The following is a 269,545-nucleotide window of genomic DNA, read 5'->3' on the forward strand; positions in this document are numbered from 1 at the left end:
GGCTATTCTCACTTCCAACGTCCGTCCCATCCCCATTCACAAGCACTGCACCCTTCACATCACAGCGGGAGGCTCTGGCCCCCAGCTCTTTCTCCCACTCCAAGTTGTTCTTACAAGCTGCAGTGGGGGGGGTGTGCGGGGATGTGTTCTCGTGCTGGCCCAACTCTAATATCACAAACTCACTATTTCCTTAACCTTTTTGCCATTTTTGTTTGTTTTTCCACAATTCCACTATTTGTACCCTCAACTGCATTTCCGCACACCATTAAAAGCTGCATTTCCGCACAATTTCTGCATGCCATTAAAATTTGCGTTTCCACATACAATTAAAATTGTATTTCTGCATTTCCATATACCATTAAGACAGTTTCTCCTAGTGCCTTCAAAATCCACAAATCAAACAACACAATTTCTCAACTTCCACAAACACCCAGCACTTGGTCTCATGATTAGGATACTCAATTATAAAACTGGTCCTATTACTCCATTTACATTCCTGGTTTCTTATTCAATATTCCCCCTGTGTATGGGAACTGCTGAGTCATGGCCTGAACCTCTGATTAATCACCTGAGGCAAGCCATGAGTCAGCCAGAGGAGCACAGGTGAAGGCAATTCACCTGTGCTGCTGGAAGGGGGGGAGCCTGGCTCCACCCCTCCTTGACCTATTTAAGAGCTGGCTACCAGAGGGGAGGGATCTCTTCTAAAGATCATTTTTCTTGGTGTCTTGTGGTGAGCTCTGCCGATGGGTAAGCTCTTCCACCTATTTTCTTTTGTGTTCGTTGTTTTCATTGCCTAATTTTCTTGATTTTATTGGGATTTTAACATTTTGTTATCTGTTGATTATACAATTATATTGTGATTATAACGTCTTGATTATACACCGTCTTACCTACGATGTTTCTCTAGTGAGCCAAAATACAACCCAAGGGGTCTTCTCGTATCACTATAGACCCCCCTTGTTCCATAACAGCCTTGTACACGACATAGCATAACACAACTCTTTCACGACATAAATATTTAACAATCACAAAGTCTGTGACAATAATCAGTACAATTTATCCTCAGGATCCTTCTCTCTCTGCCTCCCTCCTGAGCCCAACCTTTCCTCTGTATTCATTTCCCACACTTGCATTGCTGCCAACTTCCTTCTCCAATAAACAACATATCAATGATAAACATCATTTCCATCCATGAGTAGAAATTCGGCCCTAGATATTGATCTAATTGTTCTGCTACTCTTATAGGATCCTCCGTTTGCAACTCCTAGCTTCTCTTCTAGTGAAAACAGCAGGCATTGCTGTACCCTCTTTCCCTTTGACCTAAGACTGCTTTAAGAGGATAAAGTGGAGTGTTAGTAGGGTTAGTATTAGAGAAAGGAAGACTCTACAGGTCCCATTTGCATTACTCCATCTCCCTCGGTAATCGAGAGCGAGTTCTCTCTCCAGGACCCTGCACAGATCAGTAGACGGTCACTCTCCTCCTCTGGAGAGGTCACTGCCGCTTTACAAATTGCACTGCTTTAGAAATTAAAAGGGGGGGAAGTTATCTAAGGGATCCCATTTATGATCTTTCTGCTTCTCTTTCCTATTTCCTTTGAACTTGGACTCCTCGCGAGGAACATTTCTTTACTTCTTGCACCCATTAAGCGACCTAAGCCAATTCTGTTTCAGAAAAGGTGTCTTAATGTTTACATATAAATCAGACTCCTTTTTTGGTCAAAATAATGATTTTCCCTGTAGTGGCTCTCTACTGTATACAGTATTTAAACATCTTTTCCCTGTTCTTTTCCTAGTTTTGGGATTATTTTCCAATTTTGAAACACTTCTCCCAGGGGGCTGGCAATCTCTAGGCAACATTCCGGGGACCTTTTTCCCCTGTTTGTGAGAATCAAATGTTGTTTCTGCATTAGAGTTGATCAAAAAATGATCAAAAAGAAGGAAGCTATTTGCTGTACAACCAGAACACCAACGCTGAGCTGCCTCCAAACCAGCTGTGTGCGAGTGCATGGAGGCTGTCTGTGCCAGCTGGTCAGACCTACAGGAGGAACCGTTGCACGATGCTGAGGAGTCCTGGATTCATTGATGGAAGCACTTCTGTGAAGACAAGGAAACCGTAAGGCAGGACATGCAGTAACTGCTACTGACAAGGTAATTGAAGCAAAACCATTACCCGTGGGGGCTTCCACTCAGAAGGCTGAAATAACTGCCTTGACAAAAGCCTTAAATATGTGGACAGATGCTAAATATGCTTTTGGGGTGGTACCCACTCATGGTACCATCTGGAAAGAGTGAGGATTGCTTACACACAAGGAAAACAAATTCAGGTTGATGTAAATCTACCAAAGAACATCATGGTTGTTATACATTGTAAAGGACATCAGAAGAGTGACACTGTACAGGAAACTGGAAATATGATGATGGATCAGGTGGCAAAACAGGCAGCTGAAGGAAAATTGGTGAACGGCTTTAATTCCAGACGGTAAACTTGAAATATCTGAACCTTAGTCAGAACCTATAAGGTACTCTAGAAAGGATAGGAATTTAATTAATGAAGGAAAGAGAGCAAGCTGGCAGATGGGTGCATATCCAGATGACACATTGTTGTGCCCGTTAGTATTTTATAGAATTTGGTTCTAAGGGAACATAATAAAACATGGGGGGGGGTACAGAACCCAGAAAGTAACTGTACAATCCTAGTACCAGGAACAGGGTACATGTGGGACTTGTTGGAAAGGGAACCTTCCAGGACAACAATTGCAAATTGATTTTTTTAACTGCCAGGAAAAATGAGGGTTTTCATATATGCTAGTTCTAACCAATACCCTCTCAGGGTGACCAGAAGCATTCCCTTGCAGGACCAATAGAGCCAAGGAAGTAACCAAGGTACTTTTGCAGGAGATTATTCCAAGGTTTGGGTGTCCTGCAACAATACCCTTCAACCAGGGAACTCATTTTATTGCAGAGATTGTCCAACAGGTCAGCAAGCATTGGGAATAAATTGGCAATTGCACATACCACGCAGACACAGGCAAGTGGTCTGGAGGAAAAGATGAACCATCTAATTAAATCACAGGTTGTAAAACTGAGCCAGGAAGCTGGACTATCCTGATCACAGTTGTTGCCTTTGGCTCTCCTTAGTACCAGAACAAAACCTAGAGCCAAAGAGGGGTTAAGTCCTTTCAAAATACTGTACAGAAGGCCTTATGTTGTACAAAAGGGGATTTCTACCCAAGTAGGGAGCAAAATACTAACTGAGCATGTGATAAGTCTACAGGAATAGCTTTGAGAAAAAGAGAAACTGGTTCTAGGAACTAGAGCCCAAGGCCTTGATATGGCTCGATAATATGTATGTAACAAATCTCTTTCAGATTCGCCCCTGGAACCACGGTGGGTAGGTCTGTTCCAGGTGCTGTTAACATCCCACACAACAGTGAAAGCATTGTGGATAAATCATACTAGAGTTAAGAAGGTCCATCAAACACAGTGAGAACTGAAATCAGCTACACCCTTAAAATTGTGAATCCAAGGACAGAAATGTGAGCTCTTGTAACTGTTAGAAATGTTGATTTGATGAGTGCAGCATTTGATGTAAATACTTATGCATCTCTTGTGACAAACATCGTTACGTATCAGTATTGTTTGGTATGTGGGCAAGCTAAGGATTTAAACTTTTCTCTTCTTGTTGTTCCCGATGATTTTAAGGCAAGAAATCAAACTGTTTCAGGGTTTGAGTCGCTGTCCTGGTGGGTGATGATCAACAAGAATGTAGATTGGATTAACTACATCTGTTCTAATCAATGGAGATTTACAAATTATACAAAGAGTGCAATAAAGAGAATTGCAGGACAATTATAGGCCACAAGTAGGGTGGCCTGAGAAAATAGGATCTCGTAAGATATGATAAAAGAGTGTATATGTAATGATGGGTACCCGTTCTTGCACCTTCATCCCAAGAACACAGCTCTGGATGACATAATAATGAAGGCATTGCAAGGGCTTGGTGCCACCCTTGTCAATGAAGTGGCAGAAAAAAATCAGGAATAGATACTTCTGTCACTGGATGGTTGGAGTCCTGGTTTGGTGAATGGAAAGGGGTGACTGTATCCACATTTACTTCTTTGATAGTAGCAGCAGGAGCCTTGATGGCCACTGGTTGCTGTGATATCCCCTTTGTGAGGGGACTAGTAGAGTGATTGATAGAGAGAGCACTATTGAAGCAAGCACTAATGGAGCCATTACATTTGGATAAAATTATGGTATTAGAGGAGATGGGAGATAAAGAAAGTGCTGACGAGGGTGATGTCTATAAAAGTGAACCTTAAAAAAAGAATTGCAGAAATCAACAGTGTATAAAAAAGAACAAGGGGAGAATTGTGAGAATCAAGTGTTGTTTCTGCATTAGAATTGTATAATATTATTTTTATTTTATGATCTCTGCTATCATAGTTCCCTGGAACACTCTGTATATATGTGTATATATATATTTTGTCATACACACTGCAAGAATATCCTGCATGAGAGCAAACCAGAGAACAAGTCATGGCATGCCCGAGGAAGCGCCTGAAAAGACATTGGGAAGGCCTGCATCATCCCCCAGTGCTCTTTGTTTAACGATGATGACTTTAAAGAAAATCACCATATCAATAGGACAAGGAGAGCACTGAGACCTCTTGGAGACAACTGGATGATTACTGACTGGCACCAGATAACAAATAAATTAACAAGTAAATAGCAAATGTAAACCTTCTGATAAGATTGTGAACCTGGAGTACCCAGCCATTGGGGAATCAGGGGAGGGGGAAGGCAAGGGGGAGAAAACAGGGTATAAAGGCTGTCATGTTGTGTCCATAGGCGCGCTCCTACTTGCAGGACGCCCGCCATTGCAATCGCGAATAAATTTTGCTTTTTTCAGAGACACCGTCCTGACAAAATTACTTGGATTATTTCCAACAAGGGCGATGTCTATAAAAGTGAACCTTAAAAAAAAAAAATTGCAGAAATCAACAATGTATTAAAAAAAAAGAAAAAGGGGGGAATTGTGAGAATCAAGTGTTGTTTCTGCATTAGAATTGTATAATTTTATTTTTATTTTATGATCTCTGCTATCATAGTTCTTTTTGGGAGTCCTTCTACTTAACTTGGGGAAGATCTCTGATAAGTTTACATCACTTATTGTATAGACGAGCCTTCCCAGGAACGCACACTCTGTATAGAGGTGTATAGATGTATATTTTGTCATACACACTGCAAGAATATCCTGCACGAGAGCAAACCAGAGAACAAGTCATGGCATGCCCGAGGAAGCGCCTGAAGAGACATTGGGAAGGCCTGACATCATCCCCCAGTGCTCTTTGTTTAACGATGATGACTTTAAAGAAAATCGCCATATCAGTAGGACAAGGAGAGCACGGAGACATCTTGGAAACAACAGGATGACTGCTGACTGGCACCAGATAACAAATAAATTAACAAGTAAATAGCAAATGTGAACCTTCTGATAAGATTGTGAACCTGGAGTACCCAGCCAGTGGGGAATCAGGGGAGGGGGGATGCAAGGGGGAGAAAACAGGGTATAAAGGCTGTCATGTTGTGTCCATAGGCGCGCTCCTGCTTGCGGGACGCCCGCCATTGCAATCGCGAGTAAGTTTTGCTTTTATCAGAGATACCGTCCTGACAAAATTACTTGGATTATTTCCAACAATTTGGGGGCTCGTCTGGGATTATTATCGCCTCTTTAGGAGTTTCCCTACTGCCCTGGACAGGATAGGTGCACCCCGCTGATTTCAACGGTCCTGTCTGGGTGGTGAGGTGACTCCTTGGTACGGCCGATAAAAAAACGAGACTGTTACATAAAGGACGGGCTCTGTGAAAGCCAAGGGGCAGGTAGGCACGGGTGTTGGCCATTGCAACCCGGTAACTTCATGCACGGACCAAGGTAAGGGGATTTAACTCTTTCCTTGGGGGTCGGTTGAGACTCTTGAGTGTGTGTGACTGAGATGCGCTGTCAGTGCGAAGCAAGTGCTGAGTCCCAACATGCGGTTCCGTTGTCCCGCGAGGGGCACAGCCAGGGACGGACGAAGCGGCTGTGCTGGTGAAAGGAAGAGTCTCGAGAGGGAACTGTTGGTGTACAGTACCCTGTGCACTTGACGAAGTGCCAGCAGTACACCCCTATTAATCCGAGATAAGAGTGTAGTACTCCTGAGGGATTGGGCCCAAAATCCGAGAATCAGAGTGTGGTAACCTGTGAGCTGGGGAGTTCACAGTAGCATTCTGGAGGGATGGGTAATAGGGGTTCCCGAGAGCAGGGGAAAAAGGTCCCCAGAATGGTGCCTAGAGATAGCCAGCCCCTTGGGTGATGTGTTTCAGAATTGGAAAATAATCCCAAAACTAGGAAAAGAACAGGGAAAAAAAGTTTAAATACTGTTTGGAGTAGAGAGCCACTACAGGGAAAATCATTATTTTGACCAAAATAGGAGTCTGAAGAAAATTGGGCCTATCAGACTTTATATGTATACAGTAAGACTCCTTTTCTGAAACTGCTTAGGTCGCTTAATGAGTGCAAGAAGTAAAGAAATGTTCCTTGCGAGGAGTCCAAGTTCAAAGGAAATAGGAAAGAGAAGCAGAAAGATCATAAATGGGATCCCTTAGATAACTTCCCCCCCTTTAATTTCTAAAGCAGTGCAATTCTAAAGCGGCGGTGACCTCTCCAGAGGAGAGTGGGTGCTGCTGGTCTGTGCAGGGTCCTGGAGAGAGGATGCGCTCTCGATTACTGAGGGAGTTGGAGTAATGCGAATGGGACCTGTATAGTTTTCCTTTCTCTAATACTAACATTACTAATACTTCACTTTATCCCCTTAAGGCAGTCTTAGGTCAAAGGAAAGAGGGTATGGTAATGCCTGCTGTTTTCACTAGAAGAGAAGTTAGGAGTTTCAAGAAGAATTCCTTAACTGAGGGTCCTATAAGTGTAGCAGAACAATTAGATCAATTTATAGGGCCGAATTTCTACTCATGGATGGAAATGATGTTTACCATTGATATGTTGTTTATTGGAGAAGGAGGTGGGCAGCTATGCAAGTGTAGGAAATGAATACAGAGGGAAGGTTGGGCTCTGGAGGGAGGCAGAGAGAGGAAGGATCCTGAGGATAAATTGTACTGATTGTTGTCACTGTCTTTGTGATTGTTAAATGTTTATGTTGTGAAAGTGTTATGTTATGTCGTATACGAGGCTGTTATGGAACAAGGGGTGTCTAAAGTGATATGAGAAGACCCCTTGGGTTGTATTTTGGCTCACTGGAGAAACATTGCTGGTGAGTCAGGGGAATATTGAATAAGAAACCAGGAATGTAAATGGAATAATGGGTTTTTATAATTTTTATAAAAAAATATTTTTATAATTTGGTACCCTAATCATGAGACCAAGTGCTGGATGTTTGTGGAGCTTGACGTATTGTATTGTTTGATTTGTGGATTTTGAAGGCACTGGGAGAAACTGTCCTAAAGGTATGGGGAAATGCAATTGCTAACGGTATGGTGAAATGCAATTGCTAACTGTATGTACAAATGCGTATGTGGAAATGCAAATTTTAATGGTATGTGGAAATTATGTGGAAATGCAGTTGTTTAATAATATATGGAAATGCAGTTGTTAATGGTATGTGGAAATTTTGTGGAAATGCAGTTTTTAATGGTATGTGGAAATGCAATTGTTAATGGTGTGTGGAAATTATGTGGAAATGCAACTTTTAATGGTATGTGGAAATGCAGTTGTTAATGGTATGTGGAATTGCAGTTGAGGGTACAAATAGTGGAATTGTGGAAAAACAAACAAACAAAAATGGCAAAAAGGTGAAGGAAAGCAGTGAGTTTGGGATATTAGAGTTGGGCTGGCGCGAGAACACATCCCCGCACACCCCCCACACTGTGGCTTGTAAGAACAACTTGGAGTGTGATAAAGAGCTGGGGGCTGGAGCCTCCCTGTCAACGGTTTAAGGGCTGGTTCAGCCTGGTTCCGTGACGAGCGGGGCGGAGGGATCCGCAGATTCGCGCCTCCGGAAAAAAAAAGAAACAGGGGACCCCAAAATAATTAAAAACAGCGGCACCGATCTGAGGAGAAACAAACTAATTTACTAAGTATATTATTGGAATGCAAGATAACACACCATAATACAATATAATCAGAATTGAAGCTAATAAATCAAATATAATGAGAGAGAGAATGTCCGAAAGGTGGACAGGCCTCACCACAGTGCTGAGGTGAGATGCGCAGTCCAGTTGTGCAACAGGGAGATGGGAGCAGCGCCCACGATGAAGGGCAGGTGAAAAAAGAGCATCAGGTGACCTTGCCAGGAGTTAAACCTCCTCTCCCTGACCGCAAGGTCCCCTGGGGAATGTAGTTCTCTTCAGGGCAGGTACCCAGGACTTGAGCATTGACAGTTAAAGTCCCAGTGCCCCACATGATGTTATGATGTGGAATACCAAAAACCAAAAATCACAAAACCATGACATTACACCCCTTATTCTACATCACTACATCATGCTTAATATATATACAAACAGACAATAATTACCAAACATTAAACACATGCACACACAAACCTATATATATATATATGTGTGTGTGGAATTACTGACTGCACTCCCCCAGCATCAAATTCCCTTGTGGTACACACTGAACATCCCCATTTCTCTGCATCACCCACCAAGTGGACCCAGGTCCCTGGGCAAAAGCAGTTCCGCGAAGAGGTTTGCCCTTCCCAGAAGCTGGAAAGACCCAAACCGCTTTTCCCAGCATGTTCTTTACATGTACTACAGGAACCTTATCTCCCTTGACAGTTTGTAGGGAGCTAGCAGGACCATCACGATAGATCGATCCTTTAGTACTGACTAACCAGGTGGCTTCTGCCAAATGCTTCTCCCAATGCTTAAATGTTCCGCCACCCATTGCTTTCAACATGGTTTTTAGCAACCCATTGTAGCGTTCAATTTTACCAGAGGATGGTGCATGATAGGGGATATGGTAAATCCACTTGATGCCATGATCTTTGGCCCAAGTATTCACAAGAGAATTTTTGAAATGAGTCCCATTATCTGACTCAATTCTTTCTGGAGTGCCATGTCACCATAGGACTTGTTTCTCAAGCCCTAATACGGTGTTTTGGGCGGTAGCATGGGGTACTGCATATGTTTCAAGCCACCCGGTGGTTGCCTCCACCATGGCAAGCACATAATGCTTACCATTGCGAGATCGTGGCAAGGTGATATAATCCACCTGCCATGCCTCCCCATATTTATACTTTTGCCATCGCCCTTCCTCCCAGAGAGGTTTCATCCTCTTGGCTTGTTTGATGATGGCACATGTTTCACAGTCATGGATAACCTGTGCAATGGCATCCATAGTTAAGTCCACCCCTCGGTCTCTAGCCCATTTGTATGTTGCTTCTCTCCCTTGATGACCTGAGGTATCATGGGCCCATCGAGCTAGAAATAATTCACTCTTCTGTTGCCAGTCCATGTCTATTTGAGCCACCTTAATTTTGGCAGCTCGATCTACCTGATGGTTATTTTGTTGCTCTTCAGTAGCCCTACTCTTGGGCACATGAGCATCTACATGGCGCACCTTTACAACCATAGTCTTTGTTCGGGCAGCAATGTCTTTTCACAGTTCAGCAGCCCAAATAGGTTTACCCCTTCTTTGCCAGTTGTTTTGCTCCCACTGCTGTAACCACCCGCATAAGGCATTTGCTACCATCCATGAGTCAGTGTAAAGATAAAGCATTGGCCACCTCTCCCGCTCAGCAACATGTAAGGCCAGTTGGACAGCCTTTACCTCTGCAAATTGGCTCGATTCTCCTTTCCCTTCAGTGGCCTCTGCAACTTGTCGTGTGGGGCTCCACACAGCAGATTTCCATCTGCGATGCTTTCCCACAATACGACACGATCCATCTGTGAACAGGGCATATTTCTTTTCATCCTCTGGTAGTTCATTGTATGGTGGGGCTTCTTTAGCACGCAATACTTCTTCTGCTGGTGATGTTCCAAACTTTTTACCTTCAGGCCAGTCCATGATGACCTCTAGGATTCCTGGACGGCTGAGGTTCCCCATCCGTGCTCGTTGTGTAATCAGTGCAATCCACTTACTCCAAGTGGCATCAGTTGCATGATGGGTGGAGGGAACCTTTCCTTTAAAAATCCAGTTCAGCACTGGCAGTCGAGGTGCCAGAAGGAGCTGTGTTTCAGTACCGACTACTTCAGAAGCAGCCCGAACCCCCTCATGCGCAGCTAAGATCTCCTTTTCAGTTGGAGTGTAGCGCTCTTCAGACCCCCTGTAGGCTCGACTCCAGAATCCCAGGGGTCAGCCTCGGGTCTCTCCTGAGGCTCTTTGCCACAAACTCCAAGTGGGACCTTTTTCTCCAGCAGCAGTATAGAGGATGTTCTTCACATCCTGTCCCGTCCGTACTGGCCCTAGGGCCACAGCACGGGCTATCTCCTGCTTAATCTGCTCAAAAGCATGCTGCTGCTCAGGACGCCATGTAAAGTCATTCTTCATTCGTGTCACATGATAAAGTGGGCTTACAATGAGGCTGTAGTTTGGAACATGCATCCTCCAAAAACCCACTATGCCCAGAAATGATTGTGTCTCTTCCTTACTAGTGGGTGGAGACATGGCAGTGATTTTGTCGATCACATCTGTCGGGATGTGGCGACGACCATCTTGCCATTTTATGCCTAGGAACTGGATTTCCTGGGCAGGTCCTTTCACTTTGCTTCGCTTAATAGCAAAACCAGCACGGAGAAGGATCTGGATTATTTGCTCTCCATTCTCAAAAACTTCCTTTGCTGTGTTGCCCCACACAATGATATCATCAATGTACTGTAAGTGCTCAGGAGCACCTCCCTGTTCCAGTGCAGCTTGGATCAGCCCATGGCAAATGGTTGGGCTACGTTTCCACCCCTGGGGCAAACGATTCCAGGTATACTGAATGCCCCTCCAGGTGAAAGCAAACTGTGGCCTAGATTCTTTGGCCAAAGGAATGGAGAAAAAGGCATTAGCAATGTCAGTGGTGGCATACCATTTGGCTGCTTTTGACTCCAGTTCATATTGGAGTTCTAACATGTCCGGCAAAGCAGCACTCAGTGGGGGTGTGACTTCATTCAGGCCACGGTAGTCCACCATCAGCCTCCATTCTCCACTGGCTTTACGCACTGGCCATATGGGGCTGTTAAAAGGCGAGTGAGTTTTGTTGATCACTCCCTGGCTCTCTAGTTGACGAATCAACTTCTGAATGGGGAGCAAGGAATCCCTGTTGGTGCGGTACTGCCGCCTGTGCTCCGTTTTTGTAGCTGTCGGTACCTGTTGCTCTTCCACTCGTAGCAACACCACAACAGATGGATCTTCTGATAGGCCAGGCAAAACAGACAACTGCTTAACACCTTCTGTGTCTACAGCAGCTATTCCAAAGGCCCAACTATACCCTTTGGGATCCTTAAAGTATCCCCTTCTGAGGTAATCAATACCAAGTATGCAAGGAGCCCCTGGGCCAGTCACAATAGGGTGCTTTTGCTAGTCTTTACCAGTGATGACTAATTTCGGCCTCCAACATAGTCAGCTCTTGGGAACCCCCAGTCACCCCATGAATATAAACTGATTTTGTCCCTTGGTGACTTGAGGGCATTAGGGTGCACTGAGCACCAGTGTCCACCAGGGCCTTATATTTCTGTGGTTCTGATGTGCCAGGCCATCTAATCCACACAGTCCAATATACTCTATTATCCCTTTCCCCCCCCTGGCTGGGGGCAGGGCCCCTCTATTTGTTACCTCCATTGTCTGCAGCAACTGGAGCAATCACCTTTTTGGAGAAGTTCACCTTGGTGGTTGATTTGCCTTGTAATTCTTTTACCTGTGCATGAAGTGCAGGAGTAGGTTGCTTATGCCACTTCTTCTTATCTTCTCCATGGTCACGTAGGTAATGCCACAAGGTGAAACGTGACATAGTCTTACTGATGTCACTTGCTCGAGCAGGAGGTCATCTTCTTTTGGTATCTGAGACATTGGATGACACCAGCTGGGAGGAAACCAAGTTGATCAGTCCCTCCAGCAGGCTGTCTTGGGAATTCTGATCTCCATCGGATGTATCTGTTACCACCATGGATCCATCAGCATTAGGCACGGTAGACAGTTTGTCTATGATATCTTCTTGCTTGCTCTCCATTCTGTTCAGCATTTCAGCTACCTTTGCAGTGGCTGAAACACAAACTCGTAGATGGCTTAAATGTAACTCAAAGTCTTCATGTTTATTAACCAACTCATTTATAAGGGGTCTTCTTTCCCCTCTGCCATACATTGCTGCAAATGTACTGGCATACCTCTCTGGTGCAGTCTTTGTGAATGTACGCCACATGTTTGGTGTACACCTGGCTCTCTCAGGATCATGCTCTTGGTCTGGCTCATCAGGAATGAAATTGGGGCTATGTAGCATTTCCACCACAGCATATTCTCTCAAATAACTGATGCCTTTTTCTATATCAGTCCATTTCTTCTTCTCAGGCATCAGATCATCTTTGAAGGGGTATTTTTCTTTTAAAGCTAACAACATCCGCTTCCAGAGGGTGAAGGCCTGGTTCTTGCATGTACCAATGCCTCTGTCAATGGCTGAGTCCCTAGCAATGCCACCCAGTTGGCGAGCTTCTCTACTATCTAGCCACACACTGTTGGCCCCATTGTCCCAACATCGAAGTTAGCAAGTGGCAATAGGCTCATTTGGGTGACGTGAGAAGTCCTTTCTCAGACTTTGAATTTCATTCATTTTCAGAGATCGATCAATAAGGGTAACAATATCTTGCTCACCTCTTCCTCTGTCAGGACTTCTTGTTGCCCTCATAGGCGTTGGTGACCGTGGTCTTACTGAGGGCCCCTCCCCTGGACTCAGGGGTGCTTCTCTTAGATCTCGGAGCCAATCCTCTGGACCTCTTTCCTCCTCTTTCTTCTGTTCTAATTGAGTCGAGATTCGTTTCGTTTTCTGTCCTCTTACAGGGGCAACTGACATCAATTGTGGTGCCACCTGCGGTTGATCAGGCTGATCAGTTCCAATGCTCTCACTCTCTAGCTCTGCTTGGAGTCTGTCTTGTTCGAGTATGAGATTATTTAGTTCAGATTGGAGGGTGTCTCGCTCATTTTGGAGGGTGTCGAGTTTGGATTGCAGGGAGTCTCCCTTGGATTCGAAGGCATCTCGTTGAGATTGGAGATTCCTTCTATCAGCTCGGAGATTGTCCCCTTCGGCTTGGAGACTCTCAGCTCGGAGACACTCTGTCTCACCTTGAAGACTCTTTGGATTTGGAGACTCTGTTTCTCAGCTAGGAGACTCTCTCTCTCTGGACCTGGAGATTCTCTTTCTTGGCTTGGAGTCTTTCCTGGAAACTCACCTTCTCAGCCTGCAGACTCTCTCTTTGGTATTGCAGGGAGTCTCTCTCGATTTGGAGGGCATCTCTCTCGGACTTGAGGATATCCCTCTCAGCTCTCAGACACTCTCTCAATTGATCCTCTCCTTTGATCGCCGAGGTCCGCGGCTTGGAGCTGTCTCTGGCAGAACCACCGCGACTTTTAGCGAGGTACGGGGGGATTTAATCGCTTTCCTCATCGAGGATTCCCGCGGCAACTGTGCGGACACCACTCTCAGTCGGGCTAGTCTCGCGAGAGCAGCTGACGCAGCGCGGGCGTTGCCTAGGCAGCGGCGGGAGATTTAAACGGGCGCAAACCGGAAGCGGCCCTTGATCGCCGAGGTCCGCGGCTTGGAGCTGTCTCTGGCAGAACCGCCGCGACTTTTAGCGAGGTACGGGGGGATTTAATCGCTTTCCTCATCGAGGATTCCCGCGGCAACTGTGCGGACACCACTCTCAGTCGGGCTAGTCTCGCGAGAGCAGCTGACGCAGCGCGGGCGTTGCCTAGGCAGCAGCGGGAGATTTAAACGGGCGCAAACCGGAAGCGGCCCTTGATCGCTGCTACAAAAAGCCCTCGAGAGGGCAGCGACACATCGCTGCCCACCTGAGGCACAGCGGAGGAGGTAGTACAGCTCTCTCCCAGGCTGTCTTAACGTGGTGCTTTTGTAAGGTACCCCTGTCTGCACTCCCCTACAAGGAGACCAGCTTCTGGGCAGGTGACCGCTCTCCCACTCGCTGACCCAGTGACTGTAAATTCAAACATGGTCTCTACCAGACGTCGGGCATGCTCCAACAAGTCTGTGGCAACCCAGACAGAGGGACTGCCCAGATCTGCTGCGGTCCAAGTCTCTGGCTGCAGGGAGTGCCTGAGTCTGCTGCTGCCGGGGGACGATGGGAGGGATGCCACCTGCGTGAGGTGCGAACAGTTGGATGAGCTGCTCAGCCTTGTGGTAGAGCTTAGGGAGGAGGTGGAGCGGTTAAGATCCATTAGGGACTGCGAGAGGGAGATAGACTGGTGGTGTAACTCTCTGCAAGAAACAAGCAGAGACTGCAACCCCCAGCCTGTAGTGGACTCTCTGCCTTAACGTAGTAAAAATGAGAGAGCTGACTTGGGAGGAGAAGAGGAATGGCAGCATGTCCCACCTCAGCGACGCAGGCGGCGCCCTCCCCGACCTACCTCGGTTCCTCAGGTGCCCCTAAGTAATAGGTTTGAAACCCTGGAACTGGAGGGTGAGGAGGCTGAGAACAAGGTGGTGGAACAGCCTCTGAGCTTTGCTAAGGAGAGGCGGTCGGCTCCACGCTTGAAGACCGCCTCTTCTGGTAAAGAAAGGAGGGTGATAGTTGTAGGAGACTCCCTTCTAAAAGGAACTGAGGGCCCGATATGTCGTCCTGACCCCACCCGGAGGGAAGTGTGCTGCCTTCCTGGGGCACGGGTCAGGGACATCTCTAGAAAGCTGCCTGGGCTTATTCGCCCGTCTGTCTACTACCCCTTATTGGTAGTTCAGGTTGGCAGTGATGATACTGCCAAGAGAAGCCTAAGGGCAATCAAAAATGACTTCAAGGGTCTGGGGAGGGTACTGGATGGTGCGGGAATGCAACTGATCTTCTCTTCTATCCCTTCAGTGGCGGGGAAGGACTCTGAGAGGATCAAAAAGGCCCTCCTCATCAATAAATGGCTTAGAGGATGGTGCAGGCAGAAGAACTTTGGTTTTTTTGATCAGGGGGCAATTTACTCGGCTCCTGGCATGACGGCTGCAGATGGAGCTCAACTGTCTACAAGGGGTAAAAGGATCCTAGCCCAGGAGCTGGCAGGCCTCATTGAAAGATCTTTAAACTAGGTAAGAAGGGGGAAGGGGACAAAATGAGCACTGCTGAGGTTCAGGTAGTTCAAGGCTCAAAAGTGAATTTGATGGGTGACGAGGGTGGAGTTCGAAGGGATGGAGTGTGGCAGGGGAATGCTGCCTCCCTGAAGTGTCTATACACTAATGCGCGCAGTATGGGAAATAAACAGGAAGAGTTAGAGATCTGTGTGCGGTCACATGGTTATGATCTCATTGCGATCACAGAGATGTGGTGGGACAGCTCGCATGACTGGAATGTTGTCATGGAGGGCTATGTGCTTTTTAGGAAAGATTGGCCGGTGAGGCGGGGTGGTGGAGTTGCTCTTTATGTAAGAGAGCAGCTTGAATGTATTGAACTCCACCTGGGGGAGAGTGGTGTAGCAGTGGAGAGCTTGTGGGTAAGAATCAAGGAGCAGGCTGGTATGGCTGACACCGTTGTGGGTGTGTGCTACAGGCCCCCTGATCAGAAGGAGGAGGTTGATGAGGCCTTCCACAAACAGTTGGAAGCAGCGTCACGATCCCAGGCGCTGGTGCTTATGGGGGACTTCAATCATCCAGATATTTGCTGGAAAAGCAATGTGGCCAGGCATGCGCGGTCCAGACGGTTCCTGCAATGTGTTGAAGACAACTTCCTGATGCAGGTGGTTGAGGAATCGACGAGGAGAGGGGTACTGCTGGACCTTATTCTCACTAATAGAGAAGGGCTTGTCAGGGAAGTAAAGGTCGGGGGCAGCTTGGGTTGTAGTGACCACGAGATGGTGGAGTTCAAGATCCTGAGTGGAAGAAGTAAAGCAAAAAGTAGGATTGCTATCCTGGACTTTAGGAGAGCCAACTTCGATCTCTTTTGGGGCCTACTTGGAGCTGTCTCATGGGCTAGGGTGTTGGAAGGCAAGGGGGCCTGTGAGAGCTGGTAAGCATTTAAGCAGCTCTTCTTCCAAGCTCAGGATCGGTGCATCCCTGTGAGGAAGAAATCGGGAAAGGGTGGCAGGAGACCTGTGTGGATGAGCAAGGAGCTCGTGCACAAACTCAAAGGAAAGAAGAAGGCCCATGAAATGTGTAAAAAGGGTCTGACTACTTGGGAAGAATACAGGAATGTTGTCAGGGTCTGCAGGGATGCGACAAGGAAGGCTAAAGCCCGCCTGGAATTAAATCTGGCAAAGGGGATAAAGGATAATAAAAAAGGTTTTTTCAAGTACATTAACAGTAAAAGGAAGACTAGGGAGAATGTGGCTCCCCTGCTAAGTGACGGGGGTGTTCTGGTAACGGGGGATGCTGAGAAGGCGGAGATACTGAATGCCTTCTTTGCTTCTGTCTTCAGTGAAAAAGCTCCCCCTCGGGAATCTGAGACCCTGGAGATTAGTGAGAGGATCTGGGGAATGGAAGACCCCCCTTCTGTCAAGGAAGAGGTGGTCCGGGAGCGCCTAGGCAACATCAGTGTTCAGAAATCCATGGGACCCGATGGGATTCATCCACGGGTGCTGAAGGAGCTGGCAGAGGTGATTGCTGAACCGCTTTCTGTCATCTTTGAGAAGTCTTGGAAGATGGGGAAGGTGCCTGAAGACTGGAAGATAGCCAATGTCACCCCGGTCTTCAAAAAAGGCAAGAAGGAAGACCCAGGCAATTATAGGCCAGTCAGCCTCACCTCTGTCCCTGGAAAGGTGATGGAACAGCTTGTACTGGATGTCATCTCCAGACAACTGGAAGAAGAGGAGGTTATCAGGAGTAGTCAGCACGGGTTCACACGGGGGAGGTCGTGCTTGACCAACCTGGTAGCCTTCTATGATGTTGTCTCTGGCTGGGTGGATAGGGGGAGAGCAGTGGATGTAGTCTACCTTGATTTCAGCAAGGCATTTGATACTGTCCCCCATGACGTCCTTATAACAAAGCTGAGGAAGTGTGGGATAGATGAGTGGACAGTGAGGTGGGTTGAGAACTGGCTGACTGGCAGAGCACAGAGGGTCGTTGTTGGTGGTGCAGAGTCCGGTTGGAGGCCTGTAACTAGCGGTGCTCCTCAGGAGTCTGTGCTGGGTCCGGTCTTGTTCAACATCTTCATCAATGACCTCGATGAGGGGATAATGGCCACCCTCAGCAAGTTTGCTGATGATACGAAGTTGGGAGGATTGGCTGACACGCCTGAAGGCTGTGTTGCCATTCAGCAAGACCTGGATAGGCTGGAGAGCTGGGCAGAAAAAAAACGAATGAGGTTTAACAAAAGCAAGTGTAGAGTCTTGCATCTGGGGAGGAATAATTCCATGCAACGGTACAGGCTGGGGGATGACCTGCTGGAGAGGAGCTCTGCAGAGAGGGACCTGGGTTTCCTGGTGGATGACCGGTTGGCCATGAGCCAGCAGTGTGCCCTTGTGGCCAAAAAGGTTAATGGCTTACTGGGGTGCATTAAAAAGAGCGTGTCCCGCAGGTCGAGGGAGGTAATCCTCCCCCTCTACTCTGCCCTGGTAAGGCCTCATCTGGAGTACTGCGTCCAGTTCTGGGCTCCCCAGTACAAAAAAGACAGGGATCTCTTGGAAAGAGTCCAGCGGAGGGCCATGAAGATGGTGAAGGGCCTGGAGCATCTCTCCTATGAGGAAAGGCTGAGTGAACTGGGTCTGTTCAGCCTTGAGAAAAGAAGACTGAGAGGGGACCTGATCCAGGTCTATAAATATCTAAGGTGTGGGGGACAGATGGTGAGGCCAGACTGTTTTCAGTGGTGAGTGGAGACAGGACAAGGGGAAACGGCAGGAAACTGGAGCATAGGAAGTTCCGCACAAACATGCGCAAAGAACTTCTTTACAGTGAGGGTGATGGAGCACTGGAACAGGCTGCCCAGGGAGGTTGTGGGGTCTCCTTCTCTGGAGATGTTCAAGACCTGTCTGGATGCCTACCTGTGCGACCTGATGTAGGGAACCTGCTTTGGCAGGGGGGTTGGACTCGATGATCTCTGGAGGTCCCTTCCAACCCCTACAATTCTGTGATTCCTGTCTCAAATAAATGCTTAAGCTTTCTGGGTCTTTCAGGTGTTCAGGAGTAAAGTTCCATGTCACCAAAGATGTCCATCTCTCTAAAGTCTCTCCCAAGCCTCTCCACACTCCCTGCCATTCAGTATTCTCTGGTTTTGGGGAAGGCTTCCTCAAAATACAATAAATATAAAAACTGACTGAAATAATGAACAGTAAATTCAGGGAGATTAACAAAGGCATCAGGTGAGCATTCAAAAACCTCATAAAGTATTCAAAGGAGAGACTGGGAACCTGTTTAAAAATCCCAAGTTCTGTGAAATTAGCAGCTCCCTCTGCAAACAGGTTTAAAAGAGAAAGCGGAATTTTTTTTTTCTCTCTTTACGGGAGCAAGATAGCAGTGCTCAAAGTTTACAAATATCCCAGAACACTGGCAGTCCGCCTATACTTTCAAGGTCAAGTTTTCAGTGAGCACCGGTGAAAAAGATAAACTTTCCCAACGAAGCTCTCCAAGAGCAGAGAGAGATTCGTTCTAAAAAGCTAAAAAACAGCCTTTGCCCGCATTCTCCACCAAGAATGTCACTGGTTTAAGGGCTGGTTCGGCCCGGTTCCGTGACGAGCGGGGCGCAGGGATCCGCAGATCCGTGCCTCCGGAAAAAAAAGAAACTGGGGACCCCAAAATAATTAAAAACAGCGGCACCGATCTGAGGAGAAACAAACTAATTTACTAAGTATATTATCGGAATGCAAGATAACACACTATAATACAATATAATCAGAATTGAAGCGAATAAATCAAATATAATGAGAGAGAGAATGTCCGAAAGGTGGACAGGCCTCACCACAGTGCTGAGGTGAGATGCGCAGTCCAGTTGAGCAGCAGGGAGACGGGAGCAGCGCCCACGACAAAGGGCAGGTGAGAAAAGAGCATCAGGTGACCTTGCCAGGAGTTAAACCTCCTCTCCCTGACCGCAAGGTCCCCTGGGGAATGTAGTTCTCTTCAGGGCAGGTACCCAGGACTTGAGCATTGACAGTTAAAGTCCCAGTGCCCTACATGATGTTATGATGTGGAATACCAGAAACCAAAAATCACAAAACCATGACACTCCCACTGTAATGTGAAGGGTGCAGTGCTTGTGAATGGGGATGGAACGGACATTGGAAGTGAAAATAGCCGGCATCTGAAGAGAGCTGGGGAAACCCGATATCCCATGTGAGCACTGGAAGCCTGGGGAGAGGAGGGGGTGAAACTGAAATATGATGTATGTAATGTCTGTGATGATGAGAGTTTGGAAAGTGAAATGGGTTTGGGAAAAACAAGCTGAGCAAGGCAAAGTTGAGCAAGGTTAACAGGGATGTCCCTTACCTAGAAGAAGAGGTAAGGGGAGCCTGGAAGGACTCAGGGAGAGTTCCACCCTGCCAGGACCGAAAGTAGCAGGGGAAGCAGGGTAAAGAGATTTATTTTCTTGTACCTTTGGGTGCCTCTTACTCTGTGCTGCATCAAGAACTATTAGCCGTACATGATTTTTGTAATAGTTGTAGGAGCCACTGGCAAGAGAAGTTTACTTTTTTTTTTGGAGTAATTAAATATAGGCTAGGAGAACAAGTAGGAATATATAAATTCTTGTACATGCCAGGTTCTCCAAAAACATTATTGGGGCATGACATGTTAGAATAGTTGAATGTAGAGATCAAATTCAGTAGAGACAATTGGAGCTACTTGTCAAGTAAGACCAATGGACTGAAAATTTTAAGTCTGGCTTGAACACAAACTGGGAAAACCAATGTTGTACTCCCAGAAGTTATGTAAATCCTAAATTGGGTATACACAGGATTGCAGGCATCAGGAATGCCTGGCAGAACCAAAAATGCAGCCCAGTGAAAGTTAAGTTAAAGATGGGAGCCAGCCCAACCAGGGTAAAGCAATGTCCTATGAGGATACAAGACTGTAGGAGGATAAAAGAAATAAAAATAACTTTTTGGATTTTGGATTACTAATTGGATAGAAATCCAAATACAAGACCCCAATCTTGCAAATGAAAAATTGGATGGCAAGAGATATAGTTTGGTACAAGGTTTGAGGGCAATTAATAGAAAAGTTGAATATACACAACTCATGGTGTATATCTTTATTAACCAAGTGTCATGGTTCTATGTTTTTATGGTTTCAGTATTCCACATCAAAACATCATGTAGCGTACGGGGCATTAAACTGTCACTGGCCCAATCCCAGCTACCTATCCCTGTACATTACAGAAGTCACGGGATCTGGTCCTTCCAGGTGGGGGGGGGCGCTCTCTTGCTGCCTTGCAGTGGGTGCAGGAGGGTGCTTTCCTAGCTGTTCCAAGCTTTTCAGGTTTGACTCGGTCCCGGGAACTCTCTCTCTCATCTTGTCTGATTTATTCATCTCAATTTCAATTAAATTGTATATATTGTGTTATCTTGTATTCCGATATTATAGTAGAATAAGTTTTCCTCCATAGATTGTTGCCGCTGTTCTTTTCCTCCCTTCCTTCCTTCCCATTTTTGTGGGACTGGGGTGGATGGGGAGGGCAGAGGCCTGTCGCCCCTGTCACAGACATAGATTGATCTAGTCAACTCCGTGACAGATTTTTGGCGCCCAACGTGGGGCAGCTGCTTTTTAGCTTTTAGAACGAATCTCTTTTTCTCTCTGCTCTTAGAGAGCTTCGTTATGGAGCATTATCAGTAGTTCAGGTTTCTGTGCTGGAAAACCTGACCTTGAAAGATTAGGCGTACTGCCAGTGTTCTGGGATATTTGTAAACTTTGAGCACTACTTAGTCTGAGTAGTGCCTTTTTTCCTTTTCCTTTTTTTTCCCCTCCTCTTGTTAGCTTCAATTCATTAACCCGTTTTCAGCAAGCACCAGCAATGAACCCACTCGTTATCATGGGAGTGCTGGGTAAAGGATTAAAAGCAATGGTTTTAGTCACAACCTACTGGCCAATAATCCATCTCACACTTACGTGTTTTGGAATTGCATCCGTGTATAACTATCTAAGGGCACTGATGGAGACACCTATGTTTTACCTATATACAATGTGGTATGATTTGAACTTTGACATCTACATCCCAGAAGGAGTGGCTAATTTCACAAACAACTACATCCCAGAAGGAATGGCTAATTTCACAAACAACTACATCCCAAATGGAATAGCTAATTTTACAAACAACACGATGTTCAGACCAGTCTCCGGGTTTTCTTCTCGGTTTTTCAAACGTCTTTTGAATCCTGAATTAATAGTCATGTTGGTGTGCGTGTCATCAATTTTCCTGAATGTATTCCAAATTCATTCGTAATGAGGGGAAGGAGTCTCCTCCAAAACTAGAGAATGATGATTGGTAGGGAATATGGAGAGGTTTAGGAAAGGTCTTAGAAGCATGGGGACCCGCAGTGTCATGGCATTTTACTCTTGAACACCTGTGGGATCCTGAGAAACTAAGCCAGTATTTGAGTCAGGGACTATGCGGCTTACATAAATCTAAAGAGGTACAACTTATTTGGGGTTTGGCTTGTGCTTACTGTACCCTATATAATACCATTCTGGAGAGAGAGAGTTTCCCAGCTGAGGTTCAAGCCAAAGGGGAAAATCCCCAAGTCAAATCTAATCAATCACAGGAGACACCAGTAACAATACCAGTTGCTCCTGTGGAGGGCAAGAAATGGAAACAAGTGTCTTCGCGTCTTGAACGAAAAAGAGAAGAAGAGGAGGAGGAGGAGGTGGAGGAAGATCCAGGCAAGGGGCCCTCCTCAGAACCACCACCATCGCGAAAGGCAAAAGGGAAAACTAAGAGACATGCAGAAGAGAGTGATGAAGAGGAAATCTCTATTACTACTCGCCGGCCTCTAAAGATGACTGAAATCCAAGGTTCAAGAAAGGAGTTTACACGGCGCCCGAATGAAAGTCTTGTTTCCTGGTTGGTTTGCTGTTGGGACAGTGGGGCCCATAGCGTGTCTCTGGATGGTAATGAAGCTCGCCAACTAGGCGCCATTGCCAGAGATCCAGCTATTGATAGAGGAATTAGTCGATGCTCGGATGAGGCTGCCTCCCTCTGGGAATGAGTGTTAATAGCTGTGAAGAAAAAGTATCCCTTCAAAAACGGCTTGAAGATTGCGATGAAGAAATGGGATACAGTTGAAAAGGGTAGCCAGTATTTGAGGGAAATAGGCGTGGTGGAAATGTTGTATGACCCTAACTTTGTTCCTAACCAACCACACCAAAACCGTGACCCTGAAAAGGTGAGGACAACGCCTGAGATATGGCAGAAAATCGTGACAACCGCGCCGGACAAATATGCCTTTACACTATTGTCAGCGTGTGACAGATACCAGGAACAACAGAGAAATCCCTTAGTTTTCAAATTAATTGTTATGCTCCAAAACGACGAACAATTGCTGTCCCCAATTCATGCTGCCGTGGCTGCAGTATCCAAAATGACGGAGCAGGTGTCTGAACTGATTAACCGTGAGAAACCTGTAGCAGTATCAGAAACACTTGATGAAGATCAAAAGAATCAAATGAGTCTAGTGAAGGATGTGAAGGAGGTGAAGGAGACGATGAAATTTTTGCGAGCCCACCTAACTAAAGACGATGAACCTTCCTTCTCACGTGCACCATCAAAAATCTCAGCTGTTAGAGGCAGACGCTCTCCGGCTCAAGTAAGGAATAATACACCGTGAATTGCTGTCACTGCCCCAATTCCAAGTACCTATCACTGTACATTACAGAAGTCACGGGATCTGGCCCTTCCGGGCGCGGTGGCGCACGCCTGTAATCCCAGCTACTCGGGAGGCTGAGCCCGCCGGATCGCTTGAGCCCAGGAGTTCTGGGCTGCAGTGCGCTATGCCGAGCGGGCGTCCGCGCTAAGGCCGGCATCAATATGGTGAGCCCCGGGGAGCCGAGGCACACCAGGTTGCCTAAGGAGGGGTGAACCGGCCCAGGTCGGAAACGGAGCAGGTCAAAACTCCCGTGCCGGTCAGTAGCGGGATCGCGCCTGTGAATAGCCACTGCAGCGTAGCCTGGGCAACACAAAGAGCAGCGGCAACAATCTATGGAGGAAAACTTATTTTACTATAATATCGGAATACAAGATAACACAATAGATACAATTTAATTGAAATTGGGATGAATAAATCAGACAAGGTGAGAAAGGGAGAGTTCCCGGGACCGATTCAAACCTGAAAAGCTTGGAACGGCTAGGAAAGCACCCTCCAGCACCCACTGCAAGGCAGCAAGAGAGCGCCCCCCCCACCCGGAAGGGCCAGATCCCGTGACTTCTGTAATGTACAGTGATAGGTACTTGGAATTGGGGCAGTGACACTTTAATGCCCCGTACACTACATGATGTTTTGATGTGGAATACTGAAACCCAAAAACAAAAACAAAAACAAAAAACATAGAACCATGACATTCCACCCCTTATTCTACATCATTACATCATGCTTAAAATATATATACATATATACAAACAAACAAAAAATGATTAAAATGCACACATGGCTATATACATATACATAGAATTAGTAACTGCACTCCCCCGGCATCAAGTTTCCTTGTGGTACACACTGGACATCCCCATTCTTCTGCATTACCCACCAAGTGGATCCTGGTCCCTGGGCAAAAACTGTACCACGAAGAGGTTTGCCCTTTCCAGAAGCTGGAAGAACCCAAACTGCCTTTCCTAACATGTTCTTTACATGTACAACAGGGACTTTATCTCCCTCTACGGTATGTAGGGAACTGGATTGATTAGGACCATCACGATTAATAGATCCTCTGGTATTGACTAACCAGGTGGCTTCTGCCAAATGCTTCTCCCAGTGCTTAAATGTTCCGCCACCCAGTGCTTTTAGCATCGTTTTTAACAATCCATTGTATCGTTCAATTTTACCAGAGGCTGGTGCATGATAGGGAATATGGTAAATCCACTCAATGCCATGATCTTTGGCCCAAGTATTTACAAGAGAATTTTTGAAATGAGTCCCATTATCTGACTCAATCCTTTCCGGGGTGCCATGTCGCCACAGGACTTGTTTCTCGAGACCCAGTATGGTGTTTCGGGCGGTAGCATGGGGTACTGCATATGTTTCAAGCCACCCAGTGGTTGCCTCCACCATAGTAAGCACATAATGCTTACCATTGCAAGATCGTGGCAAGGTGATATAATCAACCTGCCATGCCTCCCCATATTTGTACTTTTGCCATCGCCCTTCTTCCCACAGAGGTTTCATCCTCTTGGCTTGTTTGATGATGGCACATGTTTCACAGTTATGAATAACCTGTGCAATGGCATCCATAGTTAAGTCCACCCCTCGGTCTCTAGCCCATTTGTATGTTGCATCTCTCCCTTGATGACCTGAGGTCTCATGGGCCCACCGAGCCAGAAATAATTCACCCTTGTTCTGCCAGTCCAGGTCTAATTGAGCCACCTCAATTCTGGCAGCTCGGTCTACCTGATGGTTATTTTGCTGTTCTTCAGTAGCCCGACTCTTGGGCACATGAGCATCTACATGGCGCACCTTTACAACCATAGTCTTTGTTCGGGCAGCAATGTCTTTCCACAGTTCAGCAGCCCAGATAGGTTTACCCCTTCTTTGCCAGTTATTTTGCTCCCACTGCTGTAACCACCCCCATAAGGCATTTGCTACCATCCATGAGTCAGTGTAAAGATAGAGCATTGGCCACCTCTCCCGCTCAGCGACATCTAAGGCCAGTTGGACAGCCTTTACCTCTGCAAATTGGCTTGATTCGCCTTTCCCTTCAGTGGCCTCTGCAACTCGTCGTGTGGGGGGGAAAGGGATAATAGAGTATATTGGACTGTGTGGATTCGATGGCCTGGCACATCAGAACCACTGAAATATAAGGCCCTGGTGGACACTGGTGCACAGTGCACTCTGATGCCCTCGAGTCATGAAGGGACAGAATCAATCCATATTTCTGGAGTGACCGGGGGCTCTCAAGAATTGACTGTGTTGGAGGCCGAGATAAGCCTCACTGGTAAGGACTGGCAAAAACATCCTATTGTGACGGGCCCAGGGGCTCCATGTATACTAGGTATTGATTATCTCAGAAGGGGGCATTTCAAGGATCCTAAGGGGTATCGATGGGCTTTTGGAATAGCTGCTGTGGACACAGACAACATTAAGCAGCTGTCTGTTTTGCCTGGCCTGTCAGAAGATCCATCTGCTGTGGGGCTGCTGCGAGTAAAAGAGCAACAGGTACCAATTGCTACAAAAGTGGTGCACAGGCGTCAGTACCGCACCAACAGGGATTCTTTGCTCCCCATTCATAAGTTAATTCGTCAACTAGAGAGCCAGGGAGTGATCAGCAAAACTCACTCGCCTTTTAACAGCCCCATATGGCCAGTGCGTAAAGCCAGTGGAGAATGGAGGCTGACGGTGGACTACCGTGGCCTGAATGAAGTCACACCCCCACTGAGTGCTGCTGTGCCAGACATGTTAGAACTCCAGTATGAACTGGAGTCAAAAGAGGCCAAATGGTATGCCACCATTGACATTGCTAATGCCTTCTTTTCCATCCCTTTGGCCAAAGAATGTAAGCCACAGTTTGCTTTCACATGGAGGGGCATTCAGTATACCTGGAACCGTTTGCCCCAGGGGTGGAAACACAGCCCGACCATTTGCCATGGGTTGATTCAAACTGTATTGGAACAGGGCAGTGCTCCTGAGCACCTGCAGTACATTGATGACATCATTGTGTGGGGCGATACAGCACAAGAAGTCTTCACAAAAGGAGAGAGGATGATCCAAATTCTTCTGAGTGCTGGTTTTGCTATTAAGCGAAGCAAAGTGAAAGGACCTGCCCAGGAGATCCAGTTCCTAGGTATAAAGTGGCAAGATGGCCGTCATCACATCCCGACAGATGTGATCGACAAAATCACTGCTATGTCTCCACCCACTAGCAAAAGAGAGACACAATCTTTTCTGGGTGCAGTGGGCTTTTGGAGAATGCATGTTCCAAACTACAGCCTCATTGTAAGCCCCCTTTATTATGTGACGCGAATGAGAAATGAGTTTACATGGGGCCCTGAGCAGCAGCAGGCTTTTGAACAGATTAAACAGGAGATAGCCCGTGCCGTGGCCCTAGGGCCAGTACGAACGGGACAGGGTATAAAGAACATCCTCTACACTGCTGCTGGAGAGAACGGTCCCACTTGGAGTTTGTGGCAAAGAGCCTCAGGAGAGACACGAGGCCGACCCCTGGGATTCTGGAGTCGGGCATACAGAGGGTCTGAAGAGCACTACACTCCAACTGAGAAGGAGATCTTAGCCGCTTATGAAGGGGTTCGGGCTGCTTCCGAAATAGTCGGTACTGAAACACAGCTCCTTCTGATATGGAACGCTTCACGAATTTGCGAGTCATCCTTGCGCAGGGGCCATGCTAATCTTCTCTGTATCGTTCCAATTTTAGTATATGTGCTGCCGAAGCACTATGTCAATCTATGTCCGTGACAGGGGCGACAGGCCTCTGCCCTCCCCCCTCCACCCCAGTCCCACAAAAATGGGAAGGAAGGAAGGGAGGAAAAGAGCAGCGGCAACAATCTATGGAGGAAAACTTATTTTACTATAATATCGGAATACAAGATAACACAATAGATACAATTTAATTGAAATTGGGATGAATAAATCAGACAAGGTGAGAAAGGGAGAGTTCCCGGGACCGATTCAAACCTGAAAAGCTTGGAACGGCTAGGAAAGCACCCTCCAGCACCCACTGCAAGGCAGCAAGAGAGCGCCCCCCCCACCCGGAAGGGCCAGATCCCGTGACTTCTGTAATGTACAGTGATAGGTACTTGGAATTGGGGCAGTGACACTTTAATGCCCCGTACACTACATGATGTTTTGATGTGGAATACTGAAACCCAAAAACAAAAACAAAAACAAAAAACATAGAACCATGACAATTGCCTTATGGTATTACCTACGTGACCATGGAGAAGACATGAGGAAGTGGCACCGTCAACCTACTCCTGTACTACGAGCACGGGTGCAAGAATTACAAGGCAGATCAACCACCAGTGCAGTTGCTCCAGTTACCACAGGTAATGAATAGGGGGGCCCTTCCCTCAGTCAGGGGGGGGAAAGGGATAATAGAGTATATTGGACTGTGTGGATTCGATGGCCTGGCACATCAGAACCACTGAAATATAAGGCCCTGGTGGACACTGGTGTACAGTGCACTCTGATGCCCTCGAGTCATGAAGGGACAGAATCAATCCATATTTCTGGAGTTACCGGGGGCTCTCAAGAATTGACTGTATTGGAGGCCGAGATAAGCCTCACTGGTAAGGACTGGCAAAAACATCCTATTGTGACTGGCCCAGGGGCTCCGTGTATATTAGGTATTGATTATCTCAGAAGGGGGCATTTCAAGGATCCTAAGGGGTATCGATGGGCTTTTGGAATAGCTGCTGTGGACACAGACAACATTAAGCAGCTGTCTGTTTTGCCTGGCCTGTCAGAAGATCCGTCTGTTGTGGGGCTGCTGAGAGTAAAAGAGCAACTAGAGAGCCAGGGAGTGATCAGCAAAACTCACTCGCCTTTTAACAGCCCCATATGGCCAGTGCGTAAAGCCAGTGGAGAATGGAGGCTGATGGTGGACTACCGTGGCCTGAATGAAGTCACACCCCCACTGAGTGCTGCTGTGCCGGACATGTTAGAACTCCAGTATGAACTGGAGTCAAAAGCAGCCAAATGGTATGCCACCATTGACATTGCAAATGCCTTCTTTTCCATTCCTTTGGCCAAAGAATGTAAGCCACAGTTTGCTTTCACCTGGAGGGGCATTCAGTATACCTGGAATCGTTTGCCCCAGGGGTGGAAACTCAGCCCGACCATTTGCCATGGGTTGATCCAAACTGTATTGGAACAGGGCAGTGCTCCTGAGCACCTGCAGGACATTGATGACATCATTGTGTGGAGGCGATACAGCAGAAGAAGTCTTCACAAAAGGAGAGCGAATAATCCAAATTCTTCTGAGTGCTGGTTTTGCTATTAAGTGAAGCAAAGTGAAAGGACCTGCCCAGGAGATTCAGTTCCTAGGTATAAAGTGGCAAGGTGGCCGTCGTCACATCCCAACAGATGTGATCGACAAAATCACTGCCATGTCTCCGCCCACTAGCAAAAGAGAGAGACAATCTTTTCTGGGTGCAGTGGGCTTTTGGAGAATGCATGTTCCAAACTACAGCCTCATTGTAAGTCCCCTTTATTATGTGACGTGAATGAGAAATGATTTTACATGGGGCCCTGAGCAGCAGCAGGCTTTTGAACAGATTAAACAGGAGATAGCCCGTGCTGTGGCCCTAGGGCCAGTACGAATGGGACGGGGTATAAAGAACATCCTCTATACTGCTGCGGGAGAGAACGGTCCCACTTGGGAGTTTGTGGCAAATAGCCTCAGGAGAGACCTGAGGCCGACCCCTGGGATTCTTGAGTCGAGCCTACAGGGGTAAAACTGAGCCAGGAAGCTGGACTATCCTGATCACAGTTGTTGCCTTTGGCTCTCCTTAGTACCAGAATAAAACCTAGAGCTAAAGAGGGGTTAAGTCCTTTCAAAATACTGTACAGAAGGCCTTATGTTGTACAAAAGGGGATTTTTACCCAAGTAGGGAGCAAAATGCTAACTGAGCATGTGATAAGTCTACAGGAATAGCTCTGAGAAAAAGAGAAACTGGATCTAGGAACTAGAGCCCAAGGCCTTGATATGGCTCGATAATATGAATGTAACAAATCTCTTTCAGATTCGCCCCTGGAACCAAGGTGGTTAGGTCTGTTCCAGGTGCTGCTAACTTCCCACACAACAGTAAAAGCATTGTGGATAAATCATACTAGAGTTAAGAAGGTCCATCGAACACAGTGAGAACTGAAATCAGCTGGACCCTTAAAATTGTGAATCCAAAGACAGAAATGTGGGCTTTTGTAATTGTTGGAAATGTTGATTTGATGAGTGCAGCATTTGATCTAAATACTTATGCATCTCTTGTGACAAACATCGTTACGTATCAGTATTGTTTGGTATGTGGGCAAGCTAAGGATTTAAACTTTTCTCTTCTTGTTGTTCTCGATGATTTTAAGGCAAGAAATCAAGCTGTTGCAGGGTTTGAGTCACTGTCCTGGTGGGTGATGATCAACAAGAATGTAGATTGGATTAACTACATCTGTTCTAATCAATGGAGATTTACAAATTATACAAAGAGTGCAATAAAGAGAATTGCAGGACAATTATAGGCCACAAGTAGGGTGGCCTGAGAAAATAGGATCTCCTAAGATATGATAAAAGAGTGTATATGTAATGATGGGTATTGTTGTTGCACACCTTCATCCCAATTACACAGCTCTGGATGACGTCATAACTAAGGCATTGCAAGGGCTTGGTGCCACCCTTGTCAATGAAGTGGCAGAAAAATCAGGAATAGATACTTCTGTCACTGGATGGTTGGAGTCCTGGTTTGGTGAATGGAAAGCGGTGACTGTATCCACATATACTTCTTTGATGGTAGCAGCAGGAGCCTTGATGGCCACTGGTTGCTGTGTTATCCCCTTTGTGAGGGGACTAGTAGAGTGACTGATAGAGAGAGCACTATTGAAGCAAGCACTAATGGAGCCATTACATTTGGATAAAATTATGGTATTAGAGGAGATGGGAGATAAGGAAAGTGAAGACGAGGGAGATGTCTATAAAAGTGAACCTTAAAAAAAAATTGCAGAAATCAACAATGTATGAAAAAGAAAAAGGGGGGAATTGTGAGAATCAAGTGTTGTTTCTGCATTAGAATTGTATAATATTATTTTTATTTTATGATCTCTGCTATCATAGTTCTTTTTGGGAGTCCCTCTACTTAACTTGGGGAAGATCTCTGATAAGTTTACATCACTTATCGTATAGACGAACCTTCCCAGGAACACACACTCTGTATAGAGGTGTATAGATGTATATTTTGTCATACACACTGCAAGAATATCCTGCACGAGAGCAAACCAGAGAACAGCCATGGCATGCCTGAGGAAGCGCCTGAAGAGACATTGGGAAGGCCTGACATCATCCCCCAGTGCTCTTTGTTTAACGATGATGACTTTAAAGAAAATCGCCATATCAATAGGACAAGGAGAGCACGGAGACATCTTGGAAACAACAGGATGACTACTGACTGGCACTAGATAACAAATAAATTAACAAGTAAATAGCAAATGTGAACCTTCTGATAAGATTGTGAACCTGGAGTACCCAGCCAGTGGGGAAACAGGGGAGGGGGGAGGCAAGGGGGAGAAAACAGGGTATAAAGGCTGTCATGATGTGTTCATAGGCGCGCTCCTGCTTGCGGGACGCCAGCCATTGCAATCGCGAGTAAATTTTGCTTTTATCAGAGATACCGTCCTGACAAAATTACTTGGATATTTCCAACATTATTAATTACGGTTTGTTTGTATATATTAAGCATGATGTAGTGATGTAGAATAAGGGGTGGAATGTCACAGTTTTGTGATTTTTGGTTTTCGGTATACCACATCATAACATCATGTAGTGCACTGGGAGTTGAAGTGTTAATGCCAGTAGCTGTTCCAGGTACCTGTCCCCTGAAGAAGAAGAACTACATGTCCCAGGGGGCTGCACGATCAGAGAGGAAGATATGTCACGGAAGTCACGGCATCTTGCTCTCAAACAGGAACTGGTCATTTTTTTTTCCTCTCATTTTTTTGCTCACTGCCTGGCAGATAGTGTGGAGGTGCTTCCAAACCGTGTGCTTTCAGATTTCTCAGTTTTGGAAAACCCTCTCTCTCACTCCTATTTTATTTGATTTATTAGTCTCAATTTCAATTACATTGTGTTATCTTGCATTCTGATATCATAGTTAGTAAAATAAGTTTTCCTCCTTAGGTCGTTGCCGCTGTTCTGTTTTTTCTGCCTTGAGCCCAGCTCCCATCTCCTTACCCCTTTTCTTTTTCCCTTCCCATTTTTGGAGGCTGGGGTACCCACGGGCCTACTGCCCCCCATCACGGGCGTAGATTGATCTACATAACTCTGTGACAGTATTATAGTGTGTTATCTTGCATTCCGATATCTTATTTAGTAAATTAGTTTGTTTCTCCTCAGATCGTTGCTGCTGTTCTGTTTTTAGGACCATCTCTCTACCCTTTTCCCCTTTTCCTTTTCCCAGTCCATGGGTCCCCCCGCCCTGCTGGTCACGGAACTGGGCCTAACCAGCTCTCAAAACGTTGACAACAGTCTACCAATCAAATCTATGTATTTCCAATTTGAAGAGAAGTATGTTGTGGGGGACCATATAAAGTTCTTATTGAAGTACAGATAGATGACTTCAGTGGCTCTTCCCTTATCCACTGACATAGTCCATCATAGAAGGACACCATATTGGTCAGGCAGGACCAGCCCTTGTTGAAGTCATGCTGATTGTCATGTATCAACTCCCTCTCTTCCACATGGCCTAGCATTGCTTTGAGGAACATCTGCTCCATGTTCTTCCCTGGCACATGTGACGTCTGATGCACGGACTGAGATGTGAATGATCCAAATCGTTTATTACAGGTTGTAACATCCCTTGTATACATTCACAAGTTTTCTTATCTTTTCCACTCGCCTTTACATGTCAACAAAACATTCCACAAACACTGTGCATGCAGGCACTTATCCAATCAGAGCCATGAGTTGTTCCAAGCCGTACTCTCTTCCTCCAGTCAAGGTTGTCTTCATGTGGCCATCACACAGTTTACTCGACTTTGTTTTTCTCTTCTTCAGGAGGTGTCCTTGGTTCTCAGCGTTGCTTTTTCATGCTGTTTATCTTGCTCCACAGCTCCACAGCTGCTGCTCTGAACAGTCTTTCTTGTATTCCCACAGGCACAGAGGTGAGACAGACAGGTTGGTCATTCCCTGTGTCGTCCTTTCCACCCTTCTTAAAAATTGTTGCAACATTGCCTTTTTTCAAGTCACCATGGACTTCACCTGACCACCATGACAAATATCATTGAGAGTGGCTTGGCCACTATGTCAGTCAATTTTCTCAGGACTCTGGGATGCATCTCAGTGGGACCCATGGTCTTGTGGATGTTCAGGTTCTTCATGTAGTCATGAATCTGATCTTTGCTTACAATGGGAGGGACATTGCTCCCCCAGTCATACTTTCCGATCTATCTACTAGAGGGCTGTGTGAAGAGCAATCCCCAGTAAAGACAGAGGAAAAAGTTTTTGAGAACCTCAGCCGAGAAGCCCATTGTTACAAGCCTGCCTGTATTGCTCCTTAGGGAAAATAACACCCTCTTGGAATTTCCTTTTCTGGTTTACATCCCTGTAGAAGCCTTTCTTGTTCTTCTTTGCATCCCTTGCCAAGTCCAGTTCCAGTTGGGCCTTGGCCTTCCTGACCCCATCCCTACACAGCCTAGCTGCATCCCTATATACTTCCCAGGGTACCTGTCCCTGCTTCCACTGCCTGTGCATTTTCTCCTTGCACTTGTTTGACCATCAGGTCCTGGTTCAGCCAATCTGATCTCTTGCCTTCATTTTCTGACTTCCTACACTTGGAAGCCCAGAACTGTACATAATACTGGTGTGGTGTGGCCTTGCCAGTGCTGAACCAGAGGGAAAGGATCACCTCTCTTGACCTGATGGCAGTAGTTTACCTAATGCAGCCCAGGCTACCATTAGCCTTCTTTGCAGCAAGGGCACATTTCTGGCCCATGTTCAACTTGGTGTCCACCAGGACCCCTCAAGTCTTTTTCTGCCAAGCTACTTTACAGTTGAGTGTCCACCCAGCCTGTACTGATGCCTGGGGTTGTTCTTCCCCAGGTGCAGGACTTTGCACTCCTCCTTATTAAGCTGCATATGGGTTCTGTCAGCCCATTTCTCCAGCTTGTCCAGGTCCTTCTGGATGGCAACTCAACCCTCTGTTGTATCATCAACTGCTCCCAGTATCATCCATGAATTTAATGAGGGTGCACTCCTTTCCACTGTCCAGAGATGTTGGTGACTTGGTGCCAAAAATATATTTTGGAGTAGCCATATGAAACTTTCCTATCTGTATTTAAAAAAAAGAGTTAGAAAAAGGGACATTTCATCTTTTCAGCATCCAAAGTCAAGTTTGACAATTTACATTTAATGATATAAAAAATGATTACTATGAAGAACTTATGTGTCATAAGAAAATTCACAGCACTGTGTTATTACTCTCTTCATTACTCATCACCTCCATTTTGGAACAATTCTACTTTTTTTTTTTTTTTTTAGTGAGTAAAATAAAATTCAGTTTTTTGTTAAGCACATTAACTGATACACTTGTCTGCTTTGAAGTAAATGTTGACAAACACTTCTACCGTAACCCACTGATGAACTGATGCTAACAGTGTGAGCTTTAGTATGTTCTGGAATTAGAGGCTCCCCACAGACTTGCACAATCTTCTAAAGAGGAATTTTTCTGCCTTTGATAAAATACAATTTAAATATTATGTTTTATCTCAGTCAAATTCTATTTTTGATGTTCCTACAGACTTGACAAAGAAGAAAAAAGGTTTTGGCTAGTAAGGAAACTTATTTCATAGGGGAAAGCTTTATACCAGCATACATGACTCAACATCAATATACTAAGTAGTTTTTAACTAAAAAAGAATCCAAACAAACAAACCTAAAGAAACTGCCTTTTCACAACCTGAAGTCACATCACTACATTTTGTTCATGCAAGCAAACTTTGCAGTCATGAGTTGCACATAAAGGATTTATTTTAAATGTTTTAAGGATAGAGTTACATCATAATTATAAAAATTACTTACAGAATTAAGTAACAGATTTAAAGTATTCATACTTATAAATGCAGAAAACAGGGAACTGTCTAAATTGTTCAAAATAAAGTAAAAATAATGAAACTGAGTTCTAAAGATGAAGTCATAACCTATTTCTATAATGTAAATACAAAGACATCTGTACTATACACATACCAAGAACCATCCAAATTGCACTAATGAATGATCTAAAATACAAAAAGCACAGCATTTTCAAGGAACCAAAAACTGTTTTTACCATTTTTTCCCCTGAAACAAGTGTAATATATTCTGTCTGAAAATAAAGCCTCCCTTTTAAAATAATTAATTTAAAGAAGGCTTCTACCTATTGTAATAAGTAAGACTTTCCCCAAAGTATTTCAGTCTTCACATAGTCCAACTTAGTTTAGGGTTTGCCATTCAAAAGAAGAAAATAAGTAGTGTTGTACTAATCAATTGTGATTCTATTTATTCTTGAACAGAATACATGATCCCTTCAAATGCTGTATGACATATACAACTGGAAAATTACCTTCCGTTGGCACTATGTTTGCCTCACCAGTGCATTTAATCCTACTAACAACCATTTAAACAGCACAATAAGCAAATTCACAAAAAAATGAACAACCCCCCTCTCCCTCAAAAAGAAAGAAAGAAAGAAAAAACAGAACAAAACCCAAATCTAAACATTATAACATGCAACTTTGTTACATTGAGTGTTCTAACTTTCTAAGCATGCAGAGAAGGATGGCCCAGGTTTAATTTTTTTTTGTTTTAAGAAGTTTTACATGGCAGCTTGACATCACACACGCACACAATATACAACAATACTACAGCAGGTTTTAGAGAGGCCAATAACTTTTATCCAAAGATCCATGTAATGTGCCATCACAAGCTCTATGATAAATTTGGAAAGCAATGTTGAACCTCTAGAACAAGGGGTCAACAATTAGTTACCAGGTTAACAAAAGCACTGCATGCAGATCCGAAGCATTAGCCTAAAACAAAGCCCAAAGCAGATGTCAGGGAGTAGAATCAGTCTCAAGCCTCAAAAATGTGTTTCTTAAGCTATCAAACAAAAACAAAATAAAAAAATAACCCTACCAAACAAATTAAAAAAACCAAAACCCCAAACCTTAAGAAAAAATATGAAAAGAAAACAAAAAACAACTGTGTAACAAACAACAGTGACATCTAAAAACAACCAGAAATTTGACACTTTATAGATTATATTCTAATTATCAAAATACCTGATATATTAGGATGGTTTGCATAATACCCACAAATGCAAGCCTAATGCTAAAAATGTTACAGTAGACCTAAACCTCAGCTATTTCAAAACATTCCTTAGACATATAGCCCAAAATTCCTTGTACCAAGTTATTAACGTATCTTGTGTATAATCAGTACACTCACTCATTCTTGTGCCACAAATATCAACTGGGGCTCATGGAGCCAGGCTCAGCTTTAAGATTTACATGCAGGACTCTAAGAGTCAATAGAAAGCACATAACAGATCTGCAGGATGAAAGCACTGTGTTGCAAATCTGCTCACTTTGTTCAAAACAGAAGGAAAATTTGCAACTCAGGTACTTAGTGCTTGAGTACTGGATTGAGAATCTGTGAACTGAAATACAATTGCCTGCCTTGGGTTGCCCATGATGGAATACTGGACAGAATGTAATATAGTAGCAAGAGACAAAGAATTAAGGTATCATATTTATATGGTATTACCATTCAACAGCATAATGAAGCACAAACCTTAAGGCTAAAATATAAAATCAGGAAAAGGACAGAAAGGGGCTTAAACCACTGACTCTTTGATATCAAGAATACTAAAAATAGAGGTCAAACCTTTGATCTTTGATTAATAGCACCTCTACTGAATCCTTCCACTAAGAGCATAAGATTGTATATATCTATGCATTCCTTCTTTCCATCAGTAGTAACTGTCTTCACATACTGTATTACTGTGAAGCTGTACTTTGAAGCTTGTAGAGTTCTGCTCTAAAGTAACAACAATTTTGTTGCTGTGCAATTTTGTTGCCTTGTTGCAATTCTGATGCTTTTAAAAGATGCTAAACTTAAAAAATAATGAAATCCTAACCTCGATTTACAACCATCTTGCAAGATTAAAACTGTGAAAGGATTTGGCTGCTATTTATATCCACAGTCTAATGCAGATGACTGAACCACTGAGACTGCCTATAGCTTCCATTAGATAGTACACCACTAGCATGCAGAACTCTAGTGCTCACATAATGAAATTCATGTTAACATACCTCTAAGGAAGTACACCACAAAAGGCAACAACAGGTTTAAGCTGTAGATTTCTTTGGACACTCCTTACATGGAAAAGTCAGAAAAACAATATATTGGGAACATATATTCTTGAACCAAGATGGTTGAGAACAAAAGCAAGAAGGCTGCAGGTCACAGTCTCCTGTAGAGGCATGGGTTCGAATCCCACTCCTCTGGGTGTGAGATTCAAACAGAATCGTCTGCAGACTGAGTAGAAGGCAATAAATTCTTCTTCTCTAAAGGAGGTCTTCAAAGTAAGAGGACTCCATCTCCACCCTTGAGATTGTATTTACCATGTAAAACATTAACTACGGTTAGGCTTTTAAGTCTACAGATATCCAGTTTGGTAGGTTCTAACATTAAATGAGAGACTACTGATTGACAATGCATAGACTGAAGTCTTCTTAAGTAGTATATATACTGTTAAACTTGTGGCACCAAGTACTTGGGTTTTGCTAAGAAATGTGTATAACAAAAGAAAGTACAACATTTAGGATTGAAGGTAGCTTTTTTGTGTCTATAAGGTGTATAAGTCAAACACTTGATATCTTATTGCCCCGTGACTACTAAAAATGCACAATTGTTTCCATGTACTGAAAGTTTATAAAAAGCTTAATGTAAAAAAAAAAAAAAAAGCCTAGAAACACAGTAAATTTATGTTACTTGGGTTAGGCACTCCTTACTGCTTCATAAACCATTCAAATCTTTGAGAAAAGTCACCTCTGACTCAACCTGGAAAACAAGGACTGCCAGCAGCAAAGAAATTAACTGTAATGTTACAAAAGAAGACATAAAAATAGCAAACTACATTTGCATGTGGCAGTTGAAGAGGTGAGTGTAACATTGAAGAAAATGTTAAAAATCTATGAAAACAATTAGATTACAATATTAGATTGACTTTACACAGCTTGATTTTGCAGCTGTTCTATGCTTTTAACTCCCTCCTACCCAAATATATTGACTTTCATCAAGAAATTGAGTTCTCTTATGCAAAATTTGTCACATTCACATAAATGTTTGTAACATTCAGAACAAAACAGGTTTGCTAGCAGAGACTGCGAGTTCACAGGGACATTTAAGCTTTTGTTTAACTGAAAAGCAGTCAAGTCTTTGTGTCTACAAATTTTACATTTAATAGTTCCACAAATTTGGCAAAATTTCATGACGATATCTAGGATGTCTTCACCAAATCATAGACATAAATATGGAAATCATCATCAAATTTGATGAAATAGACAGATGGTTTGGCTTCAACTTGATGAATTACCATGCCAGTCCTTTTTGATCCATCTTCTTTGGCATATTCCACTTGTTTGCCTACCAGGCTGTCCACAACTTCACCTGGTTCCCGTTCTGCTGGAGGCGAATCATCTGCAATACAAAAATATAATGTCCTTTGGGAGACATTTATGTTTTTTCTTTTTCCAGTATAGAAAACTACAATCTTCTTTACAAGTTATAATCGCAAGTTTAAAATGCAGAGCATGCCCAAAATGAATTGTTCAAACAGTTTTTCAGTTTTTCAGTTTCAGTTTTTCTTTAAGGTAATGCTATCTTCAATTTTATGAAGTCAAAAATATCACTTTACTTGGCTAGAAAAATAAATATTGACATGAAGGTTCACACACTAGTTACAGAACATATTTGTAGATAATTGAATTTAAGCCCCCTGCAGAACAAGGCGCTGAATTTCTTTAACAAAAAAGCCAGAATGCTAGACCTCCCTTTCCCCACAAACTGTATTCAAAATATCAATGTAAGCATGACACTGTAACAAAAACACATCTTCTAAGTGTTACCTCCTTAATCAATAAAGCTGTTAAAAGGCCTTTTAACTCCCCACTGAAATGAATACTGTTGCTGAAGTCTAACTATATTGTTTGCTTTTCTAGTAAATAATATATATATAATATATATAATATATATATTTTTTCTGGTAAAAATCTAGCCAAAAGTATCCTTAAGGACACAATTCACATTATCTGAAAAAGATCCAAATTCAGGAAAGGTAGCTCATACTTTGGAGTCTCTTAGAAACAGAGGTAAATAGAAGGATGAGTTCAAGGGAAAAAAGAGCACATTAAAAACAATTAATTCTTAAATGTGGAAAGCATATAGGCCTTTACCTTATTTTTCTAAAGGTCAAAGAAAGCAAAGCAGAATTTTAAAATACCTTACAATCATTTTTAAGGTTTTACAGAGAACAAATTATTTGGAGATGCCAACTCTGAAAGAGCTTTATTTGTTTCTTTAGGAGTGGGAAGGACATTTTTTTTCCATTTGGAGTTCACTCTTTTCAAGCCACAGATATGTTGCTTTTCGTTAGACTGGAAAAAAAGTCTAAAAGCCTACGATTACTTTAGAGGTTATGCAAATAAGTGCCACCTGTTTACTCAGCTATCAGAGTATTTATCACCAGTGACACATCTGAAGGAAGACAGTCTCAAACTCAATGAATGAATTTTAATATTTCTACTGTGCAATTGAGGGCTACAAGCTTTTCAGAAGAGATAGACATGGAAGGAGGAGCAGAGGTGTTGCCCACTGTGTTAAGAAATGGATAGATTGCAGAGAGCTGCCTTTGAGAAACAGCCATGAACAGCTTAAGAGCTTGTGGGTAAAAATTAGTGATGGGAACAATGAAGGAAATCTTGGGGTCTGATCAGGGTCTACTACAGGCTGCCTGATCAAGAGAAGCCTGTGGATGAGGCCTTCTTGCTTCAACTACAAGAAGCATCCCACTGATAGGCTCTCATCCTGATGGGGGATTTTCAACTGGCTGGATGTCTGTTGGGAAACCAAAAGAGCAGTCTGTAAGCAAACCAGTAGACTCCTGGAGTGCACTGAGGATAACTTTCTGGTCCAGGTATTAAAAAAAGCAACCAGAGGTGAAGCATTACTGGACCTGGTGCTCACCAATGCAGATGAACTCATTAAAGAGTTTAAGATTAGAAGCAATCCGGGCTGTAGCAACCATGCCCTAGTTGAGTTCACAATCTCGAGGAATATGGGCCTGGAAAAGACCAAAGTCAGGACCCTGAACTTCAGAATACCGGGCCTCCAGCTGTTTAAAGAATTAGGGATTAGTGGGAGAAATACTCTAGGAAACTGTCCTTAGGGACAAAGGAACTGAACAGAGCTGGCAATCATTTAAGGACACCTTTCCTAGAGCACAAAAGCTCTCTATTACCATGTGTAAGAAATCAAGTAGGGGAGGCAGGAAACTGGCATGACTGAGCAAGGACCTGCTGGTCAAACTGAGGTGTAAGAAGGAAATGCACAGGCATTGGAAGCAGGGACATATGGCCTAGGAAGAGTGAGTACAGGGCTGCTGTCTGGATGTGTAGAGATGAGATCAGGAAAGCCAAGGCACGGATGCAACTGAAATTTGCAAGGGATGTGAAAAATAACAAGGGATTCTACAGGTATATTGGTCAGAAGATAAAGGATAAGGAGAGTGGACCCTCTGTGATAAATGACAAAGGAAAACTGGCCACAACAGACATGGAGAAGGCTGAGGTACTCAACAAGTTTTTTTCCTTGGTCTTCACTGGTAGTCAGGCTTCTCGTGTCTCTCACATCCCTGAACCTCTAGGCATGGGTTGGAGGAGCAAAATCCCTCCCAATGTAAGAGAAGAGCAAGTCTAAGATGGCATAATGAGACAGAACGTGTACAAGTGTATGAGGTCAGGCAACATGCATCCCAGGATCCTGAAGGAACTTGCTGATGTACTTGCCAAGCCACTCTCCACCATATTTGAAAAGTCATGGCTATCAGGTGAAGTCCCTGGTGACTTGAAAAAGAGAAACTTCACTTCAATTTTTAAGAAGGGTAGAAAGGAAGACCCAAAGATCTAAAGACCAGTGAGCCTCACCTCTGTGCCTGAGGAGGCCATGGAATAAATGTTAAAGCACATACAAGACAAGGAGTTGATTTGCAATAGCCAGCATGGCTTCACCAAGGACAGACAACTTATCTGAATCTAGTGGCCTTCTATGATGAAGTGATGGCATCATTTGAGAAGGGAAGACCAACTGATGTGTCGTGGAGTTAACTAGATCAATCTATGCCCGTGACAGGGGGCAGTAGGCCCATGGGGCCCCCCCGGCCCCACAAAATGGGAAGTAAAAGGGAAAAGAGATAGGGAGATGGGAGCTGGGCTCAAGGAACCCACTTCAGAGGGATTTAGACAGGCTGGATCACTGGGATGACGTGAATGGGCTGAGGTTCAACAAGGCCAAGTGCCGGGTCCTGCACTTTGGGCACAACAACCCCATGCAGCGTTATAGGCTTGGGGATGAGTGGCTGGATGAGTGTGAAGAAGAGAAGGACCTGGGGGTGTTGGTTGATGCTCGGCTGAACATGAGCTGACAGTGTGCGCAGGTGGCCAAGAGGGCCAACGGTATCCTGGCCTACATTAGAAATAGTGTGGCCAGCAGGAGCAGGGAGGTAATCGTCCCCCTCTACTCAGCACTGGTGAGGCCTCACCTCGAGTACTGTATTCAGTTTTGGGCCCCTCACTACAGGAAAGACGTTGAGGTCCTGGACCATGTCCAGAGAAGGGCAACAAAACTGGTGAGGGGTCTGGAGCACAAGTCTGATGAGGAGCGGTTGAGGGAGCTCGAATTGTTTAGTCTGGAGAAGAGGAGGCTCAGGGGAGACCTCATTGCACTCTACAACTTCCTGAAGAGAGGGTGTGGTGAAGAGGGATTTGGCCTCTTCTCCCAGGCAACAAGCAGGACACTGGGTAATGGCCACAAGTTGTCTCAGAGGAGGTTTAGAATAGACATAAGGAAGAACTATTTCTCTCAGAGAGTGGTCAGGCACTGGAATGGCCTGCCCAGGGAGGTGGTGGAGTCACCCTCCCTGGCAGTGTTCAAGAGGCGTCTGGACAATGTGCTGCGTGATATGGTTTAGTGCTTGTGGTGGCAATGATGATGAGGAGATGGCTGCACTAGATGATCTTATAGGTTGTTTCCAACCTTGTGATTCTATGATTCTATGAAGGGAAAAAAACAGGGGCAACGATCTATGTAGGAAAACTTATTTTACTTATTTTACTAATTATGATATCAGAATGCAAGATAACACAATATAATACAATCTAATTGAAATTGAGACTAATAAATCAAATAAAATAGGTGAGAGAGAGTTCCCGGGACCGAGTCAAACCTGAAAAGCTTGGAACAGCTAGGAAAGCACCCTCCAGCACCCACTTCAAGGCAGTAAGAGACCACCCCACCTGGAAGGACCAGATCCTATGACTTCCGTAATGTATTAGGGATAGGTACCTGGAATTGGAGCATTAACACTTTAATTCCCAGTGCACTAGATGATGTTATGATGTGGAATACTGAAAACCAAAAAACAAAACCGTGACATGATGTTATCTACCTGGACTTCTGTAAGGCCTTCAACATGGTCCCACATGTCATCCTTATCTCTAAATTGGAGAGTTGTGGTCAGCATCTCTGTGTCCAGGTGGAGGCTGGTTATAAATGGTGTCCCTCAGGGGTTTGTATTGGGACTAGTACTGTTTAACATCTGAGTCGGCGAAATGGATAGTGGTATCAAGTGCACTCTCATCAAGTTTGCAGATGACACCAGACTGAGTGGTGCAGTTGATACAACAGAAGGAAGGGATGCCATTCAGAGGGACCTAGACAAGCTTGAAAATTGAGCCCATGTGAACAGAATGAGGTTCAAGAAGGCCAAGTGAAAGGTGCTGCAGCTGATCAGGACAGTCCCAGACATGAATACAAACTGGGATAAGAATTCATGGAGAGCAGCTCTGCAGAGAAGGACATGGGGGTTCTGGTGGATGAAAAGCCTGACGGGAGCCAGCAGTGTGCATTTGCAGCCTAGAAGGCCAACTGTATCCTGGGCTGAAAAGAGGGGTGGCCAACAGGGTGAGGGAGGTGATTGTCCTCCTCTAATCTACTCCTGTGAGGCCCCATCTGGAGTACTGTGTCCAGGTCTGAGGCCCTCAGCACAAGAAAGACTGCAACTGTCAGAACGGGTCCAGAGGGGAGACATTATTGTGACCTTCCAGTAATTGAAGAGGGCTTATAAGCAAGAAGGGGAGCGACTTTTTACATGGACCGACAGGAGAAGGGAGAATGGTTTTAAACTAGAAGAGGGGAGATATAGATCAGATGTTAGGAACAAATTCTTTACTCAGTGAGTGGTGAGGCACTGGAACAGGCTGCCTAGAGAGGGTGTGGATGTCCCATCCCTGGAGGTGCTCAAGACCAGGTTGGATGGGTCCCTGGGCAACCTGATCTAGTGGGTGGCATCTCTGTCCATGGCAGGGAGGTTGGGACTAGATGATCATTAAGGTCTCTTGCAACTCATGCTATTCTATGATTCTATGATTGCATAGCACTAATTATCTAATTAATAATTTATTTTAAAGACAAAATCGTCTCTCTGAGAAGTGCTTATTAAGTGAAGGGAGACTACTATATATATATATATATATATAATATATATATATATAATATATATTATATTATATTATATATATATATAATATATATATAATATAATATATATTATATATATATTATATATATATATTTATATATTATATATATATATAAAAAATATATATAATATATATATAATATATATATATAATATATAATATATATATATATATATATATATATATATATATATATATATATAAAAAAGGGAATAACAATCAAGGCCCTTGTTTGTCAGCTCTCTTTTTCCATAAATAAAACATAAGCCAAACAAGAATACAAAGAGAGATGCCACTTTCCAGAGGAAAAAAGTAACCAGCCAACTTACTGGAATCAGGCATAATGCGAAGGTCACCTTCTTTATAATCATCTAAGAGTTGGTACATGTACAAGACAGGATCTTTCTCATAGGTAATATAAAACCATGTGTTCATAATAGGAGCTCGAGCCAAGACCATCCCCCTCCATTCATCTTTTGAGCCATCCTCTGTCTCAAACATATGTTCCACAGCTTTGCCTATCATTGTGTCTGCCAGGTGGGCATCACTAATTCGAGATGAAGCTGAAATGACAGCAGTACATAAGTAAGTTAATTAAAAAATACAGATGCAAGTCTTCATCAAAAGTAATCTTTATCCAAATTCACAAATAAATTTGTTTGGAAGTTAGTCAATTCACATACATAACAAATAGTGTCCATTCCAGAGAGCTGAAGATAATAAATCTGCAGAACTTCAAGAATTATTTTGACATGTTAACACTCTTATCACCACTGTTCATCAAAATATCATAATGCAAGGTAAAGAGAGACCAATATAGGCCATAGCAATTAATAATGTTTATATTTTCAATATTTGTATTGTAAGGGAGAAGGAAGGGAGGCCAATATAAAACAGCTCTATAAAATTATTAATAAAAGTGTTGAGTTTGGTCCTCCCTAACCCCATTCTAGAAACTGCTACTGATCTCTGCAGAAAAGCAAGATCTTATTCCATTTAGAAATAAGTAATTAATAGGGTAAACCTTGAACTTTACAGTGTGAAAATTTGTATTATTTGCAATGTGACAAAAAGTGATTTAATAAAATCCAAATGTTCTGATATTATCTTGGGAGAAAATCAGGAGAGATTAGTGAAGAGCATTAACTATTAAACGGCAACATATATAGGAAAAAAACTCTTACCAACTCTGTCTGGAAGGACTTCAAGTGCTGAAACTCTTTCATCTTTGTGCAGTTCTAGTCCATACACACAATCGAATCCATCATACTTTATAAGATAGAGAGAAGGATTTACAGGAACTTGATCAAGAACTGTGCCCTTCCATTGTGTTATGGGTCCGCTTCCTTCCTTCCAGCCATGCTGTATTCTGCAGCCTACAATGTTTCTTCGTGGCTGAGAAATAGGTTTGCTTGGTCCCACATTGTTTCTATGCTTTCTGTACACAGATAGAAACATAATATTAAACAAGGACATACTCACAATTCTACTCTGTACTGGAAAAAGAAAAAAATACACACTGAAAATTAAACACTTTCAACATTTTGCATAAAGTTGCTTTCATAATAGTAGTTTCTAAACCTTGTTTGCTTAAGCCAAAAGAACTATTTCAGCTGCTATAACAATGAACATCAAAACTCATTTGTTAAAACCCTAAATCAGGTCTCAAAGAGCAATGTTACCTGACAATATTATGACTTTGCTAATTCATTCCTCTCTGCAGCACACTAAATATAATTCCCTTACCCTAGGAGGGAGAAGTCAGTGGAAATATTAGTGGTGGCTTACAAATTCTTCAAGGCATTTGTTTTCCCTAACCTGTTCTGTCACTTGAAGGAAATTTCACTTCTAGGCACCTTTGATTTCAACTGTTTTTAAAGATACATGGCAGCAACAATATTCTTCTAAAATTTCTATTTAGTACAGCACAAGAAAAATGATACGCCAAGGTAAAATCAGTATAAGGGATATTCCTTAAAGCAGAAAATAGATTAAATATACTTTTTGCATTTCTGCAGTTTTTTTTTAAATGCAACTTCCATGGAAAGATTTTCACTGGTGATATCAGTTCTTCAGATTAACAGTCATCAAAGCTATTTCACAATTTCAAACCACTAAAACATTACACAAGTTTTATTCTACTCAGTTTAAGAAAGTATATATATATAAATAAAATAAAACTAACCAACAATTTTGAATACAAGTGTAAAAAACATGAGCATTGCAACAGTATATTGGTAAAAATGGTAAATGTATATTATATGTATTTTAGCATGTTATGATATACATACTCATTCCTAACATGATATTTTGAAGGTTGCCTAATTAACATTTTCAAGAATGTTAGCTAATTCTAAAATAAATTTCTGGATTAAATACTGGTTACAATGCACTAAATTTAACTGTCAGTAAAATATACAGAATTAGCATGTTTAAAAGCAACAGCTAAAAAATGAAAAAACATTTGCAGAAAACAACATCCATCCTTAGATTAGTGACAATAACCAAAGAAAAATGTCTCCATGAACAATGAAAGCTCACAGAGCAGTCTACATATGATTAAGTTCCAAAAGAGACAAATTGAAATCACACCAGTAAAATCTCACAATCTGTCTTAAATAATAATGAAAAATAATGAAAAACAGCATACAAAACTAGTAATACTGAAGATGTAATCATAACTCCATTAAAATAAAAGCATAATTAATTCAGTAGCTTGTCCCTCCTCCAGACCTTCATTCTACATGAAGATCTTACACAGTATCTTATACAGTTCCACAGTATCTTTTGTCAAATTTCACTTCCTTGATGCTTTAAGCTTATCAAGCAGGTCAGCCTGCAGTTCATATTCCTAACTCAGTTAATAGATTATTATAGAAATACTAAACTCTTTTAGTTAAGAGGCATTCTCTTGCAAAACTGGTTCTAATTTTACAAAGAAACTTGAACACATACTCAAACTCTAGTTCTTGATCAAGTCTTTCTGTTTTTCTACACATTTCATTGTAAGGCAACTTCACCGAATAAAACTAAATTACTACTGAAGCTAAAAAAGTTCAAGTAGAAAAGGTAAAATACTGTTCATGTTTATGTGCATGTTCAACCACACAATTTTACTTTGTGCCTTTAAGCATAGAATTTAAATTTGCACAATTAAATGAAAAGCTTCACTCATTAATGGAAAAAGACTACACAACTAAGTTTAAACTGATAACAAACTTTTAAAATGCCTTAGAGAAGGAAAAATCATTATAAACACAGTTACAAGTGAAATAGCAGCTAGATAGACTAACAGTTCAAGATTTTCTTTGTCAGAAGGCAGTACCTCTGAACAGCTATTCATTCTCATTTGTATTAGTTCATATTGCAAGAAATAATTTTCTAACTAATAAATTGCCAAATAAAATCTACTTATGTTTGCATATAAACATGTGCTAAGAAAGAAAATGTAAGTTTCTAAATGGCAACAAGGAATACCTATCAGTATACCTTTCAATAGGAAAATGAAAATGAAAAGGAAAAGTGTAATGGTTTTGTGATTTTTGTTATCGGTATTCCACATCATAACATCATGTAAAACACTGGGAGTTAAAGAGTTAATGCCCTACTTCCATGGACTGCCGATTTTCCGAATACCTGATTCTCAGAAGAGAAGTACTACATACCCCAGAGGACTTTGCGTACAAAGGGAAGATAAAGCTCCTGGCAAGTCATGGGACTTACTCTCTTTCTCGCTGCCTGGCAGTGTGTGGGTGTGCTCCCAAGCTGTTTTCCCTTCAATTCAGAGTAAGGCCTTCAATTTTGGACACTATCTCATTTTATTTAATCTATTAGCCTCAGTTTCAATTATATATTGTATTATCTTGCATTCCAATATCATAGTTAGTAAATTAACTTTCCTCCTCTGATTGTTGCTGCTGTTCTGTTTTTAGGCCCATCAGTCATCACCCTACCCTTCCCCCTTTCCCTATCTCCTTTTCAGGAGCGTGAAATGGGTCCATGGGATCCATGGGTCCCATGCCCCATTAGTCGCAGAACCGGGCTGAACCAGCTCGTAAACCATCAACACCCCAAATAGTCAAAATACTACTGCAAGCTGGTTTCTCTATTAAGTGAAACAAAGTGAAAGGACCTGCACAGGAAATTCAGTTCCTACATATAAAGTGTCAAGATGGGCATCGTCACATCCCAGCGGATGTGATCAACAAAATCACTGCTATGTCTTCACCCACTAGCATGAAAGAGAGACAGTCTTTTCTGGGCGTAGTGGGATTTTGGAGAATGCATGTTCCAAACTACATCCTCATTGTAAGCCCCGTTTATGAGGTGATGCAGAAGAAAAATTTTACATGGGGCCCTGAGCAGCAGCAGGCTTATGAGAAAATTAAGCAGGAGATAGCTCGAGCCACGGCCCTGGGACCATTGCAGATGGGACAGGGTGTAAAGAACATCCTTTACACTGTTGCTGGTGAGAAAGGTGCCACTTGGAGTCTGTGGCAAAGAGCCTCGGGAGAGACCCAAGGCTGACCCCTGGGATTCCGGATTCTGGATTCTGCTGTCCCCCTGTCATGGACAGTGATAGACCTAGATAATTCTGCGAGGGAAAGGGAAAGGGAAAAAACCCAACACAGTAGCAACAAAAAGAAAACACAAAACAAATAATGCACAACCCAATTGCTCACCATGAACTGATCAATGCCCAGACAATTCCCAAGCAACAGCAGCACCTCCAGGAGAACTCTCTTGAGTTTTTATTGTTTGGTACAATGTCATATTGTAGAATTGTAGAATCATTTGAGTTGGAATGGACCTTTAAAGGTCATCTATTCCTACTCACCTACAATGAATAGGGACATCTACAGCTGAATCAGGTTGCCCTGAGCCTTGTACAGTCTTTTCTTCAATGTCTGAAATAATGGGGCATCCACCACCTCTCTGGGCAACCTTTTCCAGTGCCTCACTACCCTCACTGTAATTTTTTTTCCCTTCTATACAGTCTAAATCTCCCTCTTTTAGTGTGAAACCATTCTCCCTTGTCCTATCACAACATATTCTGCTAAACAGTCTGTCCTCTTCTTTCTTAAAGCCCCCTTTATATACTGGAAGGCTGCTATCAGATCTCCCCAGAGCCTTCTCTTCTCCAGACTGAACATCCCCAGCTCTCTCAGCCTGTCCTCATAGGGGAGATGTTTCATTCCTTGGATCATTTTTTTGGCCCTCCTCTGGATACGCTCCAACAGGTTCACGTCTCTCCTGTGCTGAGGACTTCAAATCTGGACACAATACTCCAGGTGAGGTCTCACCTGTGCAGAGTAGAGGGGCAGGATCTCTTTTGATGCAGCCTGAGATATGGTTGGCTTTCTGAGCTACGAGAGAACATTGCTGGCTCATGTCCAGCTTAACATTGACCAGTACCCCCAGGTCCTCTTTGGCAGGGTTATGTTCTATCTTTTCATCCTCTGGCTTCTATTGATATCAGGGTTTGCTGTGACCCAGGTACAAGATCTTGCACTTGGCTTTGCTGAAACTTATGAGGTTTTCCTGGGCCCACTGCTCGAGCCTGTCTAGGTCCTTCTGAATGGCATCCCATCCCTCAGGTCAGTTGACTACACCACAGAGCTTGGTGCTATCGGCAAACTTGCTGAGGGTGCACACAATCTCACTGTAGAACCCACTTGTCACTTGTCATGGTTCTATGATGCTTGGTTATCAGTATTCCACACCGTAACATTATATAATGCACTGGGGGGTTTGACTTCAGATGCCTACATTCTCCACCAAATAATGTCAACGGTTTACAGGCAGGTCACGGAACTGGGCTGAACCAGCCCAAAAACCGTTGACATTCTTTGCATAGTGAAAGGACCTGCCCAAGAAATTCAGTTCCTAGGTATAAAGTGGCAAAATGGGCTGATATGGAAGAAGGCATCCGTTATTTGAGAGAATATGCTGTGGTGGAAACACTACATAGCCCCGATTTCATTCCTGATGAGCCAGACCAAGAGCATGATCCTGAGAGAGTCAGGTGTACACGAAATATGTGGCGTACATACACAAAGACTGCACAAGAAAGGTACGCCAGTACATTTGCAGCAATGTATGGCAGAGGGGAAAGAAGACCCCTTACAAATGAGTTGGTTAATAAACTTCAAGATTTTGAGTTACATTTAAGCCCTCTACGAGCTTGTGTTTCAGCCATTGAAAAACGTCATGGTTCTATGTTTTTTTGTTTTTGGGTTTCAGTATTCCACATCAAAACATCATGTAGCGTACGGTGTATTGAAGTGTCACTGCCCCAATTCCAGGTACCTATCCCTGTACATTACAGAAGTCACGGGATCTGGCCCTTCCGGGTGGGGGGGGTGCTCTCTTACTGCCTTGCAGTGGGTGCTGGAGGGTGCTTTCCTAGCCGTTCCAAGCTTTTCAGGTTTGACTCGGGCCTGGGAACTCTCTCATCTTGTCTGATTTATTAATCTCAATTTCAATTAAATTGTATATATTGTGTTATCTAGTATTCCGATATTATAGTAAAATAAGTTTTCCTCCATAGATTGTTGCTGCTGTTCTTTTCCTCCCTTCCTTCCTTCCCATTTTTGGGGGACTGGGGTGGGGGGGGGAGGGCGGGGGCCTGTCGCCCCTGTCACGGACATAGACTGATCTAGTCAACTCCGTGACAGATTTTTCGGTGCCCAACGTGGGGCAGCTGCTTTTTAGCTTTTAAAATGAATCTTCTTTTCTCTCTGCTCTAAGAGAGCATCGTTAGGGAGCATTATCAGTAGTTCAGGTTTCTGTGCTGGAAAACCTGACCTTGAAAGATTAGGCGTACTGCCAGTGTTCTGGGATATTTGTAAACTTTGAGCACTACTTAGTCTGGGTAGTGCCTTTTTTTTTTCTTTTTTCTTTTTTTTTTTTTTTTTTTCCCCTCCTCTTGTTAGCTGCAATTCATTAACCCTTTTTTTAGCAAGCACCAGCGATGAACCCACTCATTATCCTGGGGGTGCTGGGTAAAGGATTAAAAGCAATGGTGTTACTCACAACCTAATGGCCAATAATCAAGCTCATAATTACTTGTGGAATTGCGTTCATATATAACTACCTAATGGCACTGAAGGAGACACCTATATTTTACCTATTTGCAATGTGGTATGATTTGAATTTTGACATTTACATCCCAGAAGGAATAGCTAATTTCACAAACAACTACATCCCAAATGGAATTGCTAATTTTACAAACAACATGATGTTCAGACCAGTCTCCGGGTTTTCTTCTCGGTTTGTCAAACGTTTTTTGAAACCTGAATTAATACTCATGTTGGTGTGCATGTCATTAATTTTTCTGAATCTATTTCAATTCATTCGTAATAAGGGGAAGGAGTCTACTCGAAAACATGAGAATGATGATTGGCATGGAATATGGAGAGGTTTAGGAAAGGTTTTAGAAGCATGGGGACCCGCAGTGTCATGGGATTTCACTCTTGAACACCTGTGGGATCCTGAGAAACTAAGCCAGATTTTGAGTCAGGGACTATGCGGCTTACATAAATCTAAGGAGGTACAACTTAATTGGGGTTTGGCTTGTGCTTACCGTGCCCTATATAATACCATTCTGGAGAGAGAGAGTTTCCCAGCTGAGGTTCAAGCCAAAGGGGAAAATCCCCAAGTCAAATCTAATCAATCAAAGGAGACACCAGTAACAATACCAGTTGCTCCTGGGGAGGGCAAGAAATGGAAACGAGTGTCTTCGCGTCTTGAACGAAAAAGAGAAGAAGAGGAGGAGGAGGAGGTGGAGGAAGATCCAGGCGAGGGGCCCTCCTCAGAACCACCACCATCGCGAAAGGCAAAAGGGTAAACTAAGAAACGTGCAGAAGAGAGTGATGAAGAGGAAGTCTCTATTACTACTTGCCGGCCTCTAAAGATGACTGAAATCCAAGGTTCAAGAAAGGAGTTTACACGGCGCCCGAATGAAAGTCTTGTTTCCTGGTTGGTTCGCTGTTGGGACAGTGGGGCCAATAGCTTGTCTCTGGATGGTAATGAAGCTCGACAACTAGGCGCCATTGCCAGAGATCCAGCTATTGATAGAGGAATTAGTTGATGTTCGGATGAGGCTACCAGCCTCTGGGAACGAGTGTTAATAGCCGTGAAGGAAAAGTATCCCTTCAAAAAGGGCTTGAAGATTGCAATGAAAAAATGGGATATAGTTGAAAAGGGTAGCCAGCATTTGAGGGAAATAGGCGTGGTGGAAATGTTGTATGACCCTAATTTTGTTCCTAACCACCCACACCAAGTCTGCGACCCTGAAAAAGTGAGGACGACGCCTGAGATATGGCAGAAACTCGTGACAACAGCACCGGACAAATATGGTGCTACACTAATGTCAGCATGTGACAGATACCAGGAACAACAGAGAAATCCCTTAGTTTTCAAATTAATTCTTACGCTCCAAAACTACGAACAATTGCTGTCCCCAATTCATGCTGCCGTTTATGCTATCTCACAAATGACGGAGCAAGTGTCTCAACTGATTAACCGTGACAAAACTGTAGCAGTCACATAGATGCTTGATGAAGATCAGGATAATCAAATGAGTCTAATGAAGGAGGTGAAGGAAATGATGAAATTTATGCGAGCCCACCTAACTAAAGACGATGGACCTTCCTTCTCACGTGCACCATCAAAAATCTCAGCTGTTAGAGGCAGACGCTCTCCGGCTCAAGTAAGGAATAATACACCGCGAATTATCTTACGGTATTACCTACATGACCATGGAAAAGACATGAGGAAGTGGCACCGTGAACCTACTCCTGTACTACGAGCATGGGTGAAAGAATTACAAGGCAGATCAACCACCAGTGCAGTTGCTCCAGTTACCACAGGTAATGAATAGAGGGGCCCTTCCCTCAGTCGGGGGGGAAAGGGATAATAGAGTATATTGGACTGTGTGGATTCGATGGCCTGGCACATCAGAACCACTGAAATATAAGGCCCTGGTGGACACTGGTGCACAGTGCACTCTGATGCCCTCGAGTCATGAAGGGACAGAATCAATCCATATTTCTTGAGTTGTGGGGCTGCTGCGACTAAAAGAGCAGCATGTACCGATTGCTACAAAAACGGTGCACAGGCGGCAGTACCACACCAACTGGGATGCCTTGCTCCCCATTCGTAAGTTGATTCATCAACTAGAGAGCCAGGGAGTGATCAGCAAAACTCACACGCCTTTTAACAGCCCCATACGGCGAGTGCGTAAAGCTAGGGGAGAACGGAGGCATACGGTAGATTACTGTGGCCTGAATGAAGTCACACCCCCACTGAGTGCTGCTGTGCCGGACATGTTAGAACTCCAGAATGAACTGGAGTCAAAAGCAGCCAAATGGTATGCCACCATTGACATTGCTAATGCCCTTTTCTCCATTCCTTTGGCCAAAGAATGTAAGCCATAGTTTGCTTTCACATGGAGGGGCATTCAATATACTTGGAACCGTTTGCCCCAGGGGTGGAAACACAGCCCGACCATTTGCCATGGGTTGATCCAAACTGTATTGGAACAGGGCAGTGCTCCTGAGCACCTGCAGTACATTGATGACATCACTGTGTGGGGCAATACAGCAGAAGAAGTCTTCACGAAAGGAGAGCGAATAATCCAAATTCTTCTGAGTGCTGGTTTTGCTATTAAGCGAAGCAAAGTGAAAGGACCTGCCCAGGAGATTCAGTTCCTAGGTATAAAGTGGCAAGGTGGCCGTCGTCACATCCCAACAGATGTGATCGACAAAATCACTGCTATGTCTCCACCCACTAGCAAAAGAGAGACACAATCTTTTCTGGGCGCAGTGGGCTTTTGGAGAATGCATGTTCCAAAATACAGCCTCATTGTAAGCCCCCTTTATTATGTGACATGAATGAGAAATTAGTTTACATGGGGTCCTGAGCAGCAGCAGGCTTTTGAACAGATTAAACAGGAGATAGCCCGTGCCGTGGCCCTAGGGCCAGTACGGACGGGACAGGGTATAAAGAACATCCTCTATACTGCTGCGGGAGAGAAAGGTCCCACTTGGAGTTTGTGGCAAATAGCCTCAGGAGAGACCCGAGGCCGACCCCTGGGATTCTGGAGTCGATCCTACACGGGGTTGGAAGAGGGCTACACTCCAACTGAGAAGGAGATCTTAGCCGCGTATGAGGGGGTTTGGGCTGCTTCCGAAGTGGTCGGTACTGAAACACAGCTCCTTCTGGCACCTCGACTGCCAGTGCTGAACTGGATGTTTAAAGGAAAGGTTCCCTCCACCCACCATGCTACTGATGCCACTTGGAGTAAGTGGATTGCACTGATTACACAACAAGCACAGATGGGGAATCTCAGCCATCCAGGAATCCTAGACGTCATCGTGGACTGGCCTGAATGTCAGTCTGGAGGCTTCTCCTTTGTGGAGCTTTCCCCTCTTAACATAGTATCTACTGGTATGTGTGAGCAATTTTCTTCCCTTCCTTTTTAGCTTCTCCTTATTGTACCGGTCTTTTTGTCATCGCACCTTTGTTGTGATGCTTTTCCCTTTGTATTGATCTGTCCAATTGCTACAGTGCTTTGTGGAGGTGCTCATGTGCCCAAGTTTTGGTTTACTCAAGAACAAAATCATTAGGTAGTTCAAGCTGCTGAAATTAAGGTGGCTCAATTAGATTTGGATTGGCAACTCAAAGGTGAATTATTTTTTGCTCTGTGAGTCCTCAGGCTATCAAGGAAGAGATGCAACATATAAGTGGGCTAGAGACTGAGTGGTGGATTAACTGTGGATGGAATCGTGCAGATTATTCAAGATTGTGACGCATGCACTACAATTAAACAAGCCAAAAGGAGGAAACCTCTTTGGGGGGAAGGGCGATGGCAAAAGTATAAATATGGAGAGGCGTAACAGGTTGAATACATCACCTTGCCGCGAATCCATGATGGTGTTACGTGCTTACCATGGTGGAGGCAACCACTGGGTGCCTTGAAACATACGCAGTACCGCATACTACTGTCCAAAACACCATATTGGGTCTTGAGAAACAAGTCCTGTGGCGACATGGCACCCCAGAAAGAATTGAGTCAGAGAATGGGACTCATTTCAAAAATTCTCTTGTAAATACTTGGGCCAAAGATCATGGCATCGAGTGGATTTATCATATTCCCTACCATGCACGAGCCTCTGGTAAAATCAAACAATACAATGTGTTTTTAAAAACCGTGTTGAAAGCAATGTGTGGCGGAACATTTAAGCACTGGGAGAAGCATTTGGCAGAAGCCACCTGGTTGGTCAACACTAGAGGACCTATCAATTGTGATGGTCCTACCCAGTCCAGCTCCCTACATTCTGTAGAGGAAGATAAAGTCCCCATTGTACATGTAAAGAGCATGTTGGGAGAAGCGGTTTGGGTCCTTCTGGCTTCTGGAAAGGGCAAGCCTCTCTGTGGAACTTTTACTCAGGGACCTGTGTCCACTTGGTGGGTGATGCAGAAAGATGGGGTTGTTCAATGTGTACCACAAGGAAATTTGATGTTGAGGGAGAGAAGTCAGCGATTCCATGTATATATATGTGTATAGGTATTTGTGTGTGTAGTGCATGTTAATTATTGTTTGTATATATGTGTATATTAAGCATGTTGTAGTGATTTAGAATAAGGGGTGGAATGTCATGGTTTTATGATTTTTTTTTAAAATCAGTATTCCATACCATAACATCATGTAAAGCTTTGGGAGTTAGAGAGTTAATGCCCCACTTCCGCCAGTTTCCCAAATACCTGGCTCTCAGAAGGAAAGAACTACATACCCCAGAGGACTTTGTGTTCAGAGGGGAAAATAAGACCCGCGTGTCATGGGACTCTCCTTCTCTTGCTGCCTGGCAGTGTGTGGGTGTGCTCCCCAGCCACTTAGCCTTCAATTCAGAGTAAGGCCTTAAGTTTTGGACACTTTCTCTCTCTCTCATTTTATTTGATTTATTAGCCTTAAATCCACTTCATTGTATTGTGTTATCTCGCGTTCTGATACCATATTTAGTAAATTAACTTTCTTCCTCAGATTGCTGCTACTGTTCTGTTTTTAGGCCCGTCTCCCTACCCTTCCCCTTTTCCCCTTCTCCCCTTTTCTGGGCCTGTGGGCCTGCTGGTCCACTGTAACAGACATAGATAGATCTAGAGGTGACTCTGTGACAATTGCACAAGAAGCTGTGAGGTCATATAACCAGGACAGCTGACCTAAACTGTCTAATGGGCTATTCCATAAGATAGGACATAATGCAAAGAACAATAAAATAAGTGGGAGTTGGGTGGAGGAGGCAGCTGCTGTTTGGGGACTGGCTGAGCATTTGTTGGCAAGTGATGAGCTATTGCATTATGCATCATTTGTTTTGTAGAGAAAGATATATATGTATTCTTATTTGTCTAACCAAGATGTTATAATCACAATATCATTGTGTATAATCAATAGATATCAAGATGTTATAAGCGCAACACAATCAAGAGAGTAAGGCAAAGCAGACAACGATAACAAAAAGAGAATAAGTGGAAGAGCTTACCCTTCGGCTGAGCTCACCAGAAGACACCAAAAGAGGGGATCTCCAGAAGAGATCCTTCCCCTCTGGTAACCAGCTCTTAAATAGGTCTAGAAGGAGTGGATATTAATTACCCACATATAACCTCTGTCTGAGAGCAGGACGGATGGTCATAGTGGCCAACTTAGCTATTTCTGGGCCATTCACCAAGACACTTTCTGCCCCAGAATCCCATAGTCTCAATAACCAAGCTGGTAGGTACACTTTCTCTAGGCTTCCGTCGAAATCGTTGTACTAAGTCCATCAACTCTGTTGCCGTGTATGGCCAAGCTGTAACAAGTAAATGAGTCTGGGCAGGGGGCCATTGATCAGGCGGCACCCCTGCCGGTCTGTCCTGTACTTCTTTTGTTTTCTGGGTTTACAACAGGATGGACTTCCAGTGGATCAGTTAGAATTGGACATTCAAGATCTGATTTGGATTTTTCGTTCTGATCAACGAAGTCTGTTGATTCAGGAATCTGGTCATCACTTATTGAAATGTTATCAATTTGGCCTACGGGAAGATATAGAATTGGCTTCATCCCTGTTAAAACGCCAAGTTTGTGCTCCAGCTTTTCAATGCGGTCTTTCAAAAGCTGATTTTCAGATTCTAAAGTATTATTTCTTACATCCGCATGATTTAAGGCAGTTAATAATGGCCATGCCACCATGGAGGCAGCCAGTTGCCTTTCTTCAGTAGTGAGGACATCCTTGCCAAGTCCTTGAAAATAGTCCGCCATGCAATATGGGGAGATGCTGCCCGTAACGCATAAGGGACCCCATTTTTCAATGACAATGGCTAACTCATAATACCGTGATCCCTCAAATCCTGGGATCTGCCCTGGAATCATTTTCTCTAGAGGAATATTGTTCTCCTCCTTGACCCATTTATAGAAACTCCATAGAAAAGACATAATGTTAATTTCAGTATATTCGGCCTGCCTGGCTCGCCAAATGTATAACCAAGATGTTATAATCACAATATAATTATGTATAATCAATGGATATCAAGATGTTATAAGCGCAATATAATCAAGAGAGTAAGGCAAAGCAGACAACAATAACAAAAAGAGAATAAGTGGAAGAGCTTACCCTTCAGCTGAGCTCACCAGAAGACAACAAAAGAGGGAACCTCCAGAAGAGACCCTTCCCCTCTGGTAGCCAGCTCTTAAATAGGTCTAGGAGGGGTGGAGCCTGGCTCCCCCCCTTCTGGCAGCACAGGTGAATTGCCTTCACCTGTGCTCCTCTGGCTGACTCATGGCTCGCCTCAGGTGATTAATCAGAGGTTCAGGCCATGACTCAGCAGTTCCCATACATTATCATTACTATTACTTCTCTCTTTCTTTTTGTTCTTACTGTATACTTTTTTCTTAACTTGCTTATGAGTTCTACTTTTAGTTCCCAATTCTCTCTCGCATCCCACTTGTAGGTGGAGGGAGAGTGAGCAAAATGTTGTGTGGTACTTAGCTGACTGCCGGGTTAAACCCCAATTGTCCTTTTTGTCCTGTCCAAACTGGTCTGGGGGCTGTCACCGGCAAGGCCAGAAAGTGAGAATATCGCACCCATTGGGGTTCTCACTATAGAGCACGGGAGACTGAAGGATGGCTGGCCTGCCTCAAGACACCACCACTGGAACTTGGCTACTATATCCATCTCTTGTTTCATTTAAATCGTGCTCAAGTCCCACATTTTCCTATTAATCCTATTTAATTACCATCACGTGTCCTGCCTTTCGATGTATATACACAGATTTCATTCCCTTAGTTTATGGGCCACCCTTCTAAATTGTTGGTGGAGTTCATTTAGTCCATGACTTTGGGCTTCATATAATCATTTGAGTTGTAAGAGACCTTTAAAAGTTGTCTAGTCCTATTCCCATGCAATGAACAGGGACATCCACAGCTAGATCATGTTGCTCAGAGCCTGGTCCAGCCTGACTTTCAATGTCTCCAAGGATGGGGCATCCACCACCTCTCTGGGCAACCTGTTGCAGTGTCTCACTACCCTTACTGTAAAAAAAAACAAACTTTTCCCTTATATCCAGTCTAAATCTTCCCTTTTTTAGTTTGAAACCATTTCCCCTTCTTTCCTGTAGCTGCCCTATAGATATTGAAAGGCTGCTATCTGCTCACCTCAGAGTCTTCTCTTCTCCAGACTGAACAGCCCCAGCTCTTTCAGCCTGTCCTCATAGGACAGGTGTTCTATCCCTTAGATCATTTTTGTGGCCCTCCTCTGGATGCACTCCAGCAGGTTCATGTCTCTCCTGTACTGAGGACTCCACAACTTGACACAGTACTCCAGGTGAGGCCTCACCAGTACAGAGTAGAGGGGCAGGATCACCTCCCTCAAACTTCTGACCGCACTTACTTTGGTGCAGGCCAGGGTATGGTAGGCTTTCTGAGCTGCAAGGGCACATTGCTGTCTCATGTCCAGCTTTCCATCCACCATTGCACTCAGGTCCTTTTCAGCAGGGCTGTGCTCTATCCTTCTGTCCTCCAATTTGTATTGGTAATGGATGTTGCCTCAACACAGTTACAAGACCTTGTATTTGGATTTGCTGAACCTTATGAGGTTCTCCTGGGCCTGCTGCTCAAGCTTGTCTGGCAGTCTGTCCCTCAGGCATGTCATTTGCACCACATAGCTTGTCATCTGCAGACTTGCTGAGGGTGCACACAATCCCAGTGTTGATGTCACTGATGAAGAAATTAAAGAGCATCTGTCCCTATACTGACCCCTGAGGGACACCAGTCATCACTAATCTCCATCTGGATGTTGAGCCACTGATCACCACTCTCTTGATACAGTCTTGCAACCAGTTCCTTGTTTGCCAAACAGTCCACCTGTAAATCCATATATTTCTAAATTGGAGAGAAGGTTGTTGCGGGGGACCATGTCAAAGATCTTACTGAAGTATGGATAGATGACATCAGTGTCTCTTCCCTTATCCTCTGATGCAGTAACACCATAATAAAAATGCTAATAATTTGGTCAGGCAGGACTAGCTCTTGATGAAGCCATGCTGGTTATCCCATAACACCTCCCTCTCTTCCATTTGCCTTAGCATAGCACTGCTCCATGATCTTCCATGGCACAGAGGTGAGGGTGACAGTTCACTAGTTCCCTGAATCGTCCTTCCTACCCTTCTTAAAAAATGATTGTAACATTGCCTTGTTTTCCAGTCAAAAGGGACTTCATCTGACCGCCATGTCTTTTCAAATATCATCAAGAGTGGCTTGGCCACTGTGTCAGCCAATTCCCTCAGGACTCTGGGATGCATCTCATCAGGACCCATAGACTTGTGGATTTTCAGGTTCCTCAGGTGGTCATGAATGTGATGTTTGCTTATAGCAGGAGGGACATTGCTCTCCCAGTCCCTGCCTTCTGAACTATTCACTTGAGGGCTGTGTGTAGAGCAGTCACTAGTGAAGACTGAGGCAAAAAGGTGTTGAGTACCTTATCATTCTCCTTGCCCATTTTTACTGGCCTGCCTGTATTACTAAAGGGGGTACGCTGTCTTGTGCTTTTCTTTTCTGGTTGATGTTCATACATCATAACAGTTGTTAAAGACAGAAAAGATGATGCATGGTGTTAGATTGTTTCATGCTGAATCCAGTTCTGGTTCCATCAGAATTCATTCTTCCTTAATCCGAGTAATACCATGGATAGGGCATATAGCTACCATAATAGTGATGACATGCAGTATTATGTAGCAATTAACATCATACAATTCAAATAATCAGCTATTCTCACCCAATATCAATACCTCTTGAGGTATACACTGGACTTCCCAATCCTTCTGCATTACTTACCAAGTGCACTTGGGTCCTTGAGCAAAACAATCCCACAAATGTACTTGCCTTTGTCTGAGGCAGGAATAACCCAGAATGTCTTTCCCAGCATATTTTTTGTGTGCACTGCAGGTTCTTTAGCTCCTTCTACAGTACGTAAGAGTCTTGACTAGGCAGGACCAGATCAATTGACAGACTTCTTAGCGTTGGTTAGCCAGGTGGCTTTTGCTAAATGTGTATCCCAGTGTTTTAATGCCCAGCACCCATTGCTCCCAGTGTAGTCTTTAACAGTCCATTGTATCATTCAGTTTTCCCAGAGGCTGGTGTATGATAGGGGATGAGATATATCCTCTCAATGCGATGCTCTTTGGCCCAATCTGTTTCACAGAATCACAGAATTGTAGGGGTTGGAAGGGACCTCCAGAGATCACTGAGTCCAACCCCCCTGCCAAAGCAGGTTCCCTACACCAGGTCGCACAGGTAGGCATCCAGGCAGGTCTTGAACATCTCCAGAGAAGGAGACTCCACAACCTCCCCGGGCAGCCTGTTCCAGTGCTCCGTCACCCTCACTGTAAAGAAGTTCTTGCGCACATTTGTGCGGAACTTCCTATGCTGCAGTTTCCAGCCGTTTCCCCTTGTCCTGTCTCCATTCACCACAGAAAAGAGTCCGTCCTCGCCATTCTGCCCCCCACACCTTAGATATTTATAGACCTGGATCAGGTCCCCTCTCAGTCTTCTTTTCTCAAGGCTGAACAGACCCAGTTTACTCAGCCTTTCCTCATAGGAGAGATGCTCCAGGCCCTTCACCATCTTTGTGGCCCTCTGCTGGACTCTTTCCAAGAGATCCCTGTCTTTTTTGTACTGGGGAGCCCAGAACTGGATGCAGTACTCCAGATGAGGCCTTACCAGGGCAGAGTAGAGGGGGAGGATCACCTCCCTCGACCTGCTGGCCACGCTCTTTTTAATGCATCCCAGGATGCCATTGGTCCTCTTGGCCACAAGGGTACACTGCTGGCTCATGGCCAACCTGTCGTCCACCAGGACACCCAGGTCCCTCTCTGCAGAGCTCCTCTCCAGCAGGTCATCCCCCAGCCTGTACCGTTGCATGGAATTATTCCTCCCCAGATGCAAGCCTCTACACTTGCTTTTGTTAAACCTCATCTGTTTTTTTTCTGACCAGCTCTCCAACCTGTCCAGGTCTCGCTGAATGGCAACACAGCCTTCAGGCGTGTCAGCCAATCCTCCCAACTTCGTATCATCGGCAAACTTGCTGAGGGTGGCCATTATCCCCTCATCAAGGTCATTGATGAAGATGTTGAACAAGACCGGACTCAACACCGACCCCTGAGGAACACCGCTAGTTACAGGCCTCCAACCAGACTCTGTACCGCCAACGACAACCCTCTGCGCTCTGCCAGTCAGCCAGTTGTCAACCCACCTCACTGTCCACTCATCTATCCCACACTTCCTCAGCTTTGTTATAAGGATGTCGTGGGGGACAGTATCAAATGCCTTGCTGAAATCAAGGTAGACTACATCTACCGCTCTCCCCCCATCCACCCAGCCAGAGACAACATCATAGAAGGCTACCAGGTTGGTCAAGCACGACCTCCCCCTGGTGAACCTGTGCTGACTACTCCTGATAACCTCCTTTTCTGGAGTTTCTTGTCTGGAGTTGATATTGTTTGACCCTTAGTTCCAGTTTAACTGAATTTAATCTCTGCATTCCTTTGTTTTAATAAGTCTTGCCTGAGTAACAGCTTTGGAGAACCTGGCATGTACAAGAATTTATGTATTCCTACTTGTTTTCCCAGCCTGTATTTAATTGATCCCAAAAGGTAAGCTTTTCCTTGTTGGCCAGTAGCTCCTACTACTGTTACAAAAATCATCTACGGGTAGTAAGAGGCACCCGTATCAGAAAATAAACATCTTTATCCTGCTCCCCTGACATGTTTATGAGGTAATTTCAGAAATGAGACCCATTATCTGACTCAATTTTTTTAGGGGTTCCATATCACCATAAGACTTGCTTTTCAATGCCCAGGAAAGTGTTTTGGGTGGTTGCATGTAGCATGGGATATGTTTCCAGCCATCTAGAGCTTTTTTCCACCAATGTAAGAACATGGTATTTACCATGGTGTGTTTATGGGAATGTGATATAATCAACTTGCCAGACCCCCCCATATTAATATTTAAGCTATTGTCCTCAATACCAGAGAGGCTTTATCCACTTGGTTGCTTGACTGTAGTGCATTTTACATTTAAGGATAACCTTTGCAATAGTGTCCATGGTAATGTCCACCCCTCAAACCCAGTTCTATCTATATACTGCATCTCTTTCTTGATGGCCTAAGGTATCACGGGCCCATCCTTATGTTGCCAGTTCAGATCTACTTAAGAAACTTCAGTCCTAGCAGTCCCACCTGCTGGTTGCTTTGATGTTCTTCGATGGAACATTTCTTGGGTATGTGGACATCTACACAATGTACACCAGGTTCTTGAATTGGCAGCAATATCTTTCCACAGTGCAACCCATTAAATTACAAAGAATTCACCCTTATCCTGCAAGTCCAACTCTACCTGATGACTTCAATCCTAGCAGCCTGATCCAACTTCTGGTTGCTTTGATGTTCTTTGGTGGCAAGATGATTAGAGGGCTGGAGCACCTTCCCTATGAAGACAGGCTGAGGGAGCTGGGCTTGTTCAGCCTGGAGAAAAGAAGGCTGTGGGGTGACCTCATTGCAGCCTTCCAGTACCAAAAGGGAGCCTATAAACAGGAGGGGAATCAACTCTTTGAAAGGGTAGATAACAGCAGGACAGGGGAAATGGTTTTAAGTTGAAGGAGGGAAGATTTAGGTTGGATGTCAGGGGGAAGTTCTTTACTATGAGAATGGTAAGGTGCTGGAATAGGCTGCCCAGAGAGGTTGTGGATGCCCTGTCCCTGGAGGTGTTCAAGGCCAAGTTGAATGGGGCCCTGGGCAGCCTGGTCTAGTATTAAATGTGGAGGCTGGTGGCCCTGCCTGTGGCAGGGGGGTTGAAGCTTGATGATCCTTGAGGTTCCTTCCAACCCAGGCCATTCTATGATATGATTCTATGACTCTTGGGTATGTGGATGTACTTTTATAACCATGTTTTCTACCTGGGCGGCAATATCTTTTCACAGTGCAGCAGCCCAGATGGATTTGCCTCTGTGCTACCATTTGCTCTGCTCCCATTGCTGTAACCACCTCCATAGCTAGCATCCAGGATTCAATGCAGAGATAGAGCACTGGCCACTTCTCTCATTCAGCAATATTGTCTCGCTCCAATTTATAGGAGGGAGATAAGGTTCTTTAAATATCAGTATACCCGGTGTGAGATTAAGAAACAACGGTTCAAATGTTAGTCCAACCAGTTTATTATCCTAATCAGGGAGACGGGGAAGGGAAGGAGGGCAATAAAAGAGAAGAAAGAAGCAAGAATCGCGTAAAGCGGGGATAGTCACCACCAGGATGCAGCAACGGTCCCAATGCACAATGTTTTGAAGGTCCGAGGCAAAAGCAGCGGGGGGGTGGGGGGGAGCAGCAGCGTGGCCGGCCTTGGGCAGCAAGCAGGTAGCATGAAGAAGTCACAGAGCCAATCCGGGAGGAAGCAGCAGGACTCAGGTAGCAGGCCCAGGAGAGTCTGTCAGCACGCAGGAATTCCGTAGTGAGGAATCTGATGGCAGACACCTTTGTTCTTCTTCAGCATTGTGGTAGAGCGCAGAGCAAGTCCAGGAGGGAGAGAGGCAGGTCGTGAGGCTTCTCGTGGCAGAAACCTCTTCTTCATGAGGAATCTGTTGCCAGAAAACCTAAACCTCATGGTTTTCAATTCCTCTTTTATCCTACTTTTTCTCCTGCCTACGTGACATCCCTGGGCGCTTGAGCAAGAGTCATGTGAGTACCCCCTGAGATGGTCATCTTCCTTGAGATAAGCCCACACAAAAGACCACTTCGCAGCCATTAAGCTGCAGCTTATCTCTCTCACGTTGCCCATGGCCTTGTCCATCTGTGTCCCTCAGACAAAGGATTTCACAACTCTTGCCCAGGACTTGACCATTACAGTTCTCCAGAAAAAGGATTTCTCAACACTTGCCCAAGACTTGCTTGGACTTGTTCACCTGTGTCCCCAGAAAGCTTTGAGACAATGATGTAAAAGAATAATCTCTTACAAATATCTAAACCCAGCTGGATGGCCTTTGCTTCTGCAAATAGGCTCAATTCACCTTCTCCTTCAGCAATTTCTGCAACTTGTCTTGTAGGTCTCCATACAGCAGCCTTCCACCTCCGATGCTTTCCCACAATATGACAAGACCCATCAGTAAACAAGGCATATTGCCTCTTACTCTGGTACTTTATTATTCAGTGGGGCCTCTTCAGCATGCATCACCTTCTCTGGCAATATTCCAAAATCGTTGCCTTTGGGCCAGTACATGATCACTTGCAAGATTCCTTGGGGACTGGGGTTTCCTACTTGAGCATGTTGTATGACCAGTGTGATCCACTTACTCCATGTAGCATCAGATGCATGATGTGTGGAGGGGACCCTCTCTTTGAACGTCCAGCTCAACACAGGCAGTTGGGGTTCCAAAAGGAGTTGTGCTTCTGTATCAACCATTTTTCAAGCAGCTCAACTCCCATTATATGCTGCCAATATCTCTTTTTCAGCCAGAGTGTAGTGGGCATCAGATCACCTGTATCCTTGAATCCAAAACTCTAGGGATTGAACTCAAGTCTCCCCTGAGGCTTTCTGCCAGAGACTCCAAGTGGGACCGTTTTCCCCAGCTGCAATGTAGAGCATGCTTTTTACATCTTGCCCTGTCCAGACTGGCCCAAGGGCTACTGCATGAAATATCTTCCGTTTAATTTGTTCAAAGGCTTGTTGTTGCTGAGGGCCCCATGTGAAATAGTTCTTCTGGGTCATTTGATAGAGTGGGTTTACAATCAGACTGTAATTTGGAATACACATTCACCAGAAACACACAACACCTAGGAAAGATTGTGTTTCCTCTTTGTTAGGTGGTAGAGACATAGTAGTTATTTTGTTGATCACATCCATGGGGATCTGATGAAATCTATCCTACCATTTTATTCCTAAGAATTGAATCTCTTGCACAGGAATCCATGTGAAATCATTCTTCTTCTTGGTCACAGAATTGCAAGGTTTGGAAAGAACCTCAAGAGATCCTCAAGTCCAACCACCCTGCTAAAGTAGGTTACCTACAACAGATCACACAGATGTCCAGACAGGTCTGGAATATCTCCATAAAAGGAGACTCCACAACTTCTCTGGGCAACCTGTTCCAGTGCTCCATCACCCTCACCATAAATAAGTTCTTCTGCATGTTAGTGCAGAACTTCCTATGTACAAGTTTTAGGTAATTGTTTCTTATCCTATCACTACACACAACTGAGAAGAGCCTGGCCTCATCCATTTGCCTTCCACCTCCCTTTAGATCTTTATAAACATTTATCAGATCCTACCTCAGTTTTCTCTTTCCCAGGCTGAACAGACTTAGGTTTCTCAGCTTTTCTCATAAGGGAGATGCTCCGGGCCCTTTATCATCTTTGTGGCCCACTGCTGGACTCCTTCCAGGATATCCCTGTCTTTTTTGAACTGGGGTGTCCAGAACTGGACACAGTAGTCTAAATGTGGCCTCACCAGGGCAGAGTAAAGGGGGAGGATCACCTCCCTCGACCTGCTGGCCATGCTCTTTTTAATGCACCCCAGGATACCATTGGCCTTCTGGGCCACAAGAGCACACTGCTGGCTCATGGCCAACCTGTTGTCCGCCAGGACCCCCAGGTCCTTCTCCACAGAGCTCCTTTCCAGCAGGTCATCTCCTAACCTGTACTGATGCATGTGGTTATTCCTCCTCAGGTGCAAGACTCTACACTTTCCACATTTCCTTCACACCTAACAGAGGATGAGGACTTGTGCCCCTTTTCCAATTGCTATGTCAATGACCCTCTCCCTAAGCGAGGGATTCCAGCTGCTTGACTTCCTTCTTTTCTAATTCCTGGCTAGTGGCCCTGTTATCCCAGCATCAGAGCAGCCAGATAACAGTATGATCACCTGGATGATGGATAAAATATTTTTTGCAAATCTAGCAACTCAGACACGGATAGGGATTGGATGGTTACTATCTAATTTATGACTTCTGTCTGCTTTCTGCTTTTGTTAAACCTCATCTGGTTTCTTACTGCCCAACTCTCCAGTCTGTTCAGGTCTTGTTGAATGGTAGCACAGCCTTCTGGTGTATCAGCCGAGAGCGTACTTCATCCCTTCATCCAGTTAACTGATGAAGATGTTGAACAAGACCAGATCCAGCACCTACACCTGGGAAACACGGCTCATTACATGCCTCCAACCAGACTCTGCATCACTGATGACAACCCTCTGAGCTCTGCCATTCATCCAGTTCTCAGTCCATCTCACCGTCCACTCATCTACCCCACACTAAGTTTCATAACGAGAACATTGTGGGAGATGGTGTCAAATGCCTTGCTGAAGTCAGGTTGCACAACATCCACTGCTCTCTCCACATCTACCTGAAAGGTGAGATGGGCCCCATATATGAAAGTAAAAAGTCAAGAAGGCTTCACAGTGACCGAGAATAAGGGAGGGTGAAGGGGAATAGTTAGAGATAGCTTATAGAAGCAAGAATGTAGAGCTTGTTAGAAAATAAGGGATGGCAGACACTGTGTCTGGGATAGTGAGGGGGATGAAGGCCATAAAGATAAGGGTTTGAGAACAGCCCGAGGACATTTGGCAGGGAGGTGATTAGATGTCCACAGGGCAAGAAGAAACTGGGTTGGGGGGGACGCCCCCCCGAAAGGCCAGGAGTTTACAACGAGAAAGGTCAGAAGCCTTCACGAGGAAAACAACAAATCTTCATCCCACGACCCACTACGCACACGCAAGAGGGGAGGGTCTGCATGCTAACGAACTCTTGGGGGTGTAATGAATATTCATCCGAATTCTGGGAAAACTATTGATTATGTATTAGCTTGGCCTATATCTGTAGCACGATTTTTCTAGACGGTGTGCAAGTTAGGTGGATCTATCCCCCTTGCACCTGGTGTCCGCGCAGCACTGAATAAATCGTACCTGCTTTGTAATCTTACTTGGGTTACAGAGTTTGATTCCGCACGTCATACCCAGCCAGTGAAGCCACTGGCTACCAGATTGGTCCATCTTGATTTCCCCTTGGTGAATCCATATTGACTAATCCTGACAACCTTCTCTTCCAATTGTTTGGAGAGGGTATCCAGAGTAAGTTGTTTCATCACCTTCCCGGAGACAGAGGTGAGGCTGCCTGGCCTGTAGTTTCCCGGGTCCTGCATCTTTCCCTTTTTGAAGACTGGTTGATAGTGGTTTGGCAGTCATTTCTGCCAGCTCCCTCAGGACCTGTGGGTGCATCCTGTAAGGGCCCATGGATTTGTGTGCACTGATTTTGGCTAGATGCTCTCTGAGTTTTAGGTTGGATATCAGGAAAATCTTGACAGAAAGGGTGTTTAAGCACTGGAATAGGCTCCCCAGGGAGGTTGTTGAGTCACCATCCCTGAACGTGTTCAAAAACCACTTGGATGTGGTGCTCAGGGACATGATTTAGTGGAGGGTTAGAGTTAGGATAGGTTAGGTTGCGGTTGGACTTGATGATCTTTAAGGTCTTTTCCAACCTCAGCAATTCTACGATTCTATGATCAGATCCTCCTTGATCAACAGGAAGTCATATGTTCCCCAGACTCTCTCTTACCTCCAGGGTCAGGGACTCCTGAGAGCTAGTCTTAGCGTTAAAGAGTGAAGCAAAGAAGGCATTCAGAATCTCCACCTTCTCAGCGCTCCCTGTTACCAGGGAACCCACCTCATTTAGTAGGGAACCCACATTTTCCCCAGTCTTCCTTTTACTATTGACATACATAAAAATCCTTTTTTGCTATCCTTTACCTCATTTGCAAGCTTTAATTTCAAGAGGGCCTTAGCCTTTCTTGTTGCATCCCTACAGACCCTGACAACGTTCCTATGTTCTTCCCAGGTGGATAGGCCCTTTTTCCACATTTCATGGACCTTCTACTTTCCTTTTAGTTTATCCATGAGTTCCTTGCTCATCTATGCAAGCCTCCTGCCACCTTTCCTCAGTTTCTTTCTCTTAGGGATGAACAGACCTTGAGCTCAGAGGAAGTGATGCACTTTAAGGAAACAGAGGGTGCAGGTATCTCTAGATGGATGCAAGATTTCAGCTGGGTTACTGGCAACATTATTTTACTGAGGAGTCCTTACAAGATCCTATGGGACAATTGAGAGGTTTTTCCCCACAGTTTCCTAAAATGACAGTGTTTCCTGGCCCTTCTCTGTCACAAGGAACTCCACCTCCTTCCCCCATTGAATTTAAAGCTCTGGTAGTCAATCCAGCCAGCTTGCTCCTCAGAACACTTTTGCCCCATCTGCTCAGTCACTTGAGAGGGTTTACAATCAGACTTTAATCCAGAATATGCATTCTCCAGAAACACTCAACATCTAAGAAAGCTTGTGTTTTCTCTTTGTTAGTTGGTGGAGACATAGCAGTTATTTTATTGATCATATCCATAAGGATCTTACGACATCCATTTTGCCATTTTATTCCTAAGAACTGGATCTCCTGTGCAGATACCTTGACCTTACTTAGTTTTATGGCAAAACCGACTTTCAGAAGGATCTGGATTTTTTTCTTCCCTTACTCAAAAATTTGCCTCACACAACGATGTCATCAATGTCCATGACAATGGTAGGGCTGTGTTTCCAACCATGGGGCAGACAATTCCAGGTGGATTAGATGTCAGTCCAAGTGAAATTGTGGCATACCACTGGGCTGCCTTTGACTTAAGGTCGTATTCAAATTCTAGCATTGCCAAGGATGCACAGAGCCTCTGGGCCAGTTACAATGGATTACTTTTGCCACTCATTCCCAGTTAGGCTCACTTTGGTCTCCAATACAGTTAGCTTTTGGGATCCTCTCATCAGTCCAGAAATTAGGATTAGGATACACTGTGCACTAGTGTCCACTGATGTTGACTTGATGTGCCATGTTATTGAATCCACACAGTCCAATATAACTGATTGTCTCTTCACCTGGATGGAGGCAGGTCCTTTCTAGCCCTGGTTACCATATTCATTACTCACTTCTCATGAATGCCAACCAAAATATTTGTTATTAAACTCAGAAATAAGATCAAAATATCTATTCAGTTTAGAGAGCTGCACACTGGAAACTGGAGTGGTCATTTTCTTGGAAGAACCCTTTTTTGTGAGGGTTCATATCATGTATTCATTCCTCTAGGGTTGAGGTGGGTTTTCCATTCCATTTCCTCATATCCTCCCTGTGGTCATGCAGGTAAAACCACAGGGTGTCATGTGGTATATACCCACCATGTCTTCTCTCTTTAACAGAAGAACACTTACTTCTAGTAGCTGAGATGCTGGTCCATACTAGTGAGGAGTAAGGCCTATTGTCTTTGGACAATAGGCTGGAACTCACAGGACATTTTCTCCTGAGTTGAAATTGAGGCCTGTAGGGAGGAAGAGAGACTTCCTTTGTGTTGTTGGTGTTGGTCATCCAATTCATTCACTGTTTGTTCTTCTCCATCTTTCCAAGTCATTACTCCCAAAAAGTTGGCATGCAGTGATGGTGTACTCTGTACAAACTTGCACTACATGGATTGTGTGCACTTGATGATATATGAATTTGGGGAAAATTTATCATTGTTCAGGTCAACATTATACACCACCTCCATCACAGCTAATTTCCTCATATACTGGATCCACTTGTCCTGCTGACGTAATATCTTCCTTGTTGGGATACCTTTCTTTCATGGGTAACAGGAGTCACATCCAGGTGGAGAGAGATTTTCCATTTTTTTTGCAATTGCTTTGTCAGTGTCCTGTTCCCTAGGGAGGATCCCAGTTGTCTGGCTTCCATGACCACTAAATCCAGTCTATATGTGCCATTATTGCAGCATCAGAACAGCCAGGTGACAATGTGCTCATCTGGACAGTGGCTGAAATCTTTCTGCACATTTCATACCTCACCTAGGGATAGACATTGGATGGTTAATTTAAAATGTATAATCTCTGCCTCTTCCTCCCGTTCTCATGATGGCCCTGCTATGAAGTAGCCTTCCTCATCCTCTTCTTCATTCCTTACTGAGTGGACATTCACGTCCATTGTTTCTGCTTGTGGACAGAGGCAATGGATACTTGCATGGGTTGGTTCTCTGGTTCAGCCAGAAGGCCTGTTGCAGGGTTTGAGTCAGATCCAGAGGCATTTTCTTGCTTTTGAGGGTGCTGAATAAACTTGAATAGTGTTTGATAGGTGCAGGCTAGATTCCAGCACAGTGCAACAAGCTGTAACTCTGGCATCACCAGGATCAGACCATACCTTTTCAAAACATTCTGCACTTGTTCAGGGGTGAGTTCCAAACCCATCAGAGGTGACAATTGTGATAAATACCTGCCAATATCTTCCCACATACCTTGCCACCCACAACTATCCTGTCTCAGGGTATATCTCAAGGTGGCATTTTTTAATAGTTTCTTAAACATAAATAAAACTAGAAACACATGCAGAAGGCATAGCAGTAGGATCATGCTAGTTTGAACATCCCAGGTATATTCAAAATGTTCAAAAACTATTTTTAATTGCCTGGAGTAAAGACTGTACTTGTTAAGAGCTTCTACCGTAAGGTTTATGAAGTGTGAGAATTATGTTACTGAGCACAAATACCAAATTAAATTTGTGGTTGGTATAACATGAGCGCATGCTATATATAAACTGGCAAAACCATAAATAAGCTTAGGCAAACCTCCAGAGATGATAAACAACCCAGAAGGAGTTAAGAAAAACAACTCTGAGAGCAAATAAACCACATTGTGAACAAAAAGGTCAGCATTGTGACCAGTGGCTATTAAGTTACTATATCACTTCTAGCAATTTTGTTTTAACATGCTCTGGTCAGACTTGTCACTGTCTCAGTCTTTTGAGCCCCACATCGGACTGCACAAGGATTGTTGTGGTTTAACCTGGCAGGCAGCTAAGTACTACGTAGTTTTTTGCTCACTCCCACCCTCCCAGTGGGATAGAGAATCAGAAAGAAAAAAAAAAAAGGAAAACTGCGATTAAAACTATTTACTAAGATAGAAAAGGAAGAGAATAATTATAATAATATATACATACTTACAAAACAAGCACACAAGCACACAATGCAATTGCTCACTAACCATTGACCCATGCCTAGCCAGTCCTCGAGCAGCAGCTGACCCTCAGCCACCTCCTGTCAGTTTTATAGTTTTTCTCATGATGTCATATGGCATGGAATATCCCTTTGGCCACTTTAGGTCAGCTGTCCTGGTTCTCTGACCTCTCAGCTTCTTGTGCAATCCCAGCTCATTCACTGGCAGGACAATACAAAAAGCTTAAAAGTTGCAGTGTCCTTGGCAATAATTAAAAAGTCAGTGTGTCATCAACATTGTTTTTCTCCTAAAGCCAAAACATAGCATCATGCCATACACTATGAAGAAAATTAACTCTGTCCCAGCTGAATCCAGGACAGCTTCACATTCATCACTATCCATTGACACTGACAGAACACTCAAAAGAACAGCCCTATTGAAGCTTACCTATAACCATGGGAAAACCTTCCAAAAGGGTCAATGATTAACTAGCATTTTAGTTAAGAAGAGTTCTGAAAATTAATACACACAGCTCATTTTATCACTTCTTCAGTTTCCCTATTCCATCCAGTTAGCTCCTCCCTCCCCCGTGAACTTTCTGAACCTGGTTTAGAATCTCCCCTACGGTCTTCAAGCATCATTAGACTTGTTCCTCTTTTTCCTTTAAGTGAGGAATATGTAAGTCATCATAACTAAATCAATGACAATGTATGCATTACTAATTCATGATTGGTTGTAACAACTCAGAGTAGCATTGGCATACATTTTTATATATTCATTCATATTCTACTCATTTACTATAAATATGTCAACAGCACTACTTACTATTACTTGTTCATTTCCAAAATGTAAGCACTGAATACCAAATATAAAGAACTATAGTAGTCTCTGTCATTCTCAGAGAAGTCAGTGAGCAGCACACAGTATGTCATCTTGGTTTGCTACAAAATAAAACCTTAACCGAACAATTCTAAAACAATTAGACTAGGCTAAATTAACATAAAACTCAGTTGAGTGCTTAAATGTCTCAAAATCACGTGACTTCAGATCACAGCTTAACATGACCCATAAAAGCCTTTATGCTAACAAATATACAACCTATTTAGCTATTTGAATAAGTGTATATCATCAGAACAATAAAGACAAATCTAGCCACCCTCAAGTACAAAAAAAAACCCACCTCTGATAGTCTTCCCATCATACACTCCTTTCTCTGAGCGGTTGAAAAAGAACAAGAGAAATTAAGTTTTAACCAAGTCTACCTGTCTCTAAACAAATACATGTTTATCTTTGCCTTGTAAGGAGATCGAAAAGAATGAATAGTGAAGAGTTGGTGCAAGGAATTAATTTTACATCAGGTGTTATGTCTGGGAAGCAGTTAATACTAATTCCTATATGTTAATCATAGAAGATATTCCTGCCAGACAAATTGTTTTGGATTGATGCATGTTGTCTACCACCACTATAGGAATTCATACTTAAAATATAACTAGTAGCATCTTAATGCTTCCTCTTTCCCCAGCTTATTTTTTAGAGTTTTCCCACTAGACATGCAGCATTTAGCTGTTAGACATGAAGTTCAAAAATGTCCAAGCTATTGCCTCGATCTTCTATTTACTCATCAATGTTTAGCTGCTACTATTTCAAAACGTAGTAGCAAAAATAATATGTGCCATGAATGTCTAAGATGAGCAAGCATCCTTCACATTCAAATAACAGCCTTATATAAGAAGTGCTTCAGTTTGTTCTTTATAAAAAAAATAAGTGAAAAATCCTTTTCAAAAAATAAAGCTGTAATGAATCCTAGAGTACGTGCTCAACTTCCAGCTTGCAATCTTGTCTCTGAACTGTAGAGTAAATTACATAATTGTATTCACAGGATAATTTCTCTCAGAGTAACATTCAGAAGGATATTTAGAACTCCATCAATGGTGCATTCTTTCCTACCACCCTCCCAAAAGAATTAAAGTCTGACTCTACACACATACACTAGCTGAATACTACTCCACATAGTTTTCATAGTTTACAAGAGCAAAGTGACCAGAACAATTCAGATAAGAGATTTGTAAAATTGTAATTTCAGTTATTGAGAACTATACTTAAGTAAAAATATTAGCAACTTACTTGTGGGAAGTTCTTTTCTTCATCATGCTGGCAGAGACTCTTGCATGACCTACAATATAAAAGATGGAATAACTGAAAAACAAAATCTGTTTATGTACAATGCCAAAAAGGTATCTTAGAGAAAAATTCTTCTTTTGAAGTCAAAATGTAAAAAATTTAAACATTTCATGTTGAAATTGATCAATGAACTCCTAGAATGGAAGAACACTGAGGTGATAGCTTCGTGAGTACATAGTCCTTGCCTAAGTGAAGTAAGGAGTGACTGACCACAATTGCTATAAAAAGTAGAGCTTAACACAAAAGGGATGGGTCTTTGTTCTAGATAAATGGCTACAATAGTTGAGGGAATCAATTGGCCGTGTAACTTTCCCCAGGTTAATTAAGATAAATAAATATAGGCAAATGCATGTCTTCCTGAGTTAGCCAAACCAGAATGTTTGTTTATTTGTGGCTCAGCCAAACCAAGTATAAAAACTCAGTATAAAGCAAACAGCATAAAAACTGTATGCTGAACAGAAAGAACTTTGAAGACACTAATAGACTTCAGTCAGTTTAAACCCATGTATTCCCTCCTAGCAATTGGAGACAGTGCCATGATAGAGACCAACAATGAGAATCACATTTGTATTATGACTGCAACTGCTATATTTAGCAAAGCATAATTTGTACTTGTACTGTTATTGAAGTAAATTGCTGTTTCATTCTGCTAAATTAAAGTCCTTTGTGTGTTAGGGGCCTGTAAGAAGCTGGAACAATTTTTTGGCTCAAAGCTTGTTCAGCAGCACCCATCTGAGACATAACCTGCTCAACAAGCTTTTGGGGTTAATGGTTACCATGAGCATGGTGCTAAGAGAAACATACAGGGCTGGGTGACCAGGAGAAACCTTTTTGGCTGCTGCTTCTTTTTGGGCACTTAAGCTGATTTATGGGCATTGTCTCAGAGGAGAGGATTACCATGCAGTTAGTGCATGTACCTAGCAGCCCACCATATGACAATTGCATGATCAACTGCTGATTTCCCAATGGGAAAGGCATGTACTATGGACATGCTGTTGCAACTACTGTTGCCCCTGACTAACAAAACAGAAGTACCCCTGGCAACTATCATTGCCCCTGACAGAAGTGCCCCTGACAATGAGCTGCTGCCTCTGGTGACCAAAAGGACACTATTGATAAAAACTTGAAGAGTTCTGAAGAAGAACAGGTACTCCCTCCGATGAACTGCAGCTGTGCAAGACGTCGCTGCCTGACTTGCTGCCTCCCTATGGACCAACAAGATGTCTCTGGATCCCTGGTGGTGACTATCCCTGCTTTGTAAACCATTCGCTGGGATTTCTCTCTTTACTTTTGCTAACTTCCCCACATTCCTTAGTAGCTTAGAATTTGTAATAAATAATTGGACAGCATTTGGCTTCTTTTGTTGCCTTAATCTTCCTCTGGAGATATATATATATGTCAAGCCATCTTCTCCAATAATTGGATTGAGAGAGGACCTAAAGGCCTCTGTATGAAGAATGATCCTGGGATGCAACAAAGTATTCTGACAGTTTTAAGGGAAATTGTTTTGCAGAGAGAGCTGACCTTGGTAGTTTACCTTGTTTTGCAATAACTTGTTTTGCAAGCAGGTGTTCCACTTGGGCTCTGTATCATGCATTGGCCACGGGTACAGTGTGCAAGTGGAAAAAACCCTATAGACTCTGGGGTGAATAAAAGCAGGAAAGAGGCTGTGGTGGGGGAGAGAGGAAAAGTGCACTTTGAAGCAGGGGACACCCTGCTGGCACTACCCATCAAATCCACTGCTGGCACGTTCCTTTTTCCTCTCCTTCTCAGCACTTTGTCCATCTCTCAGGAATCAGTAAGTAATAGCGTGCTTGCTTAGGGAGCTTCTGCTTGACGCTTACTGAGATAATCTAAAATGGATACCTGTGTGTATGAGCGTGTGTATGTTGAATAAAACTCATGCTGGTCATGTGCTGGTCTGAGCGCGCAGTTTGCTTGTCTCTGCTCCTGAGACATTCTGTATCTCGGATCCAAACATACCCTGAAACACTGTGTAATGTCAAATAATTTCAAAAAAGTAAACTTTGAGTTCTGATTTTGTTGGGATATAATTAATTTTCTTCCTAGTAGTTAGTGTACTGTTGTATTTTGGATTTGTATGAAAATAGTGCTGATAACACAGCAGTGTTTTAGCTGATGATAAGCAGCACTTACAGTGAATTAAGGGCTTTTCCGTTTCTCACACTTCCAATCCAGCTGGGGAAGCAGGGGGAAAGTGAGCAAGCTACTGTGTGGTACTTAGCTGCCTACTGGGATTGAACAATAACATCTGGCCTTAAACGATAAACCTTTACGTATGGAACATCTAAAAGAACCTGGTCAGGGAGTGTTGGACATGTATACATGTTTAACTTCAGTGTCTATCAATAAAATAAAAAAGCACCTCATGTATCTTTAGAAACATGTTCACAGTCTCATCTATGAATGCTTGAATTTAAACCTATGGAAAAATACAATTGAGTTTCACAACAGATTCAAAGAAACAAATTCTTTAACATTAGGCACATATTCCAAGCATAGCTTTGGCATATGTATTTTGAAAATTAACTTTCATAACAGTAGTAATGTCACAAGAGTCAATCACTGAAATGGCCATTAACCTTAAAGTTTAATTAATATTTTAATCCTTGGATTTTCAGATGGAGAAATAAAGAGGACATATATCAAGTGACAGAAAATTACAGAATTAAAATAAGACTACACTTTATGTTTCTAACACTCAAACTTGTACTGAATACATGGAAAGATAAAATTCCAGCTGCCATTAAAAATGGAGATTCAAATTTTCAAAAATTAGGCTTGTCTGAGACGGATGAAGAATTTGTTGACTCAAACAGCTAGAGAGTTGCCTGTTTGATGGAGTTCCAAAGATTCACCTTTCTTGCAACTCACTGAGTGGGATGGGACAAGTCCCTTTATGCTAATAGCCACAGTAAAGATTCAATTTGTAATTTTAGACTATTAAAAGACCAAGTAAATAGAACTTTCCTTTGCACATTTATAAGAAGTAATAGCTAGAAATTTTAAAAGATGATGTTACAAAAAGTGTGACTAAAAACCCAAAAGACTTTAGGAGTGGACTGCAACCACTAATTGTCATCAAATCATTAGCCAACTCATAGGTAAATGAGGGAAAAAAAATTAAAAGTATATGTACGTATCTTTAAAAAAAATTTTTTTTAAAAAAGTAAAGGAAGGGCATCATCAAAATGTGAACACACAGATTTCATGTTTTCGATTTGCGGTTTATGAGACAAAGTACATGTCATGGTTTTATGATTTTTGGTTATCAGTATTCCACATCATAACATCATGCAGTGCACTTGGAGTTTAAGTGTTAATGCTCAAGTTCCAGGCACCTGTCTGGAAAAGAAGAACTACATACCCCAAGGGGCTCTGTGGTCAGAGAGGAGATATAACCCGTGGAAAGGACACCTGATGGGCTCTTCTTTGTCAGGTTCTCCTCCCTACTGCTCAACCGGACCACGCATCTCACATCAGCTTTATGGTGAGGCCTATCCACCTTTCGGACACTCTCTCTTTATATTTGATTTAATAGCTTCAATTCTAGTTATTTTGTATTATAGTGTGTTATCTTGCATTCCGATACCATATTTACTAAATTAGTTTGTTCCTCCTCAGATCGTTGCCACTGTTTTAAATTATTTTGGGGTCCCCTGTTTCCCTTTTCTGGAGGCGCGGATTCTGCGAAATCCCTCCACCCCCCTGGTCACAGAACTGGGCCAAACCAGCCTGTAAACCGTTGACAGTATGATTTAACTAAATCAGTTCAGGTAGTTAAAACACTGTATAAAAACCCGTCCATATACATTCAGCAGTAATTCAACACAAAACTGATTTTTGTCCTCTGCTAAGAGATTCTGAATCTTATACAGTGAAAAGCATTTAACCTTCCAAAATAAGAAAAGGAATTCTACAATTACACAAAAGGAAGATCTTTTACAGAAGCTGCAAAAACCATAAAGGAGAAGCTATGTCCACTACTAGGAATGAGTGTTTTCCCTATTCAGTAACTACTCACCTTGGATACCTCTTATTTATGATAAGACTCAAGCTATAGACTTTTCTCTCAAATTCACTTACGCCCCAAATTTCTTGTCTATCCATACACAACCTCCATGCATGAAGTTGTCATGGTTTTCTGATTTTTAGTTTTCGGTATTCCACATCATAACATCATGTAGTGCACCGGGAGTTCAAGTGTTAATGCTCCAATTGTGGGTACCTATCCCTGTACGTTGCAGAAGTCATAGAATCTGGACCTTCCGGGTGAGGCGGTCTTTTACTGCCTTGCAGTGAATGTTGGAGGGCATAGATTGATCTAGTTAACTCCATGACAGTTTTTGGTGGAGGATGTGGTCATTAGCTGCTTTTTAGCTTTTAGAACGAATATCTCTCTGCTATCAGAGAGCTTTGTTAGGGAGCTTTATCAGTAGTTCAGGTTTCTGTACTGAAAACCTTAACCTTGAAAGCCCAGGCGTACTGCCAGTATTCTGGGATATTTGTAAACTTTGAGCACTGCTTAGTCCGGGCAGTGCCTTTTTGTTTTTTTTTCTTCTCTCATTAGCCTTCATTCATTAACCCACTTTTAGCAGCTACCAGCGATGAACCCACTATTTATTGTGGGGGTGCTGTCTAAGGAATTAAAAGCCATCATGTTCCTCGTGACATATTGGCCAATTATCAATGTCATGATTTCGTGTTGTGGAATTGTGTTCATATATAAACAAATAAGGGCACTGATGGAGATACCTGCATAGTACTTATATGCAATGTGGTATGATTTGAATTTTGATACATCCCAAATGGAATAGCTAATTTTACAAACAACACTATATTCAGACCGGTTTCCAGGCTTTCTTCTCAGTTTGTCACACATTTTTCGAATGCTGAATTAATGCTCATTTTAGTGGGCATGCTCCTGTGCATGTTGTTAATCTCCCTGAATGTATTCCTATCCATTTGTGTTATGTGAAAGGAGCCTCCTCCAAAACCAGAGAATGCTGACTGGCAGGGAATATGGAGAGGTTTAGGAAGAATCTTAGAAGCATGGGGACGCGCAATGTCATGGGATTTCACTCTTGAACACCTGTTGGATCCCAAGAAACTAAGCCAGTATTTGAGTCAGGGATGGTGCGGCTTGCATAGATCTAAGGAGAGCAAATAATTCAAATTCTTCTGCAAGCTGGTTTTGCTATTAAGTGAAGCAAACTGCAAGGATCTACCTGCCCAGGAGATTCAGTTCCTAGGTATAAAGTGGCAAGATGGGCATCATCACATTCCAGCAGATGTGATTGACAAAATCACTGCTATGTCTCCACCCACTAGGAAGAGAGAAACACAGTCTTTTCTGGGCGTAGTGGGCTTTTGGAAAATGCACATTCAAAACTACAGCCTCATTGTAAGCCCCTTTTATCAAGTGATGTGGAAGAAGTATAATTTTACGTGGGGGCCTAAGCAGCAGCAAGCAAGTAAAACAGGAGATAGCCCGAGCCGTGGCCCTAGGGCCAGTACACACAGGACAGGATGTAAAGAACATACTTTACACTGCTGCTGGGGAGAAAGGTGCCACTTGGAGTTTGTGGCAAAGAGCCTCAGGAAGGGCCCGAGGCCAACCCCTGCATTTTAATTATTGTTTGTTTGTATATATATGTATATATTAAGCACGATGTAGTGATGTAGAATAAGGGGTGGAATGTCATGGTTTTATAATTTTGTTATCAGTATTCCACATCATAACATCATGCAAAGCATGGGTAATTAAAGAGTTAATACTCCAATTATGTGAACTGACACCTTTCCAGAGACCTGGTTCTCAGAAGAGAACAACAACTACATACCCCATGGACTTCACATTCAGATAAGAAGACAAGCCACAGGAGAAAGACATGGGATCTTACTCTCTGGTTCTCTCTTACTCACAGCCTGGCAGTGTGTGGGTGTGCTCCCCAGCCGTGTACCTTCAGATCAAAGTAGGCTTTTCAGTTTCAGAAATTCTCTCTCCCTTATTTTATTTAATTTATTAGCCTCAATTTCTATTATATTGTATTACATTTTGTTGTCTTGCATTCTGATATCATATTTAGCAAAAATTACGTTTTCCTCCTTAGATCGTTGCCGCTGTTCTGTTTTGAGCCCAGCTCCCATCTCCCTACCCTTTCTCTTTTCCCTTCCCATTTTGGGGCCAGGGGGCCTACGGGCCTGCTGCCCCCTGTCACGGGCACAGATTCATCTAGATAACTCCGTGACAGTGTAGTGGGCTTTAGGAAAATGCATGTTCTAAATGATAGCTTCACTGTAAGCCCTGTTTATCAGGTGACACGGAAGAAGTATAACTTTGTGTGGGGTCTTGAGCAGCAGCAGACTTCCAAGGAAATCAAAGAGAAGATAGTCTGTGTATGGAAACTGCTAAGTCACGGCCTGAACCTCTGACTGATCACCTGAGGCGAGCAATGAGTCAACCAGAGGAGCACAGGTGAAGGCAATTCACCTGTGCTGCCAGAAGGGGTGGAGCCTGGCTCTACCTCTCCTAGACCTATTTAAGAGCTGGCTACCAGTAAGGAAGGGTTTCTTCTGGGGATTGTCTCTGCTGGTGTTATGTGAGTGAGCCCAGGGTAAGGGTAAACCTTCTGTTTTTCTTTTTTTGTTATCATAGTCTGCTTTGACAAACTCTCTTGTTTATTTGTTAATTATAACATCTTAATATTTATTGATTATACACTTGGCAAGCCAGGCAGGCAGAGTATACTAAGGCTTACAGCATGTCTTTTCTTTGGGATTTCTATAAATGGGTCAAGGGGGAGAACAATACTCCTCTAGAGAAAATGATTCCAGGGTAGATCCCAGGATTTGTGGCATCTCCCTATTAAAAGCTAGTGGTTATCATTGAAAAATGAGGTCCCTTACGTGTTATGGGAAATATGTCCCCATATTGCATGGTGGATTACTTACAGGGTCTTAGCAAGGATGTGGTGATCACTAAAAAAAGACAACTGGCTGCTTCTGCAGTGGCATGGCCACTATTAAGTGTCTTAAATCATGCAGAAATAAGAAACAACACTTTAGAGAATGAAAACCTACTTTTGAAAGACCGTATTGGAAAAACTAGAGCACGAACTCGGCGTGTTAACAGGGAAGAAGCCAATTCTACATCTTCCCATAGGCCAAGCTTGTAACATTTCAATAAACAATGACCCAACTCCTGAATCAACAGACTTGGTTGATCAGGGAAATAAAAAATCCAAATTAGATCTTCAATATCCAATTCTGACCGATCCACTAGAAGTCCATCCTGTCATAACTCAGAAAACAAAAAATGCAGGACAGACTGGCAGGGGTGCTGCCTCATCTAGTGGCCCCCTGCCTGGACTCATTTACATGTAACAGCCCAGCCATACATGGCAACGGAATTGATGGACTTAGTACAGCGATTTCAGCAGAAGCCTGGAGAAGGTGTGCCGGCTTGGTTATTAAGACTGTGGGATTCTGGGGCAGAAAGTGTTTTGGTCAATGGCCCGGAAATAGCCAAGTTGGCCACCATGACTGTCCATCCTGCTCTCAGGCAGAGGTTATATGTGGGTAATCAATACCTTGATGAAAACCATTCTATAATAGAAGGGTTAATGGTGGCCTGCTGTATGGTATGGCCAAATAAACTGGGTATACCTCTACATAGAGGGATGTGGTCCTCCATGGAGGATCTCCAGAATTATATCCGTGAACTGGGTGTAATAGAGGCTATCTATGAAGACACATTTAATGGCCCTGATATGGTCCTGATATATTTCAGCAGGGGTGAGAGACTTGATTCTACAGCAAGCTCCCTCCCATCTCTATGGCACCCTAGTCTCTATATTAAATCCCCTGGTGGCCTCAGAAGCTGTATTTAAGCCAGTATTTTAAGCTGTATATAAGCCAGCAGGCTGCCCAGTTAGTGGCTGAACTGGGAGAAACAGAACGCCTGCGGACTAGGTGCAACATATGGATGTTGGAAGAAGCAGAGGTCCTGCCAGTAAGTAAAACCAAAATGCTGGCTACTCAAGCTCCTTAATGGGGACCAAAAAGGGTCTCCCGAAAACAAATGCTTAATGATTTAATTGGGCTGGGGTCCAATTTGCTAAGATCAACCGCCAGCCCAACCATGTCCTTCTCCAGCTCTGGAGGCAACTAAAGGGCAATCAAAAATTCCAGAACTGCCCTAAGAAATCAAGGGTAAGGGTTATAGGGAGTACCAACAATGACATAGAACCTAGAAGATTTCATTGTTCCAAATAGGGGGGGAAAAAAAAAAAAGCTGCCTCAGGCCACCATGCCTGAGCCACCAGGAGCGAAAGAATTGGCCATAGCACAATTGATGACATGACAAGGGATGTTAGTCCCCCTAGGGCCTCCAGATGGGATGGGAGGCCCTATGTAGAATTAACGAATTACTGGTCCTGAAAAAATATTCAGAGAATTATGGCGTTAGTGGACACCGGAGCAGAAACATCAATTATCTACAGAGATCCAACAAAATTTGATGGGGACAGAGTGATGATTGGTGGTTTTGGGGGACAGACTATTCCTGTAACCCAAACATGGTTAAAATTAGGGGTTGGGTGTCTCCACCCTGGGAATACAAGGTGTCTATTGCTCCAGTCCAAGAATACATCCTGGGCATAGATATTCTATGGGGTCTGGCTCTCCAAACAACTGTGGGAGAGTTCAGACTTCGACAAAGATGTATCAGTATCCGGGCGGTGCAGGCAATATTAAGAGGCCATGCGAAACATGGGCCTGTTTGCCTGCCAAAACCGCGCCGGTTTACTAATGTTAGACAATATAGACTCCCAGGTGGGCAAGATCAAATATCGAGAATGGTGCAGGAATTAGAAAAAGTGGGCATTATAAGACCTGCACACAGCCTGTGCTATGGGCCCCACTGTCCCAACAGCAAACCAACCAGGAAACAAGAGTTTCATTCGGGTGCCGTGTAAACTCCTTTCTTGAACCTTGGATTTCAGTCATCTTTAGAGGTCGGCGAGTAGTAATAGAGCCTTCGCCTTCATCACACTCTTCCGCACGTCTTCCTTTTGCCTCTGGTGAAGGCGGTGGTTCTGAGGAGGGCGCCTCGCCTGGATCTTCCTCTGCCTCCTCCTCTCTTTTTTGTTCAAGACTCGAAGAAACTCGTTTCCATTTCTTGCCCTCCCCAGGAGCAGCTGGTATTGTTACTGGTGTCTCCTGTGATTGATTAGATTTGACTTGGGGATTTTCCCCCTTGGCTTGAACCTCAGCTGGGAAACTCTCTCTCTCCAGAATGGTATTATATAGGGCACAGTAAGCACAAGCCAAACCCCAAATAAGTTGTACCTCCTTAGATTTATGTAAGTCGCATTGTCCCTGACTCAAAATCTGGCTTAGTTTCTCAGGATCCCACAGGTGTTCAAGAGTGAAATCCCATGACACTGCGGGTCCCCATGCTTCTAAGACCTTTCCTAAACCTCTCCATATTCCCTGCCAGTCATCGTTCTCTAGTTTTAGAGGAGACTCTTCATTACAAATGCGTTGGAGTACATTCAGGAAAATTAACGACACACACACCAACATGAGTATTAATTCAAGATTCAAAAAGTGTTTGACAAACCGAGAAGAAAACCCGGAGACTGGTCTGAACATCGTGTTGTTTGTAAGATTAGCTATTCCATTTGGGATGTAGCTGTTTGTGAAATTAGCCATTCCTTCTGGGATGTAAATGTCAAAATTCAAATCATACCACATTGTAAATAGGTAAAACATAGGTATAAAACAAATAAAACATAATTCTAAAAGCTAAAAAGCAGCGTGCCCCACGTTGGGTGCCAAAAGTCTGTCATGGAGTTGACTAGATCAATCTATGTCCGTGACAGAGGCGACAGGCCTCTGTCCTCCCCCCCCACCCCAGTCCCACAAAAAATGGGAAGGAAGGAAGGGAGGAAAAGAGCAGCAGCAACAATCTATTGAGGAAAACTTATTTTACTATAATATTGGAATAGTAGATAACACAATATATACAATTTAATTGAAATTGAGATTAATAAATCAGACAAGATGAGAGAGAGAGAGTTCCCGGGACCGAGTCAAACCTGAAAAGCTTGGAACGGCTAGGAAAGCACCTTCCAGCACCCACTGCAAGGCAGTAAGAGAGCGCCCCCCCCCACCCGGAAGGGCCAGATCCCGTGACTTCTGTAATGTACAGGGGTAGGTACTTGGAATTGGGGCAGTGACACTTTAATGCCCTGTACACTACCTGATGTTTTGATGTGGAATACTGAAACCCAAAAACAGAAACATAGAACCATGACACTATCATTGTGTCCTAGATCTAGCAAATGCATTCTTCAGTATCCCAATTGCTGTGGAATCACAAGATGAGTTTGCGTTTACATGGGGAGGCCGGCAGTGGACCTTTCAGGTCCTGCTGCAGGGGTACGTGCATTCACCAACGTATTGTCATAATCTATTGGCGTGTGGCCTGGCTGATTGGAGAAAACCTGTTGATGTTAACCTATTTCATTATACTGATGATCTCCTGCTGACAACCGACTCACTGGAGGCAGTCGGTCCGGCGGCAAATTCATTAACCGCCTATTTACAACAGAGGGGATGGGCTATGAATCTCCAAAAGGTGCAAGGTCCAGGCCTGTCCGTAGAATTCCTGGGGGTTGTTTTGGTCAGGAAAGACCAAAGTACTACCCAGTGTTGTCAATGATAAGGTTGAGGTGTTCCCAGTCCCTACAGCATCGAAGCAGCTGCAAGAGTTTCTAGATATGTTGGGTTACTGGCGTTCCTTTATACCTCACCTAGTGCAGCTGCTAAGGCCACTGTACAGACTCTCAAAAAAGGGGCAGCTATGGGACTGGGGGAAAACCGAACAGGATGCTTTCCAACAAGCAAAACTGGCAGTTAAACAAGCTCAGGCATTGGGTATATTCGATCCTACCCTCCCAGCTGAGTTGGACGTTCATGTTACTCAAGACGGCTTCGGTTGGGGCCTGTGGCAACGCCAGAGCTCTGTTCGGACCCCCATTGGTTTCTGGTCTCAGGTATGGAACGGAGCAGAAGAAAGATAGATTATGATTGAAAAACAGTTATTGGCTGCCTATTCAGCATTACAGGCAGTAGAGCCATCTGGTTACATCAGAAGCTATAGTGTGCTGGACAAAAGACAATATGGGCAGCTGGTAAAGCATGGGGACTGCCCATACAATTATCTTATATTGTCCTGGCATGCCAGGATTGCGACACTTGCTCCAAGAGAAGACCAAGATCATTGCCGGAAACAACAGCCCATCTTGCTAGAGGACACAGTCCTCTCCAGCGATCCAGCGATAGCAGGTTGATTACATCGGGCCCCTTCCTCACTCCGAGGGGGCAAGGTACGCCCTGACCTGCGTCGGCACTGCAAGTGAGCTACTGCAGGCCTATCCAGTACCAAGAGCAAACCAGGCGTATACCATCAAGGCACTCACTAAGCTGATGTCTGCCTACGGGACACCTCAAGTCATTGAGAGCGACCAAGGGACTCATTTTACTGGTGCAACGATACAGCGCTGGGCAGAAGAAAATAGCATTGAATTGTGAGTCCACCTGCCACATAATCCAACGGGGGCAGGCCTTATTGAACGTTATAATGGTATTCTTAAGGCTGCCCTGAAGACAGACTGCCAGTCCCTGCAGGGGTGGACGAAAAGACTGTATGAAACCCTGCGGGACCTGAATGAAAGACCTAGGGACGGCAGACCCAGTACCCTGAGAATGTTGCAGACGACATGGGCCACCCCGCTTAGGATCCAATTTACGGGCACTGATCATCAGGTAAGACCCCAGATTGGTAATGAAAATGATCTGCTCCCTGCCCCTGAGAATTTAGATCTGGGTACCCATAAAATAAAATGGCCCTGGAAGGTGCAGGTAGGACCCAAGTGATGTGGCCTACTTGCACCTTGGGGGAGATTGTTGGAGGTGGGAGGCTCAGTAGTCCCTCCAGTAATAGGTACATGGCCTACTGATATTGTGGTCAACACTCCGATCTTTATTGCTAAAGGGACCCCCATCATGTCCCTGTGGCAGATCAGGACACCTCCTTTGGTGCCTGATATCGTTATGCAGCTGCAGACATCCGGCCAGAAGGTGTGGTACAGGCAGCCAGGGCGTGCCCCAGTACAGGCGGAAGTGTTGACCCAGGATAGAAATACGGCTTATGTATCTTGCCCTGGAGAGCAGACCTTCCCCTCCTGGTACCTCTGAAACATCTGTATTATTCCCTGTGAGCCTTCAGGACCAACAGAAGGAACAAAATGCCATCAAGCGTTCCAGTGTTGCTGTTAGATCACGTACAACACCCGGTGATGGTCTGCATGGGACTGATGGAACATGGAACGGACCTGCACCTCAGGACCTCATGTCTCCAGTAACATTATTGAGCACTGGCCCATAGAAGAATATGGACATTCACTGATCATCACTCGTCTTGAATTGTACCAACACACGTCGTGATGAAAATTGTGTAAGCGTCGCAATATACCGGATCTCTGTATTAGGGGAAGCTTACCCTTTAGTTAACCTGATCATTGGATCACACCGTGAAGGGGTGGAGTGTATGGGAACTGCTGAGTCAAGGCCTGAACCTCTGATTGATCACCTGAGGTGAGCCATGAGTCAGCCAGAGGAGCACAGGTGAAGGCAATTCACCTGTGCTGCCAGAAGTGGTGGAGCCTGGCTCTACCTCTCCTAGACCTATTTAAGAGCTGGCTACCAGTGGGGAAGGATTTTTTCTGGAGATTGCCTCTGCTGGTGTTTTGTGAGTGAGCCCAGGATAAGGGTAAGCTTTTTGTTTGTTTGTTTGTTGGTTTTTTTTTTTTGTTAACATAGTCTGCTTTGTCAAACTTTCCTGTTTATTTCATAATTATAATATCTTAATATTCATTGATTATACAGTCTGAGCTGTGGTCTTGGGACCAGTACAGACAGGTCAGGATGTGAAGAACATCCTCTACACTGCTGCTGGAGAGAAAGGTCCCACTTGAATTTTGTGGCAAAGAGCATCAGGAGGGACCTGAGGCCAACCCCTAGGATTTTGGAGTGAAGCGTACAGGGGGTCTGAAGAGGTAGCATACTAAGTAAATTACTCCAGTACCATATTTAGTAAATCAGTTTGTTTCTCCTCAGATTGTTGCCACTGTTTTTAATTATTTGGGATCCCGTTTCCCCTTTCCGGAGGCGCAGATTCACAAATCCCTCCACCCTACTAGTTACAGACCTGGGCTGAACCAGTCCGTAAATTGTTAACAATTTAACATCTTCTGTTTTTATACTTACAGACTAAGGCCGAAATTGAAGTTACCCATTGAGTCTATGTGCCTGAATCCATCTTTATTCAAGTGAATTACCTCATCAATATAGTTTTTCTGCTGCAGATATAAATGCACAATAACACTATAGATTACTTGTAGGGTCTAAGTTGAGTTGCATCCAGATAAATTTTGAAATTACATCTGAACTTGAAGGGAGAGGGGAGTGTTTCAGATGTTGTAGTATTGTGGGTTTTTTCCCCCACTCTGGAAAGCATTGTCCTTTCTCCTAACAAGGTATAGTCAAGCAATAATTCTTGCAAGTAAGGATTTTGAAATAAACACAAGTCTAGTGATAAAGCATTAGAAACAAAGTGCTGGCACAGTTTAAGTATGTGAGATTTAAAAATTGTTTTTATTTTTTTCCCAGCCTCACATATTAGGTAGGGTATGTTTGGATAAGCAAATAGTGAGAGGCTCAACTGTCAAGATTAGGGAAATGGGTTAGATAGTCATGATAAACAAGAGTGTCATGGTTCTATGTGGTTTTTTTTTTGTTTTTGGGTTTCAGTATTCCACATCAAAACATCATGTAGTGTACGGGGCATTAAAGTGTTAATGCCCCAATTCTAGGTACCTATCCCTGTACATTATAGAAGTCACGGGATCTGGCCCTTCTGGGTGGGGGGGATGCTCTTGCTGCCTTGCAGTGGGTGCTGGAGGGTGCTTTCCTAGCCGTTCCAAGCTTTTCAGGTTTGACTCGGTCCCAGGAACTTTCTCTCTCTCATCTTGTCTGATTTATTCATCTCAATTTCAATTAAATTGTATTATATTGTGTTATCTTGTATTTTGGTATTATAGTAAAACAAGTTTTGGTCCATAGATTGTTGCCGCTGCTCTTTTCCTCCCTTCCTTCCTTGCCTTTTTGGTGGGACTGGGGTGGGGGGGGAGGGCAGAGGCCTGTCGCCCCTGTCACGGACATAGACTGATCTAGTCAACTCCGTGACAGATTTTTCAGTGCCCAACGTGGGGCAGCTGCTTTTTAGCTTTTAAAATGAATCTTCTTTTCTCTCTGCTCTTAGAGAGCATCGTTAGGGAGCATTATCAGTAGTTCAGGTTTCTGTGCTGGAAAACCTGACCTTGAAAGATTAGGCGTACTGCCAGTGTTCTGGGATATTTGTAAACTTTGAGCACTACTTAGTCTGGGTAGTGCCTTTTTTTTTTTTTTTTTTTTTTTTTTTTTTCCTCTTGTTGTTAGCTTCAATTCATTAACCCCTTTTTAGCAAGCACCAGTGATGAACCCACTTGTTATCCTGGAGGTGCTGGGTAAAGGATTAAAAGCAATGATGTTACTAACAACCTACTGGCCAATAATCCATCTCACGCTTGTGTGTTGTGGAATTGCTATCATATATAACTACCTGAGGGCACTGATGGAGACACCTATGTTTTACCTATATACAATGTGGTATGATTTGAACTTTGACATTTACATCCCAGAAGGAATGGCTAATTTCACAAACAGCTACATCCCAAATGGAATAGCTAATCTTACAAACAATCTTGGTTTGCTGTTGGGACAGCGGGGCCCATAGCTTGTCTCTAGATGGTAATGAAGCTTGCCAACTAGGTGCCATTGCCAGAGATCCAGCTATTGATAGAGGAATTAGTCGACGTTCGGATGAGGCTACCATCCTCTGGGAACGAGTGTTAATAGCCGTGAAGGAAAAGTATCCCTTCAAAAATGGCTTGAAGATTGTGATGAAAAAATGGGATACAGTTGAAAAGGGTATCCAGTATTTGAGGGAAATAGACGTGGTGGAAATGTTGTATGACCCTAACTTTGTTCCTAACCACCCACACCAAGACCGCGACCCTGAAAAAGTGAGGACAATGCCTGAGATATGGCAGAAACTCGTGAGAACAGCGCCGGACAAATATGCCACTACACTAATGTCAGCATGTGACAGATACCAGGAACAACAAAGAACACAGTGAGTTTATGAATTAATTCTTACGCTCCAAAACTATGAACAATTACTATCCCCAATTCATGCTGCTGTTGCTGCAATCTCAAAAGTGATGGAACAACTGACTGAAACGCGGGAGCAAATGTCTCAACTGATTAACCGTAACCAACCTGTAACAGTATCAGAGACGCTTGATGAAGATCAGGATAATCAAAAGAGTCTAATGAAGGAGATGATGAAATTCATGTGAGCCCACCTAACTAAAGACAATGGACCTTCCTTCTCACGTGCACCATCAAAAATCTCAGCTGTTAGAGGCAAACGCTCTCCGGCTCAAGTAAGGAATAATACACCACGAATTGTCTTATGGTATTACCTACGTGACCATGGAGAAGACATGAGGAAGTGGCACCGTGAACCTACTGCTGTACTACGAGCACAGGTGAAAGAATTACAAGGCAGATCAACCACCAGTGCAGTTGCTCCAGATACCACAGGTAATGAATAAAGGGGCCCTGCCCTCAGTCGGGGGGGAAAGGGATAATAGAGTATATTGGACTGTGTGGATTCGATGGCCTGGCACATCAGAACTACTGAAATATAAGGCCCTGGTGGACACTGGTGCACAGTGCACTCTGATGCCCTCGAGTCATGAAGGGACAGAATCAATCCATATTTCTGGAGTGACCGGGGGCTCTCAAGAATTGACTGTATTGGAGGCTGAGATAAGCCTCGCTGGTAAGGACTAAGTTACGTACTTCAAGACCATACTCTAAACACTATTCTTATCCGCAAAATTGCATCACTTATGCATATTCCTTTTTATGCATATTCCTTTGCATCGCATTCATATTCCTATTTGTACAACAGAAGCATGTGAAAGACTATTTCCCTAATAGGTGCTTACACTAAAGTACAGAGACAGCACAAAAAGACAATATGTTCCAACATTAGTAATTAGACAACTAATTAGATGTGTACCATGTAAGTACCATCCATAAAAACATGGTGAACCACCACTGCCTCACAAAGGAATAGTTATAGATAAAAAAAAATACCTTAATTACTTTCACCTCTTATTTGTGAGATGTTGTCTAACCCATGCAATTTGCATGGAAATGGTTGCAAGCCCTGTTCCTTCAAAGCTCATTATAATAGATTCACAATAACAATATTTATAAGTGTTGCCCTATTTTGCTATTTTCCTTCTGGTGGCTTCAAATCAGTGGGCAGCTGAGTTCCACTACACTGCTCTTTTACCCCCCACTCGTGAAAGGAACAGAGAAAAAATATGATTAAAAAAAAACAACTTCATGGGATAAGTACAGGGAGAACACTCCCCAATTACCATCATGGGCGAAACAGACTCAGCATAGGGAGATAAATGTAATGTATTGCCTAGTGATAACAGACTAGAGCAGTAAGAACTAAAAGCAAACTAAAAACATCTTTCCCCCCATCCACACTCTTCTACCTCCTCCCAGTGGCCAAAGGGAATGGGGAAGTTGCAGTCAGTCCAAAACACTAAGTCTCTGCTCCTCCTTCTTCCTCGCACTCTTCACCTGCTCCAGCATGAGGTCCCTCCTACGGGATGCAGTCCTTCTCAAACTGATCCAAGATGTTGTCCCCATGGGCTGCAGATCCTGCCAGACCAACTGCTCCACTGTGGGCTCCTCTCCACAGCCTGCAGTTCCAGCCCAGAATCTTCTCTTGCCTTGACTCTCCATGGGCTGCAGCCTTCTTCAGGTCATATCCACCTGCTATGGTATGGGATCCTCCATGAGCTGCAAGGGGACAATCTGCTCCACTATGGTCTCCTCCATAGGCTACAGGAGGACTGCTCTGGCACCTGGAGTACCTCCTCCCCTTCCTTCTTCACTAACCTTACTGTATGCAGGATTATTTCTCTATACATTTTCTCACTCCTTTCTCCCAGCTGCTGTGGCACAGGCTTTTTTTTTTTTTTTTTTTTTTTTTACCCTTTGTTAAATATGCTCTCACAGAGGCACAACCTGTGTTGCTCATTGGCTCAGTTTTGCAAAGCAGCAGGTCTTTTTTTGAGGTGGCTAGAACTGGCTCTTATCTAATATGGGGAAGCTCCTGAACTCATCTCACAGAGACCACCTCTGCAGCTTCCTGCTCCCTGTGAAAACCTCACCAAATAAACCCCATGCATCCCTACAGGAATTTAAGGATAAATTGGATTACTAAAATTCTGAGATTTCAGGATGTCTTCAGTCCTGTGCATTTTCTTTTGATTTCCTCCAAGGTTAAAGAAAACTAAACTCTCACAATTTAAAACAGACATAAACCTGAGGGCAACTAATCAGCTGCACAGAGGACTTTTCTTTCCCAATTTAAAATTCCAAACACCTTGTGTAGTTATTTTACAAAGCTGTTTATGTCTAAATATACAATATTTTAATGAATATAGTCTGTGTTATGGTAAGGATTATGTCAATTTTTTTAGATATTTTTGAAAGTAAATTATTTTTTTTCAGCATATTAATTTTTAACATATATTGCTGATCATTTCCTTCAGCAACGAGTCTGTCAAACATAAGCAACGGAACAACTTTCCATAAACAAATTATCCTCAAAGCTCTAGTACTATCTAAAAGTCTCATAAAGGAATAATTAGCATTAGTCATTCCTTGTCAAGTAACCAATTCACAAAAAGATGATTAAAAAAAAAATTCCCAACAATTTCAAAGGCAAGATTTGCCCACAAAATTCAATTGAAAAAAATTATTGCATCAAGTAGCCAGTCATTGTTCATTCTCAAGTGACTGCATTTGTTTGATGCTTCTTTGTAATAAACAGCAAAGACACAAACTTTGATACATCTGAAGAAAGAGAAAATAGTTTTGGCTCAATCTCTTATAACAAAAAAAATATATATATTTTTCTTAAAAAAAATTCAAGACTGTATGGGAACTGTTGAGTCACAGCCTGAACCACTGATTGATTACCTGAGGCAAAGACTAAGTCAGCCATGGGAGCACAAGTGAAGACAATTCACCTGTGTGACCAGAAGGGGTGAAGCCTGGCTCCACCTCTTCTAGACCCCATTTAAGGGCTGACTGCAACTGGAGGATCTCTTTCTGGTGATCCCTCCCTTTGGAGTTTTCTACTGGGAGCTTAGGACACAAGGGAGCATTTGGTTTGTTTTTGATTGTCTGTTTCCACCATGATAATCTTTCTAACTTTAAACCTGTAAAATACCATCATAACCACACTACTCTTCTATCTGTACATTTGTTAATGATATAGTTGGACAGTCAGACAGGCCAGCTTGGGGGAGAACGTTACCTCCCTAGACAAAACCATCCCAGGATTTCTGGGATCACCTTACTGTTAACTGGCAACTATAATTGAAAAATGTGGTCCCCTGTGGGTTACGGGAATTATTCCTTCCCTTTCCCATATGGTGGATTATTTACATGGATTAAGCAGAGACATAGTAGTCACAAAAGAACATCAACCAGCTACCTGTACTGTGGCATAGCCACTATTTATTGCTTTAAATCAGGCAGAACTGAGAACCAATACTTCAGAAAATGAAAATCAGTAAATACAAGACTGCATAGAAAAGTTAGAAGAACAGTTCAGTATACTGACAGGAAAAAAAATCAAGCCTACATTTCCCAATGAAGTAGGTCTGTAACATTTAAATAGATGATACCCAAGTTCCTGAATCAATGGACCTCGTTGATCCAGAAGATAAGACTTTGAAATAGGATCTTGAAGTTCCACTTGCAGTGGATCCCTTTGAAATCCATCCTGAAATAACTAAAAAACAAACAAACAAACAAAAAAAACCCAAACAAAATAGTCCAGCAGGGGTGCCCCCTGCCCAAATTTATTTACATGTGACAGCCCATCCTTATACGGCAATGGAATTAATGGACCTGGTACAGCAATTCCGACAAAAGCCCAGAGAAAGTGTGCCAGCTTGGTCTCTGATATTATGGGATTCAGGGGCAGAAAGTGTTATGGCCAACAGGCCAGAGGTCTCTAAATTTGCATCCACTACTGTACACCCTGCCCTTAGGCAGAGGCTATACGCTGCCATCCAATATACCAAAGAGAATCACTCAATAATAGATTGGGTGATGGCAGCATGCCATATGGTTTGGCCCAATACATCTGATATACCATTATGTGGGAATACAAGAAGGACTGTACAGAGCAGCAGCTGTGGAGCAAGATAAACAGCATGAGAACCAAGGACACCTCTAGAAGAAGGAACAGCTCATGGCTCTGATTGGATAAGCGCCTGCATGAGCAGCCAAAAAGTGTTTTGTAGAATGCTCTGTTGACATGTAAAGGTGGATGGGAAAGTTGTAGGGGTGGATGGAAAAGCTAGAAAAAGAAAATTTGTGAAGGTATATAAGTGATGTGAGAACTTGTAATAAACAATTTGGATTGTTCACATCTGAGTCCATGCATCAGACGCTGCAAATGGCGTCTACTGCGTGGAGCAAATCAAGCTGAGGCTGAGCAAGCCCGGTCTGGCAGTGCTGCCTGACTGAACTACGGAGAGATTGTTTCGCGCAGATCTGTTCTGCAGGACAGAAGGTGAGCAGTTGGGAACTATGGGGAGTTTGTCATGGTTTTGTGATTTTTGGCTTTCGGTATTCCACATCATAACATCATGTGGGGCACTGGGACTTTAACTGTCAATGCTCAAGTCCTGGGTACCTGCCCTGAAGAGAAGAAGAACTACATTCCCCAGGGGACCTTGCGGTCAGGGAGAGGAGGTTTAACTCCTGGCAAGGTCACCTGATTTTTCTTTTCTCGCCTGCCCTTCGTCGTGGGCGCTGCTCCCGTCTCCCTGCTGCTCAACTGAACTGCGCATCTCACCTCAGCGTTGTGGTGAGGCCTATCCACCTTTCGGACATTCTCTCTCTCATTATATTTGATTTATTAGCTTCAATTCTGATTATATTGTATTATAGTGTGTTATCTTGCATTCCGATAATATACTTAGTAAATTAGTTTGTTTCTCCTCAGATCGGTGCTGCTGTTTTAATTCTTTTGGGGTCCCCTGTTTCCTTTTTTCCGGAGGCGCAGATCTGCGGATCCCTCCGCCCCGCTCGTTACGGAACCGGGCCGAACCAGCCCATAAACCGTTGACAAGTTCACTAATGAAGGAGCAGCAAATAAATCTCCAAGTATTATGGATAGTTTTAAAATTTCAGAATCAGCCTGTATCTACTTCAGCATTGGCTACTTTTCTTAAATGGGTAAGCAAAAATGTCCCTGAATTTCTGATAACTGGGTTCTCTTTTGATGGAGAGCTTTGGGACAAAATTGGCACAAAATTATGGGAGGCTTCTATTACTAAAGACATAATGGCTGATAAACTTTTACCAGTTTAGCACCAAATAATGGAAGAGCTTAAACAAATTCTACAAGGGAGAATTTCTTCCGATTATTCCCCATCGCCCTCCCTCCTACCCCCGCCAATGCCCCTCGGTACGGAAAGCAGCCCCCGCCCGGACTAGATCCGCGGCTCCGACCCCGCCCCTGGCCGGGGAGAAGGGAAATCGCGACTCTCACGCGCGCTGCCGCCCTCCGCTCTTTCCCCGCCCTCCGCCTCGCCCCCGACGCTCGCCGCGCGGCTCCCGCGTTCCGCCCCGCCCACGTCGCTCGCCGTGATGCTGCCGCCCTCCGCCCTGCCTACGTCGCCTGTTGCTGCGTCTCCGCAGCCTGCATGTAACGTGGTTAAAGACAAGGATGGACCGGAACCAGAGGAACTTTTTGATCCTGCTCCAGTAGATCCCAAAGACGAACCGAACATTTTCCCTCCTGATGATAATTTGAAAGGTGCGGGAAAGAAAAATTTTTCTACAGCCTACTACTATGCTTTAGAGCAGTGCAGAAAAGAAGCAATATTATGGGTGATGCTGATGCGTTGCAGCCTGGTTTTCCTTCGCCTTCAATGTTACCTTCAAATTGGCCTATAGCACTTATTGATTTAAAAGACTGTTTGTCATGGTTCTATGTTTTTTGTTTTTGTTTTTTGTTTTTGGGTTTCAGTATTCCACATCAAAACATCATGTAGTGTACGAGGCATTAAAGTGTCACTGCCCCAATTCCAAGTACCTATCCCTGTACATTACAGAAGTCACAGGATCTGGCCCTTCCGGGTGGGGGGGGCGCTCTCTTGCTGCCTTGCAGTGGGGCTGGAGGGTGCTTTCCTAGCCATTCCAAGCTTTTCAGGTTTGAATCGGTCCTGGGAACTCTCTCTCTCTCTTATCTTGTCTGATTTATTAATCTCAATTTCAATTAAATTGTACATATTGTGTTATCTTGTATTCCGATATTATAGTAAAATAAGTTTTCCTCCATAGATTGTTGCCGCTGCTCTTTTCCTCCCTTCCTTCCTTCCCATTTTTGTGGGACTGGGGTGGGGGGGGGAGGGCAGAGGCCTGTCGCCCCTGTCACGGACATAGATTGATCTAGTCAACTCCGTGACACTGTTCTTTTTTTTACAATTCGACTTCATCCAAAAGATGCACCACGATTCACTTTCTCGGTGCCCTCCATCAACCAACAAAGCCCTGCTCAGCGGTATCATTGGACCGTGTTACCTCAAGGAATGCTTAATAGTCCAACAATATGTTAACTGACTGTAGCAAATGCATTACAACCAGTACGAAAAGCTATACCTCACATCCTTATTTATCATTACATGTATGATTTATTAATAGCAGCAGAACAAGAAGAGGATCTAAAAGACGCTTTACTGCTCGTCCAGCAGGCAGTCCAATCTGTAGGTTTACAAATAGCAGAAGAAAAGGTACAGCTTAGTTATCCATGGAAATATTTAGGATGGAAAATTACATCTCACACTATTCAGCTGCAAATCCTCAAAATAGAACCGCACGTACAGATATTAAATGATCTGCAAAAATTATTAGGAAGCGTCAATTGACTGCAACCGCGTTTGGGTATTACTACTCAAGAGCTACACCCTCTATTCCAGCTACTCAAAGGTGACCCAGATCAAACCTCTAAAAGACAATTAACACCAGAAGCGCTACAATGCTTAGACTCTGTAATAACATCATTGCAACATCGATATAGCCATCGTGTTTGCTTATCACTTCCAGTATCTCTTATAATTATATCAAATTCCTATCAGCTATATAGCTTGTTATGTCAATGGGATACCTCAAGAAAAGATCCTCTCATTATCCTTGAATATTCTTACCGCATACATTTTCAAAAACCATTACATCACAAGTGGAGATGTTTGCAATGCTAATACAGCGAGGTCGACATCATCTACAAATTTTACGAGCTCTTGACCCTGATTGTATCTACATACCTGCTACTAAAAAAGATGTAGATTGGATGCTTGCACAGTTGCTCACTTTACAAACTGCTATGGCAGATTATACCAGACAAATCTCCACCCATCCCCCTAAACATCAGTTACTGCATAATTTGAGTGATCTGTCTCTCACTACTAATATTTTACTTTCACATGTTCCGATGCCTAATGCTGTTACTGTATTTACAGATGGCTCTGGCAAGACACACAGAGCAGTGGTTCTCTGGCGTGACTGGGGGTTGGACTTGATGATCTCTGGAGGTCCCTTCCAACCCCTACAATTCTGTGATTCTGTGATTCTGTGACTGCTACACGATGGCAGTCAGATATACATGTTGTCGATGGATCACCTCAAATTTTAGAACTCACTGCAGTAGCTTGAGCTTTCCAAATTTTTTCAGAACAAAAGCTTAATATAATAACTAACTCTTTATATGTTACAGGTATCATTCAGAGGATTGAAGGATCTTTTCTCAAGGAAGTTAACAACCCTGCTTTGTTTGCACAGCTCAAGCAAGTTTTACATTATGTCTCTCACCGTACTCTTCCTTATTTTATCATGCATATTCAATCACACACTATGTTGCCTGGTCCTTTAACTCAGGGCAACCGTAAGGCTGATCAAGCCACTGGTGCCTTTGCTACCCCTCAATCATTTCAGCAAGCTCGACTCTCTCATCAATTTTTTCATCAGAATAGGAGAGCCTTACAAAAGCAATTCCAACTGACAGTAGATCAAGCCCGCAACATTATTCTAACCTGCCCAGACTGCCAAGCAATTGCCCTGTTGCCTCAAATTGGGACAAATCCCCGTGGCACAGCACCTCTTCATCTATGGCAGACAGATGTTACTCATGTTCCTGAATTTGGGCGTCTAAGATTTGTACATGTAACAATAGATACTCATTCTTCCTACATATTTGCCACTGCACATACAGGTGAATGCAGCCGTAATGCCTGGTTATCTGCTTATGCTGCTATAGGGATCCCACATACTATAAAAACAGATAATGGACCTGCTTATACTTCTAAAGCCACTCGAACTTTCCTCCAAGAATGGAGGGTTAGACATATTACATGCATTCCTCACTCTCCCACTGGACAAGCTATCATTGAGCGTACTCATCTAACATTGAAATGTATTCTTAATAAACAAAAAAGGGGGAATATGGGAGACACACCACAAGAAAGATTATGTAAGGCTTTGCTTGTGCTGAATTTTTTGAATCGTGATCATACAGATACAACTCATGTGGATCGTCATTTTGGGGCCTCTGCAATGCTCAAGGAACAGCCAATGGTCAATGTTCGGAATATGGCCACAGGGCATTGGGAAGGTCCCTTACCACTGATAACTTGGGGTCGTGGATATGCTTGTGTTTCCACAGGGACTGGCCCTATGTGGGTTCCAGCACAATGCGTTCGGCCTCATCTCAAGGCAGAAAACAGCATCCAGCCTTTATAACGACTGGGATTGCTTGCTTCTTACTTATCGGTATTGCTTTGTAACTTGTTGTACTGCAAATAACAACGTTAGTAATGCTATGACATAGTGGGTGATTTTCCTGTGTTATCAGTGCAGTCTCAAGAATTAGAATTATTAGGCATTATCTAGGTTGTTGTGTGCTTCTTCTATTTTAATAGTAGATCAAATGTGAATTGAACAGGATTTGATGTTACCAATGCTGGAATCTACAGGAATAGCTCTTTTAATGTATTAGTAACACTTGGTTATGATGCTATCAGCCTATCAATCAGCCTTTTCTTAATTTGCGAAGACAAAACCTGGAAAGGAATCCCAGGCAAAGGGATGACCCTGTATTATAGAATGATTAACTCTCTTTCATCCCACTAATCAGGATTTTTAAAATATGGCCATGCATCACTTGAGACAAAGGCGCATGCTAAGAGAGCTAACCTTGGTAGTTTATTCTGTTTTGCAAGCAGGTGTTCCACTTGGGTTCTGTATCATGCACTGGCCATGCGGATGCAGTGTACAAATGGAAAATACCCTTCAGACCCTGAGAAGAATAAAAAAAAGAGAGAACCTGTGATGGGTGAGAGAGGAAAAGTGCACCTTGAAGCAGGGATGCCCTGCTGGCACTGCCTATCACATTCACCACCACAATGTTCTTTCTCTCTCTTTTTCTGCAGGCTGTTGTTTCTCGAGGGTCAGTAAGTAATAATGCCCCTAGTGTTACTCTAGCACATTTGCCCACTAATATTGATTCTATCTGACATGCAAAAAGCTGTACAACCATTAATTTTCTATTAGCCCAAAGGCATGATCATGAGCACTCTAAAAGTATCTGTTGTACAAATTTTAGTGATGGTTCAAAATCAATATATCAGAATATACAAAAGTTGAAGACCTCTTTCTAACCAGTTACAGATTAACACAGAATGGGACCTTCAGGGATTTATTTCCAGGTTGCAGAAAACTTGAGTTGCAGACCTAGTAGGTTAACAGTATTTCTTGTCATTATGATATTTGTCTTTCTCACATTTAGAGTATTGTCAATCTAGGCCTTGATTGAGTTCTAATGATTATGTTATTAATATAATTAGTGTTATTATTTTATAGTATGGTAGTAGTTGGCGAATAAACAAAAAAGGGGAATTGTGGGAATACAAGAAAAACTGTTCAGAGCAGAAGCTGTGGAGGAAGATAAACAGCATGAGAACCAAGGACACCTCTAGAAGAAGAGAGAACATCTCACGGCTCTGACTGGATAAGCACCTGTGTGAACGGTTGAAGAGCGTTTTGTAGAATGCTTTGTTAACATGTAAAGGTGGATGGGAAAGTTGTAGGGGTGGATGGGAAAGCTAGAAAAAAGAAAACTTGTGAAGGTATATAAGTGATGTGAGAACTTGTAATAAACAATTTGGATCATTCACATCTGAGTCCGTGCATCAGACACTGAAACCTAGCACAGTGGGATAATCCTAATAACATCAAACTGTACCTCTATATTGATGATCTCATGTTGATGTCTGACTCACTGGAGGCATTAGGAAAGGCAATAGATTCATTGTCTATCTACAAGAGAAAGGGTAGGCTATAAACCCACAGAAGATGCGAGGACCAGGCCTGTCGGTGAAATTCCTGGGTACAGTTTGGTCGGGAAAAACCAAAGTACTACCCACTGTGATAATAGACAAGGTTCAGGCGTTTCCAGTCCCTACTGCGCCAAGGCAACTGCCAGAATTTTGGGGTATACTGGGATACTGGCATTCCTTTATACCCCACTTAATGCAGATGCAGATGCCTTTGTATCGACTCACAAAGAAAAGCCATAGATGGGACTGGGGGAAAATGGAACAAGAGGCCTTCCAGCAAGCAAAACTAGATGTTAAACAGGCCCAGATGCTGGGTATATTTGATCCCACCTTTCCAGCTGAAATAGATGTCCATGTAAATCAGGATGGGTTTGGCTGGGGCCTATGGAAGCGCCAGAATATCTTTCAAACCTGGATTGGGTTTTGGTCTCACATTTGGCATGGAGCAGAAGAGAGGTACAATATGATTGAAAAAGAGTTCTTGGATGCCTACTCCTACAGGCAGTAGAGCCAATAACTGAAACATCTGAATTTACAGTGAAGACAACCTCGCCAGTCCAGGGGTGGGTGAAAGATCTGACCCACCTTCCTAAGACAGGGGTGGTAATTCCACCTGCCATATAATCCAGCGGGGGCAGGCCTTATTGAATGCTATAATGGTATACTTAAGGCTGCTCTGAGGACAGACTCTCGGTCCCTGCAGGGGTGGACAAGGAGATTCTAAGAAACCCTGTGGGACCTGAATGAAAGGCCTAGAGATGGCAGACCCAGTGCCCAGAAAATGCTACAGACAACATGGGCCTCTCCACTTAGGATTCAAATTATGTTCGGATGGACCATGGAGAATGACAGCTGATTATGGAGAACTAAATAAGGTCACTCCACCTATTCATGAAGCCGTACCCAATATTGCCTCCCTAATGGACACATTGAGTAGGGGGATAAAAACCTACCATTGTGTCCTAGATTTAGCAAATGCGTTCTTCAGTATCCCAATTGCTGAGGAATCGCAAGATCAGTTCGCATTTACATAGGGAAGCAGGCAGTGGACCTTTCAGGTCCTGCCACAGGGATATGCGCATTCACCAACATATTGCCATAACCTACTGGCTCGAGCATTGGACATATTTGATCCTACCCTCCCAGCTGAGTTGGACGTTCATGTCACTCAGGATGGCTTTGGCTGGGGCCTGTGGCAACACCAGAGTTCTGTTCGGATCCCCACTGGATTCTGGTCTCAGGTCTGGCAAGGAGCAGAAGAAAGATATAATGACTGAAAAACAGCTATTGGCTGCCTATTCGGCATTACAGGCGGTAGAGCTGATAACCCAAATGGCTGAAATCATAGTTAAGATCACTCTGCTGATCCAGGGGTGGGTGAAAGATCTGACCCACCTTCCTAAGACAGGGGTGGCCCAAGCACAAATGGTGGCACAATGGGTCGCCTATCTCAGCCAGAGGAGTAGTCTGTCTTCATCACCCTTGAAAGAAGAACTCCAGAAGATCCTAGGCCCAGTGACGTATCACAGTGATAAAGCAAAAGAAACATTGGTTGCTCCACCAGAGAAGAGTCCTGTTGAAGAGGGGAAATATGCCATTCCTGAAGATGGTTGGTGCACAGATGGGTCCAGCAAGGGCAACCCGAGCAAGTGGAGAGCAATAGCATACCATCCCTCCAGTGAGACAATCTGGTTTGAATAGAGGGACGGTCAGAGCAGCCAATGGACAGAACTGTGAGCCGTGTGGATGGTTATAACCAAGGAACCCGGTGATGGTATCCTGAACTTCTGCACAGATAGTTGGGCTGTGTACCGGGGGCTCACTCTTTGGATTGCACAGTGGGCCACCCAGGAATGGACTATCCATGCACGACCAATCTGAAACAGACGTGGTTAGACATATGGAATGCAGTGAAACACAGGTCTGTACGTGTCTACCATGTTCCTGGTCACCAAACCCTACATTCACCAGGAAATGACGAAGCCAACACACTGGCCTGAGTTTGATGGATTGAGAATTCACCATCTGAGAACATCGCCCGCTGGTTACATCAGAAGCTACGGCATGCTGGACAAAAGACAATGTGGGCAGCTGCTAAAGCATGGGGACTGCCCATAAAGCTATCTGATATCACCCAGGCATGCCGAGACTGCGATGCTTGCTCCAAGATGAGACCGAGATCATTGCCCAAAACAACAGCTTGCTAGGGGACACATCCTCTCCAGTGATGGCAGGTTGATTACATTGGGCCCCTCCATCAGTCTGAGGGGGCGAGATATGCCCTGACCTGCATCAATACTGCAAGTGGGCTACTGCAAGCCTATCCAGTAGAAAAGCAAACCAGGCATATACCATCAAGTCACTTAATAAACTGATGTCTGCCTACGGGACACCTCAAGTCATCGAGAGCAACCATGGGACTCATTTTACTGGTGCTACGATACAATGCTGGGCAAAAGAAAACAACATCGAATTGTGATTTCACCTGCCATATAATGCAATGGGGGCAGGCCTCATTGAACATTATAATGTTATTCTTAAGGTTGCCATGAAGACAGACTCAGTCCCCGTGGTGGTGGACAAAAAGACTCTATGAAACCCTGTGGGACCTGAATGAAAGACCTAGAGACAGCATACCCAGTGCCCTGAAAATGCTACAGGCAACATGGGCCTCCCTGCTTAGGATCCAAATTATGGGCACTGATAATTGGGTGAGACCCCAAATTGGCAATGACAATAATCTTCTGCTCCCTTTCTCTGAGAACCTAGACTCGGGTACCCATAAAATATAATGGCCTTGGAAGGTGCAGTTAGGACCAAAGTAGTGTGGCCTACTTGCACCTTGGGGGAGATTATTGGAGGTTGGGGGATTGGTAGTCCTTCCCAGGTAATAGGTACGTGGCCTGCAGATATCGTGGACAACATTCTGGTTTTCATCAGTATGGGGACTATAATCCACGTCCCTATGGCAGGATCCCCCTTTGGTGCCTGATATAGTTATGCAGCCTCAGATATCAGGCCAAAGGGTATGGTACAGATGGCTGGGACACACCCCAGCGCAAACTGAAGTGTTGACCCTGGACAAAAACATGGCCTGTATCTTGCTGTGGAGGGTGGACCTACCTTCTTGTACCTCTGAAACATCTGTACTACTCCCTGTGATTATCTCTGAGTCCACAGGATTGCCGAGAGGAGTAACATGGCATCAAGTTGCTCCACTGTCACTGTAAGATCAATGTGACACCCGGTGGTGGATTACATGGGACTGATGGAACATGAGGTGAACTTTCCCTGGTCCAAGCAACTATGTGCCTCCAGAAGAACCATCAAGTACTGGCCCATGAAGGAACATGCAATTCAATGATGAACATCAGTCGTCTCATATTTTGTTCATCTACATTGTGACGGTCAAAGTGTACAAGTGTTGTGGTATACTGGATCACCCTAATGAAAAGGGCTTACCTTTAACGTGCTCAATCATTGGTTCATGCTAGGATCCACCCCTTCCCAGACCTCATTTAAGGGTTGGCAGTGGAGGTAAGGGTATCTCACTGGAGATCCCTGCATACCTTAGGCCTTCTGAAGGTAAGCAGCTTCTTTTCTTTATTTCTGTGCCCATGGCTGTTGTATTTGAGCAAATCCTCATTTGCTGCAGACTAGGACCTTGCTGCTCTGCTGTCATTGCTGCACTTTCCATCATGTTACAACACCAGTCTTCTTCCCCACGGGCTTATCTTATGGCGCAGATGGACAGCCTGCTCCTGTGCCTTTAAGACTTCCTTCTTGAAGAGACACCAGTGTTCTTGGACCCCTTTACCCTTCAAGACTGAATCCCAGGGGACCCTCCCTATCAGGGTCCTGAACAGTTCAAAGTCCTTCCAGAAGTCCAAGGTAGCAGTTTTGCTTGCCCCCTTTCTAACTTCACCAAGAAGTAAGAACTCTACCATTTCATGGTCACAGCTCCTGACCTCCACATCTCCCACCAGTCCTCCTTTGTTTGTAAACAGAGGGCCTGAGGGAAGAGGGGGAAGTGTCATGGGTTCAGGTGTGCTTTGCTTGATTAATTTCTAAGCAGATGGCCAGGCTGCAGGATGAAATTACCAGGCTAAGAGGCATCTGGGAATTGAAGAGGGAGATGGATAGAAGGAAGTCTGAACCAACACATGCTGTCTGACAGCCCCATCCTAAGTCCCTGCAAGGGGAATAAGCTATGCCAACTTCCACCATGAGGAAAAAGGTCACAACAACATGCAAGGTGAAGAGAGCTGGACTCTCATCTCTGCTTACAGCAGAAGAAGGTGTCTCCCACCTTACTACCATAGTGCCCCTGAACAACAGATACGAGGCTCTGGGGCTGGAAAGAAGATGGTCTGGATAGCAATCAGAACAAGGAAATAACAAGCATATTAAGCAGGGCCAACCAAGTAATCACATCAAAACTAGTGCCACCAAAAAAGTGCGAAGAATCTTAGTAATTGAGGACTCCTCATTGAGGGGCAATGAGGCCCCCATTTTCCACCCAGATAACCTCTCCAGAGAGGTTTGCTGTCTGCCAGGGGCTTGTGTTAGAGATGTCAAGGAGAATCTACTGTATATGATAAAACACAAAGACTACTATCCACTCATTCTCATTCAAGTTGGGTCTCAAGAGGCTGCAACAAGGAAACCTCAGAACATTAAAAAAAGACTTTGCATCCCTTGGAAAGACACTGAAGGGAGAGGGTAGTGCATGTAATGTTCTCTGTCCTCCTGATTGGTGACTGGGACCTGTGAAGAAGAAGGAGAAAAGGTCAGGTAAATGACTGGCTGCGTGGATGGTATCATGACTAAAGGCTCTGGGTTCTATGATCTTATACAGGCCTTTGAGAGATCGAGTATGTGGGCATTAGATGGAATGCAACTGAGCAGATCGGACGAAAGTGTTCTGGGAAACAAGCTGGCTGGATTGATTACCAGAGCTTTAAATTAGATTTGATGGGAGAAGAGGATGGAGCTGTCTGTGTGACAGAGAAGGGCCAGGGAATGCTGTCACTTCAGGAAACAGAAGGGAAAAAATCTCTGAATTGTCCCAAAGGATCTTGTGAGGACTCCTCAAAGAAGGTAACATTGCCAATAGCCCAGCTGAATTGACTATATATATCAGTACATGCAGCCTGGGAAATAAGCAGGAAGAGCTGGAAGCCACAGGCACAATTAGAAAAATATGACCTAATTGCGATCACAGAGATGTGATGGAATGATTCATGACTGGAGAATGATGATCAAGGGCTACAAGCTTTTCAGAAGAGATAGGCAGGGAAAGAGGGGCAGGGGAGTTACCCTCTACATTAAGAGGTGGATAGAGTGTGAAGAGCTGCCTCTGTAAAACAGCCATGAACAGGTTGAGAGCTTGTGGGTGAAAATCAGGAACCGGACCAATAAAGGACATCTGGTGGTTGGGGTCTACTATAGGCTGCCTGATCAGGGGGAGCCTGTGGATGAGGCCATCTTGCTTCAGCTGGAGGAAGTATTGTACTCACAGGCTCTCTTGATGGGGGATTTCAATCACCCAGATGTCTGCTGGGAAAGCAACATGACAGACTGCAAGCAATCTCAAAGACTCCTGGAGTGTGTTGAGGATGACTTCCTGGTCTAGGCATTAGACAAACAGACTAGAGGAGAAGTGCTTCTTGACCTGGTGCTCACCAACGCAGAAGAGCTCATTAAAGAAGTTACCTTTGGCACCTTAGGCTATAGCAACCATGCCCTGGTTGAGTTTATGATCTTGAGGACAGGCCTGGAATAAAGCAAAGCCAGGACCTTGAACTTCAGGAGAGCAAAGTTCATGCTATTTAAGGAATTACTGGGTGAAGATCCCCTGGGAAGCTGTCCTTAGAGTCAAAGGGATCTGGACAGGCCGAAGAGCTGGGCTGAAGCCAATGGAATGAGTTTCAACAAGGCCAAATGCTGGGTCCTGCACTTTGGCTACAACCCCAGGCGATGCTACAGGCTTGGGGCGGTGTGGCTGGAGGACTGCGTAGAGGAAATGGACCTGGGGGTATTGATTGATTCTCGGCTGAACATGAGCCGACAGTGTGCCCAGGTGGCCAGGAAGGCCAATGGCATCCTGGCTTGCATCAGAAACAGTGTTGCAAGCAGGAGCAGAGAGGTGATTGTTCCCCTATATTCAGCACTAGTGAGGCCGCACCTCGAGTACTGTGTCCAGTTTTGGGACCCTCACTGCAAGAAAGACATTGAGGCCCTGGAACGTGTTCAAAGGAGGGCAACAAAGCTGGTGAGGGGTCTGGAACACAGGCCATATGAGGAGAGGCTGAAGGAGCTGGGAACGTTCAGCCTGGAGAAGAGGAGGCTCAGGGGAGATCTCATTGCTCTCTATAACTTCCTGAAGGGAGGTTGTAGTGAGCTGGGGGTCGGCCTCTTCTCTCGTGTCATTAGTGATAGGACCAGAGGGAATGGTTTCAAGCTACGGCAGGGGAGATTCAGGCTGGACATGAGGAAGTATTACTTTTCAGAAAGGGTGGTCAGGCACTGGAATGGACTGCCCAGGGAGGTGGTAGAGTCACCGACCCTGGGGGTGTTCAAAGAAAGACTGGATGTTGTGTTGAGGGACATGGTTTAGTGGGAGCTATTGGTAATAGGTGAATGGTTGGACTGGATGATCTTTTAGGTCTTTTCCAACCTTGGTGATTCTACGATTCTATGAAAGGAGTGGAGCAAAGCTGGCAACTCTTTACGGATGCCTCTTTGAGAGCATAAGAGCTATAGGTATAGTATAGGAAAACAAGCAGAGGAGGCGGGAAACCAGCATGGTTTGGCAAGGACCGGCTGGTCAAAATGAGGGACAGGAAGGTTATGTACAGACACAGTGAAAACAAGGACATGTCGCCTGGGAAGAATATAGGTATGCTGTCCAGACATGCAGAGATGGGATCAGGAAAGCCAAGGCACAGATGGAACTGCACTTGGCGAGGGATGTAAGTAACAACAACAAGAGATTCTGTTAGTACATTGGTCGGAAGAGACATGCCAAAGACAGCTTAACCCCTCTGATAAATGAAAAGGAGAACTGGCTACAACACACATGGAGAAGGCTGAGGTACTCAGGCTTCTGAGGTACTGAGGTACTGAGTTCTTTGCCTCTGTCTTCACTGGCAGCTATGCTTTTTGTGTCTCTCATGTCCCTGAACCTCTAGGTGAGAACTAGAGGAGCAAAATCCTCCCCACTGTAAGAGAACAACAAATGTGACAGCGCCTCACGAGACTGAATTTGTATGTCCATGGTGCCAGACAACATGCATCCCAGAGTTCTGAAGGAATTGACTGACGTGGTTTCCAAGCTGCTCTCCATCATATTTGAAAAGTTATGGCTGTCAAGCAAATTCCTCAGTGTAAAGAACCAACAAAAAACACTTTCTGACTTTCTGGGGTGTGCTTGGAGTGTCTCAAATACTTGCAGTGCAAGGCCATTGCCATAACAACCAGTCAAAGGCTGATATCAATAAGTAGGATATCCTGTCCTCTAACAGGTTTGTCCTGCTTAACTGACAACCTGACCTACCCTTCCCACAAGAAAGTCTTGGCTGCAAACTTATTTTTTATAAACTTGCAATTGCAAACTCGCTTGTTTACGACCTTGGGACGGTGCACCTGCAAACCTAGCAGGAATAAAAGGACACCTGAGAGGAACCCTGGGATCATCTTCTTCACCTTCTTTGTCTTCTTGGTGGTCCTCACTGTTGTTGACTGGTTTGAGGCTACAACCTCAGGATGAGCACGCTCACCCTTCCCATCTCTTCCCCAGCACTGCAGGCTGACAATGGAACTCCTCAAAACAGACCTTCAGAATAGACTGGTGATCAATTTTTTTCCTGTCTGTTTTTCCAACTCTCACGCTTTCTCCATTTTCCTCAGTTTTCACTTTTTTTGTCTTGTGAAATTATTAAGTAATTGCAAGACCTTATTTCAACTTCTGAAAAGCCACATCTCTCATATAGTTGTTAAGTCATTAAGTTGTTAAGCAGTTGTAAGATTACTTAACCGGGTGGAGCCTGGCTCCACCTCTCCTAGACCCATTTAAGAGCTGACTACCAGGGGGAAGGTTTTCTTTTGGAGATCCACTCTGCTTGAGTTTCTGAAGCGAGCCCAGGATATGGGTAAGCATCCTATCTTTTCTGCTTTGGTGTAATAACTTCTTAGCTAAGCGCTCTGGTATACCTCATAACTATAACATCTGTATGTTCATTGATTGTATGGTTGATGAACCAGGCAGCCCAAATATACTTTATATCATGTCCTTTCTGTGGAATTTCTATAAATGGGTCAGAGGGGAGAACATCACCCCCTTAGATAAAATTATCCCCAGACAGATCCCAGGGTTTCTGGGTTCTCCTTATTATCAAATAGCAACCCTAGTTGAGAAATGGGGTCCCCTGTATACTGTAGGGAATATTTCCCCATTCCACATTGTACATTGTACAGTCCATTGTATCATTCCATTTTTCCAAAGGCTAGTGCATAATAGGGGATGTGATATACCCTCTCAATGCCATGCTCTTTGGCTCAGGTGAAGTTGTTTCAGAAATGATTCCTGTTGTGTGACTGTGTTCTTTCTGGGGTGCCATGTCACCATAAGGCTTACTTTCCAATGTCCAGGTGTATAATCAATGGATATCAAGATGTTACAATCACAAAATAAACAAGAGAGTTAGGCAAAGTGGACTATGATAACAAGAGAGAATAAATGGAAGGCTTAGCCTTACGCTGGGCTCACCACAAAATACCAGAAGGAGGGACCTCCAGATGAGATCCTTCCCCACTGGTAGCCAGCTCTTAAATAGGTCTAGGAGGGTTGGAGCCTGTCTCCCCCCCTTCAGGCAGCACAGGTGAATTGCCTTCACCTGTGCTCCTCTGGCTGACTCATGGCTCGCCTCAGGTGATCAATCAGAGGTTCAGGCCCATACACCAGGATAGTGTTTCATGTGGTGGCATGGGGCACAGGATATGTTTCCAGCCATCCGGTGGTTGCTTTTCACCGTTGTAAGCAGGTGGCATTTATCATGGTGAGTTTGTAGGAGAGTGATGTAGTCCACCTGCCAGGCCTCCCCAGTATTTATATTTCTGCCATTGTCCTCCATACCAGAGAGGCTTTATCCACTTGGCTTGTTTGAGTGCAGTGCAAGTTTCACGTTCATGGATAATCTGTGCAATATCATCTGTGGTCAAGTCCACCCCTCAATCCCAAGCCTATCTATAGGTTACATCTCTTCCTCAATGACCTGAGGTGTCATGGGCCCATCGAGTTATGAAGAATTCACCCTTATTCTGCAAGTCCAACTCTACCTGATGACTTCAATCCTAGCAGCCCAATTTAACTTCTGGTTGCTTTCATGTTCTTCGGTGCCATGACTCTTGGGTACCTGTACTTTTATAACCATGTTCTCTACGCGGGCAGCAATATCTTTCCACAATGCAGTGGCCCAGATGGATTTGTCTCTGTGCTACCATTTGCTCTGCTCCCACTGCTGTAACCACCTCTGTAGGGCACTTGCTAGCACCCAGGAGTCAGTGTAGAGATAGAGCACTAGCCACTTCTCTCATTCAGCAATATCTAAACCCAGCTGGATGGCCTTTACTTCTGCAAATAGGCTTGATTCACCTTCTCCTTCAGCAGTTTCTGCAACCTGTCTTTTACGGCTGCATACAGCAGCCTTTCACCTCTGATGCTTTCCCACAATATAACAAGACCCATCAGTAAACAAGGTATATTGCTTCTCACTTTCTGGTACTTTATTATTCAGTGAGGCCTCTTCAGCAATGTGTCACCTCCTTCTCTGGTGATATTCCAAAATATTGACTTTGGGCTAGTCCATGATGTCTTCCAAGATTCCTTGGGGACTGGGATTGCCTATTTGAGTCTGTTCTGTGATCTCCATGTGGCATCAGTTGCATGATGTGTGGAGGGGACCCTCCCTTTGCCCTACACAGGCAGTTGGGGTGCCAAGAGGAGCTGTGCTTCAATACCGATACCTTCTGAAGCAGCTTGAACCCCTTCATATGCTCTCAATACCTTTTATTTTTCAGTTGAAGTGTAGCGAGCTTCAGATTCGCTGTATCCCTGACTCCAAAACCCTAGGGGTCAACCTGGCGTCTCCCATGAGACTTTCTGCCAGAGGTTCCAGGTGGGGCCATTCTCCCCAGCTGTGGTGTAGAGTACACTATTTCCATATTGTCCTGCCCAGACTGGACCAAGGGCTACTGCATGAACTGTCTCCTGTTGAATTTGTTCAAAAGCTTGTTGTTGCTGAGGGGCCCCAAGTGAAATTGTTCTTCTTCTGGATTACTTGATAGAGAAGGTTAACAATCCCACTGTAATTCTAAACATGCATTCTCAAAAAACCCAGAACAACTAAGAAAGCTTGAGTTTCCTTTTTGCTATTTGGTGGAGACATAGCAGTTACTTTGTTGGTCACATCCATAGGGATCTGATTACATCCATCTTGCTATTTTATTCATAAAATCTGGATCTCTTGTGCAGACCCCTTGACATTACTTTGTTTTGTGGGGGAAAAAATGGCTTTCAAAAGCATCTGGACATCTGGATTATTTTCTTTCCTTTCCCAGAAACTTTCTCTGCAGTACTGATGCACACAATGATGCCATTGATGTAATACAGGTGTTCAGGAGCTTCCCCCTGTTCTATTGCAGTATGGATCATCCTATGGCAAACAGTAGGTCTGTGTTTCCACGCATGAGGCTGTTGATTCCAGGTGGATTGGATGTCCCTCCAAGTGAAAGTAAACTGTGGCCTGCACTCTGCTGCCAAAGGGATTGAGAAAAAAAATGCGTTCATCAGTTCATAGTGAAGTTCTAGCACATCCAGAATGGCAGCATTCAGCGGTGTTGTGCCTTCATTCAGGCCACGATAGTCCACTGTTAGCCCCCACTTTCTGTTGGTCTTTCACAATAGCCAAACAGGACTTTAAAGGGTGAACAAGTCTTGCTGATCACTCCTTTGCTCTCCAGTTGACGAATAAGCTTATGGGTGGGTATCAGGGAGTCTCAGTTGGTCTAGTATTGCCACTGGTGCACCATGTTGGTAGTGATCGGCACCTGCTGTTCTTATACTCTTAACACCATAACAGAAAGATCCTCAGAGAAACCGGGCAAGGTAGACAGCTGCTTAATGTCCTCTGTTTTCAACGCACCTATAGTAGAAGCCCACTTGGTACCCTTTTGGGTCCTTGAAGTACCCTCTCCTGAGGTCATCTATACCAAGGATGCACAGATCCTCTGGACTAGTCACAATGGGGTGCTTTCACCACACATTCTCAGTTAAAATCATACAATCTTAGAATTATTAAGAGTGGAAAAGAACTCTATGATCATCTAGTCCAATTGTCAGCCCATCACCACCATGCCCACTAAACCACGTCCCCAAGTGCCATGTTTCTAGAACACTGACAGGGACAGCAACTCCACCACTTCCCAGGGCAACCTGTTCCAATACTTGACTACTCTTTCAGAGAATATATTTTTCCGTTAAACAGGAACTTCCCCTGTTGCAGCTTGAGGCCATTATCTCTCATCCAGTTGCTAGTTACCTGGGAGAAGAGACCAACCCCCATCTCACTACAGCTTCCTTTCAGGTAGTTTTAGAGAGTGATAAGGTCTCCTTTGAGCCTCCTCTTCTGTAGAATAAACAATCCCAGTTCCCTCAGACACTCCTTGTGCAGGGGTGGACAAGGAGATTCTAAGAAACATAGAAACATTTACATAGGGAAGCAGGCAGTGGACCTTTCAGGTCCTGCCACAGGGGTATGCGCATTCACCAACATATTGCTATAACCTACTGGCTCGTGACCTAGCTAATTGGAGAAAACCTCCTAATGTTCACTTGTACCATTATATTGATGATCTCCTGTTGACATCTGACTCACTGGAGGCAGTAGAACAGGCAGCAGGTTCATTGACTACCTATCTGCAAGAAAGAGAATGGGGCTATAAATCCTCAGAAGGTACAAGGTCCGGGCCTGTCTGTAAAATTCCTGGGGGTGGTTTGGACAGGAAAGACCAAAGTACTACCCAGTGCTGTAATATATAAGGTTCAGGTATTCCCAGTCCCTATAACACCAAAGCAGCTGCAGGAGTTTTTAGGTATACTGGGATACTGCTGTTCCTTTATACCTCATTTAGCGCAGCTGCTGAGTCCACTGCACAGACTCATGAAAAAGGGGCAACTTTGGGACTGGGGGAGAATGGAGCAGGATGCTTTCCAACAGGCAAAACTGGCAGTTAAACAAGCCCGGGCATTGGGCATATTTGAACCTACCCTCCCAGCCGAGTTGGACGTTCATGTCACTCAGGATGGCTTTGGCTGGGGCCTGTGGCAACACCAGAGTTCTGTTCGGACCCCCATAGGATTCTGGTCTCAGGTCAGGCACGGAGCAGAAAGATACAATATGACTGAAAAACAGCTATTGGCTGCCTATTCAGCATTACAAGCGGAAGAGCTGATAACCCAAATGGCTGAATTCATAGTAAAGATCACTCTACTGATCCAGGTGTGGGTGAAAGATCTGATCCACCTTCCTAAAACAGGAGGGCATTGTTGTGTGGGGCAATAGAGCAGAAGAAATTTTCACGAAAGACAAACAAATAATCCAAATTCTTCTGCAAGCTGATTTTGCTATTAAGTGAAGCATAGAAAAAGGACCTGCCCAGGAAATTCAGTTCCTAGGTATGAAGTTGCAAGATGGATGCCGTCACATCCTAGCTGATGCGACTGACAAAATCACTGCTATGTGTTCACCCACTGGCAAGAGAAAGAGAATCTTTTCTGGGCGTAGTAGGCTTTTGGAGAATGCATGTTTAAAACTACAGCCTCATTGTAAGCTCCCTTTATCAGGTCATGCAGAATAAGTATAATTTTGTGTGGGGTCCTGAGAAGCAGCAGGCTTTTGAGCAGATTAAACAGGAGACAGCTCATGCTGTGGCTCTGGGGCCAGTACAGGTGGGAAAAGATGTAACGAACATCCTCTACACTGTTGCTGGGGAGATAGGTCCCACTTGGAGTCTGGGGAAAAGAGCCACAGGAGAGACTTGAGGCAGACCCCTGGGATTCTGGAGTCAAGCGTACAGGGGGGTCTGAAGATGGATACACTCCAACTGAAGAAGAGATCTTAGCCACATGAGGGGGCACAGGCTGCTTCTGAAGCAGTCGGTACTGAAATGCAGCTCGACTGCCAGTGCTAAACTGTCTGTTTAAAGGAAAGGTTCCCTCCACCCATCATGCTACTTTATACTGACTCATGGATGGTGGCAAATGCCTTATGGGGGTGGTTACAGCAGTGGGAGCAAAATAACAGGCAGTGGAACAGTAAGCCTATTTGGGCTGCTGAACTGCAGAAAGACATTGCTGCCCGAACAAAGAATATGGTTGTAAAGGTGCGCCATGTAGATGCTCATATGCCCAAGAGTCGGGCTACTGAACAACTGCTAAACAACCATAATGTAGATTGAGCTTCCAAAATTGAAGAGGCTCAAATAGACCTGGACTGGCAGTACAAGGGTGAATTATTTCTACCTTGGTGGGCCCATGACACTTCGGGCTATCAAGGAAGAGATGCAACATACAAATGGGCTAGAGACCAAGGGGTGGACTTAACTATGGATGCCATTGTACAGGTTATTCATAACTGTGAAACATGTGCCATCATCAAACAAGCCAAGAGGATGAAACCTCTCTGGGAGGAAGGGCGATGGCAAAAGTCCAAATATGGGGAGGCATGGCAGGTTGATTATATCACCTTGCCACGATCTCGCAATGCTAAGCGTTATGTGCTTCCTATGGTGGAGGCAACCACCGGGTGCCTTCAAACATATGCAGTACCCCATGCTACCGCTTGAAACACCACATTAGGTCTTAAGACACAAGTCCTGTGGTGACATGGCACCCCAGAAAGAATTGAGTCAGATAATGGGACTCATTTCAAAAATTCTCTTGTAAATACATGGGCCATAGATCACAGCATTGACTGGATTTATCATATTCCCTACCATGCACCGGCCTCTTGTAAAACGGAACGATACAATGAGTTGTTAAAAACACTGTTGAAAGCAATGAGTGGTGAAACATTTAAGCATTGGAAGAAGCGTTTCTCAGAAACCACCTGGTTGGTCAATACCAGAGGATCTATCAATTGTGATGGTCCTACCCAATCCAGCTCCGTACATATTGTCGAGGAAGATAAGGTTCTTGTAGTACATGTGAAGAACATGTGGGGAAAAGCAGTTTGGGTTCTTCCAGCTTCTGGAAAGAACAAACCTCTCCATGGTGCTGTTTTTGCCCAGGGACCAGGATCCACTTGGTGGGTAATGCAGAAAAACAGGGTTGGTCAGTGAAAGGAAATCTGATGTTGGGGAGTGCAGTCAGTAATTCTATGTATATATGTATGTATGTAGATGTGTGTAATGCTTTTTTTTTTTTTTTTTGTATATATGTATATATTTTTAGCATGATGTAATATAAGGGGTGGAGTGTCATGGCTTTATAATTGCTATTGATATTCCACATCATATGATCTTATAAAGCATGAGTAATTAAAGAATTAATGCTCCAGTTCTGTGGACTAACATTTTTCCATATACCCATATATCAATGGCTATTAAGATCTTATAATTACATAACAAACAAAAGAGTTAGACAAAACAGATTATGATAACAAAGAGAGAACAGATAGGAGACTTACCCATACCCTGGGCTCACTTACAAAACTCCCATAGAATGGATCTTTAAAAGAAATTCTTTCTCCCTGGTAGCCAGCTCTTAAATAGGTCTAGGAGAGGTGGAGCCAGGCTCCACCCTGTCTGGCAGCACAGGTGAATTGCCTTCACCTGTGCTCCTGTGGCTGACTTATTGCTTGTCTCAGGTGATTGATCAGTGGTTCAGGTTGTGACTCAGCAGTTCCTATACAACCTGGTTTTCAGAAGATGTGAGCAACTACATATTCCAGGGGACTTCACGTTCAGCAAGAAAGGTTGGTCATGGGAGGAAGTTGTATGATTTTGTTTTCTGGTTCTTGTTTACTTGTTGGCTGTCTGTGGGTGTGCCTTTAGTTCAAGTAGGCCTTTTGGTTTCAAGCACTCTATTTCTTTTTATTTCTTGTTTTCTTTATTAGTTTCAATTTCAATTATACTGTGTTATTTTGCATTCTGATATCATATTTAGTAAAATTAAGTTTTTCTTTTTTGATTATTGCTGTTGCTCTCTTTTTGGGGACAGCTCCCATCTCTCTATCTTCCCCCTTTTCCTTTCCTGTTTTTGTGTCTAGGGGCCTATGTGTTTGTTGCCCCTTGTGACAGGCACAGATTGATCTAGAGAACTCCGTGACAACTCCTGAAGTCAATCTATGACACACATCAAACGCTATGAAGAAAAAAAATCAACTCTCCCAGCTGAAACAAGGTCAGCAGAGATGTGTTTTAGTTACTGGTCCCCCAACCTATATGTTCATGTAGATTTACACCATCCCTGATGGTTATGTTCTCTTTGCATCCTCCCTTCAGGTATTTATATATGCTGATTAAGTCCTCTCTATGCTTTCTTTTCTCCAGATTGAACTGGCCCAGCTCTCTCAGCCTTTCCTCACAGGTGCTCTAGTCCCTTAATCATCCTTGTGGCCCTTCCCTGGACTCCCTCTGAAATGTCCATGTGACTCTTGTACCGAGGAGCCAAGAACTGGACTTAATACTCCAGGTGGAGTCTCACTAGAGGTGAACAGAGGAGAAGGATCACCTCCTTCAACCTGCTGGCAAAACTTTGTCTAATGCAGCCCAGGCTCCTTATCTTTCCTCACAGAAATGACACCTTGCTGGCCCGTGTTCAACATTAGTCCACTGGGACCCTGGGTCTTTTTCAGCCAGGCTGCTTTCCAGTCCCCCCCCAGCTTGTTGCTTGGGTGCTGGTACTGGTGCTTGGGGTTGCTCCTCCCCAGGTGCAGGACTTTTGCATTTCCTTTTGTTGAACTGCATGAGGTTCCTGTCAGCCCATTTTGCCAGCCTGTTGAGGTTGCTCTGGAAGGCAGCACGCGCTTTTGACTAATCAACCACCTCACGTCAGTTCTCTGTCATCATCAAATTTGCTGAGGGTATATTCTACCCCTAGATCATTAATGAGGGTGTTGAACAAGACTGCACCCAGTATTGACTTCTGGGGTAGTCAACTTGTTACTGGCTTCCAGTAGCGAATATATTGCTGTTCATTTTCCAACACTTCTGGGATGAGCAAAATATTAGTTATATTACAGGCTCCTTCTTAGAATTTTAATTAAATTACAGTTCTGCTAAAACTTTGACAGTATAGACTGGTAACATGCATTTCTGTCATGGATTAACCCCGGTAGGCAGCTGCATGCCACATAGCTGCACGTTCATTTCCCTCCCCCTCGTGAAGTGGAGTGGGGGAGAAATTCAGAAAGGTAAATAAAAAGTGAGAAAACAGTAAAAGCTGCACGTTCAAGCAAAGAAAAACAAGGAATTAATTCACTACTTCCCATTGGCAGGCAGATGTTTAGCCATTTCCAGGAATGCAGGGCTTCATCATGTGTAATGGTTACTTGGAAAGGCAAATGCTTTAACTACAAATGTCCCTTCTTCTTCCTTCTTTTCCCTAGCTTTTATTGCTGATCATGACACAATATGGTATGGAATATTTATTTGGTTAGTTTGGGTCAACTGTCCTGGCTGTGTCCCTTCCCAACTTCTTGCTCACCTCCAGCTTCCTCACAGTCAGGGAATTGTGAGAAGCGAAAAGACCTTGCTTAACTATGCTAATGCAGCATCAATAGTTTAAACACTGGTTTAAGCAACATATGAGCCACTATGAAGAAAATTAACTCTATCCCAGCCAAAACCAGTACAATTTCTTATATCTAAATCCGTACAGCTTAATTAACATTTATGTATACCCTTTCAATTCCACAGATTCTATAAAAGCATAATTCTCATCCTTAAAAACAAAAAAAACAAAACAACAACAACAACAACAAAGAAAAAATAACATGGTTCTATGTTTTTTTGTTTCTGGGTTTCAGTATTCCACATCAAAACATCATGTAGTGTACAGGGCATTAAAGTGTCACTGCCCCAATTCCAAGTACCTATCCCTGTACATTACAGAAGTCATGGGATCTGGCCCTTCCAGGTGGGGGGGGGGGGGGGGGGGTGCACTCTCTTGCTGCCTTGCAGTGGGTGCTGGAGGGTGCTTTCCTAGCCGTTCCAAACTTTTCAGGTTTGAGTCGGTCCCGGGAACTCTCTCTCTCATCTTGTCTGATTTATTCATCTCAATTTCAATTAAATTGTATCTATTGTGTTATCTTGTATTCCGATATTATAGTAGAATAAGTTTTCCTCCATAGATTGTTGCCGCTGTTCTTTTCCTCCCTTCCTTCCCATTTTGGTGGGACTGGGGTGGGGGGGGAGGGCAGAGGCCTGTTGCCCCTGTCACGGACATAGATTGATCTGGTCAACTCTGTGATAGCTTCATGATGCAATTATTTTTATAGATTCTCTTATGTACTAAGAACATTTTTTTACCCACTAAAAACCAGTCAACAAACAAACAACTAAAGCAAATTCAATAACACCTCACCTGCATCAGCTCTGGATCGTTGAGCTGGTGTTTTTCCAAATGGGGTCTTCATTCATCTGTGTTTAAGTGAGCAGCAAAGCTGCTAGACTAGGGTGAAAAACCAGTTCTTCACAAATACCAAAATATCTTCTTACTCTTGTAATATGACAACTACTTATGAATCCGCCATCCAACCAACAATTTGTTCTTCCTCAAATATAGGAGAAGGACTTTCAGTTATATTATTCTGAAAAAAAGAAACAACAAAAAAACACCAAAGTATAGTCTGATTTGTGACTTAGTTAAGATAAACATTGATGTTAAAATGTTTTTCATTTCATGCTGAATTAGAGGTCTCTTTGTATTGTTATTCCTTACACATCCTGCAATCACAGGGCAAGTAGCCATATACTAAGGCTGGTGCTTTTATTCACTGTTTGGGCTCTTTACCAATCAAAATCACCCACAGACAGATAGACAAAGAAAAAAGTCTTAAACCCCACTTATCTTAGTACAAGGCAGAATGACTAATTGTCACAAATTTTTGTTTTCAGTATTCCACAACATAACATCATGTAGCGCACTCGGAGTTCAAGTGTTAATGCTTCAATTCCAAGTACCTATTCCCCTATACATTTACGGAAGTCATGGGATCTGGCCCTTCTGGGTGGGGTGAACTCTCTTACTGCCTTGCAGTGGGTGCTGGAGACTGCTTTCCTAGCCGTTCCAAGCTTTTCAGGTTTGACTCAGTCTTGAGAATTCTCTCTCTCACCTATTTTATTTGATTTATTAGTGTCAATCTCAATCAGATTGTATTATTTTGTGTTATCTTGCATTCTGATATCATAGTTAGTAAAATAAGTTTTCCTCCATAGATTGTTGCCGCTCATTATTTTTTTTCTTCCTTGAGCCCAGCTCCCATCTCCCTATCCCTTTTCCCTTTTCTTACCATTTTGTGAGGCCAGGGGGGCCCAGGGGCCCACTGCCCCCCTGTCATGGGCATAGATTGATCTAGTTAACTCCGAGACAGTTTTTTGTGGAGAAGGCGGGCAAAAGCTGCTTTTTAGCTTTTTGAACGAATATCTCTCTCTGCTCGTGGAGAGCTTTGTTGGGGAACTTTATCAGCAGTTCAGATTTGTGTGCTGAGAAACTTGACCTTGAAAGCCCAGGCGTACTGCCAATATTCTGGGATATTTGTAAACTTTGAGCACTACTTAGTCTGGGCAGTGTTTTTTCAGTTTTTTTTTTCTCCTCTTGTCAGCTTCCATTCATTAACCCCTTTTTAACAGCTAACAGTGATGAACCCACTCTTTATTGTGGGGGCACTGTGCAAGGGATTAAAAGCCATCATGTTCCTCATGACTTATTGGCCAATTATCAATGTCATGATTTCATGTTGTGGAATAGTGTTCATATATAAACAAATAAGGGCACTGATGGAGACACCTGCATGGTACCTATATGCAATGTGGTATGATTTGAATTTTGACATTTACATCCCAGATGGAATAGATAATTTTGCAAACAGCTACATCCCAACTGGAATAGCTAATCTTACAAACAACATGATGTTCAGACAACTTTCCAGGCTTTCTACTCAGTTTGTCACACGTTTTTTGAATGCCGAATTAATGCTCCATTTTGTGGGCATACTCCTGTGCATGTTATCAGTCTCCCTGAATGTATTCCTATGCATTCGTGGTATGTGGAAGGAGTCTCCTCCAAAACCGGAGAATGCTGACTGACAGGGAATATGGAGAGGTTAAGGAAAAATCTTAGAAGCATGGGGACCCACAATGTCATGGGATTTCACTCTCGAACACCTGTTGGATCCTGAGAAACTCAGCCAGTATTTGAGTCAGGGATGGTGTGATTTACATAGATCTAAGGAGGTATGACTTATTTGGGGTTTGGCTTGTGTTTTCCACGTCCTATATAATACTATTCTGGAGAGAGAGAGTTTCCCAGCTGAGGTTCAAGCCAAAGGGGAAAATCCCCAACTCAAATCTAATCAATCACAGGAGACACCAGTAACAATGTCATTTGCCCCTGTGGAAGGCAAGAAATGGAAATGTGTGTCCTCACATCTGGAAAGGAAAAAATAAGCAGAGGAGGAGGTAAAGGAAGATCCAGGCAAGGGCCCCTCCTCAGAACCACCACCATCGCGAAAGGCAAAAGAAAAAACTAAGAGACATGCAGAAGAGAGTGATGAAGAGGAAATCTCTATTACTACTCATTGGCCTCTGAAGATGACTGAAATCCAAGGTTCAATAAAGGAGTTTACACAGCGCCCTAACAAAACTTTCATTTCCTGGTTGCTTCACTGTTGGGACAGTGGGGCCAATAGCTTGTCTCTGGATGGTAATGAAGCTCACCAACTAGGTGCCATTGCCAGAGATCCAGCTATTGACAGAGGGATTAGTCGATGTTTGGATGGGGCTGCCACCCTCTTGGGAACAAGTGTTAATAGCTGTGAAGGAAAGGTATCCCTTCAAAAACGGCTTGAAGATTGTGATGAAAAAATGGGATACAGTTGAAAAGGGTATCCAGTATTTGAGGGAAATAGGCGTGGTGGAAATGTTGTATGATCCTAACTTTGTTCCTAACGACCCACGCCAAGACCGCGACCCTGAAAAAGTGATGATGACACCTGATATATGGCAGACACTCACAACAACAGCACCAGAAAAATACGCTGCTACACTAGCAGCAACATTTGACAGATAACAGGACCAACAGAGAAGACCCTTAGTTTTTCAGTTGATTCTTATGCTCCAAAGCTATGAACAACAGCTACCCCCAACTCACGCTACCATTTCCACCATCTCACAAGTAACGGACCAACTGAATGAAGTGCCAGAGCAAATGTCTCTATTGATTAATCGTGACAAAGATGTAGTGATATCAGAAATGCTTGATGAAGATCAGGATAATCAAAAGAGTCTAATGAAGGAGCTGATCAAACTAATGTGAATCCAACTAATTACAGATGATGAACCCTCCTTCTCACGTGCACCATCAAAAATCTCATCTATTAAAGGCAAAAGCTTTCTGGCTCATGTAAGGAATACTACATCGCAAATTGTCTTGTGGTGTTACCTATGTGACCATAGAGAAGGCAGGAGGAAGTGGCACCGTGAACCTACTCCTGTACTATGAGCACAGGTGAATTACAAAACAGATTGATCACCAGAGCAGTTGCTCCAGTTACCACAGGTAATGAATAGAGGGGACCTTTCCTCAGCTGATGGAGGAAAGGGATAATAAATTTTATTGGATTGAATGGATTCGATTGCCTGGCACATCAGAACCAATGAAATATAAGGCATTGGTGGACACTGGTGCACAGTGCACTCTGATGCCCTCGAGTCATGAAGGGACAGAATCAATCCATATTTCTGGAGTGACCGGGGGCTCTCAAGAATTCACTGTGTTGGAGGCTGAGATAAGCCTCACTGGTAAGGACTGGCAAAAACATCCTACTGTGATGGGCCCAGGGGCTCCATGTATACTAGGTATTGATTATCTCAGAAGGAGGCATTTCAGGGATCCTAAGGGGTATCGATGGGCCTTTGGAATAGCTACTGTGGACACAGACAACACTAAGCAGTTGTCTGCTTTGCCTGGCCTGTCAGAAGATCCGTCTGTTGTGGGGCTGCTGCGAGTAAAAGAGCAACAGGTACCGATTGCTACAAAAATGGTGCACAGGCGGCAGTACCGCACCAACAGGGATTCCTTGCTCCCCATTCATAAGTTGATTTGTCAACTAGAGAGCCAGGGAGTGATCAGCAAAACTCACTCGCCTTTTAACAGCCCTATATGGCCCGTGCATAAAGCCAGTGGAGAATGGAGGCTGACGGTGGACTACCGTGGCCTGAATGAAGTCACACCCCCACTGAGTGCTGCTGTGCCGGACATGTTAGAACTCCAGTATGAACTGGAGTCAAAAATGGCCAAATGGTATGCCATCATTGACATTGCTAATGCCTTCTTTTCCATTCCTTTGGCCAAAGAATGTAAGCCACAGTTTGCTTTCACATGGAGGGGCGTTCAGTATACCTGGAACCGTTTGCCCCAGGGGTGGAAACACAGCACCTGCAGTACACTGATGACATCATTGTGTGGGGCAATACAGCAGAAGAAGTCTTCACGAAATGAGAGCGAATAATCCAAATTCTTCTGAGTGCTGGTTTTGCTATTAAGCAAAGCAAAGTGAAAGGACCTGCCCAGGAGATTCAGTTCCTAGGTATAAAGTGGCAACATGGCTGTCGTCACATCCCGACAGATGTGATCGACAAAACAACTGCTATGTCTCCACCCAATAGCAAAAGAGAGACACAATCTTTTCTGGGTGCAGTGGGCTTTTTGAGAATGCGTGTTCCAAACTACAGCCTCATTGTAAGCCCCCTTTATTATGTGACACGAATGAGAAATTAGTTTACATGGGGCCCTGAGCAGCAGCAAGCTTTTGAACAGATTAAACAGGAGATAGCCCATGCCGTGGCCCTAGGGCCAGTATGGAAGGGACAGGGTATAAAGAACATCCTCTATACTGCTGCTGGAGAGAAAGGTCCCACTTGGAGTTTGTGGCAAAGAGCCTCAGGAGAGACCCGAGGCCGACCCCTGGGATTCTGGAGTCGAGCCTACAGGGGGTCGAAAGAGGGCTACACTCCAACTGAAAAGGAGATCTTAGCCACGTATGAGGGGGTTTGGGCTGCTTCTGAAGTAATCGGCACTGAAACACAGCTCCTTCTGGCACCTCGACTGCCAGTGCTGAACTGGATGTTTAAAGAAAAGGTTCCCTCCACCCATCGTGCTACTGATGCCACTTGGAGTAAGTGGATTGCACTGATTACACAACGAGCACGGATGGGGAACCACAGCTGTCCAGGAATCCTAGAGGTCATCATGGACTGGCCTGAAGGTAAAAGGTTTGGAACACCAGCAGGAGAAGAAGTATCACGTGCTAAAGAAGCCCCACCATACAATGAACTACCAGAGAACGAAAAGAAATATGCCCTGTTCACAGATGGATCGTGTCGTATTGTGGGGAAGCATCGCAGATGGAAATCTGCTGTGTGGAGCCCCACACGACAAGTTGCAGAGGCCACTGAAAAAAAAAGGAGAATCAAGCCAATTTGCAGAGGTGAAAGCTGTCCAACAATGGCAAAAGTACAAATATGCGGAGGCATGGCAGGTTGATTATATCACCTTGCCATGATCTCGCAATGGTAAGCATTATGTACTTACTATGGTGGAGGCAACCACTGGGTGGCTCGAAGCATATGCAGTACCCCATGCTACTGCACGAAACACCGTATTGGGTCCCGAGAAACAAGTCTTGTGGCGACATGGCACCCCAGAAAGAATTGAGTCAGATAATGGGACTCATTTCAAAAATTCTCTTGTAAATAATTGGGCCAAAGATCATGGCATCGAGTGGATTTACCGTATTCCCTATCATGCACCAGCCTCTGGTAAAATTGAACGATACAATGGATTGTTAAAAACTATGCTAAAAGCACTGAGTGGCGGAACATTTAAGCACTGGGAGAAGTATTTGGCAGAAGCCACCTGGTTAGTCAATACCAGAGGATCTATCAATCGTGATGGTCCTAACCAATCCAGTTCCGTACATACCGTAGAGGGAGATAAAGTCCCCGTTGTACATGTAAAGAACATGTTAGGAAAGGCAGTTTGGGTTCTTCCAGCTTCTGGAAAGGGCAAACCTCTCTGTGGTACAGTTTTTGCCCAGGGACCAGGATGCACTTGGTGGGTAATGCAGTAGAATGGGGTTGTCCAATGTGTACCACACGGAAACTTGATGCCGGGGGAGTGCAGTTACTAATTCGATGTATATAGCCATGTGTGAGTAATGCATTTTAATCATTTTTTGTTTGTTTGTATATATGTATATGTATATTAAGCATGATGTAACGATGTAGAGTAAGGGGTGGAATGTCATGGTTCTATGGTTTTTTGTTTGTTTGTTTTGGGGTTTCAGTATTCCACATCAAAACATCATGTAGTGTACAAGGTATTAAAGTGTTAATGCCCCAATTCCAGGTACCTATCCCTGTATATTACAGAAGTCATGGGATCTGGCCCTTCGGGGTGGAGGGGGTGCTCTCTTGCTGCCTTGCAGTGGGTGCTGGAGGGTGCTTTCCTAGCCGTTCCAAGCTTTTCAGGTTTGACTCGGTCCTGGGAACTCTCTCTCTCTCATCTTGTCTGATTTATTAATCTGAATTTCAATTAAATTGTATTATATTGTGTTATCTTGTATCCCCATATCATAGTAAAACAAGTTTTCCTCCATAGATTGTTGCCGCTGCTCTTTTCCTCCCTCCCTTCCTTCCTTCCTTCCTTCCTTCCTTCCTTCCTTCCTTCCTTCCTTCCTTCCTTCCTTCCTTCCTTCCTTCCTTCCTTCCTTCCTTCCTTCCTTCCTTCCTTCCTTCCTTCCTTCCTTCCTTCCCATTTTTGTGGGACTGAGGTGGGGGGGGAGGGCAGAGGCCTGTCGCCCCTGTCACGGACATAGATTGATCTGGTCAACTCCGTGACATTGCCCTGGGACCAGGGTCCACTTGGTGGGTGATGCATTAAAACAGGGTTGTTCAATGTGTACCACAAGGAAATTTGATGTTGGGGGAGTGCAGTCAGTAATTCTATGTATATATATGTATATAGACATGTGTGTAATGCTTTTTAATCATTGTTTGTTTGTATATCTGTATATATTTATATATAAAGCATGATGTAGTGATGTAGAATGGGTGGAATGTCACTGGCATAGATTGATCTAGTTAACTCCGTGACACTACTTTAAGAACCCTGCCTGAAAATAGAAGAAACTGCCTTACCTTCACCAGAGGTAAGGCAGAGGCCAACTGCTTGCATTTGTTAGGAACAAAGCACTTCACACCCACGTAACAGAATTACTTCTTTTGCAGATATAGTTTTGTTTGTTGTTTGGTTGTTTTTTTTTTCAAGTAGAAAAAGATCCCAATGCTTAAAAGGCGGAAAACCCACAGATTCCACTGCAACACTCAAACCATTAATTAAATACATTAGCTTAAAGGAAGATCTGCAAAAAATCATTGGTGATTTGCAACACAGTTTCAAGAATCTGATTTGTTTAATCACATTTTTCTATATTAGAGAGATTTGTGGGGACACCATTTTCAAGTCTTTTCCAAGGTTGAAGTTACAGACATTTGTTATCGCCTACTATTTTATATTATTGTTTCTGGACTGTGTCATGGTTTTATGATTTTTGGTTATCAGTATTTCACACCATAACATCATGTAATGCTCTGGGGGTTTGACTGCTGATGCTCAAGTTCCAGGTGCCTGTCTGAAGGAGAAGAACTACATTTCCCCAGGAGACTTTGTGGTCAGCGAGGAGATATAACTCCTGCCAAGGTCACCTGATGCTCTCTTCTTCGCCTGCTCTGCTTCACCTGCGCTTCTCCATCTGCTCTGCTCCATATGTTTTTCTTCATCTGCTCAACTGGACTGCACTCCTCACCTCAGCGTTGCGGTGAGGCCTATCCACCTTTCAGACAAACTCTGTCTCTCTCATTATATTTTGCTGTTATTACATTTAGCAAATTAGTTTGTTCCACCTCAGATTGTTGCCACTGTTTTCAATTATTTTGGGGTCATGCTGTTGATTTTGACAAAAGGGTCAAGAATAGAGGAACATCCATAACTATTGACCCAGCTGTGGGAAAAGGTGTACCTTATGTTTATGCCTTGCTGAAGGAATGAATATACAAGAATATGCCCTGTGGTGTGCTGAAAATTGCATTTACTAACACTTTGCCAATTATTTTGTGTTCATTCTTTTATACTTTATGTTGGGTTGAGCCATATATTTACTCCTCTCTATGTATAAAATAAAAGGAAACAAAGGGGGGTACCTACTGGGGGGGGTGGGGGGGGTGGCTGATAGGCGAATCGAGAAGAATGTGAACCCTGAGTACCTCAGCCAATGGGGAAAGGGCTCACTAGCATTGAAGTACAGGGATAAAAGAGGGGCTGTGTCCCCCAGTACTTTGAGAGACCCCACAGGGGTATGCCCCAGTGGACTCTCCCTTTATTCGAATAAGGAAAGCTGAAGATTCTCCTCCTCTGTCTCTTTTGGGGATAAAGATGATTGAGCAAGCTCATTGGAGCAGAAATTTTCCTAGCATTTACTTGTTAGTTTCACACTGGCAGTTCTGAAGGCATTAAATAAGGATGGATAAAATGAGATTTTATGAAGATTAAATTATGTACTTTGATAACATCTTGAATTTTAAAGTATATAACATTTTGAAGTCCTGTTTGACATATTAAAATAAACCAGAAAAAAATATATAACTTAAATACTTTAAGTAACGTTTTGTAATAAAAGGTTAAGAGTTTTGTGGATTGATTTTTTCTTGATAATTTTCCATATTAAGGATTTAGAAATTTTACATGATAGCATTAAATGTGCTGTTGTCGTTCATAATATTTATAAGTCTAAGAATGCCATGTTTCACACAAAATAAATTTTTAATGTGCTTCTGACGTACTAAGTAATAACAAGTCATACTGTAATGGAAAAATGGAAATTCCTTGTAATAAAGATGTACAAAAAATGACTTATGGAGCAATCAGCTTCTGAAGAGAATTCTTTCAACAGCACTACAGTTCAGTATTTGATCAATTTAAAAGTGAGAAACTACCAAGTCACTTTGAAATGCTTCATGAGAAGATATGAAAGTCAGCCTTTTTAATAAGTTTTGTGAACCAATTCTAAAAATCCTACTTTCTTCTTTCATACAGCAAATACAACCCAGGAAGCTTTTCTGGATAAAAAATGACAAATCCAGAAAACACTATAATAGTCTTTACAGACTACCAGTAACTTCTCCAGAAGTGTCACAGCCTACCAGTTAGGCACTGATCAGAGCTCCACACCTGACTGCACAGGTCACCAGCAGATCAGTTAAAGGAAGGAAAAGGACCCTGTCACAGGTTGAAAAGTTAATCACTTGACACCCCTCCCTCCCCTTGGGAGAAGGGAAGGGAAGGAAGGAAGAGGGAAAAACCCAATTGAGATAGGAGAAACTAATGTATTAAAAGGAATGTGAGATAATACAGAATAATTAAGAGTAATAAAAAAAATAAAAAATAAAACTGGAGGAGAGAGAGAGTCTGTCTGAATCTTTATTGGCAGGCTCTCCACCACTCACCTCATGGAAAAGACCAGAGAGCTCTTCCCCTATCCCCTGGAATCAGAAATCATGTGGAGGCTCCTGGGAAATGCAGTACATCCCAGTGTATCTTTCTCTTGGAGAGTCAGAACTCATATAAGACTGTGAGATAAACAGGAAACACAGCTCCGCAGTGTACTGTCACTATGCACCTAACAGCCTGTTGCATGATGTTACGATATGGAATGCTGATAAAATCAGGAGAATTATTCTCAGATTAAGAAGGTGCCTTCCACATGGAAAGTTGAACAGACCACCTCTGTGGGAATTCAGGAAAGAATATTCAGAGCAGAAGCTGCAGAACAAGATAAACAGCATGAGAAAGGAATGCTGAAAACTAAGGACACCTCCAGGAATATCTGTGTGGAATGTTTTGTCGACATGTAAAGGGGGTGGGAAAGTTACAAGAGAGATCTTGAGAATGTATATAAGGGATGTCAGAACCTGTAATAAACGATTTGGATTGTTCACATCTGAATTCATGCCTCAGACGCTGCAAATGGTGCCCATCGTGTAGCAACAATCAAGCCAAGGCTGAATGAGCCCAGTGCGGCAGCACCACCCGACTGAACCACAAAAAGATTATTTTCCTCACTCATCACCAATCTGCAGGACAGAAGGTGAGCAGTCGGGAACCACGGGGAGTTCGCTAAAGCAAAGGAGCAACAGGTAAATCGTGAAGTATTACAGAGAATTTTAAAGTTTCAGAATCGACCTGTATCTACCTCAGCATTAGTTACTTTTATTGATTGGATAAGAAAATATGTCCCTGAATTTCTGATAACTGGGTTTTGAAGGTGCGGTTTGGGACAAAATTGACACAAAACTCTGGGACGTTACTACTACTGCAGACAAGGCTGCTGCTTAAGCATTCACCTGTTTAAACATCGGAAGCGCTCAAACAAATCCGAAAAGAAAAGGCAAACTATTCCCTACCGTTCCCCATCGCCCTCCGCTCCACCCTCTCCGCTGCCTCTCGGCGCGGGAGGCAGCTCCTGCCCGGTCCCGGCCCGCGCCTCCCACCTCACTCCCCCCGGCCGGGGAAAAGGAAAACCGAAGCCCCCGGAGAGCGCCGCCACCGCTGCGAGGAACCCGCAGCACCGCGGTCGCAACCCGCCCCGGAGCACCCCTGCCGCGCAGCTGCACCCCCTCGCCCACCTCCCGCTGCGCCGCTTTTGCTTCCAGCATGTAATTTGGTTAAAGACTACGGTGAGAAAATGAGAGAAATGCAGAAGAGAGGCATTATTACGAGGTGATACTGACACGTTGCAAGCCTTTCCTGTGATGTGCAAATCAGCCCCCACGGAGGGAATCCCTGCTTTAAGAGGAGCTAAGGAAGTCAGTGAAAGATTATGGAATTCAGTCTACCTTTATGTATAATCTTTTGGTTGCAACCGGTTACAGCTATGTTATGACTTCTCATGACTGGAAAATTTTGTTATGAATGATTCTATCTCCCATGCAATATACTGTGTTTATGACTGAGTACCTAGATCAGGCTACTGCCCAGATGATGAATAATTTGACCATGTTGATGGGCGGCCCCTTGATCTGCTGAAAATGGGAAGAAGAGTGCAAGACCGTGCACTATGACAACAAATACAGTCCTGAATCAGCCAGCCACCACCTGGCCAACTCAGTCAGACCAGCCATCCCAGACAACACAGGAGTGGACTTGGCCACCGCCCAGTCAGTGATGCTGACTGATAGCACCATGACTCTTATTCCAACTGATATAATGGGCCCCCTTGGAAACAGGCATAACGCCCTCTTGTTAGGGCGTTCTTCTGTAACATGGATGGGACTTTTAATTTACCAAGAGTTCTGGATGCTATACTGCTCATCTGTCAGGCAGTACAATCTATTGGTTTACAAATAGCTGAAGAAAAAGTGCAACTCAGCTCTCCATGTAAATATTTAGAATGGAAAATTGCATCTCATGACATTCAGCCACAAACCCTCAAAATAGTACCCCATGTGCAGATGTTAAATGATCTGAAAAAATTATTAGGAACCGTCAACTGGTTGTGAACACTTTGGGGTATTACTACTCAAGAGCTACACCCTCTACTCAAAGGAGACCCAGATCTAACGTCTGAACAACAATTGAACAACAATTAACACAGGAAGTACTTCAATGCTTAGACTCTGTAATAACATCATTGCAACATCAATACAGCCATCATGTTTGCTTATCACTCCTGATATATCTTACAATAATATCAAACTCTTGAATGTTTCACTTTCACATGTTCTGTAATCAGATGCTGTTAGTGTATTTACAGATGGCTCCAGCAAGACAAACCAAGTGTTGGTTATCTGTCATGTGACTGTTACATGATGGCAGTCAGATGTGCATATTGTCAATGGGTCACCTCACGTTGTAGAACATACTGTGGTGGCTCGAGCTTTTCAAATTTTTGAAGAACAAAAGCTTAATTTAATAACTGACTCTTTGTATGATATAGGTATTTTTCAGCAGATTGAAGGATCTTTCCTGAAGGAAGTTAGCAACCCTGCCTTTTTTGCATCGCTCAAGCGACCGTACTCTTCTTTATTTTATTACGCATATTCAATCACACACTACATTGCCTGGTCTGTTAACTGAGGGCAATTGTAAAGCTGATCAAGCCACAGTCGCATTTGCTACCCCTCAATTATTTCAGCAAGGACAACTCTCCCATCAATTTTTCCATCAGAATAGGAGAGCCTAAAAATAAACAATTCCAACTGACAGTGGATCAAACCCATAACATTATTCTAACGTGCCCAGACTGCCGGGCAATTTATTTGCTTACACTGTTATTTGCTTACACTGCTATGGAGATCACACATACTATAAAAACAGATAATGGACCTGCATATACTTCTAAGGCCACTCAAATTTTCCTCCAGGAATGGGGGGTTAGACATGTTCCTCAATCTCCCTCTGGACAAGATTATCATTGAACGTGCTCATCAAACACTGAAATGTACTCTTAACCAAAAAGGGGGAGTATGGGAGACACACCACAAGAGAGATTATGTAAGGCTTTGCTTGTGCTGAATTTTCTAAATCACAATCATACAGATACAACTCAAGTAGACTGTCATTTTAGGGCCTCCCCAGTGCTCAAGGAACAGTCAATGGTTAACGTTCGGAATATGGCCACAGGGCACTGAGAAGGTCCCTTACCATTAATGACTTGGGGTCATGGATATGCTTGTGTTTCCACAGGGACTGGCCCTACTTGGGTTCCAGCATGATACATTTGGCCTCATCTCAAGGCAGAAAATAGCTTCCAGCCCTCATAATGATTGGGATTGTGTGTTTCTTACTTGTTTGTATTGTTTTGCAATTAGTAGTGTCATGCTTTTATGATTTTTGTTATCGATATTCCACATCATAATGTATAGTGCACTGGGAGTTAAAGAGTTAATGCTTCAGTTCTGTGGACTGCCAATTTTCTGGGTACCTGGTTCTCAGAAGAGAAGAACTACAGACCCCAGAGGACTTTGTGTTCAGAGGGAGAGACAAAACTGCTCACTAGTCACGAGACTGCTGTCTTTTTTGGCTGTTCGTCTCAGAGTGCATTGCTGGAATCTATGGGAATAACTCTTTTAGTGTAATTTCACCACCCCATTATCAGCAACGCCCAGTCATGATGCTATTATCCTACCAATTAGCCTTTTCTTAATTTGCGGAGACAGAACCTGGAAAGGAATCCCAGGCAAAGCTAACACAGGACCTTGTACTGTAGAACAATCATGTCTCTTTCATCCCACTAATCAGGATTTTAAAAATATGACCATGCATCACTTGAGACAAAGGCGTATGCTATCTTACTTTGATTCAACATGTGATTCTAATATAGAATTCTGGGATGCTGCCCAGAAGATTTTTTGGTTCATTGGTCTCTTCAATTGGCACCTATGTCAGGGACCTAAAGGCCCCTCACTGGAGAATGATCCTGAGATGGAACAAAGTATTCTGACAGTTTTAAGGGAACTAATATATAGTACACTTGCCTAGGGAGTTTCTGTTTCCCGCTTACGGGGGTTATCTAAAATGTGTGCCTGTGTGTGTCTATGTTGATTAAAACTCATAACCCTCTGTGCTGCTCTGAGTGCATAGTTGGCTTGCCTCTGCTACTGAGACATCCTGTCTCTCAGATTAAAACATACCCTGAAACAGCACTGCTCAAGCTTTATCCACACTCACCAAGTTAGGATGTTAGCTGGCTAAGGAAAGCAATGCCACTAGTGATGCTCTAACAGGCTTGCCCACTGGTACTGATTCTATCCAACATGTAACTTTACAAAGTCATGGGGCCATTGATTTTCTATTATTAGCCCAAGGGCTTGGTTGTCAGGATTTTAAAGGCATGCGTTGTATGAATCTTAGTGATCATTCAAAATCAATACATCACAGTATACAAAAGTTGAAGACCCTCTCCAATCAGTTACAGATACACACAGAATGGGACCCTCTGGGATTCTTTTTCAGGTTGCAGGAACTTGGGCCATGGGCCAAACATGTGTTCATTCTTTTCTTAATGGGTTTAGTAGCATTTCTTGCCATTGTGCTATGTTTGCTTTGTCACTTGTTTTCAGCGTGTTTCAATCAAAGCCTCTATTGAGTTTTGATAACCTAAATGCATATGGCAATGATGTTACAGTGCTATACAAAATGAAGGAGAAAGCTCCAAGTCAGGCAGTTGGGATGCCATGTACGAGGCATGATTATATTATGAATATGACTAGTGCTATTATTTTGTAATATGTTAATAGTTCGTTAATAAAAAAAAGGGGGAAATGTGGGAATACAAGAAAGAATATTCAGAGCAGAAGCTGCAGAACAAGATAAACAGCATGAGAAAGGAATGCTGAAAACAAAGGACACCTCCAGGAATATCTGTGTGGAATGTTTTGTTGAAATGTTGTCATGGTTTTGTGATTTTTGGCTTTTGGTATTCCACATCATAACATCATGTGGCGCACTGGGACTTTAACTGTCAATGCTCAAGTCCTGGGTACCTGCCCTGAAGAGAAGAAGAACTACATTCCCCAGGGGACCTTGCGGTCAGGGAGAGGAGGTTTAACTCCTGGCAAGGTCACCTGATGCTCTTTTCTCACCTGCCCTTCGTCGTGGGCGCTGCTCCCGTCTCCCTGCTGCTCAACTGAACTGTGCATCTCACCTCAGCGTTGTGGTGAGGCCTGTCCACCTTTCGGACATTCTCTCTCTCATTATATTTGATTTATTAGCTTCAATTCTGATTATATTGTATTATAGTGTGTTATCTTGCATTCCGATAATATACTTAGTAAAATAGTTTGTTTCTCCTCAGATCGGTGCCGCTGTTTTTAATTATTTTGGGGTCCACAGTGTAGTTAACAAAATACGCAAGTTAGAGATGTAGTCAACAAAATACGTAAGTTAGAGATGTAGTCAACAAAATACGTAAAGCGGGGGCTGTCAAGGTCATCAGGCATAACCAGGCGTAATCTGTGTGGGCCCCTTGTGTGGTTAGCGAATACGTGAAAAGGGGGCTGTAACAGTCATCAGGCTCTGCGGGGGCTCCTTGACTCATGAGAAACCATGATGAGACATGGCAAGACAAGACATGCCACATGTCTATTGGACACAGATAACCGTAGCAAGGGTGATTGGTAGCACTGTGATATAAGGGACAACTATAAGAAGAGTGTGTTGCTTGCAATAAATGCCATTTGCCGCTCACCACATTGGTGTCATAAAGCGTGTGATTTGGCCGGGGCTGTCTGAGCACTTCACGACGGGACATTAATCAGAGGTTGCCAAAGCAAAGGCAACAAGTGGTGACCCCGACGTGATAATGCCACGTCCCAGTCGTGAATGTGTGACAGCCGGTTGCACGACGGACGCAGGAGCCCGCGGCGGTAAGGCGGCGGAAGAGCCGGAGGGACTGATCCCCCTGGGGCTGTGAGCGCAGCTGCGAAGTTATCCCACAGCGGTAGACTTGTGGAAGGTGGAGGGCTGATCACCCTGGACAACCATGGAATCCGTCATTAAGGTATTGCATCAAGCTTGTAAGGACTATTTCGGTGAGGATGCTCCTTCTGAGAAGGACATTGCCGCTGTACTTACTCGCCTGGAAGAGGAGTGGAATCTTCCCTCCCCTCAGGGCATTTTAGACCCCACTAGATGGGATGCATTTACATCCGCGCTTGCGCAGCGTGCGATAGAGGAGCAGAAAGTTGCAGAGCTTAAAATTTGGGGGTTGGTCCTCGGCGCTCTCCGAGCCGCGAGAGAAGAAGATAGAATTCCTGAAGCTGCGCGCGTTATGATGGGTTTGGAATTTAATAACACCGTGAGAAACGGCGCGGGAAGCGTACTTTCTTGCAGGTCCCCTGAGGAAGAGAACACCGCAAATATGCCCTCAGCTATGGCGACTAACATCTCGTCCGCACCTTCAGCACCCCCTTCTGCTCCCCTCTCGGCTCCAGCTTCTCATAAACAAATAGAAGAAGACTGCGCTGAACTGTCTGCACTTTTATCTTGCAAAACGGCTCAAGTGCAGGAATCCAAGGTCGCTGAAACTCCCCAGCCGTATCCAGGACAACCGCTGTATCCTTCTCTGTGTAACCTAACACCACCTGTGGGGGCAGGGAAAAAAGTGAGCTGGGATGGGACACTTGCTGTCTCCTCTCAGGAGGTGGAATGCAGTAACACCCAGGGGGGTGGGGACTGCGGGAAAGGCCTGGGTACGGATTGGTCAAAAGTTAGGGAGGTAGTAGAAGAAAAAACAGCAGAGAGAAAGGGAAGCGATGTAAGTTACAGGCGCTGGGATGATAGTGTCCGGCCAGCACTGTCCACCCTGACTGCGTCTGAAGGTGTAGGTGGCGTCCGGCTGGCGCCCTCTGCTCAGGTTGCACCCGACGGAGAAAGAAATAACGATAGTCTCCGGACCCACTCTCTGCCACAGTGTTCAGGCCCACTGACTCGACCCACACATCCTTCTACAAGATTGAGTGCGTATGCAACCAATCAGAAGCCTCTACAACAGTCAGTGCTTGATCAAAGGGATATGGGCACAGTGGGAGCAGTGCGGAGCCCGCAGCTTCCAGCTGTGACTGAAAAGGATAGCGAAAGGAGAGAGGTGAATTTGCATTTAGGAGTTAAGAGAGATGCACTAACAGATGGTGAGAAGTTTAGATCTAGCCTGATAGAGGAAGGAAGAGTACTGGAGATCTTTCTGATAGTAGGGAACGATAACAGAGGCCCGGAAGAGGTATCCCTCGATCTGAAAGACATCACACACCTGATAGATTGTGCAGAGCAACGGGGATTGAAATCACTCCTCACTTTAAATGCATTAGAAGTCCTGACAGCATCAGGCCTTCTCTTTCCTCATGTAACAAACCTGATGTGCATGGTGCTTAAGCCAGTGCAGTATGCATTGTGGGCATCAGAATGGGTTCCCTTCAGGGACAGGTGGCCAGATTGAGGCCTGGAGAACAAGCAATTCCATACAGCTGGTTTGTGAGAGCAATGCTCTCAAAGCCTGAGACATCTGCCTTGATATTGAACAAATGTTTGTCATTTTTGAGGTACACTCCAACAGGTACCTAAGACAATGTTGGTATATATTGGGAAAGGTTGTGTTTGTACAAGGATCTTTGTAATTTCATACTCATAGATAGTGCCACTAGAGCTATCAGCAATCGCTCTAATCTCTAACCTCTCTGTCTATAACTTTACTAGTATTGTAGGATGTGGCTTTAATTAGTGTCGGTGACATCACATCAGTTCTTGCAGGATAATTATACGGTGATTAAAGACCTATCACCTACTCCAAGTGGGATGAATCTCGTTTTGGCTTACCAAGGAAGGACATTGGTAAGGAAGCTTTTGCAACATGATGACCTGCACCAGTTGCTGAAACGTGTAAGAGACAATGGACAGAAAACCTTGATCACCATTCACCATGACACAGAAGAGATACATCGTGTCCTAGAGAGAGTAAAGAAGGACAGAGAACACCACTGATGGGAAGTGCTTCTGGGATGGTCCACCAAAGTGACGGGAATGTTTAAATCTGTTTAACTCTATTCGTTATTCAGTTGTAATTGTATTAGGTCTAATATTAATATGCTTTACACTTATAGTCATATTATATATAGGCATATAGGTATATTACATTTATAAGTATGGTTTAAGACATTAGGGTAGGATTATTTGGTGAATCGCGATGTAACGGGGCAAAAGGCTTAACCGAGAGGACAATGGCATGTATAGGCACAATGCGGGGATTTCGGGGTGTACGCGGTTAGGGTCCTCTTGAGTTGTAGTAGATTTGCTTGAGCTTAGGGAGGGGGAGATGTAGTCAACAAAATACGTAAAGCGGGGGCTGTCAAGGTCATCAGGCATAACCAGGCGTAATCTGTGTGGGCCCCTTGTGTGGTTAGCGAATACGTGAAAAGGGGGCTGTAACAGTCATCAGGCTCTGCGGGGGCTCCTTGACTCATGAGAAACCATGATGAGACATGGCAAGACAAGACATGCCACATGTCTATTGGACACAGATAACCGTAGCAAGGGTGATTGGTAGCACTGTGATATAAGGGACAACTATAAGAAGAGTGTGTTGCTTGCAATAAATGCCATTTGCCGCTCACCACATTGGTGTCATAAAGCGTGTGATTTGGCCGGGGCTGTCTGAGCACTTCACGACAGGACATTAATCAGAGGTTGCCGAAGCAAAGGCAACACCGCTGTTTCTTTTTTTTTCCGGAGGCGCGGATCTGCGGATCCCTCCACCCTGCTCGTCATGAACCAGGCCGAACCAGGCCGAACCAGGCCGAACCAGCCCGTAAACAGTTGACAAATGTAAAGGGGGGCGGAAAATTTACAAGAGGGAACTTGAGAATGTGTATAAGGGATGTTAGAACCTGCAATACACGATTTGAATCATTCACACATCTGAGTCTGTGCTTGAGACACTGCAAACCTTGCCACTGCAAGTTAAGATCATAGAATCATAGAATCATAGAATCACTAAGGTTGGAAAAGACCTAAAAGATCACCCAGTCCAACCGTTCACCTATTCCCAATAGCTCCTACTAAACCATGTCCCTCAACACAACATCCAGTCTTTCCTTGAACACCCCCAGGGTCGGTGATTCCACCACCTCCCTGGGCAGTCCATTCCAGTGCCTGACCACCCTTTCTGAAAAGTAATACTTCCTCATGTCCAGCCTGAATCTCCCCTGCCGTAGCTTGAAACCATTCCCTCTGGTCCTATCACTAATGACACGAGAGAAGAGGCCGACCCCCAGCTCACTACAACCTCCCTTCAGGAAGTTATAGAGAGCAATAAGGTCTCCCCTGAGCCTCCTCTTCTCCAGGCTGAACATTCCCAGCTCCTTCAGCCTCTTCTCATATGGCCTGTGTTCCAGACCCCTCACCAGCTTTGTTGCCCTCCTTTGAACACGTTCCAGGGCCTCAATGTCTTTCTTGCAGTGAGGGTCCCAAAACTGGACACAGTACTCGAGGTGCGGCCTCACTAGTGCTGAATATAGGGGAACAATCACCTCTCTGCTCCTGCTTGCAACACTGTTTCTGATGCAAGCCAGGATGCCATTGGCCTTCCTGGCCACCTGGGCACACTGTCGGCTCATGTTCAGCCGAGCATCAGTCAATACCCCCAGGTCCATTTCCTCTACGCAGTCCTCCAGCCACACCCCCCCAAGCCTGTAGCGTCGCCTGGGGTTGTTGTGGCCGAAGTGCAGGACCCGGCATTTGGCCTTGTTGAAACTCATCCCATTGGCTCCAGCCCAGCTCTCCAGCCTGTCCAGATCCCTCTGTAGGGCCTCGCTTCCCCCAGGCAGATCCACACTTCCAGCCAATTTGGTGTCATCTGCGAATTTACTGAGGGTGCACTCGATGCCCTCATCCAGGTCATCAATAAAGATATTGAAGAGGACAGGCCCCAGCACTGACCCCTGGGGAACACCACTCATGACTGGTCGCCAGCTGGATTTGACTCCATTCACCACCACATAGATAAGATAATTAAGCTGGCATAATATATAAAGCAACTTTTCTGGTAGGAATTTGCTTTGTAGGCTGTGAAGGATGGAAAAGTAATGTACATTTACAAATAGTATGGAAACTAGCTAATGTAACTAATTCCTCTGATTTCTGGGTATGCATGCAATTATAGAGGAACATGCAAACAGGGTATCTGTTAGCAGGAGTATTGTTGAACCTGACAGAAATAGGTAGGGTTGGCAACCCCAACAGTCCGGTGTGCTTTGATGTGGAATACAAAAATGAATCCAGCATTAAAAATGCACAATTTCCATTGCTTACAGTCTTATGGGGAGAGAATTGAACAAATAGTGCTTGGTTGAAGAAACTGGTTTTGATAATAGTTTTTGTTATTGCTGTATGTTTAATTGTGTGCGCAATGATACAGTGCTGCAATTATTGTTCTGATTGTTGTTGGAGAAAATTGTTATAGTGAGGGTTGTAGCGTGTTAGCTACAAACTCTCAAAAGAAAAGGCAGGATTGATGCAAGTGTGAGATACTATACAAAGACTCGTTTGTCTCAAACTCTGCCTGAGTTTTTGCAGGCCTTCCTGCTGGACAGACCTCACCTCTGCCTACACATGGTCTCCAGGGGCAACGAAGATAAGGGGAGCATCTCAGTTTATGTTACATTTTAGGCTGCTCCTGATATGAGATGAGGTGCCCTAAGGTGAGGGGCCCTGGTACTGAATGTGCAAAATGTAATTACCATGGGAAACCAGAGAAAGATTGGACAGTTTATAAGGACTTTACAAACAAAGGACTCACACCTTTTTCACCTTTTGTCTTTTTGCTGAAAACATCCCATCACCGACTGAGAGAGAATCTGAACCCCCCCCCCATCCTTGCTGCCTACCAGGAGATTCATGGAAACTGCAGTGGTGACTATCTCTGCTTTTCTATAATGAACTCCTGCTTTTATTTTCTATCTTTTTACTATTGCTTTCTTCTCACCCCTCTGTCATGGTTATATGATTTTTCTTATTGGTATTCTACACAATAACGTCATGTAGTGCACTGGGAGTTAGAGTTAATGTTCCAGTTCCGTGGATTGATAATAGTTCTGGGTATACCTTTCTCAGAAGAGAAGAACAACATCTCCCAGAAGACTTGCACTGTTCAGCTTTAGTTTTCTTTTAGAAATGGCCCCTTCTTTAACTGCTCATCTCTGCGGTGTGTGCTCCGTAGCCATCTCACCTTCAGCATTAGAGTAAGGCCTATGGTTTTTGGACACTCTCTCTCTAGTTTTATTAGATTTATTAGCTTCAGTTCCAATTATACTGTATTATATTGTGTTATCTTGCATTCTGATATGATATTTAGTAAATTAGTTTTCCCCCATAGCTTGTTGCCACTGTTCTGTTCTTTGTTCTTTCCCTACCTTTCCCTTTTTCCTCTTCCCCCTCTCCTGAGGTGTGGGTCGATGGGTCCCGCAGTCCCATTTAGTCATGGAACCAGACCAAACCAGCCCATAAACCATTGCCACCCAGCTTGTACTGCTAGTGGGGGTTGCCCTGACCCAGGTGCAAGATCTTGCACTTGAATTTATTGAACCTCATGAGGTTCTCCTGGACCCACCAGATGAGCCTGTTTAGGCATCTCTGAATGACATCTGTTTCAGGGTATGTTTGGATCCAAGAGACAGGATGTCTCAGGAGCAGAGGCAAGCAAGCATACACTCAAGGCAGCACAGAGAAGTAAGAGTTTTATTCAACACACACGCAGGCCTCCACTTAGATAAACCTAGTAGAGAGCCAGGGCCAGAGACTGCTGCTGTAAACAGCGTTACTTGGGAGGGGAGGGGAGGGGAGGGGAGGGGGAGGGGAGGGGAGGGGAGGGGAGGGGAGGGGAGGGGAGGGGAGGGGAGGGGAGGGGAAGGGAGGGGAGGGGAGGGGGGGGGCGGTGACACTGGAAGTGAGAATAGCCTTCATCTGCAGAAATTGAAGGAAAACCAAAATCCCGGTGTTAGCACTGGAAGCACTGGAAGCCTCCAGAGGGGCGAAGGTGAAACTGAAATATAATGTTAGTAGTTTATATAATGATGAGAGTTTGGAAAGTGAAAAAGGTTTGGGAAAGACACAGGCTGGGGAAGGCAAAGATGAGCAAGGTGTAACAGGGATGTCAGGACCAAAGAGACATGAGCGATATGAAAAAACTGAGGAACAGCGATAGCAAGGAAATTCAGGACCAGGATGCCTTTTTTTTTTTTATGCCTTTTTTTTTTTTGCCTGGTTTGTCAAAGTTATTTGCCTTTGAATAGGAAAACCCCAATACGGGGAAGAAAAAGACTCAGAAACCTGGACAGTGTTATCCAGGGTTGTGAGAACAGCCCAATGATTTTTGAGAACTGGTCAACTCGTGAGCCTGAGACTTGAGTCCCTCCATCATAGGGTGGAACTTTACTGCAGTACGTGTATGCCCAAACAACAAAAGAGGACTGTGTGCAATGGACTGTGAGTTTGTCGAATTTATCGGTTTAAACGATTATCAAGTTTCTCAACAGCAAGCCCAAGTGATCAAAAGGAAAGAAGCTATCTGCCAAACCCCTGAGCCCCAAACTGCCAAGGAACGATTTTTAGCAGTTCCTTCAATCATTTTGAGGACTCATTGTAATAAGCCAGCCTTTTCTTGGTCATCTAATGCATATGTAAACAGCTTGCTCCTTATGTATGTGCCTTTCTTGCCCTCCGGTATGCAGGCTAGGTGGTGTTGGAATCAAATGTTGTTTCTGCATTAGAATTGTGTAATATTATTTTTATTTTATGATCTCTGCTATCATAGTTCTTTTTGGGAGTCCCTCTACTTAACTTGGGGAAGATCTCTGATAAGTTTACATCATTTATCTCATAGACGAACCTTCCCAGGAACACACTCTGTATATAGGTGTATATATGTATATTTTGTCATACACACTGAAAGAATATCCTGCACAAGAGTAAACCAGAGAACAAGCCATGGCATGCCCGAGGAAGCGCCTGAAGAGACATTGGGAAGGCCTGACATCATCCCCCAGTGCTCTTTGTTTAACGATGATGACTTTAAAGAAAATCACCATATCAGTAGGACAAGGAGAGCTCCCCCAGACCTCTTGGAAACAACAAGATGACTACTGACTGGCACCAGATAACAAATAAATTAACAAGTAAATAGCAAATGTAAACCTTCTGATAAGATTGTGAACTTGGAGTACTCAGCCATTGGGGAAACAGGGGAGGGGGGGAGGCAAGGGGGAGAAAACAGGGTATAAAGGCTGTCATGTTGTGTCCATAGGCGCGCTCCTACTTGAGGGACGCCCGCCATTGCAATCGCGTATAAATTCTGCTTTTATCAGAGATACCATCCTGACAAAAATTACTTGGATTATTTCCAACAATTTGGGGGCTCGTCCGGGATTATTTAACTCTTTCCTTGGGGGTCAGTTGAGACTCTTTGAGTGTGTGTGACTGAGACGTGCTGTCAGTGCGAAGCGAGTGCTGAGTCCCAACCTGCGGTTCCGCTGTCCCGCAAGGGGCACAGCCAGGGACGGACGAAGCGGCTGTGTTGGTGAAAGGAAGAGTCTCAGGAGGGAACTGTTGGTGTGCGGTACCCTGTGCACTTGATGAAGTGCCAGCAGTACACCCCTATTAATCTGAGATAGGAGTATAGTACTCCTGAGGGATTGGGCCCAAAATCCAAGAATCAGAGTGTGGTAACCTGTGAGCTGGGGAGTTCACAGTAGCATTCTGGAGGGATGGGTAATAGGGGTTCCCGAGAGCAGGGGAAAAAGGTCCCCGGAATGGTGCCTAGAGATAGCCAGCCCCTTGGGGAAGTGTTTCAAAATTGGAAAATAATCCCAAAACTAGGAAAAGAACAGGGAAAAGATGTTTAAATACTGTATACAGTAGAGAGACACTACAGGGAAAATCATTATTTTGACCAAAATAGGAGTCTGACAAAAATTGGGCCTATCAGACTTTGTATTTATATGTAAACAGTAAGACTCCTTTTTCTGAAACAGAATTGGCTTAGGTCGCTTAATGAGTGCAAGAAGTAAAGAAATGTTCCTCGCGAGGAGTCCAAGTTCCAGGAGGAGTCCCAAGAAATGGGAAAGAGAAGCAGAAAGATCATAAATGGGATCCCTTAGATAACTACCCCCCTTTAATTTCTAAAGCAGTGCAATTTCTAAAGCGGCAGTGACCTCTCCAGAGGAGGAAAGTGGGTGCTGCTGATCTGTGCAGGGTCCTGGAGAGAGGATGCGCTCTCGATTACTGAGGGAGTTGGAGTAATGCAAATGGGACCTGGAGAGTTTTCCTTTCTCTAATACTAACCTTACTAATACTTCACTTTATCCTCTTAAGGCAGTCTTAGGTCAAAGGGAAATAGGGTATGGTAATGCCTGCTGTTTTTACTAGAAGAGAAGTTAGGAGTTGCAAGAAGAATTCCTTAACTGAGGATCCTATAAGTGTAGCAGAACAATTAGATCAATTTCTAGGGCCTAATTTCTACCCATGGATGGAAATGATGTTTATCATTGATATGTTTATTGGAGAAGGAGGTGGGCAGCTATGCAAGTGTGGGAAATGAATACAAAGGGAAGGTTGGGCTCTGGAGGGAGGCAGAGAGAGGAAGGATCCTGAGGATAAATTGTACTGATTATTGTCACTGTCTTTGTGATTGTTAAATGTTTATGTCGTGAAAGTGTTATGTTATGCTATGTCGTGTACGAGGCTGTTATGGAACAAGGGGTGTCTAAAGTGATACAAGAAGATCCCCTGGGTTGTATTTTGGCTCACTGGAGAAACATGGTTGGTGAGCCAGGGGGAATATTGAATAAGAAACCAGGAGCGCAAATGGAGTAACGGGACTAGTTTTATAATTGAGTATCCTAATCATGAGACCAAGTGCTGGGTGTTTGTGGAAGTTGAGGAATTGTGTTGTTTGACTGTGGATTTTGAAGGCACTGGGAGAAACTGTCTTAATGGTATGTGGAAATGCAATTGTTAATGGTATGTGGAAATGCTGTTGTTAATGGTATGTGGAAATTATGTGGAAATGCAGCTTTTAATGGTATGTGGAAATGCAGTTTTAATGGTATATGGAAATGCAGAAATGCAATTTTAATGGTATGTGGAAATGCAGTTGTTAATTGTATGTGGAAATGCAATTGCTAACGGTATGTGGAAATGCAATTTTTCATGGTATGTGGAAATTATGTGCAAATGCAATTTTAATGGTATGTGGAAATGCAGTTGTTAATGGTATGTGGAATTGCAATTGTTAATGGTATGTGGAATTGCAGTTAAGGGTACAAATAGTGGAATTGCGGAAAAAAAAACAAACAAAAAAAATGGAAAAAAGGTTAAGAAAACAGTGAGTTTGGGATATTAGAGTTGGGCTGGCACGAGAACACATCCCCGCACACCCCCCCACTGCGGCTTGTAAGAACAACTTGGAGTGAGAGAAAGAGCTGGGGGCCGGAGCCTCCCGCTGTGATGTGAAGGGTGCAGTGCTTGTGAATGGGGATGGGACGGACATTGGAAGTGAGAATAGCGTCATCTGCAGAGAGCTGGGGAAACCCGATATCCCAGTGTGAGAACTGGAAGCCTGGGGAGAGAAGGGGGTGAAACTGAAGTATAATGTTAGTAATGTCTGTGATGATGAGAGTTTGGAAAGTGAAAAGGGTTTGGGAAAAGCAAGCTGAGGAAGGCAAAGTTGAGCAAGGTTAACAGGGATGTCCCTTACCTAGAAGAAGAGGTAAGGGGAGCCTGGAAGGACTCAGGGAGAGTTCCACCCCCACAGGACCGAAAGCAGCAGGGGACGCAAGCTGAAGAGGTTTATTTTCTGGTACCTCTGGGTGCCTCTTACTCTGTGCTACATCAAGAACTGTTACCCGTAGATGATTTTCGTAATAGTTGTAGCAGCTACTGGCAAGAGAAGTTTACTTTTTTTTTTGGACCAATTAAATACAGGCTAGGAGAACAAGTAGGAATATATATATTCTTGTACATGCCAGGTTCTCCAAAACGATTATTTGGGCATGACATGTTAGAATAGTTGAATGTAGAGATCAAATTCAGAAGAGACAATTGGAGCTACTTGTCAAGCAAGACTAATGGACTGAAAATTTTAAGTCTGGCTTTAACACAAACTGGGAAAAGCAATGTTGTACTCCCAGAAGTTATGTAAATCCTAAATTGGGTATACACAGGATTGCAGGCATCAGGGATGCCTGGCAGAGCCAAAAATGCAGCCCAGTGAAAGTTAAGTTAAAGATGGGAGCCAGCCCAACCAGGGTAAAGCAATGCCCTTTGAGGATACAAGATTGTAGGAGGATAAAAGAAATAAAAATAACTTTTTGGATTTTGGATTACTAATTGGATAGAAATCCAAATACAACACCCAATCTTGCAAACGAAAAATTGGATGGCAAGAGCTATAGTTTGGTACAAGGTTTGAGGGCAATTAATAGAAAAGTTGAATATACACAACTCATGGTGTATATCTTTATTAACCAAGTTAAGGAATAAGCAGGTGGGGTTTACCGTTCTGGACTTGAAGTGCACCTTTTTCAGCCTGGTTTTGCCAAAGGAAGTCTACAATTATTTGCCTTTGAATAGGAAAACTCAAATACGGAGAGAAGAAAAAAAAAAATAATTAAAAGTAATAACAATAATAATTCAGTTAACCTGCACAGTGATACCCAGGGTTGTGAGAACAGCCCAATGATTTTTGAGAACTGGTCAACTCGTGAGCCTGAGATTTGAGTTCATCATCTCACAGTGGAACTTTACTGAAGTACTTGGATGCTACAGTAACAAAGGACTGTGTACAATGGACTGTGAGCTTGCTGATTTTCTTGATTTAATGGCTATCGAGTTTCTCAACAGAAAGCACAACTGATCAAAGAGAAGGGAGCAACTTGCTGAACACCCAAAACACCAACACAGAGCTGCCTCCAAGTCAGCAGTGTGCGACTGCATGGAGACTGTCTGCGCCAGTTGGTCAGACCTACAGGAGGAACCGTTGCACGATGCTGAGGAGTCCTGGGTTCATCGATGGAAGCAGTTTTGTGAAGACAAGGAAACCGTAAGGCAGGACATGCGGTAACTGCTACTGACAAGGTAATTGAAGCAAAACCATTACCTGGGGGGATTTCCACTCAGAAGGCTGAAATAACTACCTTGACAAGAACCTTAAATATATGGATGGATGCTAAATATGCTTTTGGGGTGGTACCCACTCATGGTACCATCTGGAAAGAGCAAGGATTGCTTACACACAAGGAAAACAAATTCAGCATGATGTAAATCTACCAAAGAACATCATGGCTGTTATGCATTGTAAAGTACATCAGAAGAGTGACACTGTACAGGAAACTGGGAATATGATGGTGGATCGGGTGGCAAAACAGGCAGCTGAAGGAAAAGAAATTGGAGAACTGACTTTAAGTCCAGACGGTAAACTTAAAATATCTGAACCTTAGTCAGAACCTATAAGGTACTCCAGAAAGGATAGGAATCTAATTAATGAAGGGAAGAGAGCAAGCTGACAGATGGGTGCATACCCAGATGGACACATTGTTGTGCCCGTTAGTATTTTATAGAATTTGGTTCTAAGGGGGGAACATAATAAAACATGGGGGGGTACAGACACCAGAAATTAACTGTACAATCCTAGTACCAGGAACAGGGTACAAGTGGGGCTTGTTGGAAAGGGAACCTTCCAGGACAACAATTGCAAATTGATTTTTTTTGAACAGCCAGGAAAAATGAGGGTTTTGATATATGCTAGTTCTAACCAATACCCTTTCAGGGTGACCAGAAGCATTCCCTTGCAGGATCAATAGAGCCAAGGAAGTAACCAAGGTACTTTTGCAAGAGATTATTACAAGGTTTGGGTGTCCTGCAACAATACCCTTCAACCAGGGAACTCATTTTATTGCAGAGATTGTCCAACAGGTCAGCAAGCATTGGGAATAAATTGGCAATTGCACATAGCACACAGACCACAGGCGAGTCATAAGGGGGAAAAGATGAACTATCTAATTAAATCACAGGTTGTAAAACTGGGACAGGAAGCTGGACTATCCTGATCACAGTTGTTGCCTTTGGCTCTCCTTAGTACCAGAACAAAACCTAGAGCTAAAGAGGGGTTAAGTCCTTTCAAAATACTGTACAGAAGACCTTATGTTGTACAAAAGGGGATTTCTACCCAAGTAGGGAGCGAAATACTAACTGAGCATGTGATAAGTCTACAGGAATAGCTTTGAGAAAAAGAGAAACTGGATCTAGGAACTAGAGCCCAAGGCCTTGATATGGCTCGATAATATGTATGTAACAAATCTCTTTCAGATTCACCCCTGGAACCAAGGTGGGTAGGTCTGTTCCAGGTGCTGCTAACATCCCACACAACAGTGAAAGCATTGTGGATACATCATACTAGAGTTAAGAAGGTCCCTCGAACACAATGAGAACTGAAATCAGCTGGACCCTTAAAATTGTGAATCCAAAGACAGAAATGTGGGATTTTGTAATTGTTAGAAATGTTGATTTGATGAGTGCAGCATTTGATGTAAATACTTATGCATCTCTTTTGACAAACATCGTTACGTATCAGTATTGTTTGGTATGTGGGCAAGCTAAGGATTTAAACTTTTCTCTTCTTGTTGTTCCCGATGATTTTAAGGCAAGAAATCAAACTGTTGCAGGGTTTGAGTCACTGTCCTGGTGGGTGATGATCAACAAGAATGTAGATTGGATTAACTACATCTGTTATAATCAATGGAGATTTACAAATTATACAAAGAGTGCAATAAAGAGAATTGCAGGACAATTATAGGCCACAAGTAGGGTGGCCTGAGAAAATAGGATCTCCTAAGATATGATAAAAGAGTGTATATGTAACGCTGGGTATCCATTGTTGCACCTTCATCCCAATAACACAGCTCTGGATGACATAATAACAAAGGCAGTGCAAGGGCTTGGTGCCACCCTTGTCAATGAAGTGGCAGAAAAATCAGGAATAGATACTTCTGTCACTGGATGGTTGGAGTCCTGGTTTGGTGAATGGAAAGCGGTGACTGTATCCACATTTACTTCTTTGATGGTAGCAGCAGGAGCCTTGATGGCCACTGGTTGCTGTGTTATCCCCTTTGTGAGGGGACTAGTAGAGTGATTGATAGAGAGAGCACTATTGAAGCAAACACTAATGGAGCCATTACATTTGGATAAAATGATGGTATTAGAGGAGATGGGAGATAAAGAAAGTGAAGACGAGGGCGATGTCTATAAAAGTGAACCTTAAAAAAGAATTGCAGAAATCAACAATGTATGAAAAAGAAAAAGGGGGGAATTGTGGGAATCAAATGTTGTTTCTGCATTAGAATTGTATAATATTATTTTTATTTTATGATCTCCGCTATCATAGTTCTTTTTGGGAGTCCCTCTACTTAACTTGGGGAAGATCTCTGATAAGTTTACATCACTTATCTTATAGACGAACCTTCCCAGGAACACACTCTGTATATAGGTGAATATATGTATATTTTGTCATACACACTGCAAGAATATCCTGCACGAGAGTAAACCAGAGAACAAGCCATGGCATGCCCGAGGAAGCGCCTGAAGAGACATTGGGAAGGCCTGACATCATCCCCCAGTGCTCTTTGTTTAACAATGATGACTTTAAAGAAAATCACCATATCAGTAGGACAAGGAGAGCTCCCCCAGACCTCTTGGAAACAACAGGATGACTACTGACTGGCACCAGATAACAAATAAATTAACAAGTAAATAGCAAATGTAAACCTTCTGATAAGATTGTGAACCTGGAGTACCCAGCCATTGGGGAATCAGGGGAGGGGGAAGGCAAGGGGGAGAAAACAGGGTATAAAGGTTGTCATGTTGTGTCCATAGGCGCGCTCCTACTTGCGGGATGCCCGCCATTGCAGTCACGAATAAATTCTGCTTTTATCAGAGATACCGTCCTGACAAAAATTACTTTGATTATTTCCAACATTACCAACCATTGAGAGACGGATGAAAGGTCAAGTAAGAGAGGGAGACGGAACATGCCGGCAGTGGATTTGATAGGTAGTGCCAGCAGGGAGTCTCCTGCTTCAAAGTTCTCTTTTCCTCTCTCCTGCACCACAGCCTCCCTCCTCCTTTTATTCTCTCCAGGGTCTGCAGGGCATTTTCCACTTGCACTCTGTACCCACGTGGCTAAATGCGTGATACAGAGCCCAAGAGGAACACCTGCTTGTAAAGCAAGTTCTTGCAAAACAAGATAAACTAGCAAGCTCCTTACAAAACAGGATGAATGAGTTTAGCCTCAAATATCAGTTCCCTTAAAACCGTCAGAATACTTTGTTCCATCCCAGGATCATTCTTTGGTCAGAGGCCTTTAGGTCCCTGACAAAGCATCCCATCCCTTAAGTGTGTCGACCACACCACACAGCTTGGTGTCATCTGCAAGCTTGCTGAGGGTGCATTTGATCCCACTTTTGATGCCATCAATGAAGATGTTAAAGAGCGCTGGTCCCAGTGAAAGGTGAGATGGGCCCCATAAGTGAAAGTAAAAAGGCAAGAAGGCTTCACAGGGACTGAGCATAAGGGGGGGTGAAGGGGAATAATTAGAGATTATAGAATTTAGATTATAGAGTTTATAGAAGCAAGAATGTAGAGCTTGTTAGAAAATAAGGGATGGCAGACACTGTGTCTGGGATAGTGAGGGGGATGAAGGCCATAAAGATAAGGGTTTGAGAACAGCCCGAGGACATTTGGCAGGGAGGTGATTAGATGTCCACAGGGCAAGAAGAAACTGGGTTGGGGGGGACGCCCCCCCGAAAGGCCAGGAGTTTACAACGAGAAAGGTCAGAAGCCTTCACGAGGAAAACAACAAATCTTCATCCCACGACCCACTATGCACATGAAAGAGGGTAGGGTCTGCATGCTAACAAACTCTTGGGGGTGTAATGAATATGTATCCAAATTCCAGGAAAACTATTGATTATGTATTAGTTTCACCTATATCTGTAGCACGATTTTTCTAGACGGTGTGCAAGTTAGGCAGATTGATCCCTCTTGCACCTAGGTGTCTGCGCAGCACTGAATAAACCATACCTGCTTTGTAATCTTACTTGGGTTACAGAGTTTGATTCTGTACATCACCAGTACCGACCCCTGAGGGACACCACTTGTCACCATTCTCCATCTGGACATTGAACCACTGACCACCACTCTCTGGGTATGATCTCCTGCTCCTCTGCAGAAAGTGCTTGCACTGGAGCTGATTGCCTTGGATAATGAGGTGATAATCATTTACGCATCACAAGGTGATGAATATCAAGTAGGTTGAATAAATATCAAGAGAATGAATATCCTACTTGATATTCATCACCTTATGCTGCATGACAGATTTGATTTTTTTCCTTTTTAGGCCATGTTTATAAGCTGCAGAGGAATAGAGTAAGTTGGATTTCTCTTTTTCCTCCATCCATCTGGAGGGAGGAGTACAACCACGTTAGGCTTAAGGAACATAAACAGGTACCTGTATATGTAAGAGGCCTGCATAGTATATTGAAAGGGATCTATACCGCAATTAACTTTCACCTTTTTCACTGTTCTATTTCTCATAGAATGTGTGATGAGTCATCATCTTCTCATTCCTGCATGTTCTGCAGGCCTTCTTGAATGTTTTTACATCTTGCTGTCTGTAGCAACTCAGTTCTTTTAGCAAATCAGAAATCTCCTGATTGTCTGTGTTCCATGCCAAGAACTGATTTTCCTCCTCGAGCATTATGCTGTCCACCCTATAGTATCTGAGTGGTGGAAGAGGGCCCACATAAATTTGATTTTCTGCAGTGTTGAAAAAAATGGGGGAAATAACCTTTGTAGTCAACAGTACTGGAAGACTGAGGACAGTTATTTAATGTGTAAAAAATTTAAAGAGGCTATGAAACATATGATCAGACTGGGTACTTCTATGCACACAGGCTTACAACCTTGGGTGATTATTTGCACATCCATCTTTTCCTTCAGAACCATAGAATGGATTGGGTTGGAAGGGAACTTAAGGATCATCTACTTAATGATCTCCCTGATATAGGCAGGGAACCCTTCCATTAGTCCAGGTTGCCCAAAGCCCCATCCAGATTGACCTTGACCACATCCAGGGATGGGGCATCAACACTTTCTCTGGGCAACCTGTTCCAGTGCCTCACAACCCTCAGAGTGAATAATACCTTCCTAATTCCTAATGTAAACCTATCCTCTTTTAGCTTAAAACCATTACCCTTTGTCCTATTGCTACACTCCCTGATAAAGAGTCTCTCTCCATCTTTCCTGTAGGCCCCCTTTATGTACAGGGAGGGTGCTATAAGGTCTTCCCGAAGCCTTCTCTTCTCTAGATTGAACCTGAACTCTCTTAGTCTCTCTTCATAGGAGAGGTGCTCCAGCCCTCTGATCATCCTTCTGGCCCTCCTCTGGAGTTGCTCCAGGCAGGTCCATGTCCTTCTTACGCTCAAGGCCTCAGACCTGAATGCAATACTCTAGTTGGGGTCTCATGAGAGTGGAGTAGAGGGGAATAATCACCTCCCTTGACCTGCTAGCTACATTTTTTTTTATGCAGCCCAGGATGTGGTTGACTTTCTGGGCTGCAAACGCATATTGCAGGCTCATGTTGAGTTTTTCATCAACCAACAACTTCAGGTCCTTCTCGGCAGGGTTGTTCTCAGTCCATTCTCCACTCAGCTGATTTTTCTGCTGAGGATTGCCCTGAACCCAGTGCAGGATCTTGTGCTTTGGCCTTTTTGAACTTCAGTGAGGTTTGTACAGGCCCACCTCTCAAGGCTGTCAAGATCCCTCTGGATGGCATCCCTTTCCTGCAGCATGTTGTCAACAGTTTAAGGGCTGGTTTGGCCTGGTTCCATGACTAATGGGGCAGGGGGATCCATGGACCCATGCTCTGGGAAAAGGGAAAGGGGGAAAGGCAGGGAGATGGGCCTAAAAACAAAACAGGAGGAAAGCTAATTTACTAAAAAGATATCAGAATGCAATATAACACACTATAATGCAATATAATTGGAATTGAACCTAATAAATCAAACAAAATGAAAGAGTGTGTCCAAAAACCAAAGGACATACTCTAATGCTGAAGATGAGGTGTCTAGCTGGACTGAGCAGAAAGGCAAAAGAGGGGGGTGTCTCATGATCTGCAAACAGTTTTATCTTTCCTGCTGAATGGAAAATGGAAACAGAACAACGAACAGTCCTCTGGGGTATGTAGTTCTTCTCTTCTGAGAACCAGGTACCCGGAACTATCCATGATATATGGAACTGGAGCATTAACTATTTAATTCCCAGTGCACTACTTGATGTTATGATGTGGAACACTGATAATGAAAAATTATAAAACCATGACACATGTTGACCATGCCACACTACTTGGTGTTGTCTCCAAACGTGCTGATGGTGCACTCAATCCCACAGTCAGTGTCTCCTACAAAGATGCTAAATACGTAGTTCCCTCCCCAAGTAACGCCTCCTGTTTATTTCTGTGGAAACTACAACAGATACAAAAAGAACAGTAAAACTATTTGATAGAGCAAATTCTCATCTACAAAACACTTTTTTAAATGCAATCGCCACCATTACCTATGCATTTTCACCAGTGATGAACAAGCTCTTGCATGCCACACTCGTAAAAATCCACATGGCTGTCTGAAAGGTGGCTTTCACATTTCCGTTGTCACTGCTGAAACATACCACCCACCACCTTGTTGTGCTAACATCCACTGTTTGGTCTCCATAAACATTCAACAAGCTTTGATGAATGTCAATGGGTACAACTTTTTTCTACATGGAGGAATTCCATTACACACCTTTGCTTCATGCACACTTCCATTTCAGAAACCATTTTGTCAGAATGTCCCTCTGCTGCCATCTGTCACACAGCAACAAAATGTAATGGAATATTGGGGAAAGTTCAACCTCTACTACCATACCACCAAGATCTGCCTCTGTCATTGTGGGCCAACATAATAAAATAGAAGGCATTGTGTTTGGAGCAGCCCTCATAATACCTGTCCCAATACAGATCCCTGAGGGACACCACTCATCACTCGTCTCCACCTCAACATTGAGACATTTGACAACTCTCTGAGTGCAATCATACAGCTATTTCTTTATTCACCAAGTGGTCCATCTGTCAAATCCGTGCCTTTCTGATTTATAGACAAGAATGCTGTGTGGGACAGTGTCAAATGCTTTGCACAAGTCCAGATAGATGATGTCAGTTTCTCTTCCCTTATCTGACAATGCTGTAACCCTATTGTGGAAGGCCATCAGATTTGTCAGGCACAATTTGACCTTAGTGGAGCCATGTTGGCTGTCACCAATCACCTCTCTGTTCATGATGTGCCTTAGCATAGTTTCCAGGAGGACCTACCTACCAGCAGTGTGCCCTTGTGGCCAAGAGGGCCAATGGCATTCTGGGATGCATTAAAAAGAGCGTGTCCAGCAGGTTGAGGGAGGTGATCCTCCCCCTCTACTCTGCCCTGGTAAGGCCTCATCTGGAGTACTGTGTCCAGTTCTGGGCTCCCCAGTACAAAAAAGACAGGGATCTCTTGGAAAGAGTCCAGCAGAGGGCCACAAAGATGGTGAAGGACCTGGAGCATCTCACTTAAGAAGAAAGGCTGAGTGAACTGGGTCTGTTCAGCCTTGAGAAAAGAAGGCTGAGAGGGGAGCTGATCCAGGTCTATAAATATCTAAAGTGTGGGGGGCAGAGTGGCAAGGCCAGACTCTTTTCAGCAGTGTGTGGAGACAGGACAAGGGGAAACGGCCAGAAACGGGAGCATAGGAAGTTCCACACAAATGTGCGCAAGAACTTCTTTACAGTGAGGGTGATGGAGCACTGGAACAGGCTGCCCAGGGAGGTCGTGGAGTCACCTTCTCTGGAGATATTCAAGACCCACCTGGACACCTACTTGTGCGGCCTGGTGTAGGGAACCTGCTTTGGCAGGGGGGTTGGACTCGATGATCTCTGGAGGTCCCTTCCAACCCCTACGACTCTGTGATTCTGTGATTCTGTGATACTTCATGATTCTGCCAGGCACAGTGGTGATACTGACTGTCCTGTAGTTCCCCAGTTTTCTTTTTTTCCCCCCTTTTTAAAAATGGGGAGTTTGCTTCCCCTTTTTCAGTCAGTGGGAACTTCACCAGACTGCCACAACTTCTCAAATTTGATCAATAGTAGCTTAGTAACTTATCTGCCAGTTCCCTCAAGACCCTTGGATGCGAACCCCATCAGGTCCCGTGGACTTGTGCACATCCAAGTTCTTTAGATGATCTTGAACCTGATCTTCTACACTGGGTGGTTCTTCATTATCCCAGTCCCTGCCTTTGCCTTCTGTGATATTTAAAACATTTCTCTTGCTTGCAACTCTCCATATATTTGCACTGATAGTTCAGTGACTATCAGTCATAAGACTATTCTCCTGTGAAAGGAGTCATTCTGAAATGAATTTCCAGGTAGAACAAGCAGATTAAATAATCTACAGACAGGTAGTAGCTGCCTCACTTCCATAAGCACTGGTCCTCATGGGGGACTTCAACCATTCCCAAAATATGTGGGAGGGAAAACACATCAGGGCATAAGCAATCCAGGAGGTTCATGGAATGCACTGATAATAACTTCCTTCTCCAAGTGATAGAGGAGCCAACAAAGAGAGGTGCTCTGTTGGACCTATTTCTCATAAACAAAGAGGGGCTTGTTGGGAATGTGTAGGTCAAAGGCAGCCTTAGCTGCAGTGACTGTGAGATGGTGGAGTTCAGGATCCTGAAGGGAGGGAAAAAGTTGGGCAAAACTGCCAGGAGGCCTGCATGGGCAAACAATGAGCCCCTGGCCAAACTCAATCACAGAAAGGGAGCATACAGAGGGTGGAATCAAGGATAGGCAACCTGGGAGGAATAGAGATGTCTGAGCATCCAGGGATGATGTTAGGAAAGCCCTAATGGAGATGAATCTGGCCAGAGATATAGAGACCAATAAGAAGCGATTCTCTAGGTACTTTGATGACAAAAGGAAGGCTAGGGAAAACGTGGGCTGGCCTGTTGCTGAACAAAACGGAAGACCTGGTGACACAGGACAATGAAAAGGCTGAGGTACTGAGTGCCTTCTTTGCCTCAGTCCTTACTAGCAAGATGGGCCCTCGGGAATCCCAGGTCCCAGAAGCCAGGGGGAAAAACTGGAGCAAGGTAGATGTACCCTTGGTGAAAGAAGACTGGGTCAGGGAATACTTAAGCAAACTGGGCATACTTCATAGAATCATAGAATCATAGAATGGCCTGGGTTGAAAAGAACCATAATGATCATTTAGTTTCTACCCCCCTGCCACAGGCAGGGTTGCCAACCACCAGACCATGTTGCCCAGAGCTACATCCAGCCTGGCCTTGAATGCATCCAGGGACGGGGCATCCACAGCCTCCTTGGGCAAACTGTTCCAGTGCTTCACCACCCACTGTGTGAAAAACTTCTTCCAAATATCTAACCTAAACCTCCCCTGTCTTAGTTTAAAACCATTCCCCCTTGTCCTATCACTATCCATCCTCATAAACAACCATCGCCCCTCATGTTCATATGCTCCCTTCAAGTATTGGAAGGGTGGACTTAAGTCCACAGACCCTGAGAGGGCCCACACAACTTTGATTTTCTGCATTGTTGAGGAAGACTGTTAAGCAAAACAGACCTGGCTGGCCTGAAAGGGTCAAACAGGGAACATGCAGCCCCTCCTGAAAGGGAAGGACTGTCATGTGAAACTGGCAAGCATAAGTTACAGCTTCTTTGTTCCGTGACCAAGAGCAGAACATGTTCTGTGAAGAGAACGCCTTTTGATCACTGTACTGATCATAATCCAAAAGAGTTAATTAAGTAATGATGTATAGCTGTCAGCTGCATGAATGTTATCCAATTTAAGTATTGTATACTCGCATAGCAAAAAGATATAAAATGCTTGTAACAACAATAAACTTTGCTTATGTGCCACCAGAGCCTAAGCCCGTCTGTCCCAGGCGTCTTGAGCTGGTCTCCGTCACAGTGTTGAAAAAATGGAGGAAATAACCTTTGCAGCCCTCAGTACTGATATAGGCTGGTTTGTTTAGCAATAGGACAGTACACAAAGACTGAGGAAGACTATTTAGTTTCATGGGGAAAAAAATTTAAAGAGGCTATGAAATGTATGCTCAGACTGGGTACTTCTATGCACATGAGCTTACCACCTTGGGTGATTAATTGCACATCGATCTTTTCCTTCAGAAGGTGACTAACAACAAAGTAGCTATCATAGACTTTGGCATTACACACTAGGAAAGTGTAGCCCCAAAACTGTGTGTCCAGAAACAACCAAATGAAGTCCACAAGGCATGTGTCCCTTTTAAAATCCCATTCTCTTTCAGTTTTCCTTTCTTCCCTTGTTCTGCAACGATGTGGTGGGGGCAGGGAGGTGAGAGTGGGAATCAGATGGTGCAAGGTTCTTTCTGGATCTCAGTAAGAAAGGCCCAATAACAAGTGCCTTAGTAAAATAGCCATTTAATAAGATAGACTAAAAGGAGGAATATAGATAGAAAGTGAATTTTAGGTCCCTTCAGATGCTAGGAAATCCACATTTGTACAGCATCAAATGGACCCCAGATGGATTTTACCATGGGACATTTTGCAGAAGCTGTCTGTGGAGAGAGGTTCCTCCCTTTTAGTCCTTTGAGCTACTATATATATTCTTATAAGAAAACAACTCTACTCCTAAAGGATGTTCTCACTTCTTGCTGCATTTTTAGATAAAGACAAGGTCACGCAGGTGGTGTAATTGCTGGTGCCAAGTGGGAGCTGCCTGCAGGCTCCTCTGTTAGAATAAGCTGGCTAAGATTATCTTGCAGCCAAGGGATTTGTGCAGCACAGCACAGGCCCGAAGGCCAAACTGTACACGCAGCCTAGTGCAGCACAGGCTTGGGTCTACTCAGGATAACTGTTATGTGGATCACTAATTTATCAATCTACAGCAATCTCTCAGTCAGGATCACTACATTTCATCCCTTTGATACAAATATAGTTTAACTTTTTCAAATATATTATAAATTACTGGTTGTATTAGTAACATACAGGCTTTTCAAGCCCTAAGCATGAGGCAGCAGACATGGACTGTTTAAGATCACTAACTCCTCAAATCTAATGCCTTCCATGAGGCCCTGAATACAGTCCCTTCTTCTTCACTCCTGTCATGGTTTTGTGATTTTTGGTTTTCAGTATTCCACATCATAACATCATGTAGTGCGCTGGAATTTAAAGTGTTAATGCTCCAATTCCGGGTACCTTTCCCTGTACATTGTGGAAGTCATGGGATCTGGCCCTTCTGGGTTGGGCGGCCTCTTGCTGCCTTGCAGGGGGTGTTGGAGGGTGCTTTCCTAGCCGTACCAAGCTTTTCAGGTTTGACTCGGTCTCAGGAACTCTCTCTCTCCTATTTTATTTTGATTTATTTTGACTTATTAGTCTCAATCTCAATTAGATTGTATCATATTGTATTATCTTGCATTCCGATATCATAGTTAGTAAAATAAGTTTTCTTCCATAGATCATTGCTGCTGTTTTTTTTTCCTCCCTTGAGCCCAGCTCCCATCTCCCTACCCCTTTTCCCTTTTCCTTCCCATTTTGTGGGGCCGGGGGGGGAGGGCCCAGGGGCCTACTGCCCCCCTGTCACAGGCATAGATTGATCTAGTTAACTCTGTAACAACTCCAAGGGGCATCTGATGCTAACTCTGTGGTGAAAATGTAGTTTAAGACGTGTTCCAGTGTCCTGAATACATTTCATGGCATAGATAATATAGCTCTGCCCTGCTTCTGCATTTTTGATCATAGGTGTGAAACACTGGTGCTGGCTTACATTGCAGATCTGTCTGTGTCACATTCCACACTTTCAACTTTTGCATTCATTATGTTTTTCTATATTGGCCTTACATTTTTCACAGAAAATCATCCAAACAATCAGTTTCTTTTTTAATAGTCTGGGTTGTCTACCAGGACTTGTGCAAGGCCTTTGACTTGGTCCTGCACCACATCCTTATCTCTAAATTGGATTTGAAGGCTGGACTATTCGGTGTATAAGGAGTTGGTTGGATGGTCACAGCCAGAGGATTGTGGTTAATGGCTCTATATCCAGGTGGAGGTTGGTCACAAGTGGTGCCCCCCAGGGATCCGTCTTGGACTTTAACACCTTCATCAACGATATAGATGATGGGATTGAGTGCACCCTCAGCAAGTTTGCAGATGACACTAAACTGAGTGGAGCAGTTGGCACCATAGAAGGAAGGGATGCCATCCAGAGGGACCTGGACAGGCTTGAAAGTGGGCCCATGTGAACCTAAGGTGGTTCAACAAGGCCAAGTGCAAGGTGTTGCACTTGGGTCAGGGCAATCTCAGATATGCCTACAGACTGGGAGAACTCCTTGAGAGCAGCCCTGTGGAGAAGGACATGGGGGTCCTGGTGGATGAAAAGCTGGACATGAGCCAGCAGCATGCACTTGCAGTCTAGAAGGCCAACAGTATCTTGGGCTGCATCAAAAGAAGGATGGCCAGCAGGGCAAGGGAGGTGATTGTTCCCCTCTATTCTGCCCTCGTAAGGCCCCATCTGGAGTACTGTGTCTAGGCCTGGGGCTCCCAGCACAAGAAAGATGTGGAGCTGTTGGAGCAGGTGAAGAGGAGGGCCATGAAGATGATCAGAGGGCTGGAGTACCTCTCCTACGAAGACAGGCTGAGGGAGCTGGGCCTGTTCAGCCTGGAGAAGAGAAAGCTCCAGGGAGACCTCATTGCTGCCTTCTGGTACTTGAAGGGAGCTTATAAGTGGGAAGGAGAGTGACTCTTTACATGGACTGATAGTGATAGGACAAGGGGGAATGCCTTTAAACTAAAAAAGAGGAAATTTAGGTTAGATATTAGGAAGACATTTTTTACTAACAGGGTGGTGAGGCACTGGAACAGGTTGCCCAGAGAAGTTGCGGGTGTCCCATCCCTGAAGGCATTCAAGACCAGGTTGGATGGGGCCCTGGGCAGCCTGATCTAGTGGGTGGGAACCCTGACCATGGCAGTGAGGTTGGAACTAGGTGATCTTTAAGGTCCCTTCCAACCTACTCCATTCTATGGTTCTGTGATTCCTCAGACCTGCACAACAGTCTGCAGCTGGGGCCCCTTATCCTTCTCCCCAAATTAATTACACAGTCTCGAGACAAAAGCGAAGTAGGCAATATTTACTGCAGTGGATGTGGTTATACAATATATGACAAAACTCACAAGTTTATCACCCCAAATACCATCCTGACATCCTTAGCACCATGATAACATTCATTCTATAAAAGGAGGAAAGAGATCTTGGCAATATCTCAGATGTTTGTCTTAAAAATCTCTCAGTCTTTTTCTCCTCAGATAGGAGAGTGATGCATACATTGTTCATAGAATCATATAGAATCATAGAATGGTTTGGATTGGAAGGGACCCTTAAGATCAGCTAGTTCCAACTCCCCTGCTATAGGCATGGACACCTCCCTCTAGACCAGGTTGCTCAAAGCCCCATCCAGCCTGGCCTTGAATGCTTACAGGGAGGGGGCATTCACAGCCTTACTGGGCAACCTGTTCCAGTGTCTCACCACTCTCCCAGTAAAGAATTTCCTCCTGATATCTAATCTAAATCTACCCTCTTCCAGTTTAAAACCATTTCCCCTTGTCCTGTCATTACATGCCCTTATAAAAAGTCCCTCTCAAGCTTTCCCATAGGCCCCCTTCAGGTACTGGAAGGCTGCTATAAGGTCTCCTTGGAGCCCCAACTCACTCAGCCCATGCCCATAAGAGAGGTGCTCTAGCCCTCTGGTCATCTTTGTGGCCTTCCTCTGGACCTGCTACAACAGCTCAATGTCCTTCTTGTGTTGGGTGCCCCAGAACCGGACACAGTACTTCAGGTAGGGTCTCAGGAGAGCACAGTAGAGTAGGAGCTCCATGGAGTCTAACTGGTTGTTGATGTAGAGGGCAACACCCCCTCCTCTTCTCTCCTGCCTGTCTTTCCTTAAGAGTTTATACCCATCTATTCCTGCATTCCATTCATGAGAGCCATCCCACCATGTTTCAGTGATGCCAATGACATCACAGTCCTGTAGACACACACATGCCTGCAACTCTTCTTGCTTGTTGCCCGTGCTCCGTGCGTTAGTGTACAGGCACTTGAGTTGGGCTCCTATTATTAATATGTTACAGATCTTCAAACAAGATGTCACTCATCATGACCTTCCTGTGTACAGACCACCCTTTTGTCATGTAGCTCTTTTGCTCCAATTAACAATTCTGCACATCAGATCCCGCACTGCTTTAAGTGCTGCTAGGCAATATGTAGAAGAATACAGATTTCTAAATTTAGATCAAATATCACTTCATGAAGGTTATGAGACATTTGTTTGGGGTACAGAGCAAATTTCTGATTGTTTATGCCAGCTCTTCAAACTTAGTGATTATATTCAGCTCCATCTTGAGGCTGTCAACATGCATGACTTCATATTCTCCCGCTATTAACTTAAGCAATGTGAATACTATGACATTTTTAGACTAGTTTAGTACACTCCTGCAAAGAGAACTGTGTTTTGATCAGACTTTGCCTGGATGCCATTATTGTGAAAGCTGTTGGGAGTGGGTTGTGCAGAACCCTGCAGTCTATCTCCCATACCAAAATGATAGACAAAAGCAGTGCTATTTAATTGAACAAAACAACAGCAACAATAAGATCTGGTTTGCTGGGAGTCTCACAGTGCTTATATTGTATATAATTGTATGTATTTTGATACCTGAGCACTTCCCGGTCCAAAGGAAGTGAGCAGCCAAGCACAGGGAGATCTGAGAACATGTTCATATGACAGTGTAAAAACAATGGCCATCAGTCAATCACAAAACAGTATGAATACACATGGGGAAACAGGAAGAGGTGGCTGGTCCTGTCAGCCAATCCAAACAGACCACACGACTAGAAGAGGAGCAGGACTTCCAGGGCAAATGGTACACATGGCTGCCTGCAGGGAACTAAACTTCTGCCAGAAGCTGGGAGTGGAATATCTGTCACTTCTTATCTTGCATAAAAGTTGTCCCTATTACTACACACCATACAGTATCGATGTCATTTGTAGGTTAAATACGCAAATACATCAATATTTAAGCATTGTGTACTTTTGCTTTATGCAATGTTCTTTTTTTGTTCAAATGCCAACAGTAAAACACATCAAAACCAGGTATTTTGGCATTCAGAAAAACATTGTTTCCTAGAATCTTTCCAGAAGCAGCTACATTTTAGATATACTTTCTGATCTTATTATATATGACATTAAAAGGTAAGTGATAGTAACCTCCATAGTGAGGCTGTCCAGCATTTCTTCAATATATGCAATTGCACCTAAGAAATCTCGGAACAAGTATTTGAAAATTGTGCACAACAGTCTTTATAGTTATGTTAGATGTCTAAATGTTAATTAGCTATTCATTTCAGATAAACAATACTATAATGCTAGTCAAGGCAAAGGCCCACCCACCCACCTAGGGATGGGGTTGCTCTTCACAGTTAGACTTGATCTTAGAGGTCTTTTCCAACATAAACAATTCCATGATTCTATGTCTAGGTTTTGCGAGCATCTTGAATTTCTCTGTTAGGCATCCTAACAGGAGTGAATTGATCATACTTAGGTCAAGATGCTGAATGTTTTTTTTGTTGTTGTTTGTTTGCAACACTACACGCTCTTAGAAATATTTGTTCTGGGATGCAAACATTTGTTCTTTTCCTTCAATGCAATAGTTTTATAGAAGGCACAAAGGTGAGTACGGATTTATCCAAAATGTTGACTCTAAAGATAATTTTTCAGACTTCACAATGCAATTTTGCAATTAAATGAATCAAACGTAGAGTTGATGGCAAAAGGGACAATCCCACCATTTATCTTTCTTCTCATTTCCTTCCTGCCCAGTATGCTGACCTAAATTAAAAAACTCTTTTTTTTTTTTTCCTTTGTACAGGTACTTTTTCAATGGAAAGCCTGCTCCAACTCACCACAAAACTTTATGGTCATTAGACCCAACACGTGATTCTGTTTTATTTGTTTTAATAGATGCTGCTCACTCTATTGTTTCTGTAGGATTTGGGTGCAATGCACTTCAGTTATCTTCCAGTGAGCTATGTCCCAGTTCAAATCATGAAGCAGTGGAGTGTGTGGAAGCTAGAAGAAATGTAGCTGTAACTAAGTGTTCTTGCTTTCTGTGAATGACCTTGCTTATCCTGGTATGCGATGCTTTATTGTCTCCCACTGTTATATACATGGTGATGGTACTTTATTTGGGATCGGTAAACCTTATGCAGAAATGCTGGCACTTTTTCATTATAGTACTCTCTAAATCAAAAGCATTTAAGTCAGATTTTTTAAAAAGTATTTGCGACACAAGGCAGAATTTTTCTGATCAGCTGGGTTTCTTTGTTTGCTTTTTGTTTTTGTTTTTGTTTTTTTTTTAAAGATACTCTTGTTAGCATATATTTTGACTGAACAGGTCTATTATAATTGCAGTTCCATTAATGGTAATCTAACCATTAATTAATACTTGTGACTTCCTTGAATTTTAAGAAAAGGATCTTCTGACTGCCCACATACACAAAATTATGGAACAGGATGGGCCATCCAAGGATGATACAGACATAGTTGACTGTTTTCAGTAAAATAGGGGTTAGACAGCCTATATCCTCCAAGTCTTATTTTCATTACTTGTATAATTCTCAGAAAATTGAATAAAAGCAGTCTAATCTCCAAACATTTTACAATTCAAAGTGAAGACCAGAGATAAGTTACAGAAATACAGAACACAGACAATACTCATCAGTACAATAGGTAGTTATCTAAGCATACCAGAGACCTAAGTAGTGTGCTGAATTTTAGCAGACATTATTTCATACAGCATTTTAAAAAGGATAGCAAAAAAACTCAATAGAGATGTGTTGTGGGGGAAAAATAAGTGTACTGATTTGGGAGGAAATTAAATCAATTTATTGTCAATTAAACTTTTAATTACCAATTTAGTACTGAAACAAACAAAAACACATACACACTATTAAGGGAAATTATCCCTTGATTCTGCAAAATCTCTCCTCCTCCTTTTTTTGTTGTCCAATCCCATTACCACACAAAACAACCTCTTAGGTAGGGGCAACAGGCAGCACAAGAGATTGGGATCAATGAGTGGTGGTTTTTCCACTGATAACAGTGCCTTTAGAGTCAGACCTCTTGGCCTCTGCTCAGGCTGCCACTCTAACTCCTGCTCCAGTATGGTCTTCTATTTCCTCTCTCTTCCTGCTCTGGTGTTGTTCCTCTCTCCCCCCATTTTTGTTTTATTTTTTGTTTTGTTTTGTTTTGTTTTGTTTTCCCCCCAGCATTTATCGCCCTTTCTTAGTTATGCTTTCACAGAGGTGCCACAAGTTTTGCCAATTGGCCCAGCTTTGGCCGGTGATGGAGCAGTTGCCAAGCCAGTAAGAACCAACTGCAACCAGCACAAAGCAGTCTGCTATCTTCTCCCACAGAGATCACCCTTGCAGCTCTCCCCCCAGTCCCCACTACCAAAACAGAATCACATAATTGCAGGGGTTGGAAGGGATCTCAAGAGACCCTTGAGTCCAACCACCCTGCTAAATCAGGTTTCCTACAATAGATCACACAGTTAGGCATCCAGACAGGTCTTGAATATCTACATAGAAAGAGACTACACAACCTCACTGGGCAACCTGTTCCAGTGCTCTACCACCCTTACTGTAAAGAAGTTCTTCTGCATGTTAGTATGGAACTTCCTATGTTCAAGTTTTAGACCATTACTCTGTCCTATTGCTATACACCAAGAAGAGCCTGGCCTCATCCATTTGCCTCCCACCTCCCTTTAGATATTTATAAACATTTATGAGATGCCCTCTTAGTCTTCTTTTACCCAGACTGAACAGACCCACCAAACTTCTTCCAGGAGATCACTTTCTTTCATGAACTGTCATGGTTTTATGATTTTTGCTTATTGGTATTCAACATCATAACATCATGTAGTGCACTGGGAGTTGAAATGTTAATGCTCCATTTCTGGGTACCGGTCCAGAAGAGAAGAAGAATTACATGCCCCAGAGGGTTTTGCAGTCAGAAAGGAGATATAATCCCTGGCAAAGTCACCTAATGCCCCCTTCTTCATCAGGCTCTCCTCCCTGCTGCTCAACCAGACTGTGCATCTCACCTAAGTGTTATGGAGAGACTTATCCACATTTTCATACTCTCATTATATTTGATTTATTAGCTTCAATTCTAATTATATTGTATTATGGTTTGTTATCTTGCATTCCGATACTATATTTAGTAAATTAGTTTGCTTCTCCTCAGATTGTTGCCACTGTTTCTAACTATTTTGGGGTCTCCTGTTTCCCTTTTCTGGAGGTGCAGATTTGTGAAATCCCCCTGCCCCGTAAACTGTTGACATTCTTGGTGGAGAATGCAGGCAATGACTGCTTTTTAGCTTTTTAGAATGAATTCTCTCTGCTCTTGGAGAGCTTCATTGGGAAAGTTTATCTCTTTCACAGGTGCTCACTGAAAAACTTGACCTTGAAAGTGCAGGTGGACTGCCAATATTCTGAGATATTTGTAAACTTTGAGCACTGCTATCTTGCTTCTGTAAAGAGGAAAAAAAAAATTCTGCTTTCTCTTTTATACCTATTTGCAGAGGGAGCTGCTAATTTTACAGAACTTGTGATTTTTAAACAGGTTCCTAGTCTCTCCTTTGAATCCTTTATGCATTTTTTGAATGCTAATCTGATCATGTTGGTAGTCTCCCTGAATGTATTGTTCATTATTTTACTTATTTCACTCATTATCTGGATTTACAATATTCTGAGGAAGCCTTCCCCAGAACCAGAGAATACTGAGTGGCAGGGAGTGTGGAGAGGCTTGGGATAGACTTTAGAGAGATGGACATCTTCAATGTCATGGAACTTTACTCCTGAACACCTGAAAGACCCCGAGAGCTTAAACATTTATTTGAGACAGGAATGTTACAGCTCAGGCAGATCTGAGGAGGCACAAACGATTTGGAGCCTGGCTAATGCTTATCGGGCCTTATTCAATACTATCCCAGAGAGGGAGAGAGTTTGTGAAATTGAGAGAGAGAGTCTCCATTCTGAAAGAGTGTCTCAGAGCTGAGAGGGATAGTCTCAGGGAGACAGTACAAAATGAGTGAGAGAGTCTGAAAGCCGAAAAGGAGAGTTTCCAGGAGGGACTAGGAGCCAAGAGGGAGAATCTCCAGGCTGAGAGAGAGAGCCTCCTAGTCAAGAGAAAAGACCTCCAATCTGAGAGAGAAAAGCCCTCTGAATTGAGAGACTCCCTGCAATCCAAACTTGACAACCTTCAATTTTAACAAGACACCCTCCAGTCCAAACGAGATGCTCTCCAGTCCGAACGAGATACCCTCCAGTCTGAGAGGGACATCCTCAAATCCGAACGGGATGCACTTTGAACTGGGCAAAACGGCTTCCAGTTCACAATATTTAGTCTCCAAACTGAACAAAGCAACATTCAGGCTCATCGATTCATGCTCGAATCTGAACTAATTATCCTCATATTCGAATGAGACTCCAAGCCGAGCTGGAGAGTGAGAATATTGGAACTGACCAACCTGATCAACCACAGGAGGCACCAGAATCGATGTCAGTTGCCCCTGTAAGAGGACGGAAAATGAAATGAATCTCTACTCAGAACAGAAGAAAGAGGAGGAGGTGAAAGTAGAGGAAGCAGTCCCTGTAAGAGAAGAGGAGGAAAGAGGTCCAGAGGAGTAGCTTTGAGATCCGGAGGAAGTGCCCCTGAGTCCAGGGGAAGGGCCCTCAATAAGACTGTGGTCACCAATGCCCAGGAGGGTAACAAGAAGTCCTAAAAGGGTAAGAGGTGAGCAAGACATCGTTACCATTTTTGATCAATCTCTGAAAATGAATGAAAAAGAATTTCCACACCACACAAATGAGCCTATAGTTGTCTCATTACTTTGATGTTTGGACAATGGGGCCAACAGTGTGTGGCTAGACAGTAGAGAAGGTCGCCAACTGCGTGGTGTTGCTAGGGACTCAGCCATTGACAGAGGTATTAGTACATGCCAGAATGGGTCCTTCACCCTCTGGAAGTGGATGATGATAACTGCAAAAGAAAAATACCTCTTCAAAGATTATTGGATGCCTATGAAAAAGAAATGGACTGCTATGAAAAAAGGCATTTGCTATTTGAGAGAATAAGTTGCAGTGGAAATGTTACATAGCCCCACATTCATTCCTGACGAGCCAGACCAAGAGCATGATACTGAGAGAGTCAGGTGTACACCAAATATGTGGCGTATATTCACAAAGACTGCACCAGAAAGGTATGCCAAAACATTTGCAGCAGTGTACGGCAGAGGGGAAAAAAGACCCCTTATAAATGAACTAATAAATTTCAAGATTTTGAGTTACATTTAAGCCCTCTACGAGCTCGTGTTTCAGCCACTGCAAAAGAAGCTGAAAAACTGGACAGAATGGAGAGCAATCAAGAAGATATAATAGATGAACTGTCTACCATGCTTAATGCTGATGAATCCATGGTGGTACCAGATACATCTGAAAGAGACCAAGATTCCCAAAACTGCCTACTGGAGGGGCTGATCAACTTGGTTTTCTCCCAACCTCCATCATCCAACATCTCAGCTATCAGAAGAAGACGTCCTCCTGCTCAAGCAAGTGACAACAGTAAGACTATGTCGCATTTGGCCCTGTGGCGTTACCTGCATGACCGTGGAGAAGATATGAAGCAGTGGCATAAAAAACCCACTCCTACACTTCAAGCACGGGTAAAAGAATTACAGGACAGATCAACCACCAAGGTGAACTTCTCCAAAAAGGTGAATGCTCCAGTTGCTGAGGGACACGGCAATAGCCGTAAGAGCAACAGAGGTAATAAACAGAGGGGCCCTGCCCCCAGCCAGGGGGGAAGGGATAATAGAGTGTATAGGACTATGTGGATTCAATGGCCTGGAACATCAGAACCACAGATGTATAAGGCACTGGTGGACACTGGTGCTCAGTGCACCCTAATGCCCTCGAGTCACCAAGGGACAAAATCAATTTATATTCATGGGGTGACTGGGGGTTCCCAAGAGCTGACTATGTTGGAGGCCGAAATCAGCCTCACTGGTAAAGAATGGGAAAAGCACCCTATTGCAACTCGCCCAGGGGCTCCATGTATACTTGGTATTGATTACCTCAGAAGGGGATACTTTAAGGACCCCAAAGGGTATTGATGGGCCTCTGGAATAGCTGCTGTGGACACAGAAGGTGTTAAGCAGATGTCTGTTTTGCCTGGCCTGTCAGAAGATCCATCTGTTGTGGGGTTGCTACGAGTGGAAGAGCAACAGGTACTGATAGATACAAAAAAAGTGCACAGATGGCAGTACCGCACCAACAGGGATTCCTTGCTCCCCATTCAGAAGTTGATTTGTCAACTAGAGAGTCAGGGAGTGATCAGCAAAACTCACTCACTTTTTAAAAGCCCCATATGGCCAGTGTGTAAAGCCAGTGGAGAATGGAGGCTGACAGTGGTCTACCATGGCCTGAATGAAGTCACACCCCCACTGAGCGCTGCTGTGCCAGATATGTTAGAACTCCAATATGAACTGGAGTCAAAAACAGCCAAATGATATGCCACCACTGACATTGCTAATGCCTTTTTCTCAATTCCTTTGGCCAAAGAATGTAAGCCACAGTTTGCTTTCACATGGAGGGGTGTTCAGTATACCTGGAACCGTTTGCCCCAGGGGTGGAAACATAGCCCAACCATTTGCCTTGGGTTGATCCAAGCTGCACTGGAAGAGGGAGGTGCTCCTGAGCACTTACAGTACATTGATGACATTATTGTGCAGGGCAACACAGCAAAGGAAGTTTTTGAGAAAGGAGAACAAATACTCCAGATCTTTCTGAATGCAGGTTTCGCTATTAAGCGAAGCAAAGTAAAAGGACCTGCCCAGGAAATTCATTTCCTAGGTATAAAGTGGCAAGATGGCCGGCGTCACATCCCAAGGGCTGTGATCAATAAAATCACTGCCATGTCTCCACCCACTAATAAGAAAGAGACACAGTCTTTTCTGGGTGTAGCGGGCCTTTGGAGAATATGTGTTCCAAACTACAGCCTCATTGTAAAGCCCCCTTTATCAGGTGATGTGGAAGAAGTATAATTTTACATGGGACCCTAAGCAGCAGCAGGCAAGTAAAACAGGAGATAGCCCGAGCCGTGGTCCTAGGGCCAGTACGGATGGGACAGGATGTAAAGAACATGCTCTACACTGCCACTGGAGAGAAAGGCCCCACTTGGAGTTTGTAGCAAAGAGCCTCAGGAGAGACCCGAGGCTGACCCGAAGGCAAAAAGTTTGGAACATAACCAGGACGAGAGGTATCACATGCTAAAGAATCCCCACTATACCATGAAGGTAAAGGAGAATGAAGCCAATTTGCAGAGGTAAAGGCTGTCTAGCTGGCCTTAGATGTTGCTGAACGGGAGAGGTGGCTAATGCTCTATCTTTTACACTGACTCAAGGATGGTAGCAAATGCCTTATGGGGGTGGTTACAGCAGTGGGTGCAAAATAACTGGCAAAGAAGGGGTAAACCTATTTGGGCTGCTGAACTGTAGAAAGACATTGATGCCTGAATAAGGAATATGGTTGTAAAGGTGCACCATGTAGATGCTCATGTGCCCAGGAGTCGGGCTACTGAATAACAACAAAATAGCCATCAGGTAGATCGAGCCTCCAAAATTGAGGTGGCTCAAGTAGATTTGGACTGGCAACACAAGAGTGAATTATTTCCAGCTCGGTGGGCCCATGAGACGTCGGGCCATCATGGAAGAGATGCAACATGTAAGTGGGCTAGAGACCGAGGGGTGGACTTAACTATGGACGTTATTGCACAGGTTATTCATGACTGTGACACATGCGCAAGCCAAGAGGATGAAACCTCTCTGGGAGGATGGGCAATGGGAAAAGTATAAATATGGGGAGGCATGGGAGGTTGATTATATCACCTTGCCACGATCTCACAGTGGTAAGCGTTTTTTGCTTACTATGGTAGAGGCAACCACTGGGTGGCTTGAAACATATGCAGTACCCCATGCTACTGCCCGAAACACCATATTAGGTCTCAAGAAACAAGTCCTGTGGCGACATGGCACCCCGGAAAGAATTGAGTCAGATAATGGGACTCATTTCAAACATTCCCTTGTAAATACTTGGGCCAAAGATCATAGCATTGAGTGGATTTATCATAACCCCTATCATGCACTAGCTTCTGGTAAAATTGAATGCTACAATGGGTTGTTAAAAACCATGTTGAAAGCAATGGGTTGTGGAACATTTAAGCATTGGGAGAAGCATTTGGCAGAAGCCACCTGGTTGGTCAACACTCGAGGATCTATCAGTCGCGATGGTCCTGCTAGCTCCCTACATACTGTCAAGGGAGATAAGGTCCCTGTAGTACATGTAAAGAACATGTTGGGAAAACCGGTTTGGGTCTTTCCTGCTGCTCGGAAGGGTAAAACTTTTTGTGGAACTGTTTTTTCTCAGGGACCAGGGTCCACTTGGTGGGTGATCCAGAAAAACAGGGATGTTCAATGTGGACCACAAGGGAATTTCATGTTGGTTGAGTGCAGTCAGTAATTCCATGTGTATGTATATAGGTTTGTGTGTGTGTGTGTGTTTAATTCTTGTTAATTATGGTTTGTTTGTATATATTAAGGATCATGTTGTGATGTAGAATAAGGGGTGGAATGTCATGGTTTTATGATTTTTGCTTATTGGTATTCAACATCATAACATCATGTAGTGCACTGGGAGTTGAAATGTTAATGCTCCATTTCTGGGTACCGGTCCAGAAGAGAAGAATTACATGCCCCAGAGGGTTTTGCAGTCAGAAAGGAGATGTAATCCCTGGCAAAGTCACCTAATGCCCCCTTCTTCATCAGGCTCTCCTCCTTGCTGCTCAACCGGACTGTGCATCTCACCTCACTGTTATGGAGAGGCCTATCCACCTTTTCATACTCTCTCTCATTATATTTGATTTATTAGCTTCAATTCTAATTATATTGTATTATGGTGTGTTATCTTGCATTCCGATACTATATTTAGTAAATTAGTTTGCTTCTCCTCAGATTGTTGCCGCTGTTTTTAATTATTTTGCGGTCTCCTGTTTCCCTTTTCCAGAGGTGCGGATTTGTGAAATCCCTCTGCCCCTCTAGTCATGGAACTGGGCTGAACCAGCCCATAAAACATCGACATGAACTGAGGAGCTTTGTACAGGACACTACTCTAAATGTCACCTCACCAGGGTAGAGTAGAGCAGAAGGATTATCTCCCTCGAACTTCTGACCATGCTCTTTTTTATGCACCCCAGGATACCATTGGCCTTCTTGTCCACATGGGCACACTGCTCGCTCAAAAACCTTGCTAATTATTCCCAATACAAAATGTCACAAGGGAACTATTCCAGAACGTGCTTTTTTCTATTCTGCTGGGAACATCAAGATTTAAAAATCTCAACAGTAAACATGAGATTATACAGTGGAGTTGAGCTACTGTTTTTTGAACATGCCAGGAAGGAAAATATTTACTAAGCCAGGAAAATGATGATTGCAACAGGAAGAGTTATTTTATTTTAACACTTCTGATCTGGAATGTGTTATGTCTGATATATCTTTCAGTTGTGCTTCTTAAGGATAATAGGTCATAGTAATCTTAAAACACAATAGTTACTCATGTTCCTTATATTCATTAAATGTTCTGCCCTAATAGGAATCTGAGGAAAATAAAAAACCTACCAAGAAATACAGTGCATAGAAATAAAAAGCCTTTGGATTACACATTCATAGGGAATCACCATCTTAATATGCTATTCCCAAAGTTACATAGGGAATTCAGGATTCAAGACTGTCTGAAACCTTAGAAAGACTCTGAAAACAGAAGAATGGGAGATCCACCACTGACCTTAAACATAGCAACTTCAATCCTAAAGTATTTCATAGAATCATAGAATCTTTTGAGTTGGAAGGGACCCTTAAATGTCATCTAGTCTAATCCTCCTGCAATAAACAGGGACATGCAGAGCTAGATCAGGCTTATCAGAGAATGATCCAGCCTCTCCTTGAAAGTCTCCAGGGACAGGGCATCCACCACATCTCTGGGCAACCTGTCCCAGTGCCGCATTACCCTTATTGTCAAAAACTTCTTCCTTATATCCAGTCTAAATCTCCCCTCTTTTCATTTGAAATCATTTCCCCTTGTCCTATCACAACAGACCCTGCTAAAGAGACTGTCTCCTCCTTTTCTATAGCCTCCCTTTAGATACTGAAAGGCTGCTATCAGGTCTCCCTAGAGCCTTCTCTTCTTCAGGCCAAACAGTCACAGCTCTCTTAGCCTGTCCTTGTAGGAGAGGTGTTCCATCCCTTGGATCATTTTTGTGCCCCCCCTCTGGATGTGTTCCGACAGGTCCATGTCTCTCCTGTACTGAGGACTCCACAACTTGACACAGTACTCCAGGTGAGGCCTCACCAGCTCAGAGTAGAGGGGCAGGATCACCTCCCTCAACCTGCTGGCCACACTTCTTTTGATACAACCCAGGATACAGTTGGCTTTCCAGGCTGCAGGGGCCCATTGCTGGCTCATGTCCAGCTTCCCATCCACCAGTACGCCCAGGTCCTTTTCAGCAGGGCTGTGCTCAATCCTTTCACCCCCCAGCTTGTATTGGTAGTGGATGTTGCCTTGACCCAGGTGCAAGACCTTAAACTTGGATTTGTTGAACCTCACAAGGTTCTCCTGGGCCCACTGCTCAAGCCTGTCTAGGTCCCTCTGGATGGCATCCCGTCCCTCTTTCCTCTGGTGTGTCGATCGCACCCCACAGCTTGGTGTCATCCGCAAACTTGCTGACTCAATCCCAATGTCAATGTAATTGATGAAAATATTAAAGAGCATCTGTCCTTATGCTGACCCCTGAGGGGCACCACTCGTCACTGATCTCCATCCAGACATCAAACCACTGACCACCACTCTCTGGGTACAATCTTACAACCAGTTCCATGTCCATCAAACAGTCCACCCATCAAATCCTTATCTTTCCAATTTGGAGAGATGGATGTTGTTGGGTACTGTGCCTTACTGAAGTTCAGGGAGATGCCATCAGTGGCTCTTCCCTTGTCCATTGACACAGTTACTCCATCATAAAAGGCCACTACATTGGTCAGGCAGGACTTGCCCTTGATGAAGCCATGCTGGTTCTCCCCTATCACCTCCCTGTCTTCTGTGTGCCTTAGCATAGCGTCCAGGAATATCTGCTTCATGATCTTCCCTGGAACAGAAGTGAGGCTGACGCGTTCATAGTTCCTTGGATCGTCCTTTCTACTCTTCTCAAAAATGGGTGTGACATTGCCTTTTTCCACCTGATTGTCATGATTTTTCAAATATCATTGAGAGTGGCTTGGCCACTACATCAACCAATTCCCTCAGGACTCTGGGATGCATTTCATTGGTACCCATAGACTTGTGGATACTCAGGTTCCTCAGGTGGTTGCAAAGCCCTTGCCAAGTCCAGTTCCAGTTGGGCCTTGGCCTTCCTAACCCCATCTCCAGACAATCTAGCAGCAACTCTGTACTCCTCCCATGTTACCTGTCCCTACTTTCACTGCCTGTGCATTTTCTTACACTTCAGTTTGACCAGCAGGTCCCAGTTATGATGCTACGTTTTGATTCTAGTAGAAAAACAATGTTCATAGTTGCCTGCTAAGCCAAGGCAATTTGCAGCAAAGGGCCCAAGGACCTGAGAGGGAACAGAATTAGGACAGCTGACTTAAATTGGCCAAAGGGAAATTCCATACCATACGACATCATGCAGAAGGAGTTTTGAAGGGGATGGGAGTTCATTTCTCTTTCTTCCACTGCTCAGGAGGCTAGCTGGGCATCGGTCAGGAGGTAGTGAGCAATTACTTGTGCATCACTTGTTATATACATTTATATACATATACACTTGTTATATACATTTATATACATATATATAGTTTTAGTTTTATTTTTATTCTCTCCCCCATCCCACTGGGAAGGGGGGGAGTGAGTGAATGACCATGTGGTGCTCAGCCACCTGCTGGGTTAAACCACAACATGCCTTCTTGGAGGATAACTCCTTAATTCTTTTGAAGTATTTTCCTTGAGTTTCTCTGCTGCCTTCTCCTAGTGCCTCAATGGTCCCTGGCTCATTGCCTTAAGGTTTCAAGTGTGCTGCAGTGTTGCCAGCACATCTCAGGGCAGCAGGTTGAGGGTCCCCACTAGCACCATGTGATCTTCCCCGGCACAGATGTGAGACTGAAAGGTCGGTAGTTCCTGGGGTCATCCTTTTTACCTTTCTTAAAAAATGGGTGTGAAGTTGCCTTTTTTCCAGTCACCAGGGACTTCACCTGATCACCATGATTTTTCAAATATCATTGAGTGGCTTGGCAACTACATCAGCCAATTCCCTTAGGACTCTGAAATGCATCTCATTGGGATCCATAGACTTGTGGATGTTCGGGTTCCTCAGGTGGTCATGAACCTGATTTTCGCTTACAGTGGGAGGGACACTGCTTCCCCTTTCCCCTCCTACCAAACATTTGAGGGCTGTGTGACGAGCAGTTATCAGACAAGACTGAAGCAAAAAAAGTTGCTGAGCCTTCTCTTTGTCTGCTGTTACCAGCCTGCCTGTGTCACTCATTATGGGGAGTACACTCTCCTGGACTTGTATTTTCTGGTTGAGGTACCTGTAGAAGCCTTTCTTGTTCTTAGTACCTCTTGCCAAGTTCAGTTCAAGATGGGCCTTGGCTTTCCTGATTCCATCCCTACGCAACCTAGCAGCTTGCGAGCAATCTTAAACTTCAGCAGAGATATGCTCCCCCGAACTCTGATACTAAATCAAACAAACCACAAACTCTGAAAATGAACGTTAAGAATAGCCACACTACTGAACAATTCCATGAAATGCAACTGCAGAGGTTGAATACAAGGCACTTCAATTAAAGTAGCCAGCACTGTTAGTACAAGGGAACTATCAGCTACAACATGGTCAGAAAAAGGAATTTGCATTCCACTACGTCACATGTGACAGTGAAAAATCAAGAGATCACTTCAAAGATGGCAAGTGGACTCAACAACTGGTCACCATGATAATAAAGTTCTCCCTATTGAAGTCTACTATAAGTTATCAATATAAAAAAAAACAAACAAACTGGAATATTAACAGAAAACTGAAAATTAAAAATGGAGTTATCCTCTATTCAAACTATCATCTGCAACTGAAGGCCTAAAATTCAGCAGCTAATCTATATGTTATATAGTAAATTGTTTAAATGTGTAGAACTACTTTTGAAATTAATATCTATTTTCACTATTTGGAGGTGCAGACCTTGAATATCACATGAACATTCAACACTAATGTAAAAAATAAACAAACAAAGCCACACTAAATGCTACTGGGGGCAGTACAGGGCAACAGACTATAAAGAATGTAAGTCTAATACAGTCACCACAGTTCATGACAACCATGTGCAATGGATCCACAAACTGTTGAAATATATAAAGCTTCTAGCCAGCAGGTCGAGGGAGGTGATCCTCCCCCTCTACTCTGCCCTGGTAAGGCCTCATCTGGAGTACTGTGTCCAGTTCTGGGCTCCCCAGTACAAAAAAGACAGGGATCTCTTGGAAAGAGTCCAGCAGAGGGCCACAAAGATGGTGAAGGGCCTGGAGCATCTCACTTAAGAAGAAAGGCTGAGTGAACTGGGTCTGTTCAGCCTTGAGAAAAGAAGGCTGAGAGGGGAGCTGATCCAGGTCTATAAATATCTAAAGTGTGGGGGGCAGAGTGGCAAGGCCAGACTCTTTTCAGCAGTGTGTGGAGACAGGACAAGGGGAAACGGCCAGAAACGGGAGCATAGGAAGTTCCACACAAATGTGCGCAAGAACTTCTTTACAGTGAGGGTGATGGAGCACTGGAACAGGCTGCCCAGGGAGGTCGTGGAGTCACCTTCTCTGGAGATATTCAAGACCCACCTGGACACCTACTTGTGCGGCCTGGTGTAGGGAACCTGCTTTGGCAGGGGGGTTGGACTCGATGATCTCTGGAGGTCCCTTCCAACCCCTACGACTCTGTGATTCTGTGATTCCAAGTAAGCAAGTGAAACAAGACCTCACATAGCATGGATTTACAGCAGTTTTACAACATATTACACAAAAGAAACATAAAAAGGTATTTTTCTCAACCTCTTCAGGAGCCTAACCAATTCACCTCCAAAATTTTGCATGCCAAAACAAAATTTCCAGTTTAGATTAATACAAAGTTAAATCCACCCACTATCACATAGTAGAAGTATTAATAAGTACTGTGTATCATATAATTATTTAATTTCACTATTATTTGAAAATTACTTTAGTGATCCCAGGTCCATTTTTCACTGTTCACAGATAAACTACAAATTAACTACACTGTTTCAAGAAACTCAACACCTGTCCTTGTCATGGAGATGTAGATGGAAGCAGTCTGGACATTCACATAAGGAAAGTCAGTTTCCCCATTCTTTTAAGTCATGTGGTATGCTGATATCTAGGCAATATTTTCTTTGGATAGCAAGTGGGCCTCATCTTGATATGGAGAAAGTACGAATTAGAAAAAGCAATACCAATAAAGAGCAATAATTTCAAAATTTTGTTATTTGTTAAGATAATGATCAAGTATCAAACTGCCCTGGTGATTTTACCCAATATTACCTTGTTGGATAACTTGTTGAAGGTAAAAAGATTGACTGCTGCACAAATGCACTGACATATCAAATTACAGACTTCTGCTCAGACTTTACAGTCTAGATATATTACAGATGGTTTGGGATCCATTACATAGATACACATTCCAAAATGTAATCTGGATGATTCCACTCAAGTTTTACATTGCTGTAAACTCAATATTATCATTTATTTTCTCTTCCAGGTAATCAATACTTGTTAATGGGAATGGAAAAAGTTGAAGAAAAATAGCCACAGATTTTTTTGTAATGTATTAATATATGATACTTAATTTTAGCACTTAAATGTAGTTACTATTTATCAGTACAAACTGTGATTATGCTATGCCAGTTCTTCACTAGAAGCTTCCAAAGCAAAATAGCCAAAGAAAAAAGTTAGGACATCACTTTAGGGCACTGCTCAGGTTGATGGTCATGGCTACAATAAAACATCTAGAAAGCATCACATTGATGTTTTGCACCTTGAGCATTCATCATTAAGTTAAAATCTAGATATGCTTCTCCATGTCAGATTATTTTACTTACACCCCCAAAAAACCCTACATTCAAACATTCAAATGTTATTTTGTTTTTACTTTTTTTTTTTTTTTTTGAAAGGGTATTTTCATCAAAGGGTGTTCTGAGTAACTGTGGTTGGAAGTGCTGAACTGAACATTTGCCTTGTGTTAGGACAGGTCAGAAATATGCTGTCAATCAGTATCACACTTCAGTTCATAATGTTTTTTCTTTGACAGGGAAAAAAAAAGTGCCTCCATTTGTGCTATTGTCATCACTAGGGCAACGTAACCTGTGACAGAAAACTAGCAATGCAAAGAGACCCAACAAGTGTTAATACCAGTTTTATCTCCTATGATCTGCAAGCTATTTAAGATACTGACAAGGAGATACAGGAAAAGTCAAGAACCTCACCCCAAAAGACTATGCTACTCTACCTACATGACTATTCTAATCAGATCTTTTCAGAATGACTGTGCTGAGTTGATACCTTATACTGACTGAACTATGTCCTAAAATGAAATAAATGGTGCTAGATCATATTGCAAGTGTAACACAGTACTTCATCTCTGTCAGCAATTTGACACATCATCCTCCTCCCTCATCCCCCCAAAAAAAGAAAGATACAAGCATTCCAATCAAGCTTCTTTCTCAGCATCTCAGCAGGGCTCAGCCAATTCTCCCCAGCCGGCCCATCCTCCAAGCCTTGCCAGGTTTTCAATTCCACTCTGATTTTAGGTTTCATTTTGTTGCAAAAAGCTTTCAAAGAGAAGATACTTACCTATGCATGAAATAAGGACTGTGCATTGCTTTTTCCTCTCTTTTTTCTTTTTTTTTTTCTTTTTTTTTTTTTTTTCTTTTTTCTTTTTTTGAGATGAGGGGGGAGTAACAAAACCCTAAACGGAGGAGAGACTAAGCAGCAGAGACAGAGGGAGGAGAAGAGCCTGGTGAAGAAGCAGGGCAAGCGTCAGCCATGTTGTATGTGTTGGTCCAGTATTTACAAACCTGCAGCTGCAGCAGCGATTAGTCTGGGAGAGAGAGGAAAGAAGGGAGGAGGAAAGAAAGGAGAGGAGGGAGGAGAAAGCAGCGGCAGACAAAGGAACCCGAGTGGAGCGCGCGTATATACACGCACACTCTGGGTATCTCAGGTACCGGTACGTGCAATCTCAGTGCAGCCAGCCCAGTGCGTTAACACAGCGGCGGCTCCCCCAGCTCTAGCTGCTGCAAAGCGGCCGATCCCCGCCACCACTCTCACACCCCCTTTGTGACGGGAGGGGGCAGGGCAGAGGTATGTCTCCCTACGCTAACGTGCGCTACCGACAGATAGGCGGGGAGACCCTAGAAGGGCTCCAGCCCACAATACAATAACTCGGTAGAGAGAAAGAGGGGTGCGTGCAGCTGCGATCCCTCCCCTCCAGCAAGGGGAGGGGAAATGGATACTGAGAGGTACTGTAGTAGAGGAAGAAAGCAGTCTCCGTAGGCTGGGGGGGGGGGGGGGGTGTTCTAAGGAGCCGGGGTGCTGCATGGGAAGGGAGAAGAGAGATTGGCAACGAGCTCAAATGCCCCACGGCCCCACTCTCACCCGCTTCCTCTGGTTTCTGGGCAGACCGCCGAGATGAGCGGCAAAGGAAGGGTAACAGAGCCAAAACGCTGCAAGTACATAAATAACATTAGTCTCAGGGGAGGGAAAGCTAGCTCCAGCTCATCTCACAGCAACTCCCTCTGCTTCTGCCCAGTACTAGGCTAGGCTAAACTAATCTAGTACAGGCCACGCCAGACCAGTGCAACAAGCCATGCACTCTCCCCAAAACCGCATTCACAACTCACTTACCTGCTGGAGGAATGGGTGCTTACGACTGCCACACAAGCGGTCCAGGATTGCCAGCACTGCAACCTCAGCAGTCCTCCTGCCTCACAAGGCCACTCAGGTTCTCTGTGGCAGTAGTGGAAATGGCTTCTCCCCTTGTCTCATTTGTCCCCCTCCACCGTCACCGCTGCTGCCTCCTGTTCGCCTTTGCCACATTTGGATCCCCTCTCCCTATACAAACTGCCACCAGAATAGAGGCCTCCTCACCTTCCTGCCAAATAGAGAGCTAGCTGCATTGAGCCGTTCAAAACACAGGGCCGGACACCGCCCTCCTCCTCTCCCTCTCTGTCAACGCGCAGGCGCACTGTGAATTCCGAACTGCGACAAGAACACCAGCAATCTTCCACCCAGTCCACTGCTACTCACCAGTGAACAAGCACCACCCTTCTCCTCTTCTATTGCTGTCTCCCAGTACTCTGCTGGCAGTTGCAGAGGAGGGTGGTGTGGGCTGGTCTGCAGCTAGTCGGCAAATGTTTGCTGGTTTACAAGATGTAGGCCACCAGGCCCTGTGACAATGAGCACCCGCCTTTTCCCTCCCCTCCTGCTGTAGGCCTAGCATTACTTCACTAGGTGGCCACAGTGCTTTGTAGCAGCAGTACCACTCACCAGTTACAACAGTAGGCAGCAGAACTTCTCTAAACAGGCCTTGGGAGTCAACGGCTGTCTAATGTCTTCTCACGATAAGAAAAGCCAGCTATGGATATCCTGCTAGAAATGAAAATAAAGATCGAGATAAAATGGTAAAAATAAGATGCACTTACACCAAATCATAGTTGTCAACGGTTTATGGGCTGGTCCGGCCCAGTTCCGTGACCAGCAGGGCGGAGGGATCTGCGGATCCGCGCCTCTGGGAAAGGGGAAGCAGGGGACCCCAAAATACTTGAAAACAACAGCACTGATCTGAGGTGAAACAAATGATTTTACTAAATATAGTATTAGTAAAATACAATGAGAGAGAGAGAGAGAGAGAGTCTGTTTGAATTGTATAGACCTCACCACAATGCTGGGGTGAGAAGTGCAGTCCAGTTGAGTGACTGAAGTACAGACGGCGAAGCGCAGGCGGCGAAGCGCAGGCGGCGAAGCGCAGATAGCGAAGCGCAGACAGCGAAGAGCAGGCGAAGAAGAAAGATCAGGTGACCTTGCTTGGAGTTATATCCCCTTGCTGACCGCAAAGTCTCCTGGGGAAAAGTAGTTCTTCTCCGACGGACGAACATTCGGCAGATATCAAACCCCACCCCCAATGCATTACATGATGTTATGGTGTGGAATACTGATGACCAAAAATCATAAAACCATGACATTCCACCCCTTATTCTACATCACTACATCATGCTTAACATATGGGATTACAGACTGCACTCCCCTAACATCAAATTCCCTTGTGGTACACACTGAACATCCCCATTTTTCTGCATCACCCACCAGGTGGACCCAGGTCCCTGGGCAAAGACAGTTCCGCGAATAGGTTTGCCTTTCCCAGAAGCGGGAAAAACCCAAACTGCTTTTCCTAACATGTTCTTTACATGTACTACAGGGACCTTATCTCCCTCTACAATATGTAGGGAGCTGGATTGGGTAGGACCATCTCGACTGATTGATCCTCTGGTGTTAACCAGCCAGGTGGCTTCTGCCAAATGCTTCTCCCAGTGTTTTAATGTTCCGCCACCCATTGCTTTCAACATCGTTTTTAACAACCCATTGTAGCGTTCGATCTTACCAGAGGCTGGTGCATGATAGGGGATATGATAAATCCACTCAATGCCATGTTCTCTGGCCCAAGTATCCACAAGTGAATTTTTAAAATGAGTCCCATTATCTGACTCAATCCTTTCTGGGGTGCCATGTCGCCACAGGATTTGCCTCTCCAGACCTAATATGGTGTTTCGGGCGGTAGCATGGGGTACTGCATATGTTTCAAGCCACCCGGTTGTTGCCTCCACCATGGTGAGCACATAATGCTTACCATTGCGAGATCGTGGCAAGGTGATATAATCAACCTGCCATGCCTCCCCATATTTGTACTTTTGCCATCGCCCTTCCTCCCACAGAGGTTTCATCCTCTTAGCTTGTTTAATTGTGGCGCATGTATCACAGTCATGAATTATTTGTGCAATGGCATCCATAGTTAAGTCCACCCCTCGGTCTCTGGCCCATTTGTATGTTGCGTCTCTCCCTTGATGACCTGAGGTCTCATGGGCCCACCGAGCTAAAAATAACTCACCCTTGTTCTGCCAGTCCAGGTCTATTTGAGCCACCTCAATTCTGGCAGCTCGGTCTACCTGATGGTTATTTTGCTGTTCTTCAGTAGCCCGACTCTTGGGCACATGAGCATCTACATGGCGCACCTTTACAACCATATTTTTTGTTCGGGTAGCAATATCTTTCCATAGGTCAGCAGCCCAAATAGGCTTGCCCTTTCTTTGCCAATTATTTTGCTCCCACTGCTGTAGCCACCCCCATAAGGCATTTGCTACCATCCATGAATCAGTGTAAAGATAGAGCATTGGCCACCTCTCCCGCTCAGCGACATCTAAGGCCAGTTGGACAGCCTTTACCTCTGCAAATTGGCTCGATTCTCCTTTCCCTTCGGTGGCCTCTGCAACTTGTCGTGTGGGGCTCCACACAGCAGATTTCCATCTGCGATGCTTTCCCACAATACGACACGATCCATCTGTGAACAGGGCATATTTCTTTTCATCCTCTGGTAGTTCATTGTATGGTGGGGCTTCTTTAGCACGTGATACTTCTTCTGCTGGTGGTGTTCCAAACTTTTTACCTTCAGGCCAGTCCATGATGACTTCTAGGATTCCTGGACGGCTGAGGTTCCCCATCCGTGCTCGTTGTGTAATCAGTGCAATCCACTTACTCCAAGTGGCATCAGTAGCATGATGGGTGGAAGGAACCTTTCCCTTGAACATCCAGTTCAACACTGGCAGTCGAGGTGCCAGAAGGAGCTGTGTTTCGGTACCGACTACTTCGGAAGCAGCCCGAACCCCCTCATATGCAGCTAAGATCTCCTTTTCAGTTGGAGTGTAGCCCTCCTCCGACCCCCTGTAGGCTCGACTCCAGAATCCCAAGGGTCGGCCTCGGGTCTCTCCTGAGGCTCTTTGCCACAAACTCCAAGTGGGACCCTTTTCTCCAGCAGCAGTATAGAGGATGTTCTTCACATCCTGTTCCATCCGTACTGGCCCCAGGGCCACAGCACGGGCTATCTCTTGTTTAATCTGCTCAAAAGCCTGCTGTTGCTCAGGACCCCACACAAAATCATTCTTCTTCCGTGTCACCTGATAAAGTGGGCTTACAATGAGGCTGTAGTTTGGAACATGCATTCTCCAAAAACCCACTACGCCCAGAAACGATTGTGTCTCTTTCTTATTAGTGGGGGGAGACATGGCAGTGATTTTGTCGATCACATCTGTCGGGATGTGACGACGGCCATCTTGCCACTTTATGCCTAGGAACTGGATTTCCTGGGCAGGTCCTTTCACTTTGCTTCGCTTAATGGCAAAACCAGCACGGAGAAGGATCTGGATTATTTGCTCTCCTTTCTCAAAAACTTCCTTTGCTGTGTTGCCCCACACAATGATGTCATCAATGTACTGTAAGTGCTCAGGGGCACCTCCCTGTTCCAGTGCAGCTTGGATCAAACCATGACAAATAGTTGGACTATGTTTCCACCCCTGGGGCAAACGGTTCCAGGTATACTGAATGCCCCTCCATGTGAAAGCGAACTGTGGCCTACATTCCTTGGCCAAAGGAATGGAGAAAAAGGCGTTAGCAATGTCAATGGTGGCATACCACTTAGCTGCTTTTGACTCCAGTTCGTATTGGAGTTCTAACATGTCTGGCACAGCAGCACTCAATGAGGGTGTGACTTCATTCAGGCCACGGTAGTCCACCGTCAGCCTCCATTCTCCACTGGCTTTACGCACTGGCCATATGGGGCTGTTAAAGGGCGAGTGAGTTTTGTTGATCACTCCCTGATTCTCTAATTGATGAATTAACTTCTGAATGGGGAGCAAGGAATCCCTGTTGGTGCGATACTGCCGTCTGTGCACCGTTTTTGTAGCTATCGGTACCTGTTGCTCTTCCACTCGTAGCAACCCCACAACAGACGGATCTTCTGATAGGCCAGGCAGAACAGACAACTGCTTAACACCTTCTGTGTCTACAGCAGCTATTCCAAAGGCCCATCGATACCCTTTGGGATCCTTAAAATATCCCCTTCTAAGGTAATCGATACCAAGAATACATGGAGCCCCTGGGCCAGTCACAATAGGGTGCTTTTGCCAGTCTTTACCAGTGAGGCTGATTTCGGCCTCCAACATAGTCAGTTCTTGGGAACCTCCTGTCACCCCATGAATATAAATTGATTTTGTCCCTTGGTGACTCGAGGGCATTAGAGTGCACTGTGCACCAGTATCCACCAGGGCCTTATATTTCTGTGGTTCTGATGTACCAGGCCATCTAATCCACACAGTCCAATAAACTCTATTATCCCTTTCCCCCCCCTGGCTGGGGGCAGGGCCCCTCTATTTGTTACCTCTGTTGTCTGCAGCAACTGGAGCAATCACCTTTCTGGAGAAGTTCACCTTGGTGGTTGATTTGTCTCCTAACTCTTTTACCCTTGCTTGAAGTGCAGGAGTAGGTTGCTTATGCCACTTCTTCATATCCTCTCCATGGTCGCGTAGGTAATGCCACAAGGCGAAACGTGACGTGGTCTTACTGTTGTCACTTGTTCGAGCAGGAGGACGTCTTCTTTTGATAGCTGAGACGTTGGATGACACTGACTGGGAGGAAATCAAGTTGGCTAGCCCCTCAAGTAGACTGTTTTGGGAATCCTGTTCCTCATTGGATGTATCTGTTACCACCATGTATTCATCGGCATCAGGCATAATTGATAGTTTATCTATTATATCTTCTTGTTTGTTCTCCATTCTGTCCAGCTTTTCAGCTACTTTTTCAATGGCTGAAACACAAGCTCGTAGGGGGCTTAAATGTAACTCGAAGTCTTGAAGCTTATTAACCAGCTCATTTATAAGGGGTCTTCTTTCCCCTCTGCCATACATAGCTGCAAATGTACTGGCGTACCTTTCAGGTGCAGTCTTTGTGAATGTACGCCACATATTTGGTGTACACCTGGCTCTCTCAGGGTCATGCTCTTGGTCTGGCTCATCAGGAATGAAATCGGGGCTATGTAGTGTTTCCACCACAGCACATTCTCTCAAATAACGGATGCCTTCTTCCAAATCAGCCCATTTCTTCTTCTCGGGCATCAGATCATCTTTGAAGGGGTATCTTTCTCTTACAGCTAACAACATCCTCTTCCAGAGGGTGAAGGCCTGGTTCTGGCATGTACTAATACCTCTGTCAATGGCTGAGTCCCTAGCAATGCCACCCAGTTGGCGAGCTTCTCTACTATCTAGCCACACACTGTTGGCCCCATTGTCCCAGCATCGAAGTAACCAAGTAGCAATAGGCTCATTTGGGTGGCGTGAGAAGTCTTTCCTCAGACTTCGAATTTCATTCATTTTCAGAGATCGATCCACAAAGGTAACAATATCTTGCTCACCTCTTGCTCTTCCAGGACTTCTTGCCCTTGTAGGTGTTGGTGACCGTGGTCTTGCTGAGGGCCCCTCCCCTGGACTCAGAGGTGCTTCTCTTGGACCTCGGAGCCACTCCTCTGGACCTCTTTCCTCCTCTTTCTTCTCTTCTAACTGAGTCGAGATTCGCTTTGTTTTCCGTCCTCTTACAGGGGCAACTGACATCGATTGTGGTGCCTCTTGTGGTTGATCAGGTTGGTCGGTTCCAATGCTCTCATCTTCCAGTTCAGCTTGGAGCTTGTTTCGTTCGATTATGACAGTATCTAGCTCAGATTGGAGGGAGTCTCTTTCAATTCGGAGGGCATCTCTCTCAGATTGGAGGTTTTTTCTCTGGAGCAGGAGACTCTCTCGCTCATTTTGAACTGTTTCCCTGAGACTCTCCCTTTCAATTTCAGAAGCTCTCTCTCTCTCCAGGATAGTATTGAATAAGGCCCGATAAGCATTAGCCAGGCCCCAAATCATATGTGCCTCCTCAGAACTGCCTAAGCCGCAACATTCCTGCCTTAAATAGCTGTTTAGACTCTCAGGGTCTTTCAGGTATTCTGGAGTAAAGTTCCATGAGACTGAAGATTTCCATCTGTCTAAAGTCTTTCCCAGACCTTTCCACACTCCCTGCCACTCAGTATTCTCTGGTTTTGGGGAGGACATCCTCAAAATATAATAAATACTAATACTGAGCGAAATGATGAGCAATACATTCAGGGAGATTAGTAATGCGACTAGGTGTTCATTCAAAAACTGCACTACAGGCTGAAAGGTGAGACTGGAAACCTTAAAAAATCCCAGTCCTGTAAAATTGGCAGCTGTCTCCGGAATTGTAAGCCACATTGTACGAACGTGCCAGGTCCATATTTCCACCCATGTTTTCATTTGATTGTATAAGCCGATTGCTCCATAGAGCAAGGTGGCAAGCTTAATTAATGCCCAGTATGTTTTGAGCATTAGGAAAGAAGAGGCAGCAGCGTGCAGCCCTTTAAGAGTAAGTTTCACTACAGAAAGCATTTTTTTTTTTTTTTTTTTTTTTTTTTTTTTTACAGAGGCAAGATAGTAAAGCTTAGAGTTTACAAATATTCTACGATACTGGCAGTCCGCCTGGAGTTTTCAAGGTCACGTTTTCAGAGAGTAGCGGTGAAACAGATAAGCTTTACCAACGGAACTCTCCGAGAGCAGAGAGTCTAAACAGCTAGAAAGCAACTGTTGCCCGCATTCTCCACCAAAAATGTCAACGGTTTATGGGCTGGTCCGGCCCAGTTCCGTGACCAGCAGGGCGGAGGGATCTGCGGATCCGCGCCTCTGGGAAAGGGGAAGCAGGGGACCCCAAAATACTTGAAAACAACAGCACTGATCTGAGGTGAAACAAATGATTTTACTAAATATAGTATTAGTAAAATACAATGAGAGAGAGAGAGAGAGAGAGTCTGTTTGAATTGTATAGACCTCACCACAATGCTGGGGTGAGAAGTGCAGTCCAGTTGAGTGACTGAAGTACAGACGGCGAAGCGCAGGCGGCGAAGCGCAGGCGGCGAAGCGCAGATAGCGAAGCGCAGACAGCGAAGAGCAGGCGAAGAAGAAAGATCAGGTGACCTTGCTTGGAGTTATATCCCCTTGCTGACCGCAAAGTCTCCTGGGGAAAAGTAGTTCTTCTCCGACGGACGAACATTCGGCAGATATCAAACCCCAACCCCAATGCATTACATGATGTTATGGTGTGGAATACTGATGACCAAAAATCATAAAACCATGACAATAGTCCATCACATTTTGTTATATCATCTACAGATGTAAATTCAAGAGCTTTGTCAATAGCTTTAGACTGACAAAGAACAAAGTGGAAAACATCAATAAGATTATGTTCTCAATCAAATAAAATAATTGATTTAAAAATGAAAACGAGTGAACAGCTGAGCCGCAGTTTGCCTTAATAAATCAAATTATTTATTTCAAAGTAGACCTTAGCAGGTATGTTGTGATACATGACATTTTTTGTTACATCATCTTAAGACAAACTTCGGTACATATAGAATTATTTATTTGGCTTCCTGCCCTTTAAGAGTCAAGAAGAGTTTGAGTGAAAACTATCATATTGTGGAACCAACATGCAACCTAACCTAAGTAATAATATACTAAAAAACAACCAAACAAAAAGATAATTTTCAAGTGCTGTACATAGCCTACTTAGTCTTTTTGAATGCTTTGAAGTACTACCTAGTTTGGTTAGGAACAGAATGACTGAACTCTTCCAGAAGCTTTAAATGCTATTGAGTAGTTATCTTTGGGTAAAAAACAGATTCCCTCTGGTCCCAGAAATGTTTGCTTTTTTGATATCCTCCGAGTCTAAACAGAATCAGCTTTAACTACGGATATATATATATATATATCATAGTCTTTATTTGATAATAGAATTAAGAACCCTCAGGCTCACCTAATTCAGTACCTAATTCAGCAAAATTCAAAACCTCAGTTTTATTGGTCTGAATAAATTCAATCCAGTAAAAAGACTTTCAAAAAGCAACAACTAATACTAAAAAGATGGTGGATTTACTGTAGAAATACATGACATGTAGGTCAAAATTTTCACCCTCAAGATTTGGTCTATATAGGAAAGTTTCAGTGCCTTTTTTTTTCAAAGTTCAGTGCCAATCCATGACTTCATTTTTTTCTTTATATTAACAAAATTCTTCACCTTTACCAGCGTAGTTACATCCATTTCATATATAAATGATCCATACTACATGCCAAGAAATGATAAACCACTAAAGGGGGAAAAAGAGTCTAATAAAAGTGCCTGGAGAGAAAAATAATTGATATCGGCCAGGCACTCCTTTATAACAGATAAGACTTAATGGCATGTAAGATGAAACCATTCTTCAGCAGATCTTTGGTCACAGCAAAAGAGACTACCAAATGAATCATACTACTATTGCAGAAATTTAAATTCTTCTCCTTCCACTCTGGAGTATTTACTGGAGGTGACTTATTGAAATGTCTACCCCTTGAGAGAAGGCAAGTCTCCAGGGTGGAACGTGCTAGATTAACTGTTCCATGAGAGATCCCCAAACAACATGACCTGTGACCTTAGCTCTTAGCAAAGACCAGGGGAGCCTGGTATGCTGATGTTTCAGGATACATTTGGATCTGGGAGACAGGATGTCTCAGGAGCAGAAGCAAGCAAACTATGCACTCAAAGCAGCACAGAGGGTGATGAGTTTTTGTCAACATACACACACACTCACACACACACAGGCATCCAATTTTAGACAATCCCCGTAAGTGGGAAGCAGAAACTCCCTAAGCAAGTGCACTATTACTTACTGACCCTTGAGAGATGGCAAACCACTGAAAAGAAGAGAGAAGGAAAATGTCAGTGGTGGATTCGATAGGTAGTGTCAGCAGGGCATCCCCTGCTTCAAGGTTAACATGGTGTTATCAAGATCTATCTGTGTCCATGTGGGGGGACAGCAGGCCCACAGGTCCACTGGAGGGGGAGGGTGTCAATGGTGTACAGGCCGGTTTGGCCCGGTTCTCTGACTAATGGGGCAGGGGACGCAGAGATCCATGCCCTGGGAAAGTGGAAAGGGAAAGGGGGAAGGGTAGGGAGATGGGAACTGGGCCTAAAAACAGAATTGCAGCAGCGATCTGAGGAGAAAAGTTAATTTACTAAATATGATACCAGAATGGAAGATAACACACTGTAATATAATTGTAATATAATTGGAACTGAGACTAATAAATCAAAATGACTGAGAGAGTGTCCAAAACCGAAGGCCTTACTCTAAATTGAAGGTGAAACAGCTGGGGAGCACACCCACACACTGCTAGACAGCGAGAGAGAGACTTGCCAGGACCTTCATCTTCCCTTCTGAATGCAAAGTCCTCTAGGGTATGTAGTTCTTCTCTTCTGAGAGCCAGGTGTTCGGAAAGTTGTCAGTCCACGGAACTGGAGTATCAACTCTTTAATTCCCGAGCTTAACATGATGTTATGATGTGGAATACCAATAAGAAAAAATGTGTAAATGTTCTGCCACCCATTGCTTTCACGTGTTTTTAACAACACACTGTATCATTTGATTTTTACAGAAGCTGCTGCATGATAGAGGATATGATAAATCCAGTCAATGCCAAGAACTTGGGCCCAAGTACATACAAGAGAATTTTTGAAATGAGTCCCATTATCTGATTCAATCCTTTCTGGAGTGCCAAGTCACCATAGGACTTGTTTCTCAAGACCCAATGAGGTGTTTCAGGCGGTAGCATATGTTTCAAGGAACCCAGTGGTTCCATGCACCACGATAAGTACATAACACTTAGCATCGCAGGTTCATGACAAGGTGATATAATCAACCTGCCACACCTCCCTCATATTTATACTTTTGCCATCACACTTCGCCAACAAAAGGGTTTCAACCTCTTGGCTTGGTTACTTAAGGCACATTTGTCGCATTCATGAATAACCTGTGCAATAACGTCCATAGTTAAGCCCACCCCTGTCACCCCTGCCACCACTGACATTGCTAATGCCTTCTTTTCCATTCCTTTGGCCAAAGAATCTAGGCCACAGTTTGCTTTCACATGGAGGGGCATTCAGTATACCTGGAATCGTTTGCCCCAGGGGTGGAAACATAGTCCAACCATTTGCCATGGGTTGATCCAAGCCACAATGGAACAGGGAGGTGCTCCTGAGCACTTACAGTACATTGATGACATCATGGTGTGGGGCAACACAGCAAAGGAAGCTTTTGAGAAAGGAGAGCGAATAATCCAGATCCTTCTCCATGCTGGTTTCGTTATTAAGCGAAGCAAAGTGAAAGGACCTGCCCAGGAAATTCAGTTCCTAGGTATAAAGTGGCAAGATGGCTGTCGTCACATCCCGACAGATGTGATCGACAAAATCACTGCTTTGTCTCCGCCCACTAATAAGGAAGAGACACAATCATTTCTGGGCATAGTGGGTTTTTGGAGAATGCATGGTCCAAACTACAGCTTCATTGTAAGCCCCCTTTATCATGTGACGCGAATGAAGAATGAGCTTACATGGGGACCTGAGCAGCAGCAGGCTTTTGAACAGATTAAACAGGAGATAGCCCGTTCTGTGGCCCTGGGGCCAGTACGGATGGGACAGGATGTGAAGAACATCCTCTACACTGCTGCTGGAGAGAAAGGCCCCACTTGGAGTTTGTGGCAAAGAGCCTCAGGAGAGACCCGAGGCCGACCCCTGGGATTTTGGAGTCGGGCGTACAGAGGGTCAGAAGAGCGCTACACTCCAACTGAAAAGGAGATCTTAGTTTTGATGTGGAATACTGAAACCCCAAAACGAAAAAAAACAACATAGAACCATGACCCCTGGGATTCTGGAGTCGGGCCTACACCAGGTCGGAACGGGGCTATACTCCAACTGAGAAGGAGATCTTAGCCACGTATGAGGGGGTTTGGGCTGCTTCCGAAGTAGTCGGTACTGAAACACAGCTCCTTCTGGCACCTCGACTGCCAGTGCTGAACTGGATGTTCAAGGGAAAGGTTCCCTCCACCCATCATGCTACTGATGCCACTTGGAGTAAGTGGATTGCGTTGATTACACAGCGAGCGCGGATGGGGAACCTCAGCCATCCAGGAATCTTAGAGGTGATCATGGACTGGCCTGATGGTTTGGAACATCACCAGGAGAAGAAGTATCGCGTGCTAAAGAGGCCCCACCATACAATGAACTACCAGAGAACGAAAAGAAATATGCCCTGTTCACAGATGGATCGTGTCATATTGTGAGAAAGCATCGCACATGGAAATCTGCTGTGTGGAGCCCCACACGACAAGTTGCAGAGGCCACTGAAAAAAAAAGGAGAATCAAGCCAATTTGCAGAGGTAAAGGCTGTCCAACTTGCCTTAGATGTTGCTGAACGGGAGAGGTGGCCAGTGCTTTATCTTTACACTGACTCATGGATGGTAGCAAATGCCTTATGGGGGTGGTTACAGCAGTGGGAGCAAAATAACTGGCAAAGAAAGGGTAAATGTATTTGGGCTGCTGAACTGTGGAAAGACATTGCTGCCTGAATAGAGAATATGGTTGTAAAGGTGCGCCATGTAGATGCTCATGTGCCCACGAGTAGGGCTACTGAAGAACAGCAAAACAACCATCAGGTAGATCGAGCTGCAAGAATTGAGGTGGCTCAGATAGACTTGGACTTCTAGCTCAGTGGGCCCATGACACCTCCGGTCATCAAGGGAGAGATGCAACATACAAATGGGCCAGAGACCGAGGGGTGGACTGAACTATGGATGCCATTGCACAGGTTTTCCATGATTATGACACATGCGCCACAATTAAACAAGCCAAGAGGATGAAACCTCTCTGCGAGGAAGGGCGATGGCAAAAGTATAAATATGGGGAGGATTGGCAGGTTGATTATAACACCTTACCACGATCTCGCAATGGTAAGCGTTATGTGCTCACCATGGTGGAGGCAACCACCGGGTGGCTTGAAACATTTGCAGTATGCCATGCCTCTGCCCGAAACACCATATTCGTGCTTGAGAAACAAGTCCTGTGGCAACATGGCACCCCGGAAAGGATTGTGTCAGATAATGGGACTCCTTTCAAAAATTCTCTTTTAAATACTTGGGCCAAAGATCATGGCATCAAGTGGATTTACCATATCCCCTATCATGCACAAGCTTCTGGTAACACTGAACGCTACAATGGGTTGCTAAAAACCATGTTGAAAGCAATGGGTGGCGGAACATTTAAGCATTGGGAGAAGCATTTGGCAGAAGCCACCTGGTTAGTCAATACTAGAGGATCAATTAATCGTGATGGTCCTGCTAGCTCCCTACATACTGTCAAGGGAGATAAGGTCCCTGTAGAACATGTAAAGAACATGTTGGGAAAAGCGGTTTGGGACTTTCCAGCTTCTGGAAAGGGCAAACCTCTTCGTGGAACTGTTTTTGCCCAGGGGCCTGGGTCTACTTGGTGGGTGATGCAGAGAAACGGGGATGTTCAGTGTGTACCAGAAGGGAATTTGATGTTGGGGGAGTGCAGTCAGTAATTCCATATATATATATATATATATATATATATATATATATATATATATGTTTGTCTGTGCGTGTGTTTAATGTTTGGTAATTACTGTTAGTTTGTACATATATTGAGCATGATGTAGTGATGTAGAATAAGGGGTGGAATGTCACGGTTTTGTGATTTTTGGTTTTCGGTATTCCACCTCATAACATCATGTGGGGCACCGGGAGTTTAACTGTTAATGCTCAAGTCCTGGGAACCTGCCCTGAAGAGAAGGAGAACTACATTCCCCAGGGGTCCTTGAGGTCAGGGAGAGGAGGTTTAACTCCTGGCAAGGTCACCTGATGTGCTCTTTTTCACCTGCCCTTCGTCGTGGGCGCTGCTCCCGTCTCCCTGCTGCTCAACTGGACTGCTCATCTCACCTCAGCGTTGTGGTCAGGCCTATCCACCCTTTTGGACATTCTCTCATTATATTTGATTTATTAGCTTCAATTTTGATTATATTTTATTATAGTGTGTTATCTTGCATTCCGATACTGTATTTCGTAAATTAGTTTGTTTCTCCTCAGATCGTTGCCGCTGTTTTAATTATTTTGGGGTCCCCTGTTTCCTTTTTTTTCCGGGGGCATGGATCTGCAGATCCCTCCGCCCTGCTCATCACGGAACCGGGCCGAATCAGCCCGTAAACCATTGACAACCCCTCAGTCTCTAGCCCACTTATACGGTGCATCTCTTCCTTGATGACCCAAGGTATCATGGGCTCACCAAGTTGGAAATAATTTACTCTTGTGTTGTCAGTCCAATTTTGGAAGCTCAATCTACATTATGGTTATTTTGTTGTTTTTAAGTAGTCCGACTCTTGGGCACATGAGCATCTACATGGCGCACCTTTACAACCACATTCCTTATTCAGGCAGCAATGTCTTTCTACAGTTCAGCAGCCCAAATAGGTTTACCCCTTCTTTGCCAGTTATCTTGCACCCACTGCTGTAACCACCCCCATAAGGCATTTGCTACCATCCATGAGTCAGTGTAGAGATAGAGCATTGGCCACCTCTCCTGTTCAGCAACGTCTAAGGCAAGTTGGACAGCCTTTACCTCTGCAAATTGGCTTGATTCTCCTTTCCTTTCAGTGGCCTCTGCAACTTGTCTTGTGGGGCTCCACACAGCAGATTTCTATCTGTGATGCTTTCCCACAATACGACACGATCCATCGGTGAACAGGGCAAGTTTATTTTCATTTTCTGGTTGTTCATGGTATAGCGGAGCTTCTTTAGCACGTGATGTTCCAAACTTTTTGCCATCTGGCCAGTCCACAATCCTCTAGGATTCCTGGATGGCTGAGGTTCCCCATTCGAGTTCGTCACATAATCAACACAGTCCACTTACTCCAAGTAGCATCAGTAGCATGATGGGTAGAGGGAAACTTTCCCCTGAAAAACCACTTCAGCACTGGCAGTCAAGGTGCCAGAAGGAGCTGCATTTCAGTACTCACTTTTTCAGAAGCATCCCAAACCCCCTCTTATGTGATTAAGATCTCCTTTTCAGTTGGAGTGTAGCACTATTCAGATCCCCTGCGTGCTCAACTCCAGAATCCCAGGGATGTACCTCGGGTCTCTCCTGAGGCTCTTACTCCAAGTGGCATCAGTAGCATGATGGGTGGAGGGAACCTTTCCCTTGAACATCCAGTTCAGCACTGGCAGTCGAGGTGCTAAAAGGAGCTGTGTTTCAGTACTGACTACTTTGGAAGCAACCCGAACCCCCTCATATGCAGCTAAGATCTCCTTTTCAGTTGGAGTGTAGCGCTCTTCCGACCCTCTGTACGCCCGACTCCAAAATCCCAGGGGTCGGCCTCGGGTCTCTCCTGAGGGTCTTTGCCACAAACTCCAAGCAGGACCTTTCTCTCCAGCAGCAGTGTAGAGGATGTTCTTCACATCCTGTCCCATCCGTACTGGCCCCAGGGCCATGGCTCGGGCTATCTTGTTTTACTTGCATGCTGCTGCTTAGGGCCCCATGAAAAATTATACTTCTTCCACATCACTTGATAAAATTGGCTTACAATGAGGCTGTAGTGTGGAACATGCATTCTCCAAAATCCCACTACTCCCAAAAAAGATTATGTCTCTCTTTTACTTGTGGGTGGAGACATATCAGTGATTTTGTCAATCACATCCCTTGGGATCTGACAACGCCCATCTTGTCACTTTATATCTGGGAACTGAATTTCATGGGCAGGTCCTTTCGCTTTGCTACTGTCATGGTTCTATGTTTTTTTGTTTTGGGGTTTCAGTATTCCACATCAAAACATCATGTAGTGTACGGGGTATTAAAGTGTCACTGCCCCAATCCCAGGTACCTATCCCTGTACATTACAGAAGTCACGGGATCTGGCCCTTCCGGGTGGGGGGGGCGCACTCTCTTGCTGCCTTGCAGTGGGTGCTGGAGGGTGCTTTCCTAGCCGTTCCAAACTTTTCAGGTTTGACTCGGTCCCGGGAACTCTCTCTCTCATCTTGTCTGATTTATTAATCTCAATTTCAATTAAATTGTATATATTGTGTTATCTTGTATTTCGATATTATAGTAAAATAAGTTTTCCTCCATAGATTGTTGCTGCTGCTCTTTTCCTCCCTTCCTTCCTTCCCATTTTTGTGGGAGTGGGGTGGGAGGGGGAGGGCAGAGGCCTGTTGCCCCTGTCATGGACATAGATTGATCTAGTCAACTCGGTGACAGCTACGCTTAATAGTGAAACCAGCTTGCAATAGTATTTTCATCATTTTCTCTCCTTTTTTGAAAACTTCGTCTGCTGTATCGCCCCACTCAGCAATATCATCAATGTACTGCAGGTGCTCAGGTGTACCGCCTTGTTCCAGTGCAGCTTGGATCAACCCATGGCAAATGGGTTCGGCTGTGTTTCCACCCCTGGGGCAAATGGTTCCAGGTATATTGAACACCCCTCCAGGTGAAAGCAAACTGTGGCCTAGATTTTGTGGCCAAAGGATTGGAGAAAAGGCATTAGTAACGTCAGTGGCATACAATTCGTCTGCTTTTGACTCCAGTTCATACTGGAGTTCTAACATGTCCGGCACAGCAGCACTCAGTGGGGGTGTGACTTCATTCAGGCCACGGTAGTCCACCGTCAGCCTCCATTCTCCACTGGCTTTATGCACTGGCCATATGGGGCTGTTGAAAGGCGAGTGAGTTTTGCTGATCACTCCCTGACTCTCTAGTTGACAAATCAACTTATGAAGGGGGAGCAAGGAATCCCTGTTGGTGCGGTACTGCCGCCTGTGCACCGTTTTTGTAGCAATCAGTACCTGTTGCTCTTTTACTCGCAGCAACCCCACAACAGATGGATCTTCTGACAGGCCAGGCAAAACAGACAGCTGTTTAATGTTGTCTGTCTCTATAGCAGCTATTCCAAAGGCGCATCGATACCCCTTAGCATCCTTGAATTGTCCCCTTTTGAGGTAATCGATACCATGTATACTTGGAGCCCCCAGGCCAGTCACAATAGCATGCTTTTGCCAGTCTTTATGAGTGAGGCTTATTTTGTCCTCCAACACAGTCAACTCCTGTGAACCCCCAGGAACCCCAGCCAAGACTTCCTGATTCCCATTCATAAGCTTATTAGTCAACTGGAGAGCCAAGGAGTAATCAGCAAGTCTTGCTCACCTGTCCTGGTTTTGTTTTTTTTTTTCGTTTTCAGTATTCCACATCAAAACTTCATGTAGTGTACTGGGAATTAAAGTGTTAATGCCCCAATTCCAGGTACCTATCCCTATACATTCCAGGTGGGGCAGTCTCTTACTGCCTGGCAGTGGGTGCTGGAGGGTGCTTTCCTAGCTGTTCCAAGCTTTTCAGGTTTGACTCAGTCTTAGGAACTCTCTCTCTCCTATCTTATTTGATTTATTAGTTTCAATTTCATTTAGATTGCATTATATTGTGTTATCTTGCATTCTGATATAATAGTAAAATAAGTTTTCCTCCATAGATTGTTGCTGCTGTTTTTTTCTCCCTTCCTTCCTTCCCATTTTGGGAAGGATTTTGGGGGTGGGGGGGGAGGAGGGCATGGGCCTACTGCCCCCCTGTCACAGACATAGATTGATCTAGTTAACTTTGTGACATCGCCCTTTAATAGATCCATACAGCCAGTGTGAAAGTCCAGTGGAGAGTGGAGGCTATCAGCAAACCATGCATGTCCAAACTTTTGGCTTGCCTGGGCCATGCTCAGTGAAGAGGAATTGACAAAGGTAGCATATAAAATATATAATATGGTTAAGGTAGATGTGTCATGGTTTTATTATTTTTCTTCTCAGTATTCCACATCATTACATCATTTAGTGCTGTGAGAATCCTTCTTCTTTCTTTTTTTTTGGCTCAAAGCTTGCTTCCTGAGGTTTTTCTTGTGACAAGACTCTGAGTGACTTGTCAAGGAGGCAAGTGATGGGTGCTAACTGTGTGACAATCGATATTGCTTTGGGAACATTTGAAAGCCCCTTCCCCCCCAGAGCTGCTTGCTCTGTAGAAGAGCGGAAGAGAGTGCTCAGGAGTGTTCACTGGCCAAACCGCTCCAGCTTGGTATGGGAGGCTGGGGGATGATACCACTGTATCCTGCAAAGGCAAAATACAAGTCGGTGCCTCCCTGCTTCCTCTTATCTGCTGGCAAGGCCAGAAAGATGAGAACAAAGGAGGTTCCTGCTGAGATCCCAGAGCCAGCAGCTGCCACCGCAAGGAGAACTGACTCAACCACCTTGGGTTTGAGCTGTCACTCAAAGGAGAGCTGACTCAACCACTTTGGATTTGAGCTGTCACTCCAAAGATAGCTGACTCAACCACTTTGAAGCATTGAAAAAGGGCCATCATCACCATGGTCGTCGCCGTCAACAGAACAACTCTGCCTGACGACTCACCGCTACTAAAGATCAAAGACTGAACTATGAACCTCGCTGGATCCATGGTGGTGACTATGTCCCTCTTGCTGCCTATAAAGACTCCTTGCCTCTTTTCTATCGCCCACCTTCCCTTCCCCAGTACCCTAATTCATAATAGTGTCCGTCCTCCCCTTCCCCATTTCCCTAATTAAGATCTGCAATAAATTGGTTGGAACAACATTTGAACCGTTGCTTCTTAATCTCACACTGGGTATATAGATAATAAAAGAACCTCCTCTCCCTCCTATAAATTGGAGCGAGACATTTATTTAATGGCGTAGTCGTTGCAGGATACCCACCATGAGAGTGTTGTCCTTCCAGATCTAATTTGAAACTTTTTTTTTCTGTGTGCACCTCCTGGAGTTGCAAGGAGCGATAGTTTTGAAAATTTAGACGTGAGTCCTTCTCCAGGAAAATTGCTCCATACTCTGAAACTTTACCTTTTATGTGTTGTATAACCAAGATGTTATAATCACAATATAATTGTGCATAATCAATAAATATCAAGATATTATAATCGCAATATAATCAAGAGAGTAAGACAAAGCAAACAAGGATCACAAAAAGAGAATAAGTGGAAGAGCTTACCCTTGGGTTGAGCTAACCAGAAGATACCAAAAGAGAAAACCTCCAGAAGAGATCCTTCCCCTCTCGTAGCCAGCTCTTAAATAGGTCTAGGAGGAGTGGAGCCAGGCTCCCCCCCTTCAGGCAGCACAGGTGAATTGCCTTCACCTGTGCTCCTCTGGCTGACTCATGGCTCACCTCAGGTGATTAATCAGAGGTTCAGGCCGTGACTCAGCAGTTCCCATACATGTGTGTACCTCTCGGGGAAGTATTTTGAATACTTGCACTTTGTTTAATACATGTGCACCTCCTCGGGAAGACCTCTCTGGTTATTTGGTAACTGAAGTGCGAAACTTGAACCTTTTTTTTTTTTTTTGGTGTGTGCGTGTGTGTGTCTGCATGCACGTGCCTCTTGGGGAAGTGAGGAAGTGATATTTTGTTACTTAAATGTGTGTGCCTCTCCAAGAAATTTTATTCACTCTATTGAAATCTAGAAAGCGTTGTCTTAGCTTCACATTTTTTGCGCTCCCCCAAAGAAAGGGAGGAGTGATTGAAGCATTTGCATTTGTTTAGGCGTGGTGTATCTCCCTGGGAGGAGCGGTGAGGAGTAACTGAGCTTTTGAATACGTGTACCTCCTCCTCCCTTAGTATAGATCTTCCATTGTATTGAAAAAATGAGTGACAGCATTGCCACCATGAAAAGTGAAGATGTATTATTTGATCGTTTAGAAAAACATGGTGCTCGACCCTCTTTATCAGGTATGGATTGGGCACGACAGAATTGGCATAATTTGCAGAGTGTGTCGGACCGCATTAGGTCCGACTGGGCATTGAAAGGTATTTCCCAGAGGGAGTTTCTAATCTTACAGGATGCATCAGAATCGATGTCAGTTGCTACTGTAAGAGGACGGAAAATGATACGAGCATCACATCATTTAGAATGGAAGAAAGAGGAGGAGGAGAAAGCAGAGGAAGCAGACACTATAAGAGAAGAAAAGGAAAGAGGTCCAGAGTAGCGGAGGCTACATGACTGGAGGCATGAGGTCCTGAGGTGCAGGTCCGTTCTATGTTCCATCAGTCCCATGCAGACCATCACCGGGTGTTGTACGTGATCTGACAGCAACACTGGAACGCTTGATGGCATTTTGTTCCTTCCGGTGGTCCTGAAGGCTCACAGACTCACAGGGAGTAATACAGATGTTTCACAGGTACCAGGAGGGGAAGGTCTGCTCTCCAGGGCAAGATACAGGCTGTAGTTCTGTCTTGGGTCAACACTTCCGCCTGTACTGGGGCACGTCCTGGCCGCATGTACCACACCTTCTGGCCGGATATCTGCGGCTGCATAACGATATCAGGCACCAAAGGAGGTGTCCTGATCTGCCACAGGGACACGATGGGGGTCCCTTTAGCAATGAAGATTGGAGTGTTGACCACAATATCAGTAGGCCATGTACCTATTACTGGAGGGACTACTGAGCCTCCCACCTCCAATAGTCTCCCCCAAGGTGCAAGTAGGCCACACCACTTGGGTCCTACCTGCACTTTCCAGGGCCATTTTATTTTATGGGTACCTGGCTCTAAATTCTCAGGGGCAGGGAGCAGAAGATCATTTTCATTACCAATCTGGGGTCTTACCTGATGATCAGTGCCTGTAATTTGGATCCTAAGCGGGGTGGCCCATGTCATCTGCAACATTCTCAGGGCACTGGGTATGCCGACTCGAGGTCTTTCATTCAGGTCCCACAGGGTTTCATACAGTCTTTTCGTCCACCCCTGCAAGGACTGGGAGTCTGTCTTCAGGGCAGCCTTAAGAATACCATTATAACAGTCGATGAGGCCTGCCCCCATTGGATTATAAGGCAGGTGGAATCGCCATTCGATGTTATTTTCTTCTGCCCAGCGCTGTATCTTTGCACCAGTAAACTGAGTCCCTTGGTCGCTCTCGATGACTTGAGGTGTCCCGTAGGCAGACATCAGTTTAGTGAGTGCCTTGATGGTATATGCCTGGTTTGCTTTCTGTACTGGATAGGCCTGCAGCAGCCCACTTGCAGTGTCGACACAGGTCAGGGCGTATCTTGCCCCTTCGGAACGAGGAAGGGGCCCGATGTAATCGACCTGCCATCGCTGGAGAGGATTGTGTCCCCTAGCAAGATGGGCTGTTGTTTTGGGAAGCGATCTCAGTCTCATCTTGGAGCAAGCATCGCAATCCTGGCATGGCTGGACCATACCAGATAGTTGTATGGGCAGTCCCCATGCTTTAGCAGCTGCCCACATTGTCTTTTGTCCAGCATGCCGTAGCTTCTGATGTAACCAGCGGGCGATGTTCTCAGATGGTGAATTCTCAATCCATCAAACTCGGGCCAGTGTGTCGGCTTCATCGTTTCCCAGTGACTGTAGGGGCTGATGACCAGAAACATGGTAGACACGTACAGTCCTGTGTTTGACTGCATTCCATATATCTAACCACATGTCTTTGCCCCAGATCGGTCGGGCGTGGATAGTCCATTCCTGGGTGGCCCACTGTGCAATCCAAAGAGTGAGCCCCTGGTACACAGCCCAACTATCTGTGCAGATGTTCAGGATACCATCACCCGGTTCCTTGGTTATAACCATCCACACGGCCCGCAGTTCTGCCCATTGGCTGCTCTGACCATCCCCCTCATCGAACCAGATTGTGTCGGTGGAAGGATGGTATGCTATTGCTCTCCACTTGCTCAGGTTCCCTTGCTGGACCCATCTGTGTACCAGGCATCTTCAGGGATAGGATATTTTCCCTCCTGAATCACAGAATCACAAGGTTGGAAACGACCTGCAAGATCATCTAGTCCAACCACCCTCCCATTCCTATCAGTGCCACAAGCTACTAAACCATCTCTCGTAGCTCCTCATCCAGGCGCCTCTTGAACACTGCCAGGGATGGCGACTCCACCACCTCCCTGGGCAGGCCATTCCAGTGCCTGACCACCCTCTGAGAGAAAAAGTTTCTCCTAATATCCAACTTAAACCTCCTCTGGTATAACTTCTTGCCATTTCCTCGGGTCCTACTATTTGCCTGGGAGAAGAGGCCAGACCCTTTTGCACCACAACCTCCCTTCAGGAAGTTGTAGAGTGCAATGAGGTCTCCCCCGAGCCTCCTCTTCTCCAGACTGAACAATCCCAGCTCCTTCAGCCGCTCCTCATAAGACTTGTGCTCCAGACCCCTCACCAGTTTCGTTGCCCTTCTCTGGACACGCTCCAGGGCCTCAATGTCTTTCTTGTAGTGAGGGACCCAAAACTGAACACAGTACTCGAGGTGCGGCCTAACTGGACTCTTCTCTGGTAGAACAACCAGTATTTCTTTTGGTGCATCACTGGGATACATCACTGGACCTAGGATCTTCTGGAGTTCTTCTTTGAAGGGTGATGAAAACAGACTGCTCCTTTGGCTGAGATAGGCGACCCATCATGCCACTTTCTGTGCTTGGGCCACCCCTGTCTTAGGAAGGCGGGTCAGATCCTTCACCCACCCCTGAATTGGCAGGGTGGTCTTGACTGTAACTGCAGCTGTTTGAGTTATTGGCTCTACTGCCTGTAATGCTGAATAGGCAGCCCTTAACTGTTTTTCAATCATACTGTATCTTTCTTCTGCTCCGTGCCAAACCTGAGACCAGAAACCAATGGGGGTCCCAACAGAACTCTGGCGTTGCCACAGGCCCAACCGAAGCCATCTTGAGTAACATGAACATCCAACTCAGCTGGGAGGGTAGGATCAAACATACCCAATGCCTGGGCTTAACTGCCAGTTTTGCTTGTTGGAAAGCATCCTGTTCGGTTTTCCCCCAGTCCCATAGCTGCCCCTTTTTTGAGTCTGTATAGTGGCCTTAGCAGCTGCACTAGGTGAGGTATAAAGGAACATCAGTAACCCAATATACCTAGAAACTCTTGCAGCTGCTTTGATGTTGTAGGGACTGGGAACGCCTGAACCTTATCTATGACAGCACTGGGTAGCACTTTGATCTTTCCTGACCAAACCACCCCCAGGAATTTTATGGACAGGCCTGGACCTTGCACCTTTTGGGGATTTATAGCCCATCCCCTCAGTTGTAAATAGGCGATTAAGGAATCTGCTGCCTGTCCTACTGCCTCCAGTGAGTCGGATGTCAACAGGAGATCATCAATATAATGATATAGGTTAACATCATCAGGTTTGTCCAATCAGCCAGGTCACGCGCCACTAGATTGCAACAATACGTTGGTGAATGCATGTACCCCTGTGGCAGGACCTGACAGGTCCACTGCCTGCCTCCCCACGTAAACGCAAACTGATCTTGCGATTCCTCAGCAATTGGAATACTGAAGAATGCATTTGCTAGATCTAGGACACAATGACAGGTTTTTATCTCCCTACTCAATGTGTCCATTAGGGAGGCAATATTGGGTACGGCTACATGAATAGGCAGCGTGACCTTGTTTAATTCTCTGTAATCTACTGTCATCCTCCATGTGCCATCCGACTTCCGCACTGGCCACATGGGGGAGTTATATGGGCTGTGTGCAGGTCTTATAATACCCACTTTCTCTAATTCCTGCACCGTTCTCTATATTTTATCTTGCCCACCCGGGAGTCTATACTGTCTAACATTAGTAATCCGGCGTGGTTTCGGCAGGCAAACAGGCCCATGTTTCGCATGGCCTCTTAATATTGCCTGCACCGCCCGGATACTGATACACCACTGTCCAACTCTGAACTCTCCCACAGTTGTTTGGAGAGCCAGACCCCATACAATATCTATGCCCAGGATGTATTCTTGGACTGGGGCAATAGACATCTCATACTCCCAGGGTGGGAGACGCCCAACCCCCAATTTTAACCACGTTTGCGTGACAGGAATAGTCTGTCCCCCAAAACCACCAATCATCACTCTGTCGCTGTATGGGAACTGCTGAGTCATGGCCTGAACCTCTGATTAATCACCTCAGGTGAGCCATGATTCAGCCAGAGGAGCACAGGTGAAGGCAATTCAGCTGTGCTGCCAGAAGGGGGGGAGCCAGGCTCCACTCCTCCTAGACCTATTTAAGAGCTGGCTACCAAAGGAAAAGGATCTCTTCTGGAGATCATCTCTCTTGGTGTTTTGTGGTGAGCTCAGCTGAAGGGTAAGCTTTTCTACTTATTCTCTTTTTATGATCGTTGTCTATTTTGCCTAACTTCCTTGATTATATTGTGATTATAACATCTTGATACCTATTGATTATACCATTATATTGTAATTATAATATCTTGATATCTATTGAATATACAGTCGCCAGCAAATTTTCCCGGATCTCCGTAGATGATTCATGTTTCTGCTCCCGTGACTACCAATGCCATTACTCTCTGAATATTTTTTTGGGACCAATAAATTGTTAATTCTACATAGGACCTCTGGTCCCATCTGGAGGCCCTATGGGGACTAACTTCCTTTGTCACTCCAGGCATTGTGGCCTGAGACACCTGAGGTGGCTTCTTTTTTTGTATTTGGAATAACAAAATTATCTAGGTTCCATGTTGTTGTTGGAACCCTCTCTATAGCTCTTACCCTTGATTTTTTTAGGGTAGCTCTAAAATTTTTGATTGTCCTTTAGTTGCCTCCAGAGCTGGAGAAGGACACGGTTGGGCTGGCCACTTACCGGCAGGATCTCTGCTTTGTCCAAAAACCGAATATTGCGCCTAGTCCGCAGGCGTTCTGTTTCTCCGAAGTCGGCAACTAACTGGGCAGCCTGCTGGACTACGGCTTCTGATGCTACAAGAGGATTTAATATGGAGACTAGGGTGCTGTAGAGATAGGAGGGAGCTTGCTGTAAAATCAAATCTCTCATCCCTGCTGAAAATTTAACCATATCAGGGCTATTAAATGTGTCGTCATAGATAGCCTCTCTTACACCCTCTTCACGGATATAGTTTTGAAGGTCCTCCATAGAGGACCACATGCCTGCGTGTAAAGCTATGTCCGATTTATTCGGCCATACCACACAGCTGGCCGCCATTAACCATTCTAATATGGAATGCTTTTCATCACAATATTGATTACCTATGTATAACTTCTGCCTGAGAGCAGGATGGACAGTCATGGTGGCCAACTTAGCTATTTCTGGGCCATTCACCAGGACACTTTCTGCCCCAGAATCCCACAATCTCAATAACCAAGCCGGCACACTTTCTCTAGGCTTCTGCCAAAATTACTGTACTAAATCCATCAATTCTGTTGCTGTGTATGGCCGAGCCGTTACGTGTAAATGAGTCTGGGCAGGGGGCCATTGATCAGGCGGCACCCCTGCCAGTCTGTCCTGTACTTTTTTTGTTTCCTGGGTTACAAAAGGACGGACTTCCAGTGGATCAGTCAGAATTGGACATTCAAGGTCTGATTTGAATTTCTTGTTCTCCTGATCAACGAAGTCTGTTGATTCAGGAGTCTGGTCATCATTCATTGAAATGCTACGAATTTGGCCTACAGGAAGATGTAGAATTGGCTTCTTCCCTGTTGAAACGCCAAGTTCGTGCTCCAGCTTTTCAATGCTGTCTTTCAAAAGCTGTTTTTCAGTTTCTGAAGTATTATTTTTTATATCCGCATGATTTTAGGCAGTTAATAATGGCCATGCCACCATGGAGGCAGCCAGTTGTCTTTCTTCAGTAGTGAGGGCATCCTTGCCAAGTCCTTGAAAATAGTCCGCCATGCGATATGGGGTGATATTGCCCATAACACGTAAGGGACCCCATTTTTCAATGATAGCAGCTAACTCATAATAGGGTGATCCCTCAAATCCTGGGATCTGCCCTGGAATCATTTTCTCTAGAGGAGTATTGTTTTCCCCCTTGACCCATTTATAGAAATTCCACAGGAAAGACATGATGTGAATTTTAGTATATTCGGCCTGTCTGGCTCGCCAAGTGTATAATCAATAGATATCAAGATGTTATAATCACAATATAATCAAGAGAGTTAGGCAAAGTAGACAACGGTAACAAAAAGAGAATAAGTGGAAGAGCTTACCTTTCAGCTGAGCTCACCACAAAACACCAAGAGAAGTGATTTCTAGAAGAGATCTTTTTTCTCTCGTAGCCAGCTCTTAAATAGGTCTAGGAGAGGTGGAGCCTGGCTCCACCCCTTCTGGCAGCACAGGTGAATTGCCTTCACCTGTGCTCCTCTGGCTGCCTCATGGCTCACCTCAGGTGATCAATCAGAGGTTCAGGCCGTGACTCAGCAGTTCCCATACATGTAGCAACTGGAATAATTACCTTTTTGGAGGAGTTCGCCTTGGTGATAGATAAAATGATGGTGATGAGGATCAGGATTATCAAAACAGTTTACTGAAGGGGCTGTTCAATTTCATTTCCTCCCTACCTGTTGACATGTGGAATCAAACTCTGTAACCACATAGTAGTCATAAAGCAGATATGTTTACTCAGTGCTGTGCACATGCTGGATGCAGAGGGAGTGAAGTGGACTATGTGGAGCTTGCTGGGGGTCCATCCCCGTGGGGATCCACAGGTAGCCTGACTCCCATAAGGCCATGGGCATCACAGGCCTAAACGGCAAAAGAAAGGTCTGCTTAGTTACTATGTTTGTTTCTTTTGCTTTGCTGAGGTGGCGGTCATGGGTGGTGATCTTTTACAATAGGGAACTGTACGCTTTGACCAAGAAGAAACATAGGATGTAGAAACAAGATTTGAAACTAGATACGGCTAATTAGGGGGGCCTTGAAACTGTTGAGAATTGTATGCAAGAAATGCGCAATCGTATATGTGTGTGCTGGTGTGTTGGGTATAGTAGAAGAAGAATAATAATAAAGGACTTTCCTAAGAACATGACAGAGGCCTCTGGTTGTTGAACTGCGACAAGGGAGTATTCCCACCTAGCCTGCATAGCAGTGGGCAAGAAAGGCACATACTTAAAGAACAAGCTGCTTACATATGTATTACATTTCCAAGAAAAGGTCGGGTTATTACAGTGAATCTCCAAAATGATTGACATTTTCCTTGCCTCGAGTCTCAGCTCTTTTACACATGCATGGTATCTCTCAGTGTTCATCTGGTGGTCTTTTGATGAAGGCTGTATGTCTTTCTCACTGTGTAGTCTTTGACTTGGGTCAAGTTGGAGGACACTTAACTCACTCTGACCGGTCGTCTTACTGATTACAACTCTGTCAACTGCTTCTTCGTTAATTTGTGGTTTTACTGTCCGAGCCTCCTACCTTGCATCCAGAGATAGGATAGATTACAGTGTTATTAGGAGAAACGAGAGACCCGCTGTCTGTACTAACTGACTAAGTCTGTAGAAAAAGCATCTGTTATCAGCAGCCCAAACCTGGCTTAGCCAGGTCAGACCTGTAGATGTTGATTCAGCACCCCTATGGAAGCACATAGCTTTTAACCTAACTTATTTTCCTTCATTTAATTACCCTCTTTTCTTCAGTCTAACAAGGTTATTCTCTGTTGCTAGATTATAATATTATCACTGAGATTTGTCTGGAAATCATAGAATCATAGAATCACAAGGCTAGAAATGACCTATAAGATCATCTAGTCCAACCGTCTCCTCATCCCCATTGCCACCACAAGCACTAAACCATATCATGCAGCACGTCATCCAGACGCCTCTTGAACACTGCCAGGGACGGTGACTCCACCACCTCCCTGGGCAGGCCGTTCCAGTGCCTGACCACTCTCTGAGAGAAATAGTTCTTCCTTCTGTCTAATCCAAACTTCCCCTGATACAACTTGCGGCCATTACCCCGTGTCCTGCTCGTTGCCTGGGAGAAGAGGCCAAATCCCTCTTCACCACAACCTCCCTTCAGGAAGTTGTAGAGTGCCATGAGGTCTCCCCTGAGCCCCCTCTTCTCCAGAATGAACAATCCCAGCTCCCTCAGCTGCTCCTCATATGACTTGTGCTCCAGACCCCTCACTAGTTTTGTTGCCCTTCTCTGGACACGCTCCAGGACCTCAACATCTTTCCTGTAGTGAGGGGCCCAAAACTGGACACAGTACTCAAGCTGCGGCCTCACCAGTGCTGAGTAGAGGGGGATGATTACCTCCCTGCTCCTGCTGGCCACACTGTTTCTAATGCAGGCCAGGATGACATTGGTCCTCTTGGCCACCTGGGCACACTGTCGGCTCATGTTCAGCTGAGCATCAACCAACACCCCCTAGTCCTCTTCTTCACACTCATCCAGCTACTCATCCCCAAGCCTATAACGCTGCATGGGGTTGTTGTGCCCAAAGTGCAGGACCCGGCACTTGGCCTTGTTGAACCTCATCCCATTCACCTCATCCCAGTGATCCAGCCTGTCTAAATCCCTCTGAACGGCCTCCCTACCCTCAGGCAGATCAACACCACCTCCCAGCTTGGTGTCATCTGCAAACTAACTGAGGGTGCACTCAATCCCCTCATCTAGGTCATCAATAAAGATATTAAACAAGATGGGCCCCAGTACCGACCCCTGGGGGATACCACTTGAAATGTGTCGCCAGCTGGACTTAACTACTAGCTAGTTCCTTACCCAAAGAAGTGTATACCTGTTCAGACCACAGGCAGCCAGTTTCCCCAGAAGAAGCCTCTGAGGGACCGTGTCAAAGGCTTTGCTGAAGTCTAGGTAGACTACGTCAACAGCATTTCCCTCATCTACCAGACTGGTTACCTAGTCATAGATGGAGATGAGGTTGGTTAAGCACGACCTGCCTTTCACGAACCCGTGCTGGCTGGGCCTGATCCCCTGGACACCACGCACATGCCATGCAATCTCATCCAAGATGATTTGCTCCATAACTTTCCCTGGTACCGAGGTCAGGCTAACAGGCCTATCATTTCCCGGATCCTCCTTACGGCCCTTCTTGAAGATGGGAGCCACATCAGCAAGCCTCCAATCCTCTGGCACCTCACCAGTTAACCAGGAGCACTGATAGATGGCCGAGAGGGGCTCGGCAATCACCCCCGCCAGCTCCCTCAGCACCCAAGGGTGTAGCCCATCCGGTCCCATGGACTTGTGACAGTCCAGACAGAGGAGAAGCTCTCTGACTGTCTCCACCTGAATCGCTGGGGGGCGTATTCTGAGCAGTGCCCCGGAATTCCAGATCAGGGCATAAAGTGCCCTGAGGATAACTGATCTGGCTATTTAAGGCAGATGTAAAGAATGCATTGAGGACCTCAGCTCTCTCCTTGTCCTCAGTGGCCACATTCCCTGCTGCATCAAGTACAGGATGAGAATTATTTTTGGTTCTTCTTTTGCCGTTGATATATTTATAAAAGGATTTTTTATTGTCTTTTACTGCAGTGGCCCACCTGAGTTCAAGTTGGGCTTTTGCCTTCCTAACTTCCTCCCTGCATACCTTAGCTACTTTTCTGTAATCTCCCCAAGTAGCCTGTCCCTTCTTCCAGAGGACGTAGACTCTCTTTTTCTCCCTGAGTCTCAACAGTAGTTCCCGGCTCATCCACACCAGTCATCTTCCTCTATGGGTCGCCTTACGGCACTCAGGGACAGCCTGTTCTTGCACCTTTAAGAATTCCTTCTTGAGGAGCGTCCAGGCTTCCTGGGCCCCTTTACCCTTGAGAAGTGACTCCCAAGGGACCTGTGCTACAAGAGCTCTGAACAGATCAAAGTCTGCCCTCTGAAAGTTCAAGAAGGTAGTTTTGCTGCTCACTCTTTTGACATCTCCAAGAATGGAGAATTCTACAATTCTGTGGTCACTCTGCCCAAGACAGTCCCCAACCTTCACTTCTTCCACCAGTCCTTCTCTGTTAGCGAAGACCAGGTCCAGCAGGGTACTGTCCCTGGTAGGCTCTCCTACCAGTTGCGTAAGGAAGCTATCTTTCACACAGTCTAGAATCCTCCTGGAATGCTTCCTCTGCACTATATTTCCAACATATATCAGGGAAGTTGAAGTCTCACATTAGAACAAGTGCTGGCGATCGCGTGACTTCCACGAGCTGCTCATAGAATGCCTCATCCAACTCTTCGTCCTGATTAGGCAGTCTATAACAGACCCCCACCAAGATGCCGCCCCTACAGGCCTTCCCCCTGATCCTTACCCATAGACACTCCACTCTATCATTCCCAACCCCAAGCTCTTCAACCTCAAAACAGTCTTTAATATAAAGGGCCACACCACCACCCTTCTTTCCTCATCTATCCCTTCTGAAGAGCTTGTAGCCATCACAGCACTCCAGTCATGGGAGTGGTCCCACCATGTTTCGGAAATAGCAACAAGGTCATAATTAGCCTGACTCACAGTCTCTTCCAACTCTTCCTGCTTGTTGCTCATGCTACGTGCATTGGTATAGACACATTTCAGACGAGTCATCTGCCTCACCCCCAGCTCAAGCATTGTTCCCCTAGGCTCATTTCTTGAGAGGCCTGTTTTGTCCCCTTCCCCCTTCATAGCTAGTTTAAAGCTCTTTCAATAATCCCCGCTAGTTCCTGCACTAGTATTTGTTGCCCCCTTTGAGATAGGTGGGTTCCACTGACAGACAACAGGCCAGGGGCCGAGTAAACTCCCCCATGATCAAAGAACCCAAAGTTTCTGGCTCGACACCAGCCTCTGAGACAATTATTCATCACTTGTGCTTTCCGATCCCGCTCTGAGTCCCTCACTGCCCCTGAAGGTATAGAGCAGAAGATCACTTGAGCTCCCGCTCCTTGAACTAAACGCCCTAAACCCCTGAAATCTTTTTTCATCATGCGTAGGCTTGTCTGAGCGATTTAATCACTGCCCACCTAAACTACTCGTAGTCAGATGATCTAACAAGCTTTGGGAGTTTCCTGGTTATGACCCTGACCCGAGCCCCAGAAAGGGAGCACACTTCCTGACAGCCCGGATCAGGTCTGCATATGGAGCCCTCCGTTCCTCTGAGAAGGGAGTCACCCACCACTACCACTCTTCTTTCTTTCCTACTGGAGGCATTCTCAAGGCATGGGGGTGACCGCCTCACCCTGGGCTCTCTCTGAGGCAGCTCATCACCTCTCCAGTCACCTCCCCTTCAACTTCCAGCATCTGGAACTTGTTACTTAGAGGGAGTTGTGGAAGCGGGCTAGGAAGGCAGGAGCATCTCTTGTGACACTGAGTCAGGACTCTCTTCCAACCTTCCTCATCAGTGAGGTCTGTCCAACTGTGACAGGGCAGGGAGTCCACCACCTGTTTGGTTTTTTTCCCGGAACCCTTCCCTCTGGTAAGCCAGTGAGTCACTCCATCAGTAGATCTCCCACTCACACTCACTGTCAACGGTTTACGGGCTGGTTCGGCCCGGTTCCGTGACCAGCGGGGTGGAGAGATCCGCGGATTCACGCCTCCAGAAAAGGGAACAGGGGAACCCAAAATAATTGAAAACAGCGGCAATAATCTGAGGTGGAACAAACTAATTTTACTAAATAGAGTATTAGCAAAGTATAATGAGAGAGAGAGAAAGTGTGTCTGAATGGTAGATAGGCCTCACCACAATGCTGAGGTGAGAAGTGCAGTCCAGTTGACTGAATGAAGAAAAGCGGACAGCGAAGCACAGACTGCGAAGCGCAGACGGAGAAGAGCAGGCGAAGAAGAAGAAGGAATCAGGTGACCTTGCACAGAGTTATATCTCCTTACTGACCGCAAAGCCTCCTGAGGAAATGTAGATCTTCTCTGTCGGACAAACATTCGGAACTTGAGCATCAGAAGTCAAACCCCCCAGTGCATTACATGATGTTATGGTGTGGAATACCGATGACCAAAAATCATAAAACCATGACATTCCACCCCTTATTCTACATCACTACATCATACTTAACACATGGGATTACTGACTGCACTCCCCAACATCAAATTCCCTTGTGGTACACACTGAACATCCCCGTTTTTCTGCATCACCCACCAGGTGGACCCAGGTCCCTGGGCAAAAAAAGTTCCGAGAAGAGGTTTGCCCTTCCCAGAAGCTGGAAAAGCCCAAACTGATTTCCTAACATGTTCTTTACATGTACTACAGGGACCTTATCTCCCTCTCCAATATGTAGGGAGCTGGATTGGGTAGGACCATCTCGACTGATTGATCCTCTGGTGTTGACCAGCCAGATGGCTTCTGACAAATACTTCTCCCAGTGTTTAAATGTTCGGCCACCCATTGCTTTTAACATGGTTTTTAAAAACCCGTTGTAGCGTTCGATCTTACCAGAGGCTGGTGCATGATAGGGGATATGATAAATCCACTCGATGCCATGTTCTCTGGCCCAAGTATCCACAAGTGAATCATAGAATCATAGAATCACCAAGGTTGGAAAAGACCTACAAGTCCAACCGTTCACCTATTCCCAATAGCTCCCACTAAACCATGTCCCTCAACACAACATCCAGCATTACTCCATAAGTCAGCTACTGTGGAAGCTAGTCCCTGGCAATCTGAATATGAGCGTACATATGTAAATCCTCTTTAAGCATTATATCTGTGATCCAAATTTAATTGAGTCAAGATTTTCAGAGGGGGACTTTTAGACAAATAGCAGCTGATGTGGTATCATCATGTAGTACTTGATTAAAGCTGTAGACTATTTCATATTATTGACAACATTTGTGCTTCATTTGTTATTTTTTTTCCACGGCAACTACTTTCATCATGAAACTGTGAGTTTTCTCTTGAAATATTTTTGACTTGAATATGTTTGAAATAAAGTTAAAAGTTAGTGAATTCCCCCTTTTTCTTTGTCTGTGTCTTGCCATTACTGTGTAAAGGACAAATATCTCTATTTGAAGGGCAGAGCTGTAAATGATGAGATGTCTGAAGCTGGCAAACCTCACTCACTGTGATATGTGTTAAGGAATACTGTTTTTCTCTTAAGTGGTGTTGTCTTGTTCACAGCTTGCTCTTGGAGGAATTTCTATTCCTCTCCAAGCAATGAACTGACTCAAAGAGACAGTTTTGTACTGTGAAAGGAATGGAGAAGATGGGTATCAACTGTGACATCTCTTCAGTTTCTTCTTGGGTCATCAAAAGTTGAAAAGCTCATTATAAGTGTCTTATTCATGTGCGTTCTCAGTGCTTCATTTACTACGTAGATGTAGGGCTGTCAATTTCCTGAGTTCCATTGGAAAATCTTTAATTATATTGCATGAAGAATATTCTGGATTTATGAAATTTTATAAATATTCATGGAAATGAAGAACTAAATGTACATATATACATGCATATTTATGTACCTGGCATAGCATTTAAGACTATGTACTGTATAATTTTATATAATTTCCATTTTTATATATGTGTGTTCATTTATACAGAATTTTGTAGTAATTTTATATAGACATCTGTGTTCATAGCTACTGTGCTACCACAGAGTAACAATTATTCTTGAACACCCATGGGTTCATAGTTCTGCTATTATGAGTGAACTGTGCAAAAGTTTAGGTATTGCACAGGAATTGCACATTGCAACAGATTATAGAAATGCAAGAATTGAATACTGGGACAAAGTAGGACTCTTTGCCCTGTGTTCTGTCACTTTCAACTCTCTGCACCAAGTAATTTACAGAGGAGTGGATGTCTCCCCTGCTCTCCAAAAGTAAAATAGCCTGCACTGCATGTTCGGTGATAGTACATTTCTCTGAAAAATTTTGTTCTACACAAAATCAACTAGTGCTTTCTGCCCTGACAAAATTCCTATGAAAGTTCCACCAAACCACACACAGCCTAAATTGTCTTCTACTGTCACATCTAAACATTCCCTTTTCCAGATTAAATTTAACCCCCAGCTCAAACTGTAGTACGTGATAAAAAGTTCCATCTTGTAATTATGCAATCTAAAAAAGGTTTTTTTTTTCCTGTTTTACATCTGTTCTCTCAATTCAAAAGTGTGTTTTCTTTTTTCATTTTATCTATCACCTTCTGCTTTACGATACCATGTATGATTCTGGGGCTCTATTATTGTGGATGCTATTAGCCAGCTTTTAAAATAAACATTCCTGATATTTAAATCTCTGTTCATATCATAAGCTGCTCATGACCTTAATTATCTCTTTCCATGGGCAGAATTCACTTTTATGAGTTCAGTTGCCGTAACAGACATGGATCAGACAAAATTATAAGCTTGAATTAAAAAGTCTGTATTTTGTCATTGCAGTAATATCTTCAAACCAGTCCATAGCCAAATGAAAGGGAATATCATATTCTGAAGAACAGAGAAAGTCAATCTTGTCACTAGTTTGTGTAGCCAGGAGCTAAGATTAGAATATAGATCAGGTTTATGTTTTCACAGAGGTTGGTTATTGTGCCATAAAATACTATGGGAAATTATGTTTAAAATGAGTCCCATTATCTGACTCAATCCTTTCTGGGGTGCCATGTCGCCACAGGATTTGCCTCTCCAGACCTAATATGGTGTTTCGGGCAGTAGCATGGGGTACTGCATATGTTTCAAGCCACCCAGTGGTTGCCTCCACCATGGTGAGCACATAATGCTTACCATTGCGAGATCGTGGCAAGGTGATATAATCAACCTGCCATGCCTCCCCATATTTGTACTTTTGCCATCGCCCTTCCTCCCAGAGAGGTTTCATCCTCTTAGCTTGTTTAATTGTGGCGCATGTGTCACAGTCATGAATGATTTGTGCAATAGCATCCGTACTTACATCCACCCCTCGGTCTCTGGCCCACTTATATGGTGCATCTCTTCCTTGATGGCCTGTGGTCTCATGGGCCCAAAGAGCTAGAAATAATTCACCCTTGTTCTGCCAGTCCAGGTCTATTTGAGCCACCTCAATTCTGGCAGCTCGGTCTACCTGATGGTTATTTCGCTGATCTTCCGTAGCCCTATTCTTGGGCACATGAGCATCTACATGAAGCACCTTAATAACCATATTTTTTGTTCGGGTAGCAATATCTTTCCATAGGTGACCAGCCCAAATAGATTTACCCCTTCTTTGCCAGTTATTTTGCTCCCACTGCTGTAACCACCCCCATAAGGCATTTGCCACCATCCATGAGTCAGTGTAAAGATAGAGCATTGGCCCCCTCTCCCGCTCAGCAACATCTAAGGCCAGCTGGACAACCCTTGCCTCTGCAAATTGGCTCGATTCTCCTTTCCCTTCGGTGGCCTCAGCAACTTGTCGTGTGGGGCTCCACACAGCAGATTTCCATCTGCGATGCTTCCCCACAATACGACACGATCCATCTGTGAACAGGGCATATTTCTTTTCGTTCTCTGGTAGTTCATTGTATGGTGGGGCTTCTTTAGCACGTGATACTTCTTCTGCTGGTTGTGTTCCAAACTTTTTACCTTCAGGCCAGTCCATGATGATCTCTAGGATTCCGGGAGGCTGAGGGTTCCCATCCGCACTCGCTGCATAATCAACGCAATCCACTAACTCCAAGTGGCATCAGCAGCATGATGGGTGGAGGATACATTTCCTTTAAACATCCAGTTCAGCACTGGCAGTCGAGGTGCCAGAAGGAGCTGTGTTTCAGTACCGACTACTTCGGAAGCAGCCCAAACCCCCTCGTACGCGGCTAAGATCTCCTTCTCAGTTGGAGTATAGCCCCGTTCCGACCCGGTGTAGGCCCGACTCCAGAATCCCAGGGGTCATGGTTCTATGTTGTTTTTTCTTGTTTTGGGGTTTCAGTATTCCACATCAAAACATCATGTAGTGTACGGGGCATTAAAGTGTTAATGGCCCAATTCCTGGTACCTATCCCTGTACATTACAGAAGTCACGGGATCTTGCCTTTTCGGGTGGGGGGGCGCTCTCTTGCTGCCTTGCAGTGTGTGCTGGAGGGTGCTTTCCTAGCCGTTCCAAGCTTTTCAGGTTTGACTCGGTTCCGGGAACTCTCTCTCTCTCTCATCTTGTCTGGTTTATTAATCTCAATTTCAATTAAATTGTATATATTGTGTTATCTTGTATTCTGATATTAGAGTAAAATAAGTTTTCCTCCATAGATTGTTGCCGCTGCTCTTTTCCTCCCTTCCTTCCTTCCCATTTTTTGTGGGATTGGGATGGGGGGGGAGGGCAGAGGCCTGTTGCCCCTGTCACAAACATACATTGATCTGATCAACTCCGTGACAGATTTTTGGGGCATGAACAGGGGCACGCTGCTTTTTAGCTTTTAGAATGAGTTTTTTTTTCTGTCTACTCCTAGAGAGCTTCGTTAAGGAGCATTATCAGTAGTTCAGGTATATGTGCTGGAAAACCTGACCTTGAAATACTAGGCGTACTGCCAGTGTTCTGGGATATTTGTAAACTTTGAGCACTGCTTAGTCTGGGTGGTGCCTTTTTTTTTTTTTTTTCTCTCCTCTTGTAAGCTTCAATTCATTAACCCCTTTTTAGGAGGCACCAGTGATGAACCCACTCGTTATCCTGGGGGTGCTGGGTAAAGGATTAAAAGCAACGGTGTTACTCACAACCTACTGGCCACTAATCCAGCTCACACTTATGTGTTTTGGAATTGCAACCATACATAGCTAACTAATGACACTGATGGAGACACCTATATTTTACCTATATGCAATGTGGTACGATTTGAATTTTGACATTTACATCCCAGAAGGAATGGCAAATTTCACAAACAACTATATCCCAAATGGAATAGCTAATTTTACAAACAACACAATGTTCAGACCAGTCTCCGGGTTTTCCTCTCAATTTGTCAAACGTTTTTCGAATCTTGAATTAATAGTCATTGGTGTGCATGTCATTTATTTTCCTGAATGTACTCCAACGCACCTGTAATAAAGGGAAGGAGTCTCCTCCAAAATTAGAGAATGATGACTGGCAGGGAATATGGAGAGGTTTAGGAAAGGTCATAGAAGCATGGGGACCTGCAGTGTCATGGGATTTTACTCTTGAACACCTGTGGGAACCTGAGAAACTAAGCCAGTATTTGAGACAGGGACTATGCGGCTTACATAAATCTAAGGAGGTACAATTGATTTGGGGTTTGGCTTGTGCTTACCGTGCCCTATATAATACCATTATGGAGAGAGAGTTTCCGAGCTGAGGTTCAAGCCAAAGGGGAAAATCCCCAAGTCAAATCTAATCAATCACAGGAGACACCAGTAACAATACCAGCTGCTCCTGTGGAGGACAAGAAATGGAAATGAGTGTCTTTGCGTATTGAACGAAAAAGAGAAGAGGAGGAGGAGGAGGTGGAGGAAGATCCAGGCGAGGGGCCCTCCTCAGAACCACCACCATCGTGAAAGGCAAAAGTGAAAACTAGGAGACTTGCAGAAGAGAGTGATGAGGAGGAAGTCTCTATTACTACTCTCCGGCCTCTAAAGATGACTGAAATCCAAGGTTCAAAAAAGGAGTTTACACGGCACCCAAATGAAACTCTTGTTTCCTGGTTGGTTCGCTGTTGGGACTGTAGGGCCAATAGCTTGTCTCTGGATGGTAATGAAGCTCGCCAACTAGGTGCCATTGCCAGAGATTCCTCTATCAATAGCTGGATTAGTCGATGTTCGGATGAGGCTACCATCCTCTGGGAACAAGTGTTAATAGCTGTGAAGGAAAAGTATCCCTTCAAAAATGGCTTGAAGATTGCGATGGAAAAATGGGATACAGTTGAAAAGGGTATCCAGTATTTGAGGGAAATAGGCGTGGTGGAAATGTTGTATGACCCTGACTTTGTTCCTAACCACCCACGCCAAGACCGCGACCCTGAAAAAGTAAGGACAACACCTGATATATGGCAGAAACTCGTGAGAACAGCGCCGGACAAATATGCTGCTACACTAATGTCAGCGTGTGACAGATAAAAGGAACAACAGAGAACGCCCTTAATTTATGAATTAATTGTTACGCTCAAAAACTATGAACAATTGCTATCCCCAATTCATGCTGCAGTTGCTGCTATTTCAAAAGTGACGGAGCAAGTGTCTCAACTGATTAACCGTGACAAACCTGTAGCAGTATCAGAGACGCTTGATGAAGATCAGGATAATCAAAAGAGTCTAATGAAGGAGATGAAGGAGATGATGCGAGCCCACCTAACTAAAGATGATGCACCTTCCTTCTCACGTGCACCATCAAAAATCTTAGCTGTTAGAAGCAAACGCTCTCCGGCTCAAGTAAGGGATAATACACCGCAAATTGTCTTATGGTATTACCTACGTGACCATGGAGAAGACATGTGGAAGTGGCACTGTGAACCTACTGCTGTATTACGAGCCTGGGTGAGAGAATTACAAGGCAGATCAACCACCAGTGCAGTTACTCCAGTTACCTCAGGTAATGAATAGAGGGGCCCTGCCCTCAGTCAGGAGGGGGAAAGGGATAATAGAGTATATTGGACTGTGTGGATTCAATGGCCTGGCACATCAGAACCACTGCAATATAAGGCCCTGGTGGACACTGGTGCACAGTGCACTCTGATGCCCTCGAGTCATGAAGGGACAGAATCAATCCATATTTCTGGAGTGACTGGGGGCTCTCAAGAATTCACTGTGTTGGAGGCTGAGATAGTCCTCACTGGTAAGGACTGGCAAAAACATCCTATTGTGACGGGCCCAGGAGCTCCATGTGTACTTGGTGTTGATTACCTCAGAAGGGGATATTTTAAGGATCCCAAAGGGTATTGATAGGCCTTTGGAATAGCTGCTGTGGACACAGACAACATTAAGCAGCTGTCTGTTTTGCCTGGCCTGTCAGAAGATCCGTCTGTTGTGGGGCTGCTGTGAGTAAAAGAGCAACAGGTACCGACTGCCACAAAAACGGTGCACACCAGTCGGCAGTACCACACCAACAGGGATTCCTTGCTTCCCATTCATAAGTTAATTCGTCAACTAGAGAGCCAGGGAGTGATCAGCAAAACTCACTCGCCTTTTAACAGCCCCATATGGCCAGTGCGTAAAGCCAGTGGAGAATGGAGGCTGACGGTGGACTACCGTGGCCTGAATGAAGTCACACCCCCACTGAGTGCTGCTGTGCCGGACATGTTAGAACTCCAGTATGAACTGGAGTCAAGAGCAGCCAAATGGTATGCCACCACTGACATTGCTAATGCCTTTTTCTCCATTCCTTTGGCCAAAGAATGTAAGCCACAGTTTGCTTTCACTTGGAGGGGCATTCAGTATACCAGGAACCGTTTGCCCCAGGGGTGGAAACACAGCCCGACCATTTGCCATGGGTTGATCCAAACTGTATTGGAACAGGGCAGTGCTCCTGAGCACCTGCAGTACATTGATGACATCATTTTGTGGGGCGATACAGCAGAAGTCTTTACAAAAGGAGAGCAAATAATCCAAATTCTTCTGAGTGCTGGTTTTGCTATTAAGCAAAGCAAAGTGAAAGGACCTGCCCAGGAGATTCAGTTCCTAGGCATAAAGTGGGAAGATGGCCTTCGTCACATCCCGAAAAATGTGATCAACAAAATCATTGCTATGTCTCCACCCACTAGCAAAAGAGAGACACAATCTTTTCTGGGTGCAGTGGGCTTTTGGAGAATGCATGTTCCAAACTACAGCCTCATTGTAAGACCCCTTTATCATGTGACGTGAATGAGAAATTAGTTTACATGGGGCCCTGAGCAGCAGCAGGCTTTTGAACAGATTAAACAGGAGATAGCCCGTGCCGTGGCCCTAGGGCCAGTACGGATGGGACAGGGTATAAAGAACATCCTCTATACTGCTGCTGGAGAGAACGGTCCCATTTGGAGTTTGTGGCAAAGAGCCTCAGGAGAGACCTGAGGCTGACCCTTGGGATTCTGGAGTCGGGCTTACAGGGGATCGGAAGAGGGCTACACTCCAACTGAGAAGGAGATCTTAGCTGCATATGAGGGGGTTCGGGCTGCTTCTGAAGTAGTCGGTGCTGAAACAGCTTCTTCTGGCACCTCGACTGCCAGTGCTGAACTGGATGTTTAAAGGAAAGGTTCCCTCCACCCATCATGCTACTGATGCCACCTGGAGGAAGTGGATTGCACTGATTACACAACGAGCATGGATGGGGAACCTCAACCGTCCAGGAATCCTAGAGGTCATCATGGACTGGCCTGAAGGTAAAAAGTTTGGAACAACACCAGCAGAAGAGGTATCACGTGCTAAAGAAGCCCCACCATACAATGAACTACCAGAGAATGAAAAGAAATATGCCCTGTTCACAGATGGATCGTGTCTATCTTACAAGTTATTTTTCTGATGACTGTTTGATGCGGCTGTGGCTGCAGGTGTCAGATGTCATGTTAACACTAAATCCAGATCCCCCTCAAGTAATTTGAAGAGGAGATGAAGGTCTTCTGTAGAGATCCCTGTAAAGGGTCACACCCAATTTATGGTCCCTAATAGCTTTTGCAAGTCATTCGAAGTGTTGATTCTCGCACCTAAAGTCTGTGGCCGGATTTGAGTTTGCAAAATCCTCCAGCGCAGATATTGCCAAGGTGGTGTTTTCTGGACTTTGTCCTGTGCAACTTGAAGTCCTGCCTGGGTCGTCGCTGCTGTAATAACCAACCCAACTTCAGTCACTGTCACCTCTTTCAGTGCGGCTATCAAGATATTGTCCATGTAGTCATATATATACAACCATCAGGAAATCTGATAAAATGACAGCATGTTGACAGATGGTTGGGCTGTTCTTCATTCCCCTGGGGTAATGCTGTCCAATGATATCAGAGATGGGGTTCTCCAGAGTTAACAGAAGGGACGGAGAATGCAAAACGTAGTGCATTCTCAGGACAGAATGGGATGTTAAAAAAACAGTCCTTTAAGTCTTACTATAAGTGGCCATGATTGTGGAAGCATAGTTGAAGAAGGTAGCCCTGGTTACAATGACCCTGTTGGCACTGAGTCGAGTTGGAGAGCTCTCACAGTTTCTTGTAGCATCAGAATAGATCTCAGAATAGTTCTCCAAATAGTTCTCCTTTATTGTGTTCAACATACATCTTATATACCATTCACTTACAAGCCAGAAATTCCTGTCCCTCTAATCAGTTAATTGGTTAGCTTCTCCCAAACAACAGTGATAAAGGATGAAAGGTTTCTTAAGTGTGATAAGGTTAACAATGCATACAAGAAGACCCTCTGTTTACCCTTATATGCAGACCGCTGACATTTGTTCTCTGTCATACACTCCAGGCTCTCAAGGTTTCGCAGTGATAGGGTCTATCAAAGAGTCCCATAAGCACTTTGCTGACTTGCTCACAGTTAGATCTTCCCCCACATCTCCCCCTTCTTTATTAATAATAAAGGCACTGTTCATAGCATTCTATATCATTTTCTTTGTACACTGCAACAAGAATGGAACACAAATTAAAACACAGAAAAAAGCAATAAGACAAACTAACCCTATTTTTAACAAATTCTGTATCCATTCTGCAAAAACCCCTAAAGAGACCCCTGAATATATTCCACCCATCTTGGACCTGTTCCTTTGTCCAGAGAAAAGCAGGACTCCGCACAGGATTGCTTCTTTCAGCGTAGCACTTCTTCCAGCATGAACTTCCTTTCAGCTTCTATGCAGCATGAGCTTCCTTTAAGCATTCTCACTCCACCTCGGTCTTTGTATGGACTCAGATATGAGCAATCCAAATCGTTTATTACAAGTTCTCACATAACTGATATACATCCACAAGCTTCCTTTTTTAGCGTTCTATCCTCCTTTACAACTTCCCCCCCTTTTTTTTTTTAATTAAAAAACTGTTACCACACTATAAAATAATAGCACTAATTATATTAATAGCATAATCATCATAACTCGATCAAAGCCTCTTGATAACACATTAAACATAAAAGTTATATAGGAGGTCATGATTTTTTGAGTCGATATATACACACTCACACAGGCATTTATTTAGACAATTCTATAAGTGGGAAATGGAAAATTTTTAACCTAATTTATTATTACTTATTGACTTCTGAGATGGGAAACTGATGAAATGACAGAGAAGGTACATTCTGGTGATGGATGCGAAAGGCAGTGACAGCAGGTAGTCCCCTGCTTCAAAGATCACTTTTCCTTTCTCACCCATCGTAGACTCTCTCCTGCTTTTATTCTTCTCAGGGTATGCAAGGTTTTTTCCACTTATGCTCCACATCTGCATGGCCAGTGCATGATACAGAGCCCAGGTGGAACACCTGCTAGCAAAATAGAACAAACCACTAAATTAGATCTCTCTACAAAACAAATACAGAAAGTTATTTACAACTATAGTCACTTACTCCCATTGTTTCTTGCTTTACCCTTAGCTCCATTTTCTATTTAATTCATAAGCTTTTTCTTGTTGACCAGTAGCTCATACTACTGTTACAAAAATCATATACGGGTGGTAATCTTTATGCAGCACAGAGTGAGAGGCACTCATATGTACCAGAAAACAAACATCTTTACCCTGCTGTGTATGCACTGCATTCAGTCCACTGGGGGCAAAATTCATCCTGGGTCCTTCAAGGTCCTGCTCTAGTGCAACTGCTACTGTTCTTCCCAATTTCTTTCTTTCATTACAATCCCTGTTTCTACATACTTTCCAAGCCCCCTCATTTAATTTGTCCAGGTCCCTTACTTCAATTCCTTTAACCTGTATATTATCAGGAGAAAATAAAGACATTCTTGCTCAGACTAGCAAAAGACCTTTGGAGGTGTAAACAAGTTCAGCAGACATGGAGGCAGAAAAACCGAAAGATTGTAACTATTCATGCCAGACAGACCCTCTCGACATAATCACGAGACATCTAGCTTGTACACCTGGCATGGGTGTGTGCAGATACTATAAAGACCATTGGCAAGCCCCGCCAAATCTGAGATGGCTTGGCGGAGGTGAGTGGCAAGGAACCATGGGTTCATGTGTGACAAAGGAGAAGATGGCGGATTGCCAATTGACAGAAGAGCCCATCACTTATACATGGAACCCAATGTACGTTGTTCCAGTTGTGAACAGCCGGGGGAGACGACCTGCACAGAAGGAGGTAAACGCCAACATCAAGCTGCATCTCATGCAGGAATGGTTCCACAGCAAGCTGGGGGCAGGGCGCGGTGGACGGCACATCACTGAGCGGCTGCTGACAGAGTACTGTGCCGAGATGGAGGCCCTTGATGTCTCCTTCCTCGTCAGGGAAAGTGGGACTTACACTGGGGACTATGTTCTGTCCTGGCACTGTGATACACTGGCGGCAGGATGATAACATCCACAAGTTCTTTTTGACTGTCACGCAAGTATTTGGCAGCCTCTATGACCTCATTACCTATTACTGGGAGATGCCGCTGAGGTACAACAGACTTGAGATAAGGCTGACAGAGCCAGTGCCTTGGTCCAGCTCTCACAACAACACAGACTGGGTGCTGCGGGACGGCACCAGAGGGACGAGCCCAGCTCGAGTGCCATCTACTTCAGGGCAGGAGGGAAGATCCAGTACTGCCAAACACGGCAAGAGGGTCACATTTAATAAGGCACTTGACCAAGTGCACGTTGTTCAAGTTCATCACCCACAATAAACGCTTTTTATTCTGCACTAACAACAGAGTCCGTGTCTAATTGCCACAGTTAAAACTTATTTGTCTTCCTCAACCTGTATGAGGACCTTTGGACAGGATTTCAAAAGGGCATAGAGGGGCTTTACCAATATTCCATAGTTGTAGGCGGCACCACTTCCTCATTACTAGGAAAGTCTGGAGCTCCTTAGCTGTTTGAGGTTCTGGAGTCTGGCTGTTTCCTTCCTCACTGTTTCCTAGGGTTCGGGATCCCGCAGCAATTCCATAGTACAAATGGGTTACTTGTGGCTGTGCCACTCGGGCTTTCTGTGGAGAAACTCGATAGCCATTAAGTCTGAGAAAGTTTAGTAAGCCAATTGTCCTTGCTAAATGTTATGCATTACCTCCTTTGTTTTGGTAGGTATCAGGTCATCCGTGTCTTCCAACTTGATTTTTGTTTAACCCAAACCAGCTGAGCTCCTTGCTTTATTCTGAATGCTATTGGTGCTGCATTCTTAGCCCTACCTGGGGATTCTACCATCCACACCCGAGGATAAACTTGATTCCTTACTTTGTCTGTGTTCTGGTCCCAGCAGGGGTAATGATTAATGCTAAACTAAGCACCTTTATTAACTGTTTCTTTTTTTTTTTTTTTTTAAACCTTAAATTCTTATTTTCCTTTAAACTTTATTTCAGTTTGCAGTTGTTTTAGTAAATCTTGCCCTAGTAAAGGTTTTGATGAATTTGGCATGTACAAAAATTTGTGTATGCCTACCTGTTTACCTATACTAAATTGTAAATGTTAAAGTAAACCTCCTTACTTTTGCCAGTGGTTTCCCTTCTGGTTACAAATTCATCACTTACTGGAGTAAGAACACCAAATTAGTTTCTTCAGCTTTTACTACAAATTCCACACTTTGCTGCAATTCCTTCCTTAGCTTAATTTTCTTCACCCTTAACTGTTATTGCATCTGTTACCAAATCCAGTGCCACTTTTTGCACTAACTGCTTTTCTGTTCAATGAGGGCAGAATGCTCCTGGACCCTGCCAGTCCCCCCTCACAGCTCTTCCTGAGGAGATCACTGGGTCCTAGAGACCTGCTCTCAGCTCCTTCCTCCTGAGGCTTCCTGGGATATCAAGTTTCCTAGATCTCTGCAGATAAAGTCTATTCTAGTTTCCAATGTTTTGTTTTTTTTTCCCCATTCGCAACTAACACTTTGTTTACGTTTGTTACATTTTGTTTATGATTAAAAACGGGGGGCAGGGCGGTGAGCAATGCGGGGATGCGGGGATTTGTTCTCTTGCCGGTGCTTATCTGCTTTGGCTAGAGCAGATAACAAACTTTAGTATTTTAGCTCACTGTTCTTCTTTAAACTTTTTGCTGTTGCTTTGTTTGGTGCTTTTTTTTTTCTTCACAATTCCACTATTGGTTAGGGTTAACTTAGGGTTATTATTAACTATTGGTTGTCTTCTGTATTCACATCCTTGATTTAAAAAGTTCAATACGTGTGTAGTTTAAGCAAGCCTTCCTGTTGGAAGTGCCTTCTCCATTCCTTCTGTTTTGCTTAAGTAGCATGGTTTTAAGGATGCTATGGGTATGCTCAACTATGGTTTATCTTGTAATACTGTAATACTTTCTGGGATATATATCCAAGGCCATTATCTGTACAGATTGTAGGGCTGTTTTTCATGCCCTGAGGTAATACCAATGATACTGCTGGGCTGGTGCTGATGCTTTACAGAGAGTACGAAAAAGCAAACCTAGGAGCATCGTGGGGGTCCAGAGAGATGGTGAAAAAACATTCTTTTAAGTCAAGTGTTAAAATTCCTGAAACGTCAAACTTCTGTGTGGGGGTCCCCGTTGATTGGAACCCTGCATCACCCCTTTTCATGGGCGCAGCTAGCACTAGCTGTGCCTGAGAATAAATCAGTTGATCAATACAAGTGCCTGCCAGTACTTCACATGGGGCCACAGGTGTGACTGTGCATCCCAAGTCCTGCAGGACACTATATACTAACACTTACAACATGGCTCTTGATCTGGGGCTATGATAACAGGGAAAACTTTCAACATATCTGCCTTTTTGGCTTTCCTAGCCTCCCTCCCAACAGTTGCGCGTGGATCAGGAAGGGACAAATCCATCTCTTCTTTAGGGTCTCTGCCGGGATCAAACGGGCTGCCGGGATCCTTGGGGAGGCGAGGCAGTAAAAACCCCATCCAATGCCGGTGACCAGGGAGCCGATGGCATTGCAAGCTGATCAGTAGAGCAACCAGCCGGTCCCTTGCTGTCAGGCAGACTGGGGGTGTCAGATTGCGATATTAAGTGGCTCTTCAGCGATTCAAAGACCTTTTCCCAAGCCTGAAGCAAGCTGAACTGTCTTATCACTCTTAGTAGCAGCATCCCATCGCTTCACGCCAACACGGTCCCATGCTTCAGGATCATGAATTGTCTGACTTGTGATCGAGGGGTGTCATGGAGTTGACCAGATCAAAATATGTCCGTAACAGGGGCGACAGGCCTCCGCCCTCCCCCCCCCACCCCAGTCCCACAAAAAATGGGAAGGAAGGAAGGGAGGAAAAGAGCAGCAGCAACAATCTATGGAGGAAAACTTATTTTACTATAATATTGGAATACAAGATAACACAATATATACAATTTAATTGAAATTGGGATTAATAAATCAGACAAGATGAGAGAGAGAGTTCCCGGGACCGAGTCAAACCTGAAAACCTTGGAATGGCTAGGAAAGCACCCTCCAGCACCCACTGCAAGGCAGCAAGAGAGCGCCCCCCCCCACCCGGAAGGGCCAGAACCCATGACTTCTGTAATGTACAGTGTCATGGTTTTGTGATTTTTGTCTTTCGGTATTCCACATCATAACATCATGTGGGGCACTGGGACTTTAACTGTCGATGCTCAAGTCCTGGGAACCTGCCCTGAAGAGAAGGAGAACTACATTCCCCAGGGGTCCTTGAGGTCAGGGAGAGGAGGTTTAACTCCTGGAAAGGTCGCCTGATTGTTTCTTTCTCGCCTGCCCTTCGTCATGGGCACTGCTCCTGTCTCCCTGCTGCTCAACTGGACTGCGCAACTCACCTCAGCGTTGTGGTGAGGCCTATCCACCTTTCGGACATTCTCTCTCTCATTATATTTGATTTATGTCATGGTTTTATGATTTTTGGTCATCAGTATTCCACACCATAACATCATGTAATGCACTGGGGGTGGGGTTTGATATCTGCCGAATGTTCGTCCGTCGGAGAAGAACTACTTTTCCCCAGGAGACTTTGCGGTCAGCAAGGGGATATAACTCCAAGCAAGGTCACCTGATCCTGCTTCTTCGCCTGCTCTTCGCTGTCTGCGCTTCGCCGTCTGTACTTCAGTCACTCAACTGGACTGCACTTCTCACCCCAGCATTGTGGTGAGGTCTATACAATTCAAACAGACTCTCTCTCTCTCTCTCTCTCATTGTATTTTACTAATACTATATTTAGTAAAATCATTTGTTCCACCTCAGATCAGTGCTGTTGTTTTCAAGTATTTTGGGGTCCCCTGCTTCCCCTTTCCCAGAGGTGCGGATCCGCAGATCCCTCCGCCCTGCTGGTCACGGAACTGGGCCGGACCAGCCCATAAACCGTTGACAATTTATTAGCTTCAATTCTGATTATATCGTATTATAGTGTGTTATCTTGCATTCTGATAATATACTTCGTAAATTAGTTTGTTTCTCCTCAGATCGGTGCCGCTGTTTTTAATTATTTTGGGGTCCCCTGTTTCCTTTTACCGGAGGCGCGGATCTGCGGATCCCTGCGCCCCGCTCGTCACGGAACTGGGCCGAACCAGCCCGTAAACCGTTGACATTCTTGGTGGAGAATGCGGGCACAGGCTGTTTTTTAGCTTTTTAGAATGAATCTCTCTCTGCTCTCGGAGAGCTTCGTTGGGAAAGTTTATCTTGTTCACCGGTGCTCACTGAAAACTTGACCTTGAAAGTCTAGGTGGACTGCCAGTGTTCGGGGATATTTGTAAACTTTGAGCACTGCTATCTTGCTCCCGTAAAGAGAGAAAAAAAATGATTTCACTTTCTCTTTTAAACCTGTTTGCAGAGGGAGCTGCTAATTTCACAGAACTTGGGATTTTTAAACAGGCTCCCAGTCTCTCCTTTGAATCCTTTATGAGGTTTTTGAATGCTCACCTGATGGCTTTGTTAATCTCCCTGAATTTACTGTTCATTATTTCAGTCAGTTTTTGAATTTATTGTATTTTGAGGAAGCCTTCCCCAAAACCAGAGAATATTGAATGGCAGGGAGTGTGGAGAGGCTTGGGAGAGATTTTAGAGAGATGGACATCTTCGGTGTCATGCAACTTTACTCCTGAACACCTGAAAGACCCTGAAAGCTTAAGCATTTATTTGAGACAGGAATGTTGCGGCTCAGGCAGATCTGAGGAGGCACAAATGATTTGGGGCCTGGCTAATGCTTATCGGGCCTTATTCAATAGCATCCCAAAAAGGGACAGAGTTTGTGAAATTGAGAGTGTCTGAGAGCTGAGAGGGAGAATCTCAGGGCTGAGAAGGAGAGTTTCCAGGAGAGACTCCGAGCCGAGAGGGAGAATCTCCAGGTCCAGAGAGTCTCCTAGTTGAGAAACAGAGTCTCCAAACGCAAAGAGAAAGTCTCCAAGCTGAAGTCGAGAATCTCTGAGCTGATAGAAGGAATCTCCAATCTCAACGAGATGCCTTCGAATCGTGTCGTATTGTGGGAAAGCATCGCAGATGGAAATCTGCTGTGTGGAGCCCCACACGACAAGTTGCAGAGGCCACCGAAGGGAAAGGAGAATGAAGCCAATTTGCAGAGGTAAAGGCTGTCCAGCTGGCCTTAGATGTTGCTGAGCGGGAGAGGGGGCCAATGCTCTATCTTTACACTGACTCATGGATGGTGGCAAATGCCTTATGGGGGTGGTTACAGCAGTGGAAGCAAAATAACTGGCAAAGAAGGGGTAATCCTATTTGGGCTGCTGAACTGAGGAAAGACATTGCTGCCCGAGTAAAGAATATGTTTGTGAAGGTGCGCCATGTAGATGCTCATTTGCCCAAGATTCGGGCTACTGTAGAACAGGAAAATAACCATCAGGTAGACCGAGCTGCCAAAATTAAGGTGGCTCGAATAGACCTGGACTGGCAGAACAAGGGTGAATTATTTCTAGCTCGGTGGGCCCATGAGACCTCAGGTCATCAAGGAAGAGATGCAACATACAAATGGGCTAGAGACCGAGGGGTGGACTGAACTATGGATGCCATTGCACAGGTTATTCATAACGGTGAAACGTGTCATCATCAAACAAGCCAAGAGGATGAAACCTCTCTGGGAGGAAGGGCGATGGCAAAAGTACAAATATGGGGAGGCATGGCAGGTTGATTATATCACCTTGCCACGATCTCGCAATGCTAAGCGTTATGTGCTCACCATGGTGGATGCAACAACCGGGTGGCTTGAAACATTTGCAGTACCGCACGCTACCGCCCGAAACACCATATTAGGGCTTGGGGAAACAAGTCCTGTGGCGACATGGCACCCCAGAAAGGATTGAGTCAGATAATGGGACTCATTTCAAAAATTCTCTTGTAAATACTTGGGCCAAAGATCATGGCATCGAGTGGATTTATCATATCCCCTATCATGCACCATCCTCTGGTAAAATTGAACACTACAATGGGTTGCTAAAAACCATGTTGAAAGCAATGGGTGGCGGAACATTTAAGCATTGGGATAAACATTTGGCAGAAGCCACCTGGTTAGTCAATAGTAGAGGATCAATCAATCGCGATGGTCCTGCTAGCTCCCTACATACTGTCAAGGGAGATAAGGTTCCTGTAGTACATGTAAAGAACATGCTGGGAAAAGCGGTTTGGGTCTTTCCAGGTTCTGGGAAGGGCAAAACTCTTCGTGGAACTGTTTTTGCCCAGGGGCCTGGGTCCACTTGGTGGGTGATGCAGAGAAACGGGGATGTTCAGTGTGAACCACAAGGGAATTTGATGATGGGGGAGTGCAGCCAGTAATTCCATGTAAATACACAGATTTTTGTGTGTGCGTGTGTTTAATGTTTGATAATTACTGTTTGTATATATATTAAGCACGATGTAGTGATGTAGAATAAGGGGTGAAATGTCATGGTTTTGTGATTTTTGTCTTTCGGTATTCCACATCATAACATCATGAGGGGCAATGGGACTTAAAATGTCAATGCTCAAGTCCAGGGTACCTGCCCTGAAGAGAAGGAGAACTAAATTCCCCAGTGGACCTTGCCGTCAGGGAGAGGAGGTTTAACTCCTGGCAAGGTCACCTGATTGTTTCTTACTCACCTGCCCTTTGTCATGGGCGCTGCTCCTGTCTCCCTGCTGCTCAAATGGACTGTGCATCTCACCTCAGCGTTGTGGTGAGGCCTATCCACCTTTCGGACATTCTCTCTCTCATTATATTTGATTTATTAGCTTCAATTCTGATTATATTGTATTACAGTGTGTTATCTTGCATTCCGATAATATACTTCGTAAATTAGTTTGTTTCTCCTCAGATCGGTGCCGCTGTTTTTAATTATTTTGGGGTCCCCTGTTTCCTTTTTCCGGAGGCGCGGATCTGCGGATACCGCCGCCCCGCTCATCACTGAACTGGGCTGAACCAGCCCGTAAACCGTTGACATACAGGGATATGTACTTTGAATTGGGGCAGTGACACTTTAATGCCCCATACACTACATGAAGTTTTAATGTGGAATACTGAAGCCCAAAAACAAAAAAACAAAAAACAAAAACAAAAAACAAAGAACCATGACATTCCACCCCTTATTCTACATCGTTACATCTTGCTTAAAACACATATACATACATACAAACAAACAAAAAAAGATTAAAATGCAAAAGAGAAAAGAGAAAAAAGAGCAAATAATCCATATCTTTCTCTGTGCTGCTTTCGCTATTAAGCGAAGCAAAGTGAAAGGTGAATTTCCTGACCAGGAAATTCATTTCCTAGGTATGAAGTGGCAAGATGGCTGTCGTCATATCCCGACAGATGTGGTTGACAGAATCACTGCCACGTCTCCGCCCACTAATAAGAAAGAAGCACAATCCTTTCTGGGCATAGTGGGTTTTGGCAGAATGCATGTTCCAAACTACAGCCTCACTGTAAGCCCACTTTATCAGGTGACACGGAAGAAGAATGATTTTGTGTGGGGTCCTGAGCAGCAGCAGGCTTTTGAGCAGATTAAACAAGAGATAGCCCGTGCTGTGGCCCTGGGGCCAGTACGGATAGAACAGGATGTGAAGAACATCCTCTACACTGCTGCTGGAGAGAAAGGCCCCACTTGGAGTTTGTGGCAAAGAGCCTCAGGAGAGACCCGAGGCCGACCCTTGGGATTCTGGAGTCGAGCCTACAGGGGGTCAGAGGAGGGCTACACTCCAACTGAAAAGGAGATCTTAGCTGCATATGAGGGGGTTCGGGCTGCTTCCGAAGTGGTCGGTACTGAAACACAGCTCCTTCTGGCACCTTGACTGCCAGTGTTGAACTGGATGTTCAAGGGAAAGGTTCCTTCCACCCATCATGCTACTGATGCCACTTGGAGTAAGTGGATTGCACTGATTACACAACGAGCACGGATGGGGAACCTCAGCCGTCCAGGAATCCTAGAAGTCATCATGGACTGGCCTGAAGGTAAAAAGTTTGGAACACCACCAGCAGAAGAAGTATCACGTGCTAAAGAAGCCCCACCATACAATGAACTACCAGAGGATGAAAAGAAATATGCCCTGTTCACAGATGGATCGTGTCGTATTGTGGGAAAGCATCGCAGATGGAAATCTGCTGTGTGGAGCCCCACACGACAAGTTGCTGAGGCCACCGAAGGGAAAGGAGAATCGAGCCAATTTGCAGAGGTAAAGGCTGTCCAACTGGCCTTAGATGTCGCTGAACGGGAGAGGTGGCCAATGCTCTATCTTTACACTGACTCATGGATGGTAGCAAATGCCTTATGGGGGTGGCTACAGCAGTGGGAGCAAAATAATTGGCAAAGAAAGGGCAAGCCTATTTGGGCTGCTGACCTATGGAAAGATATTGCTACCCGAACAAAAAATATGGTTATAAAGGTGCGTCATGTAGATGCTCATGTGCCCAAGAGTAGAGCTACAGAAGATCAGCGAAATAACCATCAGGTAGACCGAGCTGCCAGAATTGAGGTGGCTCAAATAGACCTGGACTGGCAGAACAAGGGTGAGTTATTTTTAGCTCGGTGGGCCCATGAGACCTCAGGTCATCAAGGGAGAGACGCAACATACAAATGGGCCAGAGACCGAGGGGTGGACTTAGCTATGGATGCCATTGTACAAATCATTCATGACTGTGATACATGCGCCACAATTAAACAAGCTAAGAGGATGAAACCTCTCTGGGAGGAAGGGCGATGGCAAAAGTACAAATATGGGGAGGCATGGCAGGTTGATTATATCACCTTGCCACGATCTCGCAATGGTAAGCATTATGTGCTCACCATGGTGGAGGCAACAACCGGGTGGCTTGAAACATATGCAGTACCCCATGCTACTGCCCGAAACACCATATTAGGTCTGGAGAGGCAAATCCTGTGGCGACATGGCACCCCAGAAAGGATTGAGTCAGATAATGGGACTCATTTTAAAAATTCACTTGTGGATACTTGGGCCAGAGAACATGGCATCGAGTGGATTTATCATATCCCCTATCATGCACCAGCCTCTGGTAAGATCGAACGCTACAACGGGTTGTTAAAAACGATGTTGAAAGCAATGGGTGGCGGAACATTTAAACACTGGGAGAAGCATTTGGCAGAAGCCACCTGGCTGGTTAACACCAGAGGATCAATCAGTCGAGATGGTCCTACCCAATCCAGCTCCCTACATATTGTAGAGGGAGATAAGGTCCCTGTAGTACATGTAAAGAACATGTTAGGAAAAGCAGTTTGGGTTTTTCCTGCTTCTGGGAAGGGCAAACCTATTCGCGGAACTGTCTTTGCCCAGGGACCTGGGTCCACCTGGTGGGTGATGCAGAAAAACGGGGATGTTCAGTGTGTACCACAAGGGAATTTGATGTTGGGGGAGTGCAGTCTGTAATCCCATGTGTTAAGCATGATGTAGTGATGTAGAATAAGGGGTGGAATGTCATGGTTTTATGATTTTTGGTCATCAGTATTCCACACCATAACATCATGTAATGCACTGGGGGTGGGGTTTGATATCTGCCGAATGTTCGTCCGTCGGAGAAGAACTACTTTTCCCCAGGAGACTTTGCGGTCAGCAAGGGGATATAACTCCAAGCAAGGTCACCTGATCCTGCTTCTTCGCCTGCTCTTCGCTGTCTGCGCTTCGCCGTCTGTACTTCAGTCACTCAACTGGACTGCACTTCTCACCCCAGCATTGTGGTGAGGTCTATACAATTCAAACAGACTCTCTCTCTCTCTCTCTCTCATTGTATTTTACTAATACTATATTTAGTAAAATCATTTGTTCCACCTCAGATCAGTGCTGTTGTTTTCAAGTATTTTGGGGTCCCCTGCTTCCCCTTTCCCAGAGGTGCGGATCCGCAGATCCCTCCGCCCTGCTGGTCACGGAACTGGGCCGGACCAGCCCATAAACCGTTGACAATTTATTAGCTTCAATTCTGATTATATCGTATTATAGTGTGTTATCTTGCATTCTGATAATATACTTCGTAAATTAGTTTGTTTCTCCTCAGATCGGTGCCGCTGTTTTTAATTATTTTGGGGTCCCCTGTTTCCTTTTACCGGAGGCGCGGATCTGCGGATTCCTGCGCCCCGCTCGTCACGGAACTGGGCCGAACCAGCCCGTAAACCGTTGACATTCTTGGTGGAGAATGCGGGCACAGGCTGTTTTTTAGCTTTTTAGAATGAATCTCTCTCTGCTCTCGGAGAGCTTCGTTGGGAAAGTTTATCTTGTTCACCGGTGCTCACTGAAAACTTGACCTTGAAAGTCTAGGTGGACTGCCAGTGTTCGGGGATATTTGTAAACTTTGAGCACTGCTATCTTGCTCCCGTAAAGAGAGAAAAAAAATGATTTCACTTTCTCTTTTAAACCTGTTTGCAGAGGGAGCTGCTAATTTCACAGAACTTGGGATTTTTAAACAGGCTCCCAGTCTCTCCTTTGAATCCTTTATGAGGTTTTTGAATGCTCACCTGATGGCTTTGTTAATCTCCCTGAATTTACTGTTCATTATTTCAGTCAGTTTTTGAATTTATTGTATTTTGAGGAAGCCTTCCCCAAAACCAGAGAATATTGAATGGCAGGGAGTGTGGAGAGGCTTGGGAGAGATTTTAGAGAGATGGACATCTTCGGTGTCATGCAACTTTACTCCTGAACACCTGAAAGACCCTGAAAGCTTAAGCATTTATTTGAGACAGGAATGTTGCGGCTCAGGCAGATCTGAGGAGGCACAAATGATTTGGGGCCTGGCTAATGCTTATCGGGCCTTATTCAATAGCATCCCAAAAAGGGACAGAGTTTGTGAAATTGAGAGTGTCTGAGAGCTGAGAGGGAGAATCTCAGGGCTGAGAAGGAGAGTTTCCAGGAGAGACTCCGAGCCGAGAGGGAGAATCTCCAGGTCCAGAGAGTCTCCTAGTTGAGAAACAGAGTCTCCAAACGCAAAGAGAAAGTCTCCAAGCTGAAGTCGAGAATCTCTGAGCTGATAGAAGGAATCTCCAATCTCAACGAGATGCCTTCGAATCGTGTCGTATTGTGGGAAAGCATCGCAGATGGAAATCTGCTGTGTGGAGCCCCACACGACAAGTTGCAGAGGCCACCGAAGGGAAAGGAGAATCAAGCCAATTTGCAGAGGTAAAGGCTGTCCAGCTGGCCTTAGATGTTGCTGAGCGGGAGAGGGGGCCAATGCTCTATCTTTACACTGACTCATGGATGGTGGCAAATGCCTTATGGGGGTGGTTACAGCAGTGGAAGCAAAATAACTGGCAAAGAAGGGGTAATCCTATTTGGGCTGCTGAACTGAGGAAAGACATTGCTGCCCGAGTAAAGAATATGTTTGTGAAGGTGCGCCATGTAGATGCTCATTTGCCCAAGATTCGGGCTACTGTAGAACAGGAAAATAACCATCAGGTAGACCGAGCTGCCAAAATTAAGGTGGCTCGAATAGACCTGGACTGGCAGAACAAGGGTGAATTATTTCTAGCTCGGTGGGCCCATGAGACCTCAGGTCATCAAGGAAGAGATGCAACATACAAATGGGCTAGAGACCGAGGGGTGGACTGAACTATGGATGCCATTGCACAGGTTATTCATAACGGTGAAACGTGTCATCATCAAACAAGCCAAGAGGATGAAACCTCTCTGGGAGGAAGGGCGATGGCAAAAGTACAAATATGGGGAGGCATGGCAGGTTGATTATATCACCTTGCCACGATCTTGCAATGCTAAGCGTTATGTGCTCACCATGGTGGATGCAACAACCGGGTGGCTTGAAACATTTGCAGTACCGCACGCTACCGCCCGAAACACCATATTAGGGCTTGGGGAAACAAGTCCTGTGGCGACATGGCACCCCAGAAAGGATTGAGTCAGATAATGGGACTCATTTCAAAAATTCTCTTGTAAATACTTGGGCCAAAGATCATGGCATCGAGTGGATTTATCATATCCCCTATCATGCACCATCCTCTGGTAAAATTGAACACTACAATGGGTTGCTAAAAACCATGTTGAAAGCAATGGGTGGCGGAACATTTAAGCATTGGGATAAACATTTGGCAGAAGCCACCTGGTTAGTCAATAGTAGAGGATCAATCAATCGCGATGGTCCTGCTAGCTCCCTACATACTGTCAAGGGAGATAAGGTTCCTGTAGTACATGTAAAGAACATGCTGGGAAAAGCGGTTTGGGTCTTTCCAGGTTCTGGGAAGGGCAAAACTCTTCGTGGAACTGTTTTTGCCCAGGGGCCTGGGTCCACTTGGTGGGTGATGCAGAGAAACGGGGATGTTCAGTGTGAACCACAAGGGAATTTGATGATGGGGGAGTGCAGCCAGTAATTCCATGTAAATACACAGATTTTTGTGTGTGCGTGTGTTTAATGTTTGATAATTACTGTTTGTATATATATTAAGCACGATGTAGTGATGTAGAATAAGGGGTGAAATGTCATGGTTTTGTGATTTTTGTCTTTCGGTATTCCACATCATAACATCATGAGGGGCAATGGGACTTAAAATGTCAATGCTCAAGTCCAGGGTACCTGCCCTGAAGAGAAGGAGAACTAAATTCCCCAGTGGACCTTGCCGTCAGGGAGAGGAGGTTTAACTCCTGGCAAGGTCACCTGATTGTTTCTTACTCACCTGCCCTTTGTCATGGGCGCTGCTCCTGTCTCCCTGCTGCTCAAATGGACTGTGCATCTCACCTCAGCGTTGTGGTGAGGCCTATCCACCTTTCGGACATTCTCTCTCTCATTATATTTGATTTATTAGCTTCAATTCTGATTATATTGTATTACAGTGTGTTATCTTGCATTCCGATAATATACTTCGTAAATTAGTTTGTTTCTCCTCAGATCGGTGCCGCTGTTTTTAATTATTTTGGGGTCCCCTGTTTCCTTTTTCCGGAGGCGCGGATCTGCGGATACCGCCGCCCCGCTCATCACTGAACTGGGCTGAACCAGCCCGTAAACCGTTGACATACAGGGATATGTACTTTGAATTGGGGCAGTGACACTTTAATGCCCCATACACTACATGAAGTTTTAATGTGGAATACTGAAGCCCAAAAACAAAAAAACAAAAAACAAAAACAAAAAACAAAGAACCATGACATTCCACCCCTTATTCTACATCGTTACATCTTGCTTAAAACACATATACATACATACAAACAAACAAAAAAAGATTAAAATGCAAAAGAGAAAAGAGAAAAAAGAGCAAATAATCCATATCTTTCTCTGTGCTGCTTTCGCTATTAAGCGAAGCAAAGTGAAAGGTGAATTTCCTGACCAGGAAATTCATTTCCTAGGTATGAAGTGGCAAGATGGCCGTCGTCATATCCCGACAGATGTGGTTGACAGAATCACTGCCACGTCTCCGCCCACTAATAAGAAAGAAGCACAATCCTTTCTGGGCATAGTGGGTTTTGGCAGAATGCATGTTCCAAACTACAGCCTCACTGTAAGCCCACTTTATCAGGTGACACGGAAGAAGAATGATTTTGTGTGGGGTCCTGAGCAGCAGCAGGCTTTTGAGCAGATTAAACAAGAGATAGCCCGTGCTGTGGCCCTGGGGCCAGTACGGATAGAACAGGATGTGAAGAACATCCTCTACACTGCTGCTGGAGAGAAAGGCCCCACTTGGAGTTTGTGGCAAAGAGCCTCAGGAGAGACCCGAGGCCGACCCTTGGGATTCTGGAGTCGAGCCTACAGGGGGTCAGAGGAGGGCTACACTCCAACTGAAAAGGAGATCTTAGCTGCATATGAGGGGGTTCGGGCTGCTTCCGAAGTGGTCGGTACTGAAACACAGCTCCTTCTGGCACCTTGACTGCCAGTGTTGAACTGGATGTTCAAGGGAAAGGTTCCTTCCACCCATCATGCTACTGATGCCACTTGGAGTAAGTGGATTGCACTGATTACACAACGAGCACGGATGGGGAACCTCAGCCGTCCAGGAATCCTAGAAGTCATCATGGACTGGCCTGAAGGTAAAAAGTTTGGAACACCACCAGCAGAAGAAGTATCACGTGCTAAAGAAGCCCCACCATACAATGAACTACCAGAGGATGAAAAGAAATATGCCCTGTTCACAGATGGATCGTGTCGTATTGTGGGAAAGCATCGCAGATGGAAATCTGCTGTGTGGAGCCCCACACGACAAGTTGCTGAGGCCACCGAAGGGAAAGGAGAATCGAGCCAATTTGCAGAGGTAAAGGCTGTCCAACTGGCCTTAGATGTCGCTGAACGGGAGAGGTGGCCAATGCTCTATCTTTACACTGACTCATGGATGGTAGCAAATGCCTTATGGGGGTGGCTACAGCAGTGGGAGCAAAATAATTGGCAAAGAAAGGGCAAGCCTATTTGGGCTGCTGACCTATGGAAAGATATTGCTACCCGAACAAAAAATATGGTTATAAAGGTGCGTCATGTAGATGCTCATGTGCCCAAGAGTAGAGCTACAGAAGATCAGCGAAATAACCATCAGGTAGACCGAGCTGCCAGAATTGAGGTGGCTCAAATAGACCTGGACTGGCAGAACAAGGGTGAGTTATTTTTAGCTCGGTGGGCCCATGAGACCTCAGGTCATCAAGGGAGAGACGCAACATACAAATGGGCCAGAGACCGAGGGGTGGACTTAGCTATGGATGCCATTGTACAAATCATTCATGACTGTGATACATGCGCCACAATTAAACAAGCTAAGAGGATGAAACCTCTCTGGGAGGAAGGGCGATGGCAAAAGTACAAATATGGGGAGGCATGGCAGGTTGATTATATCACCTTGCCACGATCTCGCAATGGTAAGCATTATGTGCTCACCATGGTGGAGGCAACAACCGGGTGGCTTGAAACATATGCAGTACCCCATGCTACTGCCCGAAACACCATATTAGGTCTGGAGAGGCAAATCCTGTGGCGACATGGCACCCCAGAAAGGATTGAGTCAGATAATGGGACTCATTTTAAAAATTCACTTGTGGATACTTGGGCCAGAGAACATGGCATCGAGTGGATTTATCATATCCCCTATCATGCACCAGCCTCTGGTAAGATCGAACGCTACAACGGGTTGTTAAAAACGATGTTGAAAGCAATGGGTGGCGGAACATTTAAACACTGGGAGAAGCATTTGGCAGAAGCCACCTGGCTGGTTAACACCAGAGGATCAATCAGTCGAGATGGTCCTACCCAATCCAGCTCCCTACATACTGTCAAGGGAGATAAGGTCCCTGTAGTACATGTAAAGAACATGTTAGGAAAAGCAGTTTGGGTTTTTCCTGCTTCTGGGAAGGGCAAACCTATTCGCGGAACTGTCTTTGCCCAGGGACCTGGGTCCACCTGGTGGGTGATGCAGAAAAACGGGGATGTTCAGTGTGTACCACAAGGGAATTTGATGTTGGGGGAGTGCAGTCTGTAATCCCATGTGTTAAGCATGATGTAGTGATGTAGAATAAGGGGTGGAATGTCATGGTTTTATGATTTTTGGTCATCAGTATTCCACACCATAACATCATGTAATGCACTGGGGGTGGGGTTTGATATCTGCCGAATGTTCGTCCGTCGGAGAAGAACTACTTTTCCCCAGGAGACTTTGCGGTCAGCAAGGGGATATAACTCCAAGCAAGGTCACCTGATCCTGCTTCTTCGCCTGCTCTTCGCTGTCTGCGCTTCGCCGTCTGTACTTCAGTCACTCAACTGGACTGCACTTCTCACCCCAGCATTGTGGTGAGGTCTATACAATTCAAACAGACTCTCTCTCTCTCTCTCTCTCATTGTATTTTACTAATACTATATTTAGTAAAATCATTTGTTCCACCTCAGATCAGTGCTGTTGTTTTCAAGTATTTTGGGGTCCCCTGCTTCCCCTTTCCCAGAGGTGCGGATCCGCAGATCCCTCCGCCCTGCTGGTCACGGAACTGGGCCGGACCAGCCCATAAACCGTTGACAATTTATTAGCTTCAATTCTGATTATATCGTATTATAGTGTGTTATCTTGCATTCTGATAATATACTTCGTAAATTAGTTTGTTTCTCCTCAGATCGGTGCCGCTGTTTTTAATTATTTTGGGGTCCCCTGTTTCCTTTTACCGGAGGCGCGGATCTGCGGATTCCTGCGCCCCGCTCGTCACGGAACTGGGCCGAACCAGCCCGTAAACCGTTGACATTCTTGGTGGAGAATGCGGGCACAGGCTGTTTTTTAGCTTTTTAGAATGAATCTCTCTCTGCTCTCGGAGAGCTTCGTTGGGAAAGTTTATCTTGTTCACCGGTGCTCACTGAAAACTTGACCTTGAAAGTCTAGGTGGACTGCCAGTGTTCGGGGATATTTGTAAACTTTGAGCACTGCTATCTTGCTCCCGTAAAGAGAGAAAAAAAATGATTTCACTTTCTCTTTTAAACCTGTTTGCAGAGGGAGCTGCTAATTTCACAGAACTTGGGATTTTTAAACAGGCTCCCAGTCTCTCCTTTGAATCCTTTATGAGGTTTTTGAATGCTCACCTGATGGCTTTGTTAATCTCCCTGAATTTACTGTTCATTATTTCAGTCAGTTTTTGAATTTATTGTATTTTGAGGAAGCCTTCCCCAAAACCAGAGAATATTGAATGGCAGGGAGTGTGGAGAGGCTTGGGAGAGATTTTAGAGAGATGGACATCTTCGGTGTCATGCAACTTTACTCCTGAACACCTGAAAGACCCTGAAAGCTTAAGCATTTATTTGAGACAGGAATGTTGCGGCTCAGGCAGATCTGAGGAGGCACAAATGATTTGGGGCCTGGCTAATGCTTATCGGGCCTTATTCAATAGCATCCCAAAAAGGGACAGAGTTTGTGAAATTGAGAGTGTCTGAGAGCTGAGAGGGAGAATCTCAGGGCTGAGAAGGAGAGTTTCCAGGAGAGACTCCGAGCCGAGAGGGAGAATCTCCAGGTCCAGAGAGTCTCCTAGTTGAGAAACAGAGTCTCCAAACGCAAAGAGAAAGTCTCCAAGCTGAAGTCGAGAATCTCTGAGCTGATAGAAGGAATCTCCAATCTCAACGAGATGCCTTCGAATCGTGTCGTATTGTGGGAAAGCATCGCAGATGGAAATCTGCTGTGTGGAGCCCCACACGACAAGTTGCAGAGGCCACCGAAGGGAAAGGAGAATCAAGCCAATTTGCAGAGGTAAAGGCTGTCCAGCTGGCCTTAGATGTTGCTGAGCGGGAGAGGGGGCCAATGCTCTATCTTTACACTGACTCATGGATGGTGGCAAATGCCTTATGGGGGTGGTTACAGCAGTGGAAGCAAAATAACTGGCAAAGAAGGGGTAATCCTATTTGGGCTGCTGAACTGAGGAAAGACATTGCTGCCCGAGTAAAGAATATGTTTGTGAAGGTGCGCCATGTAGATGCTCATTTGCCCAAGATTCGGGCTACTGTAGAACAGGAAAATAACCATCAGGTAGACCGAGCTGCCAAAATTAAGGTGGCTCGAATAGACCTGGACTGGCAGAACAAGGGTGAATTATTTCTAGCTCGGTGGGCCCATGAGACCTCAGGTCATCAAGGAAGAGATGCAACATACAAATGGGCCAGAGACCGAGGGGTGGACTTAGCTATGGATGCCATTGTACAAATCATTCATGACTGTGATACATGCGCCACAATTAAACAAGCTAAGAGGATGAAACCTCTCTGGGAGGAAGGGCGATGGCAAAAGTACAAATATGGGGAGGCATGGCAGGTTGATTATATCACCTTGCCACGATCTCGCAATGCTAAGCGTTATGTGCTCACCATGGTGGATGCAACAACCGGGTGGCTTGAAACATTTGCAGTACCGCACGCTACCGCCCGAAACACCATATTAGGGCTTGGGGAAACAAGTCCTGTGGCGACATGGCACCCCAGAAAGGATTGAGTCAGATAATGGGACTCATTTCAAAAATTCTCTTGTAAATACTTGGGCCAAAGATCATGGCATCGAGTGGATTTATCATATCCCCTATCATGCACCATCCTCTGGTAAAATTGAACACTACAATGGGTTGCTAAAAACCATGTTGAAAGCAATGGGTGGCGGAACATTTAAGCATTGGGATAAACATTTGGCAGAAGCCACCTGGTTAGTCAATAGTAGAGGATCAATCAATCGCGATGGTCCTGCTAGCTCCCTACATACTGTCAAGGGAGATAAGGTTCCTGTAGTACATGTAAAGAACATGCTGGGAAAAGCGGTTTGGGTCTTTCCAGGTTCTGGGAAGGGCAAAACTCTTCGTGGAACTGTTTTTGCCCAGGGGCCTGGGTCCACTTGGTGGGTGATGCAGAGAAACGGGGATGTTCAGTGTGAACCACAAGGGAATTTGATGATGGGGGAGTGCAGCCAGTAATTCCATGTAAATACACAGATTTTTGTGTGTGCGTGTGTTTAATGTTTGATAATTACTGTTTGTATATATATTAAGCACGATGTAGTGATGTAGAATAAGGGGTGAAATGTCATGGTTTTGTGATTTTTGTCTTTCGGTATTCCACATCATAACATCATGAGGGGCAATGGGACTTAAAATGTCAATGCTCAAGTCCAGGGTACCTGCCCTGAAGAGAAGGAGAACTAAATTCCCCAGTGGACCTTGCCGTCAGGGAGAGGAGGTTTAACTCCTGGCAAGGTCACCTGATTGTTTCTTACTCACCTGCCCTTTGTCATGGGCGCTGCTCCTGTCTCCCTGCTGCTCAAATGGACTGTGCATCTCACCTCAGCGTTGTGGTGAGGCCTATCCACCTTTCGGACATTCTCTCTCTCATTATATTTGATTTATTAGCTTCAATTCTGATTATATTGTATTACAGTGTGTTATCTTGCATTCCGATAATATACTTCGTAAATTAGTTTGTTTCTCCTCAGATCGGTGCCGCTGTTTTTAATTATTTTGGGGTCCCCTGTTTCCTTTTTCCGGAGGCGCGGATCTGCGGATACCGCCGCCCCGCTCATCACTGAACTGGGCTGAACCAGCCCGTAAACCGTTGACATACAGGGATATGTACTTTGAATTGGGGCAGTGACACTTTAATGCCCCATACACTACATGAAGTTTTAATGTGGAATACTGAAGCCCAAAAACAAAAAAACAAAAAACAAAAACAAAAAACAAAGAACCATGACATTCCACCCCTTATTCTACATCGTTACATCTTGCTTAAAACACATATACATACATACAAACAAACAAAAAAAGATTAAAATGCAAAAGAGAAAAGAGAAAAAAGAGCAAATAATCCATATCTTTCTCTGTGCTGCTTTCGCTATTAAGCGAAGCAAAGTGAAAGGTGAATTTCCTGACCAGGAAATTCATTTCCTAGGTATGAAGTGGCAAGATGGCCGTCGTCATATCCCGACAGATGTGGTTGACAGAATCACTGCCACGTCTCCGCCCACTAATAAGAAAGAAGCACAATCCTTTCTGGGCATAGTGGGTTTTGGCAGAATGCATGTTCCAAACTACAGCCTCACTGTAAGCCCACTTTATCAGGTGACACGGAAGAAGAATGATTTTGTGTGGGGTCCTGAGCAGCAGCAGGCTTTTGAGCAGATTAAACAAGAGATAGCCCGTGCTGTGGCCCTGGGGCCAGTACGGATAGAACAGGATGTGAAGAACATCCTCTACACTGCTGCTGGAGAGAAAGGCCCCACTTGGAGTTTGTGGCAAAGAGCCTCAGGAGAGACCCGAGGCCGACCCTTGGGATTCTGGAGTCGAGCCTACAGGGGGTCAGAGGAGGGCTACACTCCAACTGAAAAGGAGATCTTAGCTGCATATGAGGGGGTTCGGGCTGCTTCCGAAGTGGTCGGTACTGAAACACAGCTCCTTCTGGCACCTTGACTGCCAGTGTTGAACTGGATGTTCAAGGGAAAGGTTCCTTCCACCCATCATGCTACTGATGCCACTTGGAGTAAGTGGATTGCACTGATTACACAACGAGCACGGATGGGGAACCTCAGCCGTCCAGGAATCCTAGAAGTCATCATGGACTGGCCTGAAGGTAAAAAGTTTGGAACACCACCAGCAGAAGAAGTATCACGTGCTAAAGAAGCCCCACCATACAATGAACTACCAGAGGATGAAAAGAAATATGCCCTGTTCACAGATGGATCGTGTCGTATTGTGGGAAAGCATCGCAGATGGAAATCTGCTGTGTGGAGCCCCACACGACAAGTTGCTGAGGCCACCGAAGGGAAAGGAGAATCGAGCCAATTTGCAGAGGTAAAGGCTGTCCAACTGGCCTTAGATGTCGCTGAACGGGAGAGGTGGCCAATGCTCTATCTTTACACTGACTCATGGATGGTAGCAAATGCCTTATGGGGGTGGCTACAGCAGTGGGAGCAAAATAATTGGCAAAGAAAGGGCAAGCCTATTTGGGCTGCTGACCTATGGAAAGATATTGCTACCCGAACAAAAAATATGGTTATAAAGGTGCGTCATGTAGATGCTCATGTGCCCAAGAGTAGAGCTACAGAAGATCAGCGAAATAACCATCAGGTAGACCGAGCTGCCAGAATTGAGGTGGCTCAAATAGACCTGGACTGGCAGAACAAGGGTGAGTTATTTTTAGCTCGGTGGGCCCATGAGACCTCAGGTCATCAAGGGAGAGACGCAACATACAAATGGGCCAGAGACCGAGGGGTGGACTTAGCTATGGATGCCATTGTACAAATCATTCATGACTGTGATACATGCGCCACAATTAAACAAGCTAAGAGGATGAAACCTCTCTGGGAGGAAGGGCGATGGCAAAAGTACAAATATGGGGAGGCATGGCAGGTTGATTATATCACCTTGCCACGATCTCGCAATGGTAAGCATTATGTGCTCACCATGGTGGAGGCAACAACCGGGTGGCTTGAAACATATGCAGTACCCCATGCTACTGCCCGAAACACCATATTAGGTCTGGAGAGGCAAATCCTGTGGCGACATGGCACCCCAGAAAGGATTGAGTCAGATAATGGGACTCATTTTAAAAATTCACTTGTGGATACTTGGGCCAGAGAACATGGCATCGAGTGGATTTATCATATCCCCTATCATGCACCAGCCTCTGGTAAGATCGAACGCTACAACGGGTTGTTAAAAACGATGTTGAAAGCAATGGGTGGCGGAACATTTAAACACTGGGAGAAGCATTTGGCAGAAGCCACCTGGCTGGTTAACACCAGAGGATCAATCAGTCGAGATGGTCCTACCCAATCCAGCTCCCTACATATTGTAGAGGGAGATAAGGTCCCTGTAGTACATGTAAAGAACATGTTAGGAAAAGCAGTTTGGGTTTTTCCTGCTTCTGGGAAGGGCAAACCTATTCGCGGAACTGTCTTTGCCCAGGGACCTGGGTCCACCTGGTGGGTGATGCAGAAAAACGGGGATGTTCAGTGTGTACCACAAGGGAATTTGATGTTGGGGGAGTGCAGTCTGTAATCCCATGTGCTAAGCATGATGTAGTGATGTAGAATAAGGGGTGGAATGTCATGGTTTTATGATTTTTGGTCATCAGTATTCAACACCATAACATCATGTAATGCACTGGGGGTGGGGTTTGATATCTGCCGAATGTTCGTCCGTCGGAGAAGAACTACTTTTCCCCAGGAGACTTTGCGGTCAGCAAGGGGATATAACTCCAAGCAAGGTCACCTGATCCTTCTTCTTCGCCTGCTCTTCGCTGTCTGCTCTTCGCTGTCTGCGCTTCGCTATCTGCGTTTCGCCGCCTGCGCTTCGCCGTCTGTACTTCAGTCACTCAACTGGACTGCACTTCTCACCCCAGCATTGTGGTGAGGTCTATACAATTCAAACAGACTCTCTCTCTCTCTCTCTCTCATTGTATTTTACTAATACTATATTTAGTAAAATCATTTGTTCCACCTCAGATCAGTGCTGTTGTTTTCAAGTATTTTGGGGTCCCCTGCTTCCCCTTTCCCAGAGGTGCGGATCCGCAGATCCCTCCGCCCTGCTGGTCACGGAACTGGGCCGGACCAGCCCATAAACCGTTGACAATTTATTAGCTTCAATTCTGATTATATCGTATTATAGTGTGTTATCTTGCATTCTGATAATATACTTCGTAAATTAGTTTGTTTCTCCTTAGATCGGTGCCGCTGTTTTTAATTGTTTTGGGGTCCCCTGTTTCCTTTTACCGGAGGCGCGGATCTGCGGATCCCTGCGCCCCGCTCGTCACGGAACTGGGCCGAACCAGCCCGTAAACCGTTGACATTCTTGGTGGAGAATGCGGGCACAGGCTGTTTTTTAGCTTTTTAGAATGAATCTCTCTCTGCTCTCGGAGAGCTTCATTGGGAAAGTTTATCTTGTTCACCGGTGCTCACTGAAAACTTGACCTTGAAAGTCTAGGCGGACTGCCAGTGTTCGGGGATATTTGTAAACTTTGAGCACTGCTATCTTGCTCCCGTAAAGAGAGAAAAAAAATGATTTCACTTTCTCTTTTAAACCTGTTTGCAGAGGGAGCTGCTAATTTCACAGAACTTGGGATTTTTAAACAGGCTCCCAGTCTCTCCTTTGAATCCTTTATGAGGTTTTTGAATGCTCACCTGATGGCTTTGTTAATCTCCCTGAATTTACTGTTCATTATTTCAGTCAGTTTTTGAATTTATTGTATTTTGAGGAAGCCTTCCCCAAAACCAGAGAATATTGAATGGCAGGGAGTGTGGAGAGGCTTGGGAGAGATTTTAGAGAGATGGACATCTTCGGTGTCATGCAACTTTACTCCTGAACACCTGAAAGACCCTGAAAGCTTAAGCATTTATTTGAGACAGGAATGTTGCGGCTCAGGCAGATCTGAGGAGGCACAAATGATTTGGGGCCTGGCTAATGCTTATCGGGCCTTATTCAATAGCATCCCAAAAAGGGACAGAGTTTGTGAAATTGAGAGTGTCTGAGAGCTGAGAGGGAGAATCTCAGGGCTGAGAAGGAGAGTTTCCAGGAGAGACTCCGAGCCGAGAGGGAGAATCTCCAGGTCCAGAGAGTCTCCTAGTTGAGAAACAGAGTCTCCAAACGCAAAGAGAAAGTCTCCAAGCTGAAGTCGAGAATCTCTGAGCTGATAGAAGGAATCTCCAATCTCAACGAGATGCCTTCGAATCGTGTCGTATTGTGGGAAAGCATCGCAGATGGAAATCTGCTGTGTGGAGCCCCACACGACAAGTTGCAGAGGCCACCGAAGGGAAAGGAGAATCAAGCCAATTTGCAGAGGTAAAGGCTGTCCAGCTGGCCTTAGATGTTGCTGAGCGGGAGAGGGGGCCAATGCTCTATCTTTACACTGACTCATGGATGGTGGCAAATGCCTTATGGGGGTGGTTACAGCAGTGGAAGCAAAATAACTGGCAAAGAAGGGGTAATCCTATTTGGGCTGCTGAACTGAGGAAAGACATTGCTGCCCGAGTAAAGAATATGTTTGTGAAGGTGCGCCATGTAGATGCTCATTTGCCCAAGATTCGGGCTACTGTAGAACAGGAAAATAACCATCAGGTAGACCGAGCTGCCAAAATTAAGGTGGCTCGAATAGACCTGGACTGGCAGAACAAGGGTGAATTATTTCTAGCTCGGTGGGCCCATGAGACCTCAGGTCATCAAGGAAGAGATGCAACATACAAATGGGCTAGAGACCGAGGGGTGGACTGAACTATGGATGCCATTGCACAGGCTATTCATAACGGTGAAACGTGTCATCATCAAACAAGCCAAGAGGATGAAACCTCTCTGGGAGGAAGGGCGATGGCAAAAGTACAAATATGGGGAGGCATGGCAGGTTGATTATATCACCTTGCCACGATCTCGCAATGGTAAGCATTATGTGCTCACCATGGTGGAGGCAACAACCGGGTGGCTTGAAACATTTGCAGTACCGCACGCTACCGCCCGAAACACCATATTAGGGCTTGGGGAAACAAGTCCTGTGGCGACATGGCACCCCAGAAAGGATTGAGTCAGATAATGGGACTCATTTCAAAAATTCTCTTGTAAATACTTGGGCCAAAGATCATGGCATCGAGTGGATTTATCATATCCCCTATCATGCACCATCCTCTGGTAAAATTGAACACTACAATGGGTTGCTAAAAACCATGTTGAAAGCAATGGGTGGCGGAACATTTAAGCATTGGGATAAACATTTGGCAGAAGCCACCTGGTTAGTCAATAGTAGAGGATCAATCAATCGCGATGGTCCTGCTAGCTCCCTACATACTGTCAAGGGAGATAAGGTTCCTGTAGTACATGTAAAGAACATGCTGGGAAAAGCGGTTTGGGTCTTTCCAGGTTCTGGGAAGGGCAAAACTCTTCGTGGAACTGTTTTTGCCCAGGGGCCTGGGTCCACTTGGTGGGTGATGCAGAGAAACGGGGATGTTCAGTGTGAACCACAAGGGAATTTGATGATGGGGGAGTGCAGCCAGTAATTCCATGTAAATACACAGATTTTTGTGTGTGCGTGTGTTTAATGTTTGATAATTACTGTTTGTATATATATTAAGCACGATGTAGTGATGTAGAATAAGGGGTGAAATGTCATGGTTTTGTGATTTTTGTCTTTCGGTATTCCACATCATAACATCATGAGGGGCAATGGGACTTAAAATGTCAATGCTCAAGTCCAGGGTACCTGCCCTGAAGAGAAGGAGAACTAAATTCCCCAGTGGACCTTGCCGTCAGGGAGAGGAGGTTTAACTCCTGGCAAGGTCACCTGATTGTTTCTTACTCACCTGCCCTTTGTCATGGGCGCTGCTCCTGTCTCCCTGCTGCTCAAATGGACTGTGCATCTCACCTCAGCGTTGTGGTGAGGCCTATCCACCTTTCGGACATTCTCTCTCTCATTATATTTGATTTATTAGCTTCAATTCTGATTATATTGTATTACAGTGTGTTATCTTGCATTCCGATAATATACTTCGTAAATTAGTTTGTTTCTCCTCAGATCGGTGCCGCTGTTTTTAATTATTTTGGGGTCCCCTGTTTCCTTTTTCCGGAGGCGCGGATCTGCGGATACCGCCGCCCCGCTCATCACTGAACTGGGCTGAACCAGCCCGTAAACCGTTGACATACAGGGATATGTACTTTGAATTGGGGCAGTGACACTTTAATGCCCCATACACTGCATGAAGTTTTAATGTGGAATACTGAAGCCCAAAAACAAAAAAACAAAAAACAAAAACAAAAAACAAAGAACCATGACATTCCACCCCTTATTCTACATCGTTACATCTTGCTTAAAACACATATACATACATACAAACAAACAAAAAAAGATTAAAATGCAAAAGAGAAAAGAGAAAAAAGAGCAAATAATCCATATCTTTCTCTGTGCTGCTTTCGCTATTAAGCGAAGCAAAGTGAAAGGTGAATTTCCTGACCAGGAAATTCATTTCCTAGGTATGAAGTGGCAAGATGGCCGTCGTCATATCCCGACAGATGTGGTTGACAGAATCACTGCCACGTCTCCGCCCACTAATAAGAAAGAAGCACAATCCTTTCTGGGCATAGTGGGTTTTGGCAGAATGCATGTTCCAAACTACAGCCTCACTGTAAGCCCACTTTATCAGGTGACACGGAAGAAGAATGATTTTGTGTGGGGTCCTGAGCAGCAGCAGGCTTTTGAGCAGATTAAACAAGAGATAGCCCGTGCTGTGGCCCTGGGGCCAGTACAGATAGAACAGGATGTGAAGAACATCCTCTACACTGCTGCTGGAGAGAAAGGCCCCACTTGGAGTTTGTGGCAAAGAGCCTCAGGAGAGACCCGAGGCCGACCCTTGGGATTCTGGAGTCGAGCCTACAGGGGGTCAGAGGAGGGCTACACTCCAACTGAAAAGGAGATCTTAGCTGCATATGAGGGGGTTCGGGCTGCTTCCGAAGTGGTCGGTACTGAAACACAGCTCCTTCTGGCACCTTGACTGCCAGTGTTGAACTGGATGTTCAAGGGAAAGGTTCCTTCCACCCATCATGCTACTGATGCCACTTGGAGTAAGTGGATTGCACTGATTACACAACGAGCACGGATGGGGAACCTCAGCCGTCCAGGAATCCTAGAAGTCATCATGGACTGGCCTGAAGGTAAAAAGTTTGGAACACCACCAGCAGAAGAAGTATCACGTGCTAAAGAAGCCCCACCATACAATGAACTACCAGAGGATGAAAAGAAATATGCCCTGTTCACAGATGGATCGTGTCGTATTGTGGGAAAGCATCGCAGATGGAAATCTGCTGTGTGGAGCCCCACACGACAAGTTGCTGAGGCCACCGAAGGGAAAGGAGAATCGAGCCAATTTGCAGAGGTAAAGGCTGTCCAACTGGCCTTAGATGTCGCTGAACGGGAGAGGTGGCCAATGCTCTATCTTTACACTGACTCATGGATGGTAGCAAATGCCTTATGGGGGTGGCTACAGCAGTGGGAGCAAAATAATTGGCAAAGAAAGGGCAAGCCTATTTGGGCTGCTGACCTATGGAAAGATATTGCTACCCGAACAAAAAATATGGTTATAAGGGTGCGTCATGTAGATGCTCATGTGCCCAAGAGTAGAGCTACAGAAGATCAGCGAAATAACCATCAGGTAGACCGAGCTGCCAGAATTGAGGTGGCTCAAATAGACCTGGACTGGCAGAACAAGGGTGAGTTATTTTTAGCTCGGTGGGCCCATGAGACCTCAGGTCATCAAGGGAGAGACGCAACATACAAATGGGCCAGAGACCGAGGGGTGGACTTAGCTATGGATGCCATTGTACAAATCATTCATGACTGTGATACATGCGCCACAATTAAACAAGCTAAGAGGATGAAACCTCTCTGGGAGGAAGGGCGATGGCAAAAGTACAAATATGGGGAGGCATGGCAGGTTGATTATATCACCTTGCCACGATCTCGCAATGGTAAGCATTATGTGCTCACCATGGTGGAGGCAACAACCGGGTGGCTTGAAACATATGCAGTACCCCATGCTACTGCCCGAAACACCATATTAGGTCTGGAGAGGCAAATCCTGTGGCGACATGGCACCCCAGAAAGGATTGAGTCAGATAATGGGACTCATTTTAAAAATTCACTTGTGGATACTTGGGCCAGAGAACATGGCATCGAGTGGATTTATCATATCCCCTATCATGCACCAGCCTCTGGTAAGATCGAACGCTACAGCGGGTTGTTAAAAACGATGTTGAAAGCAATGGGTGGCGGAACATTTAAACACTGGGAGAAGCATTTGGCAGAAGCCACCTGGCTGGTTAACACCAGAGGATCAATCAGTCGAGATGGTCCTACCCAATCCAGCTCCCTACATATTGTAGAGGGAGATAAGGTCCCTGTAGTACATGTAAAGAACATGTTAGGAAAAGCAGTTTGGGTTTTTCCTGCTTCTGGGAAGGGCAAACCTATTCGCGGAACTGTCTTTGCCCAGGGACCTGGGTCCACCTGGTGGGTGATGCAGAAAAACGGGGATGTTCAGTGTGTACCACAAGGGAATTTGATGTTGGGGGAGTGCAGTCTGTAATCCCATGTGTTAAGCATGATGTAGTGATGTAGAATAAGGGGTGGAATGTCATGGTTTTATGATTTTTGGTCATCAGTATTCCACACCATAACATCATGTAATGCACTGGGGGTGGGGTTTGATATCTGCCGAATGTTCGTCCGTCGGAGAACTACTTTTCCCCAGGAGACTTTGCGGTCAGCAAGGGGATATAACTCCAAGCAAGGTCACCTGATCCTGCTTCTTCGCCTGCTCTTCGCTTTCTGCGCTTTGCCGTCTGTACTTCAGTCACTCAACTGGACTGCACTTCTCACCCCAGCATTGTGGTGAGGTCTATACAATTCAAACAGACTCTCTCTCTCTCTCTCTCTCATTGTATTTTACTAATACTATATTTAGTAAAATCATTTGTTCCACCTCAGATCAGTGCTGTTGTTTTCAAGTATTTTGGGGTCCCCTGCTTCCCCTTTCCCAGAGGCGCGGATCCGCAGATCCCTCCGCCCTGCTGGTCACAGAACTGGGCCGGACCAGCCCATAAACCGTTGACAATTTATTAGCTTCAATTCTGATTATATCGTATTATAGTGTGTTATCTTGCATTCTGATAATATACTTCGTAAATTAGTTTGTTTCTCCTCAGATCGGTGCCGCTGTTTTTAATTATTTTGGGGTCCCCTGTTTCCTTTTACCGGAGGCGCGGATCTGCGGATCCCTGCGCCCCGCTCGTCACGGAACTGGGCCGAACCAGCCCGTAAACCGTTGACATTCTTGGTGGAGAATGCGGGCACAGGCTGTTTTTTAGCTTTTTAGAATGAATCTCTCTCTGCTCTCGGAGAGCTTCGTTGGGAAAGTTTATCTTGTTCACCGGTGCTCACTGAAAACTTGACCTTGAAAGTCTAGGCGGACTGCCAGTGTTCGGGGATATTTGTAAACTTTGAGCACTGCTATCTTGCTCCCGTAAAGAGAGAAAAAAAATGATTTCACTTTCTCTTTTAAACCTGTTTGCAGAGGGAGCTGCTAATTTCACAGAACTTGGGATTTTTAAACAGGCTCCCAGTCTCTCCTTTGAATCCTTTATGAGGTTTTTGAATGCTCACCTGATGGCTTTGTTAATCTCCCTGAATTTACTGTTCATTATTTCAGTCAGTTTTTGAATTTATTGTATTTTGAGGAAGCCTTCCCCAAAACCAGAGAATATTGAATGGCAGGGAGTGTGGAGAGGCTTGGGAGAGATTTTAGAGAGATGGACATCTTCGGTGTCATGCAACTTTACTCCTGAACACCTGAAAGACCCTGAAAGCTTAAGCATTTATTTGAGACAGGAATGTTGCGGCTCAGGCAGATCTGAGGAGGCACAAATGATTTGGGGCCTGGCTAATGCTTATCGGGCCTTATTCAATAGCATCCCAAAAAGGGACAGAGTTTGTGAAATTGAGAGTGTCTGAGAGCTGAGAGGGAGAATCTCAGGGCTGAGAAGGAGAGTTTCCAGGAGAGACTCCGAGCCGAGAGGGAGAATCTCCAGGTCCAGAGAGTCTCCTAGTTGAGAAACAGAGTCTCCAAACGCAAAGAGAAAGTCTCCAAGCTGAAGTCGAGAATCTCTGAGCTGATAGAAGGAATCTCCAATCTCAACGAGATGCCTTCGAATCGTGTCGTATTGTGGGAAAGCATCGCAGATGGAAATCTGCTGTGTGGAGCCCCACACGACAAGTTGCAGAGGCCACCGAAGGGAAAGGAGAATCAAGCCAATTTGCAGAGGTAAAGGCTGTCCAGCTGGCCTTAGATGTTGCTGAGCGGGAGAGGGGGCCAATGCTCTATCTTTACACTGACTCATGGATGGTGGCAAATGCCTTATGGGGGTGGTTACAGCAGTGGAAGCAAAATAACTGGCAAAGAAGGGGTAATCCTATTTGGGCTGCTGAACTGAGGAAAGACATTGCTGCCCGAGTAAAGAATATGTTTGTGAAGGTGCGCCATGTAGATGCTCATTTGCCCAAGATTCGGGCTACTGTAGAACAGGAAAATAACCATCAGGTAGACCGAGCTGCCAAAATTAAGGTGGCTCGAATAGACCTGGACTGGCAGAACAAGGGTGAATTATTTCTAGCTCGGTGGGCCCATGAGACCTCAGGTCATCAAGGGAGAGACGCAACATACAAATGGGCCAGAGACCGAGGGGTGGACTTAGCTATGGATGCCATTGTACAAATCATTCATGACTGTGATACATGCGCCACAATTAAACAAGCTAAGAGGATGAAACCTCTCTGGGAGGAAGGGCGATGGCAAAAGTACAAATATGGGGAGGCATGGCAGGTTGATTATATCACCTTGCCACGATCTCGCAATGGTAAGCATTATGTGCTCACCATGGTGGAGGCAACAACCGGGTGGCTTGAAACATATGCAGTACCCCATGCTACTGCCCGAAACACCATATTAGGTCTGGAGAGGCAAATCCTGTGGCGACATGGCACCCCAGAAAGGATTGAGTCAGATAATGGGACTCATTTTAAAAATTCACTTGTGGATACTTGGGCCAGAGAACATGGCATCGAGTGGATTTATCATATCCCCTATCATGCACCAGCCTCTGGTAAGATCGAACGCTACAACGGGTTGTTAAAAACGATGTTGAAAGCAATGGGTGGCGGAACATTTAAACACTGGGAGAAGCATTTGGCAGAAGCCACCTGGCTGGTTAACACCAGAGGATCAATCAGTCGAGATGGTCCTACCCAATCCAGCTCCCTACATATTGTAGAGGGAGATAAGGTCCCTGTAGTACATGTAAAGAACATGTTAGGAAAAGCAGTTTGGGTTTTTCCTGCTTCTGGGAAGGGCAAACCTATTCGCGGAACTGTCTTTGCCCAGGGACCTGGGTCCACCTGGTGGGTGATGCAGAAAAACGGGGATGTTCAGTGTGTACCACAAGGGAATTTGATGTTGGGGGAGTGCAGTCTGTAATCCCATGTGTTAAGCATGATGTAGTGATGTAGAATAAGGGGTGGAATGTCATGGTTTTATGATTTTTGGTCATCAGTATTCCACACCATAACATCATGTAATGCACTGGGGGTGGGGTTTGATATCTGCTGAATGTTCGTCCGTCGGAGAACTACTTTTCCCCAGGAGACTTTGCGGTCAGCAAGGGGATATAACTCCAAGCAAGGTCACCTGATCCTGCTTCTTCGCCTGCTCTTCGCTGTCTGCGCTTCGCCGTCTGTACTTCAGTCACTCAACTGGACTGCACTTCTCACCCCAGCATTGTGGTGAGGTCTATACAATTCAAACAGACTCTCTCTCTCTCTCTCTCTCATTGTATTTTACTAATACTATATTTAGTAAAATCATTTGTTCCACCTCAGATCAGTGCTGTTGTTTTCAAGTATTTTGGGGTCCCCTGCTTCCCCTTTCCCAGAGGCGCGGATCCGCAGATCCCTCCGCCCTGCTGGTCACAGAACTGGGCCGGACCAGCCCATAAACCGTTGACAATTTATTAGCTTCAATTCTGATTATATCGTATTATAGTGTGTTATCTTGCATTCTGATAATATACTTCGTAAATTAGTTTGTTTCTCCTCAGATCGGTGCCGCTGTTTTTAATTATTTTGGGGTCCCCTGTTTCCTTTTACCGGAGGCGCGGATCTGCGGATCCCTGCGCCCCGCTCGTCACGGAACTGGGCCGAACCAGCCCGTAAACCGTTGACATTCTTGGTGGAGAATGCGGGCACAGGCTGTTTTTTAGCTTTTTAGAATGAATCTCTCTCTGCTCTCGGAGAGCTTCGTTGGGAAAGTTTATCTTGTTCACCGGTGCTCACTGAAAACTTGACCTTGAAAGTCTAGGCGGACTGCCAGTGTTCGGGGATATTTGTAAACTTTGAGCACTGCTATCTTGCTCCCGTAAAGAGAGAAAAAAAATGATTTCACTTTCTCTTTTAAACCTGTTTGCAGAGGGAGCTGCTAATTTCACAGAACTTGGGATTTTTAAACAGGCTCCCAGTCTCTCCTTTGAATCCTTTATGAGGTTTTTGAATGCTCACCTGATGGCTTTGTTAATCTCCCTGAATTTACTGTTCATTATTTCAGTCAGTTTTTGAATTTATTGTATTTTGAGGAAGCCTTCCCCAAAACCAGAGAATATTGAATGGCAGGGAGTGTGGAGAGGCTTGGGAGAGATTTTAGAGAGATGGACATCTTCGGTGTCATGCAACTTTACTCCTGAACACCTGAAAGACCCTGAAAGCTTAAGCATTTATTTGAGACAGGAATGTTGCGGCTCAGGCAGATCTGAGGAGGCACAAATGATTTGGGGCCTGGCTAATGCTTATCGGGCCTTATTCAATAGCATCCCAAAAAGGGACAGAGTTTGTGAAATTGAGAGTGTCTGAGAGCTGAGAGGGAGAATCTCAGGGCTGAGAAGGAGAGTTTCCAGGAGAGACTCCGAGCCGAGAGGGAGAATCTCCAGGTCCAGAGAGTCTCCTAGTTGAGAAACAGAGTCTCCAAACGCAAAGAGAAAGTCTCCAAGCTGAAGTCGAGAATCTCTGAGCTGATAGAAGGAATCTCCAATCTCAACGAGATGCCTTCGAATCGTGTCGTATTGTGGGAAAGCATCGCAGATGGAAATCTGCTGTGTGGAGCCCCACACGACAAGTTGCAGAGGCCACCGAAGGGAAAGGAGAATCAAGCCAATTTGCAGAGGTAAAGGCTGTCCAGCTGGCCTTAGATGTTGCTGAGCGGGAGAGGGGGCCAATGCTCTATCTTTACACTGACTCATGGATGGTGGCAAATGCCTTATGGGGGTGGTTACAGCAGTGGAAGCAAAATAACTGGCAAAGAAGGGGTAATCCTATTTGGGCTGCTGAACTGAGGAAAGACATTGCTGCCCGAGTAAAGAATATGTTTGTGAAGGTGCGCCATGTAGATGCTCATTTGCCCAAGATTCGGGCTACTGTAGAACAGGAAAATAACCATCAGGTAGACCGAGCTGCCAAAATTAAGGTGGCTCGAATAGACCTGGACTGGCAGAACAAGGGTGAATTATTTCTAGCTCGGTGGGCCCATGAGACCTCAGGTCATCAAGGAAGAGATGCAACATACAAATGGGCTAGAGACCGAGGGGTGGACTGAACTATGGATGCCATTGCACAGGTTATTCATAACGGTGAAACGTGTCATCATCAAACAAGCCAAGAGGATGAAACCTCTCTGGGAGGAAGGGCGATGGCAAAAGTACAAATATGGGGAGGCATGGCAGGTTGATTATATCACCTTGCCACGATCTCGCAATGCTAAGCGTTATGTGCTCACCATGGTGGATGCAACAACCGGGTGGCTTGAAACATTTGCAGTACCGCACGCTACCGCCCGAAACACCATATTAGGGCTTGGGGAAACAAGTCCTGTGGCGACATGGCACCCCAGAAAGGATTGAGTCAGATAATGGGACTCATTTCAAAAATTCTCTTGTAAATACTTGGGCCAAAGATCATGGCATCGAGTGGATTTATCATATCCCCTATCATGCACCATCCTCTGGTAAAATTGAACACTACAATGGGTTGCTAAAAACCATGTTGAAAGCAATGGGTGGCGGAACATTTAAGCATTGGGATAAACATTTGGCAGAAGCCACCTGGTTAGTCAATAGTAGAGGATCAATCAATCGCGATGGTCCTGCTAGCTCCCTACATACTGTCAAGGGAGATAAGGTTCCTGTAGTACATGTAAAGAACATGCTGGGAAAAGCGGTTTGGGTCTTTCCAGGTTCTGGGAAGGGCAAAACTCTTCGTGGAACTGTTTTTGCCCAGGGGCCTGGGTCCACTTGGTGGGTGATGCAGAGAAACGGGGATGTTCAGTGTGAACCACAAGGGAATTTGATGATGGGGGAGTGCAGCCAGTAATTCCATGTAAATACACAGATTTTTGTGTGTGCGTGTGTTTAATGTTTGATAATTACTGTTTGTATATATATTAAGCACGATGTAGTGATGTAGAATAAGGGGTGAAATGTCATGGTTTTGTGATTTTTGTCTTTCGGTATTCCACATCATAACATCATGAGGGGCAATGGGACTTAAAATGTCAATGCTCAAGTCCAGGGTACCTGCCCTGAAGAGAAGGAGAACTAAATTCCCCAGTGGACCTTGCCGTCAGGGAGAGGAGGTTTAACTCCTGGCAAGGTCACCTGATTGTTTCTTACTCACCTGCCCTTTGTCATGGGCGCTGCTCCTGTCTCCCTGCTGCTCAAATGGACTGTGCATCTCACCTCAGCGTTGTGGTGAGGCCTATCCACCTTTCGGACATTCTCTCTCTCATTATATTTGATTTATTAGCTTCAATTCTGATTATATTGTATTACAGTGTGTTATCTTGCATTCCGATAATATACTTCGTAAATTAGTTTGTTTCTCCTCAGATCGGTGCCGCTGTTTTTAATTATTTTGGGGTCCCCTGTTTCCTTTTTCCGGAGGCGCGGATCTGCGGATACCGCCGCCCCGCTCATCACTGAACTGGGCTGAACCAGCCCGTAAACCGTTGACATACAGGGATATGTACTTTGAATTGGGGCAGTGACACTTTAATGCCCCATACACTACATGAAGTTTTAATGTGGAATACTGAAGCCCAAAAACAAAAAAACAAAAAACAAAAACAAAAAACAAAGAACCATGACATTCCACCCCTTATTCTACATCGTTACATCTTGCTTAAAACACATATACATACATACAAACAAACAAAAAAAGATTAAAATGCAAAAGAGAAAAGAGAAAAAAGAGCAAATAATCCATATCTTTCTCTGTGCTGCTTTCGCTATTAAGCGAAGCAAAGTGAAAGGTGAATTTCCTGACCAGGAAATTCATTTCCTAGGTATGAAGTGGCAAGATGGCCGTCGTCATATCCCGACAGATGTGGTTGACAGAATCACTGCCACGTCTCCGCCCACTAATAAGAAAGAAGCACAATCCTTTCTGGGCATAGTGGGTTTTGGCAGAATGCATGTTCCAAACTACAGCCTCACTGTAAGCCCACTTTATCAGGTGACACGGAAGAAGAATGATTTTGTGTGGGGTCCTGAGCAGCAGCAGGCTTTTGAGCAGATTAAACAAGAGATAGCCCGTGCTGTGGCCCTGGGGCCAGTACGGATAGAACAGGATGTGAAGAACATCCTCTACACTGCTGCTGGAGAGAAAGGCCCCACTTGGAGTTTGTGGCAAAGAGCCTCAGGAGAGACCCGAGGCCGACCCTTGGGATTCTGGAGTCGAGCCTACAGGGGGTCAGAGGAGGGCTACACTCCAACTGAAAAGGAGATCTTAGCTGCATATGAGGGGGTTCGGGCTGCTTCCGAAGTGGTCGGTACTGAAACACAGCTCCTTCTGGCACCTTGACTGCCAGTGTTGAACTGGATGTTCAAGGGAAAGGTTCCTTCCACCCATCATGCTACTGATGCCACTTGGAGTAAGTGGATTGCACTGATTACACAACGAGCACGGATGGGGAACCTCAGCCGTCCAGGAATCCTAGAAGTCATCATGGACTGGCCTGAAGGTAAAAAGTTTGGAACACCACCAGCAGAAGAAGTATCACGTGCTAAAGAAGCCCCACCATACAATGAACTACCAGAGGATGAAAAGAAATATGCCCTGTTCACAGATGGATCGTGTCGTATTGTGGGAAAGCATCGCAGATGGAAATCTGCTGTGTGGAGCCCCACACGACAAGTTGCTGAGGCCACCGAAGGGAAAGGAGAATCGAGCCAATTTGCAGAGGTAAAGGCTGTCCAACTGGCCTTAGATGTCGCTGAACGGGAGAGGTGGCCAATGCTCTATCTTTACACTGACTCATGGATGGTAGCAAATGCCTTATGGGGGTGGCTACAGCAGTGGGAGCAAAATAATTGGCAAAGAAAGGGCAAGCCTATTTGGGCTGCTGACCTATGGAAAGATATTGCTACCCGAACAAAAAATATGGTTATAAAGGTGCGTCATGTAGATGCTCATGTGCCCAAGAGTAGAGCTACAGAAGATCAGCGAAATAACCATCAGGTAGACCGAGCTGCCAGAATTGAGGTGGCTCAAATAGACCTGGACTGGCAGAACAAGGGTGAGTTATTTTTAGCTCGGTGGGCCCATGAGACCTCAGGTCATCAAGGGAGAGACGCAACATACAAATGGGCCAGAGACCGAGGGGTGGACTTAGCTATGGATGCCATTGTACAAATCATTCATGACTGTGATACATGCGCCACAATTAAACAAGCTAAGAGGATGAAACCTCTCTGGGAGGAAGGGCGATGGCAAAAGTACAAATATGGGGAGGCATGGCAGGTTGATTATATCACCTTGCCACGATCTCGCAATGGTAAGCATTATGTGCTCACCATGGTGGAGGCAACAACCGGGTGGCTTGAAACATATGCAGTACCCCATGCTACTGCCCGAAACACCATATTAGGTCTGGAGAGGCAAATCCTGTGGCGACATGGCACCCCAGAAAGGATTGAGTCAGATAATGGGACTCATTTTAAAAATTCACTTGTGGATACTTGGGCCAGAGAACATGGCATCGAGTGGATTTATCATATCCCCTATCATGCACCAGCCTCTGGTAAGATCGAACGCTACAACGGGTTGTTAAAAACGATGTTGAAAGCAATGGGTGGCGGAACATTTAAACACTGGGAGAAGCATTTGGCAGAAGCCACCTGGCTGGTTAACACCAGAGGATCAATCAGTCGAGATGGTCCTACCCAATCCAGCTCCCTACATATTGTAGAGGGAGATAAGGTCCCTGTAGTACATGTAAAGAACATGTTAGGAAAAGCAGTTTGGGTTTTTCCTGCTTCTGGGAAGGGCAAACCTATTCGCGGAACTGTCTTTGCCCAGGGACCTGGGTCCACCTGGTGGGTGATGCAGAAAAACGGGGATGTTCAGTGTGTACCACAAGGGAATTTGATGTTGGGGGAGTGCAGTCTGTAATCCCATGTGTTAAGCATGATGTAGTGATGTAGAATAAGGGGTGGAATGTCATGGTTTTATGATTTTTGGTCATCAGTATTCCACACCATAACATCATGTAATGCACTGGGGGTGGGGTTTGATATCTGCCGAATGTTCGTCCGTCGGAGAAGAACTACTTTTCCCCAGGAGACTTTGCGGTCAGCAAGGGGATATAACTCCAAGCAAGGTCACCTGATCCTGCTTCTTCGCCTGCTCTTCGCTGTCTGCGCTTCGCCGTCTGTACTTCAGTCACTCAACTGGACTGCACTTCTCACCCCAGCATTGTGGTGAGGTCTATACAATTCAAACAGACTCTCTCTCTCTCTCTCTCTCATTGTATTTTACTAATACTATATTTAGTAAAATCATTTGTTCCACCTCAGATCAGTGCTGTTGTTTTCAAGTATTTTGGGGTCCCCTGCTTCCCCTTTCCCAGAGGCGCGGATCCGCAGATCCCTCCGCCCTGCTGGTCACGGAACTGGGCCGGACCAGCCCATAAACCGTTGACAATTTATTAGCTTCAATTCTGATTATATCGTATTATAGTGTGTTATCTTGCATTCTGATAATATACTTCGTAAATTAGTTTGTTTCTCCTCAGATCGGTGCCGCTGTTTTTAATTATTTTGGGGTCCCCTGTTTCCTTTTACCGGAGGCGCGGATCTGCGGATCCCTGCGCCCCGCTCGTCACGGAACTGGGCCGAACCAGCCCGTAAACCGTTGACATTCTTGGTGGAGAATGCGGGCACAGGCTGTTTTTTAGCTTTTTAGAATGAATCTCTCTCTGCTCTCGGAGAGCTTCGTTGGGAAAGTTTATCTTGTTCACCGGTGCTCACTGAAAACTTGACCTTGAAAGTCTAGGCGGACTGCCAGTGTTCGGGGATATTTGTAAACTTTGAGCACTGCTATCTTGCTCCCGTAAAGAGAGAAAAAAAATGATTTCACTTTCTCTTTTAAACCTGTTTGCAGAGGGAGCTGCTAATTTCACAGAACTTGGGATTTTTAAACAGGCTCCCAGTCTCTCCTTTGAATCCTTTATGAGGTTTTTGAATGCTCACCTGATGGCTTTGTTAATCTCCCTGAATTTACTGTTCATTATTTCAGTCAGTTTTTGAATTTATTGTATTTTGAGGAAGCCTTCCCCAAAACCAGAGAATATTGAATGGCAGGGAGTGTGGAGAGGCTTGGGAGAGATTTTAGAGAGATGGACATCTTCGGTGTCATGCAACTTTACTCCTGAACACCTGAAAGACCCTGAAAGCTTAAGCATTTATTTGAGACAGGAATGTTGCGGCTCAGGCAGATCTGAGGAGGCACAAATGATTTGGGGCCTGGCTAATGCTTATCGGGCCTTATTCAATAGCATCCCAAAAAGGGACAGAGTTTGTGAAATTGAGAGTGTCTGAGAGCTGAGAGGGAGAATCTCAGGGCTGAGAAGGAGAGTTTCCAGGAGAGACTCCGAGCCGAGAGGGAGAATCTCCAGGTCCAGAGAGTCTCCTAGTTGAGAAACAGAGTCTCCAAACGCAAAGAGAAAGTCTCCAAGCTGAAGTCGAGAATCTCTGAGCTGATAGAAGGAATCTCCAATCTCAACGAGATGCCTTCGAATCGTGTCGTATTGTGGGAAAGCATCGCAGATGGAAATCTGCTGTGTGGAGCCCCACACGACAAGTTGCAGAGGCCACCGAAGGGAAAGGAGAATCAAGCCAATTTGCAGAGGTAAAGGCTGTCCAGCTGGCCTTAGATGTTGCTGAGCGGGAGAGGAGGCCAATGCTCTATCTTTACACTGACTCATGGATGGTGGCAAATGCCTTATGGGGGTGGTTACAGCAGTGGAAGCAAAATAACTGGCAAAGAAGGGGTAATCCTATTTGGGCTGCTGAACTGAGGAAAGACATTGCTGCCCGAGTAAAGAATATGTTTGTGAAGGTGCGCCATGTAGATGCTCATTTGCCCAAGATTCGGGCTACTGTAGAACAGGAAAATAACCATCAGGTAGACCGAGCTGCCAAAATTAAGGTGGCTCGAATAGACCTGGACTGGCAGAACAAGGGTGAATTATTTCTAGCTCGGTGGGCCCATGAGACCTCAGGTCATCAAGGAAGAGATGCAACATACAAATGGGCTAGAGACCGAGGGGTGGACTGAACTATGGATGCCATTGCACAGGCTATTCATAACGGTGAAACGTGTCATCATCAAACAAGCCAAGAGGATGAAACCTCTCTGGGAGGAAGGGCGATGGCAAAAGTACAAATATGGGGAGGCATGGCAGGTTGATTATATCACCTTGCCACGATCTCGCAATGCTAAGCGTTATGTGCTCACCATGGTGGAGGCAACAACCGGGTGGCTTGAAACATTTGCAGTACCGCACGCTACCGCCCGAAACACCATATTAGGGCTTGGGGAAACAAGTCCTGTGGCGACATGGCACCCCAGAAAGGATTGAGTCAGATAATGGGACTCATTTCAAAAATTCTCTTGTAAATACTTGGGCCAAAGATCATGGCATCGAGTGGATTTATCATATCCCCTATCATGCACCATCCTCTGGTAAAATTGAACACTACAATGGGTTGCTAAAAACCATGTTGAAAGCAATGGGTGGCGGAACATTTAAGCATTGGGATAAACATTTGGCAGAAGCCACCTGGTTAGTCAATAGTAGAGGATCAATCAATCGCGATGGTCCTGCTAGCTCCCTACATACTGTCAAGGGAGATAAGGTTCCTGTAGTACATGTAAAGAACATGCTGGGAAAAGCGGTTTGGGTCTTTCCAGGTTCTGGGAAGGGCAAAACTCTTCGTGGAACTGTTTTTGCCCAGGGGCCTGGGTCCACTTGGTGGGTGATGCAGAGAAACGGGGATGTTCAGTGTGAACCACAAGGGAATTTGATGATGGGGGAGTGCAGCCAGTAATTCCATGTAAATACACAGATTTTTGTGTGTGCGTGTGTTTAATGTTTGATAATTACTGTTTGTATATATATTAAGCACGATGTAGTGATGTAGAATAAGGGGTGAAATGTCATGGTTTTGTGATTTTTGTCTTTCGGTATTCCACATCATAACATCATGAGGGGCAATGGGACTTAAAATGTCAATGCTCAAGTCCAGGGTACCTGCCCTGAAGAGAAGGAGAACTAAATTCCCCAGTGGACCTTGCCGTCAGGGAGAGGAGGTTTAACTCCTGGCAAGGTCACCTGATTGTTTCTTACTCACCTGCCCTTTGTCATGGGCGCTGCTCCTGTCTCCCTGCTGCTCAAATGGACTGTGCATCTCACCTCAGCGTTGTGGTGAGGCCTATCCACCTTTCGGACATTCTCTCTCTCATTATATTTGATTTATTAGCTTCAATTCTGATTATATTGTATTACAGTGTGTTATCTTGCATTCCGATAATATACTTCGTAAATTAGTTTGTTTCTCCTCAGATCGGTGCCGCTGTTTTTAATTATTTTGGGGTCCCCTGTTTCCTTTTTCCGGAGGCGCGGATCTGCGGATACCGCCGCCCCGCTCATCACTGAACTGGGCTGAACCAGCCCGTAAACCGTTGACATACAGGGATATGTACTTTGAATTGGGGCAGTGACACTTTAATGCCCCATACACTACATGAAGTTTTAATGTGGAATACTGAAGCCCAAAAACAAAAAAACAAAAAACAAAAACAAAAAACAAAGAACCATGACATTCCACCCCTTATTCTACATCGTTACATCTTGCTTAAAACACATATACATACATACAAACAAACAAAAAAAGATTAAAATGCAAAAGAGAAAAGAGAAAAAAGAGCAAATAATCCATATCTTTCTCTGTGCTGCTTTCGCTATTAAGCGAAGCAAAGTGAAAGGTGAATTTCCTGACCAGGAAATTCATTTCCTAGGTATGAAGTGGCAAGATGGCCGTCGTCATATCCCGACAGATGTGGTTGACAGAATCACTGCCACGTCTCCGCCCACTAATAAGAAAGAAGCACAATCCTTTCTGGGCATAGTGGGTTTTGGCAGAATGCATGTTCCAAACTACAGCCTCACTGTAAGCCCACTTTATCAGGTGACACGGAAGAAGAATGATTTTGTGTGGGGTCCTGAGCAGCAGCAGGCTTTTGAGCAGATTAAACAAGAGATAGCCCGTGCTGTGGCCCTGGGGCCAGTACGGATAGAACAGGATGTGAAGAACATCCTCTACACTGCTGCTGGAGAGAAAGGCCCCACTTGGAGTTTGTGGCAAAGAGCCTCAGGAGAGACCCGAGGCCGACCCTTGGGATTCTGGAGTCGAGCCTACAGGGGGTCAGAGGAGGGCTACACTCCAACTGAAAAGGAGATCTTAGCTGCATATGAGGGGGTTCGGGCTGCTTCCGAAGTGGTCGGTACTGAAACACAGCTCCTTCTGGCACCTTGACTGCCAGTGTTGAACTGGATGTTCAAGGGAAAGGTTCCTTCCACCCATCATGCTACTGATGCCACTTGGAGTAAGTGGATTGCACTGATTACACAACGAGCACGGATGGGGAACCTCAGCCGTCCAGGAATCCTAGAAGTCATCATGGACTGGCCTGAAGGTAAAAAGTTTGGAACACCACCAGCAGAAGAAGTATCACGTGCTAAAGAAGCCCCACCATACAATGAACTACCAGAGGATGAAAAGAAATATGCCCTGTTCACAGATGGATCGTGTCGTATTGTGGGAAAGCATCGCAGATGGAAATCTGCTGTGTGGAGCCCCACACGACAAGTTGCTGAGGCCACTGAAGGGAAAGGAGAATCGAGCCAATTTGCAGAGGTAAAGGCTGTCCAACTGGCCTTAGATGTCGCTGAACGGGAGAGGTGGCCAATGCTCTATCTTTACACTGACTCATGGATGGTAGCAAATGCCTTATGGGGGTGGCTACAGCAGTGGGAGCAAAATAATTGGCAAAGAAAGGGCAAGCCTATTTGGGCTGCTGACCTATGGAAAGATATTGCTACCCGAACAAAAAATATGGTTATAAAGGTGCGTCATGTAGATGCTCATGTGCCCAAGAGTAGAGCTACAGAAGATCAGCGAAATAACCATCAGGTAGACCGAGCTGCCAGAATTGAGGTGGCTCAAATAGACCTGGACTGGCAGAACAAGGGTGAGTTATTTTTAGCTCGGTGGGCCCATGAGACCTCAGGTCATCAAGGGAGAGACGCAACATACAAATGGGCCAGAGACCGAGGGGTGGACTTAGCTATGGATGCCATTGTACAAATCATTCATGACTGTGATACATGCGCCACAATTAAACAAGCTAAGAGGATGAAACCTCTCTGGGAGGAAGGGCGATGGCAAAAGTACAAATATGGGGAGGCATGGCAGGTTGATTATATCACCTTGCCACGATCTCGCAATGGTAAGCATTATGTGCTCACCATGGTGGAGGCAACAACCGGGTGGCTTGAAACATATGCAGTACCCCATGCTACTGCCCGAAACACCATATTAGGTCTGGAGAGGCAAATCCTGTGGCGACATGGCACCCCAGAAAGGATTGAGTCAGATAATGGGACTCATTTTAAAAATTCACTTGTGGATACTTGGGCCAGAGAACATGGCATCGAGTGGATTTATCATATCCCCTATCATGCACCAGCCTCTGGTAAGATCGAACGCTACAACGGGTTGTTAAAAACGATGTTGAAAGCAATGGGTGGCGGAACATTTAAACACTGGGAGAAGCATTTGGCAGAAGCCACCTGGCTGGTTAACACCAGAGGATCAATCAGTCGAGATGGTCCTACCCAATCCAGCTCCCTACATATTGTAGAGGGAGATAAGGTCCCTGTAGTACATGTAAAGAACATGTTAGGAAAAGCAGTTTGGGTTTTTCCTGCTTCTGGGAAGGGCAAACCTATTCGCGGAACTGTCTTTGCCCAGGGACCTGGGTCCACCTGGTGGGTGATGCAGAAAAACGGGGATGTTCAGTGTGTACCACAAGGGAATTTGATGTTGGGGGAGTGCAGTCTGTAATCCCATGTGTTAAGCATGATGTAGTGATGTAGAATAAGGGGTGGAATGTCATGGTTTTATGATTTTTGGTCATCAGTATTCCACACCATAACATCATGTAATGCACTGGGGGTGGGGTTTGATATCTGCCGAATGTTCGTCCGTCGGAGAAGAACTACTTTTCCCCAGGAGACTTTGCGGTCAGCAAGGGGATATAACTCCAAGCAAGGTCACCTGATCCTGCTTCTTCGCCTGCTCTTCGCTGTCTGCGCTTCGCCGTCTGTACTTCAGTCACTCAACTGGACTGCACTTCTCACCCCAGCATTGTGGTGAGGTCTATACAATTCAAACAGACTCTCTCTCTCTCTCTCTCTCATTGTATTTTACTAATACTATATTTAGTAAAATCATTTGTTCCACCTCAGATCAGTGCTGTTGTTTTCAAGTATTTTGGGGTCCCCTGCTTCCCCTTTCCCAGAGGCGCGGATCCGCAGATCCCTCCGCCCTGCTGGTCACGGAACTGGGCCGGACCAGCCCATAAACCGTTGACAATTTATTAGCTTCAATTCTGATTATATCGTATTATAGTGTGTTATCTTGCATTCTGATAATATACTTCGTAAATTAGTTTGTTTCTCCTCAGATCGGTGCCGCTGTTTTTAATTATTTTGGGGTCCCCTGTTTCCTTTTACCGGAGGCGCGGATCTGCGGATCCCTGCGCCCCGCTCGTCACGGAACTGGGCCGAACCAGCCCGTAAACCGTTGACATTCTTGGTGGAGAATGCGGGCACAGGCTGTTTTTTAGCTTTTTAGAATGAATCTCTCTCTGCTCTCGGAGAGCTTCGTTGGGAAAGTTTATCTTGTTCACCGGTGCTCACTGAAAACTTGACCTTGAAAGTCTAGGCGGACTGCCAGTGTTCGGGGATATTTGTAAACTTTGAGCACTGCTATCTTGCTCCCGTAAAGAGAGAAAAAAAATGATTTCACTTTCTCTTTTAAACCTGTTTGCAGAGGGAGCTGCTAATTTCACAGAACTTGGGATTTTTAAACAGGCTCCCAGTCTCTCCTTTGAATCCTTTATGAGGTTTTTGAATGCTCACCTGATGGCTTTGTTAATCTCCCTGAATTTACTGTTCATTATTTCAGTCAGTTTTTGAATTTATTGTATTTTGAGGAAGCCTTCCCCAAAACCAGAGAATATTGAATGGCAGGGAGTGTGGAGAGGCTTGGGAGAGATTTTAGAGAGATGGACATCTTCGGTGTCATGCAACTTTACTCCTGAACACCTGAAAGACCCTGAAAGCTTAAGCATTTATTTGAGACAGGAATGTTGCGGCTCAGGCAGATCTGAGGAGGCACAAATGATTTGGGGCCTGGCTAATGCTTATCGGGCCTTATTCAATAGCATCCCAAAAAGGGACAGAGTTTGTGAAATTGAGAGTGTCTGAGAGCTGAGAGGGAGAATCTCAGGGCTGAGAAGGAGAGTTTCCAGGAGAGACTCCGAGCCGAGAGGGAGAATCTCCAGGTCCAGAGAGTCTCCTAGTTGAGAAACAGAGTCTCCAAACGCAAAGAGAAAGTCTCCAAGCTGAAGTCGAGAATCTCTGAGCTGATAGAAGGAATCTCCAATCTCAACGAGATGCCTTCGAATCGTGTCGTATTGTGGGAAAGCATCGCAGATGGAAATCTGCTGTGTGGAGCCCCACACGACAAGTTGCAGAGGCCACCGAAGGGAAAGGAGAATCAAGCCAATTTGCAGAGGTAAAGGCTGTCCAGCTGGCCTTAGATGTTGCTGAGCGGGAGAGGGGGCCAATGCTCTATCTTTACACTGACTCATGGATGGTGGCAAATGCCTTATGGGGGTGGTTACAGCAGTGGAAGCAAAATAACTGGCAAAGAAGGGGTAATCCTATTTGGGCTGCTGAACTGAGGAAAGACATTGCTGCCCGAGTAAAGAATATGTTTGTGAAGGTGCGCCATGTAGATGCTCATTTGCCCAAGATTCGGGCTACTGTAGAACAGGAAAATAACCATCAGGTAGACCGAGCTGCCAAAATTAAGGTGGCTCGAATAGACCTGGACTGGCAGAACAAGGGTGAATTATTTCTAGCTCGGTGGGCCCATGAGACCTCAGGTCATCAAGGAAGAGATGCAACATACAAATGGGCTAGAGACCGAGGGGTGGACTGAACTATGGATGCCATTGCACAGGCTATTCATAACGGTGAAACGTGTCATCATCAAACAAGCCAAGAGGATGAAACCTCTCTGGGAGGAAGGGCGATGGCAAAAGTACAAATATGGGGAGGCATGGCAGGTTGATTATATCACCTTGCCACGATCTCGCAATGCTAAGCGTTATGTGCTCACCATGGTGGAGGCAACAACCGGGTGGCTTGAAACATTTGCAGTACCGCACGCTACCGCCCGAAACACCATATTAGGGCTTGGGGAAACAAGTCCTGTGGCGACATGGCACCCCAGAAAGGATTGAGTCAGATAATGGGACTCATTTCAAAAATTCTCTTGTAAATACTTGGGCCAAAGATCATGGCATCGAGTGGATTTATCATATCCCCTATCATGCACCATCCTCTGGTAAAATTGAACACTACAATGGGTTGCTAAAAACCATGTTGAAAGCAATGGGTGGCGGAACATTTAAGCATTGGGATAAACATTTGGCAGAAGCCACCTGGTTAGTCAATAGTAGAGGATCAATCAATCGCGATGGTCCTGCTAGCTCCCTACATACTGTCAAGGGAGATAAGGTTCCTGTAGTACATGTAAAGAACATGCTGGGAAAAGCGGTTTGGGTCTTTCCAGGTTCTGGGAAGGGCAAAACTCTTCGTGGAACTGTTTTTGCCCAGGGGCCTGGGTCCACTTGGTGGGTGATGCAGAGAAACGGGGATGTTCAGTGTGAACCACAAGGGAATTTGATGATGGGGGAGTGCAGCCAGTAATTCCATGTAAATACACAGATTTTTGTGTGTGCGTGTGTTTAATGTTTGATAATTACTGTTTGTATATATATTAAGCACGATGTAGTGATGTAGAATAAGGGGTGAAATGTCATGGTTTTGTGATTTTTGTCTTTCGGTATTCCACATCATAACATCATGAGGGGCAATGGGACTTAAAATGTCAATGCTCAAGTCCAGGGTACCTGCCCTGAAGAGAAGGAGAACTAAATTCCCCAGTGGACCTTGCCGTCAGGGAGAGGAGGTTTAACTCCTGGCAAGGTCACCTGATTGTTTCTTACTCACCTGCCCTTTGTCATGGGCGCTGCTCCTGTCTCCCTGCTGCTCAAATGGACTGTGCATCTCACCTCAGCGTTGTGGTGAGGCCTATCCACCTTTCGGACATTCTCTCTCTCATTATATTTGATTTATTAGCTTCAATTCTGATTATATTGTATTACAGTGTGTTATCTTGCATTCCGATAATATACTTCGTAAATTAGTTTGTTTCTCCTCAGATCGGTGCCGCTGTTTTTAATTATTTTGGGGTCCCCTGTTTCCTTTTTCCGGAGGCGCGGATCTGCGGATACCGCCGCCCCGCTCATCACTGAACTGGGCTGAACCAGCCCGTAAACCGTTGACATACAGGGATATGTACTTTGAATTGGGGCAGTGACACTTTAATGCCCCATACACTGCATGAAGTTTTAATGTGGAATACTGAAGCCCAAAAACAAAAAAACAAAAAACAAAAACAAAAAACAAAGAACCATGACATTCCACCCCTTATTCTACATCGTTACATCTTGCTTAAAACACATATACATACATACAAACAAACAAAAAAAGATTAAAATGCAAAAGAGAAAAGAGAAAAAAGAGCAAATAATCCATATCTTTCTCTGTGCTGCTTTCGCTATTAAGCGAAGCAAAGTGAAAGGTGAATTTCCTGACCAGGAAATTCATTTCCTAGGTATGAAGTGGCAAGATGGCCGTCGTCATATCCCGACAGATGTGGTTGACAGAATCACTGCCACGTCTCCGCCCACTAATAAGAAAGAAGCACAATCCTTTCTGGGCATAGTGGGTTTTGGCAGAATGCATGTTCCAAACTACAGCCTCACTGTAAGCCCACTTTATCAGGTGACACGGAAGAAGAATGATTTTGTGTGGGGTCCTGAGCAGCAGCAGGCTTTTGAGCAGATTAAACAAGAGATAGCCCGTGCTGTGGCCCTGGGGCCAGTACGGATAGAACAGGATGTGAAGAACATCCTCTACACTGCTGCTGGAGAGAAAGGCCCCACTTGGAGTTTGTGGCAAAGAGCCTCAGGAGAGACCCGAGGCCGACCCTTGGGATTCTGGAGTCGAGCCTACAGGGGGTCAGAGGAGGGCTACACTCCAACTGAAAAGGAGATCTTAGCTGCATATGAGGGGGTTCGGGCTGCTTCCGAAGTGGTCGGTACTGAAACACAGCTCCTTCTGGCACCTTGACTGCCAGTGTTGAACTGGATGTTCAAGGGAAAGGTTCCTTCCACCCATCATGCTACTGATGCCACTTGGAGTAAGTGGATTGCACTGATTACACAACGAGCACGGATGGGGAACCTCAGCCGTCCAGGAATCCTAGAAGTCATCATGGACTGGCCTGAAGGTAAAAAGTTTGGAACACCACCAGCAGAAGAAGTATCACGTGCTAAAGAAGCCCCACCATACAATGAACTACCAGAGGATGAAAAGAAATATGCCCTGTTCACAGATGGATCGAGTCGTATTGTGGGAAAGCATCGCAGATGGAAATCTGCTGTGTGGAGCCCCACACGACAAGTTGCTGAGGCCACCGAAGGGAAAGGAGAATCGAGCCAATTTGCAGAGGTAAAGGCTGTCCAACTGGCCTTAGATGTCGCTGAACGGGAGAGGTGGCCAATGCTCTATCTTTACACTGACTCATGGATGGTAGCAAATGCCTTATGGGGGTGGCTACAGCAGTGGGAGCAAAATAATTGGCAAAGAAAGGGCAAGCCTATTTGGGCTGCTGACCTATGGAAAGATATTGCTACCCGAACAAAAAATATGGTTATAAAGGTGCGTCATGTAGATGCTCATGTGCCCAAGAGTAGAGCTACAGAAGATCAGCGAAATAACCATCAGGTAGACCGAGCTGCCAGAATTGAGGTGGCTCAAATAGACCTGGACTGGCAGAACAAGGGTGAGTTATTTTTAGCTCGGTGGGCCCATGAGACCTCAGGTCATCAAGGGAGAGACGCAACATACAAATGGGCCAGAGACCGAGGGGTGGACTTAGCTATGGATGCCATTGTACAAATCATTCATGACTGTGATACATGCGCCACAATTAAACAAGCTAAGAGGATGAAACCTCTCTGGGAGGAAGGGCGATGGCAAAAGTACAAATATGGGGAGGCATGGCAGGTTGATTATATCACCTTGCCACGATCTCGCAATGGTAAGCATTATGTGCTCACCATGGTGGAGGCAACAACCGGGTGGCTTGAAACATATGCAGTACCCCATGCTACTGCCCGAAACACCATATTAGGTCTGGAGAGGCAAATCCTGTGGCGACATGGCACCCCAGAAAGGATTGAGTCAGATAATGGGACTCATTTTAAAAATTCACTTGTGGATACTTGGGCCAGAGAACATGGCATCGAGTGGATTTATCATATCCCCTATCATGCACCAGCCTCTGGTAAGATCGAACGCTACAACGGGTTGTTAAAAACGATGTTGAAAGCAATGGGTGGCGGAACATTTAAACACTGGGAGAAGCATTTGGCAGAAGCCACCTGGCTGGTTAACACCAGAGGATCAATCAGTCGAGATGGTCCTACCCAATCCAGCTCCCTACATATTGTAGAGGGAGATAAGGTCCCTGTAGTACATGTAAAGAACATGTTAGGAAAAGCAGTTTGGGTTTTTCCTGCTTCTGGGAAGGGCAAACCTATTCGCGGAACTGTCTTTGCCCAGGGACCTGGGTCCACCTGGTGGGTGATGCAGAAAAACGGGGATGTTCAGTGTGTACCACAAGGGAATTTGATGTTGGGGGAGTGCAGTCTGTAATCCCATGTGTTAAGCATGATGTAGTGATGTAGAATAAGGGGTGGAATGTCATGGTTTTATGATTTTTGGTCATCAGTATTCCACACCATAACATCATGTAATGCACTGGGGGTGGGGTTTGATATCTGCCGAATGTTCGTCCGTCGGAGAACTACTTTTCCCCAGGAGACTTTGCGGTCAGCAAGGGGATATAACTCCAAGCAAGGTCACCTGATCCTGCTTCTTCGCCTGCTCTTCGCTTTCTGCGCTTCGCCGTCTGTACTTCAGTCACTCAACTGGACTGCACTTCTCACCCCAGCATTGTGGTGAGGTCTATACAATTCAAACAGACTCTCTCTCTCTCTCTCTCTCATTGTATTTTACTAATACTATATTTAGTAAAATCATTTGTTCCACCTCAGATCAGTGCTGTTGTTTTCAAGTATTTTGGGGTCCCCTGCTTCCCCTTTCCAGAGGCGCGGATCCGCAGATCCCTCCGCCCCTGCTGGTCACGGAACTGGGCCGGACCAGCCCATAAACCGTTGACAATTTATTAGCTTCAATTCTGATTATATCGTATTATAGTGTGTTATCTTGCATTCTGATAATATACTTCGTAAATTAGTTTGTTTCTCCTCAGATCGGTGCCGCTGTTTTTAATTATTTTGGGGTCCCCTGTTTCCTTTTACCGGAGGCGCGGATCTGCGGATCCCTGCGCCCCGCTCGTCACGGAACTGGGCCGAACCAGCCCGTAAACCGTTGACATTCTTGGTGGAGAATGCGGGCACAGGCTGTTTTTTAGCTTTTTAGAATGAATCTCTCTCTGCTCTCGGAGAGCTTCGTTGGGAAAGTTTATCTTGTTCACCGGTGCTCACTGAAAACTTGACCTTGAAAGTCTAGGCGGACTGCCAGTGTTCGGGGATATTTGTAAACTTTGAGCACTGCTATCTTGCTCCCGTAAAGAGAGAAAAAAAATGATTTCACTTTCTCTTTTAAACCTGTTTGCAGAGGGAGCTGCTAATTTCACAGAACTTGGGATTTTTAAACAGGCTCCCAGTCTCTCCTTTGAATCCTTTATGAGGTTTTTGAATGCTCACCTGATGGCTTTGTTAATCTCCCTGAATTTACTGTTCATTATTTCAGTCAGTTTTTGAATTTATTGTATTTTGAGGAAGCCTTCCCCAAAACCAGAGAATATTGAATGGCAGGGAGTGTGGAGAGGCTTGGGAGATTTTAGAGAGATGGACATCTTCGGTGTCATGCAACTTTACTCCTGAACACCTGAAAGACCCTGAAAGCTTAAGCATTTATTTGAGACAGGAATGTTGCGGCTCAGGCAGATCTGAGGAGGCACAAATGATTTGGGGCCTGGCTAATGCTTATCGGGGCCTTATTCAATAGCATCCCAAAAAGGGACAGAGTTTGTGAAATTGAGAGTGTCTGAGAGCTGAGAGGGAGAATCTCAGGGCTGAGAAGGAGAGTTTCCAGGAGAGACTCCGAGCCGAGAGGGAGAATCTCCAGGTCCAGAGAGTCTCCTAGTTGAGAAACAGAGTCTCCAAACGCAAAGAGAAAGTCTCCAAGCTGAAGTCGAGAATCTCTGAGCTGATAGAAGGAATCTCCAATCTCAACGAGATGCCTTCGAATCGTGTCGTATTGTGGGAAAGCATCGCAGATGGAAATCTGCTGTGTGGAGCCCCACACGACAAGTTGCAGAGGCCACCGAAGGGAAAGGAGAATCAAGCCAATTTGCAGAGGTAAAGGCTGTCCAGCTGGCCTTAGATGTTGCTGAGCGGGAGAGGGGGCCAATGCTCTATCTTTACACTGACTCATGGATGGTGGCAAATGCCTTATGGGGGTGGTTACAGCAGTGGAAGCAAAATAACTGGCAAAGAAGGGGTAATCCTATTTGGGCTGCTGAACTGAGGAAAGACATTGCTGCCCGAGTAAAGAATATGTTTGTGAAGGTGCGCCATGTAGATGCTCATTTGCCCAAGATTCGGGCTACTGTAGAACAGGAAAATAACCATCAGGTAGACCGAGCTGCCAAAATTAAGGTGGCTCGAATAGACCTGGACTGGCAGAACAAGGGTGAATTATTTCTAGCTCGGTGGGCCCATGAGACCTCAGGTCATCAAGGAAGAGATGCAACATACAAATGGCTAGAGACCGAGGGGTGGACTGAACTATGGATGCCATTGCACAGGCTATTCATAACGGTGAAACGTGTCATCATCAAACAAGCCAAGAGGATGAAACCTCTCTGGGAGGAAGGGCGATGGCAAAAGTACAAATATGGGGAGGCATGGCAGGTTGATTATATCACCTTGCCACGATCTCGCAATGCTAAGCGTTATGTGCTCACCATGGTGGAGGCAACAACCGGGTGGCTTGAAACATTTGCAGTACCGCACGCTACCGCCCGAAACACCATATTAGGGCTTGGGGAAACAAGTCCTGTGGCGACATGGCACCCCAGAAAGGATTGAGTCAGATAATGGGACTCATTTCAAAAATTCTCTTGTAAATACTTGGGCCAAAGATCATGGCATCGAGTGGATTTATCATATCCCCTATCATGCACCATCCTCTGGTAAATTGAACACTACAATGGGTTGCTAAAAACCATGTTGAAAGCAATGGGTGGCGGAACATTTAAGCATTGGGATAAACATTTGGCAGAAGCCACCTGGTTAGTCAATAGTAGAGGATCAATCAATCGCGATGGTCCTGCTAGCTCCCTACATACTGTCAAGGGAGATAAGGTTCCTGTAGTACATGTAAAGAACATGCTGGGAAAAGCGGTTTGGGTCTTTCCAGGTTCTGGGAAGGGCAAAACTCTTCGTGGAACTGTTTTTGCCCAGGGGCCTGGGTCCACTTGGTGGGTGATGCAGAGAAACGGGGATGTTCAGTGTGAACCACAAGGGAATTTGATGATGGGGGAGTGCAGCCAGTAATTCCATGTAAATACACAGATTTTTTGTGTGTGCGTGTGTTTAATGTTTGATAATTACTGTTTGTATATATATTAAGCACGATGTAGTGATGTAGAATAAGGGGTGAAATGTCATGGTTTTGTGATTTTTGTCTTTCGGTATTCCACATCATAACATCATGAGGGGCAATGGGACTTAAAATGTCAATGCTCAAGTCCAGGGTACCTGCCCTGAAGAGAAGGAGAACTAAATTCCCCAGTGGACCTTGCCGTCAGGGAGAGGAGGTTTAACTCCTGGCAAGGTCACCTGATTGTTTCTTACTCACCTGCCCTTTGTCATGGGCGCTGCTCCTGTCTCCCTGCTGCTCAAATGGACTGTTGGCATCTCACCTCAGCGTTGTGGTGAGGCCTATCCACCTTTCGGACATTCTCTCTCTCATTATATTTGATTTATTAGCTTCAATTCTGATTATATTGTATTACAGTGTGTTATCTTGCATTCCGATAATATACTTCGTAAATTAGTTTGTTTCTCCTCAGATCGGTGCCGCTGTTTTTAATTATTTTGGGGTCCCCTGTTTCCTTTTTCCGGAGGCGCGGATCTGCGGATACCGCCGCCCCGCTCATCACTGAACTGGGCTGAACCAGCCCGTAAACCGTTGACATACAGGGATATGTACTTTGAATTGGGGCAGTGACACTTTAATGCCCCATACACTACATGAAGTTTTAATGTGGAATACTGAAGCCCAAAAACAAAAAAACAAAAAACAAAAACAAAAAACAAAGAACCATGACATTCCACCCCTTATTCTACATCGTTACATCTTGCTTTAAAACACATATACATACATACAAACAAACAAAAAAAGATTAAAATGCAAAAGAGAAAAGAGAAAAAAGAGCAAATAATCCATATCTTTCTCTGTGCTGCTTTCGCTATTAAGCGAAGCAAAGTGAAAGGTGAATTTCCTGACCAGGAAATTCATTTCCTAGGTATGAAGTGGCAAGATGGCCGTCGTCATATCCCGACAGATGTGGTTGACAGAATCACTGCCACGTCTCCGCCCACTAATAAGAAAGAAGCACAATCCTTTCTGGCATAGTGGGTTTTGGCAGAATGCATGTTCCAAACTACAGCCTCACTGTAAGCCCACTTTATCAGGTGACACGGAAGAAGAATGATTTTGTGTGGGGTCCTGAGCAGCAGCAGGCTTTTGAGCAGATTAAACAAGAGATAGCCCGTGCTGTGGCCCTGGGGCCAGTACGGATAGAACAGGATGTGAAGAACATCCTCTACACTGCTGCTGGAGAGAAAGGCCCCACTTGGAGTTTGTGGCAAAGAGCCTCAGGAGAGACCCGAGGCCGACCCTTGGGATTCTGGAGTCGAGCCTACAGGGGGTCAGAGGAGGGCTACACTCCAACTGAAAAGGAGATCTTAGCTGCATATGAGGGGGTTCGGGCTGCTTCCGAAGTGGTCGGTACTGAAAC

The 269,545-nt window shown here is 44.7% G+C and overlaps 5 protein-coding genes and 1 non-coding gene across 15 annotated transcripts; 4 read left to right on the forward strand and 2 right to left on the reverse strand.

The window, feature by feature from the left end:
- Positions 1–26,592: 26,592 nt before the first annotated feature.
- Positions 26,593–26,695, reverse strand: LOC125687589 (U6 spliceosomal RNA). Its single transcript, XR_007374184.1, has one exon. It is a non-coding gene; the product is annotated as a U6 spliceosomal RNA (small nuclear RNA).
- Positions 26,696–33,529: 6,834 nt separating this feature from the next.
- On the reverse strand, positions 33,530–174,910 carry LOC125687573 (spindlin-W). 6 transcript variants are annotated; one of them, XM_048932761.1, is made up of 6 exons: positions 174,677–174,818; positions 174,185–174,252; positions 72,510–72,558; positions 43,999–44,252; positions 43,144–43,377; positions 33,530–37,697 (listed from the first exon to the last, which is right to left on the reverse strand). In XM_048932761.1, the coding sequence occupies exons 1-6, from the start codon at positions 174,703–174,705 to the stop codon at positions 37,498–37,500; spliced, it is 834 nt and encodes a 277-aa protein (XP_048788718.1). In that variant the 5' UTR covers positions 174,706–174,818; the 3' UTR covers positions 33,530–37,497. The 6 variants fall into 6 exon arrangements, with proteins under 6 accessions (XP_048788718.1, XP_048788724.1, XP_048788721.1 ...); XM_048932767.1 differs by lacking the exon at positions 174,677–174,818 and adding an exon at positions 174,434–174,563 and having other exon boundaries at positions 33,531–37,697; XM_048932766.1 differs by lacking the exon at positions 174,677–174,818 and adding an exon at positions 174,836–174,910 and having other exon boundaries at positions 33,532–37,697.
- A 38,582-nt stretch (positions 174,911–213,492) lies between these two features.
- On the forward strand, positions 213,493–259,653 carry LOC125687567 (uncharacterized). 4 transcript variants are annotated; one of them, XM_048932750.1, is made up of 2 exons: positions 213,493–213,527; positions 257,697–259,653. In XM_048932750.1, the coding sequence occupies exons 1-2, from the start codon at positions 213,512–213,514 to the stop codon at positions 259,124–259,126; spliced, it is 1,446 nt and encodes a 481-aa protein (XP_048788707.1). In that variant the 5' UTR covers positions 213,493–213,511; the 3' UTR covers positions 259,127–259,653. The 4 variants fall into 4 exon arrangements, with proteins under 4 accessions (XP_048788707.1, XP_048788709.1, XP_048788710.1 ...); XM_048932752.1 differs by lacking the exon at positions 213,493–213,527 and adding an exon at positions 245,813–245,886 and having other exon boundaries at positions 257,918–259,653; XM_048932753.1 differs by lacking the exon at positions 213,493–213,527 and adding an exon at positions 248,756–248,829 and having other exon boundaries at positions 257,918–259,653.
- Positions 227,725–238,115, forward strand: LOC125687568 (uncharacterized). Of its 2 annotated transcripts, none has more exons than XM_048932755.1 (2): positions 227,725–227,794; positions 236,885–238,115. In XM_048932755.1, exon 2 carries the CDS (start codon positions 236,936–236,938, stop codon positions 238,091–238,093), a length of 1,158 nt encoding a protein of 385 aa, XP_048788712.1. In that variant the 5' UTR covers positions 227,725–227,794; positions 236,885–236,935; the 3' UTR covers positions 238,094–238,115. The 2 variants fall into 2 exon arrangements, with proteins under 2 accessions (XP_048788712.1, XP_048788711.1); XM_048932754.1 differs by lacking the exon at positions 227,725–227,794 and adding an exon at positions 233,735–233,811.
- LOC125687569 (uncharacterized) lies at positions 239,806–253,636 on the forward strand. The gene is made up of 2 exons (XM_048932756.1): positions 239,806–239,872; positions 251,901–253,636. The coding sequence occupies exon 2, from the start codon at positions 251,952–251,954 to the stop codon at positions 253,107–253,109; it is 1,158 nt and encodes a 385-aa protein (XP_048788713.1). The 5' UTR covers positions 239,806–239,872; positions 251,901–251,951; the 3' UTR covers positions 253,110–253,636.
- Positions 259,654–260,786: 1,133 nt separating the features above from the next.
- LOC125687570 (uncharacterized) lies at positions 260,787–265,298 on the forward strand. The gene is made up of 2 exons (XM_048932757.1): positions 260,787–260,863; positions 263,935–265,298. The coding sequence occupies exon 2, from the start codon at positions 263,986–263,988 to the stop codon at positions 265,141–265,143; it is 1,158 nt and encodes a 385-aa protein (XP_048788714.1). The 5' UTR covers positions 260,787–260,863; positions 263,935–263,985; the 3' UTR covers positions 265,144–265,298.
- The last annotated feature ends 4,247 nt before the right edge of the window (positions 265,299–269,545 follow it).

This window comes from Lagopus muta, assembly GCF_023343835.1.
Source record: "Lagopus muta isolate bLagMut1 chromosome W unlocalized genomic scaffold, bLagMut1 primary SUPER_W_unloc_1, whole genome shotgun sequence".
NCBI lineage: Eukaryota > Metazoa > Chordata > Aves > Galliformes > Phasianidae > Lagopus > Lagopus muta.

What these genes read in the sequence shown, in the direction of transcription:
- LOC125687573 (XM_048932761.1), bottom strand. Translation starts at nt 174,705, where the DNA reads ATGCAGCTAGCTCTCTATTTGGCAGGAAG. An exon ending in AGTCCTTCCAGACAGAGTTG is followed by an intron (nt 43,378 to 43,998) that starts GTAAGAGTTTTT and finishes CTGTCATTTCAG; the next exon opens with CTTCATCTCGAATTAGTGAT. An exon ending in TCGCATTATGCCTGATTCCA is followed by an intron (nt 37,698 to 43,143) that starts GTAAGTTGGCTG and finishes TTTGTATTGCAG; the next exon opens with ATGATTCGCCTCCAGCAGAA.
- LOC125687568 (XM_048932755.1), top strand. Translation starts at nt 236,936, where the DNA reads ATGCTCTATCTTTACACTGACTCATGGATGGTAGCAAATGCCTTATGG.
- LOC125687569 (XM_048932756.1), top strand. Translation starts at nt 251,952, where the DNA reads ATGCTCTATCTTTACACTGACTCATGGATGGTAGCAAATGCCTTATGG.
- LOC125687570 (XM_048932757.1), top strand. Translation starts at nt 263,986, where the DNA reads ATGCTCTATCTTTACACTGACTCATGGATGGTAGCAAATGCCTTATGG.